Source organism: Callospermophilus lateralis, chromosome 6, assembly GCF_048772815.1.
Source record: "Callospermophilus lateralis isolate mCalLat2 chromosome 6, mCalLat2.hap1, whole genome shotgun sequence".
Taxonomy (NCBI): Eukaryota; Metazoa; Chordata; class Mammalia; order Rodentia; family Sciuridae; genus Callospermophilus; species Callospermophilus lateralis.
In genome coordinates this window covers 38,035,170-38,299,735 of record NC_135310.1, presented here as the reverse complement: position 1 = coordinate 38,299,735, position 264,566 = coordinate 38,035,170, and the positions used below count along the sequence as shown (strand labels likewise).

Below are 264,566 nucleotides of genomic sequence, written 5' to 3'. Positions count from 1 at the left end.
AGCCGGCATATCTCTTTATAGTCAAAGTTAGACAAAAATAGGAAAAGAAAATATCCAGAAAATCTTGCTGAAGAGTGTAGATAAAAAATTAACTATTACAGTTTATCAGATGAAATAACAGATAAATAGATGACCATGTTATGGCAATTTGATTTATTCCAGAGGTGAAAGATGAATATGTCATCTGAAGCCAATCTATTTTTCACATTAACCAAAAAATGGAGAAAAAAGTCACATGATTTTCTAAATATCTGCAAAAATTATGTAGTGATTCAATGTCTATTGATAAGCAAAAATAGCAAGCTAAGAGTCGAAGAATAGATGTTATCAGACAAAAGTTATCTATCATATACTTATCCTGATTTTACCACTTTTATTCAACATTGTACAGCAATGCAATTAGACAATAAAATTAAGCATCACAATTTTAAAGGAATGAATTCTCAATATTTACATAGTAATTTATATGTGTAGAATATGAAAAAACTTCTAACCTATTAGAAAGTAATAAGTGACGATAGCAAGATTCTCAGATATTAAATTATCCAAAAAAATCACATGTATTTGTTTTTTTTTTTTCTCTTTTTTTAATTGGTTGTTCAAAACATTACAGAGCTCTTGACATATCATATTTCATACATTAGATTCAAGTGGGTTATGAACTCCCATTTTTACCCCAAATACAAATTGCAGAATCACATCGGTTACACATCCACATTTTTACATAATGCCATATTAGTGACTGTTGTATTCTGCTACATTTCCTATCCTCAACTATCCCCCCTCCCCTCCCCTCCTATCTTCTCTCTCTACCCCATCTACTGTAATTCATTTCTCTCCTTGTATATATACAAGTAGCAAAATAAACGGAAAAATATTATTTACATGAAATGGCACAACTTAACTAATAAGGCATGAACTAATAGGGATAATTGTAGGCTGGTGGGTGTGGTTGAAGGAAGCAGGTCACTGGGGACATGGCCTAGTTTACACCTGTCTATCTCTTCCTTCTGCTCTCTCTCCCACCCCTCCCCCTCTGCTTTCCAGCTGAAATGAGCTAAGCAGTTTTTCTCCACCATGCCTTTCCACCATGCCCTTCCACCATAATGTTCTGCCTCATCTCAAGGTCAGAGCAACAGTCAGTCAGTCATAAACTGGGACCTATGAAACCATGACCCCCAAATAAACTTTTCCTCCTCTAAGTTATTCTTGTCAGGTATTTTGATTGCAATGATGAAAAGCTGACTGATTCAGACATAAGAACTATTTTAATATGAACAATATTGTCAGAGAATACCATGAAACTTGGTTCTGAAAGAAGTGAATACATACAAGATCCTTTTATTCTTCTCTAGTGGATGAAATGACTCTAATTTGAGTTGCAGATAAAAATGGTAAAGCTATTTTCTAAACATTCTGGAAAATACGAAAACTGTATATTTAAGGGGAAAAAGCAAACACCATACATATTATACAGTACAAACTAGAAAGAAACTGATATTTAATTGTATCACAGAAGGTAATTATCTTACATGTCATTGAACATTGGTTTTCCTATGTCAATGAGGGCTTGATGGGCATCCCACATGTAAAGTATTGCTGTGTCTTTATCAGTGTTGTACACAGGAGTATCTCCAACAATGGACAATATCTTCCTGGACTGCAAATACTTCAGAAAAAAATATGATCAATTGTGAATAGAATTCAAAGCCAAATTAAAATAAATTTAATCACTCTGCTCATAAACTCCCGACTGAGAAATACTAGACTAGATGATTGTCTAGACATAGATTTATTATCAAAATAAAATTTAACAATTGAAAATGGCATTAAGTTATCATTTTCTTTACACAAAGATTTATGCTAATTTGCTTATAAAAATTATAATTTGATACTTATTTTTATATCAATTTTACTGAAAAACACTTTTAAAAATAAAATTATACTAGTTTATTATTACTTTTCCATTTAGTATCATTTTAAGATACCAAGAAGAAGATTTCCAGAAAGGGATGTCATTCTATACTAATAATTGTAAATATTTAGTAAATTTTAAAACCATAAATCTAATGAAAGATGTTTACTCTCTTTATTCATGCAACTCAGAAAAAGAAAATCACTGCATTCTTTTACCTGGTAAAACTTTTTGGCTGCATCCATAGCTTGTGGGAAGGATGCACGACATTCCTCAATAGAATAACAGAAGTAAGACCTGTGTTCTTCTGGAGATAGAAACACTATCTCCTGTGATATATTTCTCAAAAACCCAGATTCAATTGCAGCAAGAAAATATATCGTAAGCACATAGAAATTAAAGCCTACAAAGTAACAGAAGAAAGGTGTCTAGAATTAATGTCTATTCAAGAGAAGAACTAGAGAAAGGACTATGACTCTGCCTATGTAACTCCGTCAGTTTATTCCACAAACTATTGTATTGGAATTTGTTCTCTAAGAAATACAAAAGATTGAGAGAAGTTAGGGTTAATCATAGTCAGGAAATCTTTCATACCGGGGGATTGTTGGTGCACATACAAATACACATAAATCTCCCTAATTAAACCAATTTCCCAAATATAGATGTTGTATATTTCCTCCTCAAACAGGAAGCATATAAAAAAGATTTAGCAAAGGAAAATATTTCCCTCAGTTGGTGTATATATGTATGTACTTAATATTTAATACTTATAACTTGTGGGAACTCTTTGCCTAAATCGAGGAAGAAGTTTTGAATTTATTTGTTTCCCACCCTCCTTTTAGTTCTTTGTGATATCCATGTTTCTTTTTTTAAAAAAAAATTTAAATATGTTCTAATTAGTTATGCACGACAGTATTATAAATAAAGTATAACTTCTCATTCTTCTGGTTATACATGTTGCAGAATCACACTGGTCATGTAATTCATACATGTGCATAGAGTAATAAAGTCCAATTCATTCTACTGTCCTTCCTTCTCCATACCTCTTCCCCTCCCTTCACTCCCCTCTGCTTAATACAAGTGCCTCTATTCTTCCCTAGCAAACCCACTCCCCTTATTGTGAATTAGCATCCATGTATCAGAAAAAAAAAATTGGTTTTTTGGGATTGGCTTATTTCTTATTTCCTTTCTATCCAACCTGCTAGACATTTCCTTAACTTTAAATTCAATATATTTCTTTAGATTCTTAAGGCTAACTCATTTCAACCAAGGGCTCACTCTTAGACTCCTACACAAAGAGTGAGCAATTTCTCTGTTTGGATTGTTTATCTATTTCTGAGTTCCTGTGTTCACCTTGTGTAATAGGACTCTATCAAACTCCAGGCCTGGGTTTATCATAAACCAACTTCTCAGAGGGATTTCTGTGGTCGCAGGTATGATTCAATCCCTTCTGTCAGTGTAGTACATCCTCTGGTTGTTAAGTTTCTGCTTAACAACCAGAGAATAGTTTTGGTTGTCGATATGATTGATAATGAGAAGCAAAGATAAATATGACACAAAACATGAGGGCAAAAACAAGTCATGGACAAAGGATTGCAAGGAATATTCTTCTGTCATGTGGATGATAAGTTATTTCCTCATTATTCAAAGCCTCATATGCTCGATAATTTTATTCCACTTATTTATACTTTAACATGAAACATCACAACTGAATAATTGCTAATAAAATCCTTACTTTGATTTGTCTGTAATAGACCTAAAAGACCTCTATTAATTACAAAACGTGACCATCCTTTTGAAATGTGCATTTATAAGATTCACTTTTAAAAATTTTGTCTTTAGTGGATTTTATTTGGGAATGAACCTTGAAGAATCTACATATACATTACAACTAGGCTATAGTAAAATTCTACCAGAAGGACTGAAAAAATCTTAACAGTTGCAAATGTGAAATCACTATCAAGTTATTTTTTTTATTCTTTCTTGCAGATAAGGGGTTTAGGAAGGCAGGCTGTCACAGCAATTATAAAATAGACCTTAGAGGTAGAAGGATGATTGGGATCTATTACTGTCTTTATACAAAGAAACAAATTACTGAACTTCTTTTACATTCTATTTGATGATATATATTATAGGAATAGTAATATGGTGGTAAATATTGAATTAAAATAACTCTCTGAAGAGGCTTTGGTAAAGTTCTAGAGTATAGTTCAGTGTGAAATAAATTTTATAATTGGGAAAGGAGCTGAGAGTATGTGGAAAAAGCATCAGAAACATCAGAAGTTTGTATTCTTTAATATATAACTAAACATAATAATATGTTATATATTATAATTTAGAAATAACCATCATAAGAGTTATCTTTTTTATTATTATTTTCTCATTAGAACTGATTAATCACTAGGGAGATTAGAGAGAAAACTGCATATTGTTACAAAGGAAATGTCAGGATTCACCTAACTCATCCTATATGATATAAAAATAGAATAAGCCTCATGGCCACAGATCATAAAGGATCATGGGGCATAACACTTACCTCCCCAGCCACTGTCAATTGATATACAGCCAGGGAATTCACCCTCATATGCACAGACTGAACTATTAGAAGGCTTGACAAATCGACCTACAAAATAAACATTAGATTTTTAAAAACCCTCTAAAATGAAGTTTAAACTTTGTAATAGAGAATCATGAAAAAGAGGTGAAAAGCTACACAGGTTCCTTGAACAAAAATAAATAAATTAGTTAATTTTAAAAAGAAAAAGGAGGAGGAGGAGGAGAAGAAGAAGAAGAAGAAAGGAAGGTTAATTCTTGATGTTACCCATCCACAGTACCTCATTTATTTACACATACTTTTGAGTGTTGGAAGATTTTCAAAGACATCAAGTCTGTAAAAGTCTCTCTTGACTAAGCAGAACCAACAGAACATTTCACTTCCAAGGCAGCCTCTGAGTCAACTGGTTCTTCCTAAATAAACTAAGAACTTCCTAAAATAATTAACTGTACAAGAAGTGATTTTCTGCATCAAGGTATGACATTCTAATTCTTCTTTCTTTCTGAGCTCAGATTGAGTTTCTTAGGGGTCTGGTCAGGTCCACAGAAGACATATTTGAAATATAATTTCAGGAAATGTATGACAGTTCGGTTAGGCAACCTCAGTAATAAGAAAACTGGTCTAAGGATTATCGAGAAGTTATGCTAGGTAGAAAAATGCTCTTAGACAGAGGAAGAAAAGAACGAACTTTCTCAAAATGCTGAGTTCCACATTGAAGCATCTAATCTCTGCTTGGTTTTCCCAACCTAGTTATTTCAGCACAAGAAGTAAGTAGTTTATTCACTAGTAATGATCTTCCCTATTTTCTTTCCAAAGGAATTCAATACTGAGTGTGATGTCTTAGCTTCTCTTTCCATTAATATTATATGAGGCAAAATCCAGGCTTTTCAGAGAAAGTATGTTTCCTTTATTTTGTATAGAATTTCACCCTTGGTCTTAAACACATTAAAACTCTTAGTAATGAAGAAAGAAAGATGCGAAATTTATTGGAAATAATTAAAATATACATACCTGTTTTATATAGTTTTCCATAAAATAAGGTGAGTCCCCACAGCACGTTGCCTGTATCATTTTTTCCAAATTGAACAAAATATTTGTTTGATTCTCTTATAAGGATTTTATATATTTGCAGTCGATCCTTATACTTCCAGAGATCAATGATTATTTTATTATCCTGTACTGGAAATTCTGCTATGTCCCCATTAATCTGGTCCCAAAAAGGAGGGTATCTGTCATTTCCATCTGTGACTGACCCTGGAATTTGGGCTGATCCCACAGAAAAGCAGCTAAGGAATAGAAAAGTGGTGATCACCAAAGCAGACCACATCTTCTCACTGCCTTTGGGATTAAGCCTAAGTCTCAAATGAGAGCAAATTATATAGCAAGTGAAAGTCAAACAATCCCTCTGCTAGTTCAAGAACAAATCTCTGATCAGACAGTAAGCTGATCAAAGTGCACCTATGTAACTAATAAGCAAATAAATGGGCATCTGCCAATGTATATTTAGTAACTAAAATGATTGAAGCCTATTTCAAAATGCTTCAAGGAAATAATTTGAATAGAATATTTACTGCAAATAGTCAAATGGTCAATTATTTCTCATAGTTTAAATTAAACATGGTTAAGGTTTCCAAAATAATGCTTTTAGTATTTATTCAACCCAAATTAGTACTTTAAATATTTTGCAAAGACTGTCTCCCATTTGACAATGATCAACCAAAACAAAACAAAAAACAAAAACAAAGAGAAAGAAATCAAATAAGTTTTGCCTTGGGATATATTAAAGGATAAAATTAAACTCTATGTTTAATATCATATATTAATACACTTTTCTTTCTTTCTTGAAAGGCCCTTTTAAATCATTGTTATATATAATCTTGCAATAATTCTATGAGAAATACATTTCTACCACCATTTGAAAGATTATAAAAAATAGTAGAGCCAAAACAAAAGATTTAAGTACCATTGACTGGGGTTTACACAGGATATAAACTGTTTGGATTTCTTTTCTTTTATTTCCTTTTAATTTTTTTGGAGGTGGTATGGGAGTACCAAGGATTGAACTCAGGGGCATTCAGCCACTAAGCCACATCCCCAGCACTATTTTGTATTTTATTTTGAGACAGGTTCTCACTAAATTGCTTAGCACCTTGCTTTTGCTGAGGCTGGCTTTGGACTGGTGATCCTCCTGTTTCAGCCTCCCAAGCCACAGGAATTACAGGTGTGCTCCAACATGCCAGGCTATAAGCTGTATCTATTTCTAAAAGATAGATATAAAATATCATAACTCACAGGTTACTGTGTAGGTAATACAGAAGTTACACACCTCATAGTCAGCTGATTAAAGCCAACAACAATTTGTATTGATATCATGTTACAGAGGCACTTCACCTTCAGTATATTCTTTCTGAAGATTCATTAATTCAGTCTGATCATGAGAAAACAGCTGAAAATCCAAATTTAATAAGTGATATTTGATATTATGTATCCTCTGCTTGGATTCGAGACCACAAAAGGGACACTAGCAGGAGATATTGAGAAAATCCAAATGAAGTCTATGGATTATTCTGTTGTATCATATTAATATTAATTTCTTAGTTTTAAACTTCTACCATAGTTATAACACATGAGGGCACCTAGGTGAAAATTATACAGGAATTTTCAGCAATCACTTTGCTACTCATTTGTAAATCTAAAATGATCTCAAATTTAAAGCAAAATATTCCAGTCAAAAACTTTGAAAAATTTAATGTAATCAAATAAAAACATATACGCTGATGATGATTTAAGAGTTCATGAATGACACAAAGTTTATTTCACCGACAAGTAAATGAAGGCATGGCATTTGATTTGACCAGGGACCCAAAACTTCATAAATTTCACAGCTGAAACAAGATCACAAAATTTTTAAGCCCAGCTCTCTATTCTTTCAACTAAGTCAACCTGCTACTATCATTAAAATTATTCTGGAAATATGAAAAACAAAACAAACAAAAATTCTTGAAAGGTCATTATTGAAGCATATTAAATTTAGATAGGAACTTCTAAATTATCTTAATAGCCAAAAGGCAATCTAATAAACGTAATGAATCACAACAGAACATTTCTTCTTTGTGAATGATACTGACCCATTCATGAAAAATGGAAAAGGGAGGGGGGAAATTCTAAACAGAGAGAATAATACCATATATTTTGTTATATTTTCTTTACATATAGGCACACACTCCACATCCCAGTGGTGCTAGGGGAGTGGGAAAGTTTTCTGAGAACCCAAAGAAGACATCCAGAGATCGGATGTGAGATGTAAGTTTATTGAGAACTGCTTACTGGAAAGATCCAGTGGGATGAGCTTGAGAAGTGTTTACCAAAAAGTTCAGAGGCAATGGACTGGACAGGGGCATCTCCATTTCACACGTTGTCTCAGGTATATCACCAAAAAATAGCACCTGTAGCTATTGGGATAGATTAAAAGATAAAATGAAATGAAATATTTTGTTGCATGGTGGCCAACTGGACAATCACTTTCCTCTCCTGCTTCCTGGGGGCAGTTTTTATAGATTAGGGAACTATATTACAAAAGTAGGGACACGCGAGCTTAGCTTGCTTTGTCCAGCTGTATAAACAGCATCCCAAGGAACGTGATGGGCATTTAATAAAGCAACTTTCTACTTGATAAAATTAACTTGCCCTAATTCCTAGTATACAGGGGAGAAAGTCAGAGTCCTTCCTTATATGTATCTGGACATTCTGACCCAGACTTACACTTCTTGTTCTCTTTACTTGAATAGTTTCTCAAGTACAGAGATGGGCACTTCAGGACATAGTGGGTTTTTTTGTTTTGTTTTGTTTTAGTTTTGGGGGGGAATACCAGGGATTGAGCCAGGGGCTCTTGACCACTGAGCCACATCCCCAGCCCTTTTTTGTATTCCATTTAGAGACAAGGTCTCTCGGAGTTGTTTAGTGCCTCGCTGTTGCTGAAGTTGGATTTGAGCTTGCAATCCTCCTGCCTCAGTCTCCTGAACCGCTAGGATTACAGGAGTGTGCCACCACATCCAGCTGGACATAGTGTTTTATTGTCCTCCTTTTCTGCAGGGATAACACACTCTACCTGCCATGTGCCTAAATTCTTTGCATTTTATGCTGCACCCATCTTCTGTGATGTCTCTTGGGTGTCACATCAATGTGCACATGCTAACCAAATCCCATAACAACAGTACAAAGAGCAATAAACTATATAAGCCATATTACAAGAGCAACCAGATGAATAAAACATAAATAGTATCAACATTAAGTTTATATAGAAACAACATTCTGTTTTAGTGAAGGAATATGTATCTCTCCATTCTCTAATCAGCATATCTAACATCATTCTGTTCTGAAGTACCAATTTTCACTCTTGGTGGTTTCTTCTTTAAGCACAGTTAGTGATTTTTTAATATTATTTAAGGCAGCAACCATGTGTTTAGCTAAAGCTTCCCCTTGGAATTCAACATGTATTCTTTCTGACTGAGGGAAAATAATAGCAAGTGGGTAAAATCACCAGGCAGCTTGAGTTACTCTATGCCTTTGTCTTTCACTATGTCCCTCTTTATTAGGTGTCATAGACAAGGTGGGAAGTATGAAAGATGGTATGTAAGGTTCTTCCCAAGAGCATTGGACAATCCAGTTATAAGCAAGTGTATCCATCCAGGGGTGCATTTGTTCATAACCATCTCCAGGTGCAGTTGATTTTTCCATCCTATGCAGGTAGTATCTTTAAGTATAATTATTAGATTGCATTGTTTGATGGGGTCCAGCCCATAGTTACAGAGAGTAGAAAAGTGTTACTTTCAGAGACTTTCCTTCTCACTTTTATCTGTATTTTACTTAGCCAACTCATCCCATCCAATACAGTGTACTCAAGCAAAGGCTTGGCCATGTTCATTTGTTTTTGTGCCAAGCAGAAGTCATGATCTTGGTGTTCTGAAAAGATTGTGAATTTATGTTTAAGAATAGTAGAGTAAGTTGACTGTGTCCATGAGAGGCAGCTGTTACTCCACCTTCATAGTCTCTTCCATTGCACCAAGGCATCTGATGTTAGATGCCACAGGAGACAGGTAGAGGATGTCAAAGGGAGCTCATTAAACATCCAGAAATCCATTTTGATCTGCATTTATGTAACAGCATCCACAATTTCTGCAACTAGATTAGCTCTAAAATATCTTAAATATATTAATAATTATTACACAGTAAGACACAAGTGACCTGATCATTTCCAGTGAGAACAATACTAGCCTGTGGCCCCATCCATATGTAAAATATGTAAACCACATTTTCTGCCCTGTTTTACCCTATAGTTTTGGCAAAGAGTATAATAGTGGTAGGGTTGTTACAGACCACAATAAAATGACAATTCCCCTTTAGAGAATAATGGCCCTGGGTTAGTGATTTTATTAGGGAAGGGCGATCATATAATTATTACTTGTATTTCTATGTCTTATTTTAGTCTTTCCCCACATGGACCTAGGAACAAACACCATCAAGGCCTTTTTTTGCCATTCCCATAGTCAATATACTATATGAGTCCTCTGGATTGTGTCCTGCATCAGCAGCAATATCAAATTATTTTGTGTTTCTATTCATGGAATGCAAAGTCTTCTTTAGTACTACTATTTGAATCCACATGGTGTTATCAAGTCTTAGCATGAACATTTGGTAGGCACTGGGGTGTGTGTTGTCATACTCATTCAAGGATTTGATGGCCATCTAGCCATCCACAGTTGCTTTGTCCACATTACCAAGGATTTTTCTTTAATCTTTAGTTGTTGTTTTAGTGGGTCATTCACTCATTCATTCAATTATTCCTCCTACAGTTAGGCTATAGGGTAAAAGGAAATGAAAATACATGTCCAAATTCTATTTGTGCATATTGTGAACAGTAAATTGTGTCACATGTCATTATATATGTCAGTAGAGGTTTCACATGCAGTGCAAAGCTTTTGAAGTATGGTTGCCTTCTGTGTGGCCTTTTTCCAAGAGTATTTCTGTAGTAGTCTAGTGTGGGTGGATATCTGCACTTGTTAAGGATGAGCTTGCAGCCCTCCAGTAGGGGAAAGGCTCTGATGATATTAAATTGCCATAATTGTGCAAGCAGTCTCCCTCCAGCTATAACCTCATCACATATATGTACAATGTCTGATGATCTTAGTGGGATTCCCATTTTTTGTTATGGACCAGAGAGCTTTCTTTCCCTTAGATCCCTTTTTCATTATATAGCCAAGCAACCAAGTCTTCAGCTGGCACATTTTCCAGCCATTCAACTTCAGCTAGTTTATCTGCTTTTTGATTGTCTGTCAGAGAACTGTAACCACATGATACACAGGCAGTTCCAGAAGTGACAATCATTTCCCAATGTCTTTCCAGACTTTGATCTCTATTAGGACTGATGTTTTATGGCCCACTTTTTAGTGGTCCAGTCACTGATCTGTACAATCAAATCCCTTATAGACAGAAGAACTGGTGATATACACAGCAGGGGAATTTATTTCATTAGCAAGTTCCATTTGTAGAGCCCATAGCTCAGTCCATTGACTCCTCCATTCAGTCCCTGAATGCAATCACAGGTGGCAGTAGCAGGTTAAATGGTCACTTCTGTCCAGATGAGGGGTTGCCTCTGTCCAGTAAATTGTGCACCTTGTCATTGCATAAGTCAATAAGGGTGCCATACGTACTGCAAAGCATTTAAGTTCTGGTATCTCTCAGCCTTCCCCCTTGCATTGGATAGACAGATGAGTGCTACAATTTCATCTAATACTTCCTTTTCTTTGCTGGTAAAGTCCTAGAATGATTAATGCTAGAATAGTGTGTAACTGCATTTAAAGGACTGCAAGTCAGTGTGCTCCTTTGCTATAAATGCACACACCAATTGGCTAATATGTCTACTTGTGTTGATTCAGTTGCTGCTTAAAAATATCCCACAACCATCCTGTGATAGGAAGAAGTGTGTCACTCCAATATAGAACAGCATTAGTGGTAATCTGCACTTGTTATAGTGCCAAATATGTAGTAAAAAGGGAACCATCACTTTTTAAGGCACTATGTTGTATTTCTGCTCATTTCCATAGCTGTAACTCAGGTAAGGAGAAGTGCTAGGCAGTTAGGCAGAGAAAACTGGCCCAGGCAGGTGCTCTTCTCCTCCTCTTCCTTATCAGGAGTTCGAATGACCCTGAGCTCAGGACCACAGAAACAAACAATACCAGGAAATTAGAGTTGCCCAGTCAGCCTGGAGGTTCCAAGGCACTGATCAATCAGCAAACCCCAGTAGCAGGCTCCAATTACATAACACCAAAGTCCTAAGACTCAAGCCCCAATGAATGATTTTAAAAATCAACCAGTTCCATTTTTCTGCAAATAAAAGTAGGCCAGTTGACCTTCATGGGTGGCATTCTTATTACTCTCAGGCACTGTATGGGAGCTTTGAGCTTTTTTTTTTTTTTTTTTCAATAAAAATTCAGTTTGCTTGCTTACCTGGAGGGTATTCATTCTTCATCTCCTTGGTGCAGGCACCTGACCTGACTCCTGCATGTAACTTTTATGACCCCAATCCTATGGGAATTTGCTTGTTGCCTTTCCATTGCCATCTACTCCACTTAAACTTGTCAGGGTAGCTAGAAACATCAAATTCATAGAGCTGTTCTTGGACAAATGAGATTAAGGCTTGTACTTGCTTTCAGCTACTTTTGCTTGGGCAATGTGCTCAATTCGTTTAGATTCCCAGTCTCCATTGGCTTCATTTTTTATAAAATGTCAAGATAGTCTTAATATCTTTGCTAAATATGAAATGAAGGGGCACTAGTACCTTAAAGATTCCAAAGTTTGCAAATGGTTGAGATTATTCAGGGTAGGGAAAGCTTATACTTTATAACAGCAGAGGGCACCATTATAGTTATACCTAAACAAACAATCCCCAATTGTTTGATACATAGCCCAGCCTTTGCAATTCAGAGGTATTGACAGTCCATCCTCTCTCTTGAAGATGCATCACCATTGTTTGAGCACCTTTTTTCTAGGTGGGAAATAGACTCAGAGATTTATAGTTCATTGTCTTTAGATTTAGTATCCACAAAAATACATTTCAATTGAACTCATTAAAGTGTTTCTCCTATAGTGTCACAGTAACAACTGAGATATTTTTTTAACCCCACACAGAATGGCAATGACAACTTTCTTATTATCTTGATTATGTGTGTTTGTGCTTTTTCTTCCCCCTTGGGTTGAAGCAGAAACAGCAGAAAGAGCCATGTATGTGGCTATTACCATGTGAGGAGTGCTGGGCTTTCTCTTTCCCATTCCCAGTGGCCCCAGTATGCACCATCCACTTCTCTGCCATTGCTACCATCATCTCTACCATGACCAATTAGCGAGGGCCTAAGCCTCCACCATGGCCATCAGTTTCCAGAAAGAGGTAAGAGAAAAGTAGAAGGTGGCCACAGGTATTATGCCCCAACCAGTTGATGACTGTGAGAGCAGGTGTGTGGCCTCCTGGAGAGCCCTACCCCTTTTGCCTCACTTAGCTGTGACCACTCCAGGAAGGGAACTGGAAGGTGGATGGGAACAAGGTATAGGTACTTGGCATGATACCGAAGTTCAGCATCCTCTGTACTCTATATGACTATGATCAGGGCCCCACAGCTGCTATAATTTTACTGGGACCGTTCCATTACTTTTAATCATAATGCAGTTAACAAGCAACAATGTTCCCTCTATGTAGAAGGGTATTCATGTAATCACATGATAGCCCCTCAATACCTACAATAATTGCCACCCCCACACTGGAGATAGAAGACCATCCCAGGAGTTTCCTCCAGCATATCTCCCCTTTTAAGCCATAGTCCTGATGCACATGGAGTTGGGTGGCTTTGTTGTTGTTGTTGTTTTTTTTTTGTTTTGTCTCCTGGCTGGCCTACTTTCTGCAGCCTGGCATAGTAGGATAAATTGGTAAGAAACAAACAATCAAAAATGACTAACCAGGTGTTGTAATACACCTGTAATCCCACTGGTTAGGGAGGCTAAGGCAGGAGGATTGAAAATTGCAAGTTCAAAGTCAGCTTCAGCAATTTACAAAGCCCTAAACAACTTAGTGAGACCCTGTCTCAAAATTCAAAATGGCTGGGTATGTGGCTTAGTGTTTAAGCACCCTGGTTAAAAAAGAAAAAGAAAAAACAAGATGGAATGTGAGATATACCTTTATTGAGATAATCTCTGAGTAGCACATGAATGATCACTATCAAAAAAACTGCCTCTTAGAGATTATCATCTATGAGATCATCTAACATTAATGTTCTTAGAAATGATTTCTAAGCAGAAATATCAGCTCTGCTGTCCCTAGGTTGCATATGATCCAAATGCCGAGGTCCTCTACTTTCAGGGGTTTATAGTGTTAAAATTACCCAAGCTCTCTTTAATGAGACTATACCAATATTGCTGGAAAGTAGCACTTATGAGAAGGTTGGGGGAAGTTAAAGCACTTAGTAGAACACTTCGCATGTTAAGAGTAATCAAGTACTTTTGAGGATATAGTAGATGATTTTAATGATTAAAGATCAGTGCTATTTGAAATGGAGTTTTCAACACAATGGTAAATAACCTATACACATCAGATTTCTGGAGAAATCATCTTAAAAGGCAGAAACTCTCACCATCTCAAAAAGGTGCGATATGTCGTTAATTGGTATGTGCCAGAAATACAAAGAAAGCAAATGTCGGTTTGAGGAATTGTGTTAACAGAAGAAACTATACATAAGATGTTTTTTTAAAAATAGAATTCAGTGCCCCCTGTTCTGAATAGGCCAGAGAAGTGTAATCATCCTTTTATTAATCTATTTTTTTAAGAATTGATAATATACGGCAAAAGCCAATAGACTCAAACCATTTACTGATTTTGTCCAGAATTTATGTTCTTGGAACAAGTTGGCTTCCTTAGTAGATTCCTTTATAGGGACAAATGCCATGTCCAAGGGACATGAGCGTACAGCCAGGTTGACTTCTCCATTTTAAATAAATAATTCTGTTTTATTTTTAAAATAAGGTGGCATTTGTGTATGTGTGTTTTGGCTTGGTTATGTGAACGAGTTATGCAAGTTTCATCAATTCTGGCACACAGGCACAATTAACTTTTGTCTATAAAGATGAACACCAGTCCTTGGGCAAGAGGAGTAACCATGGAATCCTCTTTCAAGAAACTGGCCAACTTCACCTTGGTCACATTGTTTTTAAATGCCTGCATTTGCTTAAATTTCCAAATATTTATTGAGTATTTATCATAAGGTACATGGGCATATGTTAGGATCTGGTAAAATAGAAATATAAAATTGGAAAAAACACATAATTTCTAGTATAGTGGAGCTCAATCCAGTTTAGCAAACTAAGTAGAAAAGCGAATGAGTCTTGTATTAAAAGTTCTTCCAGATAGTTGTAAGTAGGATACTTTGACAATACAGGAAATACATTTCAGCACAAGAAGAAAGTCAAGTACTTTATCCCAATTCACTTGCAAATAGACTTGCAGGGGAACTGGGTCCTTCCTGAGAGTTCTGCTTGTCCCTAGGACTGGACACTAACTGGCATTTAGTATGGAGGTAAGTAGAAAATATCCAGAGACATACAGGAATGTCACACACAAAGAGAAATTTGTCCTATATCCATACTAATTGAAGCACTCATATAGTTGCAAATAGGTAATTATTTGAGCTCAACACTAATTTCACTAAAGAAATTATTTTATACTGTCAATATAAAAGCCATTATAAGGTAATTCAAGGGAAGATTGATAAAATTTTTGTCAAGTGATGAATTCTTATGTTAGTAAAAAAAATTACCAATAGAAAAGGCTTTGAGACCATTTCAATTTTCAGAAAAAGCAATCATATATAAGTCTACATTTGCAGTAGTTATCTTTGTGTGGCCTTACTTATCAACAAAAACATATGTTTTATCACATTTTGTAGTGTGTGATTGTGCTTCAACATTGGCATATAAAATACATATTTTGTTTTATGTATTTCTTTTTATTTCTTGTCATGTTGCCATTAGAAGATTTTGATATTTTCCTAATGAATTGAGGATAGCCTACATTATATAAAAAATTCATTTCTTGATAAAAGTGAATCTAAAAATATTTATTCTAAAAAATAAATTTTATTTAATACAGTTCTAAAATAAGTTTAAAAAATAAATGTACAAATAGATCTGTAGGGCTAGGAAAGAGTGCATTGAAAGCTACTCAGGATTTTTAAAAGGAGGTAGGAGTTAAATTTATAAGACCTTTGTTATCAAAGAAGAAAATTTAATTTTATTCTAATTTCACTATCCTGTAGACTCACCTTCTCCTGAGTCTGCCTCAGAAATGATTTGAGATCCAATTAGTTTAACTAAGCTCTTTGCTCAAAATATGGTGATATTCTAGGTTTTGTAACATAATGATTTTGTTTATCAAGTAATTACATCTTTGGATTTGTACCTTTATGGTAAATATTTCATATACTACTCACCGGAACTTTTGGTTTGGAGGTGAACCATCTGATAAGCAGTTTGCTGATGCTAGTTTACCATTGTTGTGTTGCTATATTTCTTTCATTTAAGTGTACAGAATATTGACCTGAGTGGGTTTGTTTGCTTGTTTTTGTTTTTGCTTTAAGTTGTTCTGTGTCTTTTGAATGCACTGAGTATCTATAGGGAAAAGATAAAAGTTGTAGGGGCTGGGGTTGTGGCTCAATGGTAGAGTGCTCGCCTAGCACATGCAAGGCCCTGGGTTCGATCCTCAGAACTACATAAAAATAAATAAATAAAATAAAGGTATTGTGTCCAACTACAACTAAAAAATAAATATTAAAAAAGATAATAGGTGTAGTCCTGATAGGTATGTGGAAAATTTATTTATTTTTTAAAATTACAGTAACAGGGGCTTTATTGAGGAGTATCCGACTTGCCAAACTGAATACAAGGAAGTCCTTTACAATAATGAAAAATACTTCACAATAATAGTCAGTTAATGATGAATTCAAAACAATGTCTCTTAAAATTATTTTATTCTAAATTAAAATAATACCTCTTTAAATTAACGTTTATCTTCCCAAGAAATTTACATTCCATCTAACCTTTGTGCTATTTTTTCTTATCACCCCCAAATATATCCTATCCTCAGTTTTTCTTTTTCTTTTTTTTTTTTTTCCATAAAAAGAGCCAATACAATATCCCTATAAAATTGAAAGTCTGTGATTCAGGTTTAGAAAAGATGGATTTGGGCATTTCTCTAGGGTTCAGAAAGGGAGAAAGCAAGGCAGAGAGATTTTTAAGACAACATACCACTATTTTGTACCATCATACTCACAAAGACACACACATGAATTTATAAGTTCTCAGAATAATTTTTTAAAGAAAAGTTTTTCTCCTGTTAATTATATTATTCATTGATTTTTTTCAGTTGTGTGTTATTTATTTTCCCTAAAATTAAATATTGACTTGAAAATTAATTTATTTCACTTTGATACTTGGAAAATAAAATGATCAATGTAGAGAATGGTGCTCAAAAGACATTTGAACAACATAAATCAAGCATCTTTAGTAGTAATCGAACTATTACAAAGCTCATATTTCTGCTTTCAGTAGGAATAATAATTCTCTTCTGGAGTGGATGAAGTGTTTAGGCTTGATCTATACAACTTTCCATAAATTATGATATATTCCTCAGGAAAAAAGTGCCTCAATAAGAAAGGTCAATTACACCTGGAAAACATATTTTGCTCCTTGTTTCAGGATTCTCATGTATTCTCCAATGCCACAGGGAAAAAAAAAAATTCAGGTATCTATGGCATTTTTTTTTTTTTACCTACAACTCTTTATCCTCTTTCAGGGATAGGAAGATTTTTGTTTTGTTTTTCAACTGAACTCAATGCTGAATTTTGGGTAAACTCAATCAAAAACACAGTTTCAGGTAATTGCAATCTCTCATAGCATTCTACCTTTAACTGACTACTGTGTTGGCAAGCACAATGTTCACAGAATCATCCAAATGGAACAAATAATTTATACCAATGTGATCCCCCCCCCTCCCCAGACCTTTTTCCCTTGACACAATCTCATTCAATTCTCTAAAAGGTGGTACATAGGCCAATAAAGTCCTTTGTAATCTTTCAGGGTATTCTATTAATCACAAATCTCCACCAAGCAGGCCTCATGGGGGAGGAACTCTTCCCCACTAGACATACTGAACAACCAGTACATTGAACAACCAGTATACTGAACAGCCAGTACATTGCCATTGTTTGGAGAAAGTGGTAGTTCAGAACTCAGCAAACAAACAGCACAACACAAACACCCCTGGGCTAGTGACTCTGGTATAAATATCTGCATCCCAAGCCCAGCCTCCATTCTAAGCTGAGGCTGGCTTTTAACTCATATTCTCCTTTCTTAGCCTCCTGAGCCACTGGGATTACAGGTGTGCACCACCACATTCAGCTCTTGTGCTTGATATCTAATAACAATGGTCTTTTCCCCTCAAAATTGAGGACAATGCCACCAATTTCTTATTTCTTCATATATATTACATAAGTGATGTGTATGAAGAAGTTATATTTAGTATAAATTGTTTAGTTTATGCTCAAAAGATCTTACAAAACTATCTCTGCCTACATCTGTTAATCCTAATTCTATTCTGACCATCTCACTTTCTTAATATAGTTTTCATCTTAGGAGATGGCATTACCTTACGCTTCATCAACATAATCAAAAAACACCAAGAATGACTTTCACTTCCTTCCTTTCCCTCAACTCCTACAGGCAAGCCTTACAGATCCACTGCCTTTAGTACCCTCATGTCATTTAAGTCTATCATAAGTACACAAACTGATATTGCCATATCAATATACTTGAGAGACCTAGCAAGAGTTCCACACTTAGGCTCTTACCATTCATCTTCCAATATTCATCTCATTAGATTTTTTAAATGGATTGCCATTGACCTTCCCTGTTTTGAGGCCTGTAGCACTGTAGATAGCCTCCAAATGAGGTGAATGTGCAACTTAAGTGGCTCTCATGGGTGTCATGTCTCCTTTAAGGAGACTTCTCCTCCTCCTCTGCTTTGGTCTCCTGTGCTAAACTAGAGCTGCCCTCATCCCAGGAGTGCCTGTCCTTGGATCACAATTATAGGTCAATGATTGGGCACTTAGCCAGGCTGCATCTATATGAATTTTTAGCCTAAGGATCAATTTCATCCACTAGCAAAGCACAGTTCCGGATAAACAGACTTCCTCTCTGTCTTTACAGCCCTCTCTCCCTTTCTGTTCCTTTTTTTATTATTATTTTTTGCTTTTTTCTTTATTCCTTTCTTCCATCTTTCCTTAGTTCTCATCTGTTAATAAATATTTTTGAAAATATTTTAACTCCACTATCTGAGGTAACATGAGCTTATGGTTAAAAAACCATTAGCTTCTGATCAGTTGCAATCTTGATTCTTCTTGAACCGGTCTTGATTGCTGCTGTGATTGTGTGAGGATATCAAACTCTTGCTTCTTCATTTTTCCAAAGCAGACTCTGCCAGTGATTCTCCAGAAGACTTTGGACTCATTAGCACTGTTGATCCTTCTTGTTCTGGGCTTCAGCCTCTTGGACTGCATAGCTATTGGTTCTTCCAGCTCTCCAGCCTGCAGACTGCCATTGTGGACTATCTAGTTTCTGGTCATGTAAGCCAACCTAATAAATCCCTTTTTATAAAAAAAGAAAACCTGAGCTTCTTAGTCCACATAGAGAAACTAACAATTAAATCACTGTATAATTGCAGTGTAAGAAGGGCAAATGAGTAATTTCTCTTCTATTCTAGCTTAAAGAATACAGTTATTGGTATTGATGTGAGATGGGCAGGGGTGAGCAGAGTAGTAACCCAAGGAAATGAACCTTTAGAGAATTGAAATACAAGAAATAATGTTATTTTACTTTTAAAAAAATTTAAAAAATATGTTTTAAAGAATGTTATTTTGAAAGAATAATTATTTTTTCCTGCCCCAGATATTAGAAAAATATTACAAAAAAATTAGCAGCAGGACCTGGTACTTGTCTTGACTACCTACTCTGGGTAACATCTTAGGTTTTTTATAACTAAGACTGGGAAGAAACTTTAAGGCTCGTAGGAGTCACTCCTTTTCTCCTCTCCAAGACCCTTAAGCCCTGAAGATGTTTGTCATCATTGCAATCAGGGCATTAAAAGAAAGACTGCCCGAACAGGGGTAGAACTCCAAAGACTCCTTGTCCTTTATGTGGCAGGAGAGGACACTGGAGAGTTGACTTCCCTGAGGGATGTAGAGGCCTCAGATCAGATGTTCTCCAAATGACGGCCCAAGAATGAGGAGGCCTTTAGGATCAGCCAGTACCCCAAACGGTCAGCATCAATAGGGATGAAACCAGAGGGTAACATTGGAGGTAGGAAATAGGGTCATTCAATACTTTGGATACTGGTGCCACTTATAATGTTTTAACCTCATTTCCTGCACAACTTTCTGCTTATTCCTGCTTGATAGTGGGAGTCAATGGAATACCCAAGGTAAGACACTTTATCCCTCTTCTACGTTGCAGTTGGGAAGATATAATATGCACTTGTTCTTTTCTTGGTAGTGGCTTAATGTCCCCCTCCTTTATTGAGTCATAATATCTTAATGAAGTTGGGGGCTGGTCTACATTTTACACTCAAGGCACCTAGTGTTTTCTTTTATGTTGTCAGTAGTTGAACAGTCAGAACAACTGATTGATGATACCTCATTGGGTATCTCCCTACAAGAAAAGACTAAATAAAATCACAATATTTAATGCTAGAACAAAAGGAAGAGATGTCCTCATTACAAATTGCTGCCCTTGCAGGTGTTACATTATGGCCTATAAAGAGAATTTATTACATAAAAACCTCTGTTTGGAGCAAATCAACTTCCAAGCTTTTGCAGTTATTAAGTCACATTTGAATCCAGCTAGTCCTTATCTCTCACAGTTAATGCTAGAATGTCAAGGACATAAAAATGGTTACTATCAAATTTGGGATGTATACTTACTCCAATCACAGAACATCTAGATCAGAAAGCCCCAATATGTTGGAAATAATTTAACCACATTTATGAAAAGAGGCATAATTCCACTCAGGAGTTAGGATGGACTCCAGAATCTTAATGTCAACATATTGTGATTTTACTTTCTACTGATTGGTATGGAAAGATTGGATCTTCAGGCCTATAATTAGAAGGTCAACAAAGTGGAACTCTAGAGATATGTGGGGCCATATTTGGCCCTGATTTCCTCCAGGCTGTTTGTAAAGATGTCCTGTAGTATTCCCATGGATAAAAGGAAGCTGGACACATAAAGTAGGACAACATGCAAACCTCCTCAATCTCAAGCAGAGTTGGAGGCCATCTGTTTTTCATTAGTATGATCATTTCGCTTCATGGTTTATCCCACAAATTGGTCTAGAGGATATATTCTGGCACATAGAAGCTCTAATGATAACCTAAAAGCTCTTGATGATGCTGAGAAAGGTATTTCTCTCCTTAACACAGAGGTGGATTTCAGTGGCACCTGTGTCATCATTCAGGACTAAATGTTGTGTTTAAATTCCTGATAACTCTGATAATATGACTCAAGTCCTCAAAGATTTCCACTCCCATAGTACCTCCCAAAGAGGTACTATGTCTCACTGGCCTTTATATGGGGACAGCTTTCCAGTTCATGTTTTTCTGGAACTTTCTGTGGAAGAAATTGCTGGTATCCATAATCATTATCTTACTCATTGATGTATTCAAGTATTGCCATGTTAATTGCTGCATTAATATTATTCCAATATTTTTGTATTCTTATTTTTCTCAGAGTGCATTCATTCCCTAGATAGCTTTATCATCTTCTTCTATTTGAATCAGAGACTTACTGTGGTTCCCTTGAATAGAATTTGCTAATAATAAAATAATTTCACTGACAGCAAAGATTGGCAATGCCTGCCTTATAAGCCTTATGCCCCTAATCAACAGGAAGTAGTTAATGGTTTGATTTTAGTATTTCTAACCCCCTCTGTGATTTAGGTCTCCAATCCTTGAGTGGGGGTATAATAAGCACTGAAATGGAAACCGATAGCACAACAGAGTCATGGGGTTTCTTCAAGTTGCCTTTAACGAACAATCAAGTAATGGTATCTACCAAGTAAGCATTTGTTGAAAGAATAGATAAATCTTTCATTCAAGGCACAGATATGTGATAACTAAAAATAAGACTTTTTTTAATTTATGGAAGGATTTTTACTGTCCTCAAAATATCTTTTTTTTGTGAATGTAGAAGTCATTGCCAAGAAAAGGATTTTCTTGGGCTGCTAATTGACTATGAAACTGTAGAGATTTATACCTCTAACCATATCTCCTTCTGGATAAAGTCAATGACCAGATACACTGCTCAAGTTCTTCAGGCTGGAAAATTTCCCACTTCTCATTGTCCTTCAGGGGTATATATCAGTAATGTAAGGACATTGCAAAAGTTCACTTCTGAATTCTATCAGCTTATCATCAACAAAGATCAATTAATGGCTCATTTGTCTTTCAGAGGTAGCAAAGAAGAGTCATCAATTTAGCATGCTAAGGTATTCCTAAATCTGACTTCCCAAATGTTGTTGCCAATATAATTAAATAGCTTTTGGGGGAAAATCCATACAAGAAAAATCATTGCAAGGCTAAACCAGGAACGTTTGTCGACAAGATGTACATTTGATTCATTTGTGAACACAAAGATCAGAAATACTTGTCTATCTATTACTCATCTCATAAAGAATCACTTCCATTAATTCATCCTTGATATCACAGTGCCATGGATCATATATATATGCCTAATTCATTTGTTTCAGTTAAGAATGGGTTGAAAGAATTAATACTACCTTACTATGATCTCTTAGAGTGATTTTTTTCATATATAAATAAGGTCATATTCTCCCTTGTTTTTAGCCTACTTTCACTTTGACTTCTGGAGAAGAAAACAACAAGATTGTTTAACTTTAGGGAATCTACAAAAATATTAGTGACCGGCTTTCCAAATTTAAAGAAAAAAAAACTATATATACATCATTTATAAATTTAAATATCACACCTATGTATATATATTTGTACAACCATAAAATAAAAATATTACAACTTTCCATAATGAAGTATTTTAAAAATATTTTATAGCTTGTGCTATGGCACTTAGACACTAAATAATACTACACCTATTTTTTAATACTACTAACAGTGTTGCAACATATATTCTGTTTCAAATAGCTTTCTCTGTGGGAGCTTTGGATAGTTTAGCATTAATTTTACTTCAGAATTACTACATAATAAAATTCATCTCTTTTTAATATTACCAGAAAAATTCTCAGTAAGACTAGCAAATCACTAAATATGATAGCATTATAGTATATAATTATGCATACATAACTCAATTTACAACTAGATATTGATTGTCACTTAACTTTGATTTATTCTCCTGGATAAATTAATAGAAATTTATTGCATGATTTTTTGTTTGGTTTTTTTTCTGGTATTTTTTATTGTTTTGGTAGTGCTAGGGCTCAAACTCAAGCCTTGCACCTGCCAGGTAAGTGCCCTACTGCTGAGCTACACCCCTGGGCCTATTTTGGGTGATTAACTTTTGCATTTTCCTTCTAATATGACTGGATATTGGGGATATTGGGACCCTGGATTGTTTCTTTTTTCTTTTTTTTTTTTTGGTCCCTAGTACCAATCCACCCTGTTTTCATGATGTTCAATTTCACTACAAGTCCCAGAAAAACAGACCCAACAAACCATGGACTGAAATCTTCAAAACCATAAGTCAAAAACAACAATGTTTCTCCTTGTAAGTTGATATACTTAGATATTTTTTTCCCCAGTAATGGAAAACTGACTAACACAGGCACTATTGTATTTTTAAAAAGAAAAAAAGGAAGCAAAAGAAAACACCTAAAACAAAAGAAAAAGTTCTCCATTTGCTTTTTTTATTTTTGTATAACAAGTAGAAAAATGTACTTCTAAAAACTCTGAAAACCATTTAATCTGTGAAGACTATCAGTAAAAAATATATTGGTCTTCAACTAGTACTCTGCATGTCTGAACAATTTTATAATAGTGGCTTTAAATTCTGTCAGACCATTCCAACACCTAAGTCACCTCATCCTAGATACTTATTGATTGCATTTTTCCATCAAAGTTGATTTTGTCATCTCCATATGCTGTTTGAATTGTATCTTGGACATTTGACTATCACAGTATGAGAATCTGAATTTTGTTTAAACTCAGTGGAGAATGTTGATGTTTTTGTTTGGGTGGTCAATCTATGTGTTAATATAAGTCAGACTGTGAATGTCTACCCATCTTCTGTGGACTATTTTTTTGTGTTTCAGTGCAGCTTTGATATCTTTAAGGAATCTCCATAATGTTTTCCATAGTGGTTGCACCAATTTGCAGTCGCACCAGCAATGTATGACTGTACTTTTTCTCCCACATCCTTGCCAACATTTATTGTTACTTGTATTTTTGAAAATCGCCATTCTGACTGGAGGAGAGGGATTCTTAGGGTAATTTTAATTTTCATTTTTCTAATTGCTAGAGAAATTGTATATTTTTTCATATATTTGTTGACTGATTGTATTTCTTTTTCTGTGAAGTGCCTGTTCAGTTCCTTAGCCCATTTATTGACTGAGTTATTTGGGGTTTTTTTGATGTTAAGTTATTTGAGTTCTTTGTGTATCTTGGAGATGAATGCACTATCTGGGGTGCAGGTGGAAAAGATTTTCTTCCATTCTGTAGGCTCTCTCTTCACATTCTTGATTGTTTCCTTTGCTGAGAAGAAGCTTTTCAGTTTGAATTCATCCCATTTATTGGTTCTTGATTTTTACTGCTTGGATTTTAGGAGTCTTGTTAAAAAGCAGTATGGAGATTCCTCAGAAAACTTGGAATGAAACCAATTCACCCAGTTATCCCACTCCATGGTTTATACCCAAAAGACTTAAAATCAGCATACTACAGTGACACTGCCATAGCAAAGTTTATAGCAGCTCATTTCACAATAGCTAAACTATGGAAACAACCTAGGTGTCCTTCAACAGATGAATGGATAAAGAAAATGTGATATATATATATATATATATATATATATATATATATATATATATATATATATGTGTGTGTGTGTGTGTGTGTGTGTGTGTGTGTGTGTGTGTATTATTCAGCCATAAAGAGAAATGAAAGTGTGGTATTTGCTAGTAAATGGATGGAGCTGGAGACTATCATGCTAAGTGAAATAAGCCAAACCCCTCAAAACCAAAGGCAGAATGTTTTCTCGGATATGCGGATGCTAATTCACAATGGAGTAAGGATTGAAGTTTGGAAAGGAGGATGGATGGGAATAGGAAAGATAGTAGAATGAATTAGACGTTACTATCCTATATGTATATATGATTACATGACCAATGTCATTTCATATCACATACAACCAGAATGAGAAGTTATACTCCATATATGTATAATGTGTCAAAACACATTCTACTATCATATATAACTAATTAAAACAAATTTTCAAAAAGTATTTACAGTGCCCCAGAGATATTTGAGTTTGCATAATGTTGTGTACTACCCTGGTCGGTCTGGGACATGTTCAAAGGATGTGACTTATTAAATTCTCAAAAATCTATGACATATTAATTGTAACCAAATGTATATACATGCATGTTAATGCCAACCTAGAACATCATAAATAACTTTATAGGTGGTTTTCTGAGCTGTTGGTTTAGGAATCTGGAGATTATGTCTATCAGTTTAAAATTGGTGACCTATCAGGTTCATTTGAATAATAAGACTGTATTAAAACATCTTACAAAGAACCTATCCAATTAAAAATAAATAAAAAATAAAAATAAATCTAACACACAAACGTTTTCTGGAAACTGTTGTAAAGTTTATTCCTGTCTAATAGCACCACCCTGTGGCTTTTAAACTCTTATCTAAGATTTAACAAAATCATAAATCTCGTTTCCTTTAGGCTATCTCTCGGTTCTACTTTGTAAGAAATAAAATTACAACCAATTTAGCTTAAAGCCCTAACTGAGTAGCATCTCGTTCTACAAAATAGACTAAGTGTTCTAGTGTGTGTTGCAGAACAGTTGGTTTGGATAATGTGGAACAAGAAGACAAAATACTAAAATAAAAAAGATAGGGTAAAATTCAGATAATTCAGATTATTTTTTCTTTCTTTCTTTCTTCTTCTTTTTTTTTAAGGGTTAAAGGAGAGAGAGAGGTCTTTCCAATTACATTGGCTCGGGTTGACTAGGCCTTTTCCAATCCAATTGGTGGCAGAAAATCCCCTGTTCTCAGGAAAATATTAACAAGTATCAATGATGTGTTAAATTAAAATGGGGAGAGAAACTTGTGTTTCTAGAAGTCTAGTTTTATAAAAAGGATAAGTGGTACAATTTGAAGAAACAGTTACATTAGAAATGTTGCTAAAGTGAGCCATTGGATATGCTAAGGGATCTCTTAGGTAACATATAGATTAGTGCTTGACAGATCCAGCACTTCATCAAATTACCTACGGTTGTTTCTGTTTGTGAAATTCTAATAATTTTCCTCTTTTGCTCACACAATCCTGCTGAGGAAAATACAATAAGAAAAAATTAAGAGGGATAAAAATTTCATATGATGGGCAGTCTTATTTTCAGATCTGGGGGAATGCTGTTCACAGCTTGAAGTTCTTAACTTATTCTGGCTTAAAGCTCAGAGATCTCTTGTTATGGAATCCAGCATTTACACCTCAAGCACAAGAGTTATTCTGAACTTCAGGAACAGAGTAGTTACTGTTCATGAACCTAAGGCAGAAAAGAAGGCACCAATATTGGAGGAAAAAGAAAAACTTCAGGATATCGTTCAGTCCACAAAAGATAATAAAATCTTACAAACAATAAGAGCTGTAGTTTAATAACAGGTATAGGTATGCTATAATTTTCTTCTGAAACACATTTTTCCTTCTATAGGTTTGCCCCATTGATGCCAAAAATAATCAAAGTCAGGCTAATTACTTTTACAAAATAAATCTAGTTTCATCAAACTTGGCATGATTGTTTTTAAAAGAGCAGCAAGAGTAGTGATGGACCAAATGGATTCTCTTTAAGTTTTCTTTGCTGAAACTTTTTATAAGTGATCTTGGATAAGACTTCTCAAAATCTCTGAAAGCTAGCATGCCAAGCTAAGAGCTCACCATCAAACTTTGCTTCTAAGATTTATAGATTTGGGTGAATTCCTCTCTTCTTGACATGCCCAAATATCCTGAGGTTCTAGGGCCTTCCAGGAATTGATGCTCCTTATTGACTATAAGCCTGGGAATATTTCAATTCAGGTATTCCAGGCACATTTTCTAAATCAAACCCTTGGTTATATAAACAGTATTTATAATGGTATTCTATTTTAAAGAGAATAGCTCTTATTCAAATATGACAATAAGTATATCATCATAAAATAAGAATATTCTTGGGATTTTCCTGCTCTCAAATCCCCTCCTGCACTGAAGAAGTTCTATCCTCTCCCCCTCTCCTCTCCACCCCTCTTCTCCCCTTCCCTTCCCTTCCCTTCTCACTTAAATAAATCCTATCCATTTAAAAGAAAAAGAACACCCTTAAGGGATCAGATAACAAAAAAAAAACCCATAAATATTTCAATTCTGTTTACAAAAGTAAACATTACCAACTTGCAGTTAGGTATAAATAGCTTAATCAAAAAAGAAAAAGAAAACATTTCCTTAGATGTGGAAAACCGAATATTAAAATAAAGAACAAGCAAAGTTTCAAGTAAAAAGTCAAAAACATCCTCATTAGCTTATTTAGTCCAACATAATTCTTGCTTTACTGGATCTTTGGATGGTGGTTTTATGAAACCATAGGTTTCTTTATTAGAATTTTGAATATTCAAACCCAGTTCAATAATCTTAAGCTAATAACAGAAGTCTGTATTTGAAAGTACCTGTCAAGAGTCTTCTTCATGGATCTCTTTGAAGACAAATCAGTTTTGATCTGTAGATGATGACAAACACTTTCAGAGAAAAATCAATGTAAAACAATTAACTGAGTGTGAATGATAAGTTTGATATGGTTAGGATTAAGGATCTAATAAACGCTCATTTAAATATTAATGTAAGTGACAAGGAAATTGTTATTTCTGTGGCATGCAACATTTTAATATATTAGCCATCATTATTAATTATAACATACCCGAACACATCAGATTTCTAAAAATTTCATAAAATTTCTGGAACACTTATCTTAATAACACATTTATCCTATGTAACCTAAAGAAGGTTTAGCATCATTTATTATTTGACAATATTTGCCATATAATTTGACATATCAAGTAAACCTAATTAATGTCTCTGCTTCTTGACTAATCCTTTAAGATCTTTCAGGGTACCTCTAGAATGTTCCAAATTTAATTCAAGCTATTAACAGTTTAATTTAGAATTTGACTTTGGAAGTCCTCAAAAATTTAAAAGATTTAAAACAAATCAAATATGCTCTTGTTTTCTATTTAATCAAAATGACAATAAAAGGTTTTATAGGCAAGGATAAAAGGTTATATGCTATAAAAATGTTCTAACGTTTTAATGGGAAGATTGATTTCTCTTAAATAATCAATAATTTTATAACAAAACACCTTTAAAATTAGGAATTTAAAGAAGCCTTGAATTGTTTTTCTTTTCCTCAGCCCCAGCTTCCTTGAGACAATCATCTCTTGCTAGATGAGATACCTGCCTCCCCAACCACCACAAAGTAATAGTGCCAATAGAATTCCCAGAATCAGAATTATAACAGACCTTCCAGTTGGCATGTCTAAAGCCTGGTTGCATATACATATTTTTGTTTTGTTCTATATGAATGATCTCCTATAATTGTTTTGTTATATATAGATGATCTCTCCTATAATTGCTGATGTGGGTTCAGGAAAAGCAGATTTAAAATGGTGCTTTCCTGGTTTTGAACAAACCATGAAAAATCTGTTTCTTATTTTAGCATCATGTCTCTTTTGTTATCTAGACTCATAATGCAGGTGGGTATCTGAATCCACTCCATTTGTATTGCCAGAATAAAGCTTTTGGCTTGAGTTCTTGTTAATAAAATGATTATCAAAAATAGCATCATGCACAAGGAATTATATCACTTCCTAGGGCAATTACTTAAAGGGGAAAAATATCTCTTGCATTCTCAGACCAATGCTCCAAAGAAACTTTATTTTTTGCTATGTTACAGAGAAGACAAAATTCTACTTTGGCCTTAGTACACTATTAGTACTAAAGATTATTTTAAGTAGAATATTATAAATGAATCTCTCCAATCTGAGTCATCTTTGATCACATAAGATCTCCACAACCATATACAATCTATTTTACTTCAGACTTTCTCCCTACAGTTTTCTCTTTCTCAGTCTGAAATAATTACTCATTCTACCTTATTACACAATTAATCCCTTTCTTTAAATTTTTTTTAAAGAAAACACATCTTCATGCCTTAGAACTTTCCTAAAGCACATCTTAGTTTTGATAATGTTTTATATACAAAGCTGTTTCCTTTATTATTTTAATAGTTCTATTTACATATGGAGATTATAATTTTAATTCTTGGTAACGTAGCTATTGGAGTTTTAGGGCAAAATTCCTAGCTCTGGGTGTCCCATCCCATCCCAATCTGACAATCAAAAAGATAAGCAGTGAAGAGCAGAAGAGTAACTTTAATCAGTGTTTCCTCACTGGGAAGAACAGATATAGGGGTACAGTGACTAATGATCTGTCTTCAAGCAGAAAAGTATTCTGTAAACAAATATCATCTCAATTTCTAGAAAAATATTTCATCATAATAAAAGTTTTCATGTTCATTTAGTAGATTTAAATATGTTTAGTTTTTCTATATCTCATAAAAATCTGCCAAAGTGTACAAATTTAAACTTAAGTTCAGAAATTCTTTCAAGTAGCTTCTCCATATACAAGAGAGAACCCTTTGTTGCTGCTGCCACATAAAAGCTATTGGAAAGATACCTGTTTATGGCCACCAAACAAAAACCCAGGTTGGATACCTGGTATTTTGTATTCCTAGCAGTAAAAGTGGAACCTGTGGATATAGCCTATACCTATCTCTATATTCTAAAAGTGATTTTACTGTAAAGCCCATAGATCCAGATGCCCTGCAAAGACTGGCATCTTCCTAGCAATAGGGCATGTGGATCTAATTTCAAATACCCACCTTCAGAGTTCCAAAGTTTGATTAAGACTAAACCTCAACTAGTGACTATTCCAGTTTAAAACTCTGTACCACCCCTGCTATAGAAATACACAAATTTTCAGTATCCCCTGAACCCTTCTCTATCCCACTCTCTACTGGGAGTCTAGAAGATAACATCTAGTACAACCAGATTTGCCTTATAGACACAAAGGCTAACAGGTAAGTAAGGAAAACAAAGGCATTGGATTTAATAACTTCAGCCATTGACCCAAAGGTAACAGAGTCAAAAATTATTACAAAAACTAAAAATTCATCCCTGCCAATAGTTTTGACAATCTCAACCCTTTATTTCTCAGTAAGATTTTTATTCCACTTTTTAAAATCTTTTTTTCCTGTATTCTTCATTTAAAAAATGAATTATTAATTCATTTTTATTTTTTTTTTAAATAAAAATATTCAAATATTTTTTTTACTTTTCTTTTTAAAAATTTTAACCTTTTAAATTTTTAAAAATATTATTTCATTATAATGAGTGGTTTTTATATTTTTCCATTCTGCAAGATTTTGTGTGTATATAGATGGGTATGTGTTGATGGAGTATGTATCACCGTGCAAATAGGTTTGATGTCTGTGTGTGTGTGTGTGTGTGTGTGTGTGTGTGTGTGTAATTTTGCTTTTACTTTAACTTCTCTCCTCTATATTTGTTTAGTATTTAGCCTTGGTTTGACATAAGTGGGATATAAATGTATCTGTTTTTGATCTTACATTTGCTTCTTTGTTGCACTTTGGTGTTTTGTACTTCTTATTCCCTCTTCTTCATTGTTTTGCCACAGTGAAAACCAATTTTTTCCTGTTCCCTCTTCCTTATTCAGTTTTTTCAATATTTTCAGTTAATTTTTTATTCTTTCTTCTTTACAGCTGACATCTTCTACCTATTTTATGCCTCTCCTATGTTTATTTTTAAAATAATTTCTACTTTTTCTAGCCTTCCTGCAGTATTTCTTCACTTAAAAAACTGCAATTATAATAAACAATAGTTACATAGTTTATGAAATTCCTACCTCTTTTATGTTATTTTGTTTATTAATACATAGTAGACCTCCACTGTCTAATGCGTGTTCTAGTTCACAATTGTTATTGTTGATACTGTTGTTAACTGCTAACCCCACAAAATCCTATATAAGTGGCAACTAGAGTGATAGATGTCAAAATAGACACTGGACATTTATCTTAAGGCTGTATATCTGCTATTAATATTAATGCTATTCCTTTAAGAGAGGCTGGAAAGATATTGAGACACTTCAAGTTCACAAAATAGAGATTCTGCTGCAAAAAATGCCCACAATTCAGCCAAGTAACAGTTAATATAACCTCATACACTGAGCCACATTACTTTATTACTCATTACATAGAACTGGGGAGATAAAAACACCAACAACCAGGCCCCAAGGAGGAACGGTGTCTTCAGGTCATACCCCTGGACATCTACTCATTTATCAAAAACAGAGAGAAGTCCCAGAACAATAACAACAAAGCTACACACAAAAAGACACATGTATAAAAGAGGAAGGGAAATCAATCTCAATTTTGCACATGTCCAAGACCTCTGAGAAAATAAGTAAACAAATCCATCCCCTTCTGCCAATATTTACAATCCCCCCCAAAATAATCACACATATATGGAAGGAGAAAAAAAATCCTAGAGAAAGATTATAAAAAACTGAGTATTAAATGTATAATAAACTAAAACCAAAACAACAACAACAAGACACTTCTTGACATTTCAGATAGAGCTGATAAAATAGTACTTTTTGTCAACACAACCCGAACACTGATGGACAGGTTCCAAACATAAAATCCATAAAAATATCTCCAACTTAAACAATACTGTAAATCAAATGGACCTAACAGGTAAATATCTACAGAATATTTCACCCCAAAACAGCTAATTTTATCTTCTCAGCAGTTCATGAGGCTTTCTCCAAAAGAGATGGTATTCGGTAACACAATGCAAGTCTTAATACAAAAAGTGGTTATAATCCCAAGCATCCTAACAGATCATAATTGCATGAAATTAGAAATTAACAGAAAAGTAATAAACATACAAAGTTGTTTTATATGAAACACGATCAAGATCTTGTTAGAGTCTGTAAACAAGTCAGGATGGCGCCTGGCATTTTGCCAGAGGGAGTGGTTTGTGAAGTAATGCCAGCAAGCCATTAAGTGTGGAGATTCCTTATTGGTTGACTGCTGTATCTATTTTATGTTAATTAAGATAAGCTGTGTGGAATGTATAGATACCTCTGTTGTCCTACAATAAACGGCTCCCACTCCTGCTGTATCAATGTACACAAGTTGTTCGTCAACCCCCGGTTATTTGGCTGCAGCTGGACTGCGGCAAAATCTGATCTTGTCTTTTATATTAAACACATCATTTTACATATTCATAAGATGAAGAATGGGTCTTGGAGGAAATGATAGAATAAATTTAGAAATTCTTAGAAAAAAATAGAAAGACATATCATGTCAAATCTCTTGAACAGTATGAAAACAGTTCTAAGAAGAAAATTTATAACATTAATTGTCTACATTAAAAAATAGAGAGATCCCAAATAAATGAGCTTATGCTTCACTTCCAGGCCTTTGAAAAGGAAGAACAAAAGAATTCCAAAACAATAGAAGACAGGATATAATAAAGATCAGAGTTGAAATTAATGAAATCGAGATAAGAAAATAATACACAGTATCAATGCAACAGAGTTGTTTCTTTAAAAACATAAATAAGATTGACAAATCTCTTTCCAAACTCTTCAAAAGAAAAAGAGAAAATATAAAACAACAAAATTAAAAATGAAAAGGGAGATATCATAACAGGCACTTTTGAAATCCAGAGTACTGTTAGAAAATTTTTTGAAAATTTAAATTCCAATAAACTCAAAAATCTAGAAGACATTGACAAATTTCTAGATACATATGATCTGACCAAACTGAATCAGGAACATACAGAAAACCCAAACAGACCAATATCAGTAATATAATTAAAACAGCAATTGAAAACCCTACAACAACAATCCCAGTACCAGATGGATTTCAGCCAAGTTCTACCAAATCTTTAAAGAAAAACTAACACCAGTCTTTCTCAAATTATTTCATGAAATTGAAATGAAGGGAAACTTCTAAATGCATTCTATAAAGCCAGTATAAACCTGATACCAAAATCAGGAACAAAGACAGAGAGGAAAGAAAACTCTGATGAATAATAGATGAACATAGCTCTGATGAACATAGATTTAAAAAATTCCTAATAAAATATTTTCAAAACACATAAAGAATATAATATACCATATTCAAGTAAGCTTTATACCAGAGATGCAAGGTTGGTCCAACATACACAAATCGATAAATGTAAATCACCACTTAAAGAGAATTAAGAAAAAGAATCATATGATCATCTTGATAGATTCAAAAAAGGCCTTTGATAAAATCTGGCACCCATTTATATTAAAAATTCTGGAGAAATGAGGATAAAGGAAACTTTCCACAACATCGTAAAGGCTTTATCTGACAAACACAAAGCCAATAACATACTGAATGGAGAAAAACTGAAAGGATTTCCTCCAAGTCAACAAGACAAGGATGTCCACTCTCACCACTTCTATTCAATATACTACTTTAGACTCCAGCAAGAGCAATCACAGGGCAAGAGAAGGAAACTAAAGGGATACAAATAGGAAAAAAAGTCAAACTATTTATTTGCTAATGACATAATCTTACATCTAGAAGGCCCCAAACACTTCACTAGAAGATTTCTAGAGCTGATAAAATAATTCAGCAAAGTAACAGTAGCAGATTGATTTACACTCATAAATCAATACCTTTCCTATACTCCAATTGTGATTCTGCTGATAAAGAAATCAAGAGAACTATTCCTCTCACAAAAATCTAAATAAAAATAAAATTAAGTATTTGGAAATAAATGTGACTAAAGAGGTAAGAGAACTCTACAATGAAAACTATAGAGCACTGAAGAAAGAAATTGAAGGTGATCTTAGAAAATGGAAAGACCTCCTAAATTCTTGGGTAGGTAAAATTAATATTGCCAAAATGATCATACTACCAAAATCAATATACATATTCAATAAAATCCACATCAAAGTGCCAATTACATTCTTTGTAGAACTAGAAAAACACAGTTCTTAAATTAAATTGGAAGAATAAGAGACCCAGAATAGCCAAAGCAATTGTGAGCAAGAAGAGCAATGCAGGAGGCATCATGATACCTGATCTCAAAGCTATAGTAACAAAACATCATGGTATTGACATCAAAATAGACATGAATACCAATTGAATAGAATAGAAAACACAGAGATAAACCCACCTACTTAGAGCTATCTGATAATTGACAAAGGTGCCAAAAAATAAATGTCAGAGAAAAGACAGCCCTTTTAACAAATGGTGCTGGGAAAACTGGATATCCATATGTAGAAGAATAAAATTAAATACCTATTGTTCACCCTGCACACAAAGTCAATCTGAAATGGATCAAAGACTTAGGAATAGACCAGAAATCTTGCAACTGCTAGAAGAAAATATGATCAATATTTCATCACTTAGGTTCTGGCCCCAACTTCCTCAACAAGACCCCTAAAGCTCAAGAAATCAAACCAAGAATGAATAAGTAGGATGGCATAAAATTAAAAAGCTTCTTCACATTAAAGGAAATGATTAAGATCCTGAAGGGAGAGCCTATAGAATGGGAGAAAGTTGTTGCCAGCTGCACCTCAAACAGAGGATTAATATCCAGAATATATGCAGAACTCAAAAAGCTTGTGCACGCATACACACACACACACACACACACACACACACACACACACCAAATAACTCAACCAATAACTGGGCAAAAGAACTAAACAGACATTTCTCAAAAGGAGAACACAAATGGCCAACAAATATATGAATAAAGTTCAACATTTCTAGAATTGGGGAAATGCAAATTAAAATTCTATTAAGATTTCATTTCACTCTAGTTAGAATGGCAATCAAGAACACAAATAATAAAAAATTGCTGGCAAGGATGGGGGGTATACTTATACATTGTTGGTGGAACTGCAAATTAGTGCAACTATTCTGGAAAGCAGGAGATTCCTCAAAAAAAACTAAGAAAACCACCTATACATGCTTCGTATTTATCCCAAAGAACTAAAATCAGCATACTATACTGATACAGTCACATGGATGTTTAGAGCAGTGCAATTTATAATAGTCAAGTTATGGAGCCATCCAGATTCCCGTTGACAGATTAATGGATCAAGAAAATGTGCTTTATAGTTTTATTCAACTATAAAGAAGAATGAAATTATGGTATTTGCCAGTAAATGGATGGAAATGGAGAACATCATGCTAAATGAAGTAGGCAGACTCAGAAAATCAAAAGGATGATATTTTCTTTCATATGTGGAAGCTGGAGTGAAATAAAGAAAAGGAGACAATGGGACATAAATAGGGAAGATCAGTGGAGTAGAAGGAGAAAGAGGGAGGGAGGGAGGGGGAGGTGGGAGGGAGGGTATAGGGAAGGGGAGGAAATATGAAATGAACTTAACCAAATCACATTATATGCATACATAAATAGACCACAGGGGACTTTACCTTTATGTACATGTAGAAAGAACAAATCAAAAATAAATAAATGAGCAAAAGGAAGATCAGTAAAGTAGAAGAAGGAAAATGGAAGGTGGAGGAAGGAGGGAAGGGAATGTGGAGGGATGGGATTGAATTCAAATTCAATGAATGCATAATTTTGTCAAAGTGAACCCAGCTACTATGTATAAGTATTATGCTCTAGTTAAAAAAATATTTTATTAATTAATTTGAACATAGAAGCCAGAGGTAGAGAATTTTCATGTAGACATCCAAATGAGCAAACATAGATGGTGGGCAAAAGTGAGGATTGTTCTTGAAATAACTACCCACATGTATGCTCATAAACAGACCAACAGAACAAAAAACTTTAATTTTAAAAATTATAGTCTTGAGGGGCTAGAGAGTGGCTCTGAAAGATTATGCTAAGCATGCACAGGGCCCTAAGTTGAATCCCAAACACCAATAAATAAGTAAATAAGTAAAAATTTAGTCATGAGTCAAATATACTAATATAATTTATACTTATATGTTATCCAAATTATGTTTCTGATGAAAATGGAATAAATTAAGGTCACCTATGCAATAAAGCTAAAACTTTTATCAATATTTGTTGAGCTTTTTAATACTTTTTGTAACTTGCCAGTTTTCACATATTTTCCTCATTTTTTAGACAGAAACATGATGTTTCTGAGTAAAGATCTTGAAAATTTGAGGTTTCATCCAAATGTCTGATGGTATTTTTTCAGTTTTATGGAAGGAAATTCCAGGCAGCCTATCTCCAAATCTTCATATTGATTCTCTGTCCATTGCTCTGTACAATTACCAGTTAGGTTTTTCAATGTAATTTCTATCTTTTAGCCACTTAAACTTCTACAAATGGTTAAACTTAGAGACCTGATTTGAGGCTTTGTAAGTTTGTAGAACTGGTGTGATGTCCCTCTGACTTGCCTGATCTTTGCTTGTACCATGTAAAAATGTTTTCCAACGCAAAAAAGGGTAAAAGCAAAAGATTCGGTTAAGTCTAGATAGTGGGCAAAAGTGAGGATAGTTGTGTAGATTTGTTTTCAAAATAACTACCCAGATTTTAGAAAGGCATACTTTGGAGGGGAATTAACTTAGGATGCTTTCAAACTCAGGTGTTTTTAAAATAGATGACCACATTCAGGGAGCAGCCATTGATGAACGGGGGGAAAAAAGCATTTTCTTTCTTTGTTTTTTAAAAATTTGTTCTTTTTAGATATACATGACAGTAGCATGTATTTTGACATATTATACATACATGAAATATAACGTTCCAATTACTATCTTGTGGTTGTACATGATGTGGAGTTTCACTGGTCATGTATTCATATACGAATATGGAAAAGTTACGTCCGATTTATTCTACTGTTTTTCTATTCATCCACCTTTCCTTCCCTTCATTTCCTTTGTCTAATCCAAAGTACTTCTATTCTTTCCTTCCCCTGTCCTTTATTTTGTGTTAGCATCTGTATATCAGATAAAACATTCTGCCTTTGGGTGTTTTGGGGTTGGCTTATTTCACTTAGCATGATGGTCTCCTTAGATGACCACAATCAGGAGGCAGCCATTGATGAATAGAGCAGACAAGCATTTTCTATATCTGGACTGAGTATGGATATCTGTGAGAAGAAAACTTTGACCAGAGCATAAATGTGGTTAAAGAGGCAAATGTGGTTGGCCTGAGGTTGTAGATTTCTTCCCAAATTCAGGTGAAATTGGTAAGGAAGCCAAAGGCTAATAAATTCTTATCCATTAAGTGTTTAACCTTTTCACTTTTCATAAGGTGTGTGGAGATCAGACTGTGCCCTGCTCTGAATTACTCCATGATGTATATAGAACAGTAATTCTCAGACTGTACAAAAACCTGTGTGACTCCAACTTAAAAAGTAGTGGTTTATAAAAAAATATTTGAGAAATTCTCAAGGATCCTTGAATTTTATCTACTTTGCAAAAACATATTCACAAATAAGTATTATTTGTCTAAGACAACAAGTGCAAAAATAAATCCCCATTAGCTATGGAACAACTCTGGGCAATACATGGATATCTCTAACTTTAAGACAGAATAAAATAATTATCATGTTTATACTTTTTTTGTTTTATTCTCCACTTGATTCGATTTCTTCACATCAACCACCAACTGCTTTCTCATGCAATAGTGGTGTCTTAGGAAGAATTCCACAGAACTTCATTTTTGTTTTTGTGCCACTGATGTCTGAATCTATCATCCCCATCTCTTCCTCTTTTATGTGCTGCCTACTCTCCTGCAATTTACTTACTGTCTGGATATGTGTTTGTTAAAGCTTTCCTGTCTTTACTATACTTATCAACTCACTTTTCTTCTCTCCTGTGTTTGACAGGCAGCTGTGGTATATTGGAAAAAGCAATTGATATATTGGCCAATGCAATACCAAAGAAGAACAGAGTCAGAGGACTGAGACCACCCTACTTTAACACTTACTGTACACCTGCAGCAATCAGGACAGAGTGGGGTTGGCAAAAGGATAAACAAATAGATTAATGGAATGGAACAGAGAGTCTAAAAACAGAATTACACAAGTAAAATCAACTGATCTTTGGAGAAAGAACAATGGCAATAATGTGAAGAAAAAGTCTTTTTAACAAATGATGCTGAAATCATTAAATATTCACATGCAACTAAAGTGAACAAGACACAGACCTTAATAAAAATTAACTTGGGCTAGGGATATTGCTCAGTTGGTAGAGTGCTTGCCTCATGTGCACAAGGCCCTGGGTTCAATCCAGCACCACCAGTAAGCAAACAAACAAACAAACAAACAAATAATTCTATTTCAAAATGAAATAGAATTGGCTGTAAAACACAAAAGGTTGTATAGAGTGAGGGATGAATGGGCAGAACACAGAGGAATTTTAACAAGTGAAATATTTTGTTATCTTCTAGTATTATCATAGTAATAGATACATGGCGTTTTTGACAGACTCACATTTTTCACTATAGACAGATGTATAATGTCAATTTGTAGATTTGACTAAGCCTTTTCTGAAAGTAAGGGTTATTTAGAAGGGAGAAAAACACTGAATGCTTATTAAGTTTTCCTGTGAGAAAAGGGAGCAGACAAGCTGGGAGTAATTGTGCTTCCAACATCAAATCCCAAACAGAGAGCAAGCACTGTGGCCTGGCTTGTGCTCCTGTTTAGTCATCATTAGGAGTTATGAAATCAGCAGCTGCTGTGTAATGAAGGCTGGGTGTCTAGAGAATGGAGACTGGAGAGCAAAAAAAAAAAAAAATCAAATTGTGTTTCACTATAGGGAGCAAGAAATAGGAGAATATATAATTTATTTTTTTAATTTTATTTTTATTCTAATTTGTTATATATGACAGCAGGATGCATTTTAATTCATATTAAACATATAGAGCACAATTTTTCATATTTCTGGTTGTATACAAAGTGTATTTACACCATTCATGTCTTCATACGTGTACTTAGAATAATGATGTCCATCTCAGTCCACCATCTTTTTTTACACCCCTTGCCACCTCCCTTCCCTTCCCTCCCCTTTGCCTATCTAAAGTCCATCTAATCTTCCCATGCTCTCCCTCCCAACCCCACTATGAATTAGCCTCCTTATATCAGAGAAAACATTCATCATTTGTTTTTTGGGGATTGGCTAACTTCACTTAGCATTATCTCCTCCAATTCCATCCATTTACCTGCAAATGCTATGATTTTATTCTCTTTTATTGCTGAGTAATATTCCATTGTGTATAAATGCCACAATTTTTTAATTCATTTATCTACTGAATGACATCTAGGTTGGTTCCACAGTTTAGCTATTGTGAATTGTGCTGCAATAAACATTGATGTGTCTGTGTACTTACAGTACACTGTTTTTAAGTCCTTTGGGTATACACCACTTGCACATCAGATAGAGCACTAATCTCTAGGGTATATAAAGAACTAAAAAAGCTAAATACCAAAATAACAAATAATTCAATCAATAAATAGGCCAAGGACCTGAAGAGACACTTCTCAGAAGTGTCAACAAATGTTTGAAAAAATGTTCAACATCTCTAGCTATTAGAGAAATGCAAATCAAAACTACTCTAAGATATCATCTCACTCCAGTCAGAATGGCAGCTAGTAAGAATACAAACAACAATAAGTGTTGGCGAGGATGTGGGGGGAAAGGCACACTCATACATTGCTGGTAGGACTGCAAAATGGTGCCAATATGGAATATATCATTTCTACAAAGCTAGCTGGACATACAAAAGTGGTTAGCTTGGCTCTTAGAGATACAGGAAAATAGCCTGAAAGATGACCCATAATCTTCAGCCTTGAAGGATGAGCAGGACTTCTCCTGGTGAGCTGGGAGGGTGGGGACACCAGGTAGGGAGATGGCACAGAAAACATTGTAACAGAAGCTCCTGCTGCATGTCTAGGCAGTTAATTGGGATGGCACAAAGAACTGTGCGATTGAAACACTATATGTTGGCTTCAATATTTATTTGTAAACTATTACCCACTGAAGATGACTTTTAGACAGGAAAAGCTAGCTTCGGGATAACTATCATAGAGAGATAACACATTTTTAAAGAAAGAATGTTGAATATTTTTTCCTCAGTGGTGCTTCATATTCTAAGTTCTCTGATTTCAGCCAAAAAGTGTTACTTAAATGATTTCCTGATTCTAGCAGAAATGTTAAATTCCAAATTTTGTGTTTTAACTCCAATTCCAAACAGTGTTATTTAGTCATGGCTCTAGATGTGGTATTTTCTGATATTGGATTATACTAAGTATGATTACATGGAGAAAATAAGTAAAAATTAAACATTTGATGAAACAATCCTTTATAAATTGAAAGGTCTAAGAATCAGGTTACGCATTTACAAAGAAGAAATGCTAAAATCACCAACATCTCCAAAAATATACATTCTGCTGAGTGAATTCATGCATTTAGTTTGAGGAAATGATAACTATTCAGTCATCTCTCTAGAAAATTATGGAAGGTGAGGCTCAGAGACAACTAAATCAGATTGCACTTATTTCTACTTTCAGATTTGAGAACTACACCCTTCTTCTTACAATCTCATTACATTTAAAAATTTTTTTTTAGTTGTAGATGAACACAATGCCTTTATTTTATTTATTTATTTTTATGTGGCACTGAGGATCAAACCCAGTGCCTCACATGTGCTAGGCAAATGCTTTACCACTGCGCTACAACCTTAGCCCCTAATTACATCTTTTTAACAGAGGACATGTCACCAAGGGTTCCCACGCTTGGAGATAAAGACTTCTTCATTAGTGGTCTTCTAATTTTTTATATGCTGTCTGACCTGAATTTTTTCTACACATCTCCTAGTTCTACAAGTAATAACTTTTGATACATTTTATATTGTATGACATGAATAAATGAAAATTTGGAAGTTGAATCATAGGTATAAATCATTGCGATACCTTCTCAAAAAAAAAATGTGACTTCCTTTTATAATCTTCTCCCATATATTTGCCCCAACAGTTAATGGGGACCTCTCGGGTGTTCCCACAGTGGTTTTGTTCTCTGCATGAGGTTCTCAGCTGCAAGCCTCTGTTACACCCTTCAACTGATCTCTTCTTTTCCTTGGGCTCATTATTTTGTGTCTTCCATTACTATTCAATGGAAAAAAATTTAAACACAAAGCCTTCCTGCTTTACCAGCATTTTGCCTATATATTTTGTGCATAAGCGAAAAAAAAATTTTTTTTTCTCCAAATCCCAGACTTCTAATGAAGCCCTCCCTAATTCCTAGTTATGAAACAAAGGAAGAAACAGAAGCGATTGAAAGTGTGAAAATTAGTTCTGGGAAAAATGGGCTCAGTTGAGCCAAGTTATAATTGAGTAATTTGCAGTCTTACAGCAAGAAACTAATGAAGGTATAGAAGGAATCAGGGTATAGATTTTTAAAATTACAGTAAGAATAACATTTCAGAGACTAAAACTATATTATAGATTTGGAAGGTCAATATTTAGAGTACTAAAAAAAAAAGAGGTAGAGTGAAGAGTTAGAACTTTTTAAAAACTTGGATGTTTTATACTTTGTGACATTCAAGTTTACTCAATATTGGCATCAGATTAGATACTGTGTTTGAAAAAAAAATCCATAAAAAAATGGAGAAGCAAGCTTTTAAGGAATGTAACTTCTTAAATATCTAAACTAGACAACTAGCAACATCTAGTGGTCATTTCCATGATCAAATCGTCTCTTCATTTCTGTTACAATTCAATTACAGGCCAAAGTTTTGGCAGGATTTTGAATTAAGTTTAAACAAAAGCATAATAAGAGAACTAAAAATAAGCATTAGCTTTTATGTATATATAATGCAATCAGACATCTCATAAACTATTACTTGCAACTCTGATCAGTTTATGATCAACAAAAATATAATCATCATATAATATATAATAATTATATATAATGTATAATGTAAATATAATCAATTTAAATATTATCATTGAGTAAAGTTTATCTAAGAAAATGTTCAGCTGATTTGTTTGTCATAAGAAGGGCTATGATTTGGCCATACACAAGGGAAAGAACTTAAATGTTGAATTGATACTTTAAGGCTTCCATTATAGATAACTCCATTATTTTAACTAATAGAGTTGACATGAATTTTGAACTTGTATTTATTCTTTATCAGCTGTTTGAAATTGAATATAAGCACAGAAGTTTATATATATATATACAAATCATTGCCAGATTTTATATATATATGAGTTTATTCACACAAGAAATAGTAATAGCTAATAATAATTTGGCAAAAAAAAAAGTAGCCTGGGGCTTTTACATTTTTCATGGTAAATCTGCAAATAAAGAGGTAAAAGTTGAATACAGATTAAACCTGCCAAGAAACGGATGATTCCTACGAAGATAATTCAAATGCTCTAAAAGATTATTTTGTATGTTGCTAATACATCTTATCAACACTGAAAATTCAACAAGATTCCAAGCTAAGAGCAAGGAGGCAAAATGGAGGAAAGAGATTAATGATTATCATGCCTATCTCAAGCACCAGACACTGGCTTGGTGCTTCATGTGTTTCTACCATCATCCTCCATCCCCGTAACAATTCTGGAAACAGATGTCTTTTTCTCTGTTTTTATATAAGGAGAAATAGGGGAGACCCACCCCTGTGATAACACAAAGGTGAATCTGAATTTGACCCAATACGACTCCAAAATTGATATTCTCAGAGTTTATCAACATATCGGATACACTAAATTTTATAGGCTGATGAATAAATTTGTTTATGATTAAGTTGGTATTATACCATATGTTGGAATTTTGACCCTATGCTTTCTTTTAGCTGTTGCAAAGATTCTGGGCTAATTCCTAGGCTTTTAATGCAGTTTGAGTTGATTTTTGTGCAGGGTGGAAGACAAGGATCTAGTTATATTCTTCTACATGTGGATATCCATTCTTGCACTGCTTGTAAAAAGTACTCTCTTTCCTCCAACAGGTGTTTTTGGCATCTTTGTCAAATATCAGATGACTCTCTCTATGATAGTTTGCCAGTGTCTTTTATTCTATTCCATTTATCTTCATCTCTGTTTTGATACCAGTATCATGCTGGGTTTGTTCTGTTGTAAAATTTTAGATCAGGTCTTGTAATGCCTTCTACCTTGCTCTTGTTCAGTTTTGTGTTAGATATTCTGTGTCTTTTATTGCTCCAAATAAATTTTAGAATTCTTTTAGTACTATGAAGAATAGCATTGGTATTTTGATGTAGATTGCATTGAATCTGTATACTGCTTTTGGTAGTATGGCCATTTTGACAATATTATTTCTGTCTACCCAACAAATAACCCCATCAATAAATGGGAAAAGAAGAGAACAGGCATTCCTCAAAAGAAGCAGCACAAATGCCCAGGAAATATGTAATAAAAAATGTTCAACATTACTAGAAATCAGAGAACTGAAAATCAAAACTATGTTTAAAAATGAAAAAAACAATATATTGATATTTCATCTCATTCATCAAGAATGACAATCAAGAATACAAATAAAAACAAACATTGGCAATACTGTAGGAGGAAAGGTACACTCACACATTTGTTGATGGGTCTGCAAATTAGTATAACCACTTTGAAAACCAGTATGAAGATTTTATAAAACATTGCTAATGGAACCACCATAAGTCCCATTTATCCTACTCCTTGGTAAATATTCCAAAGAACTAAAATCAGCATACTATATAGAAACAGGAAAATCAATGTTCATAGCAGTGCAATTCACAACCACCAAATTATGGAACTAACCCAAGCACCTGTCAACAGAAGAATGGATAAATGAAATATGGTATATATTTCACACACACACATACACACACACAATGGAGTTTTACTCTGCCACAAAAAAGAATGAAATTATGGCATTTGCTGATAAATAGATGAAACTGGAGAACATCGTGATGAGTGAAAGAAGCTAGACTCAGGAAGTCATGTGTCAAATGTTTTCTCTCATATTCAGAAGCCAGAACAAAATGAGACCAAAAAAAAAAAAAAGGTAGGGGTCTCCTGAAAATAGAAGGTAGATCAGTTGAGTTGGGAAAGGGGATAGAGGGGGATAAAGAAGGGATGGTAACAAAGAGAAATTGTGGAATGAAATTGACCAAATTATGCTATGTGCAGATATGAATCTAACACAGTGAATTTCACCTTTATTTGTATCTATAAAACACCAATTTAAAAATAAATATTTAGAAGGAAGTCTGGGAAGGGAAACAGAAGTAAGGAGGAGGAGAGGAAAAGAGGAAGTACTAGAGACTGAAACGGAGCAAATGGTATTCCATGCATATATGATTATGTGAAAATGAACTCCATTGTTATGTATAACTACAATGAATGAATAAAAATATTTAAAAATTATACGTGGCAAGTAAATTAAATTTACAAAGCATTAGAGATTTATTCATGCAAAGACAGATGACACAAATAGTCTGAACACCAGGAAATCAGTGAGGAAACTGCATGCAAACAGATTCACAATACTGAAAATACGTTATTGTTTACGTGCTACAGTTAGTAGAGGACCTGAGGGATAATTGGGTTTACATAAATAAATCTTGCAGAATTTGCAGAGATGTTTGAACTCTGCACCTGGTAGTGCATCTGAGGTGGAATGAAAAATCATGATAGTTAGAAAGAGGAATCCACATAAGGGAAAGGAAGAGGTGGCAATGGCACAGGACTTGAGAGTTATTTTAAAGATAAGAATGCCTCAAGGGTATGACTTGTCATAATGCATCATTTCCAACAGGAGACCCTGTTGACATGAGAAGGAGCTATTGACTCTGGCACATTATCTGGTCTAAACTGACATGCTCCCTTTCCTGACACCACTCCAAAAGAGCTGATAATTATTCATTTCTGGTTTCAATAACGCTTACTACTTAATATAGTTGAAACACTGTTCCTTGGTTATTTTTAAAAGTATCATCAATTGCTATACAAAAGTTGAACTGTATACCTCTATAAAAAGCACTCAACAGAGGGACATGGTTTTAAAAGTTTTATTAACACGTGTTCATTGTACATATGAATGTTGTTCAGTATGATATTTTCATTCATGCATACAGCATGCACTAATCAAACGCCATCTCTCATTTCCCACCCCACCAACATATCCATCCCAAATCTCTAATAATCACTCTATACTTTCAGGTTGGCTGAGAAGGGAAATTTTGGTACGATATTTTTTTAACAATTTTTTGATAAAAAAATTAATGTGTTTAGACACTCTTATATACTCACACTATCCACAACTGCACCATCCCTTATTTATCTCATATCTGTGTGTCTCATAGTGGTACAAATTGATGGACACTTTAATGTTTGCAATATGGCACTACTAAAACAGTGTCCATCGATTCCCCACTCCTAGTTTTCCCTAATTTGTGATTATAGCCTAGAGTAAATCCCTGTAAATAAATTGGTAAGAAAAAAGAAATGATTCTTGATAGATTTAGCCGAATAGAACTCCAAAATTTTGTGTTATTTTATGTAGTCACCAAAACATTAAAGTTCCTATTTCTACATACCCACACTCAATATAGGAATATTTTAAATGTGTGCCTCTATCATAGAATGAAATATGGTACTTAAACATTAAGTCAATTTGCTTTTATCTTGAGTTTGAATATTTTGCCAAGCCCTTATTTCATAATTTATATTTATCTTATTATTTTGTAGTGCATAAAATTTTGTTATTAAATAAACATTTTATTTTAATTAAATTGAATGTATTTAAAAATATTTTAAAATTTTACTCTGTAGTTTAAATTTTGGCCATGCTGGTTTTGATATATTTTCTGGAAATTTTTAATTCTTTTTCTATATGAGAACTCGTAAGGAAATCACAAGTTTCAAAGAGGCTATTCTGAAATCTTTCCAAATTACTAATTCAATTATTTAGTCATCTCAAATCACTCCTATCTCCTCAATTTATTGTTGATAACTTTCATTCTAAATTCTAGTATAAACAGTGAAGCAATCAGAAGGGAACTTTCACTAATTCTGCTATGAACTGAGTGTTAGTGTCCCTTTCCCAGAAATTTCCGTTGAAATTCTAATCCCCAATGGTGTTTGCAGATGGAGCCTTTGGGAGGTGATTACATCATAAGGATGGAGGCTTCACAGTGGTACTAGTGCCTTTATAAGAAGAGATTAAAATTTTTTTTTTTTTTTTGCTCTTTCTCTCTTCCTTGAGAGGATACAAAGACACTCTGGAAAAGACAAACCCTTAAGGAAACAGACCAGGAAGGAAACTCTTTGCTCTTGAATGTTCCAGCCTTCATACTTCTGCCCTCCTATTTCTGTGCCTTTACTCTTTTTCTTATGGATGAATCATGCATACTTCTAACGAAGACCAATTGTACTTTCAGTGTCGTAAAGCCAATACTGATTTTGAAACAGAATTTTATGACGTGTTTCATTCTCATTTAGACCCTTTGTTTTACAGACCACCAATAATTCTCAGTTACATGGTTGGAAGCATTTCACTGTTCCTCTGTATTCTATGGTGCAAGGTATAATAGTGTGCCCTAAGCTTAGCCCTTATACATTTTCTGGTATTTATTGGGGACCTTATAAGGTGTTCTGTTCTTAACTTATATAAATAGCTATAAAAACATACAGCATATTTAAACATATGTATATAAACACATACATACACATATAAATTGTATGTGTGTGCATATATGTATATATATAAGTATATATAAATGGTTATAAAATGGTTACTTTAAACTATATGAATAGTTATAAACACTCATGCCATATATAAATATGCAGTTCTTGCTTTACACAATAGTGTAGGAGGATAAAAATGACTATCCCAATTGAACCTGGGCAAAGTAAAGTTAGTAATCAATGGGAACTATAAAAATTGTGCTACAATCTATAAAATGTCAAAATATTTAAAAAATCTTACTGTCATTTATGAGCATATAAAATGGAAAGAATGAAAGTATAATTACCCAGTTTACTATAATTTAAAATATTAGAAATACTGAAAATTAAAATATGTTATTTCTTCATAAAACTCCTCAAGAGCCAGTTACCAGCTACTTGGGATACTCAAGCAGCAGAATTCTTGAGCCCAGGATTTCAAAGCCAGCCTGGACAACAAGTGGAACCCTGTCTCAAAGAAAAAAAGAGGAAGAGAGAAAGAAAAGAAGGAAGGAAATCAATCATATTGTGAAGAGTCGCCATGTGTCCCACAATACAGAGGAGGCATACCTTGGCAATTTGTCATACTCTCTTCTAAATTTGGATCAACTTCCAGCTTTGCCTCCTTCCAATGATGTAAAATATCTCAGAAAGTTCCCTTAACATGCTGCCACAGCCTCCTCTGAGCACCCACGTTCTCTCTGTCAGAACCACTTTCCTTATTGTCACTGAGTGTGCCCTCATTGAGATCCTCCGACTGTATACACAGAGTCCTCCCCAGTCAGCAGGGCACCCCTCCTCACAGTGGGCTATTTTCCCATAACTCCGCTGTGTTTGGTTCTGATTTCACCATCATGTCTTCCCTCTTCCTTTCTTTGCTGCACGTTCAAATTCATTGGCTTCTGTGATTCCCTCTTTGGATCATCCACTTTTGTAAAATGCACAGTGGATTTATCAGTGGGACACCATCCAGTATCTCTGTGTGAACTAATTACAGATCTTAAATGACCGATCAGCAATTCTTTAAAAGAGGTGACACAATATGTCACTGATATCATGTGCCTGTGTTGTTTACCTACAGGGATGTGGACTAGAGAGCTAGCAGTACTCTTAGTCTTTTCATTACTGCTATCAAGAGATGACAGGAACAAGGGAGAGGGGCTAAAGTGTACTTGGGGCTCATGGCTTTAGAGGTGAATGGCTTAAACAATAGAAATTTATTTTCTCATAGGTCAGGAGGCAGGAATCGGAGACTGAGGTATTGGCAGGGTTGTGCTCTTCAGAGGCCTCTCTTGGTTTGTGTAGAGCAGTCTTCTCTCTCTGTTTTCTTGTCATCTACCCTCTGCACTCTGTGAGTACATTTCCAAGTCCAATCATACTGGTCTGCAGCTCTCTATTTAATTTTGATTTACTTCACCTCTTTAAAGCTCCATTCTTTATAAATGATCACATTCTAAGGCACTGGGGTTTAGAAATTCAAGACATGAATCTGAGGAGCCTCATTCATCCCAAAGAATCAGCCCCATGGCCTCCCAAATCTATTTCCTTCTCAAGTACAAAATATTTTTATCCTTTCTCATCATCATAATATTATTTTTTTTAATTGTTGATGGACCTTTATTGTATTCATTTATTTATATATGGTGCTGAGAATTGAACCCAGTGCCTCACACATGTAAGGTAAGTGCTTTACCACTGAGCCACACCCCCAGCCCCACCATCCTAACATTATTAACTCATTCTAATATCAACTCTGAGCTCAGAATTTCATCTGAATATCATACAAATCAGGCATCTTGGAGACTCAAAATATGATTTATCTGAAGGCAAAATTCTTTCCAATGTGGTTTCTGTAAAACAAGTTATCAGTTTTCAAGATTCAATAGAGAGAGGCATAGCCTTTCCAAAAGTGACATGCCAGAACAAAAGGGGTCATGGTCCTAAACAAGTCCCAAAACTAGCAGATCTAATTACATTACATGGTATGGCTTGAGAATAATCCTGTTTTTAAAAATGCATTGTCTTTCAGACCAATTTTGGGGTGGTGACCTTGCTCTCCACATCTTCAGGAGTGGTGATTCTATTCCTTTGGTTTTAGATAGTGGCACTCTGTTACCAATTGTAACCCCACATTTTGAAACTGAGGAAGAGACATCTTTGTCTCTCTGGCCTATGTCGTTGGACACAGAAATGATTGTGACTAGCTTGTCAATCTCTAATATACTTTAAGATCATTCTTTCTTTTCTTGAGGTATAATATGCATTTGTAGGCAGATACCTCTGGTGGCCCATTATGTAGAATCCCTGCATATTATATCCTTTTTAAATTTTGTGCCATCTCTGTCACCTTTAATCCAAGCTGGCAAATTTTCTACAGGCATGAAATTCTCAGTAGTATTTTGGGCTTGCTATGCAGTTCACGAGGGTCCAAACCATCAGACAACATTGTTCTCCACAGATCTTCCTGGAAAATTCCATCTTTGTTCCTGGCTTCTGCTTGAATGGTTAATTAGATGCATGAGTCATACCAATTATATAATTAAATCACTACCCAGTCACTCCTCATCTCTCCAAAACAAACTTTCTGATTTTTTGTCATATGGATAGATGGGATTTTCTAAATTTTCATATTATGACTCCTTTTAACTTATATTTCTTTGATTCATCTCTCCTTTTGTATTTTATTATAAACAGCAAGAATAAACCTGTCCATACTTCCAACAATTTGCTAAAAAAACACCTCGGCTGAATATCCATGTTCATCATTTCAAAATACCTTTCACAAAAATAGAGTGCAATTTAGCCAGGTTCTTTGCCACTTAAGAACAAAAATCGCCTTTTCCTTGTGGCCCTAAAATGCTCCTTATTTCTACCTAAGGTCTTATAATAAATGCTCTTAATGGTCATGCTTCTACCAATAGTTTCTTCAAGGTAATCAGGTTTTTCCAACATGGCATCAACAAGCCACTTTCACATTTTTAGTTGTTTGTGATAGTAGCCCATCACTCCCTGTGGCAAAATCTGCATTGATTTGCTGGAGATGCCATAACAAAATACCACTTGCTGGGGCTGAGGGGAAGGTGGGGTTAAATAACAGATATTTATTTTCTCACAGTTATTGAGGAAAGATATGTGAGCACATGATATTAGTTGAATTGGTTTCTTCTGAGACCTCTCTCCTTGACTTGTGGATGACTTTCTGCCTCTATCTTCATAAAGTCTCTCCCCTATGTATATTGTGTCTGTGACTAAATTTCTTCCTCTAATCAACAACAGTCAGGACTGGATGTAGGACTCAATGTTACAGCATTTATGTACTGTGCATGTAACCTGGGATTTGATCCTCAGCACCAAAAAAAAAAAAAATACATTAAACAAAATAAATACATAAAACAAAAAATTTGATCCCAGGTCAAATTTGATTTGAGTCCAATGATATGACCTCATTTTACTTTAAATAACTCTACCCCAACTGTTGTCACATTCTGAGGCATTGGGTATTAAGACATCAACCTACAAATTTGAGAGTAATACAGTTCACCCCCAAAATATGTGTGTGTGTGTGTGTGTGTGTTACTCTAAAATATATTCATGTGTGTGTGTGTGTTACTCTAAAATCTGTGACTCTAGTCTAAATCATTGTCCTGACCCATGTATGGAATTTCTTGATGTCTTATAAGCATCTAAAATTAATGTGTCCATTGTAGACATAAACTGAAATGTCATACTGTAGCTTACAAATATCTGCAATTATTAAATATTAGTAAAAATAATTTAGAAATGCTTAAGGAGACAGAAATATAAACTACTCTAATTTGATCATTAAAAATTATATATCCATGTATTGTGTTATCACACATTACCTCATAAAAATAATGAAATTTATCACATTAATAGACTTAAAAATAAGAATCATATGTTTATCTCAATAGATGCAGAAAGAGTATTTCACGATCTGGGGTTGTGGCTCAGTGATAGAGAGCTTGCCTAGCAAGTGCGAGGCCCTCACTTCGATCCTCAGCACCATATAAAAATAAAATAAAGGTATTGACAACTACAAATGAAAAATAAATAAATAAATAAATAAATAAATGAATAAATAAAAGAAAAAGCATTTCACAAAATTCAGTACCCATTCATGGTCAAAACACTAGTAGAACTAGGGATAGTTAGAAATATACCTCAATATTGTAAAAGTTATATATGTTAAACCCAAGCCAACATCATTCTAAATGGAGAAGAAGTGAAAGCATTTCCTCAAAAAACTGGAACAAGACAGTGATGCCCTCTTTTCTACCACTTCTATTCAATGTTCTCCTTGAAACTCCAGACAGAGCAATTAGACAGAAAAAAGAATTAAAGGGACTTTATATACAGAGTTATGAAAAATTTTGCTGTGAATGGATAATTATGAAGGTAATGCATTCCACTATTGTCATGTATGAAAAAAGGAAAGAAATTTAAAAAAAAAAAGAATTAAAGGGATCCAGTAGGAAAAGAAGAACTGAAACTATCATTATTGGTTGATGAATGATTCTATATTTAGAAGATCCAAAAATCTCCACCATAAAACTTCTAGAGCTCATAAATGAATTCAGCAAAGTAGTAAGATATAAAATTAATACCCATAAATAAATTATGTTCCTATAAATCAGTGATAAATCAACTGAAAGAGAAATTAGGGAAACTACCTGATTCACAATTTTCTCAAAAAAATGAAATATTTGGAAATCAATCTAACAAAAGAGGTGAAATCTCTACAGTGAAAACTACAGATCACTAAGGAAAGAAATTGAAGAAGACCTTAGAAAATGGAAATATCTCCCATGTTCTTGGATAGGCAGGATTAACATTGTTAAAATGGCCATACTACCGAAGTACTATACAGATTTAATGATATTTTTATTGAAATCCCAATGGAGTTCTTCATACAAATAGAAAAAGCAGTCATGAAATTGATTTGGAAAAACCAGAGACCCATAATAGCCAAAGCAATCCTTAGAAAGAAAAGTGAAGGAAGAGGCATCACAATACCCGACCTTAAATTATACTACAGAGCCACAGTAACAAAAAAAAAAAAAAAAAAAAAGGCATGGTATTGACACCAAAACAGATATGAAGACCAGTGGTACAGAATAGAAGACACAGAGACAAACTTACTTACAGAAATACAATTATCTCATCCTAGACAAAAGTGCCAAAAACATACATTGGAGAAAAGATATTTTCTTCAACAAATGGTGCTGAGAAAGCTGTAAATCCATATGTAGCAAATGAAATTAAACCCATATCTCTCTCCCTGCACAAAAATCAATTCAAAGTAGATCAAGGACTTAGGCATTAGATCTGAGACCCTGTACCTAATAGAAGAAAAAGTAGGCCCAATTCCTATTGGCTTAGGAACTGACTTCCTTAACAAGACTCCCAAAGCACAAGAAGTAAAATTAAGAATCAACAAATGGGTTGGAATCAAACTTTTTAGTTTGGTTCCAAATCAAAAGAAGATACTTTTTAGCTTCTTCACATCCAAGGAAACAATCAAGAATGTGAAGAGAATGGGAGAAATCTTTGCCACCTGCACCTCAGATAAAGCACTAATCTCCAGAATATATAAAGAACCCCAAAAAACTTAATACCCAAAACCCCAATCAATAAATGGGCAAAGAAACAGAACCAGCACTTCACAGAATAAAAAAATATGATTGGACAACAAAAAAAAATGTACATGGAAAAAATGTACAAGTCTAGCAGAAAATGCAAAGATTCCATCTCACTTCAATCAGAATGGCAATTATCAAGAAGACAAGTAATTGTAAATGCTGGCAAGGATGTGGGGGAAAAGGTACCCTCATATGTTGTTGGTGGGACTACAAGTTGGTACAATCACTATGGAGACCAGTTTAGAGATTCCTGAGAAATTTTGGAATGGAACCACTATTTCACCCAGTTATCCCACTCCTCAGTTTAAACCCAAAGGACTTAAGATCAGGATACTACAGTGACACAGCCACATCAATGTTTATAGGAGCTTAATTCACAATAGCTAAACTATGGAACCAACATAGGTGCCCTTCAGTAGGTGAATGTATGAAGAAACTGTGGTACATTAACCCAATGGAATATTACTCAGCATTAAAAGAGAATAGAATTATGACATTTGCAGGTAAATGGATGGAGTGGGAGAATATCATGCTAAGCATAGTAAGCCAATCCTCCAAAACCAAAGGTTGAACATTGTCTCTGATATGTTGATGCTAAATCACAATAAGGGGTATGAGGTAGGGAAGATTAGAAGTACTTTGAATTAGAAGGGAAGGGAGGGGGAATGGGAATAGGGAAGATAGTAGAATTAATTAGACATTACTATTCTATGTGCATATATGAATACATGACCAACATTATTCCACATCATGTACAATGACAAGAATGGGAAATCATACTCCTTATATATGTATTATGTCAAAATACATTTTACTGTCATATACATTTAACTGTCATATATAACTAATAAGAACAAATAAAAATATACCTACTGTCATGTATATCTAAAAACAACAAATAAAGTACTGCACCTATATTGAATATTTAGTCCTTTTTCTTGACATTACTTCCTAAAGAATGCAGAATAGTAACCGTTTATATAGCATTTACATTGCACCCAGTAATCTAGAGGTGATTTAAATATAGACGAGAATATGTATGTGTTATCTGCAAATTCTATGCTATTTTATATAAATGACTTGAGCATCCACAGATTTTGGTATTCTGAGGGGTGTGGTTCTTACCAATTCCCTGTGCTATCAAGGATTACTGTTTATCTTTTTATACACAAAACAAAATAGTTAACTTATTCAAACACAAACAACTCCAAAGGAATATAAAATAAATCACATGGTATAATTCCCATTTCCAAAAGAGACAATTTCCATATCTCTCATAAACTCAATTTCTATTTTAAATTTTTAAAATCTAAATGAGAAGTATATGTGGATATGTTTTACATTTTAATACTTTTACATTATAAGCCTTTAATCTATATAAACAATTATTTTCATGTATGAGAGGTGAGAAATACTATAGCAGACTTCCTCTAGTAGTATACTATTGCACTAATCAAGGATATGAGCACTTAGAAACATTTTTGCTACTATATTACTAACTTACAAATATTATTATCCACTTATCTTTTCATGCATTGGACATATTCAACCATAGCTTGTAGTTACATCAGAATGCAAACAAAAAATAAATGTTAGGGTTATCTCCAAAAGAATATAAATATTGTACATATTAAGTACTTTAAATACTTAGATAATACAGACTGGAGAGTTTAGCTTTCACTTTTGAATGCTGCACAAGATAAAAAAATTGAAACACAATGTGGAAAGCATTTTCTTTCAACAAAAGGGTTTCAGACATTTTAAGGAACATACTGAAGAAAATGTACTCCTTATATTTTATTAGCATGTAGGATAAATATAAGAAAATATTTATGAGACCATCCCAATGGAAAAATGCATGCCAGCAAGAAAGCTGAGCAGAAATGTATGCCTAAGAACTGACATATAATTAAATAAATTGCATACAAGGTATTCTATTATGTATTTTGAGAGAAGTTTGCTGAATATCTTCCCCCACTGTTGTCAAGGTCAAACAGCAATGCTTTCCATGTGTAGTTTTTTCTTTCTATTTATTATAAAATATTCCATATATACAAAACATACTCCCCACACATACATGTATGTTCATAATGAGAAATATAAAACTGCCAATGTATTTTAAGTCCCAAAGGCTCCCTAACCTCCTTTCAATATTTACTTCAAGGGTAAGTATTATTCTGAAATTTATGCTTGTCATTCCATTTCTTTGTCAAATATATACAGTGAACAATTCTAAAGTATAAAGCTTAATGAATTCAAATCTATGTATATCACATATAACTGCAATAAAGAAGAGTAAACTGCATTATTTCATTGTATGATTACACTACACTTATTTGATAGTTTACTGCTCATGGGCATGGGTTGTTTCTAGTATAGAGTTTTGTTAGATTTATACCAAGAGTGGAAATTTTGGGTCATAGGTTACAAAACTGTTTAGTTTTAAATATACTGCCAGTTTTCCATAGTAGATGTATCAGTTTAAACTCCCACCAAAAATATGTGAAATTTGTTTGCTCTATACTTTATTCGGAACTTATTCTTGTCACTTAAAAAAATTAGCTTTATGCTGAGTTTGTAGTGATATATCTCGTTGGTGTTTTAATTTGTATTTTCCTAAAGACTGCCTGTGATTTTGAGCTCTCTGAAACATGTTTATTAGCACAATTTAGATAGCCTCATTTATGAAGTGCTGGCATAAGTTCTCTACCCTGTCTGAAAACTAGCTTGTCTGCATTTGTTTTAGCTATTTGGGGGAGTTTTTCCTTACATATCGTGGGTAGAATTCTTTGGTTGTATATCTATGATATAAATATTTCTCCCATTCTGTGAGTTCTCATTTAACATACCATTCCTACTTGATTTTTAAATCTTTCTCCTACATTTATTTTCTTTCTTAGTGTACATTCTTTAGATATTCTTATACCAAGGATTCAATTGACTATAAACTTTTTGTTAATTTACCTGTATAAGTGATTTATTATCATTTTTGAGAGTTACACTGGATTCATTGTTCTTTTATACACACACACACACACACACACACACACACACACGTTTTCGACGGACCTTTATGTTATTTATTTATTTATTTATTTATTTAATATGTGGTGCTGAGGACAGAACCCAGTGCCTCACACATGGCTGGCAAGCACTATACTACTGAGCCACAACCCCAGCCTAGGATTCATTGTTCTTAATGGAAAGCTCCCCTGGACCTAGCACTTAGTTTTCCAGCTTTTGTTTTGAGATTAGAGAAGTCTATTGTTGTATATTTTATGCCCAGACTTACTTTTGTTTGTATCTACTCAAATTTCATTGATATGACTTGCTAGGATATCATAATCCAGGTGTATTGGCATAACCCTATACTACCCTCATAGATCTAAACAATGCAGGTGTGGTGGTCTCTGTCATATTCCCATTTAATTTAGCAGTTTGGCCTCACAAAAACTTGATAAAATATGGTAGCTGATAATGGACATAACCATAAAATAGACCTGATTACAGCCATTGTATTTTCTCTAGATCAGCTTTACAAAGGCTTTATTATATACCATGAAATCTCTGATTTGCCAATTACACTATTTTTAGTGCCTATGAAGAAGGATCAAAATAGTTCTTGTGTCCATTTCACCCCAAAGCAATGCTGACTCTCCTGCTTTCTTTCAACATAGCATTTGAAGGTCCAAAATCACTTTGAAACATTGTGTTGGTCCACTCCAAGTCAATTATTATTTTATATTGACCTGATGTAAGACATATACAATCCAGGGGCTGTTAGATAAATGCTACAAAGATTTAAGATGTTACCTGGTGGATAATGCTTTTAGGGTTCCAGTAATCTTGGAATGTCAGGACAACTCCTATAAGAGAAAGGAAGTTATGGCACTGTCTTAGTTACTTAAGGGCTGCTATAACAAAATACCTTAGATTGAATAAGTTACAAACAATAAACATGTGTTGCTGTAAGTTACAATTCTGGAATCTGGAAAGAGCAAGGTAAAGGTACATACATATATGTTGTCTGGTCAGGGCTTATTCTGTTCCTAGATGGCACATCTTGATATGTTCTCACATGGCAGAAGTGGGGAGAGGTGGTTCCGTAAGTGCCTTTAATATGGACAGTAATACATTCATGAGAGTGGAGCCCTCATGATTTACAATTCCCAAAGACCCCACCACTCAATATTAATATTATCAGGTTGGGAATCAGGTTCCAAAATATGAACTGCCAATTTGCATGGTGAGAACACTGGTTACTGGAGATGAGTTTTGCTCCCTCAATGTTGAAGCATAACACAACAGAAGCACACCAAAGCAAGCATATAAATTAGGGTTTATTTAAAAAGGGGTAATATAGGCTTCTCCTGGGAGGGAGAAGGGGGCCATAGCTTGTATCCCAGTATCCCAAGAAGTGAAGTGTTATCCCTTTTTATATATCTTAGGTTTCCCTTGTTCTCCTGCCCTCTTCCCCTTATCTTTCTCCTTCCTGTTTTCATGAGTAGGCCTAGGAAATGCTCAGTGGGATGACCAAAAGGTGGGAACCAGGTGGCCTGAAGAGGGAAGGGCAGGATAGAGCAGCCCAGGACACATCAATTAACAATTTTATAACTCCCTCTAGGGAGGGGTAATTCCTGGGACAGGTTACCTTAGCAACAGGTGGAGCGGGGGCAGGTTATCTTGATAGGGTGGTGGAAGGGCTCTGAAGGCATTTCAGTCCCTCAGAGGGCAGTCTCCAACTTCCCAGACACTCAAATTGTCCTCCTTGATCTGACCTGACTCAATTTACCTATCTATACTGACTGCCCGTCTAATTCTGGCTTCAATGGGACCTAAACCAAAAAATGGTACTATTTCAGGTCACATCTGTGGTTTGAGAGGACTTGCATCTCCCCTATATGATATGAAATACCCAATGGTACTAGAATTATTTGGTGATAGATAGTAAATGAAAACTCTAGCAAGCTCTAACAGAATAATTACTGTGTAGTCCAGGAAAGTTGTCACAACATTTTAATACAAAGCTATCTACCATCTGAAAGGCAGCTGTCACCATGCTACTGGGCCCTGGCAGACTATCTTAAGACTGCAGCTGCCCTCATAGCTTCTATGAGACACACCAATTCTCTAGGTCAGGAAATCCTTGTAAGATAGAAGTGTCATATCTTGTACTGGGGTTAAGCAGGTTAAATTGATACAAATGAGCCATGTGAATGAGTGACTAAACCCTTAAGTTACCAACTACTATTATTCCCACAAGACACTACAGAGTTCATAGTAAGGTTCTTATAAAAGTTGATAAAATAAACTTCAATGACTAATGTCTAAGATGATTAATCATACACCTACAATGCACTTATAAGATGAAGGATAAAGATATCTTCAGAAGAGGATGTAGTTATGCCTATAAGAATGAGCAGAAAGTATAAATTTTGGATAGCACATTTTGGTGTTTATCCAAGAGCATCCACTGCAGAGGATGCACCATGAAATCAATTAAACAAGATGACTCAATCTCTAGGTAATCAATCAACCTTTCTAGGTAGTCACTTCAGAACTATGCAAAGGAGTCCTGAGTAGAGTAAGAATGGTGGCTGATAGGAAGGTAGTTTTGGGGCCAGCAACATGAACTCTTTCTTCCAAAAGTTGTTGTAGCTATTGAAACTGTAAGTTGTTTAAATTCCTGCACCAAGACCAACCAACGGTAAGCACTATCTCCCTGATATGGTACCATATTTTGAAGATGCCACCTGGATATTTGGCAACAACTTTATTACCCTGGACTCCTTCCATCTAGGTTTTGTACTAACAGGAATCAACACCTATTCCAAGTATGCGTTTACCCTCCATTTACACAGTGTCTTTGCCAGCACCCTGCATTTGAGGGCTTGCAGAATTTCTGTTCTCCCAATACGAGATCTGCATAATATTGCTTCAAGGGGACATGCTCTTGAGATTTATTTGTCCTTTATATACCAAATCATCCAGAGACTGCTGACCTTCTGGAATTGAGAGGAACACTTGAAGGCTGAACTGATCATCAGATCATCCCAGCATGATCCTGTGGGGATGAGGCTGGAAAGATGAGTTTGGGCTTATCATGATACCACCCATTTGCTTAGATTCTTTTGTACTATTATTTTGCACTTCCGCACTCTTAGGAACACTCTTTCAAAAAACACTGAACAAAAAGTCTCTACCCTAATCTATGTTTCTAGGGAACCTAATTTAAGACAACAAGAACTAAACAGGTATTTGTAATGGCACATGATTGGAAGTGGGGAGGAAATAGCCAATGGGAAAAAAAGATGTAAGTTCCTAACAATAAAGGACTTGTCTTAACATTTCACATCTTGTTTAGGGTGAAATATATTTTTCATGCAATTATAACTGGTAAATATATTTAAAACTTAATCCTTGTCAAGCAAAGCTCTAAGCACTTTGCATGTATTTATTCACCAAGTTTTCACAAGTAACCTATGATGTATATTCTATTTTCATCCCAGTTTTACACATAAAGGAATCTGAAGCAGAAGGAAGTTGTCAAACTTCTCCAAGGAAACCTAATAATCAGCTGAGTCAGAATTCAGACCTGACCAGTCTGGAATTATCTCTCATATATTTTTTAAAAATTCTCATCAGTTTATTTAGCAAATATATAAATGAACATCAAATATCTGTCAGGCACTATTCTAAGTGCCCAAGTAGACTGGACAAACCAAACAGAAATCTCTGCCTTCAGGGAGTTTACATTGATGTGTAAAGGAAACAAAAATAAACTAGACATGTAAAATATATAGTAAGTGAAATCCATTATGAAGAAAATTAAAAGAAGGAAGGAGATGGAAAAGACCAGGTAGGGTTGAGGTTTCAATTTGAGAAAGTATGGTCAGGGCAGACAGCACTGAGATGACAACATGTGGGTAAAAACTTTAAGAAAGTGAGTGAATGACTTTCATGGAACACCAAGCAAAAACATTGCAGGCAGGAAGGACTACAAATGCAAAGGCCCTGAGGCAGGACCAATCCTGTCCTGGCTGATGAATAATGCCAAGATCAAGTTACTTTAAAAGTGAAAAAAGAACATCAGTGAGAAGTAGCCAGAGGGATAGCAGGAATAGATCATGTAGGATCAGGATCCTTTTAGGAATCTGAGTGAGATATGCAGTGACTGTGTTACATGTAGCACAGTTTTTAATAAGATCATTGTGACTACTGCAGTAAGAATAGAATGACAGGTAGCAAGGGAAATAATGCAGAGAACAATTACAGTGTTATTGTCGTAACCTGAGAAATGATTGATGCTTGGACCATAGTAGAGGTGGAAACAGAAAAAAGTGGTAAAATTTTGGAAATTGAATTTAGAAGAATGCTTTCTTGCTGTTTGATTTCCAGTTTTGGTATTCCAACCTATCAATCTATATTTATGTAACAATTATTGCTCTTTCCTTCAACACATTTTGTGTATTCTCTTCCTTTCAGAAGTCACTTGGATCAGAAACCTTTGGATAAGTATCTAGAAGTTACATTAAATATTGACTCAAATCTTACAACAGTTCTTTCTATTAAAATCCTTGTTATAAGAGTTTAGGCAGCTCCTCTCAAGGAATCATATTTTTCTCTGTTTCTCACTTCCTTTATATTTTCATTCCTCAAACTGACTGAATTATGAAGAAGACAGAATTATTAATTTATAGCGTTAATAACAGGTAGTCTTAGGATCTATCTATGAAGCACACCCATACTGCAAAATTTAGTCATTGGTGATTGGGCCCAGCACTTTAGGGCCTTTGGAGATGAGGAGAGCATGGAAAATTATTCTGTCTTGACTTCTTTGACACCTGCAGCCTTGTCCTTAGGAGTGAAAAAATTATTTCAACCCTAGTTGTTTTAGTCATTTTTTTCACTGCTGTGACTAAGAAACCCCAACAAGAACAATTTTAAAGGAGGAAGGGTATTTGGGGGGGGCTTATGGTTTCAGAGGTCATGGTCCATGGACAGCCAGCTCCATTCCTCAGGGCTTGAGGTGAGGCAGAACATGGTGATTGGAGACTGTGGTAGAGGGAAGCAGCTCACATGGTGATCAGAAACAGAGAGAGAAAGAGACTTCACTCAACAGATAAAAAATATATACCTCAAAGGCATGCCCTAGGGACTCACCTTCTCCAACCACACCCTACCTACCTATAGCTACCACTCAGTTAATCCCATCATGGGATTAATGTACTGATTGGGTTAAGGCTCTCATAACCCAATATTTCTCTTGTAAATATTCTTGCATTGTCTCACACATGAGCTTTTGGGGAACACCTAATATCTAAAACATAACACTAGATAAATCATTTTTAATTTAATAATTATAGAGAGTTGATTATTTTGAACATGGCAGAGAACACATATTGATGAAAATTATAAAATTTATTTGCAATTTTCTAATGTCTTCCATAGGTGAGCACAAAGTTTATTATAATTTTAATATAAGACAACTGGAAACACAGTATATGAAAAAGTTTTATTGGTTTTTGACTTCCAACAAAAAAAAATTGATGATTTATAATCAAAATAGTATATGCATTGTCTCAATTTTATAATCAAAGAATTATACTTACTAAAAGTAGAAATCTAATTATTCTCCTATATCAAATTAAAAATAATAATAAATATCCTCTATTTGAAAAACAATAAATTCTATGAGTCCAAAAACACCTGTGGTGCAGTTTGCTACAGCTGTGGGATTGAGTTGGGCATCTCTTTTGTCTTCAAAATTAGACTTTGAAAATGTGTTGCTTTTATGGGCATAAACAGATAAAATAAACAGAAGTCAAATCATCTCATATAACTTCAGAAATTGTAGATAATAAGTGATATTACCACAATCTAACCACTAAACAATCTTTAGGTTACTGGAAATCAGGATTTATTGCAACTTTAAATGAAAAAAGTTTTTGTTTTTTTTTAAAGATAAGGGAAGTAAACTACCTCAGAATATAAATACTGAAGCAAAGATCACTAACTGTAATTTTTCCCCCCTGTGGAAAGTTGTATCATGATTTATTGTTCTCAGATACTCTTTGGTGATAAATCATCTAAAAAGTTCTCCATATAGTACAAGTTGATTATGAGGTTGAAGTGAGTTTTTATAAGGTGTATGACCTATAAAAAAAAAAGTCTAAGGCTTTGTATGTAACTTTAACCAAATAAATTCTGACTCTTCATTTTCAAAGGGAAAAAAAATATCATTCCTATATACTTCGTGCCTAATAAGATGAATTGTTAAATGTGATTACTCTTAAAGTCATTTTTACAGATCTACAACTTTAAGTGTTATTCTAGTATACAATAATTAGATCACTGTGGCTTCTAGTCACCCAAATATGTTATATTTTATTACTATTGTATTACCCTTCTATTTGCACCAAATTTTATGATTACCTAAATTGTTTTCCTACAATTCTAGTAAACATCAATCTAAAGAATTATCTAATATATAGTACACAAAATAATAAGGCATAATACATTAAAGACATAAACTCAGGATTTTAAGAAGCTAGAGGAAGAAGTTTGGGGAAATTTCTACAATTCACAAAGGCTTTGACTATTGAGACTCCAAAACATTTATTTACAGTGCATTTATAAAACAAACTCCTAAACAAACTCATTTCCACAGTTCTCAGGGAATCACATAAGAAACCTGGGTATGTTAAATCATTCTCAGATATGATTATTTTTCTTTAATTTAGTCTTAGAATAATGGCAAAATAAATTATAGAAAAAAGGATAAAAATACATGGAGAGCTAGCATCCTATTTTTAACCAATTTTACATAGAAATTGAAGTATAAAAATATTTTCACTTGCTTAATTATTGGTAGTGGAAACAAGAGACTCAAAACTGTTCACATTAAATAAACATGCCCTAGTGATGAGACAATACATACAGATTTTGGCACAACAAATCGTCGATGTGAATTCCATATCATAGGGCTCTCTTTGAGTTTTATCTGTTAAAATTTTAAGATTGTTCTCTCTTTGCAGTGGCTAGTCAAAATTCTCCTGGAGTCCTTTGGGGATAGTTGGTTTTCAGCTCAAGGCAAGGTTCCATTTCCTTTGCAACATTTATGTTCACTGCCCAAGTGGCTTCCATCAATCTTGTTATTTTTGATGTTTTTTATTTTTGAAGATTTCTACAAGAAAAGAAAAGAAAAGAGGGGTCCATCAAAAATATGTATTGGATCCATCCAGGAAGGAAACCACCTGCTTTCAAATACTCTTTGTAAGAGACTCACATGCATATGCTTTTCAGAAATAATTGGGAACCAAATAAGAAGAGCCAAAATATAAAATAAAATAAATGGAAGAGATGCAAATTCTGCAGATACTTAGTAGACATTTCTATGAGATAGGAGATAATACATAATTCCATTTCTAAAGTGTTTTTCAGTTGATTAAATGCTTTCCCATGCATTTTAGCTTATCCTCATTACAACTCTATTTTATGGGCAATGCAAGGTAGGCCACAATAAAGTTGTGACCTGCCAAGCAAGTACACAGCTAGTAAGGGGTTGAAGCTGATGGTGATCTAAAAATATCTGATTCCAGATCAACACTCTGGCTGATGTCCTAGACCTGCAGAATATAACCACAGAGCAGGGAGTGGGCATCTACATGGGAAATTGAAGGTGGAGCTATAGGTCTCAAGCATAAGCTGCAAGATCTAAAGCTCCGAGTTAACCTGTGGGCAGGCCTGACACTAACACAGTGTCCTTCCAGACTTTCAAGTACAGCAAATAGGAATTCCATCCTCCATTCCTTCCCACTATGGCTTTGTGAAGAATGAAGATGAGTGCTTAAAAAGCCCCACTAGCAAACACTACAGTGGTCAAGAGGCACAGAGAACCAGAAACCTCCAGCTTGCTCATACCTTGATCATCCCAAAGACCACTTAAATGGACAGGAGCCCTCTTTATCTTTTGCTCCTGAGTAGTCATGACCTAAAACAGCCTCCTTCCTTCCTTCCTTCCTTCCTTCCTTCCTTCCTTCCTTCCTTCCTTCCTTCCTTCCTTCCCTTTCTTCCTTCTGTTTCCCTCCCTTCCTTTCCTTTATCCTTTGAATTCTTTCTCTGCCACTAATAGTAGTATAATCAAAACTAAGTTATCTAACCCTCTGGGCCTATTATTCATCTTTTAAAACAGGAGAGGGGCAGGGATAATAATGCCTATTTTATGAAGCTGCTACAAAAATTAAATAGATCTATAAATACAAAGAGCCTAAAACTGTCTCAATAACTCTTAGTAATTTTTATGAGTCACGTGAAACACGAAAACAAAATACACAGCTTTGTGACTTCTGAGGAGTTCACAGACTAATTGAGAAAAAAAAATTGATGTCAAAATAGAAAAAAAAAATAGAATTTCTCTGAACATGTGAATCCTCCTAATGACAAGAATTTATTTTCTTTGTCAATAACTCTTCTCTGTGTTAACTGGGGCTGGAGTCTGGGTCATCAGTGGCTGATGGGGAAGATAGCCAGGGCCTTGTGTCCTCTTTTTAAGTCTCTCTCCTCATGATCCCCCAAATGCTGTCTTCAGATCTTTTAGATCTTTCTTAAATCACAAATATCAATACAACTAGCCACTGTAGAATATACATTATAGATAAAAGAAACAAGATTTTTAGGCAGTATGCCCAGATTTAATTCCCACTTCTATTAGTTACTATCTTTAAGATTGTATCTTTAAAAAGGGATAACAACAGTATTTCTTACTTCACAATGTTGCTTTTCTTGCTGGGGGGAGATAAGGAAAAATGAAATAGGTATATTGTATTACAAAGAAACAGAATCTGAGGACTTAGTTCTGATTCCTGAGACTACAACTCAATGGCGGTGTGTTTTGAGGAATCTCTGAATTTCATTTCCTTATCAGTGAATGAAGTTTGATAATAATAACTGAATCATTGAGTTGAAGAAATATCAAATGAAATAATGGATCTGCAAGTGCTTTGTAAAACATAAAGTGCTACAGAAATATTACCTGCTATTACCATCTCACATGCACATAAAACTATTATAGGCCTGTGGTTAGAAAGTTCAATCTGTCATCTTGACAGTTATTAGTCTCACTCTCCCTTGTCAATAAGCTGATTTAAGATAGTACATAGTCAAGCAGAAAAACGGGAAGTGAGGAAATTAGAATAAATATGTTATTTCAAGGTGAAATAATGGGATTAACCATGTGAATTTTAGAGGGGGCTTTTTTTAGTCACTCTCCCCTTCCTGAGCTGGCCCTATCATTAGCTAAGTGGGGATCTTCTACATAACATCCATACTCTGGTGGCCAGCTTATGAATACAGCAGAAGAGTTCACATAGGCTAGAAATCCTGTTCCTCATTGCATTAACTTTCAAGAAATCTCAAAATGTGAAGGAACTGTTTTTTCACACAATTATTTGTTTTTAAACCCAAATTTATTTGAAACACTTCTCTTTTTGAGGAATTCATCATCCTTTCCTTTTGGAAACATCCCAAGTTCAACCAGAGATGGTTTCTTAAACTGCATTAAATATTTACCAAACCAAATGCTTAGATGATAAATTAACTGAGGAATGCAGAGTCATATAGACTAAGTTCCATGAAGAGCAAGCCAAACACTTCAGCTATAGAAAAACAGGCTGAGTTTTATTTCATTTTTCTCTGTAAGACATATAAGCTAAAGAAGTGCCCTTTGATAGTCAGAATACATACTCGTAAAAATAACCTGTTGTTCAGTCCACAAAATGAAGTTATAAGCATAAAATCAGAGGGGTAATTCTTTGAACAAGAAGACTGAAGTGAAAGAATATCTCCATTTCCTCATATTTTAGAGGAATCAAATTCAAGTATATCTAAAATTGATTTGCATTCCCTTTTAAAGCCGACATTTCCTAAAGTGTTAATTTGAATCCATGCTTTTCACACCTCATGCTCCCTCTTGGGAACTTTGAGTGCCAGACTCCTAAAGTTGCTCAATCTGATGTAGAACAGTAAAACCTGAAGTCAGCCAGGCACCTTCTGTGGTTGCATTCTATTCTGAATATTTCATGGACTCTATCTTCAACAGTTTCAACAGGATTTCCATCTATCTTCTCCTATCTGTACCAACCACCTACTTTCCTTTCTTTAGTACCTTTTGTAATGACATTGTTGGCTGAGTCTGAATAAACAAATGGTACACATTATTAGCTGCTGTATTGTTTCCCTCATTTGAAGTGATTAAGTGGATACTGTACCATTGTTCAGAGATGAGTCATATTTGTACTCCTGGCAACTGTGTTTGCCTACAGAAAATACAGTTAAATAATTACAAAATAGAAGTCTGGGGTTTATTTCTTTATTCGGTGTTGAGAACCTATAACAGGTCAGATGCTTCCTATAGGAGACAGCACTGAAAGCCATAAGATCAGTAGAAGAAGATTAAACCAATTAGAGAAAGCAGCCTTGGTGAGCCTTCAGGATGGAACTCCTTGGAGTTTTTGAGAATCAGGTATGTGGCTGACACAACTAAAGCCATGGGATGGGGGAGGAGTGGAGAGGCTACTATGAATTCTGAGAGGAATTCTATGATTTGGCAAAGGTTTGATCACATTTACTCTGGCTTTTGTGTTGAGAATGGACACTATGATAAAAGGGCGGAAGCAAATAGACTAGTGGGGAAGACACTATAAAAATCTTGATGCGATGATGGTTGATTGTAGTGCATAACTTGGACTAAGTTGATAAAAGTGGATTAGAAAGGAAGTGGTTATATTTGAGATATCGTTGAAATCTAAGTCAGTAGGATCTTGCCAGTGGAGTACATATGATAAGAGACAATATAAGAAAGAGGATTCACAACTCTTTTATTGCATTATTTTTCAAAATGGTTCATAGGCACCCTGCATCAGCATCTCCTGAGAAATATGCTGAAATTGTTTCCTGGTACAGCTTAGGACCTCTGAATTAGACTCTCTAGAGTAAAGGTTAGTAAACTTTTTCTCTAAAGAACAAGAGAACAAACATGTCACAACTATTCAGCTTTATGGACAGAGCATTGAAGTAGTCAGAGACAATATGTAAATGAATGAATGTGGCTAGGTTTCAATAAAACTTTATTTATAGACATTGAAATTTTAATTTTCTGTAAATCAGAAAGTATAATCTAATATATAGATTGTATTTTTATGTTTTTAAACCATTAAAAAGAATAAAATGATTTAGCTTCTGGGCTTTACAAAAACAGGCAATGGCATAGTTTTAACTGAAAACATGAATGTAGAAAAATCCTAAATAAGTGTTTTTAACATTATTATTAAGTTTTTTTTTTTAATTTACAAAAACTCTTCTGTGAGGTAGACATTTTTTACTCTAATTTTAAATATTGCAAAACAAAATTACAAAGAATGAGTCATTCTTTGAATTAGAGTTCATTCAGTCTTGGGTCCACCTGGTTACAAAGCCTTTTCAAATTCCACTGTACCCCACCACCTTGTGGAATATTCTTCCAGTGGATAATGATTCTGTTCAACCACAGCCTGAGTGGGAAGTAGAGTGAAAAGGAAAAGAAAAACATTGCTTTGTCTTGAGAAGTTTCTTTTTTCTTTTAATACTGCATATGGCTTTGCTTTTATAATTAACATTCTGCTGATGAGCGCTCCCATTGGTGAAGGCTGACGAGGAGGCTTGCCACAAAGAGCAAGCACTGCAGGAAATAAATTAATCTCCAGGGAAGAAGAGGGGCAAAGTTGTCAGTGCTCACACAACTGCCTAATAGGAAATGATATTTCAAAACTGTTCAAACAATAAGATGACTATGCTTCTCCCTCTAACATATTCTTAAAACATTCAAACTTCTGAGAAGAGGGTGGCTATTAAGATGAAGGATGATCATATAAAATTTTAAAGTCATAGGAAGTATGTTGTATCTATGACAGCATTCCCTAAAAGTGTAAAGGGAAGGGAATGATATCATTATTTTGTTTATATGATGAAAAATTTGCATTGATATTAAATTGAAGGAAGAAACAATAACCTATTATACAATTTATGAAAAGCAAGAAGTGAGAAGCTTGAAGGTTGCAAACATAAAGAAAGGACAAAGACATGATGCCAATAATCCTGATTTAATCAGCATACATTGCATATGGCATATTGAAATGCCACACTGTAACCCATAAATAATTACAAAATAAAAATAAATGATTAAAAAATTTAAAAAAATAGAACTATCATTTGGCTCAACAATTTAAAAATTAGCATGAAATCCATACTGGCTTTTTTGTTTGCCAAATTAAAGTTATCCTTTTTTTTTTTTTGGTATTGGAGATTGAACTCAGGGACACTCAGCACTCAATTACTAAGCCACATCCCCATTCCTATTTTGTATTTTATTTAGAGACAGGGTCTCATTGAGTAGCTTAGTGCCTTGCTTTTTGCTGAGGGAGGCTTTGAACTCGTGATCCTCCTGCCTCAGCCACCTGAGCCTCTGGGATTACAGACTTGGACCACTGGGCCATGCAAAGTTATCCAATATTCTGAATGACAAGATTTACAGTCTTTAGCATAAAAATAACTATTGGACTTAGAAAACTATTTATAATAACAGTGGACCATAGTTATTCCTTTATTAAAACTGAGAAACCATAATGTATTTTATGATAATGTTATTGAAAATAACTGACTTTGGATAGTATATAATCAGGTATTTGATCAAGGTCTTAATATGGATCCCCACCTTATCTAATTATCTAGTCCTAAGAGGGAACTGATTTATGTTAAGGTTTTGATATGGGGTGTCCCTTCAAAACTTCATGTGTCTCTGCAGGAATACTGAGAGGGGAAATAATTAGATTATGAGAGATGTAAATTAATCAGTCCATCCTTTTTTGAATGGACAGAGTGGGTGGTAACTATAGTGAGGTGGGGCATGACTAGCGGAGGCGGATCACTTGAGGCATTCTCTGGAAGGGCTGTTCTTCTCTGTAGCTCCTTTCTCCCAATCTACTTCACAACCCTGCCATGAGCTCAGTGGCTTTCATCTGCTGGGTCCTTCCCCCATTATGTGCTCCTCTCTCTGGGCCCAGAGACATGGAGTCAGCTATGTATGGACTGAGATCTCTGAAACTGAATGCCAGATTAACTTCTCCTTCTCTAAGTTGTACTTGTCAGGTGTTATGGTTATGGTGACAAGAAGCTAACTAAAACAGAGATTGGTACTGAGAAGTGTTGCAGCTATAACTAACCTGACCATGTGGTTCAGAAGCCTTTGGAAATAGTTTGCAGAAGATACTTGGAAATGGAGGTTGGAAAAGCCTTAGAATGTTGTAATTGGAGTTTAATTGGCAATTCTAGAGAAAGCTTAAAAGAGCAGAATAAAGATAGGACTGCAGAATGCACCTATGAAGTTTTAGAGGGAAATGAAGACTCTACTGGGAATTGGAGTAGAGGTCACCATTAATGTTAAAGAACTTGTCTATATTTTCCCCTTGTGCTGAGATTCTGAGTGAGGTTTTATTTTTAAATGATGAAATATTTAATGTGGTGGAGAAAATTTCAAGGTAGCACAGCATTCAGTCAGTGGCATGGATATTACTGGCAAATTTTAGCCAGGTTTACTATAAGAATTGGGAACCGAAGGAAGAGTTTAAGAATTTTAAAAACTTGCCATTTGGCCAGAAAAGTAAAGTAAAGCTGGGGCCAAGGAAGCTGTGCTTGAAGAGATTACAACCCTTAAAGAGATGCTAAGTACTTTGCTCAGAAACCACATGCTTTGATGGCATCTCAGGTATTTGTACGGTCACACCCACAGTCTCCAGAGCACATAAGCCAAAATCCCTCTGAAAGGAGATCATGAGATCACAATGATGCCCTGCTCATACGGTGGGGCCTAGGAACTCTTTTCACCATACTGAGTTGAGCAGACACTCAGAGGCAACTACAGATAGGATGCCAGGGGGCCCAAGTATTGTGCAAGTTGTCATCTACATGGTGCTGGTTTTACAGAAATGCAGGTTGCTGGAGTTAAGGGGTCATGAAGGCTTTGATCAAGATTTCAAAGGAAGGCCTGGGAGGCCAGGCAAAGTTTAGCATGGTTGGAGTCCTCATCGGCTGCCACTGAGAGGGCAATGTCTGAGTTGTGAAGGTGAAGCCAAAGCTTCAATGGATACCCCAGGAATGAAAAGATACCAGTAATGTGAACTTCTCAGAGAAGCTGCTACATGTGGAGACAGAAAGGCTAAAAGAGAGTCTATGTGCCTACAACCAGCAAGACCAAAGAGGCAGAGCTGCCCAAGTCATTTTGAAAGTACTTCATATAGCTATGTGTCCTAGATGATGAACACAGAGTTAGAGGCAGAGTTCTAGGACCTGTTTGCTTAGTTAAGTTTTGAACTTGGTTTGACCCCAACTGATTTCTGTTTTAGTCAACCTGTGTCACCATGTTTAAAATATTAAATAAGTATTATCTAAATAAAAAAGTTTATATTCGATATTTAGATTAAACCAAATCTCAGTAAAAAACTTCTTTACATTCTTATAGATCTATTCTCTATTCTCTACCCTCCCCTCTTGGCCTCAGCAGAGTATTTTCCTATGGAGCTTGTTTCCTCTCACCTGTTTAGTTTCCCAAAATAAGGAGGATCCTAGATATGGAGAATTACATATATGTGAATTTTACCCAGAGATGAGACAGTTTGAGCTCAATAATCTCAGCCTGTTTTGATATCAGAAAAGGCCATTGAATCCAAAGCTTTCAGAATTAACAGGGCATGAAGATTACCTTGTTTACCTCCTGGTTTGATGAGGAAAGTAAAGCTCAGAGAAAGCAAATGACTTATGAAAAGTTTTGGCAGAGCTGATACTAGAACTTAGGGTACTGTTTTTTGTTTTTTGGCTCAAGGTTCTATGCACTGGTTGACTTGTCTAATTTATGGAAGATTTCATCTACAAATTTGGGATAATTCAAAGAACACAGTAGAAGCTCCAAAAGGAAGGGAATTGCAAAAGAGAAAATGAACCAGGAGAGTATAAAATTTGCTTGATAGAAAGATTTTATTCAGGGGGGAAAAAGGCACATTTAAAAAAATCATACTTTCTGGCAAAGATTTCGGTTTCTAGAGGGACCCACAAGGAGGAAAATGAGAATGGCTCCTATTTGGCCAGAAAAATCACCAGAAGCAATTGTAGTAATTACTGAGTGACCCACATAATAACCAGCTCCTCCTCATAATTAAGCAATAATCCTCTTTTACCAAATGACTTTGCCCTTGGCTTAAGAAAGCTACCTTATGCACAGTCAAGCCCTGTCTCAGGGACACTGTACCTTATTATTGACTGGTGCAGGGGGTATAGAGGCCTACCCTAATTTTGGACAACTCTCAAGACCCCCCACTCCACAACTGCCTTGGGGACTTTCTGAGGTCTTTGTTGTGACTATATCATAATTCACCTTCTCCCTCTGCCCATACATACTTCTGTTATTCTGCTTCTGTTTTTTTTTTTTTTTTTTTTTTGAGAACACTTCCCAATAGATTTTCCATTTGCAAATCAACCCAGGGAACCGGATGTGCACCAAACAGCTTAATGCAAACATTTCTACTTAACACGTGTTATCTACTAAAAATAGTTGTTTAGCTGATTAACCAAAGAAACCTTGTGCTTTCCTGAGATATTGCTGCTGAGGCAAGAAGGATAAATAGTGCATTAGAGAGAATCAGATCATCTATGTGTCTCCAATGTTTCTTAGACTCAGAAATTAGAGATGTTGCCAAAGAGGGCTTTTCATTCCTTCCCATGTCAATAGCATTAACAAAGGCCATACAGTTTCCATGAGGATATAGTTCTCAAAAGAAAAAAAAAACCTATATACCGAAACTCATGGACTGAGAGATACAATATCAGATGACTATAGCCAGCACTTTGTAGAGATGTTACAGGGAAGCAAAGTTGTCTTGAGCAACCAACTTACAAAGACTCAGTGGTTAACTACTATAGCAATGACTATTTTGGAGTTTATCAGATGACTATACTAACTTTCATTTATTTGAACCAGAATAATCTTGAAATTAGCCTGTGGTGTATATTAACCCAATTTGACAAATAAGGAGATAGAAAGTATAGCAAATTGCTCTTGGTACACAGCAAGTTGGGGAGAGAAAATTTAGACCTAGGATTCTCAGTTTAGACTTCAAAGGTCTGAATTTTATCCTCATGCCACTTATTCATGCTATTTAAGATAAGTATACTATTATTCATGGGCAAAACAACATGTAAAGTTAGTGATAATGTTCTTAAAATAAGATGTGAGCATCACTGAGCCATCAGAATGAATTAAGATCCACAGAAGAAGGTCATATGAGATCTGGTGAAACATTTTCATCAGTTTCTTAGTGAAAGGACCTTGGCTGACAGCAATGGTCTAGAGTTATAGTTTATTATACTTCTGGCTGTGTGGAGTCAATTGTTATTATATAATTCATGTTCAGCTGTTCACAGCAAGCCCTCCAAGTTGTTTACACTGAATATCTTGATTAAAAAATTCCCTCTAGTAATTATTGATGCATATTTGAAAAGGTTCTATCTCATATAATTGAAAGAACAGATCTGAGGGAGCATGATCAGAAAAACAGTACCCCACCATAATTAAGCTTTTAAAATTTTTGTTTTTTCAGCATTTGATATGCTATAAAGATTCTGCAACCCACCATTCTCACCAAAAGATAAACTTAGAAAATGAACAGCTCTTGTCTAAGTACTAGAAAACAAGGAAGCTGGGAGTGGAGGCACATATGTAATCCTAGCTGCTTAGGAGGTTGAGGTAGGAGAATCATGTGTTCAAAGCCAGCCTCAGCAATTTAGGGAGGTCCTAAGCAATTTAATGAGACACTGTCTCAAAATAAATAGATAAAAAGTATTGGGGATGTGGCTCAGTGGTTAAGTGTGCCTGAGTTTAATTCCTGACACACACACACACACACAAAAAAAAAAAAAAAAAAAAAAAAAACAGGAAAAGCTGAGAGAGCCTCTTATTTTTCCACTCTGAACACAAAGGAGGCTACTGTATATTCAGAGATGAACTATCCACACCAAGTAAGGTAATGTTAAATATGAATTTAATTAGTTATTTTTTACACATGAAGTCACATATACTATATTATATGAGGTACAAAATAAAGCTTGAACATTTTTTGATTTGGTTTTATTTTACCTTTATATTTTTATGTATGGAGTTGTCACATAAATATAATTCATAATGAAGAAAGATTCTATAATTTATTGCATTTAAAAATGGAAAAAGAAGTAAATATATTGCCCAAATGTGCATATAGGGTAATTTCTAAGTAAATCCATGTTGGAATAATCTTAAGAACGGACATTTTGTTTTACTCTCTTGAATGAAGTTAGGAAATTTCACTTGCTTAGAACCATTACTTTAATTCCAGGTTCTTTTTGTCTTTAAAAACATCACTTGCAGGCATATGTTGAAAGCAGGTGCTTCCCTGGTTTATGACATACTCTGCATTATTCACTGAGTACAGAGAACCATGGCCTTGGCTATAGTCTCCCAGAGATGCACACCAAGGAAAGATGAGATAACAAGTTTCTCTATGATTGAAACAGAAACTTTGATCTCAGGAATTGTGTTATCTGGTATTTTTTTAGGATCCATAATCTTAAAGGAAAAAAAAATAATTTCCAATGAATTAATAATGGCTTGAGACTCAACACACGGCAGCAATTTTCACCGCTGAGGTTGTTTCTTTTATAGTCACACTTGATTAGTATTTGAAATGTGGAGGAATTGCAATATGCATGGTTTTCAAAGTCCTTTACAGAATTTCATTTTTATCACTCGGAGAGAGTCAATGAAAAGGTAATAAGAACAGCTCTATGGGATATTTTTATAGGAGTGTCAGAAGCCAGTAAGCTAACTACATGAAAGAGCTCAGATTGTACAGACAGGGTTTGGAGCAGAAACACTTCAGAGACTTTATATCTAGTGTTTTGACTTTTACATGTCCTTGGAGAAAAAAGTGTGCTAGCTACAAAACCAAATAAGGAGGGAAAAGGAACAAACTGTATGCTTAAGAATAATTACAGTTTCAATTTTCTTTCAAACTAAATGTGAAGTTTCAAAGATAAAGTGTAATAGAAACTGGGCTGGTTTGTGTATCTAAAATATTGCCAGAAATGAAAATTCTTATTTCCTTGCTAACTCATCTCAAATTTCCACCATATGGAAGTGAGTCTGGGTAGCTTAATTGAATGCTATCAACTTCACAAGTCCATTTGTTTTTGTTTTGCCTTCAGTACACAGCAAGAATATCAGATCATTATTACTATAAACTAAACCTTTGTAATTCAAGTCTGCGTTAGATTTCTTATCTGAGGGTTTTTAAGATTTAAAAAATCTCAATTATTTTAACCTCTTTTCAAGGCATGAATTTTTCTTTTTCATTCTTCTGGAAAAGATGTCAAGATATTATTTTCATGACAACACAAGCAATCTTAAAAGAAAATACTTCCTTACTAACAAAAAACATAAACGAGGGGGGAAAAATTGGTAGTGGAAAACAATAAAGAGTCCCATCATTATTGTGAGTGTATAGTGTCATGCTGCACTTAAAACTTCAGAGAGAATTTCAGGGCAAGGAAGTCACTTTGGCTAAGCCATGTATTTCAAACAAATGGTAGGAAGAAACTGTATATGGTGTGTCTTTTGTAGACAATTGAAACCACTATCTTGTAAGCTTAACTGACCTGTAGTAACATTGGCGCTGACTACTGCCGTGATCCCTGCTTGCTCTTCTCTCTCTCCACATTGGCCAAATCATTCGGACAACCAACTGGTACTCTTGAATCCAGGCCAGCTTGATTTGAGTGAAGTTTCTTGGACACGTCTACATGGTGACTCTGAAATGACACAGGCCAGCGTGATTGATTTTACAAGTAAATTATCAGTCCAAAATAAATGTTTCCCAGAGATATGACAAGGATAAACACTTATCATATGGCAAGTCATTTCTGTATGTCTTAAAGAGAATAGTCTGTCTGTCAAAGTAAGTTATAAATTAGAAGTTCCTCAATATATTTTGATAATTTAAGTGTAGAATTTTTAAGGCCATCTAAGTGACTAGAAGAAGTTGTTTGGCACACACAAAAAAATCATTTTCAAAGACTTTTTTGTATGTGTTACTTTTTTCCTTATGAAGGCTTAGAAAATATTTTTTAATTTAGAGCATTTTAACTGGTTTTATTTTTATAGTTAAATAATACAGACCTTGTTATATATTACATATTGTTTAACGAAGAGTGGGTATCATTTCTGTATTATCTGCACTCTTAACATAAAATATAACATCTATTTGAAATTTACATATATTTTTATCAGCATCTTAAAAAGCTGAGAAACTCTTCTAGTCAACTTAAGAATAGTAATTCATTGCATAAATCAATTATATTGTATAAATGAAGTATTAAGGCACAGTATCAATGGCCCCTATAACTCATCTCACACATAAGAGATGTCATAGTGCTTGACATTCCACTGACATATTTTATACTTTAAAAGGATCATCGGATAGGAAGACCTAAATAAGAAATACAGCTGAGGAACTTTGATTCATACCCAGATTCAGACTAGAAGAATATCAGTTTGAATGTAATTACAAAATATTTGAAGATTCATAGTCAAAATTAGCCATATCAATTTTGGCCATCTACATGAGTTTGTCTCACTAAAGGATAGAATAATGAGCAACTTTTCTCTAAAGTTCCTTCTACCGAATAGTATAGCATTAAATTAATTAAAGATTGATTGTATAAAATCAAAGGCTTTTAAAGCTTGGAAAGGGCAAATAAGGAAATTAGAGTTCAGTGTGATTAAATAATTCACCCGTATTAGCAAAATGAATAGTGTCAAGCCTCAGGGATTTGTCTCCTGACCCTTAGTATGGTGCTTTTTTTGTCATCCTACGATTGATCTGCTGAGTTTTTCCCTGCAGGGGACTGGTTGTACTGATGGGCCCAATTCTCCACTATCTGTATCCATGTCCTTTACATGAAATTTTGCAGAGCCATTTAAATCTAGGTTTTATCTTGTCCATTGGCTTCTTCTGGACTAACAGCATATTTATTGAAATGGAGGCTTAAGAGACGCTTGCACAATTTGTTTTGCTCATGCTTATACTTCCACTAGGCCACGAGAACGTGACCTGTGTAGGTTAGCCTGCTGGAGGCTGAGCGTGAGATGGAGCAGGGTTAGGTTATCAGTTGCCCAACATGAGGCAACTGGCAGCCAGAGGAGCCTAGACATTTTGAAACTAGACATTTTGAATCAGGATAGAGTCCTACTACCCTGTGTTGAAGACTGAACACCCAGGAAATGCCAAGGCAAGAGCAAAAAGTTTAATTTAAAGAATAGAAGAGAGAGCTAGAGCCAGAGTGAGAGCAACCTCTGGAGAGGTGGGAGTGCAGAGCTGGTGCCTGAGAGAGAAGGGTGTCTTGTCCAGATTTCAGGTTTCCCTTCTTCTAATGCTCCCTCCTCCCATTCCACCTGCTTGGTGACCAGAAGGGCAGGAAAAAAGCCAATCAGGGGATAGTTCTCCCTATTTTGAATATCTGCCTAAAAAGGCAGAAAAGGAGACACCCAAAGGGTATTCATTAACAACTGCTTGCTGGGAGGAACAATTCCCTAGTGACCTTGGTTAAAGGTGAGGAGAAGGGAAAGAAGTGTTCTGGAGGTATTAACATTCCATATCCTTTTTTTTAAAAAGTTATTCATTTATTTACTCATTCATTCATTCATTCATTCTAATTAGGTATATATGACAGCAGAATGCATTTTGAATGAATACTGTACATAACTGCACCAGCTCCCATCTTCCCTGGCCTGACCCGATCACCTATCTACACTTTGTTCAAAATTTGAGCAAAGGGCTGGGGATGTGGTTCAAGTGGTAGCGCGCTCGCCTGGCATGCGTGCGGCCCAGGTTCGATCCTCAGCACCACATACAAAGCAAAGATGTTGTGTCCGCCGATAACTAAAAAAATAAATATTAAAATTCTCTCTCTCTCCCTCTCTCGCTCTCTCTCCCTCTCTCACTCTCTCTTAAAAAAAAAAAAAAAATTTGAGCAAAACCTGTCCAGTTCACCTGAAACCAACTCAGTTTAGCTAAACCTGGCTAAAACACAATCTCATGAACTAAGTGTATTTTGGGCTTGTATGTCATTAAGTCTTTTTGGTGGCCGTCCAAGATTGTGTGATAGTAGATAATTGGTGCATTCAACAACCAATTATCTATATTTTCTCAGACACTGGGAGTGATATGAGAACGCAAATATAAAAGTGACCTAGTTTCAGACTCTAATTTGTTCAAATAAAATTTCTTAAATTGTTTAAGCAGAGAATTAAAATAAGAGTATGGTAAATCATTTGTACATAATTCCCAAATTCTTTTTCTAATGATAATGTGTCCTAGTGATATTACCAGGACAAGTCAGAACATCAGAGTTTGAATGTTGATATTAACTAGAATTAAATCACCACACTTGTTTACATTTGACTTATCCACAGCCAATGAAAAAGTCTATCATGACTTTTTTTAAATTTTTTTTATTTATTTATTTTTTATTGGTTATTCAAAATATTACAAAGCTCTTGACATATCATATTTCATATATTAGATTCAAGTGGATTATGAACTTCCATTTTTACCCCAAATACAGATTGCAGAATCACATCGGTTACACATCCACATTTTTACATAATGCCCTTTAGTAACTGTTGTATTCTGCTACCTTTCCTATCCTCTACTATCCTCCCTCCTCTCCCCTCCCCTCCCCTTCCCTCCCCTCCCCTCCCCTCCCCTCCCCTCCCATCTTTTCTCTCTACCCCATCTACTGTAATTCATTTCCCTCCTTGTTTATTTTCCCCTTCCCCTCACAACCTCTTATATGTAATTTTGTATAACATTGAGGGTCTCCCTCCATTTCCATGCAATTTCCCTTTATTGTCAGGCATACATTATCACACAAATTTTGAAGAAAAATGGATTCAACCAACATTTAAGTATCCTCCTGATTTTGAATTAGATACCTTTGGAAAATGTATTAGTTTCAAGTTATTAGGTATTAAATCATAGTTTCTTAGTATTGAGAAATGAACTAAAGAAGGAATGTACTTAATGACTTTTCATATCAAATTCAAGTAATAACATTACAACATTGAGGGGAAATCTAACAGTTCATATAAATTATGCATCTTACATTCCATAAAGCAATGAAGAAATACTAAATTCTAAAAAGTTCTTAAACCTTTTGTCATGAAAGCCCCATGAGAGAAAATAAGCCCTTGGTCGGAATGGGTCAGTTATTACAAAGGTCCTGTGCTTCATGGTACAAACCTCTGGCAGATTGGACATTTTAAAAAGATATTATTGTTTCAGACATTAAGAACTCCTCTTTGCGGAAGCAGTCCCCACACTGGAGTCTCTGCTCATCAAGCCCTGTCAGATTACCCAGCCATTTCTTTGCTTTATCCAGGCTCCTGTGACCTAAAAGGAGGTAGCTTTCTCTCAAGCTAGTAACCCTTTCCAACTTTTCATCTTGTTTACCTCCTCAGCCTCTCCTTCCACTTCCCTGCATCTCCACATCATACTGAAACATTTATTTTCTGTTACAGTAAAATTCTCTCAGTGCTCCATTCTTCATTGCTCTGTGCCTTGCATTAACTCCCAACGCTCTCCCTTCTCTCACCTCTTTCCTAGGGCTCAAATTCTTCCACAGTGCCTTTAGAACTTTGTCCCATGGTTTCCAACCTTCACTGACTATTCCACTTTCAGAACATTGTTTCTACCTAATTGGCTAAGTCCCTATTCTCCACTGCAGACATCACTTGTCTTGCAAGTGAGGATGACTACTTATTCTTCTACATCCTGGTTATCCTCAGGTTCATGCTCTCCTTGTCCTGAGTGCTAGCCATTGCATCCTTACCTCCTTGCTGAATTGATATCCCCTTAATGTTAGTCAGTAACAAAATACCTGAGAAAAATCAGGTATAAAGAGAAAAAGGGTTTTGAGATCACAGTTTTGGAGATTCCTGTCTGTGATCAAGTGGTCCTGTTGGTTTTTGGGCCTGTGGTTCAGAAGCACATCATGGCAGGAGAACATGGAGGAGGAAGCCTATTAACCTTATGGTCCAGACACAAAATAGAGAAAAAGAGACTGGCCTCCTGCAATCCCCTTTGGGGGCATGTCTTCAATGATCTAAAACCTCCCACTAGGTGTCACTTCTTAAATGTTCCCACCACTTTCCAATGGCACCAATCTGAGGACCAACTCTTCTTTAACCCATGAGCCTTTATGGAGACATTCAATACTCAAATTATACCACCCACCATCTAACTGTGCACCATCTCTCTTTTTGATGGTATCATCTGTCTACTAATCTCTACTCATCATGCATCCTTCATAAAAACACTTTGGCAACCATATTATTGCTGTCCTTTTAGCTTCAGTGTAGCCATAATTCTAGATGACATCCACATATATATAAGTATCTTTTTCAATACTCCAATTGGATCTCCTTATTGCAAATGAACTTTTAATTTCTTTACCTCAGCCTTCCACTACCAAAGTCACATGTAAAATTTTTCATCACCTTAAATGTTTCAAACCCCCAAATTACTAAGTGGCCATCTCCTATTCTCACTTATTTTCTCAACTCCAGACAAATATTCAATCTCTAAGACAGCTTTGTCCATGACTTCATTGAGACCTGAGATCCACCCATCCCCCTACAGTCTCCATATGCATTGGGCTCTTGCTCTTTTTTTTTTACCTTTCTTCTCTATCCAGCATCCATTCCAGTTCAAAAACTTCAATTTGGCTTATAACCTGTCAGAATTTATCTTGTTCTGCCCTAGCAGCATCTGACATGTCTAGTTACTCCCTCTCATTGGTCTCTGATGTTCTTCTTCCTATCACTTGGAGTACTCATTCTTCTTTGCTGGACCAATCTCTTTTATCTAAATATTGAGTGTTAAGCATTGTTGAGGTATTGTTATTTACATAGTTTTCTGTTTATCATCCCTAGAGAAATTTAACAATGCCATAGTTGAATTAATCATCTACATGTTTATGACTCTAGAGGGGCGATCTCCCTTATTATAAAATAGGATGAGGGTGAAACGCCATGGTAAATATTCTGAACTCCAACTCTAATGTACTTTCCACTCCACAGTCCTACCTATCTCTTTCTTCCTGTCGGAAGGTTTGGGTATTCCATTATCCTGGAATATTCTTCAACACTTTTCCCTTAATTTTACTAAATCTTGAGTTTCTGCAAGTTTTCTCTTACCTTACGAATTTTAGACAGAAGTCTATTTTCTATTTGAGTATCTTGTACTTCTACTATGATGCAATTTTCGCAATTATAATCAAATAATACCTGGTTTCATGTTTAATATATCTCTCCCTAATTAAAATATAAACACCCCTTGAAAGTAAGGACTGTGCTTACACTATCTACTTTCCTCATTTTTTAATTTGAGTGTCCTAACAGTTATAGGTTTTAAATAACTACACATTAAGTAGATGGATAAATCCATGAATCATGTTTGAACTTCATTTCTATGATGCATTTTTTTTAGCCACATATCAGTGATTGCTGTGAGGTCACACATTATACACAAAACAAAGTTGTGTTATATCCAAAAAGCATTCCTAACAGTACTACTTATTGTATAAATGAAAGGCATATATGTTTGAAGGTGTTTTATCTATAAAAATACATATTTCAAATCCTGTATGTTTAAATAAACTTATTAGTGTAATCACTGCAAACATTATAATTATATAATGCCCCATACATCTTGTATTCAAATCGGATTGACCAACTATCAATGGCAGTTATAAATCACCATAATTATTATGTTAGAAAAAGTTAGAATTGAGAATTAAGAGTGTTCACACAGTAGCCCTAGACATGAGAAAGTGTCCTGACAAAAATTGAAGAAATAAAAGTATCAGTCACTGGTTTGATGTCAAGTCTTCAACCTGCAGGTAGGGGCTACAGGAAATTGATAAAATATGTACAAAGAATGGATGCGAACATGGATAAATCTGAACTGGCTTTTGTAATCACTCTATAGTTGTACTTCAAAATTGAATTCTGTGTAGTTTCCATTTAAGTAATCATTAGAAATGAGTTTTTAGAGTTTTGCTAATATAAAATGGCTATTAAATTATTTTTATGTTATTATTAGTTTATAGTTTCCATGTTGTTTTAGTGTTTTTGTCGAATAATAATTCAACTACAAAATACTAAATGTATAGCTCATAAATAAAGAAAGGAACAAATGAACATCACCCCCCAAAATATGTTAATTCATATATTCATTAAAAAGAATCAAAGGATTTCCTCCAAATATTATACCTAAGATATAATTTTTTTTTTTTTTTTAAGATTCCTAGTTCACGATATGATATTCTTTGTGTCTCTTCTCTCCAAAAACCAGTAGGCTTGCTTTTCCTGAGAAAGCTATGCAGGACCTGTCTTGGGCAGGGATGGAATATTGTTCATATTTAAAACAAAATGAAGTTTCCCAGATAATGTACATTCCTTTTTACTTTGTAAAAATGCAATCATCTTCTAACTGACTATAAAAAGGAACATCCTTCTTTGCTTATAGAAACAACTGTTCCATGGTCTATACTTTTTCACTTCAGAAAGTAAATTTAAGTGATAGTTCAGAAGAAATTTCAAATGACATTTTTCATTAACTTTCTGAGAACTAAATTTGATTTAAAACAAAATTAATAGCCATAATTCAGAGATTATACATTACATTAAAGTAAAGAAGGATCAAAAAGGAATCATAAGTAATATAGGCTTGTTGGGCATATTTAAAGTATCATTCCAAAAGAAAACACACTCCTTTATATAATGTGTCTTCAGTGTGTGTGTGTGTGTGTGTGTGTATGTGTGTGTGTGTGTAGGAGGTGGTATATTTTTTTGTAGATGTGATGTGGTTAAATTACCATAAATAATTTAATAATTTAGAAGACCATTGAATTGTTTAAAGAAAAAAGAAAAAAACTTAGTGAGCACACACAATTATGTGTCATTTGTCTTCCACTATGTCTTGTGCGTATATATGTGTGTATTCTCTATTGTTATATGATTGACTATAAATAATTTATAAGATTATCAAGTGATTTATAAAAACACAAGAAATTTCTCATTGTGCATTATGAAGATCCAATTTAATGGAGGCTGATTTTTTTTTTGAGTTAAGTATTTAAACAAGGAAGAATGTAAACTTCGAAAGTAATCTAAATCTGATCATCCACAAAGTCCTCTCTTTCAGACAGTATTCTCAGGTTTCATATAATTATCCATATATACTCTAAAACTGTCTTCTTTGCACAGAACAAATTATTCTTTACATCAATTAAAAGACAGTGCTTTGGAGCTTGCTCCACCAGTTTCCGAAGGCACACCGTCTCTTGACACCTCTCCTGTTTTCTGCAGCCTTATGATGTTTTTAGAAGCTTTGCTCAGGTTTGTGTTTGTAGGTGTCACTTTATCAGCCCCTTAGAATCATATCCACTTCTTCTCTTCTCCCCAGAGCTTTAGAATGTGGCCCTCTCCCATGAAACTGCTTGCTGGTTTCATTCACCCTTCTCAGGAAGTGTTCCTCACCCACTATCTATGAACATCTTCAAATGGACCTTGCTGGCTGAACTTTACTCTGGTGGTGGATCAGGGACTTCACCAGAAGTACAGGCATAGACATGTGATAGGATATGAGACATCTTTGAGCCCAATTGTGGTTGGAGATGGTACAGACTTGTCTCTCTTCTGCCTATTCCAAGTATCAGCACCAAGTCAGACATATGAAACAGCTCAGGTTTCCATGTGCCCTGCCCTTTTCCTTGGCTCATAGAAGTGGCAGTAGGTCTATCAGAAAGAAAGATGCTTGGATAAGGGAAGCTTTGGAGCAAGGTGGCAGGTGAATAAGATCCTCTGGCATCTCTTCCCACAGACACACTAGGTCAAACCTCTATTGTTATACCAAGGGCTAAGGATATCAGGTGACAGACCACTCACTGGGCTGCTGTTAGTGTAACAAATGTACTGAAGAAGCCAGGGAAGAGAGAGTTGCCTGAGTCACCCCTCTCCCAACTCCAAGCAGCCCAGGATGAAAAGAGGCACCTCCCCACAGGACATGAGAAAGAGAATTAAGTCAGGGCCTTAGATCTGAAACCTAGTACCAGGCCCATGGAGGAGAAATCTAGTGCTGGAAAATGTCCTATAACCAGGCCAAGACTTGCAGACTGAGCCTCTGGAATTGTCTTATGCTGGAGGACTGACAGCTTCTAACACCCTTCCCCCAAACTTAGATGTCAGAGTTAGGCATGTGAATACTATTGCTGGGGAGCAGAGCACAAAAGCTAACACAGGCCTCTGTCTCAAAGTCAAGGGTCAAGCCCAACACAGTGAGATCCAGCACCTGGTACAAAATGTAAGTAACCACGTAAGGAGACCAGAATTCACAAAGCCTCTAGACAGGCTTAACATCAAGTACAGACCTATGCACTGGCAGGAAGACACAAGGCTTGCTGAACTTGGAGCAGACCTGCAGCAAACCCACTATCCTCCTGAGACTATGCAGGATTCTGTAGCTGAGACTCAGGGACAGCTCAGGTTAGCATCAACTTTGGTTGTAAAGGGACTGTCTCTACCACCAGCCGCCAACCTCATGCAGCATAGCTGTTGAAGTCTAACCCTGGGTAGATCCTCAAAGCCTCCAGCCCTAGATCTGCCTGTGGATAGGGCCTCCAGAATAGCTCCAAATATAATTCCATTCCAGTTATCATCACCTGTGTCTGGTTTTAGTAGTCTTGGGCCATGAGTCCATATTAGAAACATACAGCCTAAGGCAGCCTGTGCCTTGGTTCTAAGACAGTGTTATGCTGGTATTAATGGGCTGTGGGCTCATGTTTTGACAAAACTTGGCAATTTCAGTGTCCATAGGTGACATAGATGCTTAGGTTTGGTGTATTCACAGTGACTGGATTCAGATCTATTCCAAATCCCACAGTATCTGACCACAAGCTGGTAACTACAGACATGGCATTTGGACCAATGGTCACACCTGCTTAAATGGAAAGAATACTATTGCTAGGTACTCTCCTATTTCTTTCTGAATAATACACCAACACTGTATTTGGAAATAACTTGGGCTTGGATTTCCCTCTGGGACTGAAACAGTGGCAACATACAACAGCTAACTCCTGGGTCTTGGTGACATCTGGTGCTGAAATACTGGAAGTGACAACACTATCAATGATAATAATCATCCTGCTCAGAATTTATGGGAGCAAGGTGATGCAAGGGTGTTTCTATATACACAAATCAATAAACATAACCCACCATATCAACAGGGTGAGGAACAAAAACCACATGTTCTTCTCAATTGATTCAGAAAAGTCATTAAATAAAATTCAATGTTTCTAAACACTTAACAAATTTGATAAAAACACTTAACAAATTTGCAAACAAGGAACAAACCTCAACATAACAAAGTCCATTTGTATTAAGCCAGTAACTAACATTATATTGAATGGGAAAACTGAAAGCTTTCTCTCTAAGATCCAGAATGAGACCACTACTCTTATTAAACATACGGCTGGGATGCCTAGGAAGATCAATTAGACAAGAGAAAGAAATGAAAAACATGTAAATAGGAAAACAGGTCCAATTGTCACTGTTTGCAGATGACATGATCTTTGATATTAGAAATCTCCCATATTGCTACAAGAGTCTGTTAATACCAATAAATGTTTCTAGCAAAGTTGTAGCATATAAAATGAATATAAAAAAATTAGTAGTGTTGTTATATTCCAATAGCAAATTATCTGAAATGGAAATCAAGGAAATAATCCCATTTATATTAACCACAATAAAACCAAGAAAATAATACCTTAGAAACAAATTAAACCAAAGACGTGAAAATTTATAAAGCACTGATAAAAGAAATTTAAGAGGACACAAAGTGGAAAGATAACCCACTTTTATGGATTGGATGAATTAATACTGGTAAAATATCCACACTATCCAAAGCAATTTATAGATTCAGTGAAATCCCTATAGAAATACCAATGGCATTCTTCATGAAGCTAGAAAACACAATACTGAAATTTATGTGGAACCATAAAATAACTCAAATGACCAAAATACCGTGAGCAAAATAAACAAAGCAGGGGGGCTTGTACTATCTACCTTGGAAACATACTACAAAGCTATGGTCCTTAAAACAGCATGTCACTGGTATAAAAACAGACATATGGACCAACGGACAGAAAAGAGAACCTAGGAATAAACCCACATTATCTATTGTCAATTGATTCTTGACAAAGGTGCTACAAACACACATCAGAGAATGACAGTTTTTTCAATAAACAGTGTTGGAGTAATTGGATACCCTTATGCAGAAGAATGAAACTAGATGCCTATCTTTTGTCAATTATGAAGATCAGCTCAAAATGGATTAAAGATTTAAGAAAGATAAGACCCAAAACAATGTAACTACTAGAAAAAAAACACAGGGGAAATTCTTGAGGACATTGAAATGGACAAGGAGTTTTTTGGCAACAGGAAACAAAAGGAAAAATAGACAAGGTATTACATCAAACTAAAAAGCTTTTGCACAGCAAAGGAAATAATCAATGCAGTGCATAGACCATCAAAAAATTTTAAAATCACTAAAAAATGATGTCTCTATTTCCCTGATTGCCCTGATAAGATATGACAGCCTCATATCCTAGTCCTTCAAGGACATCCTCTGCCTTCTAGAATGGCTAGGACTACATCCAAGAAAAACGATTCTTCTAGGATTCAGAATCTTATCACGTATCATCATCTATCAACAATCTTACCATTTCTCCGGGAAAGAAGTTTCTTCATTTACTATTAAGAATATTTTAAATTTTCACTTTCAAGGACATATTTTAAGAATACATTATGTATTCAAATGAGATATTGCCAGCACTCATATTTCACTTATATAATTCAGCTGCATCTTCTATTTCCATGTTGAAACTGGGAAGAGAATAATTTGATTCCTAGAATTCCCACCACTTTTATTTAATGTTGATTTGATTACCCTCTTAGGAAAAAATTTTAGCTCATGGATACAGGAAGAAATTAATATAATTATATACTTTTATGATAAAAAAGTGTAATATTTTTTGCCTATGGTACTCTGGTGGAGACTTCACCACCTTTTATTAAACTCAATTAATTCTCCTTGCTACTCTAATGCTTTATGAATTCAACCAAAGATGAAATGGGCATTTGAAGTAAATGTTTAGTCAAGACTTTTTTTTTTTTTAAGTGAGGCTTCAACAGTTAAGTAACTTAGACATTGTTGATATAATTGTCATTATAAAGGGGATACATGAGAAATCCTGCTGCCTTCAAAAACAACCCCATCCCTCCAGATACTGGACAAGCATGAAAAAGAATTTGCTGTTTTAGAACTAAACTGGCAAATGCCTTCCCTGTAAAATAACAAGGTCAGCTTGTTTTAAGTGTTGATATTATGAAAACTGGAGTAGCTCTTTGGGCATAGATAAATCTTCCTTTTTTCCCCCCTTATTTTGCCTTCCAGCAAATATACAAGTAATTCATTTGCATGGTTATTGTTATAACTTTAACAGCTCCTGTTTTAATGGGAAAATCATAACTCTCAAATTCTGTGAAGGTAATCTTTGGCCAAAGGGCAGAAAAATAATCTTATTTTGAATTACAGAAGCAGGAATTACAATGGAATAAACTGTGCACCACATTTTTTGGTTAGATTAGTTTTTGTTGGAATTAATTTTGAATTAAGGGGCATAAGAATAGCATTTGAGCCGTCTCCAGAGAGCAGTGCTTGCTGTAGATGGCAGATGGGAACTGTAGTATGCTATATAATAGGTCTGTACCTAAGAAAATCATTCTAAATTTATTTATTAAAAATCACATTTTAAATTATCTTAACCTTCTGTACATTAACATATCACCTTTCACATGAGTTCAGAAAGTATACATCCTAGCAACTTGATTTAAAACATTGCCATGTTGTTATTCAAACTAGAAAAAATTTAAAAATTGTCTTAATTAGTTACACATGACAGTAGAATGCATTTATACACTTTGATATGTCATTTATAAATGGGGTATAATTTCTTGTTTTTTCTGATTGTACATGTTGTAGAATCACATTGGTCATGCAGTCATATATGTACATAAGGTAGAAACTATTTTGATGAATATGAGTCCTCTTAATATTTCTTTGAACATTTAGGTTGTATGACATATTAAAGGCATACTTGCAACTAAAGTGTTGCTAAAATATAAAAAGCTCAGTTGGGCATGGTGGTGCATACCAGTAGTAATCTCAACTGCTTGGGAGACTAAAGCATGATGATTACAAGTTCAAGGCCAGCCTGTATAACTCGAATGTATCTTACTGGTAGATTACTTTTCTATCAAGCTTAAGGCCCTGGGATCAACCCATAGCATCAAAATGTTTATCTATTTATCTATCTATCTATCTACACACACATATATGCATATACATATATATGTATATATCTATATACATGCATATGTGTGTATGTATATATAGAGAGAGATTAAAAATAAATTTAACTTAAGGTGAAAATTTTTAAAAATAAAATAAAAATAAAAAGGGAATCAGACATAGGTCCCTGAGTCAGGAAAGGTCAGAAGAGCAGCTTTTATGGAAAAGGGTTTCAAAGAAATGTCAGGATTGAGCTAAGGTGAGGAGTGGGATAGCAGACTTCAAGGATCTCTTTCTATGTTTGGCTCTTGTTCACAACAGCATGATGTATATCTTTGCTCATAATGCCCTCTTCTGCTCATCTCTCCACTTAACATCCCTCTCCCAATATGGCATCAAAGGATCCTAGTATTCACACATCTATTTAGCTTTTTTCTTCATCTTTGTTAACCTCTTATAAGTATAATCAAGACTTGGACTTTATTGTCTCTCAGAAGTTCTCCATCCTCAAGATCTTGGGTTTTAGCATTCTTCTGTGCTCACACTTGCTATTACTAACCCTGTTCTTCCCTCTCATTCTTCAATTCATTTTGGCCAATGGGTCTCCTTGCCTCACTGACCTCAAGCCAAGTCTAGGGGTCCTTAGATTCTGTGTGTTATCAGCTTGCTTTCTGTGTTTATGAGATCCTCACTGTCCATTTTTTCTATTTTCTTTACCAGTCCCTAAAAATGTCTTTTTCTTTTCCCATCTATCCTAGAAAGTCTTTAAATTTTTCAAGAGGAGAGGTTTTATAGATTGCACACACTGTTTCCAGAAATGAAGGCATATAACATTGGAAATATTCCAAACGATCATCCTCAATACATTCTCTACAGGATGGTTCTTTTTCTACAGTTATTTTTGTCCTATTTTAATTAAACGATCAGCTCAGGTGTGTTTGTGTATGTTCCTGGCTACTGACAGATACTTATCACAGATTAGGTAAGCAAATTTATTAAATAAATCTTAATGCTAATACATCTTTAATTTTGGAAAACGTGTTTTGTCAGGAGATAATCAGGAAATCTTTAAATAGCGAGAAAGAGTGGCAAAATTTCTCCATGTTACAAAGTAACATGAGGATTTTTGCTGTTTTATACTTTTGTTTTCATACATTAATTACACTCAGAACTTCGTCAACTCATGGTTACAATTTGTTTGCAGCTGAACTTCGTCAACTCATGGTTACAATTTATTTGCTGTTGTGAGTAGTTTATAAAGACATTGTGAAAACATTTCATAGGTAGATTCAACTCTTTAGTGTTTCTTTAGGATTACTTTTAAAAATTCTAAGCAATCCAGTAGCTCTATCAGTAATTATATTTACTCAGTTCATCCATAAAACAATGTTTTCACTGAAGAAGTTATTAAGGGTAGAATAATGTCTTAATGCATAAAAATACTCCTTTATATATGTTGTTATTGAAACACAACCTAGCAACTATAATGGACAGATGTCAGGAAAAAAAATGATCTCTCATGTGACTTTATAGAAAGTTTCCCTCAGTTATTTTTTCATACAAATAATAACAAAAAATAACATTTATTTGAGCGTAGCAAGTGTCAAGCACTCTTCTAAGCCTATCATATACATTAGCATATTGAAATCTTCAATATTTTTCTGAGCATCTTCCAAGAGTATTTAAAATATGGTTTTAATTTGTCGCCATATCATTTCTTTTTATTGTTTTAGCTAGCAAGAAACAGTATGTTTAATAATATCTAACTCTTTCTTCATTACTATTAAAAATACCCCAAAGAGTTAACATTAATTTTAGTGAATTTTAAATGTAATGACATAGTGGATTGAATTTAACAATTTTAAACAGTACTGGAAAATTATAGATGATTATCTTCATATTCTTATTGCTTAGTTTTAAAATATATTGTTAATCACGATAGCTTCATTTTCTCAGTGAATAATATTGCATAATAGAGAAGAAAATATGGTGAAGTTCATTGTCACTCAGTGTGTTTGTAAATCTTCATTTCCGTTTTCTTTATAATTACAAATTTTTGGCTGACATCTTGATAGGCATGACAAGTTCCTCTTTATTCCCTCCTAACATGACTGATAGAGAAATATTAGAAGTGTGAAAACTATCAATTCTATTTTTTAAAAAAAAAAACTGTTTTCTTTTGTCTACATTATAAGTACAATAATATAATAAATATGTTTACCACAGTATACAATACTTACAGAGAAATGCACAAAGAAAGGACATAGCTCAATAATTTCATACAAATTAAAGGAACCTATGAAACAGTTGCCCAGATCAAGAAAGAAAATATTAACAGTCCCCAGATCTCTCTAATTGCTTAACCCAGTTGCACTTAGGATCACTTCCAAAAACTCTAGACAATACAGCTACTCTGTTGGTGACTGTATTTAACCACTGACCTGATACCTAATATCATATCTTAGTTTGCATTCCTATTTGACAACCCTTGTACATTTTGAGCCATTTAGTTTATTCCATTGTTTTTTTGCTTCTTTCTTTATGTCCATGATATACAGAATATTCTACTGTAGATATTTGTCTTTTCTAGTATTGAAGAAGATTTGAGTAATTCTGAATTTATAGCTACCATCAATGATACTGCTATGAATATTCCTGTATGTGTCTTTATTTTTTTGCATAATTCTATTGGGTTGACATATGCACAATTTTCTGTAGGCATATAATTGCTGGGTCATAGAGTATGTACATGCCCAGCTATAGTAGATAACTGCAAATAATAATTTCCCAGGAAAATACACTGAAACCAGGAGTGAATGGTATTATAGGATCTCCAAATCCTCACTAAGACTTGGTACTATCAGTCTACTTAAAATTTTCAGTGATTCTGAGATTCTGGTGTTATCTCACTGTGGTTTTAATTTGCATCTCCCAGAGAAATGAAGAGATTAAATTCGTTTTCATTGTTACATTGGTCATTGAAAGTACTTCTTATGAATATCTGCTATTGTGATGTAACTATTCCAATGTTTTCCCCATTTGCTCTATTGTGTTGTCTGTAATTTTGTTATTAATTGATAAAAGTTCTTTATATAGTCTGAATATAAGTTCCTTTTAATATTTCTTATCTACTTGCAAGTAGCTTCCTCTGTTTTGCCTTTTCTTTCTCTAAGTGGTGTCTTCTGTTTTAATGGTGCTTTCATCTAGAAGCTGTTCACAGTAATTTTTAAAATTGTCTATTTTTAAAGGTTTAATTTTGCTTAAACTACAAAATATAATTTTCACACAACTTAACTGTGTTCATTGGATCTGTAGCAGAATATAATTGCCTGAAATCAAGGGTGCTGCCATACCTCCCTATGTGAGATCTCTCTCAGCTTGAAAGACACTCAGTCTCTGGAAACAAAAACAAAATCCAGTAACCAGAACTGTCTGATAATTTTGAGTTAATATGATCATCTCCAGCTGCTAATTTTAATTCAAAGAAATAACCAGACATTTTGTAAATTTTGATGAAATGCACAAGTACTTCCTATGGAGTAGTCTTTCTAAAAACTCAAATTTGTATCTGTTAAGCCTCAAGATTTAACTATTGATTCACAGGAAATTAAGATAAAGAATATCTTGGAAGGAAGGTATTCAGAGGAAAAGCAATCCTAGAACATATGATAACTAGAACATGTAGAATATGTTACATTTAGTAACCAGGAAAGAAACTGATATGAAGAAATTACGTGTGAAGTACACAGAGTCTTGGAATAAGTGTTTGGGAACAACATAGAACACTAAAACATCATTAATTAATTATAAGTTTCTACTTGAGTGACTGTACAACTAGCATTTCTGCTCCTGTTCACTGGCAACCATAGGAATATGATCAGTAAGATTCATGTTGTAGCAAACACTAAGGAACAAATCCAGTTCTTCTAGTATACTAAGAAAAAAAATGAAGAGAACCTATAAATTAAGAGACATAAAAACATATCATTCAATTGCAATAATTAACATTATTTTAGATCCTGATTCAAACTTTAGGAAAGCATTCATGAGATACCCAGGCAAATTTAAGCATTTACCTGATACATAATGACTTGGAGGAATTATTATTAACACAGTTATTTGTTTCTAAGCATCCCTACCTATGAGAGTTATCTGCTGAAGAATCTGCATCTGTAATTAAATGAAATGATGTCTGTTTCCACCTCCTCCTCCTCAAACATACACATACAACAACAGCGGTGAAGAGTAAAGAATATAGATAGATGAAACAAAATTAATCTTCAGTGGATGGTTGATGAAGTCAGGGGCTGGTTTCCCAGAAGTGTGTCAAGCTATTCTCTCTTTGTGTGTATGCTTGAAACTTTACATAATAAAAAGTTAAAAATAGTTTGGCCTGAGACTTGAGAATAATGATATGCTACAATGTGAGTACACATAGAAACATACTGGATTTCAGAAAGTAGGCTATTGTTCTTAAATCTTAGGGTCAAGGGTGATGACCACTATTAGGATGAAAGGATATTTCTGGGTCACTTATGGTCTCAGAGGAGAACTTGAAAAATTCAACTTTCCTCTAAGAACTGAAATAGAAGCTACTGTACAGACAGTTTGATGGACCAAGATTGCAATCTAACAATACTGTGCAAATAATGGCTGGGATTTTGCAACTGGCTTTCAAAAATATCTGAAAGATAATTAGAGACAGCACATGTTTCAGGCAAACCTGTAACAGAGTACGAGAACCTGCTACTAAAAGCAGAAGTTACCAATAGGCTAAAGAAAGAGACAGATAGATCCAGGATGGCACAATTACACTGTAAGTCCCTAATAAATTGTAATAGCGCAATTCTGAATCTTGGGCAGCAGCAAGGTAGGAGGATCCCTGAACCCCCCAAAAGGAGGAAAGTATTTATATGCTTAGCTACATAAAGGGGAGCTGCATCCAAACAGAATATACCTGGCCTTTCTCAAATCATTAACATGCTCTACATTAGCTAAGCAGTCTGGGCATCAGTGGCTGGCGCAGCATGCTCCCCTTACAACTTTAATGACTTTGGATGGCAAAATGGTGGTTATGACCAAGAAGATTATCCCATCAAGCTGGATCCCTATAGCATGCTACTAAATCTGTTTGAAATAGGTATGTTTGTCTTGAGAAAAAAAAATAGTCAGAAATTTTTGTAGCAACTTCAGCGATCCTTTGATTTTCCCATTAGATCTGAAGGGAGCAATACCTTTAAGTGAAAAGAAAACCCATAACCAGCATATACCCTAAATGCACAGTGATCATTTCAGTTGAGCACAGATTATCTATTAGGTGAAGATCTTCAAGTTATGTAGAACAAATATTCTTTTTTACTCTTACTGTACTGAAAACATCTGTTTGTTGGTTTCAATGATCATCTTTATAAATGAAATGAATTTTTTGCATTTATATTATTATGTTATTCCAGAAATATTGGTGTATTTTCCCCCCAATATGTAAAATGTCTGGCATTTGTTAGACTTTAAATACAGGTGCACAGTGTTTTTAAAGTCCATACTGCAGATCAAGACAAGTACTTGGAAGAACAAGCCAGACAACTTTTCTCTCAACAGAAACTGTGTCTAGCAGCTTTGGGCTGGGCTCAAGACCAGGAACAATCTGCTATGGATATTGAGAACTTTGGAAAGCCAAAAATGTCATTTTTCCAGGGAAGTTCCTTTGAATCTGAGCATTAATTGGTGGTGAAGCTTTTCTCACCTAGGTAGCTAGGGATACAGAATATGGAGATTTATTTATGTAGTGATAGTCAATGATTCTTTTAAGGAATCCCAGAGAAATCATCTGGTATGAGCTCTTTTTGAAAACTTTTAGCCATAAATCCTATAAGTATTCATTAAACCACTACATTAAGAAAACAGGAAAGGAGACCAGGCTGAAACTATGTGCATACGGACTGTCACCTGTTCTTCTGAAAGGAAGAAAAGAATATTGCTGAGACAGTTATTACTAGAAAGACTTTTTACCTACATAACAAGACAAATTTTATTCACCATACGTTTCCTCCCCTCATCCATCCAGAACTGGTACCTCCAAAAACTCCAATTCCTTTCTGCAGCTCAGGAATCTACATTAGCTTCAATAATCTGACCCTCAAGTTTTATATTTTATGGGACTTCTGTATACAGCTATGTCATTGAATGTGGATTTACTTCTATTAACCTGTCTTATATCGATTAATGTGTTGCTTAGTCAAGGAACACAGAAGGGTAGAAGGGAGCAGTTTTTCCCTCACACACACCACTTATATAGGCCTGGACTACCTGTGAGGCTTTGCTAGGGGACAGAAATAGACCAGATTCTCCAGTGTAACCCATATCACCATCTATCATGGCACTTATTCTAGATTAATTACAGGGAGTTAAAGAGAGAAGAATGTTTGAGTTCTATTGTCTTTATCACCTATACCCAAAGCTCATGCTTGAGAAGAACATAAAATTTAGACATGTCATTTCTCTTTAGATTTGTTATTAACTCATATTTTAGTCATATATTAAGAGAAAATTAATTTGTTGTATATATATATATATATATATATATATATATATATATATATAATTTGTTCATTAAATGGAGACACAAATTCAAACTGAAAATTTAGTGACTATATAGTTGTCACCCACAACCACACCATCCCAAACTTCCTAATATGCTTCAACCCACTCCCATGTTGACTTTGGTGTGAGAAATTCCATAAGGTTGAGACTAACATTGATAAGGGACATTAAGAACTGAATATTTATTGATATGGTTTTATAATACCAAGAGTAACCTTTTATAATACCAAGAGTAACCTCAGGCTCATATAAGTGTTTTAAGTTCATTCGAATCTCTATACAAGTACATACTTTGTCATTATTATTCACCAAAGTGAAACCAGTTGACAGTGGAGTTGTAAGAGCCAAAACTTATAAACAAATCAAGTCAAAAGAATGAAATGATATTCTCAAATGCAAAGCAAACTACATTCTAGACTAAATACCCATCCTTTTCAGATCTATGTTTAGATTACTTTCATTAATTGCCATTTTATTTATTCCTCTATATTCTTTTATCTCCTAATGTGGTTGAATTTGAATTTTCCCTTAACCTTTTTCACAGTAAAAGGACTTATCTCAGGTTTTGAAAACTAGAAAATGGTGAGCAAGAAAAAACTGGATGGTCAAATAGAATAAAAGAAAAATACTTGTCAGCATGATGTTTGCAATATGTCAGAGGATATGTAAAACAGCAGAAAATAAGAAGGAATTTTTAAAATAATAATTATTGGCTATGAATGGAAATGTTGCCTATTTGATCCCTGTAGTGTTCGATTTCAGTTTTTATTTCACACTTGCCTTAAAAGTTGGGTAAACAAGTTGTACACAAATGCTTAAGAGCAACCTGGAGTTTGACTTGCATTCTGGTAGTAACCTTATGCTTCCACCAGATGGCAATCGTCTCTGGCTCTTGGCAGCTACATCCCAGAAGCTTGCTGTTGTTCACTGCTGACAAATCAGTGACATGATATCTATGTACTCGGTTTGAATATGGGAAATCTGCCAGAACTCTGTGGCTCTGGGATTAAATGTCGCTCATTTGAAAAGAGATTTCCATGGGCAGAGGTTTTTATTTTTTCTAGTCGTACATATATCTTCAGGACAAAGGCTATTTACATAAACTTCAGGCTTCTGTGGAGCCTCTCAGGATCACAGTTGGCACCTTCTCTTGATGTTGAAGACTCCAATAGGCTGGTAAAAGCACTAGTGAGTGTCTCAGAGTATTGTGTCTCTTAAAGCAGAGCCAACTAAGAAGTATTCAAATGCCACCCATTTCTCAAGTATTCTTATCAAATCTTAACTCCTTGAATATTTACCTAAAACATTTTCGTTTTCTTGGCAAAGAGCTATGTAAATACATTCACTTTTACTTTCTTTTTTTAAAAATACATATGTCTCTGAGACATCTAAATAATGTGTCAGATTTCAGGATTTTACTCTCCACCTACATAAGTTAAACTAATTCAAGAATAAAAGGCTTAACACAATGATCAGAAACATTTGCAATCAGGAATTCTAAGCAACAGAGAGTTAACTCCCTTTACTGCTAAAGAGAACCTTCCTTGTTTTTTAACTTTTTTTTTAAAAAAATTATACCTCTAACAAACTGACATGGGTCTGTATTAGTGAATTGCTTTTTCTGTACAAAAATCCATGCAGTCCTAGATGCTGTCTGTACTTTATACAGGGAATAGACTGGGGAAGTTCTCACAGGATGCTTGTGTAGGACAAAAAGTGGGACTTGGGGCAAAGAGACTTCTCAGGGAAGGGCAGACTATGACTTGGGGAGGGAGATCTGAGGTGGAGCTCTGTTCTTATCCCCTATGCTTTTTCCTATTCACACCTAGCAACAACAACAAAAAAAAAAAAAAAAAAAGAAGAAAAGAAAAGAAAAAAAGCATAGCTGTTGAACAAAATTATGGGTAAGTCCTCCCTTGCCACAGAGTCTCAATCTCTTCCCCCACCCCCCGTTCAACACAATAGAGCATGCTGCAAATCCAGAGACTGCAAATGTTTTTAATATGCATAATATAAAGGAAGTGTTAGAATTCAGTATAAATTTAAGTAAAATAAATACTCATTACCCAGAACTAAATTCACAGTCATCCACAGAGAATGGGACTGTAATCCAATTTCTAAATAATGTAGCATATGTGAATACAATCATGCATAGGAAAGAAACATTTTCTATGGATGGGGAATTAGGGACTACATTTTTTTAGGTAAACAGTGCAACATAGAGAGACCATAGTACAGTTTAGAAAACAGCAAGTTCTATTTTATTTCACTAGTAGTGAGTTACAGGTTTTTCATATAAAATTAAAGGTCAATTTAACTCCTGATACCTCCTCTATAATTCATTCAATTGTCCACACAAAAAATTCCAGATGTCTGACTGCCCATGCATGACCTTAAAGATTATTCTGCAACCACATTTTATGCCTTCCTTTCTATGCTTTACTTTGTAATTCCCTGGGTAAGCCCCTACTTTGCCAATTTGCATGTCCATTCTGCTGGACAGTGTTGTTCTAGCAGTGACTTAGCTTGCTCACTTTTCAATTTTTATTGAGCCCTTAATACGTGTAACTAATCTATTAATCAAGTAGCTAGCCCATAAGTTTTCTGACTATGCTATTTCTGTAAAATTCCAAAATGCCCAGGCAATATATACCTATTCATATCTCCTTGAGAAGTCCTGGAATCCTTGTGCATCATGTTAGTTTCCTTGGGCTATTCTAGCAAACTATCACCAAATGGGTGACATAAACAAAATGTATTCTCTAAAAGTTCTGAAGGTCAGAAGTTTATCACCCCTGGGCTGGTGGCTCCACTGTTCCATGCCCTGCCTTTATATTTGCACTGACTTTTCTGGAACTGTATCTCAATTCCTTCAGCTTCTCTCCTGCAAGGATATCGTGATGGTATTCAGGATTCACCAGTTATTTCAAGAAAACTACTATTCTCCAGATTTTGCCATATAAGGGAATATTCTAGAAGAATTGATAAAGAACATTTGGGAACTAAGTCAAAAGGAGAATAAGAAACCCAAGATGAAAATTGAATTCCACTTCTTTAGAACAAAAGAACTGAGAGAGAGCAAGACGAAACACAATGGGGCAAAAATTAATGAAAACCATTTCCAGCTACCTCCAAGGACTAAGAAAAAAGGAAGGCAGGCCAGTTGGAAGGGGACAGAGACCTTGTGAAACTGGAGGGCCTGGACAGACTACTTAATGCTGTTAATGTAACAAAATGTCTCCAGCAGACAGACTAAAATGAGCTTTTTTTTTTTTTTTTTTAATGAATCTACAATCTGACATTTTGCCAATATTCTTGCATTCCAAAATTTCAATTTATTGATTATTTTAAAAATATCAATTTTTAATACCCTGAATTGCAGGGTTCACACAGCACATAAACATCCATTGTCTACAAGGCTTTTCTGATTGGTCACGATTCCCATCAGTTTTCTCCAGTACCATTTCTGGCTGTACCCAAGGACAGGGTTGGAAAACAGTCAATGAAAAAAAGAAGCCTTGAACTTGAGAAAAGATGCCCCCTCTGATCCTCTAGGGAAAGAAGTGGGATGTTAATTAGAGCATTGGCAATGAGAACCTAATAGGCTTTTTTTTTTTTTTTTTTTTTCTGCTTTGAGGGTCTTTTCTGGGGAAGTAGGAAATTTTGACCAAAAAGAACACTTAAGGAGCTGGACACAGTGATGCACACCTGTAATCCCAGCCACTCAGGGGTCTGAGGCAGGAGGATCTAGAGTTCAAAGCCAGCCTCAGTAAATGAATACTTAAAAGCATTTAGAGGGCTGGGGATGTGGCTCAAGCCGTAGCGCGCTTGCCTGGCATGCGCAGGTGCGGCCCTCAGCACCACATACCAACAAAGATGTTGTGTCCGCCGAGAACTAAAGAATAAATATTTAAAAAATTCTCTCCCTCTCTCTCTCTCTCCCCCTCCATCTCTCCCTCTCTCTTAAAAAAAAAAAAAGCATTTAGAATACCTATTAATATTAGGTGCTGGAAATTCAAATGTTTTCAGAGTCCATGAAACAGGGCTTAGTCAGACGGACAGAAAAAATAAATAGATAGCATATTTGTGATTGATTCCAGGATTGAAGTTAGTTGGTGATCTCTGATAAATGAGAGAAGCTTGTCAGAGAAAGCCAACTTAAGAAGCCCCTCCTGGATTTCAATGTTTCTAAAAACCTCTATTGGATACAAAGTTCAAACTGTTAATAGTCATAGTCCAGTGACTTTTAAAATTGCAACATGTGATTTAATCAAATTCAACTGCATATCCGAACCAAATGATTCTCCTGAAAACTGTTCTTAATTGGCCTGAAACCTCCCACTGTCATCAAAAAGTGTGGCCATATATAAGGCTAGCCTTGTTTTGCTGACTTGCTGTACAAGAAATGAGAGCATAAATAACTTGGCCAGTTTTTTCTTCTGCTCTCTGAAAATAAAGCTAGTATATTGTTACAAATGGCTGTGAAGTAGAAGAGGACTTTATTTATCGAAGCAATTTGTGATGGACATAATATTATATCTCCAGAGAGCATTTATCAGTTACTAGGGCTCCAAAACTGTGAACCACTTTCTACAATATATTTTTTTAGGAAAAAGAAATAATAACTTAGAGAGCATTTAATTGCATATGTATATGTATATTTATATAGTAAAGACTAATTAACATCCAAATGCCATTTTAGAGTGTTAGTTTTGTAATCATGTTTGAAAATATTTCCACCTCTCCCCCTCCACTGTACAAATAGAAAGACATTCACACTTTTGCTTGCCTGCACCTGATACTTAAATTTTATAGATTACATCTATGAGAATCAATAAAACCCTACAAATACTGTAGTTCAGTAAGAAATTCTGTTTTAAATCTGCACACCTAGAACCTAACTTCACTATTCCTTAACAAACCTGGTTGATAGACACAGAAGCAGCAAAATAATTCACAATAATAATTCACAATACATAAGTTATAAATATAGGGTAAGCTTCCTTGAAACTTGTTATTTTCTGGTGAATTTGAGCACTTTTTAAGGGTCAAACAGTAACCCACACTTCATTTAAAATTAAATTATCATTTTTATTTCCCTTGGTGTTTCTTCAAATTTTGAAACTAGCTATAAAATAGCATCATTTGATGTTGCTTATCAAATTTTGCTTGGAATATTATAAACTTGGAATCATAAAAGGAAGAAGAATCTTCTGAACATATTATACAATCTACTACAAAACAAAATAAAGATTTAAAAAATGGGGCAAAGGAGGAGAATAAACCAACTGAGAAAAAAATTTCCAGAATGAATTGCTAAGGCTTGAGCACAGAGAAATCTTGTATAGGAAATTTCCAGAAAGCATTCACCTGGAAATATAGAAATGTTAAATTTATAATGACTTTTCCAATTCACTAAAGTGACCTTTGGACAACATTCCTGGTTACTGTGTCTTTCATTTATGCTTTGCTACATTAACTCATTTTCAAAATAGACCTGAGCATCTAATTAACTTCTTAATCTGCAAAATGGGCATAACAGCTAGTAGCTACCCAAAATAACAGGACAAGTTTACCCAGGCTGCTCAGGTTAGATGGAAGACAAAAGGAATCATTAAAACTCTTCAGGTGACAGTTGTTCCCCAAGAGGGTAACAAACAGTCACTTGTGAAAAGTGAAGAAAGAGTTGGCTGGCAAGACAAATAAACGATGATTTAAGCAAGTCCTTTGTGAGAGAGCAAACAGAATCACATGAAACATAGGAAAGTGGGGGAACCATAAAGGATATGAGCCATTGCAAAAACAGTACAGAGGTCCATCAAATAATGAAGCGTAGAGCCTAAGGGGACAACTCAGTTGTAGAGTACTTGCTTAACATGTCAAGGCCCTGGGTGTGATCACCAGCTCCACAAAAGAAAGAAGAAAAGAGAGAGAGAGAGAAAGAGAGAGAGGGAGGGGGAGAGATTGTATTTCCACAATATTATTTGTAGTTCCTCAATATACAGCAGTTCCACATATAGTTATATATTGGAATGACTGAAAGCAGAGATTTTAGCAGATATTTGTATATCCATTATACAGCATTATTTATAATGTGAAAGTAACCCACATACATATATCGACAAACCATCCACCCATAGTTTATCCCTATGACAGAATATCATTCAGCCTTTAAAAAGGATGGAATTTGAACACCCACTACAACACAGATAAAAAACTTAAAAGACATTATGCTAAAGTGAAATATGCCAAAAACAAAAGGGCAAAGATTATATGATTTTACTTCTAAGAGGTACTTGGAGAAGTCAAATGCACAGAAAGATAAGGACGAGAGCTGTTACAATGGGCTGAAAAAGGGAGATATGGAAAGTTGTTCTTTAATGGGTACAGAGTTTCATTCCAGGGAATTAAAAAAGTTCTGGTGATGTGTGGTGATAATGGTCACACAACGGTGTGGATGTCCTTATTACCCTGAGCTGCATACCTAAAAGTTGTTAAAATAGTAAACTTTAAATTATCCATATTTTTTCCAAGAAAAAAATATGATATGGAAGTTTAAAAAGTCCATAGACTTTTATAGATCCAGAGAAGACGTATAGAAACAAAGTATTGAATTGTGGTTACCAGAATCTGGAAAGGGCAAGGAAGGATAGTAAGGAGAGGCTAGTTAATAAACACATAATTACAGTTAGGAGGAATAAGTTCTAGTGCTCTGTAGCAAAGTAAAGTGACTATAGTTAACATGAATTTACTGTACACTTCAAAATAGCTCAAGAGAGAATTTTGAATGTTCCAAACACAAGGAAATAGTGTTTGAGGTGATGGATATGGTTTCTTTACTTATTTGATCATCACACATACATGAATCTATCACACTGTTTTGCATAAATATGGGCAATTATCAATTAAATATAAACAAAACACCTGCAAAAAAGGGGTATAAAGAATATTTCTTCCTGGATGTTGCAAAAATCATTTGTTAAGAAAATTGATACATAAAAAGAACAAATTATTTTAGAAATAATATGTAGCATGAGAAAGGTGATTCGTTAAGGAATGAAGAGTGAGACAGTGGGCTGTTCTGAGGATGGCCAGCATGTTAATAAGTGGCCCAGTAAAGAATGCTAAAAGGCCAGAAGCACCACTAGGTGACTGTCTTCTCCAGGTTAAAATAATGATGTCTCGGCTCCAGTGGAAGTTTTGCATTAGAGCCCTTTAATTTCAAATTTATCACTTGGCTGCTAATCTTCAAGGCACCAAACACTGAAGATATGAAGTCTAAGCTTGGGAAAATGCCGTCCCCCTCAATTTTCTCTCCCACCCAAAGCCAAGTTAAATGAAAAAGGCTGCTTGACATTTAGAAATGTATGGATGTGAATGAGATGAAGAAAGAAGTTCATGTAAGAGAGACGCTTGGTGCTTAAGAGGAGTAAAAGAAAGAGATTTCTGGGGAAAAAAAAAAAAAGAGAAGAACTAAAATGTAATGTTCTAAAGCATGCACCATTCAATAGTCCTTAAAGGTAAGGGGACAGAGCATAAAAGGTTTCTTAAGATAGATTTCTTAAGGATAATGTACAGTGTTTCTAGTTGCTAAGGTACTAGCTTTGGGCAGATGCTGAATTCAAATAAAACCGCAGACAGCGTATTGTGCCCCAGGCTGCTTGACCTACCTACGTGTGATGATGAAAAAGATGATGATTAAATCAATTCCTTTCAGAAATCCTAGTCCAAATTTCTCTACAACACAATGCATCATAAATGCCAATCTTTTTTATTTAAAATCAGTTTTGTTGAAAATAAAGTATAAATAGTTAAGAGGAAGTCTATGTTTTCCAATATTATTCTAGTCATTTCCGTATTAGGCCTAGAGGTGCTTCCTCCGGTAAAAGAACAACTCACTGTATTTGACTTCCAACAGTATAATATACTATCCTTTGAAAATTCCTTTTGACCCAGGGAAAAAAAAATAGTACAGACAAATAATTGAGATCTGGAAATAAAACTATTATTAAATCCTTGAACTTGATCAACTTTTCAGTATATGATATCAGGTACAAGGATCAGAGTTTCCCAGACAACAGACTTTTTATTGACTGCACCAGAAATTATTCTCCAATAAGTTACAGAAGCTGCACATTTCTTTATTAGGTTACTGGAGTCATCTGTCATTTTGCTCAGAAAGTTAAACCAGGGTCGATCTTGGAAATTTTTAGTGGAAATAAAATTTGTCTTTTGTTGCCTCTTCTTAACCCATCTTCCTCTCTCAATTCCCTAACCTTTCTTCATATCCGGTGTTACCTCACACCCTCCACGCTGTATACAATTGAAAAGTATGAGAAGTAAGGCTAACAGAGAGTGATCTTTGCATTCATATGTTTATCACAACATTATTCACACTGGCCAAGCTATGGAAACAACCCAAATGCCCATGGATAGATGAATGGATAAAGAAAATGTTACATGTATATACTATGAGATATCATTCAGCCTTCAAAATGAAGAAAATCCTACTAGGAATAACAAATGAACCTGGAAGATATCATGATAAAATAAACCTTTAACCAAAGGGCAAACACTCTATGATCCCACTTATGTGAAATATTTAAAATAGTCAAACTTTTAAAAGCAGAATATAGAATGGTTATTTCCAAGGAATGAGAAGGAGATGTGTGTGGGGGTGTTCTAGTTCAATGGTATAAAGTTAGAGTTACACAAGATGAATAAGACGATACGTGCTTTTCAATATAAGCCTACAGTTAACAATATGATGATGTGCGCTACTTAAAAATTGGTTGAGGGTAGATCTCATGTTAAGTGTTGTTAACACACACACATACACACAAATAGAATAGTAAAGGGACATTTTTGGAGGTGATGGATAAGCTTATTCCTTTGTGGTGGTGGTATCATGGGATCTACATATGTCCAAACTTAAAATTGTAGACATTAAATACATTCAATTTTATTGTATAGCAATGAAGCTACAAGAACAAAAAATGAAACACTGTGGAATTTGTGTTGAGAGCCATCAAATGTAGAGATATTTAAACAGAATCCTCTTACTACATGAAACAATAGGCCAATCTGACCCCCACAAATTCTCACATGTATCTAACTAAAGAACTTAAATTATTCACCCACCCATATGGGCAGCAATTTGGAAACATGTGTCAAGGCCTTGTAATATGACTACCCTTGACCAATAATTCTACTTAAGGAAAATGTATGCCTACATAATATTAACTATAAAATTCTTTAGAAAAAAAAATATTAGAAACAATCATAATGTCAAATAATAATAAAAATGTCTAAAATAATACAGAAAAACCTAGAATCCTGCAGTTGTGGATTCATGAGATGTCTTCTTGTTGTTGTTGCTTTTGTTACTCTATGTTGTTCATGCTGGTCTCCAATGTGAGGGCTCCAAGTGATTCTCCTGTTTCAATCTCCCAAACATCTGGGACCACATGTGTGAGATACCATACCCAGTTGCATTTAGTAACTTTTTAAAGGCATTTAAAAAATAATATATAATGTTTACAATATTTCTGCTATGATCTCTTTTTAGAGAGAGAGAGAATTTTTAATATTTATGTTTAGTTTTTGGTGGACACAACATCTTTTATTTTATTTTTATGTGGTGCTGAGGATCAAACCTAGCACCCCGTGCATGCCAGGTGAGCACGCTATCACTTGAGCCACACTCCCAGCCATCTGCTATAATCTTATATGGATAAAAACCAATGATGGTGTTGGTATGACTGTACAATGTATCTGTCCTATTATGTTAAACTACAAGTACTGGTCTGTTACCATCAACATGATTTATTAGTATTATACCCTTTGGGTTCATTTGGTTTTCAATTTTAATTTAATATACTCAATTATGTTCTTTCTAATGCAATAGAAAAAAAATAGTGATACTGTTGGGTATTTTGTGGCAGAAATTTGGATTATAAACAGTTACACCTGTTCAATTTCCTATTGTAAGTCATTTTCTGTTTTATTTTTACAGTTAGTGAACCATAGATAATATTAATTAACTGGTATATGCAGTCAAAAACATAGTTATTCCATAGGACACACGCATGCACAGAAGACCTAGATGGTCTTTGTTAAAGTGAAAATTACCAGTGAATTCTGCTTCAAAGTAAGGAATTTAACAAATAACATTTACTTAAAGAGAGAAGATTTTAGCTGTTGTCTAAGTCTCTTCTTATTTCTATAAATAAAAGTATAATTCTCAAAGATTTTCCATACTACTAGAATAAAGTTTAATAGCATAAAATGTCTGATAATATGAGTATTTAGAAGATTAAGGTTATTTGTTTCAAATTCAGCTTATAACTAGTTAACTAGTTTTTCTGCATTTATCCCCAAATATGTTTTTTACTTTGTTCTAAAATTATTTATCAAGTATCATTAAGTTTGGGCTATGTATGAAAGGAAACACAAAATATTAGTGACTCAATGAAGAAATTCTTTACTTTTTTCTTTTTTTCTTCTTCTTAATGAGGTACTGGAGATTGAACATGGGGCTTTGCATATACTAGGCAAAAGCTTAAACACTGTGCTGAATCCCCAGCAAGAGATTTTCTTTTTTTTTTTTTTTTCACAGAAATATACAATACATGTAGGCTGTTCAGGGTTGGCATGAATTGCATAGTACTAGAGGTACAGGTTTCAGCTCCTTTCTCTTTCTCTCTCTCTCTCTCTTTTCTGTCTCACCAACACTCTCAAGATATTGCTTCTGCTGGGTACGGTGGCACATGCCTAGAATTCTAGCAGCTCGAGAGGCTGAGGCAGGAGGATCTTGAGTTCAAAGCCTCCCTCAGCAAAAGCGAGGCGCTAAGCAACTCAGTGAGACTCTGTCTCTAAATAAAATACAAAATAGGGCTGGGGATGTGGCTCAGTGGTTGAGTACCCCTGAGTTCAATCCCTCTTACCAATAAATATATAAATAAAACAAAATAATAGATAATTGCTTCTTCCTTATGGTTAAGATGGTTTCTGAAGCTCCAGCCATCAGTTTACTCTAGTGACCAGCCCTGTCTTTTAACTTCCCTTAGAGACATTTCTTGCAATTTACAATTGCCATTTCATGCATATATCTCATTGACCCTAACTGTGCACTCTAACTGACCCAGCTGTAAGAGATGATGGGAAAAATAGTGCATATACGGGAAGCTGTACCTTACAAATTAAGAATTGTATATTATTAAGGAAGTAAAAATGAACATTCAGAAAATAATCAATAATGTAATACACAGACATTGCTCTTTATTACAACAAAATGCTTATCACAATATGAGTGCACAGGAAATATTTGATTAGTGGTATCTTTAAAATTTAATTTAACTGTGGTAACAAAATTTAATCATAAACCTGGTAATATGACATAAAAATTTCAATTCTAATTATTTGTATCTAATTATAAATAAAAATGTGCTAAAAGATTAAATAAGGGTGCATTGAAGTAATATCTTATACTAAAATTTATAAACAATAAAAAGCATAATACAAGATTGATTATGTAAAAAATTACAGTATATCTATAAAATATAACATGCACAGAAAATGTCGGCTGTATTAAAATTAATTGAAGAGCTGATTACAAATCAGACTGAACACAAGTAAAGAAACAAAAAGGAATTTTATCAAAATTATTAACATAATTAACTGCATATTGAATTATAGGCAAGTTTATAGTCAAGTTGTTTTTTTTCTAGATTTTCTACTGCAAGCACTTTTACATGAAAACTACTCATGATAAAATTATTTTTAAAAATTATATTGGAGTATGTAACATCGTCATCAAAAGAAGTTAGTGCACCTAATTCACACTGAATACATATTCTCTCCTCTATTACATGTATTTTAACTTCCCTTAGACACATTTCTTGCAATTTACATTCATCTTTAGATATTTCCTTTTTTCAGAAACCAGCCCCTCTCCCCTGCGTGCACACACATACACACATATTACCACACTGCATACTTACACAGAAAGCAAGTTAGCTATGAATGAAGAAAGGAATAAAGAGAATGAACTTCCAGGAAAACCATAAAAACCGTTTAAACTTCAAATAGCCTAAAATGACGCCATGCTATGAAGACAGCCCATACAAAAAGAGATTCAATGTTTCCACTAGTGTCTTCTATAACTAGTATTAGTTTGGGGTAGTGGCTGGCAGGATCTATCTTATCAGAGCCCTACCCTTGCCTCCGTAAAGTGGCTGGGTGTATGTTTGGGACTACTTACTGGAAGAGCCTACTTTCCCAGCACACCCAATCAAGATCTGATGTCCAGATGAAAATATTACAGATACTGCAGCACAATAGGAAGCAAAAACATGTCGATAATCTCAGCTCGAATACCGCGACTATATAACTTTGGAAAATTGACAGTTTCTCAGAAACTCAATTTTTAAGTCAACCTATGATAAAATAATTTTATAATATTTAGGTGCTTCACTGAATTTGACATTCGGTAAAATTCATACCTAAAATTATTTCATAGTCAAAGCAGCTCTGGATTGAAAGACAAATTGAGATGTCCAGTCTCCATTCCATTCCAAACTCTTTAGTGATATTATTCTGGACAATGCTTTTAGGAGTTAAATGCCTATCTATAAATGAAGAAGTGCTATAAGATGAATTTCTAAGGCCTTGATCAGTTTTACACCCCATGATTCTTTGAATGTGACCTTAAGACAATTTCACATGCCAGAATATTGCCTTGGGCAAAACTCTCCTCATAGTCAAACCTGATCTAGCCCAGAGGCTATTTTGCCTACTGAATCTAGAGCTCACCACAGGGTGAAAGTTATTCTTTAAATGGAAAAGCATGTAATTGCTCAGTCTGTGCCCTTCGCAGTGTGGGTAGCTTCATCATTACCCATTGTTCATATCTGACAAGATCCTAGAGATATGTGGTGATTATAAACTGACTGTAAGGCAAGCCAACTGAACTCTATATTTATCCAAACCCCAAGATTGATACTTTCTGTGTCAAGTTAAGGGGTAAGAAAAATCTTCATGAAACAGGATATGAGGTATTGCACATCAGCATCTTATTTTGAAAAAAGATTTGAAACAGAAGAACAATTTGTATTCCTAAGAAGCCCTATCACAGTTTTAATTCTCCCTAAGGATTTTTGCTGTGTGTGCCATATGCCCTCATAGGAATGTGGCATCTCTAATACAGCAGTAAACTTACAGGTAAGTCTGAAATAGACGCTGTGACAGGGCCAGAGACATTTCAGAGAATTTGTGAAAGGGGATTGACTCCAATTAAGTAATCTTATTCTATAAGACCCTGACAAAGCATTACTGGGCCATAGGGTTAAATGTTTCTGGACCTTACTAGATTGAAGATGAAGTTTAAGCCATAAAATAGACCTTATCCCTTGGACATGTAGCTGAACTGAAAGTTTATTAGAGCACAATACATTGTAGAGAATTGCCACTGGCTCCATTGACCACAATAACACCATGTCACAAACATTACAGAGTATAGGAACAGATTTGGAGTTTTGAATAGACCAAGATATTAATAACAGGTACTTTGTTTGATCTTTTCCTGAGATGTTAATAAAATACCTTAACCTCACCTCATTCCTTTACAGAATCACTGCATTCTCGAGCATTTGGAAATGCTTATCATTTCTATAAGTATCATTGTTATCCTAACAAAAAAGTTAATGCCTTTATTGTAATTATTGTTATTATGGAGATATTACCCACATTTCTTTCTGGGCCTCAGTCAACTTACTCAACTGACCTGGCTTGTAATGAGAAAGCTGTATTCACAGGAGCCAGAAAATTACTGGTGTCCTTTTCCTATTAATAGTATATTGTGGTTTCCTTTAGTTGAAAAAAGAAATTTTCTTCCAAATGAGAGAAAACAAGATTATATAGTTTACACATCAATCTATTGAGTCAGGTATAAACATTTTTTTTAAATAGCTGTGGACTATAAAGAAAACATCTTTCCATAACTAGTTTTTAAGGATTGCCTTTGTTCATTTATTGTATGTATTTTATATAATATTTCCTATAGTCAGTCCAAAGAAGAAAACACAAAATGACTCATTAATTATAGAAACAAACAGTTCATTCATGTCTGACCATAAACTCTAAGCCAGGCTGTAAATGCATCATTAATATCAGAACTATTCTTTTAATAAAAGTACAGGTTTAGATCCCCTAATAGTGGCACAAAACAGTCAAATGAGATCTTTTTATCTGATTTGAGGCAGGAAAAATCTGCTGGTTCTCAGATTGACTGGATAATTATCGCTACCATTTTAAGTTAATAATTAAAGTTTATGAGAAGTTAATATGATAAAGAAGCGGCTTAAGCAAGAGAAAAATGACTTGTCATATATAAAAGAACTTCCATAGAGAATTAGTAGATTTATCAGCCGAAACCTTACAGGTCAGGATGTAGTGGGATGATGTAGTCAAAGTACCAGAAGGAAAAAAATCCTGCCAATGAAGAGTATTTTACTGGGCAAAGCTATATTTCAGAAATTATGAAAAAATACTTTGTCAAATAAACAAAAGCTAGGAAAGTTCATTACTCCTGCCTTATAAGAAATACTTATAAGGACTCTTCAAGTTGAAAAGAATGGATTCTAATTAGCAACATGAAAATGTAAAATTCATTGGCAGAGGTCAGGATATAGTCAAATCCAGAATACTGCTACAATGAAGGTGCATAAGTCATTAACTCTCACATGAAAATGATAAAAGAACTAAGTAAGTCATTATAACTAAAATAATTTGGTAATGGGTATACGATATAACAAGATGTAAATAGTGACATTAATAACAAATTGTGTGTCGGGGAAAAGCTAAATTATACTATTTTTGTATGTGGTTGAAGTTAATTGTTATCAACTTAAAATAAGCTGTGATAACTATGTGATGTTTTATGTAAGCCTCATAATAACCATAAAGAAGAAAAAAGCCTGTAGGAGAGACTCAAAGGATAAAGAGAAAAGAATCAAAGCACATCGCTACAGAATTATCAAACCACAAAGGAGCACAGAATGATAGAAGGAAAGGAAGAAATGAATTTACTTCAATTTCAAGGATAAAAGTAGGCTGAAAGTGGAGGGATGGGAAAAGCTGAAACAGTCAATGGAAATGGTCACCAAATGAGAGCAGATACTTGCGTCAGACAAAATAGATTTTAGTTAAAAATTGTCATGAGTCAAAAAGATCATTTTATAAAATGTCAAAGGGGTCAATTATCAAGTATAAAACAATATTAACATTTATACACTCAACACTGAAGTACCTAAATGTTTGTATAACATTCCATCCAATAGCATCTGAATATTTACTCTTCTTAATCATACATGGAACATTCCCCAGGGCAAATTGTATGTTGGGTCACAATATAAATCTCAAAAATGTAAGATTAAGGGTAGGATGTAGCTCCATGGAAGAGCACCTGGGAGGTCTTGGGTTCAACCCCCAGCACTTTAAAAAACAATAATTAAAGAAGCTTGAAATCATGTCAAGTATATTTTATAACTACATTGTATAAAACTAGAAATAGGAGGAAAATTAAACACTCAATTAATGGATTAGTGAAGAAATAAAATAAAAGATACCAAAATATCTTGGAACAAATGAAAATGAAAACATAACATACCAAAACTTATGGAATGTAGTAAATCAGATTTAAGAAGTTTATAGCAATAAATGTGAATATTTTAAAAAAATCAAAATTTTAAGTATACAACCTAACTCCACACCTCAAACTGTGGAGCCAACCTAGATGTCCATTAGTGGATGAATGGATAAAAAAAAATGGCATTTATACGCAATAGAATATTACTCAGCACTAAAAAAGAATAAGATCATGGCATTTGCAGGGAAATGGATGGCATTAGAGCAGATTATACTAAATGAAGTTAGCCAATCCCAAAAAAACAAATGTTGAATGTTTTCTCTGATATAAGGGGGGGTGACTCAAAGTGGGGTAGGGAGAGAGAGCATGGGAAGAAGATTACCTCTAGAGATGGAATAAGGGTGGGAGGGAAAGGGATGGAGAAAGGGAATAGCAAGGATGGTGGAAGGAGATGGTCATCATTATACAAAATACATGTATGAAGATGTGAATTTCATGTCAACATACCTTATATACAGAGATATGATAAATTGTGGTATAAAGGTGTATTAAGAATTGTAATGAAAAAAATAATAAGAGAGCTCATGTATAATGGGAAAAAAGGAACTGGAAATAGAAGAACTAATGCCAAAGTTAGCAAAGGGAAATATTAAATTAGAACAGAAATGAATAAAATAGAGACAAGAAAAACTGTAGAAAAGATCAATAAAACTAAGAGTTTAGTTTTAAAAGAAACAAACTGAACAAACCCTAAACTAAATTAATAAAAAAAGTAAATCTGAATAAAATTGTAGATGAGAGACAGGACATTGTCCAAAGTATAATGGAATACAGTGAACAATTCTATACCAGTAAATGGGAAAACCTGGTAGAAACTGATAAATTTTTAGATACATACAAACTGCCAAGGTGGGATCACGAAGAAAATAGAAAATCTGAACTGATCAGTAATGTAAAGAGACTGAATCAGCAATCAAACCCTTTCAAGTGATAGTTTCACTAGTAAATTCCATCAATATTTAAAGATAAACTAATATAAATTTTCTCAAACTGTTCCATAATTTGAAGAGGAGTAAACATTTTTAAGCTTATTATGCTAGGCTGGGATTATCCTTTTATCAAAGCCAGAAAACAACACGGCAAGAAAACAAAGCTACAGGCCAATATCTCTGGTTAGCACACATGCAAAAGTTCTCAAAAAAAAAAAAAAAAAAAAATATATATATATATATATATATATACATATATATATATATATATATATATATATATATATATATATATATATATACTAGCAAACTATGTTTAACAATACATTAAAAAGATCATAAACCATGATCAAGTGGGATTGATCCTTGGGATGCAAGAATGGTTTAATATGTGAAAATCAATAAATATGGTATAGCATATTAGCAAAATGAACTATTAAACTTTCATGATTATATCAATACATTTGAAAAACTTCATAAAATTTCACATGCATTTACAAAAAAAAAAAAAAACCTCTCAACAAAATAGGTATAGAAGAAATATATCTCAACACATTATAGGCCATACAGGTATGACAAACCTATAGCTGACATCATACTCAAGATCTACAAGTTGAAATCTTTTCATTTGAGATCAGAAAGAAGGCAAGCTTGCCCACTCTTGTCACTTCCATTCATAGTAATAATGGAAGATCTAGTCAGAGAAATTAGACAAGAAAAAAAAAAAGATATCCAAACTAGAATGGAAAAAGTAAAACTCTCTTGGTTTGCAGACGAATTGATATTATTCATTGAAAACCATGAAGATTTCACCCGAAAACTGTTAGAAATAAAAAGTGAATTTGGGCTGGGGATGTGGCTCAAGCGGTATCGCGCTCGCCTGGCATGCGTGCGGGGCCCGGGTTCGATTCTCAGCACCACATACAAACAAAGATGTTGTGCCCGCCGAAAACTAAAAAATAAATATTAAAAAAAAAAAAAATTCTCTCTCTCTCTGTCTCTCTCTCACTCTCTCTTAAAAAAAAAAAGAAGTGAATTCTATATAGTTGCCAGACAAAAATCAACACTAAAAAAAATATCAGTTGTGTTTTGATAAAAATGAGCCTTCTCAAAAAGAAAATAAATGGATTTTCTCCCTCTTTTTCTTTGTTAGCTTGGCAAAGTATTTATTAATTTTGTTTATTTTTTCAAAGAACCAACTTTTTATTTTGTCTATTTTTTCAAAAAAAATTTTGTTTGTTTGTTTTAATTCATTAATTTTGACTCTGATTTTTATAATTCCCTGCCTTTTACCGCTCTTGGTGCTGGTTTGTTCTTCTTTTTCTAGGGACTTGAGATGTAAGGTTAGGTTATTTATTTGGTGATTTTCTGTTCTTTTAGTGAACGAGCTCAATGCAATGAACTTTCCTCTTAGAACTGCATTCATACTATCCCAAGGATTTTGATATGTTGTCACATTATTCTTGTTTACCTCTAAGTAGTTTTTAATTTCATCTGTGATTTCTTCAGCTATTCATTGGTCATTAAATAGCAAACTATTTAATCTCCAGGTGTCAGAGTAGCTTCTAGTTTTTATTTTATTGTTAACTTCTAATTTCATTCCATTATGATCTGATAGAAAGCAAGGTATTATGTCTATATTTTTGGTATTAGATAAGAGCTTCTTTATGGACTAAGATATGGTCTATTTTAAAGAATATTACATGTGCTGCTGAAAAGAAAGTGTATGTATTCATGGATGAAATATTCTCTATGTCTGTATAATCTAAATTATTAATTGTACTTTTTAGTTCTATGGCTTCTTTGTTTCATTTTTTATTTGAAGACCTATCATCAATTGGTGAGACACAAGTGATAAAGTCACCCAGTATTATTTTGTTGTGATTATTTGATTCTTGAGATTGTGGGAGGTTTGTTTGATGTTATGTAGATGCTCCATTGTTTGGGACATAAATATTTAAGACATAAATATTTAAGATTGCTATGTCTTCCCTTAAGCAGTATGAAATGGCCTTCTTTCTCCCTTCTGATTAGTTTTGACTTGAAGTCCACTTTATCAGATATGAGGATACAAACTCCATCTTGATTGCAAGGTCCATGTTAATAGTAAGTTTTCTCCTGTTCTTTTACCTTCAGTCTGTGGATGTCTTTGCCTATTATGTAAGTCTCTTGGAGACAGTATATTGTTAGGTCTTGTCTTTAAATCCAATCTGCTAGTCTATGTCTTTTAATTAATGAGTTTAGACCATTTACATTCAATGTGATTATTGAGAAATAATTCTTATTTCCAGATATTTTGAATTATTTCTGGTTTTTAATTTGAAATAGCTTCTTCTTTTTTGATTAACTATCATTTTAGTGGAGTCACTCTCTTGGCTGTATTTTATTTTGATTTTTTACTACTTCATGAAGTATTTTTTTGAGAATGTTTTGTAGTGCAGGTTTTTTGGCAGCAAATTCTTTTAACTTTTGTTTATCATGGAAGGTTTTTATTTCATTGTCAAATCTGAAGCTTAGCTTTGCAGGGTATAGTGTTCTTGATTGACACCATTATCTTTCAGATATATTATATATTATTCCAAGATCTCCTAGCTGTAACAGTCTGGGTTGAAAATCAAATGATATATAAATTGGTTACTCTCTAAATGTTACTTAATTATTTTCTCGGGAAGTCTTTAGAATGCTATCCTTATTCTAAAAGTGATGATAAAAAAAGAAATATCGCCACAGACAGCCCTGAAATACAGATGATAATCAGAAGCTACTTTGAAAATCTACATTCAAATAACATAGGAAACCTTGAAGACCTTAACAAATTTCTAGAGACATCTGATCTGCCCAAATTAAATCAAGGGGACATAAAAAAAATTTAAACAGAGCAATTACAACCAATTAAATTAAAGAGACCATCAAAAGCCTACCAACAAGGAAAAGCCCAGGACCAGATGGAGTCTCACCCAAGTTCTACAAGACCTTCAAAGAAGAACTTCCATCAATATCCCTCACATTATTCAATGAAATAGAAAAGGAGGGAACCCTTCCAAACTCAATCTATGAAGCTAGTATCACCCTGATTCCAAAACCAAAGACACATAAAGGAGAGAAAACTTCAGATCAATATCCCAGATGAACATTGATGCAAAAATTCTCAATAAAATAGGTCAAATCACATACAAAAACCTATCAAAAATATGATGCACCATGATCAAGTGGGGTTCATGCTAGGGATGAAAGAAAGGTTGGTTCAACATATAGAAATAAACAACAGTAATTCACCACATCAATGGACTTAAAGAAAAGAATCACATGATTATCTCAATAGATGTAGAAAAAAACATTTCACAAAATTCAGCATTTATTCATATTCAAAAATCTAGAAAAACTAAAGATATTAGGAACATACCTCAACATTATAAAAAGTGTATGTGCTAAACCCAAGGCCAACATAATTCTAAATGGAGAAAAATTGAAAGCATTTCCTTTAAAAACTGGACAAAGACAGGGAGACCCTCTTTTACCACTTCTATTCAATATAGTCACTGAAATCCTAGCCAGAGCAATTAGACAAAAGAAACAAATTAAATGGACCTGAATAGGAAATGAAGAGCTTAAACTATCCTAATTTGCCAAAGACAGTTTTATATTTAGAAATTGCAAAAAAACTTACAGGGTGCCGTGGCACACACCTGTATTCCCAGCAGCTTGGGAGCTGAGACAGGAGGATTATGAGTTCAAAGCCAGCCTCACCAAAAAGTGTGGCACTAAGCAACTCAGTAAGACCCTGTCTCTAAATAAAATATAAAATAGGGCTGGGGATGTGGCTCAGTGCTCAAGTGCCCCTGAGTTTAATCCCTGGTACCAAAAAAAAAAAAAAAAAAAAAAAAACGAAAAAGAAAAAAGAAAGAAAGAAAAAAGAAATTTCAAAAAACGCTACAAGAAAGCTTCTAGAACTCATAAACAAATTTAGCAAAGTAGCAAGGCATAAAATTAACACCAGTAAATCAACTGAATTTCTATACATTCATGAAGTACCAGGTGAAAGAGAAATCCTATTTAAAATAGCCTCAAAAATAAATAAATAAATAAAATACTTGGGAACCAATCTAACAAAAGAGGTGAAAAAACTCTACAATAAAAACTACAGAAAACTAAAGAAAGACATCAAAGAAGCTCTCAGAAAATGGAAAGATTTCTCATGCTCTTGGAGAGGCAGAATTAATATCGTCAAAATGGCCACACTACAAAAAGCATTATACAGATTTAATGCATTCCTGTTAAAATCCTAATTACATTCTTCATATCCCACTAAGAAGCCCAGAATGGCCAAAGAAAAATAAAAGGCCCAGAATAATCAAAGCAATACTTAGTGAGAAATGTGATACAGGAGGCATCACAATGCCAGGCCTTAAATTATACTACAGAGCTTTATTAACAAAAACAGCATGGTTTTTGGCATCAAAACAGCATGAAGACCAATGGAACAGAATAGAATACACAGAGTGAAACCCACACAAATACATTTATCTCATACTAGACAAGATACCATAAATACACATTGGAGAAAAGATAGCCTCTTCAACAAACGGTGCTGGGAAATTCATATGTTGCAAGATGAAATTAAATCCCTCTCACCCTGCACAAAACTCAACATGGCTCAAGTACCTAGGTATTGGACAGAGACCCTATGCTTACCAGAAGATAAAGCAGGCCCAACTCTCCATCATGTTAGCTTAGGAAATGACTTTGTCAATAAGACTCCTAAAGTGCAAGAGGGAAAATCAAGAATCAATAAACAGTATGATATCAAACTGAAAAGCTGCTTCACAGCAAAGGAAACAATCAAGAACTTGAATAGAGAGCCCACAGAATGGGAGAAAATCTTTACCATCTGTACCTCAGATAACACATTAATTTCCAGGTGATACAAAGAACTCAAAAGACTTAACACCAGAAAAATAAATAACACAATCAATAAGTGGGTGAAGGAACTGAACAACACTTCACAGAAGAAGAAAAAGAAATGATTTAAAAAATGTGAAAAAAATGTTCAACATCTCTAGCAATTAGAAAAATGCAAATTAAAACTACACTGAGATTTCAGAATGGCAGTTATCAAGAAGACAAGTAGTAGTAAATGCTGGCAAGGATGTGGGGGAAAAGGTACCCTCATATGTGCCTGGTGGGACTGCAAGTTGGTACAATCACTATGGAGAGCAGTATGGAGATGCCTAAGAAAATTGGAATCGGAACCACTATTTCACCCAGTTATCCCACTCCTCAGTTTATACCCAAAGGATTTAAGATTAGGATACTACAGTGACACAGCCACATCAATGTTTACAGCAGCTAAACTCACAATAGCCAAGCTATGGAAACAACCCATGTGCCCTTCAATGAATGAATGGATAAAGAAAATGTGCTATATATACAGAATAGCATATTACACAGCCATAAAGAAGAATGAAATACTGCCAGTATGAATTTTTTTAAAAAAAGAAAATAAATGGAAAGATAGGATCTGTGTTCATGGATACAAAGTATTAATATTATTTTAAAAATCCATACTATCCAAAGTACTCTATGGATTCAATGCAATCCTTATCAAAATTCCAATGGCATTTTTCACAGAAATTTAAAAAAAATTTCTAAAATTTATTTGGAACCAAAAAATACCCCCAAATAGCCAAATCAATTTTGAGAAAGAACAAAACTGGAAGTTTTATACTTCTTGATTTATACTTATATTACAAAGAAATGGTTATCAAATTGTTAAGGTACTGGTGGTATTTTATCGTATGATTCCATTTTTTTATTTGTTCTAATTAGCTGTACATGACAGCAGAATGCACTTGGATACATCATATATAGATGGAGTATAATTTTTCATTCTTCTAATTGTACATGATGTAGAGTTACATGGGTCATACAGTTTTATATGTGTACATAGGGTAATAATGTCTGATTCACTCTACTATCCTTCCTATCCATATAACTCCTCCCCTTCCTTCACTCTTTTCTATCTAATCCGAAGTAACTCTGTTCTTCCCTGCCCCTGCCCCATTATTATTAATTAGCATCTGCATATCAGAGAAAACATTTGGCCTTTTGGGGGGATTGGTTTATTTTGCTTAGCATAATATTTTCCAACTCTATTCATTTACCAGAAAATGCCACAATTTCATTCTTCTTTAAGGCTGAGTAATATTCCATGTATATGTATACATTTTCTTTATCCATTCATCTGTTGAAGAGCTCCTATGTTGGTTTCATAGTTTAGCTATTGTGAGTTGAGCTGCTAAAAACATTGATGTGGATGCATCACTGTAATATGTTGATTTTTTTAAAAGAAATATTTTTTAGTTGTAGTTGGACACAATACCTTTATTTTATTTACTTATTTTTATGTGGTGCTGAGGATTGAACCCAGGGCCTTGCACATGCTAGGTGAGCGCTCTACTGCTGAGCTACAACTGCAGCCCTTAATATACTGATTTTAAGTCCTTTGGATATAAACTGAGGAGTGGGATAGCTGGGTCAGATAGTTCCTTCCAACTTTTCTGAGAAATCTCCATACTGCTTTCCATAATGGTTGTACCAATTTTCAGTTCCACCAGCAATATATGAGTGTGCTTTCTTCCCCACATCTTTGCCAACTTTTTTTGTTGTTTGTATTCTTGATAATTGCCATTCTGACTGGGATGAGATGAAATCTTGGAGTAGTTTTAATTTGCATTACTCTAATTGCTAAAATTGTGCAACACTTCATACATTTGTTGATTGATTTTATTTCTTCTGTGAAGTGTCTGTTCAGTTTTTTAGCCCATTTATTGATTGAATTATTTGTTTTTTGTATTTTGTGTGTGTGTGTTAAGTTTTTTGAGTTCTTTATATATTTTTTGAGCTCTTTATATATATTCTGGAGATTAATGCTCAAGTTGAGGTGCATGTGGTAAAGATTTTCTCCCATTCTGTAAACTCTCTCTTCACTTTATTGATTGTTTCCTTTGCTGAGAAGAAGATTTTTAGTCTAAATTCATCCCTTTTATTAATTCTTGATTTTATTTCTTGTGCTTTAGGAGTCTTGATAAGAAAGTCAGATTTTGAGTCTACTCTTTCTTCTATTAGTCACAGGCTTTCTGTTATAGTGCCTAAGTCTTTGATCCACTTTGAGTTCTGTGCAAGGTATTCTGTGAAATAGAAAAGGGGGTCACCCTTCCAAACTCATTCTATGAGACTAATATCACCCTGATACCAAAACCAGACAAAGACACATTGGGGAAACAAAACTTCAGACCAATATCTGTGATGAACACAGATGCAAAAATTATCAATACAATTCTGGCAAATCACATACAAAAACATACTAAAAATATAGTGCACCATGATCAAGTGGAGTTCATACTGGAGATGCAAGGTTAGTTCAATATATGGAAATCAATAAAGGTAATTCATCATATCAATAGACTTAAAAATAAGAATCATAATCATCTAAATAGATGTGAAAAAATCATTTGACGAAATACATCTCCCCTTCATGTTCAAAATACTAGGAAAACCAGGGATAGTAGAAACATACTTCAACATTGTAAAAGCTATATGTACTAAACCCAAGGCCAACATAATTCTAAATGGAGAAAAATTGAAAGCATTCCCTCAAAAAACAGGAGCAAGACAGGGATGCCCTTTTTCACCACTTGTATTCACCATAGATCTCAAAAGTCTACCCAGAGTAATTAGACAGGAGAAGAAATTAAAAGGATTTGAATAGAAAATAAAAGGTCAAATTATCCCAATATACTGATGACATGATTCTATATTTAGAAGATCCAAAAAATTCCACCAGAAAACTTCTAGAATTCAGCAAAGTAGCAGGTTATAAAATCAACACCCATAAATCAACTGTGTCCTTATGCATCAGTGGTGAATCTACTGAAAGAGAAATTAGGAAAACTACCCCATTCACAATAGCCTTAAAAAAAAATAAAAGACTTGGGAATCCATCTAACAAAAGAGGTGAAAGACCTCTACAATGAAAATTACAGAACACTAAAGACAGAAATTGAAGAAGACCTTAGAAGATAGAAAAATCTTCCATGTTCCTGGATAGGCAGAGTGAATATTGTCAAACTGGCCATGATACCAAAAGCGTTATACAGATTTCATGCAATTCTTATTAAAATTCCAGTAACATTCTTCATAGAAATAGAAAAAAACAATCACAAAATTCATTTGGAAAAATAAGAGACCCAGAATAGCCAAAGCAATCCTTAGCAAGAAGAGTGAAGCAGGAGGCATCACAAAACCAGCCTTTAGATTATACTGCAGAGCAATAGTAACAATGGCATGATATTGGCACCAAAACAGATATCTTGTACCACACACATAAATGAACTCAAAATGGATTAAAACTTAAACATAAAACCTGAAACTACAAAATCTTTTTTAAAATTAGGGGAAATGTTTCTTAACATTGGTGATAGCAATGATTTTATGGATGTGACATCAAAATCACAAGGAAGAAAATAAACAAGTGCATTATATCAAACTAAAAAGCTTCTGCCAGCAAAGGAAGCAATAACAAAATGAAAAGGGAACCCATGGAATTGGAGAAAAGTTCTCAAACTATATATCTAATAGTGGGTTAATATCCAAAATTTATAAGGGACTGCTAAAACCCAATGGCAAAAAGTGCCAAATAACCCAATTTAAAAATGGGCAAGAGACCTGAATAGACATTACTCAAAACCAGATATTCAGATGATCAATAGGTACATGGGGAAAAATGATCAATATCACTAAGCCTCAGGGAAATGTAAATCAAAACCACAATGAGATATCACATCATACCTGACCAGATGGCTATTTCTAAATAATTGAATGAAACACGATGAGTGTTGGTGAGGATACAGAGAAAAAATAACCCTAGAATACCATTGGTAGAAATGCAAAATGGCACTACTGCTATGGAACGCATGATGGACAGTCCTCAAAAAAAATTAAAAATGGAACTACCAAAGATCCAACAATCTTACTTCCAGGTATTTATCCAAAGGAATTGAAATCAGGTGCTTGAAGAGATAACTGTAGCCTCATAGTCACTGCAGCATTATTCACTGTAGCCAAGATATGGAAACAACTTAAATGTTAATCTCTGGATGAATAGATAGAGTATGTTGCATATACATACAATGGACTATTATTCAATGTGATAGTCACTATTTTTGCTGCTGTGAACAAACAACCTGGCAAGAATAATCTTAAGGAGGAAAACTTTATTTGGGGTTTCATGGTTTCAGGGGTCTTAGTCCATAGATGGAAGACTCCATTCCTGGGACCAAGGTAAGGCAGAACAGGCCTTGATAATGGTGATGGTTTCATTGGTGTATACTCATCCCAAACTCATGGAGTTATGTACATTAAATATGCACATATTTTACTTGTCAATCATAACTCAAAAATGTGCTTTTTAAACAGAACTTGCTTAATATTTTATTTCACATTACTTAAACATTTTATAAGGCATATATTATATAAGCAGTCGCTGACCTATAAAAGGGTTATATTTCTACTCCTGGGTAAAAAGCTTTGGAGATTTTTTTCTGCAGAATCATCCTGAATCATGTTTCTGGGCTTCCAAGTACTTTAATATAATTGAAATTTAATCTGAGTATATTTTCCTAAAAACTTATATTATTTACTAGGTTACATTTAGTACATAATTCATATATTAAAATGACGAAATGTGTATAAAGTTGCAACTTAGGACACTGTGGCCCAGTGATACCATCATGGACCTAGATTCTTGCTCTCTCTCTACTCTGCCATTCCTTAGCATGTCAATTTTGTCTGCTACTCATTTCTTCTCATGGTCATAATCACTAACTGCAATGCAACAAAATTCTTCTTAATTTTTATTAACTGGAAAACAAGGAAACCTCTTCCTCAATCATGAAATACAATTTCTTCCCTTCAGTTTCTTTGGGAAAATAGATCATCTGCTCATCTCCAGAACAATAATAGTTGACAGAGAATTGCCTTAAATGAGTAAGAAGATAAATACAGGGCTTGGGATTGAGATTTCTATCAGGAAGAAGGAGAATAGCAATGCATTCTGAGCTTTCAGGAGGCAAAGGATTTGGGAAGGGGAGCAACAGCAGAGACACTAAAACAAGTGAGCAAAGAGTGGTGAGTTGTGGCAACCATTCAAATTAGTGAATTGTTCATAAATTATCTTCCAATTTGAGAGGTTCTTATAATATTCATAATACAATATATGTAGAGATTTTAGAAATTGTTGCAATACATTGGGATTTCCCCAAGAAATCAAGTTAAAAATTATCTTCAAACTATATCACACCCATTCTTTTTAAAACACTCTCTTTATGAAGAACACAAAATAAGACAGCTTATTCCTTTGGTAATACTTTTAAAAAAAATAAAAAATAAAAATCTTGGTCTGCTGATATGCAAGAAATCTTTCCATTAAAACTGCCAGAATCCACAGAACACATGTATTTCAGGAACACATATTGCTTCAACACTATAACTGACATAAGCATCATCATCATCTTCTATATCCAGGAGACACAATTTGCAGTTACAGCCTATGATAGGCACTCAATCTCTAACTAAAAAAATACTTCACTACTTTTCAAATTAAAAGTCTTTCTAAGGGACTGGTTAGATTGGTTTCCTGGTCTGAGCAAGTTTTGGATTTGTACTGAGACACCAATACAGAGGTCGAAGAATAAGAAGTTTGAGGTTTCCAATAGAATGTTTAACATCTCACAGTTTAGTCTAAAATAGACTCTCCCTTGAGTGTTGGAAAAAAAACATCTGGCATATAAAGGCATCATCTTTTAAAACGTTCTTTTTATCCTGGTCTCAACTTACTATAGCTTTTAATTGGGTATTATACAAATATTTTCAACAAAGGAGCAGTAAACAAACAAACAAAAAACAAAACAAAAAAACAGCAATACTCTCATTATACATATTATAATTTAGCAATTAATATTCAATGTTAACCAATCTGAATAAAGGAAAGGATTCATGGTATGTAACCAAGGCTTCTCATTAAATAATCCTCCTTTTCAAAAGAAAAAAAAAAGGTTTATTGTAAGTCTCTTTTTAAAAAATAGGAATTTCATTTCAAAACAGTTCAACTAAACTTTTTAAAAAATCTAAAATATGTAAAAATATCAATATGCAAGCAGGAGCTCATTTGTGCAACTCTACATGTACAATTGCACACAGCTGCTGTCAGTTTAAAAAGTCCCACACAAACATCTCATTAACTTGTACATCAATGCCACAAATGCAACTGTAACATCATGGACAGATTTTACTATACCTGAGGTTATTACCAATCAATCTCACTTTTGCAGCAGCCAGAAAGATGAAAACTACTGTGACAGTCTTTAGCACCAGGCTTCCATGAGCAAATTCAAGTTTATTCAAGATGGCTATCTGCCCACTGCCTCTAATGTCTACGTTTGACAAGATGATAATAAAAATACAGAGAAGAGAATGATCCGTATACAAAACATTTCAGAAAAATTTCTAGCACTTCTAGAGGAAGCTCTTGGTTTTTTTCCCCCACAATTTCTCTAATTGTTACTCAAGTGCATCATCTAATATATTTCACTTATTATTAACTATTTACTAATATGACAGCCTCTTTATTTAGCTAAAGGGGGAAAAAAAACCTAGAGTGATAGTGTATTTTCCAGTATTTTAATATGCTAGTCAAATTAATTCCAAAAGTAAGTATCATCAGAGTGGTTAGCTGTTTAGCTTTTATGAGAAAAAGCAGTAATACCACTTTGAACTCCAAAATGTGTCTGCTCCACAATCCAATTATTTATATCCTAATAGAAAATGCCACCATAATTAATCTTAGATTATTTTTCCTGGTAGGTGTATAACATATCACGACTTTTCAATTCAGACATTTTCTCATTAGAACATTTCAAACAATTTTTGATTGTTTTGTGACAAAATAACAAACTAGTACTATAATAAAAAATGATTATCATTTTGTATTAAAAAGGAAAACTAGGAAGTCAAAAATATCTGCACTTCAAGTCAAAAGAATATTCTTTTATTCCATAATAAAATTTTCCAGCAGAACTTTCTGTGACATTCCAATAGAAATGTCTATTTCTGCACAGGTATAGAACAGTTAGAAGAAGAAAGAACTTGTCTGCTTTCCATGAATAACTTGTAAAGGGAAAGTCCATTTAGAAAGAAAAAGAAGAACATCAGTTAGTGTACTCACCAGTGTACTCTTTGAATGATTAAAAATTCTTAAGCCTTGATATGCATCATATAGTGCTTTTTAGTTTACAGAATGCTTTCATATATGTTACTATCTCATTAGATGATCAAAATCAAGATTTCTGTTCTATTTTTGACTGGGTTAGCTAATTAATATGATTCTAAACAAAAGTTAATTTTGAAGAACTGAAGGTTGTTTGAGGCTGGTGTTTCTGAGCAAAACTAGACTTTTGATTAATAGAGTAGGTTATTATTAGAAATGATTTAAAAACAAAAATCTAAAAAGAAGGCCTTTGTCTGAAGTTTGCTATTCTTCTTATTTGTCATGACATATGAAAAAAAAATCACCTCATCCACTTGCAAATGATTGAAAATATATAATTAGAAAATGTCTTCCTTTACCTTCATCTTTAGTTTTTTTTCTTTCTTTATACAGATCTGTACTCTACTATATATTATATCAGTCAAAAAAGGCATGAAAATGTGGCTAATTTGAATTGAGATGTGTGTAATATAATATAAAGAAAAGGTTTTTAAACTTCAAAAAGAATGTAAATGATTTCTAATAATTTTACATTGATTACATGTAAATCAAAGAAATTGACAGCATTATGTAAATATCAATGTAAAATACATAACTCTAATTTAACCTACTTCCTTTGCTTTTTTATATGGTTATGAAGAATTGCAAAATTAGAGTGCATATATGACTCACAGTTGTGGCTCACAAATTACTGTTCAATAGATAATTCTGAAAGGGGAACATAATATAGAAATATTAAAAGCTTAAAAGCTTGTTTAATTAGGGGTTAGTAAGAAGACATAAATGATAGAACAGGGTATCTATCACCAGTTTAGAAAGAGCAAAGTTTGAAAAATAATTCCTATCATAAAATTGAGTTTTACAATTAGTAACATTTACTCACTACTTACTAAGTACCTGGTATTGTACATATTCATCCTACTTAATACTTATAAAATCCCTATGAAGAAGATAATAAATCAGAAACAAACTAGTTTTCTTTGTATTTTTTCAGTCATTTTCCAAAATTTAGCTTTTCTGTCTTACATTTTCTTGATGATTGTGAACTTAACGGTTTTTCACTCTAGTAACTTTTGAGCTTCCTTTTATTTTAGGATAGAATAATTAAGATATTAAAATAAAAGGTGCTTAACTAAAGTATTGTGCAAGAGAATCCTGTGATCAATAGAATTAAAATACCAGCAATGAATCCACAGAAAAAGAAATTAGGAAAACTACCCCCATTCACAATAACCTCAAATAAAATAAAATACCTGGGAATCAATTTAACAAAAGAGGTGAAACACCTCTACAATAAAGACTAAAGACCACTGAAGAAACAAATTGAAGAAAAGCTTAGAAGATGGAAAGATCTCCTATGCTCCTGGATAGGAAGAATTAGTATTGTTAAAATGACCATGCTACCAGAAGCATTATACAGATTTATTAGAATTCTTATTAAAATGCCAATGATATTCTTCATAGAAATAGAAAAGGCAATCATGAAATATATTGGAAAAATAAGAGCCCAGAATTGCCAAAGCAATCCTTAGCAAGAAAAGTCAAGCAGGAGGCATCACAATACAAGACCTTACACTATACTACAGGACTATAATAACAAAAATGGCATGGTATTGGAACCAAAATAGACTTATAGACCAATGGTACAGAATAGAGAACACAGAAACAAATCCACATAAATATGATTAACTCATTCTAGACAAAGGTTCCAAAAACATTCACTGGAGAACAGATAGCCTATTCAACAAATGATGCTGGCAAAACTGGAAATTTATATGTAGAAAAATAAAATTAAACCTCTATCTCTCACCCTGCACAAAAAACAACTCAAAAGTAGGTCAAAGACTTGGGCACTAGAACAGAGACCCTGCGCCTCATAGAAAAAAAAAGTGGGCCCAAATTTTCACCATGACGACCTAGGATCTGACTTCCTTAATAAGACCCCTAAGTGCAAAAAGTAAAGTTAAGGATCAATAAATGGGATGGATTCAAATTAAAAAGCCTCTTCTCAGCAAAAGAAACAATCAATAATGTGAAGAGAGAGCCTACAGATTGGGAGAAAATCTTTACCACATGCACCACAGATACAGCATTAATCTCCAGAATATATAAAGAACTCAAAAAACTTAACACCAAAAAACACAAATAACTCAATTAATAGATGGGCTGAGGTACTGTACAGACACTTCACAGAAGAAGAAACATAACTGATCAACAAATACGTGAAAAAGTGTTCAACATCTCTGGAAATGAGAGAAATGCAAATCAAAACTACACTAAGATTTCTTCTCACACCAATCAGAAAGACAATCATCAAGAATATAGGCAACAATAAATATTGGCATGGATATGGGGGAAAGGGCAAGTGGTACAACCACTATGGAAAGCAGTATGGAGATTCCTCAGAAAACTGGGAATGAAACCACCATTTGACCCAGCTCTCCTACTCCTCATTTATACCCTAAGGACTTAAAATCAGCATACTACAGTAATGCAGCCACATCAATGTGTATACCAGCTCAATTCACATAGCTAAACTATGGAACCAACCTAGGTGTCCTTCAATAGATAAATGGATAAAGAAAATGTGGTATATATATTCAATAGAATATTACTCAGCTTTAAAGAAGAATAATATTTTCTCTAACATACGGAGGCTAATTCACAATAAGGGGGGAAGGGCACTTGAGAAGAATAGAGTTACCTTAGATTAGGTAGAGGAAAATGAAGAGAGGGAAGGAGAGGGGATGTGGGGATAGGAGGGATAGGAGGGATAGTAGAACCAAAGTCATTATTACCTTATGCATATATGTGACTGCATGACCAATGTGATTCTACAACACGTATAATCAGAAAAGTGAGAAATAATATCCCATCTGTGTATGATATATCAAGGTGCATAAATGTATTCGACTGTCATGTGTAACTAATTAAAACAAATTAAAAATAATATATAAATGCAACTTATTCCTCCCTTTGTTTACCCCTTGTCTATTTCAGGCTCTGTTTCCTACAATGATGTATTTGGTAATGACATTGATGGAAGACAGTCCCCATGGAAGAGCATGGAATGCAGGCATCACCCTAAGGTAATGTTGATTGTGTGTTAACCAACCTATAGCTCAATTAAAGCTGTGTCTTGTCTTCCATTTTTCTACCTAGTCTATCATTGGATTTTTTGAGTATCTGTATTTTTTTTTACACCTCTTATTTAAAATCTCCAGAAATTGCTTCAACTCTTCTTTTCTTGAAAAAAAAATATAATATAAATATTTTTTTTATTTACTCCCTGTTTCTACGTCATCATAAAATTAGATCCACTTCCAACTGCAGCAAGAGTTTTGGCTTCAATTTTCATTCTGTCATCTTCATTTGTACAAGTTACCATCAAGTAAAATCTCATTAACTGGGAATTTCAAAGCTTCATGTAAACTACAAGCATCCCATAAATCTAATTCTGTTGCTGGAGACCCTTGCACTCTCAAGGGACACCCTCTGGGTCTTTCAAGAATTCTGAAAGTCAAGAATATTATTATAAATCTATATTTTTTCCTTAAAAAATCAAAAATGCCAAAAGAAAAAAAAATGTAAGTGGTCTCTTCAGTCTCTTGATGGTTTTACAAATACAAGGCCAAATTTGTGTATAAAGCCATTTGAGGGATAAAAATTACTACTTTCTTGTGCTTCTTGATTACTCCCCAACTTTGTCAGTTGGCTATTTTCTAGGAAATGTGAGCTTAAATGTGTAGAAAATGACCTATGGGAGAATAACAAAGGCACAGATTGGAATGAATTGTCAACTAGAAAAGATCCGTGGAGAAGCTGATTCCAGTTCACCACCTTTGAAGAATAAGAATTTCAAATTTAGTTGGGCAAATTACAAATTGTTGTTGCACCTGAATATTATTTTTAAATAATGAAGATAATTTTATAATTCCAAATGTAAGGAACTACTGTGTAAGCTATTTAATCAAAATTGAAATATATTGGTATACTTGAATTCCAGTTCTCAATAGAAACATCTTGGGAAAAATTTGTGATTATTCCTAAATAAATTGTTACTGATACTCAATCTAGACCGAAGATTTATCAAGAGGCCAATGGTTAATGCAGAAGCAGATCAAAATTTCAAGCAGAAGCACCCAAATTTCAGAGAATCAGCCTTTATGACTTTCAATTTGGGACACATATTTAATATAACTGTCCATAACATCCTGATTTCAGAATTTTAACAGCCTCTAAATTATTATTAATAGAGCCCACTATATTTCATTCTTAGCTTCTCCAATAACTGCTTACATTCTTATATCATTGTGATGTCCACCAGGAATTCCCAGTGTAAATTCACAAATTCTATATACTTTTTCTGTTTGTTTAAAACAGTAGTGAACAGTTTATTGAATGTAACATGAATGATGAACTATTAAGTAGCACTTGGAAAGCATTGTTTTTAACTTATGTTTGATTTAATGATATTTTGGTTAGAAAACAAGTTGGTTATTAGATGTAAGAGTTGGCTTCTTTTCTATTCTTCTCCCAGGTATAAGAAAATTCCCTTCCTCAAGTAAATAAAAATATAAAATTTATTCCACAGGTACAATGTGATAAAGATATTTATTGATAGTTTTGATAGAATCCTCCAAATATTCACACATATATCTTCCCTCTCTATTCATGATCTGTTTGTCTGAATTATAGCATACACTTATATACAAATATACCGTTTACAATACTCTTTATCCTAGCTATTTAATGATTTTTTCCCCATTTGCACAGATTATAAATTGGTGGAGGAATGCTACTTCTCTCATTTATTTGAAGGAGAGTACTTTCAGAGTGAAATAATTGTTAACTAACAATATTTGTATTCCAGCGATTCATCTTCCTTTCTTTCTAACTAACTTAAATGCCATACTGTGTTTCTGGATTCGTTAGCAACTCCAGGCACATTTCCCTCCAGTTGCCTCTGTCAACCCAGCAAGCTGTTCCTTCTGACTTCAAAATGTAAATATTTTTGCTTCATCATCAGTTTTGTAGTCTGAAGGGAGACTTAGCTTACCTAAAAAGAAACCATACTTTGCAAAGAAAACAACAGAATATAAATGCTAATCAATGCTTTATTTTAAAATATGTATGCCTTTTCCTCTAAGAAGAAAAAGACAAAGAAACTTTGTTTTATTAAAGAATAAAGACAAAGTGTAAGAGATTCCATCAAAGAGCAAAAATTGTATTTTTAAAATTCAGGTTATTAAAATCACACAACACATTTAACCAAATTATTTATGTATTCATGTATTCCGATAATTATTCAAATCAGGAATGGAACAGTTCCAAAAAAAAATTTAAATGTTTCTAAGCAAAAGTTCCTAAGTTACTCATCATTTCTGCAAAGTTACCTGAATATAGCTGCATAATGAATGGTAAAGTATCACTTATTATTCATATTGGTTTTGCTTTCAACTAAGAGGCTTTAATCCTTTTGGCAGCCCTCATTTTAGATTTTGGAGTACAAAATCAGACTTTCCAGCTTACCACATGGCAAAACCCTGAAGAATCTTTCAACCCGGAAGTGGCAATATGTTGAACGCAATCTAAAATATAAGTGTTGCAGGCAGGGTCTCTAACAGTGTCAGAAAACAGTGTGCATTTCCACAGCAGTTGGCAAATGTCTTTGTCAGGTGGCTGTTTAAACTCTGATCAAATTTTACTCTTGTGGGGAAATGAAAACATGAATTATACTTGGGGCATTTATTTGATTTCTTAAAACTACACTCCAAATGAAAGTTTTAATGAGAAAAAATAGATGGGAATAAAACTTTTAAGGATCCCATTGGAACTGGGTAAATCATTTGAGTTAGGGAACCTTGGCTTTCTTCAAGTTTTTCTAATTGGTAATTGAAGGAGCTGTTTTTAAACTTCCAAGATTATTGTACTTACTATGAATAAATGGAAAGAAATGCCAATTTTTGAGGACCTATCGTGGCTTGGCAACGTCTGAAGTGTGGTCCTATAATTAATACCTTCTTTGCTTTCCCCCAGGAGCTTAACAGATTCATAGCATCTCCTCATTTCACAAGTGAAGAGACACACAAAGATCCAGCAACATACTCAAAATCTCCAAGCTCATACACTCAGGCATTGCTCTCCACTGCTAATCATGCTTATTGTCCAGGCTTAAGAAGATTCTATTTCTGTTCCATTATATAGGACCTTACAAAACAACAACAACAACAAAAATCCCTAACTTTACATTGGAAGTTGAAATGGTGAAAGTAATTATATACAGTTCACTAATATATCATTTAAACCTAGAAATGGAATTCTCTCAAGCTGCAGGATGGGCTTTTATCCCAATTCTTTTACTTCTCCATAATTACAAAATTAACATATGCATATGTCTTACCTCACTATTTCTCTCTCCTCCCTCCCCAGAGTCTTTGCAATCAACATAGTGCATACCATACCACATGCAAGTGTAGTAATATGTATGATTATGAGGAAATGTATGATTTTGCTTTGTGATATTTTTAATGAATGGAAAAATATTATGCACTTTGTCTCACTACTTGCTTTTTTCACTTAATAATCTATCTTGGACACTTTCTTTTATTTTCAAATATATCTATTAGGTCAAAAAGTATATACACAGGGTATAAAAGAATCTGTTCTCTCACACACCTTTATTCTTAAGTTTTCTTAAATCACATTTTTTTTTTTTTTTTTTTTTTGCCCCTGATGAATTAAAATGCGCTGGGTTGGATCCTCAGCACCACATACAAACAAAGATGTTGTGTCCGACGAAAATAAATAAATAAATAAATATTTAAAAATTCTCTCTCTCTCTCTCTCTAAAATAAATAAATAAATAAAATGTGCATATTCTTGAATTTTATTGAGATTAAGCACATATTTATTGGTCACATGCATTTCTGTAAATTTTCTATTCGTTGTATGTATCCCTCACACACAATGGGAAAAACAGCATCATTTACTTATTTTTCAGAGAAAACATTCATCTGTTTAGTTAGAAATTTTAAGATCCTAAAGGAGTTCCTGTAGCTGACCCTAATAGCGTTTGCTTCCTGATTTAACTGATTAAAGATCAAGCTCTTGAGGCCTTCTTCAGAAAAAAATAAATAAATAAAACAAAACTTGGATGTGATACTTTTGAATACTCAAATGTATTCTTGATTCTGACATTCCAGTGCTTTCACTCTCTACCTCTTTAGTAAGCATGCTTGCCAACAGATTTTAATTCATATGGCTCTTTCTTGGAAACAACAATTATGTCTCTCAAGGCCAATGTCAATGATGTTTTCTCACTTAGAGAAGTCTAAAAATGTAAGAAATTCTAGTGAATGATTTAGAGGTTCGATTCTTTCATTTGTAGTTCACTGAAAGTGGGGTGAAACTTAGTTTTGATGTAATTCCTATTTCTATAAGAAGTCCAAATTTGTTAGACTTCTCTTGACCCTGCTAGTCATGACCTAGTTAGCAAAAAATTGAAGTTATGCTAAATCAACCTGAAAGCATTAGATAAGACCCAGAATTCAATGTCTTCATGTATATAAAGATTTGCTGACTTGAACTAGGAACACTTTTTGCATGATTTTGAAAATAAAGAAGCTAGAAGTTATTCCTAGATATTACTGATAAAAGGATAGAACTTTGGTCTGAAATATACTCCTTTGGTGAGAAAGACAAGCAATTTAGCTTTTTATAAAACTCTCATATAAATAAACTAACGTGGAAAAATAGAGACCTATCAGAAAGTTTTTGTAATACCATCTTATGATTCTGATCATCACACATATTCCTGATATATTTCAGTATGTCTAATATGCCAAGTAATAGCATCAGAATCTTCCAAAAGAAGAATTTATATTTTTAGAGCATGTTTGAGTTTCTTTATCCCATTTTTACCATTAAAATTAGAACATTGTTAAAAAATATCCGGAGATCTTTAAAAGATCTATATTTTAAAGTTATCTGTTTTTCCGTGGCTGATAAGCTGCTAGAAATCTAAACTTCCACTGAAGGATTTTAAAAAGATCTTTTCATGACAACAGGAAGATTATGGGTATTTTCATCATATACATGACATCTGGTATCTTTTTCCTGCCAAGATCTATAAATGGTTTAAGCTGTCACTTAACTTTGTAAAAAACCACCTTAATGAAGAAGCCAGAAAACCTAAAAAATAATAAATAGAACAACAACTACATAAGGATTTAATAATGGTGACTATGTAATTATATGTTAGTGAGAAGATATAAGATGAATTAACTTTCAAAGTGAAAAAAATCACAGTTCATAAATTTATTCATTTTTATCCTAAATAATCTTAAATTCTAACGCATAGTGGTTCAAAAATCTCAGTTTCCTATTGCTACCTAACAAATCACCCACAAATTCAGTAGCTTAAGACACCATTGCAATAGTTCCATAATTCTATGAATAAGCCATATCCAGCTCCATATGATGCCGCCTGGGTCTGCAACATCTAACACAGCTCATTATGTGTCTGACATGTTGTTGAAGAAAAAGAGGCTCTGATAGGATGCTGGGCTGAGTATCACAACAGTCTTTCCAGCCAAACAGCCAATTCTTTCACATAATAGCTCAAGTCTATTCCCTCAAAGTAAAGTAGAACCCACCACTCCCTCTTTTGGCTTAGATAGAGAACTTGCCCAGTGACACACCACATTCAATTGGTTACAGCAAATCACTGGGAAAATGCAAATCCAATATGGTAGACAACTACCAGGTGGCAGAAGACTAGAAGAGGTGGTTCCTTGGGGGCCCTTTGGGGAGAATAACTACCACAGTTAGCCCTCTTGCCAAGGATGTTTCATATTATTTCTAATTTGAAATGTACTCACTAATCTCCTTCAACCTCCCAAATCTCATCTCCATCAGAATCATATTTTAAGTTCGGGATCTCATCATATAAATCAAGTCTAGGTACAGCTGAGGTTAGCCAGGGAGCATTAGACTATAAAATAAAGAAAAAATCTATATGTATTCCACCGTAGCCAACTTACAATGGGGAGACGGGGTAAGGAGAACCATAAATAGACACCTCTACCCGAAGATAGAGGGACATAATAGGAGTGACAATATAGTCACTAGTCTGAGAAAATTCTGATATCCAGCAGAACCCAGTTACTACTTCACTTTGCTCAGGAGGCCAGGAATATGTTGATGTCCCATAATTGCAGCTGCACAGTGTTCTCTGCCTGCTTCCTCTCCATAGAAAACTGCAGTCTCAAAGGCCTTTTTTATATTTTACACAGTTTGTGCTCCCTTTTTCCCAACCTGGTATAATTCCTTTGAGCACCTGTGGACTCAAGTACAGTTTATGATCAAATTCATTAGACAAAACTTATAGCCCCATAGTTTTCTGGTAAGGTCTTTCTCTATTTGGGATCATTTGTGAAGGTGCATGTGGGAAGCCACCTGTGAATTACATGAGGGTCTCCTCTTGGTATGGTAGCCAGGGGGATTAGGTTTAGCATTGCAAATTATCCATCACTCTCCTTCGACAGGATTGCCCAATGCATGTGACCTTTATCTCCACTCTCCTAGGAGGATCCTTCATGGTAGCTCCGAAGATGGACATATCTATTGGGAACTGAACAGCCCACCATTAACCTTTTTTGGTGAAGAGGGAGTGCCTTTGATGTTTCCCGATATAAATAAAGCAGGAGCAGACTCCATTTTGCCTGAGTTTAGCCCAGTCCTTCTGATTGGCTTGTCCATCCTGCCCCCGCTTTTGAAATTATTTTGTGTCCTGTGGATTTTTCATCGGTCTATTTTCCTAGCTTTTATTTCTCAGCCAGCCCATTCCACTGAGGGGAACTCCATTTCCACTGTCTGTGCAGGACACAGTCAAGAGATACAGAAGTGAATAGCAGAGAGTATAAAAAAAAGTATGTCTTCAGGATTCTTTTTTTTTTTTTTTTAGTTGTCAGTGGATACAACATCTTTATGTGGTGCTGAGGATCAAACCCAGTGCCCCGCGCTTGCCAGGCGAGCACGCTACCACTTGAGCCACATCCCCAGCCCTCATCAGGATTCTTAGAAGCACTTTCTACTGAGAAGAAAAATAAGAGGTACATTTTTTTTTTTAATTTCAATAAAATTACAGTCAAATCTTTTGTCAGATCTTGAACTCAAGGCAACAACACTTTACTGGCAATATTCTGGATTTGATCGTTTTCTCTGAAAGTTTTTCATTGTTTAAAAAAATGTTATTCCTCTTTGCAGTGAATATTCCCCATCTCTGGCAATAAATTATATGCTTTCTGTTATTATAGGTCAGTTTTATCTTTCTATAATTTTATATGAGTGGAATCATACTGTATTTACCCCTTGTTATTTGGCATCTTTGGGTCAGCATACTGCTTTTGAGATTAATTCATGCTTTGTTTTCTCTTCTCTGCTGAGTAATATTCCATTGTATGGAATACAATGTGTTTTGTTTATCTGCTCATCTAGGAAGGGAACTTTGGTTGTTTTCACTTTGGGGTTTTAATGAATAAAACATATATGAATACTCTTGCCCATGTCTTTATTTATATAAGTTTTCATTTTTCTTATAAATACCTCTTAATGGAATTGCTTAGTCTATGGTAGGTTTATGTATAACCTCTTAAAAAACTGTCATAGAGTTCTCAAAATAGTTTGAATTATTTAATGTCCATTAAAAATGTTGAGAGTTCCAGTTCTTCCACAAGCACACCAAGCATTGTTATTAGCAACATTTTTAACTATAACTATTTTGCAACTCTTTTGGCTTACCAAAGATTTAAACATGGAACAAATAATCATATATTTATTGGCCATTTGAGTGCCTTGTTTTGTAAAATGTCTGGTCAGATATTTTTCTCTTAAATTATACTGTTTGTCTTCCCATTGTGAAGTTCTAAGAGTATTATTTAATGTATAACAAATGTAAGTACTTTTCCAAATATGTGTATCACTAACATTTTCTCAGACTGAGGTGTTTCTTTTCATTTTCAATACTATATCCTTAAAACACAAGAAGCTTTTGAATCTGATGAAGTTCAACTTAGCTTTTCTTTATAGTTCATGCTTCTTGTGTTCTATTTTCAAATATATCTTTGAGTGCTCAAATTGTGATGACTTTTCTCCTCTTGTTGCATCTAAAATAGTAGAACTTTAACTTTTTAATTTAGATGTATGGTTCATTTTAAGTTAATTTTTGTGCCCACTGTGAACTTGTTTAAGGTACATCTTCCCCCAACAGATCTCAAGTTGTTCCAATATTATTTGATAAAAAGACTATTTTTCTCCATTAAATTATTTGGGCAACTTTGCTGAGAATCAGTTAGCCATTTATTTATATGTGGGCCTGTTTCTCTGCTCTCTCATGCTATGTTAATCTCTACAGGTTTGTCCTTATGCAAACAACACACTGTTTTCATTACAAAGATTTATTAGTAGCACTGAAATGAAATTATGTTATACCTACAATCTTATTCCGCTTTTTTCGAAATTACTTTAGTGTTCTTAGTCTTTTCGGAGAAAAACATGTTAGTTTCACGGATTATTGTTTGCTCATTATTTATTTATTTAATTCCCACTTTTATCTATATTAATTTCTTCCTCTTGCTTACTTTACATTTAATATGCTACACTTTTTTTTCTTTTTGTACATTCTTAAGTGTAGATAGATCATGGATTCTAGACAGCATACTGTTAATACTTAAAACTATCAATTTACCTGAAATGTTGCTTTAGATGCATTACAAAAACTTCAAAATATTGGGGTTTTTTTGATAAGTTCAAATCATTTCATAATTTCCCTTGAGATTTCTGTTTTTGATTCATGATTCTTTAGAAGTATTGCTTAAATGACAAACAATTAGGTGTTTTTTACATATATTTTTTCATTATTGATTTCTAACTAATTTCACTGTAATCAATAAATTATCCTCTATAATTGTTTATTCTAAATTTGTTTCTTTTTAAAAAGTACCTACATATATTTTGTGATGATTCATAAAATGACCACCCTGCCAATGATCCTGCTTTCATGTTCTTTGGCAATCCCTGACTTTAAGGGTGGGCTGATTTAATAACTACCCTCTAGAAAATAAAATAAGACAGTAAAGATATAATTTCCCTTCTGAAATTAGGTTGAAAAGATAATACAGCTTCAAGCTCAGAGGATCTTTCTTGAACCTCTCAGTTTGGGGGAAGCCAGATGCCATTTTGATTGACAGCTCTGTGCAGAGGTTCATGTAAGCAACCTTGGGTCAGAACTCCTAAGTTCTATTCCAAGCCAGATTTCTGAAAGCAGAACCTTCCTTAATCAACATTGTAGATGAGGGCAGCCCTAGCTGACACCTAGGATCATAAGAGACCCTGAGACTAACCCCTCAGGTCAGCTGCTCCGAGAGTCTCTACTCAGAGAAAATGTGACACAAAGAATGTCTGTTTTTTCTGTGTCTTGTATTTTGGTATAATTTGTTATGCAACAATAGTTAGCTGATGCAGATGTCATTCATATTTGTTAGTGAATTAACCATGACCTAAACATAAGTGTGTTTTGCTATTTTTGAATGGAATATTCCTTTTCTTAAAATTTTTGAGAGAATGCGTTCTAATTGGTTATATATGACAGTGGAATGCATTCTGACACATTATACACAAATGGAGCACAACTTCTCCTTCCTCTAGCTGTACATGGTGCAGAGTCACACTGGCAGTGTAGTCATCATGTGCATAGGAAAGTAATGTCCATCTCATTCCATTGTCCTTCCTACCCCCAATGAGTGGAATGTTCTTAAAGTAAGAAAAATTAAATCAATTTAATATGAAAGTCTTGTTCAATTCATCTATATGTGAACTTTTTCTTTATTTTTTCTATGAATTACTGTTATATTGGTGTTGCAAATTCTCATGACAATGGTGGATTTGCCTGTTTCTCTTTATTGAAGTTTTTAGTGTAAGTATTTTGAAGTTCACATATAAGAACCAGGATATCCTCTTAGTGACGGCTTATCAGTATAAAATTCCCTTTTTTTATATGCAGCAATATTCCTTGCCCAGAAGTCTGTTTTGTCTTATAGAGCTCCTCCGGTGCTCTTTTCACCATTTCCTATTCATTGACTTTTAAACCTGTGTCTTTATGTTTACAATGCATTTTCTGTAGACAACATATACATGGGTGTTTATGTTTTGTGTTTGGTCTGGCAATTTCTGCTTTTTTGCTTAAAGTGTTTGTCTATCTACATTAAAGGGAATATTGATGAGCTTGAGTTTCTACCTACAACTGTTTTTTGTTTTCCGTTTGTTTCATATTTCCTTATTTCTTGCCTGTTGGTAATTGCAAGTCTTTTAGGATTTTGCTTTATCTACACAATTAGCCTATTAGCTTTACCTCTTCTATTGATTTTCAAAGATTGTTTTAAGATTTATAATACTAATCTGTAATCTGTGACAGAGTTGCTTCAAAAAATATTATAACACTGTTGATCTATGTAATATTCTTCATGATCAGGAAAACAATTCTCAAATAAAATTGCCAGTATTCAAAATATAAACAGAGAAAAGATTGTCGTATGACAGACTAGCCAAATAAAGATTCAGTTTTTATTCAATAATTATACTTTTAAATAAAAGCAATTTTGGCTATTTAAGATAGCATGGTATTTATTCTTTTAGATTGTGAAAATTTTTGTTGTTGTCGTTGTTGAATCAGGTACTATAAAAGAAGCATTGTGTAGGAGATAAGGGATAAAGCCCATCAGGCATTGTTTTTGTACCCTTAGCTTCAGATTATTTGATTCTTCTAAATTCAATTAGGAACTATTTACATAAAACTTGTTTAAATCATGATAAAACTGTTCATCATATTAAAAAAAAACATTACTTAAGCTTTCTGAATAGGATGATTCATTAATAATTACACTTTTAGTTTACAGTCCAAGTGGAAAAGCCATAGCATCTGGAGCTTGTGGATCTCTGGAAGGGTGACAAAGTTCCCTAATATATACTCACCAGAATCTATTTGTGAAAACAACCTTGTAGGAAGGCTGTTTTACTTAACTATTGCAAAGGTTGGAGCTTGGCAAATACACAAACGCAAAGTATTGCTGGGTAGCTTTCAAGACTTTGTTAAACTGAATGTAGAAATCTCAATATGTTCTCAATACAGGAGGGACTGTATTGTTTTGTGTGTTGTGTGTGTGTGTGTGTGTGTGTGTGTGTGTACACACAAACATGCACGTGCATGCACATTTATGCATCTCAAAGCCAAGTCTTAGAAATAGCATACTGGAATTCAATCTGTAACAAACAAATGCAGATATGAAAGAAGAATGCCTTTTGATAATCCACCCTCAAAAACAAGATGAAGAGAAAGAAATTGAGACCAAATTAGATTTTTTAAAATAAGCTAGATTTTTCTTTTTCTTTCTTTCTTTCTTTCTTTATTTCTTTTTTTAACTCTTCTTCCTTCTGAATGGTAGATGTAATTATAAGCAATGAACAACTGTTCCACTCTTTTGTTTTCAACTTGTATTTTTATATTTAAAATATATTTTCTATTGACAACATATAGTTGTCTTTACTTTTTATTCAACCTGACGTTTTCTGTTTTTTAAAGGAGTGTCTAGTCATTCACATTTAATGTTTTAAAAGATCCCTTGTCTTTCAGGGGTTCTGCTAATCAGATGAACTTCGAAATTTCTTACCTTTAACCTTTTTTAATTTGTAGCCCCTTAGAGCTGGCAGAATATTGTAACCATGTCATTACAGTAATTCTTTGGTCATATATAAACCATTTGTTTCAAAAGGAAATCACCAGAGCATAGTGTTTCATTTTCTTTATGTGTACAGTTTTGTATTTTATTTTTAGTAGGTTACATGTGACAGTACTTCATCCTGCCAGACTACATTGAAGTGTTTATTTTTTTACTTAAACCCTATATTTATTTTAATAGATCTTATATGTACATATAAAAGAACTATAGGTATTATATATTATTTGTTCTAATTCATTGAAGTGTTTATTAAAGTCTAGTCCTAAAATTCATTCAGATGGAAAATTTGTTGTTTTGTTTTTTTCTTTTCTTCTCCTATTTTTTCTTAAAAATAGTGAAATGAATGGGAGAATAAAGAAATACTATGTAGTAGCTTTCTTGAATCCAACTTCTCACTTTACGGGGTCCATTTTATCATCTTGCACAGAAGGAGATTCATCTAACTTAGGAGCTACTTCACGTTCTGCATCTCCAGCAGGTATACACCGAGTCATTACAAAATTCTCCCTCTCTTGAGAAACATAGGCAAGGACTCAATGAAAGAAAATTTCTGCAGAGAATCGAAACTACATACTGCCTACATGTGATAATCAGTCAGTCATTGTTAAAATAGACGGTTATTGTGCACACCTGGGGTTCAGCACGCTCCTCGGAGTGCCCCATCTCACTTACTCTGGACTTCATCATCCTTTATGAGGAATTGAAAGCCCTTCTCTCTGACTGATCTTTCCTTAGGCATTAAACAATGATAAACTGCATCTTTAAATAGAGTTCCACTTTAGACACACTCCCTTTAAAAATACCCTCCTCTTATCTCTCAGTGATTTAGTAACAATTTTGAACTCATTTGAGCATTCTCTTCCAGAAAGGAAATACACAAATAGCTTTTTCAAGTCAATATCAAGAAGAGATAGTAAAATTAACTGTCTTCAGAATTTTCCCAATCACATAAAACCAATCACCAATCATTTGAGTCATTTTACTTTGCTCATTCATTTACCAAATGAAATTTTAAGTCACTGAAATATGCTATGCTTCACAGAATAAAATACCTGTCTTGAAGGACTCAGATGAAAGACAGTATTTCTAATGCAGTGTAGAAAGTGCTATAATAAAGGTATGAATTGATGCCTGCAATTCACCTTTCTCACAATGGAGCCTGTAAATCTGCAAATCAAATTATTTAAAGCTGTGTGATATAAGACAAATCTTGTAACCTCTCTGGCCCCTCATTGCTCCACCATTAAAAGACATTTAGAGGGGCCACTTTTAAAACTTAATATATCCACTTATACCAATCTATATAGCTTTATTTATCCCAAAAGTCTAAAAATTCAATTTTATAAGCAGTAGTTCTTAGAATATATTCCCCTTTCTAACATTCTCCATCGGAAAATTTGTTTCCTCAGAATCCATTTTCCTTCTTCAAGAAAAGTTCTGAGACTCTCATGTAGGTTTTAACTGTCTGCTCAGTTCACATGATCTGAATGGAGCAGGATGCCTGTCTCCAGAGCAGAATATGCAACTGATAGTCAATCAATATATAGCATTCTCCTGGACACATAGGAATGCAGATACATACACTTCAGGAATTCACATATAACCCAAAGGAAGTCAGTGAGAGAAAACAAAACTCTGTTCTGTGGCTTCTGTTTGAGGCATTGCTGAAACAGGAGTCACGCTTTTGGTGAACTGAAGTCCTGATGGCATGGCTATTCAGATACTCAGCACTGCAATAGAACTGAAGGGAACTACTTGGGGAGGCACAGACAAGACCTCTTCTGCAATTTGCCCTTAATGCAGTGCTTCTGGGTTTTCAGATGATATATATCATTATTTACTGAACCCAGTTTGGAATGAGTTTTCTATCATTAACAACTCAGAGACCTAACTGTCATAGTATATAGAAAGAATTTTAATTCCAGACTTTCACAGAGGCAGCCACACAATTTATCTACCTTCCTATCTATACACACACAAAAAAAAAAAATACACATAATATCAATGGTACATGTGACAAATTATATAAAACTAATACGGAACTTTGCTTCTTAAGAAGGAAATTCTTGACAGTAACAGTAGTGCTTGCCTATAATCCCAGGTATGCAAGAGGCTGAGGCAGGAGGATTACAAGTTTGAAGCATGCCTGGGAAAATTAACAAGATCCTGTCTCAAAATTAAAAATTAAATTAAAAAAAAAAAAGAATTGTAGATCAGCAGTAGAGCATCCCTGAGCTCAACACCCAGAACCACACACGAGAAAGAAATTCTTTCTCCAGATTAATACATCTAACAGAAAGTCCTATGTGGACTATTTCTCATCTTTAGTTCTGATTAAGTGTACTCTTTACCATATGAAAGGATTTTAAAAGCCCAATTATAAATATATTCCAGTTCACTCTTAAGAATGAATAACTGGAGAACTGTTGTAAATGTCTTTTCTTGATTATTCAAAAATCTGAGCCTATAGATCAAACAAAAGAAAAAATATCATTAATGGAATGAATCATTATAAAAATATTATACTTAAAATCATTTTTATGGAACAGAAGGCAAATGACTATTTCATAACTAATTTTTATTACTAAATACTCAAATTAGCCACTATGTTTATATGTTAAACCCATTCATGAAATGCCCATTTACTCTCACTAATAGGTAAATTAGGCACTGAAGGAGCCCTATCTTCCAGCATTCATTTGCTTTTAGAGGAGCAGGGCAGTGGTCTCTTGAGGAAGCAGCTTTGTTTGTCATTCAAATATTAAAATATTTTAGGAAAACATCAATGCCATTGATAGCTATAGGTACCCAACAAAATACTTAATATTTTTTTATTTGCACCTTGAGACAATCCTCTCAATGCATGCAATTTTATAAACCACATTGAAAAAAGTATATAAATACATTTAAGACAATTATTTCTCTGAGGTCACAAAAAGCAAAATTTCCCTGTTATGGTATGCTTTTCAGTCTACATATTTGAACAGTAAATAGAATCATAATATCTCCAACAGCTTGGCCATCTGTTATTGTTCCAAAAAGCTTTAGGGAATATTCAGTGTAATAGAATATAAAATAACATTATCAAATGTTATAGTCTGAGGCTTTCTGATATATAATCTGCAAACCTTCTTACCCAAATAAACCCAATTTGCAAAACATAAAATATGACTTATACTATGAATATGAATCCAAAATTTAGGGGGAAATGAGTAGACTTGTTAATCCTGAATGGATTTATTTTTATAATTAATTTTCACTGGCAGTTTAATGTTAACATTAAACTTATGTGTGTGTGTGAGTACTAATGGGATAATGTGATGTTTTGATATGTTATACATTATGTAATATTTAAATCAGATTAAACACATCTACCTCCTCAAACATTCATTATTTCCTTGTGGTAAAACCTTAAAAAATCCTTTCTTCTAGCTTTTTAAAACACACAGTTCAATATTGTTATCTATAGTCACTCTACTGTGCAATGACACATTAGAATTTCTTGCTCCAATATAAGTGTAACTTGGTACTCATTGATCAGCCTCTCCCCATTCCTCCGTCCCTGCTACTCTCCCCAGACTTAGTTATCACCATTCTACTCTCAAGTTTTAGGAGATCAACTTTTCTATATTCCACATGTGAGTGAGATCATGCAGTACTTGTCTTTCTGTTCCTGGCTTACTTCACTTAACTATATCTCAGTTCTATCCCTGTTGTCACAAAGAACAGAATTTCATTTTTTATGGCTTAATAGAATTTCATTGGGTATATGTACCACATTTTCATTATCCATTCCTCAGCTAATGGACACTTAGGTTGATTTTATATCTTGTCAATTATGATTAGTGCTTCAAGAAACATGGTAATACAGATGTCTCTTTCATAGACGGGTTTCATTTCCTTTGAATGGATTGTTAGTAGAGGGATTGATGGGTCATATGATGGCTATATTTTTAATATTTTGAGGAAACATTATCCTCCTGTTTTCCATATATATATATATATATATATATATATATATATATATTTTTTTTTTTTTTTTTTTTTTTTTTACTAATTCACCTTCCCACCAACAGTTGCAAGGGTTCCCTTTCCTCCATATCCTTGCCAACATTTTCTATCTTTAGTCTTTTTGATAATAACCATTCTTACTTGAGTGAGGTGAAATTCCATACGGGTTTTGTTTGCATTTCTCTGATGATTAAACATGTTGACAATTGATTCCCCTTCCTCTCAAGAAACAGCCCTATCACTAGGGTATTTAGTGAAGAATCAATAGCAATTACTTAACATTGCATCTTCCTGAGGCGTTGAATACAATTGCAAAGAACAAGATATAATATATGTAGGTATTCCTTTAATATTATAAATCTCCCAACTAGTTTTTTAATTTGTCTGTAGCTCCTTCCCATACACAGCAACACACACACACACACACACACACACACACACACACATACACACACCATCTTCTTTATCCTGAAAAAAAAAATCAAAACCTCCGATATCTTCTCATGCAGATAAAACAACTCAAGGTCACCAGTATGCTATGTTTGCAGCACGAGTCCAGTTTGCTCCTAGCAGACAATCTATTGAACACATGTCAACAAGTTCACATGTCACATAGCCTTAAACTAGCATTGTTTCAATTAAATTTAAGCTTACCACCACTACCAAGAAAATGTTTTCATATCTGCATTTCAACAGTCCTACAAACGTTAACAAATACATGTGTAATGAAGTTCATACTTGTATACATATTTCTGGGAACTTTCTTTGGGCTATATCATATACATCATAGAGAACAAATGACATACATTGACACCTCATTCCATAAAACGAAACTCGTTTCTCATCAGTATGAACATTCACAAGACATGAGTCTCATGAAGAAAAGACATCATATCCTATTAAATCTGAAATTGTAAATGGCTTGTGAAATTACTTGTAAGAACTCAGTTGGCCACAGTGATAGGTAGGTAGATGGGTAGACAGTAGGTAAATGAGTAAGTAAGAACACAAGTAGATAGGTAGGAAGATATACAAATAAATTACAGATAAATGATAGATAGATAGATAGATAGATAGATAGATAGATACCCTGCCAGGAACCACAAAGTTTCTATGTCAGAACCTGGACAATTTAGTCACAGTGCATCTTAGCATTAAACAAGACTATAAGAGCCTGGTGTTTCCTCCACATACAGAGGGAGTTTACCACACACTCACAAACTTTGAACCTGAGAGTCCTGGCTGGCATATGCATCTATTGGTTGAGGGACAATCCTTTATTTTTTAATTGTAAGCACATTTCCACAAGAAAGAGTGTTCTCTAAACTCCTCAGAAACTACAAATGGTTGGCCCTTTATATTCAGAGTTTCTTCATCCATGGTTTCAAAAAACTACCCATCAAAATTATTGGAAAGAAATCATGCTGAATATCTATAAACTATTTGTCTTGTTATTATTTTTCTAAACAATACAGTATAACCACAATTTACATAGTGTTTATATTGCATTAGACATTGTAAGTAATCTAGAGAAAATTTACAGTACACAGCAGGATATGTGTAAGTTTATACACAAACTCTATATCATTTTATGTAAGGAAATTAAGCATCTACAGATTTTGGTATCCACAGGGGGGCATGGAACAAATGTTCAAAGTTATTTAGGGAGAACTGTACAATCTCTATCTCGCATGACACGTTTTCTATTCAATCCTCTTATAATCAAATTTTACAGTGGTCTTTCCTCAAAAAGATTGGACTGAGTGATGGCATGAAAGGATTCATGGAGCCCTGCTTCCCAATAATTAGAATTATGGGTCTAGGCTAAAAGGTATAGTGATCTTTCCTGATTTGCTCAATTGCTATTTGTTATTAAATAACGGAAGACTAGGGGCCTAATATAAAGGACTCTTCCTATTTCATAAAGGAAAAATTTTTAAAAAATGATTTTTTAGCATTATTCACATCAATTAAACATGCGAATGAAATTCATAATTATTGTCTTATTCTCTACTATCTGAACCCTAAGAGTAATCATTTACTAGAAATTAAAAGGTATTAAAATATATTTTTAGATTACAGGTTGATTCTAGTCTGCATCTCACTTTAAAAAAAGACATGAAAAATATGATCATAACAGCAGAGTTTCTTTCATCACTGAAGAAGCAGCATAGTTTTATATTTTATCAATAATTTCTGTTTATTCTAACTCCTGCTTACTCTCCCACAATATAACAAAACTTTAGAGCCATAAAACTCATTTTATTTACTTTTACATAATAAAAATACTTTCAAATAAATTTCAAAAGCAAGATAAAATGGACCTGATCTCTGGATCACACTTGAGGAACAAAGTTTTGTTGTTCTGGCCATTACCGATGTTAATCACTTAGAATTCTCATAAAGTAACAGTGATTATGTTTTCATTTATCTATTTATTTTGATACTGGGGGTTGAACCCAGGGTGCTTTACCACTAAGCTCCATCCCCAGCACTTTTTTAAAAAAATTTGCTACAGGGCCTTGCTAAGTTGCTGAGGCTGGCCTTGCATGTATGATTGTTCTGCTTTGGCCACCCAAGTTGCTGGGATTTTATGTGTGTACCACTTACCTGGCTATAACAATTATTCTTTTAAAGCAGAAATCATGTCTTTACTTAGCTCCTCCAAAGTCTTTGATAGCTTCCAATTTCACTTTTTGAATTTGATTAAACAATTGTGTATGATTAACATGCAGCATAAAAAAAGTCTTAGAGCGATTTAACTGTGCTCTAAAACCATATAAATTCAGTATATAATTCAAATACTTTCACTGGGAGATTTTTCAGGTGGCATAAAAATTTGTTCTCTTGTTCAACACTAGACAAAGACTTATTAAACATCTCTTGAGGATTGTCATGCACGTGTTCAGAACATGGTTATTTGTTGTACAGAATATCTCAGTCTAACAAAGGAGTTAAGACATGCACGGAGAAACTGATATTACCAAATAAAACATTAAAGTAAAAAATGCTAATGAATTCCAAGCAAACTGTGGTCAAGATCATTTGATTACTTCATCCCCAAATTCTACTCAATGAAATTCTCCTGAGTAAAGTGAAAAATATCCAGAAACCAAATCTGCTCAGAGGAAGACAGAGAAGAATAGAGAGACGTTAATTTTATGAAGCTAAAGAAAATAAGGGTGCTGTAATGCCAGCGTACAATCTAGGTGTATGGCTATAGGCATAATGTGAGTTCATGTGGGTAGCACACAGAACTATAGAACCAACAAAGAAACTACTCCAAAACACCTGACTCTCCAATAACATGTCAGCAACACATTTTTGTGCAAAAATATAAAGGTACTTTCCTCTAAACTTGTCATAGATGAACATAATCACAATACCTTTCACTGAGAAGAAACAGCTTATTTCAAATCATGACATTTACATATGAAACGACAGAAATTATCTCTTAGTAAGACCATACTACATACATATATATTTTATATGTATTTATATCTCTTAGGTGAGACCATATTAAATACAAATATATTTTATCTGTAGGAATAATGGAGATGTGTGTGGGGGGGGACTATATATATATATATTTATATATTATAAATATATATATATTTACATGCCTCCATTATTTCTATGGACTTTATACAACCACCTTGTGAGTAAGATGCTATTGCTTTTTCAAAAACAAAAACAATAAACATGGCTTCTGTGCAAAGAACAAAAGAGTGAAAATTTGAAAAGGACACTCATAAGCCAGTTTCCCAGGATGCATCACAGGACCCCAGGTACCTATCTTCTCCTGGCAGAAGACCAGAGACTCAGGCTGGCCTGGCATTAACCGTGAACCTTGGAACCCTCAGCAAGTGTCCTCAGCTATAAATGATGACCATGAAACCTATCCCAAGGGATTGTGTTCTGTTGGTCAAATAAATGGAACTACATGAAACCATTATGTTTTACTATGACAGCTGCTGGGAGAGACACAGCTTTAAAAATTTGCAACGTATTTACTGATAACCTGATGTTAAGAAAATTCTGGGAAATGTCATTTTGGATTGTGTTTCTGGCTGTCTTCAAATGTTCTTCATTTTGAAACTGTTCCCTGAAAAGCCTAAGTCGCCAATCAAACCTGAATTACTGCTTACCTCTATAGGACCACTCTCCCGAAGACTGATTACCTTTTAACCGTGATTCGCGATTTCGTTTTCATAATAGGAAATAACAGTTTCGCAGAGTGGCCTGGCAGGGCTTTATAGAAAGCTCCAGTCAGGCTGACATGTGCTTTTATTAACCATATTTCCTGTAGCTGCACAGACAATGAGAAATCCACTTCTGTGAGCAGAACCAATTATAACTGAACAGGTACACTTTTCCCCCAGCCTGGTCATGATGTCAAATGTTTGATTAGAAAGGTCTTGTGCTTTTAGCTAAATGAGGCTAAATTTCTTTCCATTTGCAAGAACAAGCTATTTCTGCCTTTCACTGCACAGCCTCTTAGTATCTTAATTCTGGTCTCTGGATGGCAAATAGAGTCACAAATGTGACACCCTCGAGATGGAGAAAATAATATTGTTGTATTGTCTGAAAACAAATCAAGTTAGTTTCTGGAAGGAATTGTCTATACTACTGCACAGAATGAAAGCATCAGTTGATATAGGAGGGAATGGGTGAAGCTACAGGTGAAGAATGGGTACCCTTGGAGGGAACATGGGGATAGGGTTTATAGTCATGGAGGGGAATCTCAAGAAGAGGGACAAAAAAAGAGAAACTTTAAAACCAACGAGTAGAAAGCCAGGTAGAGTACTGTGATGTGCACATCTGAGGAAGGACACAACCACAATAGATCAGATTGGGAATCATTGAAATGGGGAGGAGTAGTTCTGAACAGAAGTAATCCAGAAAATTCCTCTCAGAAGGTTCAAAGGAGAAGCCAAGTTCCTACTGTATGCAGAATTAAAAAGGAAAAAGCTGGACTCATTAAGCCAGGCATTGCTGGCAAGCACTCCTCTTTGAGTGTCAAGCACAGAAATAATCACAAGACCATGTCACCAGAAAGACCACTCTCCTCCAAAATACCACAAGCTCATTTGAGAATCCTTCCTGTTTCTCCTCCTTAGAATTCTTCAGCCATAACAAAGCAGCCTGTTGATAAGTTTAGAAATGCAAATGAAGTTTTAGTTACTTATAGTCCTTTACTGGCCAGTGTATAAATACAGAATCGTATATCGATAGAATATTAAGGTTGGCAGAAAATACAATCATTGACTCTAATCCCAATTTATAAGCAAGGACTCAGATTATCCCAGGTTACACTGCAAGGTAGGAAGAGGGCCCAGAAAAGAACCACATTCTCTTAATTTCTAAATAATGTTTGTTTCATTTTACCATAGTTATCTAAATTCACACTTAATTTTCAACATTTTCCAAAAAGAATTACTTCTATATAAAGAAGTTAATAAAAAAAAAAATCTCAGGAGTAGGAATAAGAAAAATTTTAAAGGTCTGCAGTAGAGAAGTTATAAAGAATCCTTACTGAAAGCAATAGCCAAAAATAAAACAAAACAAAACAAAAAAACAAAACAAACAAAAAAAACCATGTAACCAGAAAGAAATACTTTGGGCTTTGCACTAAAAATATATCTGGAATTAACCATTTCTTACTACAGCCCATTGTTATCCTCCTGGTCCACAGCAGCATCAGGTATAATGCCCTCCTAATTGGTCTGTTTCTATCGCTCCCCATCACACACACACACACACACACACACACCACTACTGTCTAATCACATCACAAAACCAGAATAAGCCCTTTGCAATGCATGTCAGTTTATATCATTTCTCCTCCCAATCCTCTAAAGGCTTCATGTTTCATGAAAATTCAAGCCAAAATCACTAAGGTGGCCTCTTAGAAAAAGCTGTTTCCCACATTTCCTCTCAAATCTCACTCCCTTTTATCTCCTTTAGTTGCTATGTTCCAGTCATCCTGTAACACCTTCCCCACCCACTGCACTACTCATTTTATCCATTGAAGTCTTTGGACAGATGTCATCTCCTCAGAAAGACACACTTTTGGTGAAATTATCCTATCCTCATATGCTCTTATGCATTCTTATTTTGCTCTTATTTTCCACCAACTAGGACTTGCTGTTCTTCAACATTTACCTGATCATCTACTTGTATCATTTATTGCCCTGTAGAATAAAGCACTAGCTAGTTCTACAGCTCAGTGGTAGCGCACTTGACTAGTATGTTCAAGGCCCTAGATTCCATTCCCAGTGCTGTAAACAAACAAACAGAAAAGAATGTAAACCCTCAAAAGAGTATCAAATCATTTATTGAGGTGTTTTGTCACTGTTGGAAAACATAGCCCTAAAATATAATAATCATATTTGCTAAATGAGAGACTTTATTAAAAGCAGATGATCATCATTTCAAAGACAATTTACTGAGAAGCAAGTATATAAATCCTACATTATAGACAGGACCACAGCACAGTGGGTTCCTAATGCTTAAGGGAGAGATCTATTACTTCCATAATGAATTTGAAGAAATATCAGAAGTAAACTAGAATTTTCTAGAGAGATCCACATATCTTTTTTCTCTGGTGGTTATGTTGTATTTATTAAGCATCAGCATGTCAAATGGCAATACCAAATGTGGGTGGGACTAAAGAAGAAAGAAAGGTATTGAACAGTATTCTACTGCTAGTAAAAGAAAATTGCCAATTTCTGGAGGTACACATATCTTTAATGAGAGTATTTACCTCAATAGATTATCAACTATTTACCAAGATTAGCAACCAAAATATAAAAATTCAAGTTCTCCCAAATCCAACATATGTTTAATATAACTTCAAAAACATTACAAGATTTTTAAAAGAAATTAGTGAAGTATTTTCAAAGTTCATTGGAAATAATAGGCAGCTGAGAACCTAGATTACTACTGACAGAGAAGAATACAAAAGAGATAAAAAATACGTATCAGGATATTACTAAGAAGTACTATATTGTGAGTTACTGATACTGATTTAAGACAAGTTTGGCAAATCTAAAAAACAGACCAACAAATTGGGAAATTGCTTCCAGAACAGATGAGGCCAAATCACTTTTTAGTGATTTAGTTAAGGGCTAAGGATATATCTCAGTGGTAGAGCACATATCTAAATTGTACATGAGTTTCATCCCCAGACCACAAAAAGAAAAAGAGTAAGATGGAAGAAAGGAAGGAAGGAAGGAAGGAAGGAAGGAAGGAAGGAAGGAAGGAAGGAAGGAAGGAAGGAAGGAGAGTTTAATCAATATATGCTGTTGGGAAAAATGTATTAATTAACCTTTTGTCTAAAAATTGATTTATTCACACCTCTTACAATAAATTTCTCATGGATAAACAAATAATAAGAAAAAGATTCTGAATAAATTATAAACAGGTGACTTTCAAGGTAAATAAAGTTTTCAGAAAACTTTACAATGAGAATGATCATTTGAATGGATTAAATTTGTTGACTATTACTATTGCTATAAATATCATTACTAAACAAATATCCCATGTGACTGGTACTGAGTGGAAAATCTGATTGTATTAGATAAAAACACTTGGAGGGGCTGGAGTGGTGGTTCAGTGGTAGAGCACTTGCCTGGCATGTGTGACATACTGGGTTCGATTCTCAGCACCACATTAAAAAAATAAATAAATAGAATAAAGTTATTTTTTAAAAGCTAACATTAAAAAAAACACTTGGAGAGGGTTAAGGGTCAGAGATCATTCATTAGGCATTAGTGCTTAGAACTTTTATTTCTCATTCATAGTTATCATCAAACCTTCAAAAAAACTCATGCTTATCCATAAGAGCACTCTGAGAAGTTCTTTGAAAAATAAAAGAGAATAAATTTAATCTACAGTTTAGGTCACTAAAGACCACAACAACCTGATGCAGTTGGAACACCTGTATTGAGATGACCCAAAGTGATTGAAAACTAAGAAGTAAAAGTGAAGAGCAAGAGAACAAAGGAGACGAGAGGAGAAGAAGGAGACTAGAAGGACACTAGACTCTAGCACACTGAAGTTAACACAGGAATTCCCAAATGTGGAAATATCATATTTTGGGACTAATGGAGGAGGGACTGCCAAAAAACATAAAATTTAGGGTTAATTTGATTTTATTAGTTTAAAAAAAGACCTTACTATCCAAAAGAATAAATGAGATAATTGCATTGCACCTGCATACACATGCATATCATATATATAGACATGCACACAAAAATGCCTAGGTGTATACATATGCAAACACACACACACACACACACACACACACACACACACACTTCTGAGGAATCCATTGAGTGAATTTGACTACATAGAGTATCATCAGGAACAAGTTGATTCTTGTTCTTTTATTTTTTATTTATTATTATTGCTTTACTAGCAAAGGAGAAACACAGGGGATTCCTATCCCCAAGGCTGTGATTCTGCATCAACAGGAACAGGGGGGCTTTTTTAAAAAAAATATATTTTTTTAGTTGTCATGGATATTAATTAATTAATTAATGGTGCTAAGGATGGAACCCAGTGCCTCAAAAATACTAGGCAAGCACTCTACCACTGAGCCACAACCCCAGCCCCAATTTTTGCTATTTTATATCCCTTCAAATTTCTTGTAGGGGTACTGTGTTTGGGATTGAGGTCTCTGATGGCTTCATGACTGTGGCATGTTTGGTGGCTAGGAAGTTTCTGTGCAAAGACACAGAATGCCTGACTGCTGGGAAAACTTCTGTGCAAAGACACAGAATGCCTAGTTGCTGTAGCAATTTTCTTCATGAGGAGACTCTAAGTTAGAGTTTTATCAGCCTCCACCTTGATCTCAGACACTCAGCTCCTGGGAATAAAAGAACTCTCTTGTTATACAACCACAATGTTTCACTGAGCCTAAACCTGTCCACATAAGAGTAACTTTATACAATGGACTTTCTTGAGAGCTACACAAAGCTCCTAACATTGCACATTGCAACTTAGTATGTAACTGAGGAATAAGCTGCATAATGTTGCTAAGTCTGTAACTTGCCTAGTAATATAATGAACAATATGTACTAATGATGCCAATGACCTAAAGTAACCTATGGATATAAATAAAGCTAGTGGCTCCAGCAGCTTTTTGCTTTTGCCTCTGCACTTTGCTTCTGTCTCCCTTTTGCTTTTCTTTACAATCTCTGAACTAGTTGTTCTAATCCTGAAAAAAACACCTTGGGAAAATCCCATAATTTTTTAGTGAACAAAGAGTTCATAAAAATTGACATTTGTATAATAGCCACTTGACTGAAGCTCACTTTAGAATGATAGCAATGCTCTGAAACCTTCCCTAATTCAAGGCTTCTTCCTGTATTAGCTTAAGTGCATTGAGTCTTTAGAGAAGCTAAATAATGGCCTTTCTATCTCATTTCTTCTCTTTCTTGACTTCTCAGCACAGGGCTTGGGGAGAAAAGGGAATAAGGAGAAAGAGTACACACTCTTGGGTTCTGACATCTCTGACATCTAAATTTGATAGGTTGGGAGTCCTAAACTGCCCCGTTCAGTTATGGGATACCTCTGCAGATCACATGGAAACCATTCAGTTGGGAGCCACAGTGAAGCTTCCTTACCTAAGGAAACGACTTACATCTGTCCCTGTCAGTTCCTCTGTTTCAGGAAACACACCCATTAGTCCAGGGCCTTCCACTCTTCCAAGTTTACATCTTGAGAAACCACACCATCTCTCTGCCACTGATGAAAGTAGTTGGTTCTCAGAAATTATATAGACATAAGGAAGCCCTCTTCAAAGCATCCTACCTCCAAACGTTGTAGATATGCATAAGATGCCAGTTCCTAATATCCTCAAAGTCCTATGGATGCATGACAAGACCTTCAAATGCCATGCTTGTAGGTGCCATCACTCACTTTAGAAGGAAGAATGCAAATTCCTTTGCTCATAATTTCAAGAATAAAAAAGTCCATAAGACATGCATTATAACAAAATAATCTTCTCTTCCCACTTGCTAACTTTTCCATATTTCTTTTATTTGATCTGAGGTAAGAAAAATAATCTTAGTACTTAAGGACACTTGTTCCCTGGTTTCAGAGAGGGGAGACTGGCTATTACAGCTGGTACTGGCCATAGGACCTTCACCTTCCAAGTCATTAATAGATGTTCTAGCAACTCACTTTGAAATGTCAGGTTCATGAACTGGCATTTCATTCTTAAGTTTTGGGTCTTCAATGATTTCAGGAAAAATAATCAAATGTAACAATCTGTTAAACTATACACATGTACATATGCATAAATATTCATACATGACTTTATTATAGATACAGATCTGATGGCGTAATCAGGTTTGTGCCTAAGCCTACATGTATATTAACAATGAAAAAATAATATTGATAGAACAAAATATTAGTGATTAGATTGCTGTTGATTTTATCTATTTATGTTTTTTTTTCAATTTTGTAATATAGCTTTCCTTACTCCTAAAACCATAAAATTGTGTATCTATATGTAAACATAATGAAGGAACTCTTTGTAAAAGTGTGATCTCAGTTTAAAAAATAAAAGATCACTGGAAAAATAAGAAACAGACTTTTACATAAAGACATTCTTTATTTCATAAAGAAAGCATCAGAAAATTGGAAAGAATTATTCAATAAATGCTAAAAAAATATTTTGGAATTATCACCATAATAAATATCAGATAAGTTTAAGAGTATATAATGCATACATACTATACACACAAATGCATCCATATATATCCTGTGTATGTAACACATTCTATTAATGTGTATGTGTGTGTGTGTATATATCTTTAAGTGTCTATAAGTAATAAAATTGATGAATATGTATTAATCACTGAACTTTAGATAATTTTAAAATGATATAAGTAAGCATAAGTGAAAAGGTCAAAAGACTTTGTTCCATAAAGATTTGATTCTTCCATGTACCTAATAAATGGGAAAGAACCAGAATTCTGGAAGCATTTTGAACTATGACAAATGTGCAGACAGTTTTAAATATATTGACTTCAAAAAAATTGATTTTGAGAAAAATAAAATAAAATTTCATTTCTTTCTTCCACAAACATGTATTGACTGATTGTTATATACCAGAAGTTTACTAAATACTAAGGAAGCAGACAAGTATATATTTAAAGGCCTAAAAAACATAGTATAGTTAGGATGACAGTTAAGTAAAAGAACCCAGTGTAGTACTATTTTATAGTAAGGCTTATGACAATAATTTTCACACCCTGTTATGGAAACCCAGAGTAGGAATACAAAATACAGACATTTGAGCAGGAGTTTGAAAGTAGAGGAACACCAGGGAAATTTTTTAGAACAAGGAACAACCTTTCGAGTGGCCAGGAAGAAGGGTTAAAAAAAAAAAAATAGTTTAGAATTCCTGCTCCAATACTTACTAGTAGCATTGGCAATTATTCTCTGAGCCTTGGTTTCATTGTCAGTAAATTGGGACTACCAATAACATTCATAGAGATACTGAGAAAACTTAATGATAATTATTTAATTATTTAAAATTATTAAGTGCCCAATAAATGATTGTTAGTAACAAATAAAAATCCCAAAATTCCATTTGAAGATGAGGAACTCAACAGAGTATAATGTCTGTGATCTCCAAATTTTATAGTATGTTAAAATGCTAAATGCATAAATATGAAGCAAGGTGTGGAGAGTGGTAGACCTGGAAAAATAAGCAATTGGTGATAAACCATCAAAAGGACTGAGACCAAGGATTCTGGCAGAACAGTTATAAAACAATATTTTCTTTTTAAACTGATCAGTCAGACAGTGGCATGAATAACAAATTTGAATATGGTTCTTACCAGAAACAAAAAGACATGTTACAAGATGAATTCAAAAACACAGACAAGAAATGTTGAAGACCTGAATCTTATAAGAAGGTACAAGATACATTTGAGAGATGCTGAAGAGGTAGTAGCATCTCTAGAAGTTGCAGATTGGCAAATTGAAAGTGGAAAGGAAAGGACTTCTGAGATGCCTGGTTTACACTAGTCAATAGGTGATGTTGGTACTTCCAAAGATAAGAAATATAGACGCAAGATTAAATCTAAAAGAGCTGGGGGTTTTATTTTTGTTATTTTAAGAAAGTGTAGTAGTTCTTATATAAATTCACTAGCACCCAGTCTCTATTTCTAGGCTTAGTGAAATATTATACTTTATCACCCTAATGTAGACAAAAACTGTGATATTTTTTTCTGGCCAATTAAGTAAGTGCAGGGGATAGGGATAATGATCTCATTTTTGTGGATTATTTTGATTCCCCATCTTCCCTTTCTCATACCATAATGACTGACAGTATAAGGAGCCAATTGAGGATGCTGCTCCTCAGAAATTCTTCTACTGACCCATCAGAGTTCTGTGGATTTCATGTGGCCAGCTGAGTACCTTAATTATTTCTACGAGGTTTTGTGAGAACCAAAATCAAACACCAATCACTTACACTTGAATTTTGATTCTGAAATCTCAAATGTTTTCTATGGTTCTGAGTCCCCTAAAGTATTGTTAATTATTTCTACTTGAAAAATAATGATCCAGGCTTATGGGATGAGCTTCATCTGGTTTTTCTGAGTATTGAAAGTTTCCAAGTGGAGAAAGTTTGGAATAGTGGTTGATTCACTGCTAGCATTTACTTAATAAAGTCTGCTGGGTTCCATCTTTCAGGTTTTTTTTTTTTTATGTGTTTCTTTTTTTCCTGATATTTTAGACCTCCTCAGAGAATTCCATCGTCTTCTCTCCAGGGTTGCACTGTCTGGCTTCATCACTCCCTCTCACAGAACTTCATTTACCATTTTTATCTTCTGACATTTGAATGGTCAGCCTCAGTCCAGGCTTCTTTCTTCAATCACAGACCTAGAGCTACTGTCATGCTAGACTTCTCATCTCAAACGCATCAGACATTTCAGACACAACATACATTAAAACTAAACACTTTTGGTAGAAGCATCCTTCTGTATCCTATAGTTTTATTTTAACAAATTTCACCATATTCACTTAATGCTTATGACAGAAACCTGGATTCCATCCTTGTATTGTACCTTTCTTATTCCCTCCTTAATCAACCACACACCTTACAGACTCCGTATCCTTCAAACCTCTGGAATGTGTTGCTTCCTCTTGCAGAAATAGGCATCTTCTCTCTTATATCATTGCTTTAGCTGCCTAACTGGTGTCCTCACCTCAATTGGAATTATCTTAATATAACTAAAGTATTTTAATAGCTTTATTCAGTTATGATTGATCTTGTCACTATTGTAACTCTATAATTCGTTGATTTTAATACATTTATAGAGTTGTGCAACACTGACCGCAATTCATTTTAGAACTTTTTCATCACTGAAATGTTCCCTCAGGCCTGTTTCCAGTTCATCCCTACTAGGTCCTACCCACAATTCTAGAAGACCATGGAGATGTTTTCTGTGTCTGCTGGCTTGTCTTTTCTAGTTATAATGTATCTAAAATAGAAATTGTATTGTTATTTTCCTGCTGGGAATGCTAAAATAATTCCTTTTTTTTTTTCCTCTCTAGAAAGTTTAAGTTCCTGACATATTAAAGCAGTTTGAGAAGGATCAGTATTTTTCAACATGGAATCAACTGATTTTATTCTTCTTCATTATTCTAGCACAGGAGAGGGGGGGGGGAGAGGGAGAGAGAGAGAAAGAGAGAGAGAGAAGAAGAAAATGGGAATTGGTTTAACTTATGAGTTTAACTGGGAGTAAAGGGTTATTGTTAAAGAAGGAATGAAGAGTGAGGATGGTGAAGGGGAATATCTCTTGGAAAAACAAAGAGAAAAAGCAGCTAAAAAGAAGAAATGGGTGTAATTGTGAGTGGAGTCCTTCAAAAATCAAAAGCAATCCATGGGAAATTGGCCAAGGAGAGATACAGGTCCAAGTTAGGTAAATGTGATGGCTGAAACAAGCAGAGGTTGAGTGATGGAAGACTGAATTCTGACCCTTGGGAGAGCACAATGTGGCAGGAAACCTAATAAGCTATGTTGCAGTGACCTCATTCCCCATCAATATTGGAATAATTAAGAGGTAACCAAACACTTGACAACCCCAACCTAAGAAACCTGGTAATGTTGCAGCTTTCACGCTCTGACCCTCTGTGCTCTTCAGCATCTTTACCTTTACTCCAGTCACTATCAGCCTCTCCCAGATCACAGCAGAGTCAGGCCTGCCCACTACCATCCACAGGCCATCTTCCTTCTGGCTGGGTCACACGACACCACTCTGCCTCTGACCCCAGCTGTCTAAAAAGGTTTTAGCCTGGACACAGAAGTAGACTTTTCTAAGCACATTTTTTAATATCAAATTTTAATAAATTGGCCCAAGAATCCTCCTCATATTTCCTATCAAATAGTACTTTTGTCTATAATATTAATATTTTAATTAATCCATTAAAAAGCACTGTTCTTCATTCACCTGATCAATCACCATTGCTTATCTGACAAAGGGTACTTAAGGAAGGCTATACACCTGATGAACTAAAGTAAGAATCAATAATAATAACAATAATCATTATTTTAGCATTTTAAAATAATTATAGATAACTTAAAGGCATGTGCATACAATGTATATTTAGAGTAATATTCAAATAATTGGAAATCAACAGATTTGGGGATTTTTCTCCTCCATTTTATTACAATTAGATATTTTTGTTTTCCCTCTAGATAGATTTTAATCTTTCTGAATTTTTCTTTGCTTCTTCAGAAAAGTCCACTCTTCTGAACTCCTCCACATGTTAATTCTTATTGGACTCTCCCCTAATAAGATCTATAACTTCCATGATGAAGAGAAGTCTTCATATTTTCTCTGGATTTTGCACTATCATCTAGTTGATATGAAATCACCAAATCACTGCTTCTGGTGTAAATCTTAGTTTTAGTTCCTGAATCTTATTTTTAGCAAAAGCCTGTATTGTTATAATACAACTTTTGCAGATACTAAAGTCCATCAGCTAAACTTTTATGTCTCTTAGAGAGCTTAAGGTGTTCTTAACCTACTTTTTTTCCAGTATTTATTATTATTATTTTTAGTGGTAGTTTTCAATACCTTTATTTTATTAATTTATTTTTATGTGGTGCTAAGGGTCAAACTCAGTGCCTCGCATATGCCAGGCAAGTGCTCTACTGCTGAGCCCCAGCCCCAGCCCCAGCCCATCAACCTACTTCTTATCATTGAACCAGGAAGGAAAACTCCTGAGTTTAATGGACCTACATTTACAAGAAGAACATGTCACCAGAAAAGCTTATTTCCTCATCTGATGACTACCCCTGACCTTTGAAGTTTTCCACAGGTAGAGTTGAAAACTCTGTCATGGCTACAGACCAAACACAGTGTTATACACTGGCACCTCCCAAAGACTGAAATTTTCTTAAAAGATGACATCTAAGCACATTTAATCAGATTTTAAAAGAAAATTTTAGCATGACTTGTGGTTGCTTTTCTTGATGAATTTATATAAATACTCCAACAGAGAACTATGCTACATGCATAATGTAAAAAATGTATGAGTGTGCACAGGAACTAAAAAGTGAGGTTAGATATAGAAGAGATTGAAGACTGAGCTCTAAAAAGCACTTATGATAAACACTGCAAAAAAAAGGAAAATTTAATCACTGTAGTGTAAGGAAACCAGGACCTCATGATACTCTAGGAAATGGGGTATTTCAAAAATGAGGCTGTGCTCCACTGTGTCATTTGCTACCTAGTGTCCAAGTAATATAAAGACCAAAAAGTAACCATAAAATTTGGCAGCTCAGCAGTGTGTGGTGGCACACTGCCTCAGTCTGGCTGGGCACAAAATCACGAGCCACTCACAGCCTTGTAGATTCAAACAGCAATTCTTTATTCTTGAACTGTCATCGGCACTCTACACGCATGTACTGGGAAAATCCACCTCCACCGGGCTCTGCATCCCAAATACTCTGTGAATCCCCCGAGAACTCAAGGGGAACTCAAGGAGCGGGTGCCTGAGTCAGCAAGATACGCCCTATTCCCAGCAGGATCCACACCCTAAACCTGGAACCGCCCTAAACCCGGATCTGCCCTGGTCCTTGAGCAGGGTCACCTTTCTCAAACATTCATGCAATGTCACTGCAAATGACCTGGGTCCAAGGCAAGCCCATTTCCACAATGGAGAGTCCTCCCTCTAAGTAACATTGGGTAGGCTGACAAGGAAATTGCCATGTGTCATTCCTACTTGGCTATGGCTCTCAGCAGCACACACCTGTAATCCCAGTGAGGAGGCTGAGGCTGGAGGATCAAAAGCATGGTGCCAGCCTCAGCAACTTAGCAAGACCCTAAGCAATTTAGAAAGACCCTGTCTCAAAATAAGAATTAAAAAGAGCTGAGGGTGTAACTCAGTGGTAAAGCACCCCTAGGTACAAAAAAACAAAAAAAAAAAAAGAAAAGAAAAGAAAAAAGAAAAAGAATAAAAAATGGCCTCTGAGTCTCAGTGGTAACCAGGAGGCGTATATACCTCTCAACCTCAATTTCTTTATCTGAAAAAAGGAATAATAACATCATCCATTTCACAGAGCTGTGTGGAGGATTAAACTAGAGGATAATACATGCAACCACCTGGTATAGTGCCAACAACAGAGGAATCAAGAAAAGCTCACTCAACAGGGGGCAGCTGGGGTTTCTATAGCAGAAACTTGTGATCAGTCTGGATCACAGATTTTAGGATTGAACACGGAATGCTTGCCAAGTCTGCAAAAGAGAATTTGGTTGAAGCAACATATAGAATGAATAGGAAATGAAGAAATGATTATAGCTTAAAAGAGAAGTTATAACCAAAGTCAATGGCCGTCGGAATGTCTAACAGAAGGGCTAGGGCAGTGCCCATCTTTGGATAACAACTGAGAGAACACATCTTACCCATGTGACTGTGTTTTACCCCATTTTAACAATAGCAATTGTGGACTTTTTAAACATTAATTAAGATTTTAAAGCATTTGAAAACAAACTTGTATTAAGGACAAGTGTATATAAAATAATGTCACAAGTTAGAATAGCATTATTTTCAATTACACTCTGAGAATACTTGTTTATTGCTTTTATATACTGAATGACTATAATTTTATAATCATCAACCCTTTTCAAGTTGTATCTGTACATATAGAAATGAATTAATATTATACTTCTCACTGATTCTAACATGTTAAATGATCACCATTTGGCTAATATTGTAGTTACTACCCTGTCTGATTTTATAGATTCCTTTTTTTTCTCTTCTCATCATAACTAAAATTAGTTTTGTAATTGACTCATGGTAAATATCTTTCTTGACAGCATATCCTACAAAGTAGCTAACAGTAACCTGTTACATTAGCATGTAACTTGATGGTTAAATAAAGGATAGAAGTTTTCAGAGACATTATAATGGTTAGGGTCTGGATGAAAATATATGAAAAACTGTTCAAGACTATAAAAGACTGGCTGAGAGATTTTCCTTAAATAATACATGCATGAATCATTTCTCTATGAATTTTTAGAGCACATATGGGCCCTTGGTCTCTTAAATTCAAAGTTCATTTTTATTTTCTACTGTCTTTTATTTTTAAGACAATTTCCTTCAAGTTTTCTCCTTTTCAAAATTTGGGCAAAAGTACTGATTTTTTGAAACATATCCTTATGCATTCTTTCATAGACAACTAATGTTCATTTTTCTATTCTAACATTTACTCATAAAAATGCATAAATATTTTCATTGATATAGGTCTGACATCAATGAAAATTATCACAGAAGATTGAAAGTAATAGTTGACTTGCAGGAATGTAGGAAGTTACAGCAAAATTTATATGCTCCCATATATAGTTTGTATCTTATCAATTTATTTAAAAGTAAGTTTTTATTCTAAAATAAATTCAAAACTGATAAATACAGTAAAATCAGATAAATCAGTTTCAAAACTGCAAAGCCAGCTGGAATTCACCTCCTCTACTTTTCTCCAATCTATTTTTTTTTTAAACTGAAAAAATTAAACTGAATGCAGTGAGCTCAAAGAACATAACCTAAATAAACATAACCTAGTAAACCCACACTCAATTCATTGTTTCCAGCACTAAAATCCCTACTTGATTGATTATTTACAATTCAATGCACTCAATTCATACACGCTGTTCCTGGAGTCCTAGGCCAGAAGCCTGACTTGGGCTCCAACAAATGAAGTCCAGTCACTTGCTCCAAAAATCAAACAGAAAAGGTAATGGTGAAAAAAAGCATGAAAGGAACTTTAATCAGTATAACTACATCAGGAAGACAAAGAGACCTCCCTCCTTAGTCTTGACCTTGAGGGGTTGAAAATGTAAAATAAATAAGTAAATAAATAAATAAATAAACAAACAAACAAACAAATAAATAAAAATTTCAAGCAAACAAAAAAAAAAAAAAGAAGAAGAAAATGACTTTGAGGTTTTATGGAAAGGGGAGTGAGGGAAGGGTTGACCTTTGCATAGCTGGTGGCTTTGCACAGATGGCAAAGCAGGTCATTGATCAGTTATGGTCTGGCCCATTATTATCTTGGGATAATTGGGGAGTGTTAGAGAAAAGAAAGTTACTATTGCCTCCTCGGGGGAGGGGATGCTAGCTTTCACTCAGAGCAAAGGAAATAGATGCAAAATTGGAGGCAGACATGCCTAGTCTTTAATTCCTCATTTAGTCCCCAACTGGATACTTGCTGGCGAAAGCAAAGAGTCTAAGTCCTTGTTACAATACATGCATGAAACATTCTAAACTTTGTTTTTGCTGCTGGTCATTTCAAACAAAGGATTTCTATGTCATGGACATTTAAGAAAATGCAAATTATTCTAATTGTCTTAAAAGCCAGAAATCTAATGTAAAGTAATTTACTGCAAATTACACACATTTTGCTAATTTACTGGGAAAACATTTTTTTTAATTCACATTTTTCTGTACTAACAAGAAATAATCATTAAAATTTAAAATATGGAAATCACCATTTAGTGGTATTTTAATTCTTGACACTGCAGATAAAGGGTAGAGAAACAGTATTAACTAAAATTTTTCATCACCACTCCTGGGTAAGAACATTCTCTGTTATTTGAAAGCTCAAAGAGGGCCAATATTCAATCATCCCAGAATAAAACAATGTTCTTTAGACATAAATTCTTCAGAGAAACTTAGTGTTTGTTTGTTAGTTCTGTGACTTGTTCTTTGTTTTTTTTTTTTAATTCTTTTAAAATCAGATAATATTTCTAATTTTTTTTTTATTTAAAGCTCCCTTAAAATAGTCTTTTTAGTTATTCAGTGAGGAGTGTGAACATAAACCATGTCACATCTAGAGCAAAACTTTAAAAATTGGGACTACTCTGTTACTCCTAAAAGCACAAGAGGAACTTATAAATATTCTGTACATTCCATTGGGCACAGATTTCTACCTGGAAGGTTTCAGTTATAACTCAAGCTTGTCCAGTTCTCAGCCCAGCACTGCCTTTGTATTTGTGCTCTGCCCTGTCCTCCCATCCTGCCCACTATAACTGGCTGTTTACAGTCCAGGCTATTTCCTAGACCAACCTCAGGCAACTCAAAAACCATGATTTATTAATCTGTATATGTCATGCCCTAAGACACATATCTGCTTTAAAATGCTGAAATTGTATCTTGCAGTTTAAATCTGTTGCTTTTGAAAAGTAAGCTCCAAAGTCACCTTTATTTTTCTCTTTCACAGATTCAAATGTCCAATTTTTAAGCTTGTCCATAGTCCATTTTCATTGCTTATGGACTTTGAAAAATTGGTATAATCTTCTTTGTTTTGAGGGAAAACAGATTTGCAGCATGTATATTAGAGCAAGAGCCTGCAGAAGCTCAGAGGCAGTGACAAGTTCACACTCCATGTCTTTATACCATACTCAGTTAATAAAAGCAAAAATAAATTGCATCAGTTGTGACCAAATCCTATCAATAACAAATGAATGGAGATAACACTCTTTTCTATTCTCTACAGATCTAGATTCAGCCAGGAGTGTGGACTTTCTCAACACATTTCAGCCACTCTTAAGTGTCACAGCAGATCAGATGCCATGTTTGGGTACCAACAGCAGCTGTTAAAGTGCTCTCTCTGCTCCTCCCAGGAACCATAGCCCTCCTTCTGCCTTTCTCTGCTCTCACTCTAATTCTGGTACAAGTTTCTTTTCTGCTTATTGCACAGTGCCTTGCCATCACTGCCTCTCTTGCTCTTTGCTTTAATGTCTCCTGTGGGTGTTCTTGTCCAACAGAAATCCAGAAATTCTAGCAACAAAGTGGACACTTGGGTATTAAATGGCCAAACAGAGTTAGTGAAATGCAAGATTTCTGGTCCCAGCTGCAGTCTCTGAAGACATGGAATATCTCATCTTTCAACCAAAGGTTTGTTTTTCTATCTGGTTATAGGTCCTTTCATCAGAATACAGAAGTTACATTTCTCCTGTGGGGTACTCAGAAGTCATGGCCATATATATCCACGACAAGCAAAAGCCCCAGTGAGGATCTGTTCTTCCAAACTACCTGAAACAACTTCTGACACAGAAACTAACCTTCAGGAAGGAGAGTCTACCCACAACATTCCTATGTTATTCAGCTAGGAGTGTGATTTCAGGCACAGCTTTGTTTATTTAAGCCACTCTGTGAGCACGATTTTAGGCGCAGCTTCCTTCATTTAGCTACTCTGTGATACTGTTTCCATCTGATTAAAAACCCACATTCACTGTGTTTAAAGATACAATTTCTATATTATTTCCTATACCTAAAGAAAATTTTGTGGGGTCACTTGGAATAATCTGATAACTTTATTTAGATTCCATGCCTATTTTCCCAAACAGTGGTTACATTTAAAAAATAATAAAATCCTTCCACGTAAAACTGCAAAGGCCTGCAAGAAGGCTGTCATTTCTTCTGGTATTTAGGATCCTACCCTCACCTGCATCTACCCACACCTAAATAATAAAAGTCTCTCCCTCTCTCCACGACAAGCAAAAGCTCCAGTGAGGATCTGTTCTTCCCTCGCTCCCTCTCTCCCTCCCTCCTTCTCTCCCTCTCTCCCCATCCTTCTCTTTCTCTTATTTAGGAATTGCTAAAGTTAAGAGAATAGTTGGTTGTAGATTCTTCTTAATCTTAGCTTAAAAATAATCCTTTCTATTGCATAGAATTCTTTTTTTTTAAGAGAGAGAGAAAAGAGATTTTTTTAACATTTATTTTTTAGTTTTTGGTGGACACAACATCTTTATTTTATTTTTATTTGGTGCTGAGGATCGAACCCAGCGCCCCGCACATGCCAGGCAAGCGCGCTACCCACTTGAGCCACATCCCCAGCCCCTGCATAGAATTCTTATAACCTGTCCTCTGGTAGTCTTAATTTCCAAACATAACTGGAAACATATATCTGATATAGGTAAATTTGGCTAAGTGCATTTTAGATTCTTACTCTTAGACTGCCCATGCATCTGTCCTGTTACTTAGCAATGCAAGAAATGACCTAAAGTTATTGATCTATTAGAAAGGCAAATATATAATAAAGCATCTTCTATAATTTTCTATGCATGTGAAAAAGCATTTTAATGAACTATATGAATCTGAATATTTAAACTCTTAATAACCTTTACAAATAGTTGTTTGAATTTAAAGCAACATTCCATATGCAACCTAAAACCTTAGAAGCTTGCTCCTAATAGCTGCTTCCTGCCTATAAAGCATAAAATAAAGTTCTATCCAATCACTTCAAATCCATACATGTTAGAAAAGCTTTAATGCAGTTATCAGAAGAAACATAAAAGAAATATATGAAAGGATGACTTTGCGATAATAAGAAATAGTTGGTCATAAGACTTTTTTGAGTAGATTATGCAAGAACTAACATCTTCTGTTTGTATTCCTAAAAATGATCCACTAAGCAGATTCCTATCTGCATGGTGAGAAGAATCATCTAAAATGAGACAATCAGTATGTCTGAACACAGGTAAATTATAGCATCCTCTGACATTTTAAAGTGATTTCAGATAAAATATAGTGCTTTATTTACTACATTAGAATTTATGGAGCTAACCATAAATAGGAGTAGTATATTCTTCTCAACTCTCTGATAATTCTCAATCAGAGCAAGGATCCCCTGATATCCCTGACTTACAGACCTCTATCTCCTGCTATAAAATTTTTTGGGACAATATCTGTTCCGACAATTTACACTAAAAATGTGCTCCTTTTTACCTCAACCAATGTTAAAGGTATTGTAATAAAATATAAATCTGCTTTCTTTGTCACAGACCAGTTCTTTAAGTGTGGAGTCTATACCATCTTGTATTAACTCCTTTGACTTTAGACTGTAACTCAATTTTTTCAACCCGTTTGTCAAATGAAAATGGCCCCAGGAGCTTTTAACATCTTAACAACTCTTTAAAAACTCCAGTTAGTATTTTCAATAGTGGGACTCAGAACTGGACACCAAGAATCCATGTGGGGGGCTGACCAAGAAACAAGCAGTTAGAAACTATTCAGTTGATCTGGAATTCAACATACATGTTAGTCAAAGACTGATTTCACTTTATTGTAGTAGCCTAGACATAACATTGTTGTTTTGTCAATTTATCTCCTAATAAAATACTTAGCTGGGCAGGAAGCCGGGGCAGGAAGACTGCAAATTCAAAGTCAGCCTCAGCAATTTAGCAAGACCCTGTGTCAAAAAAAAAAAAAAAAAAAAAGATGGTGGGGTGGGGGACTGGAGATGTGACTCAGTGGTTAAGCACCCCTGGGTTCACTCCCTACTACCAAAATAAATAAAATAAAATAAAATAAAATACTTAAATCATTTTCACTTGTCAAAGGACAGTTTTCTTTTTTTAAAATTTAACCAATTATTGCTCTAAGAATGCTTTCTGGATGGCATATAGGATTTTTGATCTATTTTTTTCTGATTATAGGAGACACCTATTATTTTGTATTTCCTAATCTTCACATACTATAGTTTCAGCATTTCTATGATTTGAAGAAATCAGATCTCACTTCCTTCCCTCCTTCTATGATTTGAATGTTTTTGCTCCCTCCACAATGTGTCAGAAACTTAGTCACCAACACAATAGTGTTTGGAGGTGGGGCTTAATGGGAGATGCTTAGGTCTTGAGAGCTCTACCTTCAAGGATGGATTAATGTCCCTATAAAAAGGACCAACGGGAGTGAGTTCTCTCTCTTCTGCTCTTCTGTGAAGACAAGACATTTCTTCTCTCCGGAGGATGCAGCAAGAAAGAGCCATCTTGGAACCAAAGAACAAACCCACTGGCAACTTGATCTTGGACTTCTCAAACTTCAGAACTATAAGGCAAACTTTTTGTTCTTTAAAAATTACTTAGTATGTAGTTTTCTGTTAAAGTAACACAAATACTAATACTAAAACACCTATCAATCTTACTTCTGATCAGGGTACCCAATAAATTTATTAAATCAGGAGATAGGTATTTGATCCATCCAACATCCTTCTCCCTTTAAAATTCCAGCTACATAATAACCTGGCATTCTTTTCTAGTGATAAAACCATGAAATATCAGATGCAAAAACTCCCAGAAGTTGTGTCACATGTGAACAAAATTAGACTGGAAAAGTAAAATCAAAGTGTAAAGTAAAATAAGGACCATTCTAGTCATTTTCAAGACCCTGGTTATAATTGTTTCTGAAGCTGAGCTATACCCCTTTGTTCTCCATGGACACATGGGCTAATAAATTCATATAAGAATAACAATTAAAAAAATTCCTTTCCAATAAAATAAATCCTTATAAACAGACATATATATTTTGCCAAGAATTTTACTTATTTCTTCCTCCGTACTTTATAATACATAAGTTATTATCATTATAGTAAATTACCATAAAACTGGTGGCTTAAGTAACATAAATGTATTGTCTTCTTACAGTTCTGTAGGTCAGAAGTTTGACATAGGTCCCATTGGCTCAAACCAAGGTGTCATCAACTGTATTCATTCCTCTCTGGAGATTCTTGAAAAGAATCCATTTGCCTGTCTCTTCTAGCTGTTCTGCATAACCTGGTTCACAGCTCCCTTCCTCCCTCTTCAGAGACAGCAAAGCAGTATTTGTGAACATCCTTCTGGAGTCACATATTCCTCTAATTCTGACTTCAACTGGGAAAAGTTCTGCTAAGGATTATAGTCATTAAGTTGGACCTGACTGGATAATTGAGGATAATTTCCTCATCTTAAGGTCCTAAGTTTTAAGCACATGTGCAATGTCCCTTTTGCCATACAATGCAACATATTCACAGGGACTGGGCACTTAAGTATATACATCATTGAGTGGGTGGGTCATTATTCTGTCCCTCAACAAAAATGAGGAAAGCATTCCCTTTTTTTTTTTTTTTATATATCTTTCCATTCAGTAGTAAATATGTTAGTAGAAGAAGCCTAAGACATACCCTCCACATTAGTAACAACCTGCTAATGAAAATTATCTGTGTTTTTGTTTTATTTATTTATTTTTAATGACGGAAAAGTATTTTTGTAGAAAACGGAAATTTCTATTGGTTTTATTTTTATTTATTTTATTTTATTTTCTAAAAATAAGGTTGATGATCCTTACTGAATTTCCACAGCATACAATCAAAATGCAATCTTTGAGAAGTAGAATTAAAAGTATTCTCATATCCATCTATGAGCCTGGAAGCTCAAGGCTACTATCCTTCCCGAGTATAGAGAATAAACATGGCAACTCTCTTTGTTTTACTAATTGCTTCGTTTCCCTAAGCTGCTAGCACAACATCTGCCAGAGTGAAATGCACTCCTTCCATACACCATAGAACCATAGCCCTATAAACAACCTGCACATCCTGGTATAAGGGCAAGTGCATTCCAGGCAGCCAGCAGGCAGTTTTCAACAGGCAAAGACCTCAAGTGGAAATGAAGCTAAACCACCACCCAAACTCTTCAGAGTGGTTATAGACTTGTTAATTCTGTAATGATCTTGTACTGTTGTAATTTTATTGATTTTGCATTTCAATAGAACTGTTAAAGATGACAATTCTAAGATAGGCAAAATGTGGGCAGATGCTCACATTCTCACACACAGTTCTGCCAAGATATTTTTATATCTTTCTGCACATAAAGCAAAATGAAGACATGTGTTATAGATGCATGTTACCACTAACCACCCAGAAGAAGTGAGTTTATTGTATGCTCATTTCCTGGATGAAGTATTCAAAAAATTCTACCTAGGAAAAATGAACAGCACTTTCAAAAACAAAAATTGCTTCTGAGGCAACTTATTAAGCATTCCTAATTGCCAAAACCCATTGAAATGGCAATTTGGGCCATCATATCCAAATGTTATCCCTGCTAGTTCTAATCAATACAGAATCATGCCACATCTACTAGTTAAGCATGAAAATACAAAATACTGTAACAGTTTACCCTCTGTTAATGTTCATCCATCCACAGTGCATCAGAAAGTCTCATTTCAAATATTGCATGAAAGAAAGTAAAGCAAACAAAAAGCAAACTCAAAACAGACTTGAAACAAATTGCTTGCCTCAAGAAAAACACTCCAGAAAAAGTCTTCAAAATCACTGTCTTACCTTGGGAGACTTAGGCAGATCCACAGTCCTTTCTTCTGCTAAACTGAGCAGGGTAAACTTCATCTCCTCCACTGAAGGATGTTTGGGAGGGCGGGGTGGGGGGTGCAAGAGAGAACTTTCATATCTCCTCATCATGTAATATTGTTCTTCAGTAATCTCTTCTACCAGAGCCCTGACTAAAAGTGGTCCTGTGTCCCTAGACAAATTCCTAACTAACTGAACAGTTATATTCAAGCGGCCAACAGGAATTTCCCAACATTCCTTGGGGTTGGCAAAGTCACTGATGAGTAGATAAGAGTCTGTGATACCTTCCTCTAGCTGCAGTCCCGGGGTAGCTGCCAAAATGTCCTCTTCGATGGAAAGATCTCTCACAGACACCTTCACATTGAAGGGCAAGCGGAACTGTTTACAGAGCTCAGAAATCTGGTACTGTTTCTTGTCATGAATCACCTCTACGAAACCTCCTTCCATGTACAGAGGGAGTAGGGCTGCCTCATAGGACTTTTTGAGGATCTTTTCACAGGCCAGAACGTTCACCACTTTTTTTATTCCCTCACAGAGGACTTCAGTTGTCTCTGAATGATGCACTAGAAACTGGTCCCCGACGGATACAGAGGACAGCTCCTCATGAGGAGGATGAAAGGCTTTGGTGGCCACCACGTGCAGAGGCTCCTTTTCACTCTTAGCTATCTCTAGGTCATAGGCAGTTGGGAACTCCCGAGGTCGCCGCTTGAATTTGCCTTTGTAGCTAGTGGGAATCAAAAAGTGTCTCTTAGGAAAATTGCTTCTGATTTCTGAAGCTAAGATCCTTGAAGCCTGGTACTTTTTGTGGATCACAATGGTTTTTCCAGGCTTTAAAACACTTCTGGACAGCTGATTTCCTTGAGGTGCTTCTATGACTTCAGCCACTATAGGAAACTCTTTGCTGGTCATTTCAAACAGATCTTCTGTAGATAACAGCTGAAGAAACCAGTTTGTATCATAAGAGTCAGTAATATCTTTGACTTCAACATCTAAACTGGGGAGAAGGCGGACTATATCTTTTCGAACTGAAAAGAAAAAATAATTTGTACATAAAAATGTTTATCAGAAGTCACTCTCCTAGCGTCATAGAGCAAATTCATTTAGAAGAAATAAGAATTAAAAGGATTTTAATATAACTTATGTGTGGACTTATTTTTTTAAAACTTTTAACATGAACGAAATCGAATATAAAACTAACACCTGAAAACCTAGGTTCAGTTTAAGAAACAAACATTAATCAATTTCTTGGTACCCTATAACCTCATCAGAATCACGTCTTCCTCAATGCTACCTGTGGGTAACCATTTTCCTGATTCTAGTGTTAATCACTGCTGTGTTTATACTCAAAGTTTTATGACACATAACCCAAAGATATAGAGGTGTGCGAATATGCATATAATGTATATGGGTGAATATAATGTATTTCACTTAAGGCATGTTCTTGAGGTTCAAACTTTATATGTAAAAATATTAAAGAAGAAAGTTTTAGTACTTCCAGTAAACTTCTTCACATATAAGGCCCAAGACATACATTCTTTAAATAAAATTCTATCCTTGGCACTAAGATAACATTGAAAAATCATGAATTATAAGGTACTTAAGATTAATATATGGAAATGGATATCAAAATGCAATCTTTTTTCCAATTCCAGAGTTAATTTCTTTTTCCACCAGTGCTATATTATACCTGGATAGAAAAAGGGTGGTACAGATGGGTCACAGTCAGGGGACCACTTAGAAGCCCTAGGTTTAATGTTAGGTGCTTACTTATTAATATGTCACTAGGAAAAATGAGTTTCTGTATTCTTTCCAAGAAGTCTTTTTTTGAGACTACAGAGATACTTAAAATAGCATCATAAAATTATTTATCTGTTCTTCATGTACTACCCACATAGTATCACTGTAACAGACTTGAATTAAAAATAAAATTATGTGTTAGTATTAGCAAAAAAATAGGTTGTTTTCTTGACAATTTTCTAATACAAGTCTCATAGCATTTTAATCAACCAATACTGTCTTTCAATATTCTTTCTTCTTTAAATGTTGTAGAAAATGAACAACTTGGAAAACTTAAAAGAAACTATTTTCTCTTATAAAACATTACTTGTTATTACCTTTTATAATATTAACTGTTTATAAGTATCTAAAAACACTCTGTCATTTGTGTTATATGGTCTGATTAATAGTTTGTGAAGACAATGTAAAAAGGTATTGTTTTATTTTTTTGAGAAGAAAAAATAAAAATTTATGGTTTTCTATAGACTGAAGTTCTATAAAAATGGTAAATATTCTTTTATTTTTAGAAAGGAAGGGGAAGGCTGGGAAGCATTTCTTCCCTTAATCAGTTTATTGTATAAAATTTTGTATCCTTTGATTTTTGGGATTGTCATCACAGGTTCCCCTGAACCCTACAACAATTTTAGTAACTAAAATTTTGTTATTTGGATCAAAATGAGCTAGTTGTAAGAATTTTAAAGCTGATGGGCATCATAGGCTTAAGATTTCTCAAGTGCAGGGAACATCAAGAGAATGGCAGAATAAATGCTATCCAGGACTTTCCAAACTTTTCAATTAGTTTGTCAGATCATCTAGGCCCTAATGCAAGCTAGATCCCAAAGTAGCTATGCTCAGTGGGAGCTGTGCACCTTGAGTTCCCTTATTACCTTTGCATGATTTTACTGATGCCAGAAAATGCCCCCAGGACAAAGTATCTCAACTTGGTTTCTGTATCCAATAACTGACCTATCTGCAAAACTTCTGTTCCTACACAGAATAAGTAATGGTATCATATTTCATGTCACATCACCTATTAATAGCATTTGACAAAGTAGATTTGACTCCCTCTTTTTGACATATTTCCCTGTTACCGTACTTGTGATTTTTCTCAGGTTTTTTTTTTTTTTCTAGTTTCTTCTCTTTCCATACCACCCACCACTCACACGCACGCCATTTAGTATGTCTTTATTCTTTTCCTTTCTCTTCCTACACTTACACCTACAGTAATTTTAGAGAATTTCATCTTTTTAAATATCATCTATATTCTTATGACTCCGCAAAGTATAGCTTTAATCAAATCATTCTCTTGAATCCCAAGATCTTCTATTTAAGATTTTCACTTGGACATGTAGTAGATGTCTCAAAATTAGTGCACCCTGACTGAAATCTGATCTCCCCCGCCAACACACACACAAAAATTGACTATCTGGTACATTTTCTATATTAGTTATTGGGAATTCTTTTCTCCTTCTTCAGTTCATAAATCTTAGGGATATCTTTAAATTTCCTCTTTTTCTAACATCTGTAGCCTCTTACATCTGCACTACCCTGGTCTATACCTGTTATGGTTTAGATGTGAGGTGTTCCCCAAAAGCTCATGTGCAAGACAATGCAAGAAGAGATGCATTGGAGGAGAAATGATTGGGTTCTAGCCTTAACTTAATCAGTGAATTAATGATGGGATTAATTGAGTGGGGATTGGAGGCAGGTGTGTGTGGCCGGAGGAAGCAGTCCATTGGGGGTGTTGTATGGGGTATATGTTTTGTATCTGGAGAATGAAGTCTCTCACTCTCTCTGCTTACTGATCATCAAGTGAGCTTCTTCCCTCTGCCACAATCTTCTGCCATGATGTTCTGCTTTACCTCGAGCCCTGAGGAAATGGAGCCATCTATGGACTAAGAGCTCTGAAACTATGAGCCCTCAAATAAACATTTTCACCTCTACAATTGTTCTGGCCAGGTCCTTTAGTCACCACAGTGAAAAAGCTGACAAAAAACAATATCACATTATTTCTGACTTGCTTTATTGCAAAGATTTACTCAACAGTCCCCTTACAGTGAGATCTCAAAAGAGTGACTAGAGATTCTTTTTAAATGCTATCAATTTTTTCTACTCTGGGAGACTGAAGCCAGAAGATACCAAGTCCAAAGCCAGCCTTAATCACATAGCAAGACTCCATCTCAAAATAATAAAAAAGAATATTTTGTCTGCCATGATGTCCATTGTTAGACCCACATGTCAATTACTTCACTTATAATAAAAGCCAATGTCCTTACCTGGCCACTTGGATTGCATTTGCTACTATGTTGCCTCACTCTACCTCATTACTCTCTTTTTTACTTCCTTGCTATTAATCAGATTTTTACATGACCAGTTGCCTCTGCCTGCTACATCCTTCAACCAGATATGTTCATGGCCAGCTCCATTTTCTCTTCAAATCTGCTTAAATATAATCTTGTCAATTAGACCTACTTTTTTTTTTTTTTTTAGTGCATTGTAGTTATACATAATAGTGGGATTCATTTGGAGACCTACTCTTTTTTTTTTTTTTAGTTGTAGGTTGACACAAAAACTTTATTTTATTTATTTATTTTTTAATGTGGTGCTGAGGATTGAACTCAGGGCAAGCACTCTACCTCTGAGCCACAATCCCAGCCGCTTGAGACCTCCTCTTAATAGTCTATTTAAAAACACAAACATCCTGCCCTTTGTAGGACTGTTATTTACCATGTTACCATGCACCCTCAATTATTCCATATAACTTGCTTATTTATTATCACATTGCCTATTATTTGTTTACTAAATTTGAACATGTGTTCCCCAGGGGCAGAAGTCTTTGTTTTGTCTATCAGTATATCATTGTCTAGAATGGTGCCTGGCCATAGTAGACATTAAATATATGAATTTAATGAGTTTAAAAAAAATTGTCAGCACAACACACTCAAGTGAGAGTTGAAAGAAATGATATGGTAAACAATATGAATACCATTGAGGAGAAAAAGGTTCCCACTTTTAAAAACTCCTGCTATACATCATAGCAGATATTGCATATTTCATTTAAAACATATCTCTTAATATTACATTTTATCTTACTTAGTAACCTATTCAATAAATACTTATACTGTTGAATTTCTACAAAACAGAGATATTAAGGACTAAAATAGGGGCAGAGTAAAGTCTTTTTCACCCAAGGTTTTATTCTTCAGTTAAAAAAAGAAAAAAGAAAGAAAGAAAACATTAGAAAATGTCATGTTGTATGTCCCTAAAAAGAAGATTCACTACAAGGGAAGAGCACATGCAGTCAAAATCCACAATCTTCTCAGGTCCTTCAGAAAACTGAAGTCACAGGACAACCCCTACCCCCAAAACTAGACAGTAGATGAACACAGAGAGTCTCAGCCCACTGGGAGCAGAAACCACTGCTGGAGCCCAGCAACCAGTAACACATAAAGGATAACCGACTAACTGCTAGAAGTCAAGTGTATATTTGCTTGAGAGATCAAAACCAGTGCGAGCCATGCTTAGGAGGACCTCCCACACTTCCCTGAGTCTTACTTCCAGGAGACCCACCAAGTTCTCAGGGTGAAGACTGAAGAAAAATCCCCTCCCCTGTGCTTTTGAGGGGAAATACAACCATTCTAAAACACCCAAAGCACTCTGATCTCCTTTAAAAGAAAAAAGAAAAAAAAAAAAAAAACTGTCCTCAAAAAATACTACTTTACCACAGCCTAACCAGCTTATTGAATTTTACCAGAACCTAACCAACATGGGAGAAAGGAATCAGCCAACCTCAGCTACCTCCAACCTCTGTATGGAGAAAGAAATACCTGACTTCAGTCTCCTCTATACTCCTACAAGGGAAGGGGAAAACCCAACTCCAGCCCCTGCTAGCCACTTTGCCTCTGGTAATGGAGAGAAAAAAATACTAAGAATAACTTATAAAGGTCACATTCTAGATGTGCAGGCTCATTAAATCACTGGTACCTAATTATAAGGTTATAGGACGCATCTCCCAAAATTGATGGCCACATCAACAGGTTTTCTGTGTATTAACAGTGTATTTCCAATTGAAAGAATGACATTCAAAACCCTATTTAAGAAGGAGTGTTTAGGGAAATACAACAAGGGAGATTCAAAACAAGACACTAAGAAATTTTAGTCTCTCACACCTATAGCTATAGTAAATTGTAAAAAGAGCCTAACTCCTAGTCAGATAATCATATAACTTCACTCTGAAAGGTTGTTTAAATTAGTTTCTTCTACCTGAATACCTGAATCATCCTGCTTGTCTGACTTTCCACAAAAATAAATAAATTAATTAAATTAAATTAAATTACAAGGTATATTAAAAGGCAAAAGCCACAGTCTGAAGAAACAGAGAAGATATCAAAACCAATTTCAGATATACAACAGATTTAATATATGATTAATATGCTAAAGACTATTATGAAAAAATGGGACACTGAAGAAGAAAAAAATGGGTAGTGTAAGTAGAGAGATGAAAACTCTATAAAAGAAAAAAAGAAATGATAATAGCCAAGTGTGATGGCACACATTTGTAATCCCAGCTACTCAGGAGGCTCCTGGGGCAGAAGGATAGAAAGTTCAAGGCCAGCCTGGACCACATAGCAAAACCCTGCCTCTAAAGAAAAAAACAGTGCTTCAAAGAAGTGATAGAATTTAAAAACACAAGAATAGAAATAAAAATGATTCTGATGGATTTATTCAATAAACTAGACATTGCCAAGGAAAGAATCAATGACCTTAAAGATATAACAATGGAAACTTTCTAAATTGAAAAGAAAAAGAAAAAGGATCAAGCTCTCTCTTTGCTTCCTGGTTACCATATCCTGAGCTGCTTTTCTTCATACCCTTCCACAGTGATGTTTGCCTAACCTCCAGCCTAGAGATTCAGAGTGGGACAACCATGGATTGAACCTCTGAATCCACTAACCAAAATAAACCTTTTCTCTGAAAAAAAAAAAAAAGAAAAGAAAAAAAAAAGAAAGAAGGAAGGAAGGAAAGAACATAAAAGGAAGAAAAAAAACTTAAAAAATATTCAAGAATTGTGTAACAATTACAAAAGATGTAATAAATGCATTGTGGATGTATGAGAAAGAGAAGGAAGAGGAAAAGGAAGAGTTAAAATTTTTGAATAAGACTAAGAATTTTTTAAAATTAATGGACCTCAGAAAACATTAAGTACAATTAGGTACAAAAAAAGTCTACACATAGAAAAATTGTATTCCAGCCTCATACAGTGGCACACACCTGTAATCCCAGCAACTCTGAGGTGGAGGCAGGAGGATCACAAAATTTTAAAGCCAGCCTCAGCAATTTAGCAAAGCCTTAAGTAACTTAGTGAGACCCTGTCTCAAAATTAAAAAAGGATTGGGAATGTGATTCACTGGTTAAGTGCTCCTGGGTTCAACCCTTGGTATCCGTCCCCCAAAAAAGTTATATTTGAAACCACATAAAATCAAAAACGAAGAGAAAATTTGAAGCCAGAGAAGGTAAAACATCTTATTTAAAGAGGAACTAGTATAAGATACACATTGGAATTATCTCCAGAAATCATGTAGCTAGAAGAGTAGAGTGACAGACTTCAAGTGTTGAAAGAAAAAAGAAACAATATTTAGAATTTTATCCAGTTAAATTATCTTTCAAAATACAAAGGAGACATAAAGAATTTCTCAAGCAACAATTCAGAGAATGTTAACAATAGACAATCTGTTCAAGGAAAAGAAAAAAAAAAAGGTTAGTTCAGACACTCAGATGTACATAAAGAAAGGAACAGGGTTAGAGAGAAATAAATGAAGAAAAAATAAGATATTTTATTGTTTCATTTTTAATTGATCTAACAGGTAATTTCTTATTAAAAATAATAACAACACCACTATACTGGATAATTACAGCTCAATAGTAAGTGAAGAGAAAAACAACAGTGTTATTAAAGAAAAAATTGGGAATATTTTATCCTAAAGTACATTCACTACCCATGAAATTATTTGTATTGTTTGAAAATGGATTTAGATTAATAAATGTGCATTACAAACTCTAGGGCAACAATTAAAATACAAGAGTTTTTTTGTTTGTTTGTTTGTTTTTTTGTTTTAAATGGTATAATTAATAGGCTTTGATTTTAAACTAGAATACATTTAATTTTGGAAAATATTATTACATCTAGGGAACTCACCTTGAGACGAATAAAGAAACCAACACACTTTTTGTTCTGTTTTTGTTAAGAAATGGTAAGTTACACTCTCCTATAAAAATATTTAAAATGTAAAATGGGTAAATAATAATCTTTAATAAATTGATTAAAATTTTAGAATACCACTACTTACGTTTTGGTATGTATAGTTCTAGTGTGTGTGTGTGTGTGTGAATGTGTGTGTTATGAATTTTTAAAGCAGTCAATAATTTACCATTTTACAATTGGAAAAATATAATCTCTCCACAAAAAGGATACATAGGGAATATAAGCTAAATTAGAAAATTTTCCAAAAAATTCTCTTTGACTCCAGTGATAGAGATAAGAAGTTGTAACTCAGATGGTGAGACATTCAGGAAAGAATTTATTACACATTTTCCAGTTTTAAATTAAACTGAAAGAAAAGCAAAGTACAATTATAGAACCTTAATTTAGACTTCCAGAATCTCCTCGGGGTGGGAGGACATGAACTGTCTGGACAGGGTTTGTTTTCTGGTTCTCTAAAGTGAGCACCAGAGAACAATTATTTCCATTCCATCCACTCTAACAAGGTACCATTGCTTTCCCCCTTATTCTGCTGAGTCATTTCACTAAACTGTATCTTTCTGCTGGTTCTTCAGGGGAAGTCCCTTCACACTGTGGACAAGTGTTAACCATAATGTGGGGCTCTTCTTCATTGCAACCCTTAGCTAAGTTTGAGTTTTGAAAATCCCACTAAAAATTATCTTTGAAAAGAAAATAGAGGAGTTATTTTAAACTTCCTGTTAAGCAGTTGGTTTCCTTGAATAGGTTATATTCACTCATAGGATATCTCAGTTCCAACTCAGCACGAGAGGGTCTATTCTTCACTATTGAGCCTAAATTAGTATAAAACTGGAAATCTGCAAAGACATTTTCATACAAATCTTGAAGGCATAATGATTATTTCTACGTACTTTTTTTTTCTAAACAACTTTTATAAATTTTAGCCCTCTCTTCTCCAAACTCTGGTCTCTCTTATATTATTATTTAATAGTATTCATGAGAATCTAGTAGTTGTAGATTTTTGTTTTTTTAAGTTGTAAGACAGAATAGGTAGTGGGTCCCAATTAAGCCTTTTTTTTTTTTTTTTTTTTTTTTTTTTTAATATAAAGCCAGTCCATGAAGTCAACCTGTAGAAACCTTCCAAACATTCCAGTCAACTCCTTTGTCCTGGGGAGGAGGAAAAAGAGAAATGGGAAAAGGGAAGCTATTCAGATCTGAGTGAAAACCAGAGACCCAAGGGCTAACTAACAACCTTCACACTTTTCCATTACATGTTTAGCATAATTTTGACAAACAGCATTGGTACTTTTCTAATACCTATTTACCACAGATTTTGAACAATAACATTGGTACTTTTCCAATACTTGATTAGCATAGATATTGATCAATGTCCCTTCCCAGTAACTATATAAGCCCCTAGATATTACACTTACTTGGCAACCACCATTGGGTCTCCACTTACCCTGCAGGAGCTCTGTCTTTTACCTCCTCACTTGAATAAATCCTATTCTTTATACTTCCTCTTCCACTCCTGTGAATTTCATTCTACAAATTCATGAGACAAGAACCCAGAAGGCAATGGCAGGTGGTCTGCTACAGCACTAGCCACACTACAGCTGCAGAGCTGAAAATCCAGTTTCAGTCAGATTTGTCAGTTACTTTTCCAAGACTAGCTACTTATTTTTCTCAAAAGTATTATATATTTGGCTCATTGCAAGGGCCCATACCTGTAATCCCAGTGGCTGATGCAGGAGGATTGCAAGTTCAAAGCCAGCCTCAGTAATGTGACACTGCCCTAAGCAACATAGAGAGAACTTGTCTCAAAATAAAAAATAAAAAGTGCTGGGATGTGGCTCAGTGGGTAAGTGTCCCTAGATTGAATCCCTGGTACCTCCAAAAAGAAAAGGTATTAGAAACTTCATCCTGATCTCTTATGTATTCCATCAGTTGTTTTTATTTTTTTTATTTTTGTATTGCATATTTTTATCACATGGAAGTTATTAGACTTCCTAATAATTTCTGAGTTCTGCATTGTTCCAAACTTTTAAACTAAAATTTATTTTATAGTTAATCTATTTTATATACATTTTCTTAGTGATATTCTGTGAATTATTTTTTTCCATTTATTCACTTTCATTTCAACTTAAGAAAAGCTATACTATGAATTTCCATTTTATATGGTCTCTCTGGCTCTTCTGCTGTTCATATTTTTGAAGAGAGAAAGTTTTTTTAGGACTGCTTTCTAAAAACTATTATCATGACACTCATAGAGAAATCAGGAGTCATATAAAATGAATATACTTGCTTTTTTTTTCTTTTTCCAGGGCAGAGGACCAAACTCGGTGCCTTGGGTGTGCTGGGGAAGTGCTCTGCCACTGAGCTACATCCCCAACCCCTGTACTTGCTTTTGATATAGGTCACTATAACACTACACTGCCTTTCACGTTTTCATTGGGTTTTAAATGCTAAGTTGAACTTAAGCATTTTTTACACTAGGTTATGTACTTCAATATATTTTCCATTGATATTTGTGATGGTTAGTTTTATTTCTAAGCTTGACTAAGCTATAATACCTAGTTATTTAATTAAACACTAGTCTAGGTGCTGGTGTGAAGGCAATTTGTAGATGTAGTTAATATTTAAAATCAGTAACCTTTAAAGAAAGAATGTTACCCTCTACAATGCAGGTGAACCTCATCCATCAGTTGAAGGTTAACAGTCAAAACTGAGGTCACCTGAAAAAAAGGAAATTCTGCTTCAAGGATATAGCATTAATTCATGACCAAATCTTTAGCCTACTTGCCTGTCAGATAAATTTAGAACTTACCAACTCCCAAAACAACATGATCCAATTCTTTAAAATAAGCAACATTGTATATAATAAATAATGTTCTTTATATATAATATTATGTAGATTTGTATGTAAATTTCTCTGAAGAACCCTGACAAATACAATATTAATATTTGGTACTGAAAAAATAATTACACACATATTTCTGTTAGCAGTAAGTGTGCAGTCTAAAAGAAAGAAACAAAATGGGAGCTTACTTATGTACCTTATGGTTCTGAATTTCATGTCATCACAGTATGTTCATGGATGCATTAGGAAAAGTATCACTAGTAAAAATTCAAACTGTTATAAAAAAATTGATTTTAATTTGGGATCCATGAAGTTAACATTATGCTTAGCTATTGAAATCATAAGTATGTATAATAATAAATCAAATCTGGACATGATGAGTGAGAAAATATCTTGTTTCTTAAATAGGAGCTTTGTACTGTTCAACATAAATATATATGCACAAACAGAATTTTAGTTGCTTTATTTACTCATCCATGTACTTGGTTTACTGAATACTCATTGAACATTTACTACATCTCAATCACTAAAAGCTAAAAAAATTAAAATAAAAAATTTCCTTTATTTTTATAAATTACTGAAAATTATGTTTTACTGTAACAGTGGTCCCTTCACTTTCTGGATGTAGCCCTCATTGCTCTAAGGCTTATTTAAAAAAAATTTTTTTTCCTCTCTCCTCCCTTCTCCCCCTCCCTAACAAAATTGGGGAGACAATGTTACCTTTTTTTCTACTAGTTAATTGCCCTTGAACACACCCACTACAAGAAGGAGATGCCTGCTAAGGATCTGGGAAGTGCATTTCTCCCAAATTAACAAAATAATCCTGACAGGCATCTGGGTGCCCGCCCCGCCCAACTCCCTCCTGATTGGGAGAGTCTCAGCCTTTGGGACAGGAGTCCCCTGTGTTTTTTCTTGGCTAGCAAAGTAATAAACCTTTTTCTCTTTTTCCTCAAAACTGTGTCCTCATTATTAAGTGGCATTGATTGGCATTGGAGGCAGGGACAGAGCTTTTAGTTACAGTACTAAAAAATATTAAGTTTAGAAATTATATTTAACATTTGTCAGCAATAGCAACCAAGTCTTTAAAAGATTATTAGTAGGTTCAGGCAAAACTCTGGGCTAGAACTAAACTAAGTAAGTTGTAAAGTTTTTGGGTGAAATATACACCTTGCCAAAACTTTTATCCTACAAATTTACCACAAGAGCACAACAGGATAAAAGAGAGAGAGTGAGAAAGAAAGAAGGTGTTAGTTTAAAGCATCTAAAAGATATCTGTCTTCTTTAACCTAAATGAAGACCAATTAGATGAAAGAATGATCATGTAGAAGACTTTAAGAACTGGACACATAAGACCCTCCTAAACAATCAATAAAAAAATAAATAAAATAATGTATTTCCCCTTAAAAAAAAAGACCCCCCTAAATAATGAAATAAAGATACGGCATTAAAAACAAGGAGTTTATATGAATGTCTGAGGAATAGTACAGCCCACATCTTTAATCTGAAGAGGATAGGTGATCACCCCCCACCTTCCTCTCTGCAGGAAATACTGTAAATCATAAACTAGACCTGACTGAATAGGAGAGAAGCAAGATTCTGAAAACAAAGAGGGTAAGTCTAAATCTTTAAGGAGAGTAGTGAGACAGTAGCTGCCATACCACTTATATTCAATAATTTAATAATGCCCACAAGATACAGGAAAGATTCATCACCTGAGCAACTAAGTATCTTCCAGAGGAAAGACTAGCAGAACCTGACTGTGGAATACCCCAGTGAAAGAGGACCTACAGTTCATAAGCTTGTATAGAAATAGTGTCTTCTTATAAACTTAAAATGAATATTGCCTTACATGTAAATATGAACTAATGACAAATACTCACCAAGCATTTGATGAAAACCTTTAATAATCATAGACCAAACTTAAAAAAAAAATTGGGTGATTGACCGAGAGAGATAAAATACAGATAGCAATAGAAAACTTTAAAGAAAATGTAAAATATTTTCAATATTTTTCCAGAGATGAGATATTGCATCCTTTAAGTGAGATCGGGCAGCATTTACAAATTGATGTAAGAAATAACACTTGGAAATTGAAAACATGCTAGGTGAAATTAAAATTCACTAACGCAACTGAAACTGTAATTAAGGAATTTTCACTGAAGGTTTTAAAAGAGAAAGAGACATAGAAACTGTGCTTTCATGTGAGATTAGAAGTTGAAGAGAAAGAGAAGACAAAATATAGTGGAAAAGACATCATCAGGTAAAACATTTCAGAAATGATGAACCTATATTTTCCAGATTGAAAACTACCATCCTAATGAAAGAACCAAACCGCCACAAGCACGTTATTGTGAAACTTCAGGATGCAATGGATAACCTCTCAAAGGTAATGCTGGAAGGTAGGATAAAAGGCAGCAAAGCTTTCAAAATTTTGAGGGGAAATTATTTTCAACTGGTAGTTGTAAGGTCCTTGCTTAGCATCTGGATGGCCATCTTAAGTGGCAGCTGCCATTTTAAGAACAATTTTGCTTTCCTGTCCAAGGGCCTTTCTGAGAAAGGATAACCACTCTTTCATACCAACCCAGCCCTTAACCACCTGCATTAGGACCCACCCAGCTCTATTCCTTGACCCTGCCCATAAAAGTCACAGAACCCAAGCCTGTATTGCCTCTCTCATCTGTGGAGAGATGTGCCTTTATTTGTCAGCTCTGACAAATAAACTCTTGTGTGTATCTCTGCCTGGTCTCTATCTTCCATTTCTTGTTCACCCGTCTCCTGGTTCCTCGCTTTCCTTTCATTGGTGCCAAAATCTGAGATTGGATTCCCTGGTGTGCCTGCTCCCCTCTTCGAGGGTCACTGAGTGTCCCTGGGCCCCGATCTGAATTCCATCATGGTAACAGGCCCTCCATTCTGTCTAACATCTTCTCTGCACCCACCACCAGACATCCCAGGTAAGACCCCTGTCTCCAGTCCAACTAAACAACCTATGGGTCCCGGGAAGTGACCATTGATCACCGGGCACTCCTGGGGTTACTGTGTTTTCAGGGGCACCCCAGCCACAGCTTTCACAGCTACAGCTGACTCCTACTGTCAATCAGGTCTATAGGTAGTCTTTTATTTGGGTCCTGGGTTTTGGAAAAAACAAAACAAAACAAAAACCACTGAGAGTGATTAGGAGTTGTTCCTGGTAAGACCTCTCAGCCTTGGGCTAATCTCTACAGCTTCTGCCCCTATGTAGTCCCGGCTGGGCACCCAAATGCCTCTACAGGCCCTCACCCCCCCCCATGCTTACACAGAGGTGGTGACAACCTTCCGAGCAGAACCGTCCCCTTGACTGGGGGACACTCCACCTCTAAACTCACCTCCTTCGTCACACCATGGGTGGCTCCTCATCCATTCCCTCCCATAGTCCTCTAAGCTTCCTGCTTTCTAGCCTAGGGTCTCTCTCTCTCTCTCTCTCACCCCTAGACCTAAACCCCTCAAAACTTAGCCGTTTGTGCAATCAGATCTGGCCGCAACATCCTTTGGATTCTAAATGGCTGCTTAATGACATTCTAGGTCCCAATATTATCAGGGATATTTTCAACTATTGTGAGTGTTCAGGAAATTGGAAAGAGATATCATATGATCAGACTTTCTCCTCTCTACTTTCTAAGCCCTCTCTCTGCAACTCTTGCTGTCTTGCACAAGTCCTCTTAGTTCTTACCTCCCCAACACCTGCTTCCAAAGGGACCGAAGATAATACCCAGGACTCCTTCTCCTTTGACCCAGTGGATGAGCCCCTGCCACACCACAATTCTCTTTCTAATGAAGCCTCCGCAGTAACTGTCCCCTCAGCCCCTCCACCCTTCTCTTCTCTCACCATAGGGTCACGGGCTGTCACTGCCCAACCCTCATCTCTGTGTCCTCTATACAAGGTGGCTGGGGTACGTGGTGTAATCTGGGTTCATATGCCTTTCTCTTTGTCAGATCTTTCACAGATAGAAAAGCAGCTTGGGTCCTATACTTCAAGCCCCACTGCATATATCAAAGATTTTTAATATCTGACTCAAACATATGATTTGACCTTCCACTTTGTCCATATAATCTTGTTTAATACCTTCATGCCAAAGGAGTGCAACTGAGTTTGGGAGCAAGCTAGAAATTATGCTGATGAGGTACATCAGACCTCCCCTGCCCATACGATTGGCACTGAAGCAGTCCCTGATCTGGACCCCAGTTGGGATTATAATTTGCCTGGAAGAGTAACTAGTAGAAACCAATTCATTACTTGCCTAATGGTCGGACTTAGAAAGGCAGCCCATTCCCTGAGACTACAGATGAGACAACTACTAATGAACTACTTTTTCTCCCAGAGTTTCCCCAATATTAAGGCCAAGCTAATATGCCTTCAGAGGGGACCCCTAATTCCCCAAGCTGAGGTTCTGGGAGTAGCTTTTAATGTGTATAACGGGAGAGGCAAGAAGGCCCTGAAGCAGAACTATCAGATGCTCACTCAAACCATTCATATGGCCTCAGCATCTGTCCCTGGTTCCACTGGCCCATGGAAGGGTCCCTCTGGACTGCCCAGACCCTGTTTTAAATGTGGTCAGATGGGTCGCTGGGCTCATATGTGTCCCAAGCCTCACAAGCCTCCAGGCCCTTGTCCTAAATGCTATCAGAAGGGACACTGGGCCTTTGACTGTCCCCAAACCCATAGCAGCCATCAGCATCCAACCCTTCTGGTTCCCCTCTACAGCTCTTAGGACTGGATACAGAGGACTGATGAGGCCCAGGTCCCCATTACCAGACCACTACCATCACTCCATGGGAAACCAGGGTAACTGAGTATTTTAGGTAGGCCTGTCTCCTTCCTCCCAGACACCAGGGCTACATATTCAGTCCTCACAGAGTTTTGGGGGCCTACTACCAACCCTTACAGACACTTAGTCCTGTTTGTACTTGTGGCTCTCTAATTTTTACCCACTCCTTTTTGGTCATTCCACAGTGCCCTGTATACCTTGTGGGAAGGGACATCCTTACAAAGTTGGGGGCTATGCTTTCCTTCTCCCCTCCTATATGCTTCCATCCAGACTTGCCTGCAGCTCCCCTGATCCACTCCCTTATCTTAGGACCGTCCCCTATTCCATCTGTCAGAGCCTTCCCGTTACCCACTTCCAAGGTGGACCCTACTGTCTGGGATGTTTCAAATCCTTCTATTGCCTCACACCACGAACCTATTCACATCCGTCTCAAAAATCCCCTCCATTTTCTGGCCTAATCATACTCTCTCCCCCTTTGCTGCTTCTATCCCTCTATTTTTGCAGAGCAGCTTTGTCAGCCTCCTAAAAATAAACCCACTTCTCATCCCAGGTGTGTGTGTGTGTGTGTGTGTGTGTGTGAATTGTCCTGTGCCACTTTTCTTTCATTAATGCGAGTCACTCAAGTTCTCCCATCAGCTTTGCTCTCCCCTCCAGGGAATTGAGCTGCTTTGGGATCCTGGCCTGAGGGCCCAGGACAATTACCACACACCTTTCCTTCACCTAGCACTCTTCTTCATCCACACTCTGGCCTCATTTGGGTAAGTGACTTCTCTCGTTCCCCTCCACTCCTCCTCGGAAGTCTGCTCCCTCTCCTCTCTAGAACTTAGATCTTGGCCCAGCACCGAGATTCTCACCCATCCCTTCTCCTTGTCAAGTTCACTCCAACTTGCCACGGAGAACTCCCAATCCCTTCCCCTTGGCAAGCTCAATCTCAGGATTTAGTTCTCAGCTCCTCAGCAAAGCTCACAAAAGCCCTGGCTGGGCAACCGAGACTCTACGGGCAAAGCCTGGGACTAGGGAAGTAGTGGGTGACTCCCTTCTGTCAGTCCCAGATTCCAACTGGCCATGGGGAACTCTCCAGTCCCATATAACCCCCTTCTCGGCTGCCTCCTCACCCACTTAGCCCCACTCTATTTGGTTCCTGCTCCTCTTGCTCCCCTGCCCAGTTTCTACTTTCCACTAAAGCTCTGGATTCCTCCAGAGACCCTACTTCTAGACAAACAAGGGACCCAGAACTCTCCGACATTGTAAAACCCTACATAGCGATCTCCCTGGCTGAGGCCACACTGAAGCTAACATTGACAAAGGACAGACTCAGTAGGCTTGGTAGGAGGCCTGAGGAGGGGAAAGTATCAATTTAACTTTTCCCTTGGCTACAACACAGAAGAATGACTTCAAAACTTTCTCTCTGTCTCCCTGACCTCACAAGCCCATTTCACCTTTACAAGGCCGAAAAACAGGAATTTGTTCTAGGGGTCCTCAGACACACAACCTTTGCCCCTGTGGCTTATCTATCACAGGGTCTTGACCCTACAGTTTGGGGATGGGTCTTTTGCCTACAAACACTGGCTTCAGCCTCTCATTAATGAGTCAAAGAAACTCACCTTTGGGGCCCCACTCACAATCATGGCTCCCCATCACCTAAAGGAACTTCTCACCTATAAGGGCTTACATTCCTTACCCCCTGTCACCTTTTATCTCTACAGGTATCCCTGATGGAAGATCCCGGTCTTACTTTCCCCATGTGCTCACTTTTAAATGCTGCTAATCTCCTCCCCCCTCCTCAGGACTCTTCCACCTCTTCTCCAACCCATTCATGCAATGAAACTCTGAAGGAGTTTCTTCTACATCCCTCCCAGGGATGTATGTATGTTGCTCCAGGCAACATACATCATTCACAGATGGCTCCTCCTTCCTTCAGGACAGAGTTTGTTGGGCAGGATATGCTATAGTCTCTAACTTCAGTTGTGGAAGAAGCTCCCCTCCCCTAAAATACATCCAATCAGCAGGCTGAACTTGTTGCCCTTGTCAGAGCCTTCACTTTGGCAAAGGGAGCCTCCTTCATCGTCTACACTGACTCTAAATATGCTCTCTACATACTTCTCTCCCACTCTGTTATTTGGAAGGAGCGCGGATTCTTTACCACCAAGTTACTAATGCGGATTCTTTACCACCATCAGTTACGAAAGCCCCCTTTGTCTTTGATCTCCTTCAGGTCCCAAAGCGTCCCACTGCCATTGGAACTGAAAGACGTCAGCTAAATAACCCCCTTCTCCAGTGGACACTTCCTTTCCTGACCTCTTTCCTTGCCATAGACCTTTTGCTAATGCTTGCCTCCTGTGTCATTAGATTTATTCAAGACCACATTCAAAGGATCTCTAACCAAACCATGAACCAGCTTCTGTTACAGGACTTCTAACCCCTCACCAAAATTGGGCCGTCCAGAATCAGCATCACCCGGCACCTCCTGACCATCACCACTGCCTCAGTGACACCCCATGCCCCTAACAAGAGTACAGACAGCACCCCTTCTCAGCAGGAAGAAGCTATAGAAGATTGATCTACATCCCTGTCCCTTAAGGGGCACAAAAACAAACAAAAAAGGGAGGAATATAAGGTCCTTGCTTAGCATCTGGATGGCCATCTTAAGTGACAGCCACCATCTTAAGAAAAATTTTGCTTTCCCACCCAAGGACCTTTCTGAGAAAGGCTCCCCACTCCCTCATACCAGCCCAACTCTTAACCACCTGCATTAGGACCCACCCAGCTCTATTCCTTGACCCTGCCCCATAAAAGTCACAGAACCCAAGCCTGTATCTTCTGTCTCCATCTGTGGAGACATGTGTCTTTAGTTGTCAGCTCCGACAAATAAACTCTCGTGTGTAACTCTGCCTGGTCTCCATCTTTCATTTCTTGTTCATCGTTCCCCCGATTCCTTCCTTGTTTTCCTTTCAGTCTTTCTCTAAATAATCAAACTATAAATCAAATGTTTATGTAGGATACAGAATTTTTAAACTTGTAGCTTCTCAAATTAATTAATATCCCATGTACTTTCTCCAGAAACAAGTGGGGATGGGACCATCAGAATTGAAAGAAAATCAAGAAAGAGAAAGTTATTTCATTGCAAATATCACTGATCAACGCAGAAGCGGATCAAAAGGAAACTTCCAGGTAATTTTAAACAGAAGGACAGTGCCTGAGCAGTAGGTCTACAAAATAATAATAATAAAAAAACCAATGCAAATTGTAGTGTAAGAATGGGTAATTTCAGAAGGAACACTTTCACAGGAAAAAAAAAGAATATTAATTTACTGATAGTTTGGGCTCTGTAGAAAATTACATTGAGTGGCTTTGTTTCAACAAAGATGTTAGAGATTTAGGAGAGAAAACAATAAGGTAATCATTACAGAAAAACTGATATATCACTTGGTTCAGCAGTGAATTGTCACAAAAATGAAAATAACTTACTTACCTTATACTGAGAGAATGAGGAAAAGAAGACTTACAAGAGAATATTCGTTTCATGGCCATATGTAAAAGTCAGTTGTAACTATCTAAAGTCAATGACTTGAAAAACAGTAACATTCCTACTAGGAATGCAAATACCAAAAAAAAAATATATATTTAAATTAAGTATTTATTTTGCCACTCTAAGGTAATATGGGGAAAATTTGGGAATGGTCAAGGGCAGAATGTTTGCTGTTAACTTTGTTATAGTTTTCTTTACTATTTTTTGGTTTTTTAAAAAGAACTTTTATTTGTGTATTATGCATAAAACTTTTTATTTTGATGAATTTTGAAATAATTTTTAAGAATTAAATGAGAGAAAAAGAAATTCTTGATACTAAAAACAAAGTACTTTTTCTGCTAATCTTTTATCATCTAAGTACAATACTCAGATGCTACCTTTCTGAGTCTTTTCCTTGTGTGATTTCAGCTCTACATTTATAAAATGAAGTAGTATTTTATATATCTAGGCAAAGAATGTACTCCCAGGTTTGGGGCAGCATTAAGGCTTTCTTCTAAATGAAAAAAAACACCTTGTACAATACTGATATTTTCAGTTTTTTCTTCAGTAATATGAGTTTTATATTTCTGTGAAAAGAACACACATATCATCTAATGACATACATGTGACCAGTAGTTAGTGGTCTTGGATTGACATTTATATTTATTTTCCAAACAGGGATAATTTTTTTTTAATCACTAAATATATGGTGAAGGTTAATGAGGTTTTAGGCCTATATGGGGCTTTGATCAAAAGTTCCAGAAACAAATATTTCATTTAAATTTTTCTGCTCTTTTTCTTTTTCATAAAGCCTAAATTGTCACATTGGTGACATATTAAAACCTAGTCATTCCAGTAGAATATTTTGTATTCCCTCTTCTCTCTACTTATTTGCTATGTTCTCTTTTCAGGAAATCAATATTTTATAGGTTTCTGTAGCCCCCAGTCCTTTTCTTCTTGCTCTTTCCCTAAGGTTTCTATAAAACTTCTATCCCACTCTGACCTGTTCTTTTTCTTGTCACTTTAGAAAGGAAGGACTGAAGCCAAGAGGGGTTTAGACTCTGCCTGATACTCAAGGCCTGTATAAAACAACTTCCCAAAGTCCCTTGACTTCACAGAGTGTTGGAGTCTTCAGTTGAAGAAAGTATAAAACTAAGACATGAAACAAGACCACAATTTGTTATGCATTTTATATCTAAGGGTGAAATGCCTATAACAACAAAAACAATATTGAATGAGGTGTTCATGAGCACACCATCTACCGTTTTCAGTGTATTCAGCAGTCAATACACATGAAAGTCAGTGTGGATATGGAAAATGAAAAACCCCAAAATAGTGTGGCCTGAGAAAAGGGAATGAAAAAGAAAGCTATACATTGATAGATTTTCTCTCTTCCAAGATAAAACCTCTCCAACTCCTGGCCACTGGCCCCCAAACCAAAATCCAAATTCCTGAGTGCCCAAACTCACAGGCTCACTAAATCACCTCTCAGTATAAACTATATAAGCCCAAACGCCTCCTTTAGCCAGTGGCTCATTTACCACCAGGGAAGTGGGTTCGTTGGAGGTATAATCTTGTTCCTGAATAAAAAGCTGAAATGACCCATGAAGTTTGCAACTGGCCTGGTCTTTTTGTACTAACAGTCAGCACTTGTCCCAAGGTAGCTAAGAACTACCATCTAAAATAATATCCAAGAAATGAAGATCCAGAATAAGGAACATGAAAATTTAATGTCTATATCATTAAAGAATGGAAATTGGACTAAAACATTTTGTGAAGGATTCTATTGCAATCAAAAATTTCTTTTAGGATCTTGTTTAGCAGGAAAAAACACTTAAGTCCACCTAAACAATTCTGATAGTGTTTCCTATTCCTCTACTAGTTATATTTAATAAGTTGCCCCTCCATCCAACCAGTACATTAAGTCAGAAGACTGGGAATAAAGTTGACTGCTTTTCCTTTTCACTATACCTCCAAATTCTGCAGACTGTGCATCTCAAAAACATTAGTTCCAACTATATTTCTCTGACTTTCCCATTGATATCTGTATCATATAAACCTAAGTAGCCTACCATAGACCCAACTAATATTACTAAATCCATATCTGTGTCTTTCAGTTTAAAACTCTCTTGATTAGAATAAATTTCAACCCCTTAGAATATATTTCAAGAACGTCTATGATTGACTGCACTCCCTCTTGCATGTTTCCATATTTGTCTCAAATTGCCCACTCTTCTTTCTTATACCTCCTAAATTTGAGCTCCCTCATCTTGCCTGCCTGCTTTCCTGTAAGCTGATTCTGCTTCCTCCAACCTTGTGCCTTCCTCTTCTATTTCCTATTCATCCTCCAAAAACCTGATTCCTAATCTAAACTCAAGTCTTCATGCTTAGCTTCTGGGTTTGCCCTCACTCACAATCACTTGGAAAGTAGAGGATTCCAGTGGTTTTTAGAAAATTAACAAATTTTTAAAGTGAGAAAACATTATCTATTTTTATGAAAATGGAGAAAAAAATCAATCTCCCATTTCAATTGCCTGTTTTGGGAAACCTAACAGAACACTAATGTGAGGTCAAAAATTTGCTGTGACCTCAATTTTTTTTTTTTTTTGGTAATGTTAAAAAAAAATGTGAGTGGAGCTCCTATACCTTTAGTTTAATATGAATTGATCAATTTCCGGTTAGATATTTGAGAAAACAATTTAATAGAGAGATCTACAACTTGTGAAAATACTTATGTTTCCTAATTGTATGACTAAATAACAATGACAGCAAAGAGAAATAGATTTTGAAATATCCAAGGAGACACCTTCTGACCAAATGTTTTCACACACTGCTTTATGTTCTCAAGTGTATTATATATAGTTCTCTAATAGTACCTTATTTCTCTCTCAAAACAACTCCATGTGGTAGATAAAAGGTTATCACTGGAAAGTTTAAATGGCTCATCCAAAGCTGCCACTTGAAAGTTATTGATCCTTTTGATTCCAAGTTCAAAGCCCTTTGTTCCATAGTTGCCCAATGTATGTGTCATGATCTTGAGAACTCAAGGTGCTAATATTTTAGAGTAACACTGCTCCCTCCAGATATTCCTATTTTAAAATATAAATAATTCAATGAAGATAGTATATTTAAGCACACTTATGTGGTAATTTTTTTATATCATTGTCCCTTAAGTCAGGGAAACCCCATACTAAGAGGGATTTGTGACCACTGACAGGTGGTTGGAGGAGAAAATGATTATCATAAAATAGGTGTTGGAAACTTTGCATCCTTACCACTTTCTATCTCACCTACCTCCATACAAGAAAGCCAATATCTAAAAATCAGTTCTTTCCCAACTATGTTTAGCTGGAACTAAGTGGAGGGAAGGGAAGGGAGTATGGAATAGGAAAGATGGTGGGATGAGATGGACATCATTACCCTAAGTCCATTTATGAAGACACGAATGGTGTGAGTTTACTTTGTGTACAAATAGAGATATGAAAAATTGTGCCCTATATGTGTAATATGAATTGTAATACATTCTGCTGTCATATATAACAAATTATAATTTTAAAAAAATTTAAATGACTTAGTATTTTTCTCTGTCTGAACCTGTTATTGTATCTTATACTTGAATAGCACCATACAATTTATAATATACCTGTGTATACACAATTCAATTTGATTCTCTCAATAGATATGTGGTTTGCATATGTATAGAGGAGAAATCTATGTCTGAGAGGCAAGAACAGAGTCCTGTTCTTCAGTCTCTTTAAAACTCTTCCTTCCCAAACCCACCATCTCATGCTGATAGAACATCCTTCTAAAATGTATACTTACATTTCATCACACCTTGAATCTCATAAACAGGCTTGAGAATCAGAGTACCATAAAAGTCTTTAGGAAATGGATTTATTGAGTCCCACTTGTTTGAAAAATCTGTAAGTCTCACAGTTCTTGTTCTGTTCTTGGGAATCTTCCATTCAACAATCTCCTTTAGGGTATAAATATGTTCATCTTCACACTCGTAGAATTCTCCTTCTTGTGCCAAAGGCAAAGTAAATGAATGATTTTGATGATTCCTTATTACTCCACAGTTCACCATTATTTCTCCATCAATCTCTTCAACTGAATTGAGCATAATTTTTTCACCCTGTTTTATGGTGAAACTTTCTAGTTTTATATCCTTCCGATGATAGAAGCAAGGATGCCCTAGTCTACTGGGTCCAATATGAATGGTCCTTGTAATTTCTTCCATAGTAAGGTATGGAGTTTTATCAGCCACGATCTTAAAGAGACCTAAGAACATAATTGTGTGAATTAGAAAGGCTTTACAATGAAAGTTCTCTTAAGAAAATCACAATAAGAGTCATAAAACAAATATAATGTAGCTTTCTGAAGTACCATTCTTTTCTAAAATCACAGACAAATTTTTTATTCCTGACTTTTTCTAGGTAAAATGTAGGCATACTGTTATAGATTACTGGATTATCAGATCTGGAAAAATAAATGAAATAAGGATAAATACCTTCAAACAGAAAATGCCCTATTCCCGGAAATGGAAATTTTCTATGTGGTACTGGCTCTGCCTTCTCTACCAATATGATCAAGACAAAGGCAATTAGTTTCTCAAGATCACATTTTTTACTTTTAATTTTTGAAAAGTAAAGATTGAATTAGATTAGGTTTTGCATCCATGTCTTCTTTAGAGACACAAAAATTAAAAGCTATTCCAGAGGGAAACTGATTTACAGCCAAATTGAAAATTTGTATTTCTGGAACCAGATCATGAGGTACAATATTGTAAATATATCAAAGGCCACCAATTTGTATAATTTAAGATTAAAAATTTTATGTTATGTGTATTTTAACATGAAGAAAAACATTGCATAGTTCCAATGACTGTAAGATTTTTCAGAAACGTTAGATGGGCTATAACTCACAAAATGGGAATATGACATGTATAATTTCTTGCATGGTAAAACTTTGGGAGGAAACAGACATTCATAAATCATAACATAATATATCACAGCATATTGGTACTCCTTATATCCCTCCTTGGAAAATGCCAGGCTAGATCATTGTTTTTACTATCATTATTTATTTATTTATTTATTTATTTATTTATTTATTGCTTATTTAGCTTTTTCATTAAACATGTTCATTGTTTTCACTTTTGCACTAATTTCTGTTTGTTAATTTCACTATTTGAATTTTATCTCTAATATTATCCCTATAATCATTGCCTCAGTGCAGAGATAGAGCTTCTTATAGTTGCATGTTTAACTGGTTCTCCTGTTTGAATTGCTTAGTTTTTATTTATGGGCACATCTGATTTGCATCACTTTCAGAAATTTATTTTTTGAATAAATTTGTTAAGTTGCAGAGAAAATAAGAAAATTTAGTTAACTGCTTTCTCAAACAAACAAGTTAATGATATTATATAGTAGCATGCTCTAAGTAGACAGCATATTTTAAAATTTATGAGAATGATATAGCTTATTATTTACTCCACAAATGTATTCCAATTAAATTCATCTGTATATCAAAATATTTGTTAACCAGGTTATAGTATATTTAGAATTACTGTACAAGCACTTCTAATAGGGTATTTTTAAAATCATGCTCATATGATAAAAAGAAATTTCAATTACTTTTAGATGTAAACTTCCTAAAGAAAATGTAAGTGACATAATTCTATAAGGAATGATTAAGTTAGAATGTCTAGTTAATCCTGAAAACCTTTAGAAACTGAAAACTGTTCATCCACTATAAGGTGTACTTGAAGGCAGTAAGGAAAACAAATGGTTACTTTGAAAGAATTTTATTATGCCTTGTATCAGGGAGAATCTAATAAATAGTATACTTGAATTTGCCACAGTAAATGAATTTGTGTGTGTGTGTGAGTGTGTGTATGTGTATATGTGTGTGATTTTAATCTCATTTGTCAGTGTGTGAAGATTTATTTCTAAAAGTCCACAATCATTATCAGGGTATAGAAAATTCAGCAGTTTGGGGGAAATAAGTTTTTTAAAAAATAGCTACCTAGAATCTCATAAAAGTAGAGACACATAGTTTTATTTTTATCCTAGGTATATTGATGACATAAGTCACCAAAGAATTAATTCACTGTCATCTTTCTTGGGGAATAGAGTTCACCTAAGGTAATAACAGATCTAAAATATTATGAAGTAGAAACAGCCAGAAACCCTAAGGGCCACTATTATTTCAAGTTAATCACACTCCTCAGTGCTGTCTTGTTGGATGTCTTTATTGCAAGAAAAATACATCTGTGAATCAATGTGTTTTCTCTTAGAAGTTGATGTAGCACACAGGTTAGCATACTAAGTGTCAGGATATAGGAAAAATATTTGATTAAATTACCACATCATCTATGATTGCAGCCAATCCAGAGTCCCTTATATAAATATCCATTTCATACCATGTAAACTAGGGCAGAATTTTTTTTAATATGAGTCATATTAAAAATTCAATTTTGCAATGAAAGAAATTAAATATAAACTAAAGCATCCCCAGAACTGATTAACTCTAAATTTGACCAATTCTTCCTCCATCTCTTCCACAAAGAATATAAACAGTTTAATATCAGGGAAAATATGCTTTATTATTCTTCCAATGAGAAATAAAACATAATTCAAGAGCTAAGTAGTCATGAGAATTCTTATAAAATAAGCCAATATGTGATATTTCTAAAATAAGATAAAAATCAGGAAAAAAATCTATTTGTATTTCCACTTTGGATTGTGAGCTATTAAAATAGATCTTATTTTTTTTTAAATTAGGAGAAATTGTTCATAAAGAACATGTCCCTTAAGAAATAAAAATTATAAAGAAATGCAATAAATTAAGTTACTGAAAATTAGTTAATATGTGAATCTACTCTTTAGAATCTTTTCCCTGAATCTTAGGTTTGGGAGGAGTTTGTACTTTTAACTAATTCTTAATGATTCACAATCATTTTTATTAATAGTGACAGCAATAACTGAAATTTTTTTAGAAAGTCACAAGTTTGAATACTTTTTTTCATATGCATCATTCATCTTCACAATAAACTTCTGAGCACAGTAAAGCTAATACTATTTCTGGGAAATATGGAAATGGTCACAATTTTCACAGGTGGTAACTGTGCCTCTAAAGTCTCAATTCAGATTTTGACATGCAAATGTTGCATCTTGCCACCAAGCCAAGTTGCCTCCTTAGTACACGTATGACTTACAGGGATATCATTCACAAAAACATGTTTATTCTGGTTCACAAAACATGTTTGTGAGTCTCACCAGCTGGTCCTCCTTTGCATGCATCAGCCTCTCACAAAACCCCCAGTGAGAGAAGAGCAAGAATCATTTCCCGGTTCATTGTGCAGAATTGAGGACCACCAGACTTCTTGTCTTGTATTTTTTCTGTCTCCTTTATTAATTTCCACCCAAATAGTAACTTTAAAAATTAGATTTCCTAAAAATATATCAGAATGTACACTGTAAAGATTTCACAATCTTGTTTTCCTGGTTCAAACCCTGGCCTGCTTCCCCAACTTTGACCAAATCTATTTCTTCTGCCTTAGGGTGGGCAAGAATGCCTTTAGGATTGTGGTGCTTTCCAGCTCTGGGCCATTCTGCCTGAAACTCAGGCATCCTCAAGTTTCCAAAGTCACCTTCCTTCCAACCTAGTCCCAGTATCTCACCCAGGTATTGACAGTGACATTGGAGACACAAAAAACACACAGCAAGAAGGGACATTCTGCCCTTGGAGATTTCCCTGATGCTCCACCATCATGATTCCCACCTCCAGCAAACCCAAGTGGGACAAAAAGAAGGATTTCTGTGACCAAGCAGGTAAGCCAGCCTGGCCTGCAGCTCCGTCTGGTATAAAAGAACCGCCCAGACCAATTCCCTCAGCACAAGGCCAACAGGAATGCTTGGGGGAAGATACTTAGGGCTTGGTGGCATCCTGTGTATGATACCACACATGCTTCTGAGACTGTATTCATCACACTCTCTTGCTCAAAGTCATTTGTGATTCTCCCCATGGTATCTCTTTGGTGACAAATCCCAAACTCCCTGGCAAGTGAACTAATATAAGTAATCTCGGGGTGAATTTCCTACTGATTCTCATCCTCTTCTCACACATCATCAAAATTAGGATTAGTGAAATATTAGCAACTTAGCATATAGAAGCAATTTACATGTATTATATAATTTCATTTTCAAAACAGCAATATGAAGTAGCTCATATTAACAAAACATTAACATATCATGGATAAAGATGCAAAGCTTTGAAGAGATGCCATAAATTCTCTATTATCTAAGACAGAATAGATTTTTGTGCCTCCAAAGCTCAAGGGCTTAATCATGGAGTTATATATTTCACCCTTTCATTATTATTGCAAATCATAACATGTAGAGCCTTTAACAAGCTAATAAAAATGATTCCAAAGTGAGCATTCAATCTCCCTTTGGATGCAGAAAAACATTTAACTTTTAAAATTCAATAGTATAAGAAAGTGAACTTTACTTATATTTAATACAACGTGACACTAGAATCATCAGTGTAGATACTTAGTTGAGGTCTTGGAAAGAGGCCTGGCACTGACTGTACCAGATGAAGGGTTTGCAGGGCTGCCCACACAAATTCAAGTACTTTCAGTACAGATCACCTGGATATATTTATGCAGGTCTCCAGAATATATCATTGTAGGCTTTAAATAAAGTAACTCTTATAAAATGGATATAAAACACACTGAACAAAAACAAAAATAACGAAACTAAATTTTCTATTCCCATCTAAGTTTTACTTTAACCATATAATGAAGTACCAATAAAAAACTCTAGTTTTAAAAATATGAAAATTGACCAAAACATTTTTAACACTTCAAAGCTATCAAAATGTGGACCATATCCACTATCATTATAAAGAAACTTTCCTTTGAGATATAGGTAAAGATAGGTCAAATATACAAACACTTGCACACACAATTTAAATAGATCAATATATGTATATGTGAAATGCACATTCAAAAATTTCTAACAGATGGAGGTATGTTTAAAAAAGTTTGGAGATAAATTATATTGCCATGGATTCTGACTATGAATCCTGGCCCTCCAAAAGGAAAGCAAAGGTCTCTCAGGTATTGGTGTGAAGCGTTCCTCTGCCTCTTTGAACATACTTTGTTCTACAATCAAATTACTAAACATCCTTGTTATTATGTACTTCATGATTACAATTCTCACTCCCCATAGCTTTTATATCATTCTGTTGCATTCACAAGAAATTTTTAGGTCAGTATATGCTACAAAACTGTCTTCTTCAACACTATCCCAAATGCAGAGCTTCTCGTAGAAATTCTCACTTAAGTATCTGTATTCAATTTCAGATTTAAATGGTATGCATAAAATAACCTATCCAAAAAAAACAAAAAACAAAAAACAAAAAACCTTGGGCTGGGGGATGTGGCTCAAGCGGTAGTGTGCTCGCCTGGCATGCACACGGCCTGGGTTCAATCCTCAGCACCACATACAAATAAAGATGTTGTGTCCGCCGAAAACTAAAAAATAAATATTATAATTTTCTGTCTCTTTCTCTTTCTTTCTCTCTCTCTCTTAAAAAGAAAAAAAACCTTAAAAACCTTGAGCAAATTATTTGAATATACAATAATAATGTCCCAACTGAGAAAATTTTCAGATTTTTGAGTCAATTATAGGATTATTGGGCAATATTAATGAGTGATTCCAACAATTTTTATAGAAGAATAGTACAAGGGAAGTCTAAGTTTGTACAAGAAAATGTTGCACAGAATTAATTGAATATTTGAGAGGAAGAAGTTAGATACATCAAAAAAAAAGTGACCCCGTGTGTTAAATCTGAGGTGAGATTAAACCAGGCTATAGAATTCCTCTGTGCAAATGTCTTTACATAATAATTGAAGTATAATTGTCTATAATAGCTATCAACAGTTTTAAAAACACTCTATAGAAAACTTTCAATTCATTTTTATCTCTTTGGTTCCACCAATGGATAAAAACAATTTATGTTTCTCAATAACATTTCAACTCTCTGAGAGGAGTGACTGCAATATCTAACATGTTTGAGATGTGTAACAAATAATTTATATTAATAATGTCAGTTCTTGAAATCAGGTAACATAACCTGATACATATTCCTAAAGCTCTGTTAATCCCACAACTTACTAATGAATATGCCATACTTACTTGTTCATGTTGAAACTCTCTCCCAAGCAGTGACAAAGAGTAATAAACCTAGCTGAGGAAGGAAAATGTTTCTGTTTGTCTCATAACAAGTGAAGACATAGCTCCTGCACTTTTCACAGTTCTTTTTATATTACAAAAATAAGACACGTGGAGGGCCTTGGGGCTGGAAAGAACCTCTATAGACCTTAGGTATCCCAAAATCTCCCACTAAACTTGTTAGGAGGATTTTCAAAATACTACAGATTTACTGCTGATGGCACTAGGTGACTTTGCGCAGTGGGCTCTTTGGAGTAAGGAGGACACAACTGTGCAAAGGTAGAGTGGAGTGGTTCATAGCATAGATTGTCCTTTCTGACCACCTGGGCTTTAGCTCTCAGCCTTTGCCTTGCTGGGTACGTTTGAGAACTTACAGTCTTGATCTACAATTTCCTTTCCTATAAAAAGTGTATCACCTGCCTTATTCAAGTAATTATGATTATTAAATGAGTTAATATGTGTAGCATGCTTAGACAAAGACTTAATACATGGCAAGCACCATCACTACTTCCCCCCCAAAAATGTAAAAAAAAAATAAAAATATAAAGTGGTTATTCTCTCTCCTCATTTTCTTCCACTCTAGAATTCTAAGCTATTGCAGAATGTTTATGTCAGAAATATTAATGCCACTGGAAGTTCAGTGCCAAACAGGACACTATTATTTCACTCTGGAAATTAGAAGAAAACAAATATATAGAATTTACAGTTCAGCCTTTGACATAGATTGAGCAAATTTTCTCAGCAATAATAATTTCCACAGATTTTTGCCAGAGGGCTTAGTATTCGAAATGGGCCTCAGGTGACCTCTTTAGGTGGACTGCCTTTGAGGAAGAATTTCCAGGCTGCTTTCAGGGGATGGTCTGACCCCATGCTTTGATAAATGACTTAGAATTTAACCACTATAATTTCATGCCCATAGTGAGCAGATTACTGGATAGGGAGAATAAAAGATGTAAGCACATTTTAAATGCAAACATGGTGCTGCTTGTAGTTATTCACAAGGTATACATTATACACAGTTACTGAAGTTCCCTTTGAACAAAGGAAACAGCAAAATGCCAAGGTATTTTTAAAAATGTGCTTTATTCATGACTCTGAACGGTAGTTGAAGCCAATGGGGGGAGGAAAATACCCTCCCTCTATTTTAATGATCTTAATTTTCTAATGGAATGTTAGTGGAAAGAGTTTGGGAGCCATGTGGAGCTGATTGTGTTGTGCAGTATTGATGTTGCCTGCAAATTAAATGTACCTAAGTAGCCACCTGTTTATGCTTATGATTATGTAAAGCCCCATATGTTTCTCTCTCTACACATGGGAGGTAAATATTGAAAAAATTATTCTGGTGTGAAGGGTGAAAACAGCAGCAATTCTTTCATAACTGCCAACATATGCCATGGTGTTTCCTTGTAACATTGTGCTTTTTCTGACATAGTTGCTGATTTTTGCCACACAATGTTCAGAAAAAAATATGTTACCCATGGTTATTTAAAACAATTAAAAATCAGTTTACATTAAATTCTAATTAGGAAGAGGTATAATTTTCTGATGTAACCATAAATTTTAAATGGATTTTACAGCTTATGATTTACATAGATTTTGATTTGTACAATAAAGAAAACTGAACTTCCCCCACCCACGAAATTCACCAGAATAGAAAAAAGTACATGTTCATGTTCTTTATAAGTACAACCTTTTAGTTCCATATACTAGTCAACAAAATGAACGCCAATAAAACAAATTTGCAAATTCCACCTAAAATCAGCACTAGGCTTTTCAAATGGCTAACTCCTCACTTCTTGCTCTAACTCACCCTAGAGGTTCTGATCTCTGAAGTTGCTTGCTGTTTGCTCTCAAGGAGACAAGAAAGGGCAACTGTCAACAGGAGCACCTGAGCAGTTTGGAGATGAACCTCCTTCCTTAACGGGGATATCTGATGGAGATAATTCCTAAGGCACTGCCTCAAACTTATTCAGAGTGAGCCAGACAGAAACTTCTAGAAAAAACCAGACAGACTGGAGTTGCTATCGTGTTCATTTTAGACACTGAAGATAAACAAACTGGGGTTTTCCCCGTTTTGAGTCTGATTAAGAGAGGTTTAAATATTGCATTCCAGCAGCCCTACGCTCACACCTCTTTGACATCCCAGTAAAGTATTCACAACAGGTCACAGAAATTGACAGGAAAAGATAAAAATTACCACATTATCAAAAACTACATATATTAGACCAACTTCTTCAAAAAACCAGATGTGACTTTAAATATAGGGAGGACTGAGAAACAGACCCTCTGAATTTTTTAAGGATAATAAGAATAATATGAGTTAACAGTCATTCAGCACTTACTATGTGCTGAGATAGTAGTAATAAGTACTCAAAATAAGCAGCTCATTTAATTTAGTTATGAGAAGAATTTTGTGAGAAATATATTAATGTTTTCCCACCTTCATAGATGTAGAAACTGGTAAACTGAAGCACTAAGACACATGAGTTTACTCAGTCTAAATTTTTATTTTCATGTCTAGGGGTGTAGCATGAGTACATTTATTTACTGATGCATATATATTCTCTATAAAAATTTAATGTTCAAAATAAAATTACTTATATTCTCACTGTACCAAAATAGCTCCTTAAAATTTTGGTTTTTTTTTTTTTCAATCCTAGAATATATACAAGTGGGTAGAAAAGTTTATAAAAACATTGAAATGCTACAAAATGCACTCATTAGGATTGTCTAATTTAACACTGAATCACAATTAAACTTCATGTTTTAAAATATTTTTCAAAAACAATTTTAATAACTGAGTTTTATGTTGTAACAGATATATCATAGTTCATTCTTTTCTGTGTTTCTGGAAATTTATTTGATTTCATTATTCTGTTATTTCAAACAATTCTAAAACAATTATTAGAGTTTATTCTATATGTAAAACCACTGGCCTAAAGCCTTAAACATTACAAAGGCCCTTATAACAGCACGCTATTGGCTTTAGGGTGACAGGACCAAGACAATTGTATATCCCTATTATCAATCATTATCTCCACACACACAGAAAATAAATATTTGTTAAGTAACTGACAGATGGTATGTGAATTAATGTATTTTCAGAAGAGTCTATCAATCTATTATCAAATTTATTTTCAAAAAAAATTCCAACAGTATCCTTCAGTCTGGTTTGAGAATCACCATTTAATAATATCTTTACTATTCATAATTATAAAAACTTAGCTAATTAAATATGAAAAAGAAAAGTTTTTGTGTTAATTTACATGAATGGATCCAAACTAATTTCTAGATGCTTATATAACATTTGAATTTCTTTTACCCTTTGTCCCTTTCCCAGTTAGCATTCTACTAGACATTTTTATTGATGTTTTTGTTTTACATTTCAAAATTATCTAGTCTTTTTGAAGTTGAGTTATTTTCATATTTAATTATTTCCTTCCTTTTTCACTTTTTGATATACAGCAAGTTCTATGGTTCTATTTTATGTAATCAAACACATTGTTTATGATTTTTCATTATATTTATAACCTTAAAGTTATTTCAAGTAGAGACATAAGCTACTTTTACTTGAAACTTTTAAATCTACTTCAAATTTATTTTGCTGTGTTATAAGGTTGATGATACAACTTGATCTATTGTTTTCTAGATTGATAAATATACCAGAGCAATAAATTAAATAATTCATATTTTAACCCCAGATGTATAGTTTTGGCTTTATCAAATAGAAAATAATATACTTAAAGTATGTTTCTAAACTAAAAAAGGAATGCCTAAGCATTTGGGGACAGTAGAATCAAATTAAAAAAAACATTATTTTGATGTTTCTATGCAATGAGTTCTGCTATTATTATAGTAATTTGTTGTTTTGGCTTTTGATTTTTAGTAATGTACAGTATAATTTATTATAACTTTGTTAAGTTTTAATATTGGAAGGACAAATACTCCCTCATTATTCTAATTTTTAAATATTTGTGGAATATTTTCCTTGTTAATTCTCCCCAAAACCCAAGGACAAACATTATGATTATTATTATTGTAATATGGAAATTGTGCTTATCATTGGATTAAACTTACAAATAATTCAGATATAAATGATATATTTATAATATGTGGTTTTCTTTTTAATAAACAAGAAAATATTATAGAATTTTTAAGTAAATAAATAAGGGAAAATATACAATATACTTATATTCACTGAATGGTTACAAATGATGTATGACTATATACATATTCCTTTTAATACATATGTATTTTAAATAAATATTTTTACTTTAGATATTTGGTTTTCTTTCTGTCATCTTAGCAAACTCACAGATTCTAAGTTTCTAATTTTTATTTCATTTGGTTCTATTGATATTTTTTTGACATTATTATTGCCTGCAAATAGTGATTATCACCTCATTTCTAAAAATTTTGTAATTTGGACATTTCTGGCTATAATTACTTATCTAAAATTCTAAGACAATATTAAATCAGAGTCAAAATAAACACCTTTATAGGAACATCCCTTCTTTTGTGTGACCCACTGGAAGTGCCACCATTCTGAGTGCTTCTACCTGACTCTGCACATGCTTGACCCTGTGACCCTCAGCCACACCTGTCTGATGCCCAGCATGTATTTTCTAGAATTCTAATGGTTTTAAATTTCATGTTGCTAAAATAAGTTAGGATAAGTATACCATAAACCACTGAACTATGTACTTCTACCAGATGAATTTTATTATATGCAAGTTACATTTCAAAAAAGCTAATGCCTTAAAAAATGGGAGGTGGAAGAGATAATTACAGTCTCAAAAAATAAGTTAGATTGACACTTTTGAGAATTTCTAGTAGGAATACAATTGTGAGAGTCTTATGAAGCAGGATTTGGCAATATATATCAATGTCTTAAAAAACATTTTACTTATGAACTTATAATTTTATATATGAAATTTTAATTTCAGAATGCAGATAAAGTTTTAGTCAAAAAGCTATTTGTTACAGTACAAATTGCTTTAATGGCCATATGAGTAAATTTTTTAAAATATGTATATTTAATGACACAGGTATGTTCTTGGAATGTTAAATCATGTGTCTATATAATTGTGAATCTACATTGCATTAGGAAAAAATGGAAATAAATGTGCCAAATATTAATTCTTTAGCTTTGGAGTTAGAATTAAACAGAATTTTAATTTACATCCCTGATTTTTCTTCCATTTTCTAATTTTCCACAATATACATGTGTTACTTATAAAACTGGGGAAAATAATTTATTTTATAAGTTTAAAAATGTTGAGTTCCTACATCTACACAAAAGCCTAAACATGAATGTTTATAGTAGATTAATTCTAAATGCCAAAACTTAGAAGTAATCAAGAGGTAATTCTGGAGGCGAATGCATAATAAACTGTGGTTCATGCAGAGAATGGAATATTATTCAATTCTAGAAAGAAATGTATTTCAAAGGGCCATGAAAAGCTATGGAGGAATATTAAATACAAATTAGAAAGTAAAACAAACTAATCTGAAGACTAAATTACCATGGATTCCAATACTAAGAGTGAACCCTAATGGAAACTATGAACTTTGAGTGTTAATGACATCAATAAGAACTCACCAATTGTAACACATGTGTCACTCCGGTGTGAATTTTGGTAATGGAGGAGGGCTGTAGTGTATGTGTTTTGTGGGCTTTAGGGAGTATATGGAAATTCTACTCGGGTTTCAATGGAAGAACCTCTAAATAAATTTAGTATAAAAAATATGCCGTACTCATTAGGTAAGATTTAAGAACCTGAAGACCTATCAACATAATTTTTTAAGGGCAATCTGGTTTCTCTCATACTAGTCCTTCCAAGGTCATGCTGTTGAGATAATACCATAAAGAGAATTCAGAAGAACTGTGCAATTAGGAAAGTGGAATAGTAAGAACAAGGAGTTATGAAATAGATATTAGAAGATAGACATAAAATATCACAGTGAAAACTTGTAGAATGGCACCAGCTATAAGGAACAGCCTATTTTTAAGTGATCTTTCTGTCAGAATTCTTTTCACATGCTCAAATGCACACAGGTGGGAAAAAAAGATTATTTTACATAGAACTGTGCAGTCTATTTGTCTTCCAGATAATACACATAGTTGTTATCCAGAGATCAAGGACTTACAGAAATTATCTGATCGTGTACTAAAGTGTAGAGGAAAAGTTGACCAAAAAATTGAACTGTCAATTGCTATAAAAGCTGGAATTTCTTTTGCATGTTAAAGAATTCATGTTTTCTTATAAATTTTGTACAGAATATTTCTTTTTTATAGGAAAATATTTTACATAATAGACACAGAAGAATATTTTTCAAAACTTTTGCTTAAGTGAGCACAGTAGGAAGGAAGTGCCTTAAGAGAAGTTGACCCAGAAAATTTCAAAGAAGGCCTCTTAGTTCCTTGGAAAGCAAGTTATCTGAAAGAGAAGGAGCTCTAAGTATGGCCACTTTATAACATGCTTAATCATAATATACAGGTAGAAAAACAGAAGTAAATTCTGTCTTACATCTTGCTTTTTAAAAATAAGTCCTTCAAAACCAGAATATAAAAATGTTATTCACTATAAAGCTATTATATATACTTTAAATATCTTTATAATAATTTTCTTAGAATATTATAAAAACCAATATTTTAGTCAAATAAAAATTACCTACACTCATAATAACATGGTTAAAGATGAGAGATTTAGTCATTTCAATAGTAGATTAAAATACAATGAATGATCATTGAATGTAATATTAAACATAGTCTATTAGGGCATTATCCAAATAAAACAATAGGAAATTTTATTTTGAAAATGATAATGAGTCATATATTTTTGGCACCAGGCAGAAAGGAACATATTTCATAAATTGGAGTCATTTAACCTGAATCAATTTCATGTGGGAGCCCTTCTATTATTAATTTAATTTTATTTAGAGACAGGGTCTCACTGAATTGTTTAGCACCTTGTTTTTGCTGAGGCTGGCTTTGAACTTGCAGTCCTCCTGTTTTATTCTTAATACTTTTATAAATGTTTCATATGTTCAGAAGAGTATGTGAAATAAAATTTATTATCTGAAGTTACTATGTTTAGAGATTTTATAGAGTAATTTCATGCAACAAAATAACATAAATGTAGCTACTAGAAAATTTAAAATCACTAGTGTGGCTTATATTTTATTTCTATTGGATGGTGCCAGTATTGATTTAACAAAGATATTTACTAATTGTTATGGTTTGTATCTAAAATATCTCATAAAGTCTATGTGCTAACAGCTTGCTTGCCAGTCTGCATACTATTGGGAGGATGTGCCTTTATTAGGAGGCATAGCCAAGTGGAAGAAAGTGAGGCCACTGGGGGCATTCCCTTAAAGGGGATTTTAAGACCCTGGTTCCTTCCCCCCTTCCCCCTTCTCTCTCTTTGTAACTATTTGCTTTCTGGCCAACATAAGATGAGAAACTGTTCCACCACACATTCCTTGTTGGCATATTTGGCCTTGTCACAAGACCAAAGCAATGAAGCCCAGCAATCAGATGGAAACCTCCAAAACCAAAACCATAATACAAATAAAATAAATAAATAAATAAAAACCTTTCATTCTTTTAAGAAGGAAACTTCAACTTTTTAAAAATTAAGTTTTGAAATAAGCTTTTCCCTCCTTTGCCTATGTTTTGTCCCAACAACAGCCATCTCACTAACACACAGTGTGACTCTGAGCGAGTTAGTAGACCTATAGGTAACTCGATTTTCTCATCTGTAAAATGTGAATTCAATCCAAAACCTACATAAACATAATAATACTCAGAATAGACTCTGGCACACTATCAGGACCCTCATTTGGGTGTGTGATATGGACAGGAAGGAGTGTAGCATAGCAGAACTCTGTCCATTTCTAAACTTACTTCCACATCTCCTGCAAAACCTACCTCCAGTGGGGGAAAAATACCTATGTATAATACAAACCATATAGTGGGGTCTGAGAATATAAAAAGAATATTTTTTTTTAGTCTACCTTCGTAAATTTTAAAAGCAGTTTACAGCTGTTTCCTCAGCCTTCCTTGAACATATGGTTTAGAGACACAATGTTAAGGTGCTATTCAGGGGATGGCAGGGAAGGACTGTTTATCATAAGGATGTACTGAAACATTTTCAGTATATTTCTCATGACTAAAGACGAGACATTTATTATTCATGCTTCATAACACTATAAAGGAGGGATAAATCTTCTAGGAGGTGATCTAGAAATTTGGATCTTCACTATAAACCAAATGTTATGTGATTTACCAATCTATAGGGATAATGCAATCAACTACTAAGTATCAAGATTTATTTTTGTTGTGTTTGGTGAGGTTTTTAGTTTATAAAAAGGCTCAACTAAAAGAGCTATCTTTTAAAGACCAAGTTGTGCTTCTAAAGCAGTTTGCTTATTCCCATAGAGAACTGAAATGAGAGCTTTTTATTTATTTTAATCTATTTGAACATTCTTTGAGTTGAAAGAGATGTACAAAAACATTATATAGGATGAAACCACTGGTATATTTTGGAAGTTCAGTTTCCCATTTATACTTTAGCAAAAAAAAAAAAAAAATCAGGTTTCAGTTTCATTCATGAAAGTTGCTTTCCCACATTCCTACCAAACCTTCCTTCCTTGACCTTTGCTTGAGCTCTAATCTTCTTGAATTCTATCTATAAAACTGTTTATTGGTCAAAGGACAGTATCTTTTTTTAGTAGATTTACTTATCATCAATTGGAAAGAAATCATTCTGGGGACCTTTCTAAGTTTTCTCCAAAACTTTTGAGTTACCAGGTGAAATTGAGGATCTATGTTTACATATTTTAATTCAGAAGAATTGATGATGCCAGCAAAAATGGTGAAATAAAACTTCTAGAAATTGAAAATCTAGGTTACTTACATAAATATGTAAAAATTGTTCAGGAATTTTTCAGGAAAAAAAAAACCTGAGAAAACCCTTTATTCTCAATTCTGGCTGATTTTGATGTTCCACATTAGCAGGAAGTAAAGACTAAAAAAGAATTTTCACTGCCAAGTGTTGAAGGCATGCGCCAAATGAAACAGACCCCTCCACAAAGACTGAAGACTTTGTGGTTTCAGTTGTATTTTTTAAAAAATTTAAAAATCCTCTGTCCAGATATTAGTTTTCCACTAAATTCAGCAAAGTCTTCAGTAGCTACACATGACAAAGAAAATGTGGACTTAACTGATTTAGTTCAGAAAAGCTATTCAATACGTGACAATAACAAGCTGAGGAGAAGAGAGAGAGAATACAATTTTTATAGTAACTACATTCACTTATTTAAAACATCCAGTTTTTTAGAAAAACAATAGAAATTTATGGACAAACAAAGAAAAAGAAAAAGAAAAGAATGGCCAATCACTAGATAGAAGAAATAAAACTGTCCCTGTAGAGACTCAGACATTGGACTTAACAGAAAAAAAAAAAAATTAAGCTCTCTTAAATACATTAACTAAAGGAAATCATGTTTATGGAACTAAAAAAAAAAGTATGAGAATTATGTCTCAAAAATAGATAATATAAGCCAAATTTTAAAATGAGCCAATTAAGATAAAACAATCTGAGAAAGAGAAAAAAAAATTGTATAAAGAAAAAATGGAGTCTTAGAGTTCTACAAGATAAAAACAAGTATAGCAAGATGTGAAAAATGGGAATTCCAAATGGAGAGGGGACAAAGGCATAGAAGAAATATACAAATAAAAATTGGAAAAACTTCCAAAATTTGATGTAAAAAAAAAAGTGTACATCAAAGAATCTCAACATACTCCAAGTAGGATAAATTTAAAGATCTATGCCTAGACACTACATGATCATGCTGCTCAAAAACAAAGATAGAGAATTTTGAAAACAGGAAAATAGAAATGATTAATCATATAAAAGAAATTTTGAATAAGATTAAAAATTAGAGCTAGAGGTGTAGTTCACTGGGAGAGAATATGCTTAGCACAAATGAAAAATAAATCTAGATACTTTCAGATAAAACAGAAAGATTCTGTCACTAACAATCTTTCCATAGAAGAAATACTAAGGGGAATGCTTCAAACTGAAATGGAGGGACATAGGGCAGGAAGTCTATTCCACATGAGGAAATAGATTATTGATAAAGGCAACTATAAAAATAAATATGAAAGATAGTTTAAATGTAGACTTTTGTTTGAAAAGATAGCTTTTTCTTGTGATTTAAAAAATAACTGCATAATCATTAATTTTAAATCTCTGTTGTTTGGAACACAATATATAAAGATGTAATTTTTATAACAACAACAGTACGAGGCAGAAATGTAGCAATAGATAAGTTTTGTAAATCATTGAAATTAAATTAACCCAAAATAGACTGTTATAAATTAAGATGATAATTGTAAATCTAGGGAAACCACTTGAAAACAATGAAAAAATACATTTTAAAAATAGTCTGCTGGCTTCCATTTAAGGAGTTTTGCAGTTGTCACTTGATACTTGACTCCAACAACAAGCATAAAGATGAACCATAGGAAGAATCAACAACTCTTCCTAGATCTGAGGTCAGAGGGTAAAGCACTGATACCCAAAGTTGAAGACACAGGCAGATAGTGAAAATCACAACTTACCAGGGCAGAAACTTGCAAATAAAATCCTCCAGGGGAACCAGTATTGTAGGGGTGGGGGGAAGAACACCTGAACTAAAATTTGCAAATTCCAGGAGATTCAGAGGAACAAACCTCAGAGTTAAAAACTTTCATAATTTTTACTACCCAGTAAAAAAACTTGACCAGACTCTCATAGTGAGTGTCAGAGGAAATGTCCCCTCATGATTCTAGCAGGAGAGAGGGTAAAGGAACCATTTTGAAATACATTAGAGCATTCTGTTCTAACAAGACATGCCCTCAAGAAAAACTACTTTACCAAATACTAAACAATTGGTGTTTTATCGCATCTTAACTGACTGAGCAATAAAAACAATACCCAGATCCAATCTACTCTGGCCCTCCACTCTAGGGGAAGAAAATACCCGCCTCCAGCCCATTCTACTACCCATCCTATCCCAAGGTAAGTGACAACAAGCATTTGCAAAGTTCACATTTCAAAGGTACACACTCAATGAAAGAATGAGCCCTCATCATAGACCCCTAGAATGCTACTCCTCACCCTACACATTACCACCATTTTACTTACAGCCTTTACTATAGTTCTTTGTACCCAACATGTCATATCTGACTATAAAGTAAAAATAAAATAAAATAAAATATATTACAAGGTATTCTAAAAAGCAAAAACACACTTTTGAAGATCCAAAACAAACATGAGAATCAGACTCAAATTTGGTAGGCATATTATACTTATCAGACCAAGAATTTATGATTAATATGTCGCTAATGGATCTAAAGGATAAAGTACAGAGCATGTGAAAACAGATGAGCAACGTAAGCAGACAGACATTCTAGGAGATTATTTAAATGCTAGGAATCAATAATGATGCAACATAAATAGAAAATGTTTATGGGGTGATTGGTAGACTTGACAGGATCGAAGAAAGAATCACTGAGCCCAAGGATATGTCAATAGAAATTTCTAAGACAGAAAAGCAAAGAGGAAAACACAGGTCTATAAAAACAACAACCACAAAATCCTAGAATATTTATGGACTGAGATAATAGACAATACTTTTTAAAAGGTTGTAAAATATTATTATTGGGAATACTAGAGGGAAAGACAGAAAGAATAGAAACAATATTTGAAGCAATAATGACTGAAAACTTACACCCAACCAGATTCAAAAAGCTCAGAAAACATCAAGAAGGTAAATGCTGAAAAAAAAAGTGGACCCCCAAATTAACATCATGCTCAAACTTCAGAAAATCAAATAATGGACATTTATGTACTATTTCAACCAACAACTGTAGGTCATCCATTCTTCACAGGTTCCCATGGATATTCACCCATATAAACCACATTGTGAGCCATAAAATATTTCTTAACTAATTTTAAAAAATCGAAATCTTAATATGTCAGCTCTCACGCCATGATAGAATTAAAACAGACACCAATAATAGAAAGACAGCTAGAAAATCTCCAAAAATTTGGATATTGAACAGCATATTTCTAAATAACAAATGAATTAAAGTAGAAAGCTTAAGATAAATTAAAAAAAATATTTTAAACTGAATGAGAACAAAGACATAACATCAAAATCTGTGATCCAGTAACAGATATTGTTCAGGGGAAATTTATGGCATTTTATGCACATATTAGAAAAGGATAAAGACAGAACAAGTTTCTACCTTAACAAACTGGAGGTGGGAGGTACTGGGTATGGTGGTGCATGCCTATAATTCCAGAGACTCCAGAGGATTGCAAGAAAAGCTGACAAAATTGAATGGGAAAATGCGCAACTCAAAGTAAGAATTGGAAAATTTAATACTCTGCTTTCAATCTTGCATAGAACTAGAGAGCACATTCACTAGGAAATAGATTACTTGAATAACACTACAAACAAACAGATATCTTTAGAACATTCCATTCAAAGATAGTAAAATGCACTTTCTTTTTAGGTTTATATGGAACATTGTTCAGTATCAGCCATTTTTTTGCTATAAAATAAGTTGTAATGCATTTTTAAAAACTGAATCACATGAAATATATCTTCTGTTAACAGAATGATATTAGAATTTAACAAAAGAAAATTAAGAAAATTGGGCAAATAAGGCAAGATGTTTTAAAATAACACTGACTTTTTAAAATTTAAAATCTAAATGGAGTTTAAATTGAAAGTTTTAAATATAGAATAAGATTTTGCTACTGTTAAGATTTATTAAAAATATTAATGGCCTTATTTTTATCATTCTCCTTAGTGCTATTGTAGAATTACTTCTTTATTTCAGATCATTTTCAACACCACCCAGAAATTCTCTTGGAAAACAAAACATTTTCTGATCATCACCGATAACTGTATTCCTCTATTTTAATCCTGAGTCTTTCAGTAAAATTAGTTTGTAAAGATATTTAAATTTTTTTTTCTTAAATGATGAAAACTATCACTCCAACTGAAAGTTAAAAGGGTTTTTCAAAATAGCAACTTCCCACTTAGACTTTAACCAAAAGTTAAGTTTTTTCACTATTCTAATAAAAAAAAAACTCTTTCTACAGAAAATTTCAGTCATTTTAATTAAGTACATTTTTATTATGTACATTTTATCCTTAACACTGTGGAGATTATATCTAAATAAGATTCAGCTTTAACCCTTTGCAGCCTTATTATCTATTAGGTAGGTAGTGTTAGTCACACAGCATGCAGATAGCTTCAATTACATGCAAAATGCTATACATACAGTAATTAAGACATGCAAAACAAAAATGATTCAAAAAAGGAGTTGTTACATTTAATTAGAGTACTTAGGAATGGTTTCTTATAAAGCAATGGTTCTCAACTTTGGCTATCCATGATTAGTGTCACCCTGGGAAATTTAAGAAATCTTGATGACCATGAAACCGTCATGACCAGTCAAATAAATAGAATGTCTTATACAAACGACCTAATCATCAGGAATTTTTAAATCTCCTAGGTGATTCCAATGTGCAGCCAATTTTAGAAGCATTGTTGCACATGACAGTGATGAGGAAGAAATAGTTAAGACTTGAACAATGGGTTAGGTTTCAAGTGAAAGGGATAGGATATGAGAGCACCTGAAGGAATCCCCTTCTAGAAAACAGCTACTTTACTTTCATTTTTCAAACCTCAGCTCAATTATAACATTCCCTGCAAAGTTTTCCAGAATTCCTCAATGATAGCAATAATAATCTTAATAATGGTAATAAAAGTTGATGCTTTTTTATGGCCCGTGCTATGCCAGGTATCATCCCAAGTACTTTAAATATATTTTAATATTAGTCCTCCCACAACACCAGGAGACAGATAATATTACTATTCCCATTCTACATGAAAGGAAGAAAAATATCTTGTCAAGGTTACATGACTAAAAAGTGGCAGAGAGTTGAGATTGAAATCGATTCCAGAATCCATGTCTGAAACAGGACCAACTGCAGTCTGGTGCTCTTTATAAAGCCACCCATAGAGTCCAGGTATACTTCAATCATACTATGAAGCACATAACACCAAAAATACTTTCATGTTTTCAATTCCACTACTCTTTATTTATTCAATATACAGTTATTGAGCATTTTCTTGTTTTCAAAAAGGGCATTTTGTACATGAAATATAATGTTACATATGTCAAAGAATCTGTAAAGGAATTTTAGTCTAGAGTAGAGATCTGCAAATTATAGGCTAAAACCTAATGGCCACATGCTTTGTAAATAAAGATTCATGGAGCCACAACCACAGTCATTGGCTTATATATAATCTACAGCTACCTGTGTAACATTAGAGTGGAATGTTTTCTATTTGTCCTTAAATTGATTGAATTAAAAGAATTCTATTTTTTTTTAAGAACAGTTGTAGAGTGGAGCTGGGGGAGCTATCTTTTTTTATTGTTTTTAGAGACGTATGTAACTGTTAACAATATAGTTTTACAAATGCGAAGTGGTTACAACATAGTATACCTGGAAAATTCATAGGCAGTTCAAATGGTTCTGGAGACACACAACCTTCAATATTCTCACAAATTTCAGCTATAATCTTCTTAATTTTGAGACCAGTGATTTTAATCACTTCTCCTGTTGACAAACAGCATTCATTTCCAAACATTTCGTAAACAGAGCCTGAAAGGAAAGAAAAGTAAAAGCAGATTTTAAAAAGGAATTAAACAGTGAAGGACAAAGTCGTTGGAGTAAAAAGCCTCATGTGAAGTGTCTTTGCTTAGTTCCTCTCTTAGTTCCCTACTAAACAGGAATTTAATCAAGCCTAGCAAAATGTACACCATGTACCAGGAAACATATTAGGTTTTCACTCTATCCACTGGCAAAGTGTAAACAATCTTGTTTTTGCATTATTATAAATTGAATTTGTGGTTTTCTCAGCAACTTTAGCTCATCTTTCCAAGGTCAAAACAACAAACAGGCCTTCCACTGATGGGACTTATGATCTATTTTTTCTAAGTCACAGAATTAGGCTCAGACGAGTCAACAATGATTTAAGCAAGTAATGCAAACAGGGTTGTAACACAATACAAGATCCAAAGACGGGTCTGTTCCCCAGGGAAGAAGAGCACCATGTTTATTTGTTAGATCTGCTCCTCTTCATTATTGTGAATATAAGACTCTTTGCCCATTTTTATCTGATAGTTTTTGAGAAGCTGGAAACAATACCTTTATGGCAACAGGGGGCAGACCAGCCCAGATAAACTGCAAAGCTTCACTGTAATTCAGGATTTTCAGTATCCTTCTTGACAAACCTCTCATCATAGATTCTAAAGTTAAGCTTTTCATTCATTTTCCTTGTTTGGTCCTCTGATGAAAGGACAAGGGGCAGTGAAATAACCAAAGAATGAGCAACGGGAAAGTGGAGAGGCAGAGAGGTCGGACAATCTACCCCCTAGTGAAAAGAAAACAACCCCAAACCACAACTCTGGCGTGCTGCTGCACTGCGATTATGAAGTAAAAAAGGCTGATGTAAGTAAACACTGAAGAGCCAAAGCTTTATTTAAATAGAATATTAATGTGTTCTAACCTTTGAGATAGTTCATAGCCTCTTAATCACACTAAATTTAAAGTATTCGAGGACAAAGTTTTAGGTTTGCTTGATATCTGAATTTTTTTTTTCTATTGAATACTCCTTCACAGACCCTGCCTGACCTGATATATAGTAAGAACTTGGAAACACTTTTATGGCATTAATGGTTCTCATAAAAGTTATTAAGCCTGGCATTCAATCTAGCTCTACAATTCAGCTCTTCAATTACATCGGAGTCCCACCAGGTAAAGGGACACACTCAAATTAAAACAATTTAAGAAGGTTTAACATATGGGCTATTTGCATAGAGGTACAGCCAGCCCCAGGCAACCTAAGAAAATTAATGTCTGATCTCATTCTCCTTCCAGGTACCTTACTAGCCAATTTCCTCCAGAAACCAAAGGACTAGGGAGCTGCTAATAGTCCCATAAAAGTCCACCATCCAGACTGGGTGGAAATGACCTCAGTACATCAACATTACTGTCCCTTAGCTAATGAAGAGTAATTTTGTAAGCTAGTGTGTATCTGTTCCTCAAGCTTATCAGTATGTACTTCCAAAACACCTTTTTTTCTCATATTATTTCCTTAACTATTTAAATTCTCATACTTTTTTAAACTGTAATACATAGAATTATCAGCGGTATCAAGTCCTTTATGGAACAAATTGAGGCATCCAAATAAACAATAAATAATCCACAATGACATTTCCTCCAATAAACTTAGAAAAGCTGTTTGCTATAATCCTCATCAACTATCACATACTAACATTTTAAATCTTAAGTATTATTTCACCCTGTGTTTAACTTTTTGTGAATTTAGTTTTTATTACTTCCAATTTAATTTTAAACTTCATGAGAGAAAATATTGCATTGTATTAATGCGTGACTATAACATATCAATCTCCTTTCTCCACTGAGTCCTCAAACATAAAAGAATGGCTACTACACTCTGGAAAGGAGCTGTGTACACACTTTTAAGTCTTGAGTAAAGAGGTACTGCACTGGTGTTGCACCCATTGCAATGCAATTGGACCTTACCTCGGCTTGGATAAGAAAGATGCATCACTCAATGGGGTTGGATTACAACCACCTGTTTGTTGTAACTCTACCCCTTGCCTCATTTGAACGGCTTCTCCCCAATAAAACCTGGGTTTGAGGCATGCTCCCTCTCTTTTTTGCTTGCCTTGCCCCCACTGCTGGGAGCTGTGGCTGAGGAGCAGTCACTAAACCCAAAGAAAAAGATATTTTCTGTGTCTGTGTCTTTATTTAGTTAGCCCAAATTCATTTGGAGTGACCTTGATTGATTTAGTCATATGATGCTGCACTATGGGTCCAGCAGTGTGTTTGGCAGTATGTGTCAGATAAAACGCACAGTCTTTTTCACCAGAAGATCTGCTTAGAAGAAGATGGCCAAGTACTGCTAACATCTGCAACAGATTATGAGAAAGTTGTAATGCAGGAAACACAGGACATTGTGGGAGCATATGATAGGTGTTTAATTAGCAATTGCATGGGGAAAAGATTAAAGGAGAATTACCGAAGGAGAGGAGAGCTGAGCTGTATTTTAAAGGATGCATCACAAGATCATAGGACAGGTAGAGGGAACAGTATTTGAAAAGGCACTGACATGTGAAAGAGCCTGACACATTCTGGAAATTTCAAGTAGTTTGTTATGTCTAAACTGTAAGGTAATAAAGGGGAAGTGGTTAAAAACAGAGGCTAGAGAAGAACATAGAGGGAGTTCAGACTGTGAATTCTTTCAAATCAAAATTATATAGGGAAGCTCAGTGGAGTAGAAGAAAGATTGAGAGTAAGAGAGGAAGGATGGGAAAGAGGAGGAAATATGGAATAGACTTAACAAAACTACATCATATGCACATATAAATGGACCACAGGGAGTTTCACTTTCATGTATATATAGAAAGTACCAACAAAAAATAAATTTAAAAACAAGTAAAAGGAATATGAATAAAGGGAGAGAGAATAGGGAAAGAGAGAATAGGGAAAAGGAAAGTGGGGTTGGGGTGAAGAATGAGGATTGAAATAAAATTCCATGCAGGTATGATTTTGTCAAAATTAACTCAATTACTATGCATAACTAGTAAGAAAAATGCTCTTAAAAAAATGGAAGAGTTGGGCTGGGGATGTGGCTCAAGTGGTAGCGCACTCGCCTGGCATGCATGGGGCGCTGGGTTCGATCCTCAGCACCACATAAAAATAAAATAAAGATGTTGTGTCCACCAAAAACTAAAAAATAAATATTAAAACTAACTCTCTCTCTCTCTCTCTCTCTCTCTCTCTCTCTCTCTCTTAAAAAAAAAAAAAAAAGCAAGAGTCATCTGAAGTCTGAAGCATCCTGAAAGGCAGAGAATCTTCACTTCCAGTTCTAACGGTGCAAGAACAAATTCCAATTTAATAAGAGGTCATTTGTACTCTAGACATTTGCTATCCAGAGTTTGGTTCACTGTGTCACCTTGTTTCACCTGGGAGCTTGTTAGGATCTTACCCAGACTTCAGATCTACTGAATCAGAACCTGCATTTTTAACAAGATCCCCAAGTGATCTATAAGTACATTAAGTTTGTAAAGCATTGGTGTAGGCAACAAAAGCTTAGCTGAATTTGTTACAAAACTAGAGATTGTTACAAAACTAGACAGAAAGAGGAGGACATGGCACACAGAGAAAACCTCTGGTATTATTGAGGTGAAAGATGCTGTAAGTGGGGACAAGGGAAAAAAAATAGAGAAGTGGCATGGTAAGATTTTTCTTTGTCACCTGAAATAGAACATGTTTTAACCCCCAATTTTAGCTGAAGTCTGTTGTGCTTAATTTCAGTGCAATGAGTGTCTAATTGTAGACGTAATGGATAGCCAGTGGACTGACTTAAAATACCGTCTCTCAAAAATTCAGCAAAAAATTAAAAATGGAGCAATATATTTGCATGAGATTCTGTATTAATTCACAAGGACTAGAAATCAGAAAATTCTATGAGAAGAAAATTCTGTGAGTTTTGGTCACCATATAAAATGTTTTTGACTCTTCAGTTCTCTTTTTAAACATCCCTCTCATCATCTTTCAAAAAAAATCAATTTTTTTTACATCTTTTAAGGAAAAAAAACTTCATGCAAATTAGGTTAACATTTATAATTTCTCTTTAATATTTTGTGACTCTCAATGTTTTTCTAACCAAGAAAGCTATTAACACACTTTAATAAAGAAATGCTTAGTGATGGCCAGCATTAGAGAGTGAATGACTGTAGTACAGGTGACAAGAACATATGGCCAATCTCAAATCCCTAAAATTGGAAAGTTCCTTGTATTTTGCTATGGCCAATATAATGTCTCTTAAAATACTTTTGGCTTCAGTTCTAATATAAAATGGTGAACTTTATAAATAGACATTTTCAAAATCTCAGAAAAAACACATATGTGTAATTGCTTTTTAAAATTTTTCTGAGATGTGTGTCTGAAACATGTTTGTGTATATATAGACATACATATTAAAATGGTTTTGCTTCATTTTAACCACAAGACATGTATTTTGAATATGCAAGTCTCGAATCTCTTCTATCTTTACAGACTGATTCTTTCCAAGTCAGAGCATATGTATTCAGGATAATGCCAAACATCAGAGAAAAGTGGAACAAAGCAGCCTGCTTTCAGTGATCAAACATCCCCCCTGAAGGCTGTAATGAAAGAGCCACGTGCCTTTGAAATCACCTTCTCTGTAATGCTACTTTGCTCAATAAAAACGACACATTAATATCCTTTTATGAGCTCATCCCTTGTTGGACAATCCAAATAAGCAATGCTGTGATCATATCAGAACAGCCAAAACAATTGGTTCAATAGATTTTCTTCCCCTCAAAATGAGGCAGTCAGGAAAGAGAAAACTACATTGTTTGGAGATTTTCTCCTCTTGACTCAAATATACTCTGCCCCTTCACCTTCTCCTCAACCTGTCAAAAGTCCATCTAACTCTAAAGATCCAGGTCATGCTCATCTTCTTCAAAGACTTCCTTGATCCCCACACCTGTTTAACAATTAATAACCTCCTCTGTGTCCTAATAGCATTCTGTATGCATTTTTATTATAGCTCTTAATGTGTTATTATGACGACCTGCTCTTAGGATATTACTTTCTGACCATTAATGTTACATATTTTTTGGAATGTGTTTCTAGTAAAGAAACACCATGCTAACTGTATGTATACCACCGTACACAGCTAGAATCACAGTTTTTGTCACTTAGTAAATCCCTAATGAATGTTATTACTTTGATTTAATGTAGGATGACAACAAATATTACCATTTACAATGATATAGAAGGGGTTATTCTCCATAAACTGAAGATTTTGGTGTGTTTATATGTTCAAGTGGTATGTTTACTATCAAAAATACAAGCACATGTGAGATTAGTTGGACACTTGTGACTCCCCAGGCAAGAAAATATTGAGTATAGGTGACTCTCCAATGATTTCTACCTACTGAGTTTGCCACATTACCATTACATTTGCCATCTCTATAATGCTAGACTTGAAGAGCGGCTCATGTGATGACCTGAAATAGATATGGAGGAGTTAGGAAATTATGTCTGCAATGTGTGTTTGATAGTATATGACAATGAATAGAAAATCATATTAGATGGAAGTTACTCATGAAGATGCCTTTGCTTCTCATAAATATGTGTGACTATTCTTTGCTTAAGAATAGCACAAATTATCAAGAATCAGCAGTACCATAAAGGGAGACTTTAAGTGCAAAAATTCCTTTATTGGAACCATATTCCTAGATTTGGTGCTTGATGAGCCATTAAAGAAATATGCTCAATTTTCTCTTATATAGTTCACCATAGTAATGAAGCTTAATGGGAACTATGATTGAAACAGACATTTACATGGCCAGTTGTCCATATTGAGACTGTCTCCATTCCCTGAAAGATAGAGACAAAGTCTTTCTCACTATCTGAAGAATATATAGAAAAATAAATGACCATGATATTTGATATTTGAGTGCAGTATACAAATAAGTAGGCATGACACAGAAAGTCTATTGTTTTACTATGGGTAAATAGTAACCATTTTTACCTGTATATATATATATCACAGAAAGTATATGTGCCCATTGATAAGAAATGATTTTTCAAGGTCACACTTTCTTCCCCCTGACATATCAGTATAAGGAGAGAAAAACACTGGAATGGAGTAAGATAAACGATGGCTTCACTAGGAAGAACTCAGCAATAATTTCTCCAGCCTCTAAGGAAATGAGGTTCTTCTTGATAATTGGAGATGTAAGTATTATCCAAGACAAGCCTAGAAACAGAAATATGCTGGAAACTTCAGTGTATGTTGATGAGTCTTTAAAAGTCTGAGCATGGGGAGAAATGAAAGTTCTAACAGGAGCTTGACAACCAAAACAGCAGATCAAAATGCTAGTAAGGTTGGAAACCAGAAAACCTAACTTTTCAACCATTCTGAGTAAAGCACATGGTTTTCGAATGACTAGGTTTTAGTGACAGAGAAGAAGTAAGTTACAATTTTATATATTACCTGAGAAATAATTATTTTATGGCCTATTTTATTAATGTATTTTTAAAACTGTGCTAAGAGGGTTTGCAAGAGGTTGTCATGATAGAAGTCATGATCGCAGGTCTTTGTGTCAAAAATTATCAAAGCAAATGGATTTAGGGTACAGCTGTATGAAATGAATATCCCCCCTACATATCCACAAAACGTTTGCCTGTGATGGTGGAGTAATTCAGTGGTTCTTTAGCTTCCTTACTCATAAATCAAACATTCTTATATTTATTCAAATGTCAACCCAAAATGACATCACCAACAATAAAAAGATTTCTTTAATGAACAATACCACATTGGAAATTAGTTTATTACTTTAGGAAGAACTTAGTTTCAAGCACATTTTACATATTTTAATATACTTGCCTATGCTGCATAAATTAATGTAAATAAATCTACTAGAGACCTCTATAGCCACTTAAAGCTATAAACCCACTTAATGAATATAAATGTACTGATTGCATTGATTATACAGGGCCTCCAATGCACTATAAAGTGTTCACACAATACATAAAAAAACAAAGCTTTACTACACTATATACTTCCCTATGTTCATTAACGTTAATAAAGCCTTTCATTAACTATTCTACTTGTGAATTATAGTTTAGAAATGAGAGTAAAAATTTAGATATTTTTATAGACATGTTGGAGGTCCTGTCCATTGAATTAAATACAAATGATTTTGTTATTTTGTGTGTTTTTAATGTACATATTTTTTGGTACCAGGGATTGAACTCAGGGGCACTTGAACACCGAGCCACATCCCTAGCCCTATTTTGTATTTTACTGCTGGGATTACAGGTGTGTACCACCATGACTGGCCTTAATTTTTTTACTTAATTTTCATAATTAATTTATCTTGTATTTTATTGAATTATCAGTCCATGATGAATTGGAAGAAGAAAACAAATTGGGCCTTCACCACAGATAGTTTGAAAGCCCTTCCTAAAGGCACTAAGTTAAAAAAATATGTATATGACCATAGACAAACCAAAATGTAGTTTCAAGGAACTAGAAAGAGTATGAATCAAGCATACTGAGAAAAAGAAAGTAATAAACTAAATATTTATATAAAGAATTAGTCTGTGTTATTAACTCATCTATCTCAATAATATCAGTGGCTTGGGTCCCCTAACTAAAAGACAAAAATGTAATTAACTGGATAGTAATAGTTCTAATTACAAATTATTACCTGGGGAATCAGATTTCTACATCATATTCATCTGAGTTGTGCAAGTCACTGCTTTAACCTACTTGACTTGGGGTGTTTGAGTTGCTCAACCTATATATGGAAGTTTCAAAGCCATAAGCATGGGAAATCCCCTAGTTGAATTCTGTGAGTTTGACCTATATGACATACCAGGTATTCTCCATGAAAGAGATGGCAAATACCTGAAATGTGTTCTTCCACCACTAATCATCTACGATGTATTTCCAACTAAGTCCAGATGTGACCTAATAATTGTCTTCAATATGAAGTTCCTGGTGATTCTCCAATCAAAGACAGTTTACCAGGTACAAATTGTTGTCAGCCCAGTCCTGCACTATAATTTATTTCTTTTTGTCCCTTTGGCTGATATAACTTCTAAAGATTTTAATCCTCAAGTTGAGATAATTTACTGCCAAAGTCTTTTTCAAAAGAAATGTAGCAGAATCCATCATTTATTCTAAGGCAGCTGTCTGCATTTAAGTATAAAACATCTAACTTGATAATGATCACAGCTTTATGTAGCCCAATAGCAGCTGGAGAATGAATTTAAAATTAATTTATATCTCTAAGCAAATTTCCACCAATTCTAAAGATTTGTTGAATCACTGAGTCTCAGTGACAGGAACTTAAATACCATCTTATCTTACTAATGTACTACAGTGATTGAGTCTCTTCACAAAAGTTTTACCAAGTGGTTGTCCAAACTACATCTGAACATTTTTGTTGATGACACTCCATTTATTTTAATGAATTTATTTTAAAGTAAACTACTGTTGAACCATCATCACCATTAAAATCCTCTTTATTTTGTTAAATGTAATTCCTGTTCCTGTCGGATATATACCTTAGGATTATTGTAGTCCTTGGAATAATACAATTATTTTAGCTCTTCTAGATAGAAACCTTAAAATGTTTGAAGACAGCTGTCATCAGTTGTCCCTTCTAAGAAGCAGAGTTGCCAAACAATTGGAGAATATCCAGGACTTTGGCATACCATGTAGGTTATCCGTTATAAAACTATTGAACCTCAGCTTTCATGGTAGTGAACATATTCTCAAAGTTTGGTAATGTAGTATCCTGCCTTTCAAAAATGTGTGTCCATAAATGTTCTTGGAGAGGCTAGATGGTACCAGTCAGGAATGTCCAAAGAGAGTTTCCCACAAGAAAATAAAATCTTTGTACGAAGATCACAACATTTGGCTTGTCAGCCAATAGTCAAAAAAATTCCTATAGTATAAAAAACAAAAACAACTGAAAACTGAGTAGCAAATTAGAAAAATATTACATGATCTAAAGATGAATAATTCCCCTGCATACTTTCCATTATTAAAGTCAAAACATGAGGATTATTTCCCCAGGGAAGAAAATAGAAGTTTTAGTCACTGCTTAATTCTCAGACTTGGAATAATTTTTGAATACTTAGGGAAATAATAGTCTTTAAAAATACAGTTTTTATTAGAATAAAAAATATCTACATCATAGTCAAAATCTTTCTCTTTTTTTTTTTTACAAATATAAGAATTAAATAATGGGAGACTGCTATCATATAGTAGATTTTTAAACAAAGAGGGATCCAGTGCATGAAGGAATTTCCCACTCTGATGGAAAGAAAATCAGAACTTTTTTCTAACTACAAAAAGAAAAAAGTCAAATGCACTATATTTTACTTCCAAAATTGTTCTTGTGTTACATCAGAAAAAAAAAATGTTTTGCAAATCAAAGCTTTCGATTTACAAAGTGTTTATGATTTAAAGAAGTAAAAGTCAGATCCTGAGGAAGAAAGTCATAGAATTTATGTTTTGCAGGAAAGAGAATAGAGGATTCCAAGTCTATCTTCTGGGAAAACATCAGGGAAAGAAAAATGCTAGTACAATGTAGAGTTGTGCTGGAGAAAACTCCTTGGGCCTGATTTGGAGACCCCTGTGGAGAAATGTATTTCTAACCTCCAAAGCATCCTGTCTGATCAGCTTCAGGATGCTGTTGCTGAAGACTATGACTAACAGTCATTTAATGAAACTTCAAATCAACCTGAAGAAACAAGCCCAGTTTCTCAGCTTCTCAGTTCTGTCTGTTGAAGACCTTCTTTAACAGTTACCTGAATGTCCAGCAAAATAATATCTACTGATATGTATCAGAAGAACCCACATCCACCTTCAGGTTAAATGATTTACTGAAAGAACTCATAGAAGTCAGAAAAGCTTCCAGGCACGGTTGCACATGACTGTAATTCCAGCACCTTGGAAGGTTGAGGCAATAGCATCAAAACCAGCCTCAGCAAAATGAGGCGTTAAGCAACTCAATGAGATCCTGTCTCTAAATAAAATACAAAATAGGGCTGGGGCCCCTGAGTTCAATCCTCAGTACCCTGTTCCCCTCAACCCCCAAAATAAGAAGTCAGAAAAGCTGTTACACTCCTGGTTATAGCTTATTACAGAGAAAGGATACCGATCGAAATGAACAAAGGAAACACATACATAGGGAAAAGTCTAGGAATAATGTGGCAGAATTGCCAATTGTCCTCTCTCAGTAGAATCACATTCACGAGCATAGTTCTCTAAGCAATGGTCATTAGCATCATGTACAAACTATTGCCAATGAGTGAAATTCACTTGAGTCTTACTGTCCAGGGATTTTTTTATTAGTCACACAAGCACTGCTGGCCCATTGAATAGATCTTAACTAGTCAATATCCAGGTCCCTCTCCACAGTGAAACTAATACAATGTGTCCCAGACAAACAAAAAGTAGGCATTCACCATAAATCACATTGCTAGAATAAACTATCTGAAGTGGCCTAAGTCCAGGATATATTACGATATTCTTATGAGGCAGGATGTTCCAAGAGCTTCTAGGATATGTCCAAGGAGTTAGTCAAAGGTGAGGGTTTTTTTTTTTTTTAATTTGGAACATTGAAAGCTGAAGTATGTGAATTTATTCAGTTAACCCTATTGAGTACTATGTCTTAAAACTTTCCATTATTTTGTCAGGAAAAAAAAAAAAAACCTGTCTAGGAGTTGGAAAGGGAAAAAAAAAAAAAAGATTGCTGTGGAGAGCTAGATATTGCCTACTAGACTCTGTGGAATTATTTGATTCTACAGAGGTATACATCTTTGGGTGACATTATATTGCCTATAGAAAATGGATAGAAATATAGATTATTCTTCTCCATAGTAATGCAGATAATTATTTTCCATTTCAATATTTTTTCATTAGATATAAGATTCAGCTATATCTTACAGAAAAAATAACTCTAAATATTACATGATTATGGCTGATAATGAGGGTTGAATATACTGTAAATTCATTTTTAGCATTTCTGGTTGTGTGTGTGTGTGTGTGTGTGTGTGTGTGTGTGTGTGTGTGTGTGTGTTTGAGGATCAAACTCAAGGTCTTGTGCATGCTAACAAGACAGCTACCACTGAGATACTACCTCAGCCCTGAACTGGCTTTAATATTATACTGGTCCTCTTACTAATGAGTTAAAATCTTTTATACATTCATTTTATGTTCATATAGGAGTAAAGTTTTTCACTTTGTGAAAATGTTACTTTATCAATTTTATATTAGTTGTGCAGCATTTGCATTATCTTTTCTATGTATCCAGTCATTTGTAACAGAGTAGGTTCCTAGATTCCCAGATAAGCCTTGAAAATAGAAATGAAGTCTCCAACAGCTATATTTTTGCATGGTTTTGAAATATACTCTTCTTACATTTGTAAAATATCATACTAAATTAATACTGTACATGTTGATGTTGTCCCTGGTATCTCTCTTTTTTGAAAAATTTTGCAGACTTCCTTTTCTTTGTTTTCTGACTTATTGAGGTTTTTTCCTTTAACTCAAAGAAAATAGAAGATTAAAGATCTAGCTTCTCCTAGAAATATATTAAGTATTTTAATATTCTTTTATAAAGCACAATATTCATTTTGAATTATCTACCTATCATGTCTTATAGTTTTGCTTTATAGAGTTTTTCAATGACTAAGTTCTAAAATAACACTAACATTATATAGTTATATCACTAAATGGTTTTTTCAACTCTAACTCTCTTTTTGGTAAAGATTTTTTAGTCATATTAAACCTAAAATACATAGAATTTCAATATCTTTGGAAGAATAATATTTTTAGATTTTATGTTCAAAGATGTCACTGAGAAATTTAAAACTACAATAAAATTTAAAAGTGCATTCTGAGAAGGGTGGGGCTGTGGCTCAGTGGTAGAAGGCTTGCCTCACGGGGTGAGGCCCTGGGTTTGATCTTCAACACCACATGAAAATTAAATAAATAAAGGTATTGCATCCATCTACAATTAAAAAGTGCATTATGAGATCTCATTATTTTCTATATTCTGTTAAATTCTTAAAACAATGAAAATGCTTCATAACAATGTGAACTGATGTGTAATATTGAAGAATTCTTAATATTCACTTTTAGTAAACAGTCTCTATCATCCACTGAGAATCTAATATAGCCGAATTCAGAGCAAAAAAAAAAGGTACTATCTAAAGATAACAAAAAAAAAAAAAAAAAAGCAAAGGATCTTTTTTCTTATGAGACATACATTCTAAATAGCTGGAGATGAAAGGTCCACAAATATAAAAAGAACAATTAGTAAAAAAGAATACCAAGCAGAAAGAGCTTTGGTTACAACTAAGTTTTGTGGGTTTTTTTTTTTTTATCATTAATAGTATTGTTAGTAGCCAAGAAAAAAAATTCTTTCTACTATAGAAAAAGAAATATGATCACTACTTTCTAATAACTGTTCCCTTCTTCCAGGGTAAAAATCCTCAGAACTTTTTAAGTCACATAACCCATTGTCAGTCTTGGGAAAACTCTGAGAAAAAACTGACTTGAAGGCAACTGAGTTTAGCCAAGTGATTTCCCTGTATTAAGTGGTATGTTTGATTCTTTGGAATACAAAATAGTGAATGGAAGAGTTGGTCATGAATCCACTGCAAAAACCCTCATTCCGGTGATGAAACAGATCCCCAAATATCAGTTCCTTAAGCAATAAAGTTTATTTTTGTCTCTCAGGTAACAACCTGGTCCTAAGTTGTCAAGGTTTACATGGAATCTTCATAGGATCTGGTTTTCTTATGTTGGTATTCGGATCTCTTCACCATGGGTTTCATCTTTTATGCTCTAAGATGACTGCTCAAGTTTCTACTATAGTATCTAAGTTTCAACTAGTGATAGAGATGGAGAAGAGGAAACATTCCTTTCATTTTAGTGATTTGGCAACAGAAATTTTGCACATCAAACACCATCTCAACTCAATGACTGAAACATAATTAAGAGGCCACAGAAAGCTTCAAGAGAGCAGCACAATCTTGTCTTTAGCTGACATTGTTACTGCTGAAGGGAAGAACAGATAAAGTTCAAGGACAGCTAACCGTGTAAAGGAAATATGTTGCATTATTTAAGTTAGATTGCAGTGTGCCTGTAAAATCTTACAATTGTATTATGGAAAGATAAATGTGTGTTTTTATTTCAAACACCAAAGACAGGAAGTCTGTTGCTGAGGTTGAGACTGTAAAATGAAATTTCAGAACTGATCGCTATCTCCACTGAGGAAATAAGTCTCTCACTCTCTGTCTCACATACACACATACATACACACTTTTCTCTCTCCATTCATTCTTATGCATTTCACTAGGAAAAATTTTCCAATATAAATTGCTTTCTTGGCTGGGAGTGTGTAGCTTTCTAGTAGTGCTTGTGTGGACTATGCATGAGGCCTTGGAGTCTAACCCTAGGACTGAAAAACAAACATTGAAAACAGAAAAGAAAAAAACAATTCTTTCTCTAGTGTCAAGTTCAAATCCAGAATATTCAGTTGATTGATGTATGACTAAAGTAATTTCTTCATCTATTAAATAGGGATATGCTTTATTTCTTACTTTTCATATAAGGATAATATTAACTCAAATAGTTGTTTTGAGGAGTAAGTAAGTTAATCTTAAATTCACAGCCCCAACATGACATCTGTTGAGGGCTTAGTATCAGCAAGTGTTATACTATGATTATTACTTCTAAGACTGAATAATAATAGTATAGTTTTAAAATTTGTATATTGGTGTGATTGTTGTGATCAAGATGAAGTGTGCTTCCTCCTATGGATGGTGTTGGTTTGGATGTGAGGTGTCACCCCTCAAATCCCATGTGTGAAATAATGCAAGAAAGTTCTGAGGAGAAATGATTCGGTTATGAGTTCCTTAAACCAACCAGTGAATTAATCCCCTGACAGGATTAACTGAAGATGGGTGGAGTGTGGTTGGAAGAGATCAGTTACTGGGGGTGTGTCTTTGGGGTATGTATTTTGTATCTGGCAAGTGGAGTCTCTCTCTGCTTTCTGATCATCATGTGGGCAGCTTCCTGCTACCACACTCTTCTACCATGATGTTCTGCCTCACCTCAAGCCCCAAGGAATGGAACTGGTCTTCTATAGACTGAGACCTCTAAAACTGTGAGCCCCTAAATAAACTTTTCCTCCCCTAAAATTGTTCTTATGAGGCGTTTCGGTCACTATAGCAGGAAAAAAAAAAAAAAAAAAAACCTGTCTAAAACAGATGGGGCAGGTTTTTCCTTACTGAAAAATTGATATTTCCTCATTAGTCATTCTAAGAAGAAAACATCAAGGAAGAGAACATAGGAACGTGAGAAAATGGATTTGGATTAAGAATAAAGATACATTCAAGGTCAATGCTTCTCAAATGTCTACCCGTGAACCCTGGTATGCCACGTAACCATGTTGGATACATGGATTACATGTGTCTAAAATATTGAAATCCTCATTTCCTGAAGTGATCAGATTAGGTGGGTCTGGAATGAAAAGTAGCTTGGTGACCTTTGGCTACTTGTTGCCTTGTATATTTAAGTAGGGGGCAAACAAATATTAGTATTGTGTATTTATTATATATATCATAAGGTAAAGAGAAGGAGTATTTTATTTTATTTATTTATTTATTTTTTATTTAATACCATTTATTAGAGAGTGGTAGTATAGACAGCAAAGAAAGAATTTTTTTTTAAAGGAGCACTGGTTAACACATTTAGTTGAAAGATTAGATATCAAGAACATGAAAATGCTTATTGGATTTAACATTTAGGACATAAATCAGTGAACATAGCCGTTTAGTTTCATTGAAAGAATTGGAATTTTCAATGAGAAAACAGCAACTTGAGGACTAATTTAAGGGGAAATACAGATGTGCGGAAGTGGAAAAGCCGACCAATATGATACTTTTTTTTTTTTTTTGTACAGAGGATTGAACTTAGGGACACTTAACCATAGAGTTACATCCCCAATCCTTTTTGTTTATTTTTATTTTGAGACATAGTTTCACTGAATTGTTGAAGATCTCACTAAATTGCTGAGGCTGGCCTTGAACGTCTTTTTTTTTTTTTATTGGTTGTTCAAAACCCTACAAAGCTCTTGACATATCATATTTCATACATTAGCTTCAAGTGAGTTATGAACTCCCTTTTTTACCCCAAGTAGAGATTGCAGAATCACATGGGTTACACATCCACATTTTTACATAATACCATACTAGTAACACGCATAAATCAAAGGCATTCTTGTATATCAGCAACAAAACTTCTGAAATGGAAATGAGGAAAACCACTCCATTCACAATATCCTCAAAAAAAAAAAAATAAAATACTTGGGAATCAACCTAACAAAAGAAGTGAAAGATTTATACAATGAAAACTACAGAACCCTAAAGAGAGAAGTAGAAGAAGATCTTAGAAGATGGAAAAATATACCCTGTTCATGGATAGGCAGAACTAACATCATCAAAATGGCGATATTACCAAAAGTTCTATATAGGTTTAATGCAATGCCAATCAAAATCCCAAAGGCATTGCTTGTAGAAATAGATAAAGCAATCATGAAATTCATATGGAAAAATAAAAGACCCAGAATAGCAAAAGCAATTCTAAGCAGGAAGTGCGAATCAGGCGGTATAGCGATACCGGATTTCAAACTATATTACAGAGCAATAGTAACAGAGAAGGAGTATTTTAGAAGTACTCCTAATGCAGAAGATAAGCTGCTTTCTTTCATGTGAAAATTGGCATAACTGTTACCCAGGCAAGGATAAAAATCTATAACTATTTATAGAGGATCTCTGAGACTTAATTGTTCATTTATTGACTTACTTTTTTTTATGTATTCAGCAAATTAATTAAACACATAGTATATTCCAAACAAAATGACTATTCTATATAAGACTGATATATTGGTGAGCAAGATATATATGTGTTGTTGATCTTCATGAAACTGTTAACATATTAAAAGAAAATATTTTAATCAAATAATCATACAAATATATGAATATGAAATATAATTACTGTGAAGGAAAATTGCATGATACTAGGAAAACTTTAAAAAAAAAGTCTGCCTACATAATTACATTTGAAATAAACTTCTTTTAGATAGCATACATTTGGGTTTTATATATATATATATATATATATATATATATATATATATATATATTTTTTTTTTTTTTTTTTTTTTTTTTTAATCTACTCTGCCAATCAATCTGCTTTTGTGAATTCAGATCATATGCATTTAATGTAAATATTGATGTGGTGGACCTCGGTCTGCCATTTTATGTTTTAATTTTCAGTTTGTTTTTTGTTTTTTGTCTGTTCCCACAGAGGACCTTGCATTGCTTCATTACTATCAGGTGAGGTAGAAATCCATGTTTCCCCTTCAGTCTGTGTGACAACCAAGTGGGGGAGAGGACCTCTTTACTGCTGAGCTGGGTGAAAGTCCAGCTCTTCACTGTGACACGACCCTGGGAGAGAAACGAGTGTGCATTACTATTGTTCCCAACAGCTTTTCCTCACACCACGTGGCAGGGATAAGGTTAAAGTCTTGATTCTTCACCAGACAGCCATGACCTCCAGGGCAAAGGAAAAAGGACACTTTTGGGTGGGGACAGGCTTGGGGAATTTTTTGCTGCTTCAGTAAGATGCAAGTTCCGGCTGTCAACTTTCTCTTTTCTGATACCACCCAAGCAAAGCTTGGAGGAATGTCTTATTACAGGCTGGTAGGGCCTCTATTTGGCCTCTACTTGGCTTTTACTGTCAAGGGTTGACATATAGCCAGTTTCTTCTTTGATACTTGGCTGGAATGCAGTGGTTAATTTAAAAAGACTATGTCTTTATATATATATATATATATATATATATATATATATATATATATATATATATATATATATGATTTTTAGTTGTAGATGGACACAATATCTTTATTTTATTTATTTATTTTTATGTGGTGCTCAGGACCAAACCCAGTGCCTCACACATTCGAGGCAAGCACTCTGCCACTGAACCACAACCCCAACCCAAAGACTTCAGTCTTATAGATTGTTTCTTTTCTGTCTTTTAGCTAGAGAAAACAGGCTTTGTTGAAGCTTTATTGGTTAGAACCCACTGGCAATTCTAGGTTTCTAGTTTCTTTAGCTTAAGTTTGGACTGTGCAAGAATAGGAAAATATGTGTCTACTCTATTTTCCCAGAAAGGAAAGTCCCAGATAATTGAGTTTTAAGTAAATATGATATAGGTGTACATTCTTACAGCCCAGAAGCCCAGACCTTTTTTTTTAAAAAGGGGGTGGAAAAAGATACATCATGCAAATATTTACCAAAGAAAGTAGAAATGGATATATTAATATCAGATAAAGTAAACATTAGAGTCCCCAAATTAAAGTAGAAAGATACATTACAAAAGCATAAGCAGGTTCATCCACCAAGAATATATAGTGATCCTCAAAAGGCATTTGACAAATCACAGAGCTGAAAAATGTGAAACAAACTGTTATAACCAAAATGTGAAATACACCAATCCACAATTACGGTTGGAAACTTCAGCATCCCTTCTCTCAACTATTGAAAGAAGAACTAGGCAAATTATCTGCAAGCACACAGAGAATTCCACAACACTGACAACTACAATATCTAATCTCCATTAATAGAATATTTTTCCAAACAGCAGCAGAATGTTTTCAAGTGCCCACAAAGACATAAGCTAGATGCACTGTGCCATAAAACAGACTTCAACAAACTTAAAAGAAACATATCATGCTCTTCTATGACCACAATAAATCAGTATCAGTGAGATAACAGGAAATTCTCCTTCTCCTTGAAGGCCAAACAGCATACCTCCAAATAATCTGTGAGTCAAAAGGAAATTTCAAGAAAAGATAGTTATGTATCCTGAACTAAATGAAAATGAAAATACGTCTTATCCAAATTTGTGGGACACAACCAAGATGGTTCTGACAGGAAAATTTTTAGCACTAAATGTTTACATTAGAAAAAAACAAAAAGTCTCAAATCAATAGTCTAAGCTCCTATGTGAAGACACTGTAAAGAGAAAAACAATAGAGAAAATCACTGTAGTAAACAGAAGAATCTTTGAAACCATAAAGCATATTGACAAATCACCAGTAACTCTGGAAGAAAAATGAGAAAGACAAATGACCAAAAGAGTATTGAAACAGAGGGTATCTTACAGACCCTCTAGACATCAGAAGGGTAATAACTTTACTTACATAATTTGCCAACTTAGGGAAAATGAACCAATTTCTCAAAAAATATACCACATATCACCAAAATGGAACATATAATTTGTTCATTCCAGTAACCATTAAGGAAACTGAATTCATAATTTTATAACGTCCCCACAACCAAAAAAAAAAAAAAAAAAAAAAAAAAAAAAAATCCCCAGGCCCTAATTGTTTTCCTGGAAAATTCTGCCAAATTTTTGAGAAAGTTTTATTACTAATTCTATATAATTCATTCCAGAAAATATAAGAAGAAAAATAACCAATTTAGTTGGTAAAGCTAGTATTATCATCATACCAAAACCATAGACCAACATTTTTCATTAACAAAGACAGACAATAATCCTTCACAAAATATTAGCAACTGGAATTCAACTACATACAAAAATAGTTATACACCATGACCAACTGTGACAAATCCCAAAGACATAAAGATGGTTAAATCACAACGAAGACGTCAATGGCCTCCACTGTACTAACAGGACAAAGAAGAAGAGGCATGTGGGTGTATCAATTAAAACATTAAAAATTTTTGAAAAAGATTAAATTAAATAGCTCTTCAAAAGAATAATGAAAAACAGTCAGAAAAACTAAGAATTCAGGGAATTCCTCAAATAAAGTTATATATATTTTTAAAAAATTTCAAAGCTATAATTTTACTTGATGGTAAAAAACTGAATACTACCCACCCTAATTTTTCATTCAATATATTCCTAGAAGCTGTAGCTAATGTAGTAACACAAGAATCGGAAAGAAAAGACTTGTAACCCAGTAAAAAAATAAGTGTCTCTATTTGCAAATGACATAATAACCTACTCAGAAAATCCCAAAGAATCAACAAAATAATTCCTAAAATGATTATATGAGCTCACCAAAGTTGCAGGTTACTCAATTAACATACAAAATATCAGTTTTATTTTCTATCACTGACTATAAGCATGTGGACATCATAATTTAAAAATCATGTATCATTGCTCAAACAATAATTAGTTGTAAATATAACAAAACATGTATAGAATTTGTGTGCAAAAAACTAAACAATTTTGATACTAAGAAACTAAATGAAGAGACATATTGTGTCCGTGGGTTGGAAGTCTCTTCATAGTTGAGATCAATTTTCCACAAATTGATGTATAGTAAATGCAATTCCTATTAAAGTTTCAGCAAGATTTTTATTGTAGGTACATACAAGATTATTCCAAAGTGAATACGAAAAGGGCAAGGAACTAGAAAAGCTAAATAATTAAAATAATAATAATAATAAAGGCTGGGCACAGTGGCGCACACCTGTAATCCAGGTAGCTGGGTGGGGGTGCTGAGGCAGGAGGATCATGAGTTCAAAGCTAACCTCATCAAAAGCAAGGCACTAAGCAACTCAGTGAGACCCTATCTCTAAATAAAATACTAAATAGGGCTGGGGATGTGGCTCAGTGGTTGAGTGCTCCTGAGTTCAGTCCATTGGAAGGAAGGAAGGAAGGAAGGAGAATCAGCTGGGTACTATAGCACAAGCCTGTATTCCCAGCAACTTGGAAGGCTGAGGCAGGAAGATCACAATTTCATGGTCAGCCTGGGCAAATTGCCAAAATTCTGTCTGAAAATTGAGTGATTAAAAAAAAGTTGGGGATATATCTCAGTGGAAGAGCACTTGTCTAGCATGTACAAAGGCTCTGGGTTAAATCTCTGGTACTGTGGAGGGTGGGGAGGAGAATTGCACTATCTAAATTCAAAATGTTATTTAACAAAAATAGTCAAGGCTGTATGATATGGGCAGAAGAATAGATAACATACTTTCTAGAAATACTGCCTACAAAACACACAGAAATAAACCCTGATTTTTGACAGTTGCAAAAGTAATTCAATTCAGGAAATACAAGCTTTTAAAACAAAAACAAATAGTAGGAGAAAAATTGGATATTCATAAATCAAAAATAATTAATAATTTACCTAGTACCAAACCTCATCATATACTTACAAATATTTACCAAAATGGGTTATGAACTGAAACATAAACTAAAGAACTTCCTTTTGTAAACTCAAGAAAATCTACATATGTAGTAGTTGATATGTGATTATAGCCAAATTAGGTCAATCTCAGTGGCTGGATATTAATATTAATGGAACGGGCTATTCAGAGAATAAAAATGTCACTTTTCAGATTTATACAAATTAAAATTTTTTAAGACATTCAGTGTCTTTCCAAGATGTTCCGATAAAATAATAAGTCTATGGCTAGAATGAACTGAAGGAGCATAGATTTGAAATGCAGGCAATGAATGAAGTATTATTCTGAGAAAACTTTATTAACAGTTGTTTTCTTTTGGAGTGGCAAGAGACATTAGGGGAAATGAGATGTGTTACAGGGTGAGCAGGCATGCAAAGCAGGTAGGGAGACAGCTGCAAACATTAAAACTGACGAACACGACTGGTTGAAAAGAAAAAATCAGTAGAAAAATAAGGCCAAACTGACTTTCAGCTTCACATGTTGGGGTATAAAGATGAGGGGGTACTAAGATTCATTGATATGGAATATTGTGAAGAAAATAAATAACTTAGTTCTTGATACATTTTTTTCCCATATTAAATGGTCATCTTTAGGCAGAGAAGGTTCTGTCTAGCTCCTCTTAAATGACTGTTTACAGATAGACTGCATCAGAATGAATAGGGAAAATTTTAAAAATACAGATACCCAATTTTCTCAATCAGATTATAGAGGTAGAAGCCAGGAATATGTAATTTAAAAAAAAAAAATTCCCTAGTAAATTTCAAAATTTAATTAGGTTTCAAATATTATTACACATTACCAAATAGATAAAGTCAAAACACTGTCAATCAACTTGAAATAGCATATAGCTTTAGGAGTTAGCTAAAACCGTAAGAGAGAGATAAAAGAAAACCAACACCACTAACTCTATGGTTAGATCTGTTCCACTAAAAGTAAGAATGGAGCAGTCTGAGTGTGTAGAGATAAATATTTAAGATTATTATAATATGTAGGTAATTTACTTAAAATATTTCAGCATAGAAAATGAGATGTACATGTATCTGTTTAATATTTTAACCCTTGGGAAAGCATAAGGAAAGATAAACCCAGATGACTAGTCAGCAGGCAAAATTCCACAACTATCACAAATATCACTTACTCTTATCTCCTATCAACCTATAGTTTGTTCATTGTAACAGTGATTATTAGTAAGGTTGCTTCATGGGTGAAACCAGTGGTGCACAAAGTGTGTTGATTAGTTCCAAATACAACATGGGCATTCCTGTTCTTGCAAAGGTGTGTGAGAATCTAGTGAGTCAAATTCGGGTTCTATGATTTACTGCTGGGGTTCAGAAGGTCTGATGAAAAGCAATTTTGTTATCTGATTCTAAGTAGAAGGGTAGCTGAATCCTGCTGCTGAACATTCTTGAAGTCTTTAATGAACTTCACATGCAAGATACTGCCAGAGAACTTCAAAGGACAAATAGCCGGGACTACATCAAGTTCACATGAGGGTCACATAACTGATCTTATACTTGCCTGCAAAAAATCCTTTTATGCATTTGGTAAAATTTGATCTAAGGTTTTCTTTCATTGTACTAGACCAGTTCATTAGTGGGGAAAGAGACCAATAGCTGTCATGTACTTCCAAGGACTGAAGTCTATCCATATATGACAAAAATAACCTAATTTTTAAATTAATTTGACAAAAGACTAAATCAACTCTGGTTCATTTGCAAAAATAATCATTTTTACTAGAAAGTTTGGCATGAATTTTTTCTAGCTGCCTCTAATAAGAAAATCTGAAATTAAAATTAATCAGTAGGAAATAGGAAAAACTGAATTTTACTGAACAATGAGCCTGTGATCTATTTTTTTTTTTAACACAGTGCTTCCTTGAATCATTCTGCTTTGTTTTGGAAAGCTATTTGAATTTAAAAAAGCAACTAGCATGAAACCCAACAGAAAAAATGTAATGTGAGAGATCACTTGTTAGATGAATAGCATCTCTCAGTAGTTAATTTGACTGTTAATTTTTTAAAAAATGAGAACTCACAAAAGAATGAATTTTTTTCCTGGTAAGAAGTTTTCAAAAGCAAAAATTAAAATTTCTATTTTCCTTCCATCTTCAGTAAATTAAAATAAGCTTTAAAGCATGTGTTAAGATATAATTTGCTAATTGTCAATTTATGGAGGAAAAAGTCTTTTGCAAAATATAATTTCTATAATGAAAAAGGAAATTCCCCTTAGGTATATCATGTGAAAATTCAGATGGTGTAATTAATAGTTAAGAGAAACAATATCGACCCAGTTGTCATATGACTTGCTGAACAAATATTAATGTATAGCATGTCTTGAAATATTTTTGCAACTCTTAAGTCTGACCTCACAAAGGTTGGCCTTGAATTCATCAGGACCATGATGACTCCATGATCTTTATTGCTCTAAATTCATCACACTAGCAGTATCAGGAAACCATTCAAAGAATACCAGCTGAATTAACAGATATTGTTGAATATTTTATCATTGATTGAATAAAATGTTTCTTTATATGTAAGTTTGATTAAAAATAATTGATGCTCTCATTAACATAAAAAGTTTTATCATTCTCTATTAATGAATAAATGGCATAATTATATAAAACTTGTGACTTCATCAATCGACTTAAAGACAAGAATCACATGATTATCTTAATATATGCAGTAAAAGCATTTCACAAAATACAGTACCCATGATGTTCAAAACATTAGAAAAACTGGGAATAGTAGTAACACACCTCAACATTGTAAAAGATATGTACATTAAACTCAATGCAAGTGTCATTCTAAATGGAGAAAAATTGAAAGCATTCTCTCAAGAAACTGGAACAAGACAGGGATGCCCTCTTTCATCACATCTATTCGACAGTCCTTGAAATCCTAGCCAGAGCAATTAGAAGAAAAAAATTAAAGAGATATGAATAGAAAAAGAAGATCTCAAACTATCCTTATTTGGTGACAACATGATTTTATATTTATAGAAGACCCAAAAACATCCACCAGAAAACTTAAGAGAACTCATAAATGAATTCAGCAAAGTAGCACTATATAAAATTAACACCCATAAATCAATTGCATTCCTATACATTAGTGATGAATCCACTAAAAGAGAAATAATGAAAACTATCTCATTCACAATAATCTCAAAAAATAGAATATATAGGAATCAACCTAACAAAAGAAGTGAAAGATCTCTACAGTAAAAACTTCAGAACAATAAATTTTAAAAAAATGAAAAAATCCCCACAATCTATGGAACACTAATGAAATAAATTGAAGAAGATCTTAGAAGATGGAAAGACCTCCCATGTTCTTGAACAAGCAGAATAAATATTTTAAAAATGGCCATATTACCACATACAGATTCAATGCAATTCCTATTAAAATTCCAATGACATTCTTCATAGAAATAAAAATAGCAATCGTGATATTAAAAATAAGAGGCCCAAAATGATAAAGCAATCCTCAGCAAAAGAAGTGAAGCAGAAGGCATCACAATGCTGGACTTACACTATACTACAGAGCTATAGTAACAAAAACAGCAAGGTATTGGCACCAAAACAGAAATGAATGGTACAGAATAGAAGACATAAAGACAAATCCACATAATTATAGTTATCTCCTACTAGAATAAACATACATTGGAGAAAAGATAGACTCTTCAACAACTGGTGCTGAGAAAGCTGAAAATCCATATGTAGCAAAATGAAATTAAACCCCTGTCTCTCACCCTGCACAAACATCAACTCAAAGAGGATCAATGACCTAGGCATTAAAACCAAAGACCCTGTGCCTACTAGAAGGAAATGTAGGCCCAACTCTCCATTATGTTGGCTTAGAAACTGAATTCTTCAACGAAGTTCCTAAAGCACAAGAAGTAAAATCAAGAATCAATAAGTGGGATGATATCAAACTAAAAAGCATCTTCACAGCAAAGAAAACTATCAAGAAGGCAAAGAGAGAGCCTAGAGAATAGGAGAAAATATTTGCCACCTGCACCTCAGATAGAGCATTAATCTCCAGGATACACAAAGAACTTAATAACAACGAAACCCAAATAACCCAATCAAAAAATGGCAAAGGAAATGAACAGAAACTTCACAGCAGAATAAATACAATTGTTCAACAAATATATATTAAAAAATGTTCAACATCACTAGCAATTAGGGAAATGCAAATTTTAAAACTATATTGATATTTCATCTTACTCCTGTCAGAATGGCAATTATCAAGAATACAAGTAACAACTGATGGCAAGAATGTGGGGAAAAAGATACACTCACACTTTGCTAGTGGGACTGCAAATTGGTGCAACAGCTATGGAAAGCAGTATGTAGATTCCTTAGGAAACTTGGAATGGAACCACTATTTGACCCAGTTATCCCACTGCTCAGCAAATACCTAAAGGACTTAACATCAGCATACTATAATGATGTGGCTACATCAATGTTTATAGTAGCTCAATTCACAATAGCTAAGCTATGGAACCAACCTATGTGTCCTTCAACAGATGAATGGAAAAAGAAAATGTGGTATATATACACAATGGAATATTACTCAGCCAGAAAGAAAAAATGAAATTATGGCATTTGTGGGTAAATGGATGGAACTGGGGATGATCATGCTAGATGAAATAAGAAAATCCTAAAAAATCAAAGGCTGAATGTTTTCTCTGATAGGCAGATGCTAACTCACAATAAGAGGGCGGGGAGAAAGAATAAAAATCCGTTGGATTTGACAAAGGGGAATGACAAGAAGGGAGGGAGGATAGGAAAAGGAAAAACAGTAGAATGAATTGGACATAAATTTCTTATGTTCATTTATGAATACATGACCAGCGTAACTCCACATCCTGATCAACCACAAGAATAGAAAGTTATATTTTATGTATATATATTATGTCAAAGTACACTCTATTGTCATGTATATCTAAAAAGTACAACAACAAAAAACACTTGTTAATTGGATAGGTATAAGTATTTGTAAATTCAAAATTAATGTAGGTGCTATGGCATTCTCACTATGCTAGGTCATTCTAAAATAGAGTAGATTTACTAGAAGTGTAGGAAATTACTTTTTTAAAAATGGGAATTATGTGGGAGTGGGGTATGTTAAAAAAAATATAGTTAGGACAATCTTGTTACTAATCTAAAAGCCAGAATAGTTTCTGTTAATGAATCATTAAATAAAAACTCTCTGGGCATGGTGGCACATGATCATAATCGTAGTATGGCTCAGGAGGCCTAGGCAGGAGGATTACAAATTCAAAGCTAGCCTAGGTAATTTAGCGAGGCCCTAAGCAACTTAGTGAGACCTTGTCCCAAAATAAAAAATAAAAAGGGTTTGGGATATGGCTCAGTATTTAAGTGACCCTGGGTTGTTCAATCCCCAGTACGATAACAATAACGACAACAACAACAACAACAACAACAAAAACCTCATGATTTGACTTTGAGAGTTCCAGGAAAACACTATTTTTATGTTTTAAGTTTTTCCTGAAGTCAATAGAGAAGTTTGAAAAAAAAAAAATGATAGAAAAGAAAAAAGCACTTTGGTTTGTGGTTAGAATTCACACATCCTTCATGGGGCAGGTGTTCTTTCCTTAACTGACAAAATGCTGAATCACTAAAACCAACCCTTCTACCCTAGAGAAAAACTTTTAGTTCCAATTATGTTTTTTAAAATTAAAAAGCTGAATGGTTAGTAGGCAAGTATAAAACTGCCCTAAAAAAATCTTTTAATAGATTATTTTTCTTTAAAATAACAACAAAAAAATACTATTGTCAAATTATGGTGTCCCATTTTCATGGGGAAAAAAAGTATTATTTCATAAGAAAAGGTATAAATTTGATTTAAGTACCTTTCATGGCATAGTTTTTAAAAAAATTCTGGTTTTAAAAGCTGTGACCATTCCAAATATTTATTAGGAGTAAAACAAATTAGATGTTCCAACTAAAAATAAAATTTTTAAATTCAAGAGGTTGAATACTGCATCAGAGATTGAGATTTCTACAAACAATTTTCTGGTTTTTAACCACTAATTTCAAGTACTTTATCTTTCATTTCAACACTTACTCACTAGTCATTTAGAATTGCCTAACAAAATCTACCAGTATATAATATACAAAAATATAACTACTACTCGTAAGGCATCCTGATTTTATTTCCTTTAGTAAATGCTGTTCTGTGATAAGTAATTGACCAGTAATTTGTGCCTATTAAAATGAATACTAGCCAAAACTTCCATTTAATATCATTTGAAAATGATTCAGATAACAAAAATGTAATTTTATTTAAACTCTTGCTCATTATTTCTTCATATTTATGAAATTAAGAAAGCATATGATCTTTATTTATGTAAGATGAGAAATCACTGGTTACTTTTATGCATAGTCAAGATTGGTGTGTAACAACACATAAGAGAAAATTTTGAATGTGAATATTCTATTATTGATGTAAATAATGTACCCCTTCATACAAAAATGCCTGCATTTTGGCAAACCTCCACTAAAATAAACATAAAAAAAAATGTTGTGGCAGTTATTTTCCTCTACAGCTTTTAAAAAGACTACAACTGAAATACTTTTATCTAAGCTTCTTTGTGATGCACCTGTTTTAGAACTTTTTCCTAAATAACAAGTTCTGCTTAAGCTAAATTTTATAGAGAAATGTGTTTCACTCAAGCACACATATAAAAATGCACTGAAATTTTAAACTTCAAGTTTTTGATTCTTATTTAAAAAAACACAATGTCTAATTACATTAAATCTGTGACTTCTTGCTCACCTACAGTATTCTGCCAGTTGCATTTTGATAACTAGAGTTTACAGACAGTAGCTGAAGTGTGAGTCTTAGATTAAAAACAAACAAAAAACATAATAATAACAATAATAAAGAAAATAAAATAAAAACAAAAAGAAAACAGAATAATGATTCCAAAGTTTTTAAAAGAAAAAAATCAAACACCATTTCTGGCAAGATTGTGCCTATAAAAATGTAGCCTAATGAATAATTTTTGTACATTGTCAAATTAGTATAATTCAAATAAATTTAAAGTTTCCAAATTTAGTTTGGACACTCATTTAAGTGCTTAACCATACACCATGCACACAGAGCAAATTTATATTTATCTAATAAATAATTATCCATTTTAAATTTCAAAAGTTGTCAGTTTTTAATGTCTGAGACTGTCTGTCCTGGCTCTCAAGACTAATTTCATACCTTGGAAGCATAATATATATAAGCACATGGAGAAATTCAATGTTAGACATTTAACATTTAAATCATTACAAATATAAGTTCACATAAAAAATACTACTGCTCTATTTTTCTTAAGCAGAAATTATTTTTTAAATGTAACACACAATATATCATTAGACTCTAAATAATTTTATTTCACACTTGAGTCTATGTAATCCAATATCCATATTGTAAATTCATATCAAAAAGTGAAAAAAAGTTTTTGTTTTGACTAAATGCCTACAACCTATGAAATGTGAATAAGTACAACTAGAATATTAATTCTATAGTTTTTAAATTTGTTCTGATTTTACTATCATGTCCCTGACTGATTAAATTAAGCTAGTAAAAGATTAATTTTATTAACCATATAAGAATTTTGTAGCTATTAATCAGACATAATTTTTGTCACATGAACTCTCATACGAACATTAAATCCATAGATTCATCTTTATATAATGTGTAATTCATTAAGTATTATTGGTCAATATACTTATTCAATCAGATTCAGAGTCAATTCTTCAATGTCATATCATTAAATTCTCATTAGTAAAAAATTACTTAAATACAAGACAAACTTGTAGCCACTATTGTTATTTCTTATGTATTTTTACCTAGGCAATCAAATTGTCATTAGTTAATTGTTACAAAATATCTTAGAGACATTGCTGATTCTATAATGAGAGCATTCATTATAGGATTTCTCAAACTCTTCATAAGGGCAGAACAAGAATAAACTTTAAGTTTAACCCAGGAGCAGAAACAGGCGTTATGATAGATAAGTGACCGTGAAAAATGGCAATCAACATAATAATCTCACAAAAATTCCAACAGTTAAGTAACTTTATAAATCTAATGGATTAATTAATTCAATAGATTAAATTAATTAATTAATTAATTCAATAGATTAAATATTTATTTGTACATATATATGAACACAAATGCATATATTAAGAAACATATAATAAGTATAATTATTATGTTGTATTACTTCTATTCACATATTTCATAGACAAAATATATTTATTACATATGTAGTATATATATATATGCTTATACCTCCAACTTATATATATAACGGTAAGTAATCATATATATATATATATATCCCCAATAGTAAGCCTTCAATTTTTCAGCTATCAGTCTTTACTAATGTACCATAAACCACCTGCTAAAACCACACCCTTATTTCTCTCACGTTCTCAATCTGGTACTATATGTCATTTCTTTCCCAACAACCACTCTACTCTGAAGTTTCTCCTTCAATACAGAGGCAGATTTTTTGGTTTTATAGATGTCTCCGGGATCCACACCACCCATGTTGGTGTTCTTTGGAACCCACATGTTTTGTTTTTTTTCTTGTGTGATACATGGACCATAGGACAATCCCTGAAATAATAAGACATACATATCTGTAATGTCAGCCTTGACCACTCCACCATTCCTTGTACTTGAGATGCATGATTTTGGCTGTCTCAAGTCTATTTGTATGAGGATGTTTTATAGGGTCCTCCAATTCATTGGAATATAACTGAATTATTCACTTTATGTTTTTATCGTTTACCATGCTACAAATCTGGAAATTTTAACTCCTCCATTGTTCACTGCATCCCATAAGTTGTCAAGCTTAGAAGATACAACTCAAAAAGACCAGGGCTTGTGTTGCTCTTACCTCCTTAGTTTTTATCTCGTTTTTATATCCACATGCTAACTCTGTTAGAATGGATATCTATCTGATCCACTTATTCAGAGTGTTTTTGCTTTAGAAGTCTCAGAAATTCTTTGGTTTTTTTCTTTCTTTTCTTTTCTTTTTTTTCTTTTTTTTTTTTTTTTGTAACTTTCAAAATACCTATAATGGCTATCTTTTAGTTTTGTGATCAGGAGAATAACCTGTGGCAGCTATCTCTGCCATAACAAAATACCATTGGCCAGGTATTTAAACAGTAAGAATTAATTTTCCCTTAGTTTTAACTGATTCAGTTTTTATGGTAAGGACATTCTTCCTGGCTTGCACCCTGCTACCTTGTGGCATGGCCTCATATGGCCTTTCCCCATGTGGGTGGAAAGAGAGAGAACATTCTTGTGTCTCCTCTTATATGGACACTAGTCCCATCCAATCAGAGTTCCTCCCTTATGACCTCATTTAACTTAATTGCTTCCTTAGAGTTTCCTATCTTTAAATACAGTCACGCTGGGAATTAGGACTTGAACATATTGATTGGAGGAAGGCAAATATTCAGTCCATAAAAATAATTTATTTTATAATGTCTATTGATTACAGTAGAAATTCAATATTCTTGTTTTAATTTGGGAGCCATTTAAAATATGACTACAAATGCCTGATCATCCGCTATTCCTGAGCAGCAATTGGATCACATTTTGAATTTTAAAACTTGTATAACCTTCTAAATACTTTTCTCTCATTCTGAAAGTTTTTAATTTACTTAGTTATTTTTTATTTAGGCTACAAATACCAGCAAAATTATCACCTCTTGTTAAGCTTCCTCTGTCTTTCATGGGTGGTAAGTTACAGCTCCCTAGTGCTCTCAAAACTGTTTATGTCAGAGCATTATATACATTGTATTATAAATATTGATTTAAAAAACTATATTCGTCTCCTTTTACAGTCCCAAGGAGTCTTTCAGGGGATGGATCATACTTAGTTCATTTTGTAGAAGGAAAGATGTATGAAATAAAATTTTAAAAAATGAAGGGACATGGGGCTGGGGTTGTGGCTCAGTGCTAGAGCGCTTGCCTAGCATGTGTGAGGCACTGGGTTCAATCCTCAGAACCACATAAAAATAAATAAATAAAATAAAGGTCTATCAACAAATTAAAAAGGTTTTTATTTTTTAATGAAGGGATACATATATATAACTTTAGAGAATGATTTCCATGAGTTTAACATATTTTTGCAGAAACAAGAAATATATAACATTTAATATATTCAAAACATGATACTTAAAAATTTTTGCTTCCAAGAGTGAAAAAAACATCTTTTTGACATTTAAAAATTGCTACAAGAAACACTTTTGAGCATCTTATTTATGAACTCAAGACAAAATTATGCTTTGACTTCTGTGAATGTATGTATAATTTTTCATCAGCATTTTTCTTGATAAAAAGTGAAAATAAATGGTATATGCTTTGTAAACTCATAATGAAGAAAAATGCCTTCAGAGTTTTTAGCTCTTTTTGCTATTTAGGTTGGTATCTCCAGGTTCCCCATAATACATTACAGCATCAAAAAGGACTATATAAGATTCTCTACTGTTTCATCTCTGATAATATTTCTGATCATTTTTTTCTCTCCTAGCAGCCTTACTGGCTTCTCATTTCCCCCTCAAATGTGCCAATACATTCCTGTAATAAAACTTTGTTAAATAATGATAAACATAACCTTGAGTATAAGAGCTTTTGTGAGTTATGTGAGTCCTGGAAAATAATCAAACCCAGAGTGGTCCTTGACACACACCCATCATAAAAAACAGAAGGGAAATCTCTGACCTTGGGTTAGTCAACATAATACAAAAGAATAAGCCCTCAAGGGTAAAAATACATAAATTGGACTTTATAAGTATTTAAAAGCTTTTACTTCAAAATAAGTTTAAGAAAATGAAAAAAAGAAAATATTTACAAATCGAATAATCCAGAATATATAAAGAATTTTTATAATTCAGCAACAAGTAACAATACAGTCAAAGATGTACAAACAGTTGAGGGGACATTTTATGAAAGAAGGCAAATAAATTGCTAATTAGCATAGGAAAAAGTATTCAACATCATTTGTCATTAGGGAAATGTGAATTAAAATGACAATAAGATAATACTGGCTATAATATAAAGACAACACTTGAGTGAGGAGTGAGGATGGAGTAAAATTGGGATCCTCAGACGTTATTGGTGGAAATTTTGAATGGCACATTATTCAATATCTCCAAACATAAAACAAACTGAGCATCCTTAAACTGGCATTGGGTATAAAAAATGTGATATATCCGTACAATAAAACACCACGTAGCAATAAAAAAGAACAAAATACATGCTACAATGTGGAAGAGCTACACGAAAATTTGCTACATGAAAAAAGCAAGACAAAAAAGATTTTATTTTATGTGATTAATTTTATACGAACCAATTCTGAAAGGCAAATTTATAGACAGAAATTAGATGAGTGGTTTTCCGAGGCTAGGAAAGCAGTGGAGATTGATGGCAAACTACTTCAAGGCAGTTCTTTGAGGTGGTAGAAATGGTCTTAAATTGATGATGACTGTACAACTCTATCAATTTAGTTGAAACTATTGAATTCCATTCTTATGAAGAGTGACTTTGGTAGTATGTAAATTATACCTCAGTAAAACTGTATGAAAAATTTAATATGGGGAAACAGAAAAGAAATGAATAATTAATTGCTTGTCTGTAAGAAGGAGATAGGTGTTTTGGTAAATAGGAAAATAAAGAACAGAATATGGAAGGTAGAGAAAGGATAGTGGGAAAGTTATGGAAGTTGTAAATCTCATAGAAAAATGAGTTAGCCAAGTCAATGTCTGAATACAGGAGCTTTCCAGCCCAAGGAAACAGTGTGAGCAAAGCTTGGGGCAAGAGAAGACTCCTAAGTTTGAGGAACAGTGAAGAACCAGAGCATCAGGAAGAAGAAAGAATAGCAGACAACAAACTCAGGGAGACAGTACAGGGCTTTATTACTCACGGAAAGATTTTTATTCTTAGGAAAAAAATAAAGTCATTGGAGGATGCTTAATAGAATGCTAAAAACCTATGAATTTTTTTTTTTTTTACTAATTTTTAAAAATCAATACCAAAATGGTTACTAAAGCAAATAAGGGTGAGTGGTAATGTTAGCAATATGAAGCATAGTCAAAGAGGCAATAGATCGGGCTGGGGATGTGGCTCAAGCGGTAGCGCGCTCGCCTGGTGTGCGTGCGCCCGGGTTCGATCCTCAGCACCACATACAAACAAAGATGTTGTGTCCGCCGAGAACTAAAAAAAAAAAATAAATATTAAAAATTCTCTCTCTCTCTCTCCCTCTCTCTTTAAAAAAAAAAAAAAGCAATAGATCATTTCCTGAATACTAAGTGGTGAACTCACTTTCCTTTGAGCAGGTGTTAGCATCATTATTTAAGTACTTTCCCTGACATTGCAAGATTCCAATATGCCTGATGTCTAATTTTTTGAATTGATAAAAAGTTCAGTTTCAACATTAACAAATTGCATCAAAATATCAGTAAGAAAATCTTAGGTTATGTTAAGATAAAAAAGAACATCAAAATATCAAAGATTTAAACAATAAGGTATACTTCTTATTCCATTTTATGTCCAATACAAGTGGATGATGATAGAATCTGCTAATTATAGTCACTTAGCAAGCCAGGATGGTGAAATTGCCATTTCAATGGAGTCTTTGAGGATGGAATATGTTAAAATATGTGCTGGTCTGTAAGGCCTAGGCTACAACATGACACTCACTACTTTTGCTGTTATTATATTCCAGGACATGACATATGACCATAAAGGTCTGGGAAATGCAATCCTATCACGTACTCAAAGTAGAAGAAAATAAATTGATGAATACCGTGTTTTGATTTCTCAAATTTGTTCCTTAGTTATAAACCATTCTTTCAAAAAATTGAAGATGACATGATAGCACAGGTCAATTTATCTATACATACATCATGATTATGCAGAACTTGAATCTAAGAGGGACTTATGGTAGTAATCTGTCATCTCCTAGCAAGAATCTAAAACCAGCCTGCACATTTCATTAAGTATAAGATTTGAGATAAGCAAAATGTTAAAACTTTATATTAATTCCTATAAGAAACAAATAAGAAAATTAAACTATCCCAGTATTTAATGTAAACGTTTACTAATATTTAATTTTAAGTTTACTAGTATTTGATGTTAAAAAGTTGTCAGTTATCTTTACATCAGAGTCATATGATATGTGTAGTATACATTAGGCTGAGACATACTGTGAATCCCAAAACATAAGTGTCAAAAGAATGTTCCTCATGCATTCATTTTTTTTTCAATATACTTTCATATAACAGAGTTAATGTTTGTCAAGTTAAGACTTGTTACTCTCTAATTTTAATGATACTAGCCTTCATGAAATAGACAAGCACTTCACAGGATACCTACAAAGCCTCTCCAGAATCAAAAATTGCAGAGCCTATCAAGAAAGAAAATGGCATAGAAGCACTTCTACTAGTATAGGTTTGGCATCAGCTGCATACAAATGCTATCTAATGAAATGGCTAAAGTCAGATTTATGGAGGCTATTTCACATATAAATTGATAGGCACAAATATTAATGATAGGCATATTCTGTGTGTAGGTTACATATGGTGTACATTGGAAGCTTATGAGGTATCTTTCATAGCTCTCATTCAAAGTAAGTACTGAAATAATTAAATTAGAACTATTTGAATCACCGTATTATTATAAGGTGTTTAATCAACATTTTCAGTAATAAAAATATTTAATAGTTACATTAATTTGATGCATATATTAATTGTTAATGTTAAAATAAAGTTAGCAGGTTTTATGAGAGAGAAACAGGTTTGCATTATGAATAAAAATTAGAATTTAGAATCATTTAAAATATTATTGCTGTTTTTCATCTTCAGTACTGGGGATTAAACCTAGAGGCCCTCTATAACTGAGGTACATCCTCAGCCCTTTTAGTTTTTTATATGGAGACAGGGTCTTGCTAAGGTGCTCAAGCTGGGCTTGAAATTGTGATCCTCTTGCCCTAGCCTCCAGGTCGCTGGAAATTACAGAAATATGCCAGTACACCAGGGTCATGTATTCTTTAGTATGAAAGCAAATATTGATAGAGAAATAAAATACATATATGAAAGATATATTGATGAAATCTTTGATCAAATAAACTCCTGATCTATTAAGTCATAGATGGAGCCTTCTGATCATGACACAATTTCTCTATGGCCAAAACTGAATTTTCAATTGTCTACTTGAATTGTCCACCTAGATAAATAATATTTACATTTAATGTGTCTAAAGTAGAACTTTTGCTATTCTCACCAAACCTAACTTCCCTTGCTCTCCACCACTTTGTCAAATGCACAAATATTTTCTCAGTGGCTTAAGGCAAAAATCTTCTCATTTCCTCACACCCATATCAAATCCATTAGCACGTCTTTAACATTTTTGCCTCTAAAGCACATCCTGACTGTTCATTTCTCTTATACCTAAAGAAAGACACCATCATATCTCTTCTGGATTATTGTATAGCCTTCTAATGTGCCTATTTAGTCCACATTTGCCCCACATCATCTGTTCTCCCCAAGGCACTTAATGATCCTCCAAAAAAGACACTGTCAATCTCTTGCCTCAAGCAGATCATTGGCATTCACTTTCTGTAAACCAAAATCCTTGAAATGTTCTCACCCTTCGCACCTTCTGTCATTTGACTCTCCTTCCTGCTTCCTATATGCTTGAGGTTCAGGGTTATATTTTCTCTTCTTCAAATAGTCTAAGCTCCTTTTGGTCTCTGGATGTTTATTCTATCTATTCACTCTGGAACCCTCATTTTCCAGATTTTTTCTTGGCTGTTTCTTCTCCATATTTAGATTGTCTACTGCAAAATCTGATCTTCACAGTGGCCTTCCCTTACCACCTTATCTTATAGGCCCCACCCATTTCCTCAGCCTTATTGTGTGCCATGCTATATGTCACTACATCTTTGAGACCTATAAGATTTGGGTGGGCTTGCCCATTTATGTCTCCAGCCTTCCAATCCGTGTCTTTTCTTATCAAATGTTCTGCTTCAGTCCCTTCGGTCTCCTCCCTGTGTCTCCACCACATGAAACAAGCTTTTAAAAGGTTTGTACTTGGTCAGTTCTCAGCAAGAATGCTCTTCTTCCAGATGTTTGCAAGCCTCATTTCTAGAGTTTATTCAGACACCTGTTAAAGTTTCATTTCATCAACAATATCATAATCCAGAAGAGAGATGATGGTGCCTTGATTTAGGTTTAAGAGAAATTGACTGTTCATAGGGGTTAAAAACATCAGCACTTATTAATATACGTGAGAACACAGGAAAACTAAGGGATGAATCCTGGTTACTGGATCCAAAGATCTCCCCTCTACTTCATTTTATTCTTTTGTTAATTTTTTATTTATTTTTTATTAGTTGCTCAAGACAATACAAAGATCTTGACATTTCATACACTTGATTATTCTTAATCAGTAACTTGCATATATTAAAATCTATCATTTAGTTTTCATTTGTCCTTTCTACTGGGTTATCAGCTCCAAAAGGGGAGAGGCTTTGTGTTTTTCCAAATTATAATCTAGCCCTTGGAATAATGCCATTTAATGTATCATGCTTATTTATGTAAGCTATTCCATGCTGAAGCTTGCTTAATGTCCATTAAAAAAAACATGCTTCTATGAGCATTCTTACAATAATCCTTATTTTTTATTTTGTAATTATATTTTAAACTTAATTCCTAGACGTCAGATGTTTAAGCATATTTTAAAATTGATGCAATTGCCCAATGGCTACCTGGAAAGTCTGTAAATATATACACCCACCATCTATGCCTCACCTCCTTTGTAGCCATCTGTGCTTATGTTGGGCTTTATGAATCTTTTTTCTTACCTTTGACTATTAAAAGGTAAATAATGATTTAATTCATACCACATTTTTTGTTAGATTTGAAGATATCTTATATTTTTATGGCACAAAAACTGCTTTTTACATTTTTTTCCATTCTTAAATTTTAGACACACTTTTGTTAATGTTACATAGTAATTATAAAAAGTGAAGATATTTACATTCTGTCTGCTGTATATGATCTGATTATTTTCCTAGTTTGTTGTTTGTCTTTTTCCACACTTGCATATTTTGGAGAATTTGGCAATAAGAAAATTATTTATTTTATGAATTTAATTTCTAGTCATTTTTCAAGTTCATAGCTCAATAGTTTTAAATCAGTTCTAGGTTAATGTTTTAATTTTTATAATTTTTCTCTCTATTCAATTTATGTTCATATATGAAGCAACAGAAGAATTTGAATTAGCTCTATTTTACTTTTGAGAAATGGTGATAAGTTTTTCTTCTCAAATACCAACATCTAGGTAATAATAATAATAGTAAAGATTTACTGGAAGATAAAAGTGGGCCAATCATTTTGCGAAAGACTTTATATACAATAGCTCAATTAATCTCTACATTAACCTCCATAGTTACAATAAAGGCTACTTAATGACAACAAAACAAAGGCTAAATGTTGTAAATTGGCTATAGAATCATTTCTCATTTGTAATTTTCTCAGAAAGCAGAGTTCTGAGCTTACAACCTAAGTTCTATGAATGACATCGGTAGGACAAACTTACCTTCCTAAAATAATGAGTGCTTGGATAACATGTTAATAACAGTTTACTTTGTTAACATTGTCACTGTGGTTATCTGTTGGAGTTTTCAATATAGTATCTCAGCCTCACATTACTTGATGTCAGTTGTTTTCAATTTCCCTCAAACCTCAAAGTAGGACATGTTTTACAATTTAAAAGAAACCTCAATCAATTACAAAGAAATACTATAGTACATTGTATTATTCACCAACAAAATACAATGAAATTATCATCATCATCCTTATCATCATTGTTATTATTGTTGGTACTGAGGATCGAACCCAGGGGTGCTTTACCACTGAGCTATACCCCCAATCCTTTTTATGTTTTTTTTTTTTTTTTTGAAACAAGGTCTCACTAAGTTGATGAGGCTGTTCTCAAACTCGAGATCTTCCTGTTTCAGCCTCTGGATTACAGGTATGTGCCACTACATCTGGCCAATAAAATTATTAATGAAAAGAAAAAGGATAGCTAAATGAAATTCCATATGCTATGCCAATAAATAAAATAAAAAGCCATGGAATTTAAAAGAAAATAAATTGTAATTGGAACTGAGTAATAATGGAAATGCTACATGATGAAAGGTCTGGGAAACCGTCGATAAAATTATTTAGAAAAAAATAATTTTAAATACATTTATCAAGAAGCAAAAAAAAGTTTTAAAAATGAATACTGATTTGATATGGGAAGTTAGAAAAGGGTAAGAGAGCAAATAGAGAAGCAAGAAAAAATAATGAAGATTAGATTAGAAATCAATAAAAGAAGCAAAACAATGGGGAATTTGAGGAAAAATCACATTTTGGTTTCTCTTCAAAAATTCCATGATTGATTAGTTTTTACAAGAGAGTTCTACCAAATTTTAGGAAAGAACTTAAAATCAGAAAAAGAACTTAGAATCAGAAATTAAATTTAGAAAATTACCTCAGAAAATAGAAAACAAATTCTATGTAGCTCATTTTAGAAAGCTAGTGTTATCTTAAAACTAAAACAGATAAATTTATCAGTTCATTTTAATTGTGATTAAATGCAAAAAATCTGAGTATAATTACAAATATCTATATTATATTTCAAAAACATGCATATGTGATATTAAAAGATTCTTAAGCACTGGAAAAAATATTTCCAAGTAACTCATATAGATAGACTAAAGAAAGCAAATCACATTATCTTAATGATGAAAAGCATTGATCAGATATTTATTTTGGAAACACCTAGAAAATGAGGCAAAGAGAGAAACTCACTTAATTTAGAAAAAGTTGAATTTTAAACCTTAAAACATTATATATCATAAAGGAATTTGAATTTTTTTTTTTTTATGATTAGGTTTAAGGAAAAGATTCCCACTATTGCTTAGCATAGTACTAGAGGGCCTGGCCCCACATGGTAAGGAAAGTAAAAGCAAGCTAAAATGGTAGGAACAGTAGAACTCTGAATGATGTCTAATGATATCAATATTGAGTTAGGAAATTCAAGAAAATAAAAAAGATAAACTATTAGAAATCACAAGAGAATTAATTCACTACTGCTGATAATATTTCATCACAGTTCTCTACCTCAATGAAAAACAGTAAAAAACTAGGTCAATGCAGTAATATAAATTCACATGTGTATTTGTGTGCATTCTTGGCACTAGCCTAAGACATGTAAGATCTCTATAGAAAAAAAGGGGGGGATTTCATGAAATTAGAAGAGAGACCAGTAGAGGAAGGAGACTAGGGAGAGGGAAGAAGGGAAGGAAAGGGAGGGGCCTGGGGAATGAGACTGACCAAATTATGTTATGTGTCTATACAAATATGTCATAATGAATCCCATTATTACTTCTAATCACAATGCACCAATAAAAAAACATAAATTAAAATAAAAAAATAAAAAATAAAAAGATCTCTATAGAGACATTTTCTTAACTGTCATAAGTGTTCTCGATTTTTTGCTTTGTTTCTTAAATGGAAAAACAAAACAAAACTATGACCCTGGATGGGAAAAAGTACTCTTAAAAAACCTGAAATTTATAATTTAAAAGATTTCTATGTTAGAAAGCCCTGCTTAAAATGATTTCATAGGAAATTCCACTAAATATTTAAATAAAAATAACCCCAAACTTTTATAATATCTTTGAAGGAATAGAAAAAGACTCTACCCAATTAATTTTACATATTCAACATAACTTGATTTAATATGAGAGCCTGAGTAGGACATTATAAGTAGTAAAAAAAAAAAATTAAGCCAATTTCATTCCCTAAAAGAGATACAAAATTCATTAAAAAAAAAAAAAAAAGCAAACCATAGGGCTGGATAGAGCATTCACCTAGCATGTGCAAGTTCCTGGGTTCAGGCCCATTACAGAAAGTAAAAATCAACATATAAGATTGAAATTATATGACTATTATAAAAGACACAGAGAATATTTGGTAAATATATTCATGATTTTTATTTTGGAAAATCTTTTCAAAAACAGAAACTTCTTTAATGTAAAATGAGCATACTTGGTACTAAATTGCTGACGCTATCTGTGGTTGTGAAGTTCTTTATCCCTAATACTATTTGCTATTGTACTGAAAGCAGTAACCAGTGTTTCAGTTCAAGGGGAAAAAGCACAATCATTGGAAAGAGAAAGAAAACCCATCCATATTCATAGAAAACATGAATGTGCTTTTTTAAAAAAATCAAAGATAATAATCTAAAGATATGCTCTTAAAATTCAACCAATGCAACAAAGAGAAATGCAAATATAAAAAGATATCCCTTACAATGCCACAAAAAAATCAAGAAACTAAAAATAAATCTGAAAAAAATTGCAAGTTCTCCATAAATATATCATGGAACATTATTGACAGTACGAAAGGAGACTTACATTACTAGGGAGCTACACTCAGTTCATGGATCAGAAGACTTAATTTAAAATGATGTTAATTTTCTTCAAATCAATGCACTGCTAATCAGAATTCTGGGAGGACTTTTGTGGAAGTTGATAAGTCAATGCTAAAATGTATATGAAAATTCAAAGAGTCAGACTTGAAAGAGAATAATAAGTTGTAGAGCTTATTCTACAGTAGTAGTTCTCAAATTTGGCTGTATCATCAGGGACATTTTTAGAAACCTGATGGTGACACCTTACCTCTTTCATAGTTAAATTCTTAGATCTTAAGGAGAAACCAAGTCATCAACATTTTAAAACATCTCAGGTGTTTCAAATATGCAATCAAATTTGAGAACAAGGGCAATGTATTATTTTATATAAAAAACTAAATTTTATATTGTTGCAAATCTACATAAATTTAGACAGGATGAAATTGGTATGAAGATAGCAATTAAATGAATGGAACAGCATAGAATTTCTCGAAAGAGACTCAGGCATGTACATAGAAGGTACAAACATAGTAATGCATCAGAAGAAACAATTTTTCAATGTCACTGTACTAATTGGCTGTATAAAAGAGAAAAATAAATCTTGGCTTCATCTTTAAGCCATATATAAAACTCAATTTCTTACCTGAAATTTTATTATTTGAAAGTAAGGATAAATATAATTTCTTGAAGATAACAGAATATTTTAATAAACTTAGGATACACAAAACATATTTCCTTGACAACACATGGAAAGGAATACAGTTATAAATTGACCACAGTAACTCTAAAATTAAAAACATATATCCATTAAAAGATACTGTTAAGAAAATGAAATATTAAGCTACACAATGAGAGGGGATATTTGCCACACAGTCAATTGACAAAGACTCAGTTTTATATATATTTCATAAAATGAGCAATAAAAATTTATAAAATCTAATAGAAATGAGCAATAGATATGAATGTTATAAAGAGAAGGTTCAAGTTAACCAAAAAAGCACATGAAAAAGTGTTAATCTCATTAATCATAAGGGAGATACAAGCTACTACTAAAATTTAGTAGACCAGTAATACCAAGTGTTGTCATCATATGGTTTAATGGCAAATCTCACAGACTGTCAACAGGAATGCAAATTGGAACTGCTTAGACTTTTTAAATACCTACGAAGTCTGAATATATACATACCACATGACATAGCAAACTATCTTATTGTTATACCCAACTGAATGCATATACATGTGAACATGAACTTAACAAGAATGCTCATGACAACATTACTGGTAACAACTTCAAACTGGAAACAACTCAAATACCCATTAGCAATAGAATGATAAATACATTGTGGTTTATATATCCAAAACATATAATATGCACTAAAAATGAATAAACTATATAAAACAATCTAGGTTAGTTTTTAAAACATAACGTTAAACATGTATGCCAACTAGAAAAGAACACATACCATAATTCTCCCTTCTTATAACATTCATAAATGGACAAATGTCATCATAGTGATTAATTTGGGGGAAGACAACTGAAAAGGGGAAGACATAATAATTGTAGTTTTCTTTTTCTAGATTACGATAATAGTTATATGAATGTGCTTATTTTGTGAAAATTCATCTTGATTGAATTACAACATAGTAGTAAAATAATAAAGTATGAAGAAGGTCTAAACATCTTTCATTTGTAAAACAACATAAAATGTCATTTCTTCCCAAGTTAATATATTAAATAAGTACACTCAATAAAAATCCCAGTTGGATTTCTAATGGAATCAATTGATTTAAAAAATGTATTCAAAAAGTATACCTAAATGAACTTAGAAAAATGGAATGAAAACAATGGTGTGGTCTGAATAAACACTGACTACATATTAACACATTTCAGAACCATTATTACAAAAATAGTGTGATCATTGATTCAATTAAGAAAAAGGTAAACTAAAGGAATAGAAAACATGTCAGAAACAGATGGATTTCATATGTGAGCACATTGTATGATGTAAAGGTGGCAATGAAAATCAATGGGGAAAGGATAAGCAGCTAAAGACATTATTGTACAGAGAAAACTGAAATTGTATATCTCTACACCTCCTGGCAAATGTTCTCAAAGTGAACTAAAGATCAAATGTAAAATATAAAACTGTAAAGTTCATATAAACTATTAAAGAATAAATCTTTCCTAGACATGAAGAACATCTTAAAGCCTTAAAAACATAAACTATGAGACAATTTGGTGCTGGCTTAGAAACTGAAGTCCAAGTATGCCACACTTGAAAAAAGATGGTCTGATTCCAAATAATCAATGTACCAATGAATTAAACAAAACTATATAATAAGCTGTTCCAATGAATTATTCTACAAGGGTGTGGAGTATGTGCGTGTGTGCGTGTGTGTGTGTGTGTGTGTGTGTGTGTGTATGCACATACAAGTTGGAGCTGACATGTGTCAATCTCTATTTCATAACACCTAGCAGATAATCCTTGACTATAATGGGTTTACCTCCTGAAAAATCCATTGTAATTTGAAAATATAAGTTTAAAATGTGTTTAATATTCCTCACCTACTGAGCTTTATAGCTTAGCCTAGCCTACCTTAAACATGCTCATAACATTTACATTAGCCTAAAGAGTTGTGCAAAATCATCTAACAGGAAGCCTATTTGTAATAAAGCACTTAATATTTCTTGCAATTGATTGAATACTATACTGAAAATGAAAAACAAAATGATCTGTGAGTATGCTTTTTATATCAACATAAAGTTGAAAAATTGTTTTCTATCCATCATGAGTCAGAGACTGTCTATGAATGGAAAAGACTTACCTACCAACAGTTTTTAAAATAATTTTCCCAGTATTTTGACTGGAATCTGACTCTACTGTTGCTTCAATTCTATCATCTTTTTCTTCAAAGTCTCTCTCTCTCTCTCTCTCTCTCTCTCTCTCTCTCTCTCTCTCTCTCTCTCCTTTCATGTATTTTATTTAAATTTTTTTTAGTTGTAAATGAACACAATACCTTTCTTTAAATTTATTTTTATGTGGTGCTAAGGATTGAACCCAGTACCTGAAACATGCTAGGCAAGTGCTCCACAACTGAGCTACAACCCCAGCTCAGCTACAACCCCATCCCTCCTTTCATTTAATTTTGGGGTGCTAGGGATGGGACCTAGAACCTCTTGCACACCAGACATGTGCTCTATCACTAAACCATAACCTCAGCCCCAATTCTACCCTTCTGTGAGGGTAGAATTTTCCTGGAAAAGTGGTTCTTATATCTTGCATATGTTCAAACTAAACATTAAAAGATTCCAGGTTATATATGAGAATTTTTAATTATCCTCTTATCTGAATTAATATACTTTAATTAGTCATACCAAAATTTGATAATTTTAATTGAACTATGACTTTTCAATAGAATTTTTTTAAAAAATTGTGATGAATAAGCATCATTTTCTTGTTTTAATTTTATTGACCTCAAATTCACAATTATTCTGCCTCAGTTTCTAAGTATCTGGGAAAATAGGTATACACCACTGCACCCAGCAATGAACATCAATTTTTATACCTTCAAATAAAAACTGCCATTATTTAAGAAATTAGGAGTCAGGCCGTTAGTGAAAGAATAAGGGAAGCATTGATGAAACACAGACTTAGAAATCCTAAGAGCTTGGGGAACATTTCCTTGAAAACAGTGTGCTTTTGATATTTGTTTTTGTTTTTTCATTGGTATTTTGTTTTATATTCTAGGAACAAATATCAATACCTTTAATTTTTTTCTCTCTTGATTACAACCAGTTTTGAAGAATAAGCAGAAATGATTCACCATTCATGGAACTATTGAAAGCCTACAAAAATCCCAAGAAGCTTCACCTAATTCCTTATCCCCATTTACCCCAATGACTTACCTAGGCTCTTCCTTGTTTAATGCTATTGGGTCTTGACCATTCATCAGTTAATTATTTTCTTTTCTATGATCACCTTTCCTTTACAGAACACATATATTCTTTATAAAAATTTCCCCCACCAATCCCTAAGAATATACACTTTAGAAGCACTTTTTAGCTAGTAAAGGAACTAGAGAATGCTTACCTTCAAAATAGATGCCTGACTGGATTTCAAGGACTCTGGGGAGGGTCCTCAGGTCAAGAGAGTGAACAAATTCTTCCAATGACAATGCCATTGCTCTGGCTTGGGTTGTGTGTAGACCTGGTTCTTACAAAAACTTGTGGCTTCTGCGTGTTACTTGTCTACAGCTCAGGTCCTTGTTCATAATTCCTCCCTTAGGCAGGCAGGATGTCACACTGGAACCAACCAGGGTGAAGCATCTCTGTGGGGAGGTACTCCACTGTAGTTGCTGTCCTTGCTCATAATTCGTCCGGGGTCAGGCTGGCAGAATGCCACACTGGAGCCAAATCCGGTGGAACAGCTCTGTGTGGGGAGGATAATAAGGGTATGAGGAAGCAGGAGACAAGTGTTTTACAGCTCTTTTTGTTCTCCTTGTGGCTTCATTTCCTTCTGCCACAGTAGAACAGGATGGGGGGTGGGGTGATATGAGAATTGGCAAGTAGCTCACTCTGTCTTTTGATGGCCCAGGTGTGCATCTACAGTCATGCCAGCACTTTCGGGTCAGAGTTGTTGGTGGCTTGTCCGCTAGGAAAGATCAGAATATATCAGTATAACTCAAGTCTAATCTTAAAAATGACACTGCATTAATTCATTATTTCTCCAGTTCATTTCAAAGTTTGGCTTCATGCCGTATTTGCATACTCTTAGTGCTTTTATATTAAGTTTAGTTACAAAAGTGCTTTGTGTCAGCTCATTTTAGAAATCCGATACTCTGGAGAGAGTATCGAAACCACTCGTTATTCTTCCACATTAAAAATTTTGCTGAATCTTAAAGGAGGGTGGGGGAGAGATACAATATGCAAAGTGATACAGTAATTGATAGAGTAAAGCAAAATGAATTTTCTAATCTCCACACTGTAGTGGAAAGTATTTAGATGAGGTATTAGTAAACCTGGGTTTCCTAGCCTAGCTTTGCTTTTGATTTATAGGCAGATTTCAGGTTGTCTTCTCTGGCCCTTACTGTCTCATTTTCTAAATATAAAGAAAAAAAAGTAGAAGAAATAAAATAAATTATATAATTTCTTCTGAGGCCTAAATTCTACAATTCAAATGTTGTGGTCCAAATTTGGAGTTCAAAATGCTCACAGCCAAAGCGAACATGGGCAACTTCATGAAAACCAGTCTTTTAAAAATTCCCCTCCTCTCTATTTTCTGTATTTAACTCAAACAGCATTTTAAAGCCAGAGTATACAATTCAAAGTGATATCTTTTTAAAAAATCTTAAGTGTAAGCAAAAGAAGACTGGTTGATAGAGACATATTTTAAAGATACCAGGAAGCTGCACATACTCCTTATAAACTGGAGTTCAGACTCCCTACTGGCAACCTGTTTTGGCTTTAGGCTGCTGGGTTCATAGCCAAGATGGTAGAGATTCTGGTCATTCCCACTCTCTGGTCATCTCCCACTCTCCTTATGAAAAGACCTAGGAAGAAAAATACTGCCTGATTTTGTTATAGAACTTACTAGATAATTTCTGGTTTTCATAATTATATTTGACCCTTAAAAGAATTTGCCCAGTTTTACTTCTTTCTTTGCAAAACTGAAAGTTATGGTGGGTTACCTCAACTGGTTTTTCATCAATAGCTTCAACTTCCTCCCCCCTCGAAATGTTTTTACCCCCGAATCTTCAAACTCGATCAGTCTGTCATCTGCCTTTTTTCTCCTCAACCAACCACATTGGTTACCTCCTAACAGTTTGCTTGACATGGTTCAATATTGGGAAAGAGCTGCTCTGGACCATTTTGTAAAAATTGTACATTCATTATAATGGGTGCCATAAGGAAATTTTATTTATGTCTCATCCAAACTGGACTTAATTAAAAAAAAATTCCCCAATCAACTTTCTATCATTCTAGCTTATGCTGATAAGATTTCATAATACCAACAGTCTTTTGCAGTTACCTATTATACCCCTGGTTCTGTTCTTTCGACCGGTGACCCTCCTTCCCTGTCAGAATCTGCTTCTGTTGTATTCCCAATCTTTAGTTAATGACACTACATTCCCTCAGTGTCCCAGGCCAGAAGTTTTAGAGTCCTGTGAGACACCACCTTTTCTCCAGCCTCCAAATCCTTGGAGCCCCAGGAATGACACTACTCAATGCCACTTCCTCCATCCTTGCCCCCAAGTCTCATTTCTACCACTTTAGTCCAGATTGAAATTGCTTCTGTCACTATAGGCAAAGTCATCCTGATATGAACAACCACAATTAAATTGACAATGTTGAGCATTTTCTTGAACTACCAGGTAGTAAAATGAATTATTTAAGTTTAATCATTAAAACAGCAGATTGCAGATATCATTAATGATTAAATGAGAGTACAGAAAACACTCTATATAATAATTTGTTTAATCATTAAGTTTAATCATTAATGATTAATGAGAGTACAGAAAACAGACTCTATATAATAATTTACTTATATACTATATGGAAATATTGGAATTCCAAAGCAGTAAAGAGGAAAGAAAGTTTTATTTGACAAATGATTGTTAAATAATATTTTTTAAAATTTCATAACATGCCATGAAAAGAAATTAAATTTAGAAATATTTCAAGTTAAATTTAAATTAAAATAGACAAAAGGAAAAAAATAGAAAAGTGCCCAAAAGAGGGTAAAACAAAAACAATCTTAAAGTATCAATTAAAGTTTAAAAGGAAAATATTAATAGATTTGACAACAAATCTATGAAATACTTCTGTACATCAAAAAATAATTTTAAGAAAATGGAGGGAAAGCACACTTCAAATGAAGAATGAATGTCCTGTATGTATGAAGCATACTTATTAATCAAAACTTCTGCTTGTGGCTATGAGTTTGTATCCAACCAACTCTCTTACCAAAGGCACCAGAAAAGCTGGATGATTTTTTAAAAAGCAGGAGAGCTGTCAGGGCAGTTGAGACACGAGAGGTCAAAATTCTGGTGAGAGGCGAACACAATGAGAAATATCCAGTATTCTGCACTTCTTCCTCAAGGCATTTGTGGATTGGTAATTGGCACCAAGAGGCTGAGAAGTAAAGCAAAACACTGGTAGTTAAGAAGGAGAGAAGGTGTATCAAATTTTTAGCAGTTTTCAGTAGCTAGAGAGAACAAATATTGGAATTTGGAACTAGCAAAGCATCTAGGAAAACTAAGAGGAATGTTTTGTTCAGCCTCACGTTTTGCCTTCAGGATTTTTGCCTGCTCAAAAACAGCACAGTGTTGATTGTTTGAGGCACAAATTAGAAAGCGATTGGTAAGAAGCTGAGGAAGCCAGCAGCGCTTTCAGCAGCCCATACAGAGCTGTGAAGACAGGACCTGCCAAGGAGGAGGGGGAGCCGCTGCAAATGCCAGCCTCTCAGTGGGGGCCTCTGAAGGCTGACAGACAAAAGCAAAAGTAAATGCTCTCATGGAGGAAAAGCAGCCAGAATTTTGATAATTCTTTTTTATAACACATTTAGTATTCCGTTTTTTTTTTTCTTTTTTTTTTTAAGTAAGGATGCCAGAAAAAAAGATAAAGAAGGAAAACTGAGAGGTCAGGGTATAGAAAAAAGCCATGGGGGTAAGTCAGCTATTAGAATTATTAGGCAATTTAAAATAAACTTCCTGCGTCTGATGGAATGTGCTTATAATTCCAGCTACTTATTAGGCTGAGGCAGGAGGATTGCTTGAGGTGAGGACTTTAAGGTCATTTGGGCAACTTATCTCCTGTCTCAAAAATAAATAAATAAAATAAGATAAAAAGCCCTGATGAACACATGAACACATTCAAAACTAGAAAACTGCCATGTATAAATATGTATCCTGTGAAAATTCTAGAGTTAAGAAATGCACTAAGTAAAATTAAGAATCCAAATAATAGGTCATACAGTAGAGAATTGTTAAATAGGAAAGCAGAAAATATTTATCTTCTATAGACAGATTTGTTTTAAAGTAGAATATCAGAAAAGAACATGAGGGACATTTCAGTCATAATAACTAGTTCTTATAATGGACACTGAGTTCGAACATGAGAAAGAATAGGGAGAGAAACAATATTTCAAGAGACAATGGTTGGAGATTTTCCAAAGCTGAAAATAATATAAATCGATTGTTATAGTTTGGACGTGAGGTGTCCCCCAAAATCTCGTGTGTGAGACAATGCAAGAAGATTTAGAGGAGAAATGACTGGGTTGTGAGAGCTTTAATGCAATCAGTGAATTAATCTCCTGATAGGGATTAACTGAGTGGTAACTAAAGGCGGGTCAAGCATGGCTAGAGGAGGTGGGTCTCTGGGAGCCTGCTTTTGAGGTATATATTTTATAGCTTGCAAGTTGAGTCTCACTCTCTGCTTCCTGATCATCATGTAAACTGCTTCATTCTACCACACTCTTCCCCCATGGTGTTCTGCCTCACCTTGAACCCCAAATGGAGCCTGCTGTCCATAGAATGAGACCTCTGAAATGTGAACCCTTACATAAACTTTCCCTCCCCTAAAATTGTTCTTTATCAGGTCTTTTAGTCATGGCAGTGAAAAAGCTGACTAAAGCATCAATACTCAGGAGTTGCCAAGAACATCAGGGTAAATGCAAAGAAAAGCATGCCAAGGAATACATATTAAAAATTTCAAAAGTCAAAGTAAAAAAAAAAATGCAATCTGAGGGAAAAAAAACCCTCAGAAATAGGATAGAATTTATAGGATCAGTAATAAGACTACAGCTGACTTACTAACAAAAATCAGTAAAACCAGAATCCAATGAAATAATATCATTAAAATGCTGAAAGAAAGTAACTACCAACTTAAAATTCTACAGGCAGAGAATAAAATCTACAAAAACAAAGGAAGAACAAAGATACTTTCAGACTTATAAAATCTATGAAAATGTCTCACAAGTAAACCTGCACTAAAGGAAATACTAAAGGGTGTTCTTCAGGCAAAAGTAAAATCATCTCAGAGAGAAAGTTGAAACAGCAGGAAGAAAGAAAGAGGATAAAATAATATGTGAGCAAAGTGAATAAATGTTAACTGTGCAGAATATTAATTGTCATGGTTTTGTAGTATAAAATGTGTGAACTATCTGTAGTTCGTGCAATATATTGCAATACACATGGTAATGTAAAAGAAAAACTGACAAATGATGTTAAACTGTTATAAGGCCAGCCTTTTAGAGAAGAAGTAAAAGTAATCATTAGCATTGGGCTGAAGTAAGAATGCATATTGTAATTTCTAGAAAAACCACTAAAATATAGTAAATGAAATGATAAATTGATTTTTGCTTAATCCAAGAAAGGCAAAGAAAGCAAGAAAAAGAAACATGAAAACTAGCAAATAGTAAGATGGTAGACTTAAATTCAAATATATTCCCAGTTGAATTAATTTAAATCCATATGCAATTAAATTTGAAATAGTAATAAACTACTGTTGACATATTTTTAAAGTATATGATGATTAAAAATATATGTATATATTTTAATTATAAGTGCACAGTAAGTCTAAAGGATGGGAAAAAACATAGCATGAAATGTCAAGCAAAAGAAATTTCATGAAACTAAACCATTATCAGATAAAGTCAAGAAGCATTATTAGAGACAGAAAGACCATTTAATAATGAAAAAGTGATCAATTCATGAAGAAAATTCATAGCATGAAATAACATAGCTTCAAAATATCTGAAGAAAAATTAATCAAATCAAACAATACATCATCAGAGTATGAAACATTTACACACTAAAAAGTTGTCAGAACAAGAAAATATATAATTTATAAAATCCATCTTGCTGAGGATGTAGTATTTAGTTATTCATATACGCTGCAAATTGGTGTGATCTATCTTAAAATCAATTTGATATGATTTCACATTTACTCATAATCACATACCCACAAAGATTTATTTAAATATTTAATTGATGTATTTATTACTTTAATGGCCACAAAAATAGAAAAAAAAACACTTTAAAAAACACATCTAATATTATTCTAATAATCAACTATGTTTGGAAATCATTGGTTGAAAAAAAATCTTCTTCACACACTAGGCTTGCTCCTCAACACCTCTGCTGAAGAATAGAGATGGACCTGCCTATCAAATGATGATTAGTTATAGAATACTCTGAACTCAGAGAGTATTGGTGGTGGTGGAGGGGAGGCCAAAGCAAATAAAGAAGGGGAAAAGAGATTTAAAGCAATCTTTGCAAAAAATGCATACTCTTTTTTTAATTTTTTTATTGGTAAAATGCATATTCTTTTGCTAAACTCTATAACTCCTTTCCTAAAAGGGAACAGAACAGGCTGATTATTAAAAATGTTATCTTACAAGTAAGACCTTAATTCAAAATCAAAGGCTTAAAGCCAATATATAATATCTGAACATGAGTAATATTCCTTTGAGTGAAGTATAAACCTTGGAGATCCTTTAAGTCAGTACTACAACAGTTCATTTTCTGTAACTTTCTTCTTGTTTATTGCTAAACAAGAAAATATTTGGCCTTTCCTAGAAAATGGGAATCACCTCCTGATTTTAGTTTAACTAATGTGACATTTATTGATTAAAATCACTGAAAAGTTATAAAGCAGTCTGAGTTACAGGATAAGCTGGTTCTAGAAAAACAGTCGGTATTATTGAGGCAGTAAATCAGGCTTGCTTTTATGTGGGTTGTATTTCAGGAGATCTGGCTGTTACGGTGATCCCTGGAAGTTCAAGACATGTCTTCATAGATTCAAGTGCAATGGTATGGACTATCTTTTTCTAGTTGTAACAAGAAAAGTCCCTGAACAAACCCGGTTGGTTCCAACCTTGGATCATATAATCATTTCTCAGCCAATCACTCTGCCTGAGGAAATAGAATACATTCATTTTCCAGGTCAAGGTTATATGTTCTGCTTTAGATCTTATTAGACAGTTGCCTTAGCTAAGTCACAAAAATAGAGTTGGGACATGAGAGGTAGGTCTCAGAGGTAAACATCAAGATATTACCAAAATATAACAAATTAGCCATGTGAGGTAATGCACGCCTGTATCCCAACAACTCAGGAGGCCAAGACAGAAGGATCACAAGTTCAAGGCCAGCCCTAACAACCTGGTGAGACCCTGTCCCCAAATAAAAAGGACTGGGAGTGAAGCTCTGTGATAAAGCACTTCTGGATTTTATCCCCAGTACCTCCCCCCCAAAATAATCAATGTTTGATAGGCAAAATCACAGTACACTTACTGTGTTTCCAGTGCTGTAAATTGTTCCCTAGTTTTGCTATTCCTTCATCAGCATTCTCTTCTGTTTGCTACTATATGTACATTCTTATTTTTAAAAATTCATGTGAACTTTTTTCATAATTTAGAAATAAACAGCACCATATACAAAACCCCTTCCTTCTCTATAGTTATACAAGGCATTGAGAATATAAGTTAAGTCCTTAGAGTGGTTCCATTTTAGCAAACCATGCACACAAGTTAAGAACCACAATCCAGTGCATAAAGCTCACCATAGTGAGAAAAGGGTCCTTCATAGAAACACAGAAGAGGGACAACTTACTTCAAGAATTAGGAAGAGATTTCGCTAGGAGGTGTCTTCTTGAGGTTAATTTTAAAGGTAAAAAGCAGTTAGGTGGATAGCCTGCTCACCTTGAGGAGTCTTTACTCAAATGAGTTACCTGTATAATATTTGCATAGGGTTCTGCCTTTTGACAGAGTAGGAATGAAGGTTAAAAGGTGAGTCTTGGGAAGAGGAACCTGGAGAATATTGGTGTTGTCATATGAATCCTGCCCTGACCTTTCCCTTGCTCTAAGACTCAGCTCTTCCACAAAACCATTATGGTTGATCAAACATAAAGCCCCTTTTCTGTTGCAAGACTTTCCAATTTCTCTCTCCAATGGTGGAAGTTCTGTGATATAATTTCAATGCTTTCCCCTGACTTTTATACAGCATTTAAAAAAAGCTTAACCAAAATAGACCTGTAGAAAGGATATTCCCACTCCAACAGCTCTTTTCTCCTTTTCACACATATATTATTTCTGAAAGAAAAAACAAGAGTGCCATTTGCATTTCTGTGTGATAACGTCATAGAGCCTCAAAGAAACAACTCACTCCTAAGCAGTATTAAAATAGATTTTAAAAATGTATAGTTGTATATTGCACATTGAACACTTGATAAGTTGGCAATACTCTAAAAATCAAGTCTTTTCTTTTATGCTTTAGACCTAAAAGTATATCAAGTATAAATTGTATTATTGAAATATAATATCTAAATATATTTAAAATATAAAGTATCTAGTTTGGTAACTTTCACTTTGGATATTTATTTGTCTAACCAAAGTTCATATATTGGGCAATAGACTATTCCCTTAACCTGATAAACGTATATATGAACTATTGATTACAGCTTCTTTTCAGTTCATGCCATCAGACTAAACTAAGTCAGATTAGAAGGTGAAAGATAACTAAAGCTCTGTGATATTAATAACATATTCAACTGCCTGTATCAAATTGATTTTAGGGAAAGTGAAAGAGATAGCAACAAAAAGAAGTGCGCAAGCATAAAACGAGTACTCCCCAACACTCCCCCCCCCCCCACACACACACACAAGGGAAAGTAATGTGTGTACACTTGGTCAGGATCCCTGTTTTCTAAAGTTTTAATAACTGAAGAATCAACTTTACTCACTTGGCAGATCATTAATGCATAGCTGAGGACATGGTATTTCCCAAATGAGTCCCCGTTTTACCAACTAAGCACATGGTGCACAATTTGACTGAGATTATCTTCAAAGTGGAAAAGTTAGGTACTCAGGGATAGGGGCTACTTACTCTAAAATCCAGTCTGTTGAAAAACTATCCCCTAAGACAAATCTCAAAGACAAGGATTGGAAGGGTAGAAACAGTACAGATTTATAAGTTCACTTTATATAAAAGGAATAACTTTAGACTTCATTATTTTCTAGTTTATCTAATTTCCTTTTTTTTTTTTTTTTGGTGTATATGAAATAGCTAAGAATAAATGAAGTAAAAGCCCGCTATAGATGATTATTTTTCATGAAGACTTATAGTCACAGTCCAAATTACCTTCTCAATGACTATGTTTTTAAATAAATCATTTTGTGAGTTCATTGTTATAGAAGATGTATTTATTTTATTCTTAGGAATCGTGAATTCATCTTCCAGAGGTTTTTTTTTTTTTTTTAATCAAGGAAGAAAATTCTTAATATAAACAGCTACAATCACATTACATGACTGTTTTGTTTCTGATGGTGTGTATTCAAAAGCAATTTTTTATATGTTTCCTGCAACATTATTTCCTGAACAAGACTCAATAGAACCAGGTATTACAGGGGACCCATTCCTGTTGACATCACGCTTCAGGGGAGATAATTAGAGGACTTCACATATGAAATGGAATTTGTAAAGTATAACAGTCATCATTTAAAAAATGTTTAAATGATTATTTGATTTTAGAATAGGTTGTAGATTCACAGAAAAACTATAAACATTGTACCAGAGTTTCTTATATCTACATCCTTTCCTCTTTTTTAACCTTTGACATTATGATGGTATATTTGTGACAATTTAGAAACCAATACAGATATATTGACCAAAGCCATACTTTACTGAAACTTATTTAGTTTTTGTAACGTTCTTTGTATTTTTTAAGATCCCACTCAGGGCACCTCATTTCA

At 34.2% G+C, this 264,566-nt stretch overlaps 1 protein-coding gene across 1 annotated transcript; it reads right to left on the bottom strand.

Annotated features, from left to right (window-relative positions):
- Positions 1 to 74,059: 74,059 nt before the first annotated feature.
- On the bottom strand, positions 74,060 to 255,000 carry Themis (thymocyte selection associated). Its single transcript, XM_076859750.2, has 5 exons — positions 254,910 to 255,000; positions 210,872 to 211,030; positions 189,871 to 190,329; positions 166,841 to 167,889; positions 74,060 to 74,191 (listed from the first exon to the last, which is right to left on the bottom strand). The coding sequence occupies exons 1-5, from the start codon at positions 254,998 to 255,000 to the stop codon at positions 74,060 to 74,062; spliced, it is 1,890 nt and encodes a 629-aa protein (XP_076715865.2).
- Between the last annotated feature and the right edge of the window lie 9,566 nt (positions 255,001 to 264,566).

What these genes read in the sequence shown, in the direction of transcription:
- Themis (XM_076859750.2), bottom strand. Translation starts at nt 255,000, where the DNA reads ATGGCATTGTCATTGGAAGAATTTGTTCACTCTCTTGACCTGAGGACC. An exon ending in GATTCAAGGTGTGATGAAAT is followed by an intron (nt 167,890 to 189,870) that starts GTAAGTATACAT and finishes TTTTCTTTTCAG; the next exon opens with TTCGAAAAGATATAGTCCGC. An exon ending in ATCTGCCTAAGTCTCCCAAG is followed by an intron (nt 74,192 to 166,840) that starts GTAAGACAGTGA and finishes GTGTCATTTCAG; the next exon opens with AGTCACCATGTAGACGTGTC.